This window comes from Anastrepha ludens, chromosome X, assembly GCF_028408465.1.
Source record: "Anastrepha ludens isolate Willacy chromosome X, idAnaLude1.1, whole genome shotgun sequence".
NCBI classification, from domain to species: Eukaryota; Metazoa; Arthropoda; class Insecta; order Diptera; family Tephritidae; genus Anastrepha; species Anastrepha ludens.
Genome location: NC_071503.1, coordinates 6,036,240 through 6,324,597, shown reverse-complemented (window position 1 = coordinate 6,324,597; position 288,358 = coordinate 6,036,240). Strand labels below are relative to the sequence as shown.

The window sequence follows — 288,358 nt, the reverse complement described above, 5'->3', positions numbered from 1 at the left end:
ACGAGCTCGATTCTTCAATACGGATGCGAAATATGGGCAGATTCGCTAAGAGTGCAATACCGGCGAAAAACTTTACAATCGGTTCAACGAACCTGTGCTCTGAGAGTGACTTCTTGATGCAGAACAGTAGCAGAAGCAGCGGTTTTAGTTATCAGCGGAGCCATCGCTATTGATATTCTAGCACAAGAGCGCAAACGAGGATGAGAGGCAAAAATCTCAGGAATCTCAGGACCATACTTCTCCGACATTAGAATTCAAACGCTCACACTTTGGCAGGCAACATGGAACTCTGAACGGTATGGTAGATAAACAGCGAGACTAATACCCGATCTAAAAAAGTGGGTAGAAAGAAAGCACGGTGAGGTTAACTATTTCCTCACCCAGTTTTTGTCCGCGGATGGGTTCTTTCGCAAGTATTTGTGGCGAATAGGAAAGGTGAACCTACCAAACTGTATATATGGAGATACTGAGTATGATGATGCGGAAAACACCTTTTTTAAATGCGAGAGGCGGAGCATAGAGAGAACAGCTCTGCAACGAGCTATTGGTGTATTTACACCTGAAGAAATAATCGAGAGAATGATGACAGGCGAAGAAAAATTGAATTCCGTCGCAAATTTTGTCGAGGATATTATCCGAAAAAAGAAGCATGAAATGGAAACTTATGTTGAAGAGCATTGAGCATAGGTTTCTCAAAACAGGCTACCCTGGACGAAGGGTTAGTAAGTAAGCGTCCTTCTACGACGCCGTCTTGGCCCTCTACCTCGAAGCAATGCGAAAGCAGTCACAGGCTGGAAAGAAAAATCCAAGAGAAGAGGAAGGATATTTTTAGTAGTATCACAACACACGTAGTAACGACGGTTAAATTATAGACCAAACTGAAGATGTTTGACAGTGAAACAAAACACGAAACGTGCGTCAGCTGTTTAAGCCAACTGTTTAGAAAGATAATAGCTAAGAAATCACCCGTTATACCATCTTTTGAACAATTAAGCGTCTTGTGTGGGGTAATTTCGACGATAATTTTATTTCAAAGCGCTATTAGCGTCGTAAGTCTGTTAGCTCACAAGCTTTCTTTGTTTTGGTTAAAATTTGGCCCCTTCTAATTTTTTCACAACATTGAACTTCGCCGCAAGTTGAATTAATTGCTTTCTGTATCAGGAATGGTGATGTATTGTTTCAATTGTCTGTGTTATTGGACCTAGACGTAAGTAGGTACACTGGTTCGTTTGATATAAAATTCGATTGTTTTGTTTTGTCCCATTTGAGGGAGGATAAACTGGGAATTAAATATATTTTATTGTCGGGTGGCTTAATCATTTGAGTGGGGAATAAATCGGCGTTTCTTATTTAACAAATTGCAAATACACTTGATCGATGTTTTTAATGTAACTCAAGTTTGTTTATTCACTAATTTTTAATTTCATTCTCACTAGTTTAGCTAATACACTTTACACGTTTTGTTTTAGTTCCGATTTGCGCGAAAATACGTTCATAAACTTAGAGAAGTAGTTTGCGTCTGTGAGTAATTAAATACATATATTTTTTTTATTTAATTCCGGTGGTCACCGTAGCCGAATGGGTTCAAATCTCAAAGCCTCCGAGTGTATTTCTTCCATGAAAAGGCTCCTCATAAAAAAATATCTGTCGTGAAGCACCAAAATTAAGAAAAAGGTTTTTCTGTTAGCGGTCGCCCTTCGGTAGGCAATGGCAAACCTCCGAGTGGAGGGGGAGGAGGGAGTTTGGCCAAATACCCAAAAAACTTGCGCAATGGCGCGATAAGTGACAATGACTTGGTGGAACTCATCATCGAAGGATTGCAAGATAAAACCGCTTGTATATCATATTACATACCATACCATAGTGCGACTACATTGGATGAGCTTAAAATAGGACTACCCATATATGGTATGAAAAAGCTTATTAGCGCCATGGGCGAGGAACCAGCAAAGCGAAAGTCACGTGCACAGCAAGCAAGGTGCCTCAACTGTTCTGCTGACTGCAAGAATCCGAGGGGCGAAAAAGGTTTATGCTTCATTTGCGTTGCGGTCTACAAGGACGAAGGAAATTGGAACGAAAAAGGGTATGCGGGAGAGGTGAGTGTTGTTTTGAATAAATCTTTCAGAACTCCAGAGGATTATTTATTTATACAAATAAGCAGTTAACCAAACTCAAAGCCTTAGGGAATACAACGTTAAATTGCAATAATAGAATCAATTAAGAGCGAAATATCGTGACCGTGTTAATTTTTTGATCCTGGCAGAGAGAGCTATGTCGTGTCCAATAATTTTAGGAAGAGAGATTTTGTACCCCTTTATTATGTATATCCCTACTTCGTGCTCGTCGAAGTGGTTTTCGTTCGCGGAAAAAAATTCCCTGAAATAATCGCAGATCTTTTAGACAATAATACCATAAGACATAATAATTCCCCATATTGCTCGCCGGCTGTCAACTGTCCGCTCCCATTAATCGAATACTGTTTTGAATATTTAGAGAGCAAGCGACTATTCGCTTTATTCAATTTGAAATCAGGATTCTACCAAAACAAAATGGTTAAAAAAACAATAAACTACACTTCCTTAAGGGCAATATGAGTTTCTACGCATGCTGTCGGCCGAAAAAATGGACCAGCAATTTTTCAAAGGCTTATAAGGCAAGTAATGAACATAGAAAAATGTAAAATTGCGGAACACGTAATCGAGTAAATAGGGTATCAGTAGTGCGATTCACTAACTCTTATCGATTCGACAATTGTTTGTTTTGTCGACAGTATATGTCGATGGCACTGTCGATTGCGCTATTCTCCAACTTATGTTAACTAACACTGAACAGCTGTTTTCTTCTATTTATTTAAACTGATAGAGAGTGGCATCTTTGTCAAATTAAATGTCAAAATGAGCGACTAACACAAAGAAAAAGAACAAAGAAATATACTTGCCAAGCTGTTAATAGGTCTATTTATAAGTTCGTGCGGTTTTACAACAGATGGCGTAACTTGATTATTATTCCATCGATCCACATTTCCAAACATTCATTGGAGAGCTACTGTCGTAAGGCACAAACGTCAGTATAAGTTTTTTATTTGAAGCGTAAACAACAATATTTTTACCACACTTGAAAATGTCGAATTTCGTGCCAAATAATGTGTTTTTGCGGGGAATTCTTCTTCATTATTTTAATATGAAGAAAAAAGCAGCCGAAAGTCATCGTATCTTGGTGGAAGTTTATGGTGAGCATGCTCTATCTGAGCGAACGTGCCAGAAGTGGTTTGCACGCTTTAAAAGTGGTGATTTTGGCTTGGAAGACGAAGAACGCGAGGGTGCGCCGCCAAAGTTCATGGATACCGAATTGGAGGAATTGCTCGATCAAGATCCGGCTCAAACGCAAGAAGAGGTTGCAAAAACTTTGGGAGTTGATCAATCAACCATTTCCAAACGTTTAAAAGCCATGGGAATGATCCGAAAGGTAGGCCATTGGGTGCCGTATGAATTGAAGCCAAGAGACGTTGAACGCCGTTTTATGGCATGCGAACAACTGCTTCAACGGCACAAAAGAAAGGGTTTTTTGCATCGAATTGTGACTGGCGATGAAAAGTGGGTCCATTACGACAATCCAAAACGTCGGGCAACGTATGGATACCCTGGCCATGCTTCAACATCGACGTCGGCGCAGAATATTCATGGCCTGAAGGTTATGCTGTGTATCTGGTGGGACCAGCTGGGTGTTGTGTATTATGAGCTACTGAAACCGAATGAAACGATTACGGGGGATGTCTACCGACGACAATTGATGCGTTTGAGCCGAGCACTGCGAGAAAAACGGCCGCAATACGCCGATAGACACGACAAAGTTATTTTGCAACATGACAATGCTCGGCCACATGTTGCACAAGTGGTCAAAACATACTTAGAAACGCTCAAATGGGATGTCCTACCCCACCCGCCGTATAGTCCAGACCTTGCGCCATCCGATTACTATCTCTTCCGATCGATGCAACATGGCCTGGCTGACCAGCACTTCCGTAATTACGATGAAGTCAAAAAATGGATCGATTCGTGGATTGCGGCAAAACCGACCGAATTTTTCACAAAGGGAATCCGTGAATTGCCAGAAAGATGGGAAAAAGTAGTAGTAAGCGATGGACAATATTTTGAATATTAAATTTGTAACCATTTTACGTCAATAAAGTTTCAAATTTCGAGAAAAAACCGCACGAACTTATTCATAGTCCTATTAGATTAAATTTTAAGTGTTTTTTACCAATTATATTTGCATAAAGTAAGTACAATAAAATAACTGTTTATTTGAATTTATTCTTTTATTAATACTTTTTGTATATTGCTTTAGGATGACATCGACAGCTACTAAAAGAAGCCGTGCCATACCCGAGCAGCTAAATCGTATGCTTGACTACCTAATGGAAGTCCCGTGTCTAACAGGATGTAGGTTCCACAGCCTCCATGGTAAGTTCGAATGCGACAAAAAGTGGAGCGAGCTAGCAACAAAGTTAAATAGTCTGGGTGGAGCAGTGAAGACAGCCAATCAATGGCACACGGTAAGAAAATATTGTGTTATTTCTTAAAAGTAGAGAGATGTTAATCATTTCCCTAAAAAGGTATGGCGGGACTTAAAAAGCCGCACCAGCATCAAAGCACGAAATCGGCGAAGGCAACCAGCTTTAACTGGAAACAGGCCTATCAGTGAGGAGCCCCTAACGGAATTCGAGAGGCGGGTGTCTGCTCTTATAGGGGAAGGATATATGAATGGGCACGATTCAAAAGCTGAAAATATTCCACTAGAGGAGGTAAATTGCATGAAGTGTATGTTTTAAAGTGTAACTTACTGGTGTGTAAATTTTTAAGTAATCCAAATGGGTATCGAAGTGGAAGATGAAAGCATGATTTCGGAAGCCCCGTCGCCTTTACGGACGCCACTTGCAGAAAATTTCACGCTGAGGTCAGGTAATTCGCACATCTCAGACAGGAGAGCACCACGGGCGAACTTGAAAAGAAAGCGCATGGAAGAAGACGGTGATGCTCGGAAGACATTTTTGGAAATAGCAGAAAAACAGGCAGATGCACTAAAGGTAATTTCTTTTTAACATTATGTAAAATAATTTTTTTATACCTATTTGTCCATTGGTGAATGTTTTTTAATAGATGCTAGCCCAGTCGAGTGTAGAAACCGTAGAAGTCGCGAAACAACAAGCAGATGCTTTAAAGGTAATTTATTTTCAACACATAAAAGTGGCATTTTATTAATTGTTCTTGCTATTTTTTAATAGATCTTAGCCGAAAGCAGCTCTGCAAGTGCCCAGACGAATAAAATGATGGCGGAGGCAATAGCCGTATTGGGGAATGGTTTAAGCGCTACCACGGAAGCATTCAACAATCTAACGCCAATCATAAGCCAAATACTCAAAGGACATACTCGCGCTTTTTAAATAAGTTTTTGATCATATAATTTCACAGTTTTGATTAAAATCACTAATTGTTCTTTATCGTTTGATTTGACAACACCAAAATTATTGTCGTTTAGATTGTGATAATCGACATCGTAACCAAACAGCTGATTTTGTCTTGTGGATTTTCGTAATGAAATGGGTTACTGAATAGCAAAATCGTAAAAATTGTGGTTAAGGAAAGATAACAAAGCGAATATCGATAAAATGTGTTAGTGAATCGCACCACAGGTCTCACACAATGGAATTATACCATTGAGTCAGAGTATCCTTTCCCGAAAAATCAAAGAAACGTTCAATTTTTCTAGAGGTTATGCTCATATTTTAGAAAATTAAAAAAGTAATCTAAATTTGAATTTAGTGAAGATTGTAAGCAATTGTTTGAGAAATTGAAAACTAAATTAACAATACATACATATATTCGGTATTGTCAATTTACCACCGAAAGAGAGAGACTGAACATCCACGAACATATTGGCCACCTTGGTGTAGAAAAATGTTACCATCAACTAAACGAAAAAGACTGGTACCCGGCCATGAAGAAAAAACAATATTACAAAAAATTCCATACGCTGCATAATGTAATCAGCAAAGCGCAACAAAAGGGTATTGCTCAACATTCCCAAGGAGCCTATTCCCTTTCACACCGTCCATAGGACCACTTCCATCACTCCAGTCGAAACGTAACGTAGTTATAGTTGACAGCTTTACAAATTATGTTGAGCTATTTTCTGTGCTTACAACAAGCACAAGAGAAGTCCGTAACAAATACTTTGAATATATAGTCGCCCAGTAAAATACATAACGATAAGATGCATACTTGATGCCATCAGAAAATTAAACTGTGAATTTATAAGCACAGACTGGACACCCTATAAACATCGAACATACTGGAAGGCTTTTATTGTAAATAATGGAACAAAGCCTGGAAATCCCCATTAAAACTACCAGCTATATTGAAACTGCAATAGCTTTTATAATGACACAATTATTATATCACTAAGCCAATCTACACCAACTCTACAACTTCAAACCATAAAATATAATATTCTTGACGCAAAAAAAAAGAAACTAAAACAAAAAAGAAAGCTGCGAAAAACATGGCAGAAAAGATTTCCAGATGACAAAAAAAAACTTAACAAATTAGCTAAAGAAATTAAAGAACTATTGAAACATGAAAAAGGTAAAGAAACTAAACAATTGCCTTAAAAATATTAACGCAGCAAAATCTACAATCTATTTATTGTGGAAGACGACAAAAAGGATATTCGGAGCTACAATACACCCCCCACTAATAAAAACCACTAACGGGACATCTGAAAAAGCGATTATTCTAGCTCAACGTTTTAAAAATATATTCGAAAATGAAAATAACAACGACTTCGATTTGACTAATGCAACAAGCAATAAAGACGATCAAATCATCAAAAAAAACGACACTACTAGAGATAAAACAACTGATTTCGACATAAAAAACAAGAAATCCATGGATATTACCACATCTCGGGAACAATTGTAAAAAATGTGCCTGACCGAGCAAAAACTTATCTTGGGAACGTTTTCAACGGACGCCGCTTTGAGTCGACAGATCTCTTCAAACGCGTTCAAAAGGTGCGACGTGTATGGAGAAGGTCATAGGGGAGTCTACAGCAAAGGGTTTGCAAAGCTCAAAAATGGCGAGTTTGACGTCGATAACACGTCCCGCAGCGGAAGGCCTTCTGAATTCGATGATTCGATTGAAGGAGAACGGTCACCAACTCAGTCGCGAATTAATCGGTAAAAATTAGCTGCGATCATAAAAGGATTCTCAATCAGCTTCATTCAATGGGATTTACCGAAAAATTGGGGGCCTGGTGAGGCACGCTCAACAAAAGAAACAAAAAAAGTCGCCTTCAAACTGCTTGTCATCATCTGGCCCGCCATCGAGCAACACGCGGTGATAAACAGCGCTTTTTGTACCGAATAGTCACGGGAGATGAGAAGTGGTACCTATACATTAATACGAAACAAAGAAAGGAAATATGCCAAAATCGAGAATCAAGCCGGATCTTTATCCAAAGAAGACATGTGTTTAGTGACATGTGTTTAGTGTGACTGGGAGAGCATGATGCATTGGGAAATGCTCAAAAAGAACGTCACGGGCAACAAGGAACCCTACATTGTCCAGCTACATCGCGTGAATGAGGCTATTCTACTGAAAAGCCCTGATCGATATGGTCAAATCATACTCTTTCACGACAACGCCATACCCCCTGTTGCACAAGTCGTCAAAGCTGTACTCGAAGAGCTTGAATAGGAGGTCCTTCAGCACCCGCTGTATTCTCCGGACCTTGCACTGACCGAAAACCTTCTTTTCCTCTCCCTGTCAAACAATATGAAGGGCGTTACCTTTGATAACAAAGAGGTTCTTAAAAACTGGCTCAACATCTTCTTCGACACCAGAAAAGGCGATTTTTGCCAAAACGGCATCAACAAATTGGTCGAGAGATGGGAAGAGGTTGTAAACAGTAATGGTGAATGTATAATTGATTAACTTATTGATAAAGTTATTGGTTTTTGTTTAAGTAAAAGTCTTCGGTAAAAACGCTACGAACTTATCCCCCAACCTAATATAAAAAAAAACAAATGGAGCTTACATACAGAAGAAGTTATTTACTGTGCAAGAGAAACAATGTAAGCAAAATGGATTTGAACGCATTGAATGCCAAAGGTTTGACAGTGAAATCGGTATCTCTTAGAGAGAATTAAAAACACTACCTTCCTTTTATGCAAAACAAACATTTATATATTTATATCAATAGTACAAAGTAAGACTAAGGACTTTTAATAGTACTTCAACATTAGTATATTCTCGTACAACTAGAATGATTTTAACATGAAAGTTTCTTAGTCTAAATTTATCCACTAATTCATTAATAATTCAATCCTATTTATATAACTTAACTATAAAAATAAGAAGATAAGGCTTTGGCAGAAGGAAAAAAAGAGGAATTTAGAAAAGAAAAAGCAAAAGTAGTGGTTAGAAAATATATAGAGAAATTTAACGCCCTAATTCAATGCAGTCAAACACTTTTAAGGGGTTAGGGGTAGTCAGAATTTAAAAAAAATCGATTTTTTTTTTTGCATTTTCTTAAAGTATAATGTTTTAAAAATATTGTGTAAAAATTTGAAGTGAATCCGACAAATACTTTTCAAGTTATTCAACAATTAACAAAGGGCGCTCGGCCGCTCCGGAGCCGATAGCAAAACTTTAAATGCGTTTTTCTCAAAACTATGTTTTTCAAACTGGTGAACACTGTAACTTAAAAACCGCTACGTAGATTTCAATAAAATGTATACAGCTTTTGAAAAACATAAAAAACTTGTGCCTGATCGAAGGATTTTTTTTTTTTTTTTCAAAAATTTCGATTTTTTTTTAACAATTAACTGTTGGTTTTTTCCCGAAAATCTGAAAAATATTTCCTGAGGCCGCCATTTTGTTCATTTTGAAAAAAAAAAAACAAGGTTCGATCCGGCTCGAGATTATCTATCAATAAAAATAATTTTTCTCATCCGATTGGTTTTAGATGAATCTGCAAGGACTTGTGATGTTCACCGCAAGGGACTTCTGGAAAAACGGGCTTCACACAAACAGCGATAACTTTTGCAATTATTAATTTTTTTTTTGAAATTTTGGTGAAGTCAAGTTAAAACATGATGTTTTTATGCTATGTTTTTATTTTTGTTAAATAAATTAATTAAGTAGCAAAAAAAAATTCGTGAAAATCATCATTTTTTCGGGCCTCTGACTACCCCTAACCCCTTAAAGTAAGTGCGGGTAATATGTAGTTCCACACTCTAACAACGTTAATGAAGAATAATCTAGATGATGCTAGGTAATTAAATGTTAAAACGATGAATTTGTTGTGTCTGCGAGATCTATTGGTATCAACTTCTCTGTCAGATAGGGAGGAGACTTGAATAATGTAAGTTTGCACATAAATATGCAATTTCTAGCAGACAAATAACTGTTAAGGCAACATCCCAGTAACCTTGTTCGCAGGCAGATAAAGGGTGATTTTTTAGCTATTATCTTTTTAAACAGTTGGTTTAAACAGCTGACGCACGTTTCGTGTTTTGTTTCACTGTCAAACATCTTCAGGGCTATAATTTAACCATGAATCGTCTTACAAACGAACAACGTTTGCAAATCATTGAATTTTATTATAAAATTGCGTGTTCTGTTAAGAAAGTTTATCGCGCGCTTATGGTCAGTTTAATCGACCCACTGAAGCGGCTATTCGAGCTATTGTGATTAAATTTAGAACCAAATTTACATTATTGGACATCAAACCAGCAACACGCTTACGTAGAGTGCGAACTGAAGAACGCCTTTGGATTATTTTTTGTGGGGCTTTGTTAAAGCTCATGTCTATTCAGACAAGCCTGCTTCAATTAACGCATTGCAATACAACATTAAAGCATTTATATTATATGTGAGATACCGGCCGAAACATTGGAAAGAGTATGGCAAAATTGGACTAATTTGAAGCGCAGTCGCGCTCAACATTTGCATGAAACAATCTTCAAACATTAAATTATATGGACTGTACTATCGATTTAAATAAAAATGCATTTTTCAGAATTTTACGTGTGTTTTTTTGAAAAACTTTACTATAGCTCTTAAAAAATCATCCTTTATATGATCATGTCCACCAATCCCATACACATACTACGTGGTTAGAGAAGAGTTACCGAATTATATCTTTCACTGCAAGATGTAATGACAGCCATACGTGGAATTGAAACCAACCTTAATAAGCAATTAAAGCGATTAGCTTCTAAACAAGACATAAGAGATTTAAAAGAGTCAGTGGGATTGGAAATTGAAAAGCTAAAGGCTGAAAACGAATCCCTTAAACTAGAAGTACAAAAATTAGAAAAAGACAGGGAATTGGAACAAAAAGAAATACTACGCCTTGTTGACCAAAGTAAGCGAAATAGGTTATTTTTTAAAGGCGTTACAAAAGATGAAAAACCAACACTAGCTGTTCAAAAATTATGCGAAGATAAGCTTAGTCTGCATCACATTAAAAAAAGAGAGGCCCGTTCATTATACGATAAAGATAATAAGTGCAATATAATAGCAGAGCTTGAAACTGTGGAAATGGCAGGAGATATCCTTAAAAACGCTAGAATGTTTCGAGGTTCGGATATATATATTGAAAAGGACCTTAGCTCTGAAAGGCAACAAAATAGAAAAGTGCTATTGCAGTTAAAACAAAAGCTCTTGGCCTTAAGTAGAACACATAAGATATTCGTAAGGAATGATAGCATGAATATTGACGACAAATGGATGTCATACAATAATAATAAATTACTTATGTGTGAGGGGCAGCCGGCAGAGAAAATTCTTATTCACTACTTTGGTATAAACGTGTCAAAAATTGGTATTACCTATTACTCTTTGTTAGAGAAAATAAATTCAAAAAACTAAAGAATTGTACTAAAGTAACCGCAAAATTAAATGTAATAACCAGTAGTGATGAACTTTTAGAAAATCGAAACAATCAACTAATATTAAAATTGTGTCGTATAACATTAACGGTCTAGCAAACAAAACGTTATACCTATAAAGATTTTTTTGATTACATTTGTTCGTTTGATGTTTTCATCTTGTTAGAAACGCATGTTGAAACGGAAAATTTTGAAAAATATTTTAAATTCTTCAAGGGGTTTACTCTGTTTTGGAGATCAGCAGTACGACGTAGTCATTATGGACGGGCAAGTGGTGGACTCCTTTATGGCATTAAGGGGCTCAACCAGTGTGAAACTTTGAAAAATTAAAAAAATTTTTTTTCATATTTTTCAGCAAGCAAGCAGCAACTTTTTGAAGAAGAAGAAGGTGAATTATATGGGCCTGGAATAGCAGATTAGGATTAGGTATGATATTTATCGTTTTATAAATGTGAGATCAGTATTTTTTTCTTTAAAAACATTTTTCTCAAAATAACGTTTTCTTAATTTGCTGCCACTGTAACTTAAAAACTAATTTTACGATCGACTTGAATCTTGTTTCCTCATTTTAAGTATTCATTTTTACATTGAATGACCTTCCGATATTTCAATCTAATAAAAATTGTAAATTTGCGATGTGAAATACTATCACATTTTCAAGCTAAATTTTTATACTTTTTTCAAAACTGCGGGATTTTTATGGATTTCGTTTTTTCACCACAATCCTGCGTTAATCAACGCGTGATACCATCATCTTTAACGACTTTTTTGTTTTTTTTTATTTCAGGCACTCTGAAGATCGTAACAAAGGCAGCAGTGGGGAAACTTTTTTTTTTTGGACCTTCGAGAGATGCCCTATTATTAGAAGAAAAGTCCAGATTTTCCTTTGAAAAAATTTGTACTTGAAGTTTAATTATATATTAATATACTTACAAAGTTTTAAAACAATCAATGTAAAACTTTTTTAAAAATAAATTTTCAAAAACCACCTGTTTTTTTGTCAGTCACACTGGTTGAGCCCCTTAAAAAAGACCTAGAAAATGTTGATGTCAGATATTCGTTTAAGTGTTTAGACTGTTTAGACGTAATCGAATTTTGTGTGGCCGGAAAAACTGTAAACTGGATTCCATTATATTTGAAGGGTAATAACTGGACACATGATTTTGAAATTGTAAAAGAAAGTTTTGTTCAAAATGATTTTGTAAATGGTGTTGTAATCGGTGACCTTAATGTACGAATTGGAGACTTACAAGTAAATATGGACGAAATCGTACTAAATGATATTGTAGGAGGAAAAGCAGATAGGAATTCAAGAGACAAAAAAATCAATAGAGGTGGAAGGCAGTTCATAGAGTTCTGTATAAATAATGGTCTAATAGTGTTGAATGGCATGTTAAGTAGTGATGTTGAGGGAAAATTTACTTATGTTAGTAATACAGGTGAATCTGTCAATGATATATGTGCAATATCTCGGGACATATTGAAACATGCGTCTGATTTTATAGTGGATAATAAAACATGGTCTGATCACATGCCTATTATTTTAAAAATGCAATTACTTGCAAGAAAATCAGCTTCAATATGCAAGACGAACTTGAGCATAATTGTATAACAATAAAAAAAGAGCTAGATCTTAAAGATTTAACTGAAATTATTAGAATATCAACTTCACAGAGGCGAAATAAAGAAAGATTAAGAAAAAAATCGGAATGGTTTACTTGGAAATGTCAGTCAGCTAGAAAGATGTCATTAAAACGACTGAGAATTTATAACAAAACTTTGAGTGGAAGTGATAAAAAGAAATATATTCAGGCAAATAGAAAATACAAGAAACTATGTGAAGAGAGAAGAATTACTATGACAATCTTAAACTCAGAATAAATGAGGTTAATAACAGTAAGGATTGGTGGAAGATGGTCAACGTCCTTCGGTGTTCAGTTACAGAATCTTGTCTAGAGGTATCGCCAGCAATATTCATGCACTATTTTCAAACATTATTAAATCCAACTCGCTGTGCACCATGTATACAATATGTGGCAAATTTAGTAAGGGATGATTGTCTAGACAGACCAATCTCAATAGATGAAATCAGATTGATGATATCTCATTCATGAAATGTGTTGCAAAGATAATGATGGGCATTTTAAATGAACGACTCACAAGCTGGGCAGAAAATAAAAATATTATAACAGAATTTCAAACAGGTTTCAGAAAGCGACATTCAACTGTAGATAACATATATAACCTAGCAGCAATAGTCCATATTAAGTTTAGGGAGAAGAAAAAAGTGTACGCGTTTTTTGTGGACTTTAAAGCCGCTTTTGATACTGTCCCTAGACAACTATTGCTATACAAGCATCGTGAATCTCCACCAAAATGGTAAACTTTATTGAAAGTTATTACAGAAATACGTGTTCGATAGTAAAAGTAGGAGAAGAAATTAGTGAAAAATTCAAAATATCGTCAGGAGTAAAGCAAAGGTGCCTGCTTTCACCTTTGCTCTTTGGTCTTTACTTGAGTGACCTGCACGACTGCTTGGAGGGGGGACTCTTTATACATGAGTTAAATATCCGTTTGTTATTATATGCTGACGATATCGTCATATTGGCAGATGAGGTTAGTGCTCTTCAAAAAATGATAAGCAACTTAGAAAAATACTGCGAAAAGTGGAATATGCAAGTAAACTTATCTAAGTCAGCTATAATGATTTTTCGGAGAGGCGGTAGAATAGTAGAAAAGGAAAAGTGGTTTTTTCACGGCGAAGTTATACCAATAACGAAAGAATATAATTACTTGGGTGTAAAGCTAATATCAAAACTCAGTTTCAAGCAACATATAGAAAAAAGAAATGTTCTAGCGAAAAATAGCATAAATTCAACTTGGCGCACATTTCTTAGTAAAAATAAAATTAAGTTGTCGGCAAATTGGAAACTGTTTTTAGCGGTGACTAGAGCAATCCTGAGTTATGCTGCTCAGGTATGGGGAAACTCATTGTTTGAAGAAGTAGACAAAATTCAACCTTATTTTTTAAAAAGGGTACTTCTTCTCCCGAGTAATACGCCATCTTATTGCATTCTCTTGGAGACAAATGTTCCAAGTTTTCATTTGTATACACTGCAGCTTCATTTAAAATATATATTCAAAGCGTTATTTGAATATGATGATAATAGATTGCGTCATATACTATCGAAAAAAATTTTATAAAAACAGATATTTTGGGTTGAAGAAATAAGTAATCTGGCACAAAAGTTAAATATAACATGTAACTGGGGCACTTCAAATAAAAGAGAGTGGAATAGAAATATAATTTCACTACTAGAAAGTCTTCATGATTCCAATATTCGAACTTTATGGAAAAGGGCACAACAAAGCACCCGATTATATAAGGAATTAGACCATAACAACGCCAGAAGCTATCTAAACGATAATACTGGAATCTATAAAATTATGTGGATTATGAAAGCCAGATGTGGTTTAATATACTTGGGAAGCCAAAGGGATTTAAACTGCACTTTATGTAACTTAAATGAATTAGAAGACATCACACATTTCTTAGGAAAACGCCCGATACTTAAAAGAATTCGTCAAAGATTTTTTGGAAAATATAGTTTAAACCAAGATGAATCATAGAAATTTTAAATGGTATTAGCCCTTCTGGATATAATAACTTATTTAAGTTCATCACTAGTGCTATAGAATATAGAAAATAAATTTTAAACGAATTCAATACATAGTACCATTGTAACATATGTAAAATGTAAGATTTTATTTTTTTCTTTTTTCTTCCGACAAACGTCCTAGTGTCACTGTCGTACGTTCTAATGTTAATGATTAAAAATGAAATGTAATGTGTATTTTAAAAAAGTCGAACAATAAATAATAATAATAAAATAATAATACTGCGTGGTATAATTATATTATGAAATGCCACATTACGTTTATGGCAGGATGGGGAGTCAAGCATGCTGTATACCACCTCAGAGTAGGTAATGAGAGGCATAATTAGCTGGAGAACTAATTTACGCCTAGTTTCCTCTGGTGTGAATGTTGCAGAGACTCTCAGCTTACGCAATGTAGCATTAATATTCCCCACAACCCTATTTATATGGTCAGCACAGGTAAGTTTTGTGTTAAGAATAAACGCCAAATTTTATACCTTATCCGTAAAGGTAAGGGAACTAGTACCTATCCACAGTTTAGGGATATTGTCAACATACACCACACTATTACATATAGGTAAGACATATGACTTTGACGCGTTCAAACATAAAGAGTTATCATTAGCCCAAACAGAAATAGCAGACAAATCACTGTTTATTTTGAAACATAAATCTTCAACGAGACCAATACGACTGGACAAGTACAATTGTATATCATCAGCATACACATGGACATTCACGTACTGACAAACAGTAAAACCATAATTGACAAAAAGACTTGATAAAAGTGGACCAGGGATAGACCCTTACGGAACACCAGTGTGTACATACAGGTATCTAGACTGGGATGTTGATTTACTGGTATTGACCTTCTGCGTTCTGTCTCCAAGGTAGTTGGCCATGAGCTTCACCGCACTGTCTTTGAAGCCGAAATAGTGTTAAAGCTTCAAACATAACAATTTGTGATTCACTGAGTCAAATGCTTTAGAAAAGTCAAGTAAACAAAGAGTCAAGTCTCTGTTGTCAAAACTAATTCTTCTAATATTTTAACCGCAAGCTTTGGAAAATGTGGGCAGTATGCTGATAGGTCTGTAGTCACCAGCATAAATAGCATTTGTCCTTTTTGCGACTGGGAAAACTATAGCCTCTTTCCATACTGCTGGAAAACATGAACTAGTCAAGCAATGCTTTATTAAATGGGTAAAGGGTCCTATTATATATTGGATGACTATACGGACGAATTTTAACGAGATGCCATCATCGCCTACAGCATTACACTTTATTTTGGATAAAGCTTTCAGGACATCTACCTCACTAACTGTCATAAATTCAAACTGTTCTTTTAGAGTAGCACAAGATGAATATTTTCAAATAGGAGCACAATTTGTTTTCTTATCAACACTAATAAAGTAGTCATTAAGTTCAGCAAGGTCAACCTCACATTTGGGGCTTTCCTTGCCATGAATTAGAAATTTTTTAGGTAGCGCCACAGTTCTCTTGTTGGAAGTGACGGATCAAGTTTTGAGTAACTGTACCATCGTTTTGCTTCTCGTATTATTGCAGTAATTTCATTTCAGATTTCTTTGCACCAGCGCCAAGAAGTATCCATCAAGCTTTTCTCCACTTAGCATAATACTTGTTGCGTTTTCTAATGGCAGCTCGAACCTTCGAGTTGTACCAAGGACATGAACTATTTAAAACATTTACAGAACGAAGCGGAACATGCATGTTTAATAACGAGGATAAGTTACGGTTGAGGAAGTCAAGTTTATTATCAACAGGACTAAGAAACCAACATTCATTCCAATTTATAGAACCCATGGCTGAATACAGAGAATTACCATTCAACAATCTAAAATCACGATACTTGTAGGTGGCACCTAAATCTGGACGATTCATCACAATATCTAATCTACAAAATATTAAGTCATGGTCGGATATAAAATCAGCTTAATCGAATTTAAGAATATGAGACAAGTCACATTTTATAAAATAATCAAGAAGACTAGGTTGAGAGTTATTTGTAAATCTCGTTGGTGTAATTCCGTTAACAACACAAAGTCCAGCTGTTGCCAACTGGTCGAATAGTTTACTATTATTGTACTATTCTCAATTTTAAAAGGTTTATATAAAAATCACCACTCAACAGGATACGCTCAAAATTTAAGACAAATTCAAACAAGTCAACAAGAGCAATCAATACCTTTCTTACGATTGTAGACACATGCTATTAAAATTTTATTCATGCCATCAGATACTTCAGTAAATAAATATTCATTTTCGCATTGACTTTGCTATCAGTTTAAATTTCAAACTTTTTTTACAGTACAATAAAATAAATACAGCAACTAAATAACTGAGAGTATGTAGAGCTTAAACATAAACACATATTAAACATTCTAAGCAGCTAATAAGGGCATTAGGCAACTCAATATTAGTCACCCTAACTGCTTTGCATTTAGGGCGAACGCGTACACACACATATCCACGAATAGTTATTAACACACTTTTATTAGCTCGGGTTTTATGTATGTATGTATGTAACGGAATCTTTGAGCTTAATTTTCACTGGCTTCTAAAAATCTGATCGACTTGGAATTTTGCACACCTATCAAGGACCGATGACAATGCAATAATTTGATAAAAGTTTTCCATTATCCTTATTAGGATTGCCAGGATTAATATTTTCTTTTTTTATGGTAGATCTTCTGTAGAAGAGTAAGAAAGACAGAGCTAACACGCGGTCTGCGCATGCCTGCATTCTTCCAGTTACTCTTACTGATTTCGGGAGTCTACGACTTACTCTTTCGAATTCGAACTTGCTCGGGCACGCGGCACTGCAGTACGAATAGAAGGCTAAAACGTTTTCAGGGTAGTTGCATTCTCACTTTGTATAGTCTTTACACATGCGTAGATACTACAAGTCTCATACACGCAAATTTACTCTATTCAATGTTCATATAATATGAAATAATTTTCATATAAGATGTAATTTTGTTAATTACAATAAAATAATCAAAACATAAATTTTGAAATTATTTTACGGAACAAAATTTTGTCAAATAAAGAAGGAATTTATCATTACCATAATTTCATTGATAAAATGTTATCGATTAAAGTACAATTCACAACAAAAATGAACTAAAAAAAGCCAAACTGGAACTTTACATCTCGTTTTGATTGTGTCAATATAATCCTCGGTCTCCTTTTTCTGTGCTGAGAGTATCTATTCTGTGTCAAGGCCAATGCTGGCCTTTCTTTGGACATATAGTCGGTAAAGAAGAAATTAAATATAACACAATTAAATCGGACTATACATCACTGACTAAATGAAAACAATAATTTTCATTCAGAAAAACAAGGCTCGGCCTTCAATCAATGATCTTTATGGGAAAAAGTATGTAACATATTGATTATGTCAGTATATTTTGTTGTTACCTCTCCGTTTCAGGAGTGGGGTAGCCGTTTCTCAGGCTCCCTCCACGAAATAAGTTCTTCATCCCGATTACTTCTTTATCACGACCGATAACTGCATAGCTTTAGACTCACAGTCGATAAGAAAAAATAGTTTAAAAAAACTAAAAAACACGCTTTTATTGCTAATCGAACTAAAAAGTAGAAAATAAATTTTAATGACAAAGATAATGAAGTAATAGCAAATCGAACGATCAGTCAACTACCTCAGAACAGAATTATAAAAAAAATTAAGATACAAATAGAATAATTCAAATTAGAGTTAAAAGCGTGGGGTGCATTTTGCTTCACTTTCATAGCCTTCTGTATATAGGTAGTTGTCAATAGAATGATTGTAATATTTACTATATCAAAAAATGTTAATCTGCCTTTTTTCAAAATTTGTAGTCTACTGTATCATATCTAATATATCTAATATTGTACTTCAATCAGTTAAAGAAACCAAGATTTAGGTGTAATTTTTGACAATCGTTTTCATTTAATAGTGACATTTCATCTTGTCAAAATCATATTATAGTTCATTGGGCTGTCACAATAGACCCGTTGCGTACGTTCTGGACAGTTAATGCTTATTGAAGCAAAAGAGGCGGTGGGTGCCACCATAACTTCCAGATCGGGACACATATTAATTTTGAAGGACAACTTGGTTAAGCCTAGCCTTTTCTCTACTCTTCCGAGCTTTTATCGAGATGAGAAGGGTGCATTTAAATTTACTCAATTAATTTAAATTCATTTATTTTCTGCATTTCATTTGATATAATAAAAAACATCATCGATAAAAATTTCCGCGATACGCAATTGTTCTTCTTTAAACAGTTGTCATTTTCTACGAATTTGCCGTACGGCAAAAGCGGAAAGTTGTGCATTCCGGCATGGCCTACGGCACTCACATACAGTTGCGGACAAAACTCTCCGTACGACCCCTTTTTTCTTAATTTCTCCTGATCTAAAGCATTTAAAAGAAATATAATGATGCAGTTTTGTTTTAAGTCTAATTGTTTAACAAATGTACCAAAAAAAATATTTTCAGTATTTATATTACTTTAAAAGTTATTCACGAAAAACCAAAAAAAAGGCACTGAGAAAAGTGTGCATACGAACTTAGAAAATAAGAATTATCTAGGAAAACTGATTAAATGTGTGGAAATTACTATTTTGTTGGGCCACCACCAGCATCGATGACTGCTTGCAAATGTATGCGCAATGAAGCTGCTAAGTTTTCAAGCTCCTCCACCGAGATATTCTGCCATTCCTCCAGCAGCTTATCTTCGAGGATTGGAGCACTATTGTGCGTGGGTGGACAACAATTTCATACCTCTCGGCTACCTTCTGGGCCTAATATATATCTCTCCGGTTGAGCTTCTTGGGCCGGCCACTACGCGGCTTACTCTCCAGAGAATTGGATGTTTCAAAGTTTTTACAAATAGTTTGTACCGTAGACTTGCTTAAATGCAATAAATCAGCTATTTCACCAAAGGATTTCTTATTACTTCTCTACTCAAGAACTAATTTACTCAAATCTGTAGAGATTTCTTTGCGGAGCAACATTATTCCGACCGTCCACTTTTTCAAAAGACAGAATACCATAAATTTTGAGAAGAATGCAAAGTAGAACCACAAAATAAAGCAAACGGTACTTTAGGGTTAAGTATTCGCAGAAAATAAGAGCAAAATAAGTGTCTTAATATAACGTACACTACCGGTCAAAAGTTTGGGTTCACTTGAAAAATTGTAAAAAATTTTCAAATAATCATGATTTTCTTCGTCAAATATTTTTTAATATTGTTATTTTACAGAAAGTAATTGTGTTTAATACAAAATATGTTAACTTTTAAAGAAACCCGCAAGTATTTGTTCATATTTTCGATTCCTCGAAATATCCGCCTTTTGCTCGTATTACAGCATCGCATATTCTGGGCATCCTATCAATTAATTTACGCAAAGATTCTACTGTTATTTGATTCCAGCAATTTTGCAGAAATGTCCAAAGTTGTTTTGTATTAGTAGGTTGCAATTTTCTTACTTCTCTGTCCAACTCGTCCCACAGCAACTCGATCGGGTTACAATCCGGCGACTGAGGAGGCCATTCCATATATTTGAGTTGTTTTTGATTTTCTTTGGCTGCAATATAATCCTGGCAAAATTTTGAAGTGTGCTTAGGATCGTTATCCTGCTGGAAAACGAATCCGCTGCCCACAAGTCTTTTCCCACACGGAAAAGCGTGCCGTTGACTATGTTGCCGTATGTTGTGGTAGACTTTTTTGTCCATGATACCCTCAATTTGCACAATGTCTCCAACTTTGCTTCCAGCAAAGCATCCCCAAACTAACACTAACCCTCCACCATACTTAACTGTGGAAGCAACACATTGGTTCATCATGCGTTCACCGACAAAACGACGAACACATTGACGTAAAATGGTTACAAATTTAATATTCAAAATATTGTCCATCGCTTACTACTACTTTTTCCCATCTTTCTGGCAATTCACGGATTCCCTTTGTGAAAAATTCGGTCGGTTTTGCCGCAATCCACGAATCGATCCATTTTTTGACTTCATCGTAATTACGGAAGTGCTGGTCAGCCAGGCCATGTTGCATCGATCGGAAGAGATAGTAATCGGATGGCGCAAGGTCTGGACTATACGGCGGGTGGGGTATATATAAATATAATTGCATACAAAATTAACAATACAATAATACATAATAACATCACTAAGAAAAGTAGATAAATGCTATGTAATATATATGATATTCGTATACGCTTATGCGCTTCGCTAATGTATTGGTTGCTCCGCTTAGCAGCTCAAAATCATAAGACTAAATAAAGATAGCGGAAAAAACTTCTAGACAAAAATGTTCACAAAAGAATGCTCTATAAAAAAGCTCTGATGTATATTTTCCATAAAATCAATAAAAAAAAGTTATTACGCTTGATATTACAATATTATCTACAAAAAAGTATTTTACAAAATGTTCGTAACTTTCGGAATTCACGAGATAAAGGCAAAAACCAGTTACACACTTATTTCTAAGATGGCGGCCGCGGTACACAACCCCCAACCCCGAAAACTCAAACTTAAGTTCACAGTAATGGGCTTTACATAATAAAACCATAAACTTGCATACTCCTAAAATTACTTAGTTAAATCTTCTTTTGACTGGACTAAAATGTATTTTGCTTTTAGTCAAATTCATTGCCGCAACGAGTTCGTGCGCTTTATAGTATAAGTAGGTTGGAATACGCCGCTTTTATTTGGAGGCCATTCCACACATTTTTAATATATATTGCATGATTGAACTAAAGCGAATTGAGTGCTATGGTTGCACCATTAAAAGCAGTTACTTTATTTTTTTTCGATTTTATCAAGTTTTACTATGTTTACAATACAAAACAAACGAACAAAGCAAACAAAAGTAGGAAAAATTATATGTTTGTGAAAATTCAGTGAATGGCTTTGTTGTTTTGTGATTTGTGAGATTTAAACTAATCAAACTAATGAAAACGAAATACCGTGCGTTACATTATGAAAGCAAAAATTTATATAAGGCCTTCAAATGCATCAGAGAACGTAAACAATGCGGAGCGGACACAGCTTTTAACAATTTAACGGAACGAAATGCAACACTGCGAACTGTCGAACACAGGAGTATAAGAACGAACAGAGGAAGCGAAGTATGATGTAGCCTAAGAGTCAGTCGGTAAATTGGCACCAACCATTGCAGACACTTGATCGGACATATAATTATATTTGCATAAAATTACTAACATTGTGAAAATTTGTTTGTTACTTTTTAAAATATTGAAAATAAATATCGTTGCTTGTAAAAGAAAAATCTTGCATTTGCCGGCTCAACCGCGATAGTAACGCCTTTAGAGACGAGCAACACAATTCATTCGGAGTGTCTTGACGACATAAAACGTTCATTCGGGCTGCTGAAAGGCAGATTTCGTCGCTGGCACTACATTGATTGTCTAAGGACTGCAGCAACAACAAAATTCATTGCTGGCTCAGCCGAAACTAATTGCCGTATTTGTGCTGAAATTGGCGGTAAGAGGCAAGCATCGTTCCTGGATAAAGTAGTATTCGTCGCGGAATTGCGCATATGAAAGGTAACGGTTTATGCCAACGGAGCTCAACAATAAGGATAGCGGTTCCTATTGGCAGAGATTTCGAAGCAACAGGCAGAGCGGCTAATATAACTTCAGCAACGATAACCAAAGTTGATGCGAGCAGCGCAGCTTCTATCAGCAGCGAGAAAACCATTTTCAAATTTTAACGAACGAAGACGAAGTTCAAGATGAAAGGGGTTTAAGAAGAAAGACGAAAAAAAAGAAGTTGAAGGCGAACACTAAATTGTAACATAATTCAAGCAACAAGCAGACGAAAAATAAGGTAAACTAGAAGAATAAAGAGTTGAGGGAGTTCGAGGCGATAAGCAGAGAGAGGAAGGTAAAAGTGAGACAAATTTATACAAATGCTTTTACATATAATATGTATATCCAAATACGTGTGTACTATTGAGTGAAAGTTTTAATTTGTCTCTTACTTGTCAAAAAGCTTAATTCGATACAAATGTTTTGTTTATACAAATAAGCTTATACTTGCATATTTACCATTCAGATATTTCACTTAAATTTTATAAGATTCAATTTAAAATTGTTATTCGTATTCAATATCATTTATTTATAAATTATTAGAATGAGTGACCTCGACGCTGACGCTATTTTAAAAATGTTTGTAGCGACTCTAAAAGACAATTTAAGAGAGATTGGACTAGGAGTAGTCGGACGCAAACACGAACTGAGGGAAAGACTTCTCCAACATCTAGGTCTGATTGACGACGGTGACGACGATGAGGACGAAGATGCTGATATCCAATCAAATCAAGCAGTCTGGAAATTTTCTCATGTAAGCAGCGCGTATTTTACCTTCAGAGATATAGAAGAAAGTCTTTCAACGTTTAATGGGGCTGCTACGTTCGACGTAAAGAAATGGATTGAGCACATAGAAGAAAATGCAGAAATAGTTAATTGGAAAGAAGTACATAAGTTCATTTACGCTAAACAGTTGTTAAGAGGTGCAGCCAAGCTTTTTGTAAGTAGTCAAATCGGATTGAGTGATTGGAATTCTTTAAAATTGGCCCTCGCTAACGAGTTTGGTAGAAGTCATCGCCAGAAGACGTGCAGAAGACATTGGGGAAAAAACATAAGAAGCATAGCGAATCGTACTGTGAATACTAATATGCCTTAATGGAGATAGGAAAATCGATTTGTTTAGATGGAGAAAGTTTGCTCGAATATTTTATAGATGGGATCCCTGGATCTAAATTTAGCAAGTCTGTACTCCATCAAGCAAAAACCGTAAGTGAACTTAAAGAGCAATTAGTAATTTACGAGAAGATAAGACAGGACCCAAAAGCCGACAGCCCTAAAAACATGGAGGTGCAAAATAAAACTAAACCAGAAACTAGTTAGTAGTACCTCGGCGTCATCAAAAAACGAAAAAACATGTTTCAAATGTGGTGAATATTCGCACTTAACAAAAGATTGTCCACTTAAACAATTCAAATGTTTTAAGTGCCAACAGATGGGTCATAAATCTTTTGAGTGTAAAGGCAGCAGAACAAAGCGGGAGGCGGGTAATGTAAATTCAATTGGTGAAGTTTCAAGTCCAAAGTTGAAACTAAAGAAGGTCACAATTTGCAATATCGAAATACAGGCTCTTATCGAAAATGGATGTAGCTTGTGTCTTATGCGATGCGACAAATTCAACAAGTTGGGCAAATCCGTAAAGCTAACTCCGGAGCAACGGCAACTATTTGGGAGGGTGCAGCAAAAATATCAACGATGGGTAGGATAGAGGTACAAGTAGATAAAAGTGTTGTTAAGAAGACGTTCTATGTGGTGCAAACAAACGACATTAGCTACGAAGTAATTCTAGGTACTTAAATTTTCAAACATTGTGATATCTTAGTGCGTGATGACGGTGTCGAGTTTAAAAACAAGGTTAATATGCAGGTTAGTGATGATGCGTCGGAGGACGTCGTCCAAGCGTCCCTCCGTAATGATGGTTTGTCAATCGTTTTTTCATGTCTTAACATCTACATGAAGAGCAAGATTATGACTTGAGTCACCTTAACAAAAATTGCGCAAGTGAGGTAAAACATATGATTGAACACTAAACACCTAAAAAAGACGATAATCCCCCCGTAAATATGAAAATTATTCTTGCTGACGAAAATCCGGTTTACCAGCCGCCACGTAGGGTGTCTTATGAAGAGCAGCAAATGATAGATAAGCAAGTGACACAGTGGTTAGATGAGGGCATAATACATCCTAGTTGTTCAGCCTATGCATCGCCCGTAGTACTCGTATCTAAGAAAAATTGTACGAAAAGACTTTGCTGTGACTACCGTAGATTAAATCAGAAAATCATACCTATGACTTTAAGGGGTTATATACCTTGTGTTTTTCAAAAAAATCAAAATAAATTTTATTTCTTTATCGTAAAGTACAATCCCTTGAGAACATTTTCCAAAAATTTCATAGAGATCTGAGCAATAGATCGAAAGTTACAGCGTTTTAAATTGTGCGTCGTCACGTCCTGAGCGTACGGCCTCATGCGGCGCTTGAAACTTTAAACGCGATTATCTCAAAAACGTGTTTTTCCAAAAATGCTTTTGCGGTGGACGCGATTGCAAAAAAAGTATTCAACCGATTTTTATAATTTTTTTTTTAAATTGTTCGTAATTGATGTCGCCTCTTAGTGGACGATCAACTTTTTATGTATAAATTTTTATTTTGCAGATATGAATTTTTTAATGCCAATTTTAGGACTGTAGAAGTGGAGTTTTTTAAAAACATGTTCCTATTTTCACAAAAATCAAAATATTTAATATATTGATCGTTCACTAAGAAGATATAACCCTATACTAATGAAATCTTTTCGATTTTTTGATTTCAGTTGACTTGGTGGACTTGAATCGCGTCCACCGCAAGCCTCTTCCAAAAAAAGGGTCTTGGGGGAAAACGCCATAACTCCGCCATTTTTAAATATTTTTACACAAACAAAGCCTTTTTTTTTTCTTTAAACATTGTAATATCCAATAATAAAAACTTTTATACAATAAAATTATTGCTACATATCTTTAAAAAAACCCAACTTTCGCTAATTTCACCGGACCACAAGGTATATAACCCCTTAAGCGACGATGCTCTTGAAAAGCTTAGGGAGGCAAACGTATTTACGACCTTGGAATTGGCCAATGGGCTTCTCCATGTGCCCGTAGATGAAAGTTCTCGTAAATACACGGCATTCGTGATTCATAGCGGCCAATTCGAATTTCAATACGTACCTTTCGGCATATGCAATTCACCCGCTGTGTTTTGCGGCTATATTCACGCGATATTGAAAGACTATATAAGAGATGGAACAGTTGTTGCTTATATGGACGACTTGGTAATCCCAGCGAAAACTGAGAAAGAGGGTTTGGCGAAGCTTGAAAAGTTACTACGGCTAGGGGCCGACAAGGGTTAGAGGATAAAATGGGGAAAATGTCAATTTCTTCGGAAGAAGGTACAGTTTTCAGGATATACGGTAGAAAATGGAACTATTAGCCCGAGTGAAGAAAAAACAAGAGATGTAAAGAGTTTTCCCGTACCGCAGATTAAGAAGACACTACAAAGATTTTTGGGTCTGATGTCCTATTTCCGTCGCTTTATTGGAAACTATGTTTTAATTGGAAAACCCTTATCGGATATGCTGAACAAGGACGCGGAGTTTCGGATGGGCGACGAACATTTAATTGTGGTCCAACAGCTGAAGTCAGCCCTTATCAAAGCACCAGCGCTCACAATGTTTAATCCAAAAGCACTGACTGATATTCATACCGATGCCTCTTTGTTCGGTTACGGAGGTATTCTTCTCCAAAAAGACTCCGAGAGCCAACAATTCCATCCTGCTCAATTTATGAGCCGCAAAACAACATCGACGAACAACAGAAATACCATTCTTACGAGCTGGAGGTACTCGCCATACAATTGAACATCGACGAGGAACGCAGATGAGGCACGTGGACGCCCTTAGTAGAATTTTGTGTATGATGAGGGAAGATACCTTGAAGCATCGGCTCAGAGAAGCGCAGATGAAAGACATGTGGACGAAGGTCGCCAGGAAAATTTTAGAAGCAAGCAGCCACGACGATTTTTACATTCATAATGACATTCTCTACAAAGACCCAGCTCGACAGCTTAACGTGGTACCGCCACAAATGGAGAGAGAAATAATTGAGATTGCACATCGGCAGGGACACTTCTGTTTGAAAAAGACTAAAGACTTAAATGAGAAGGACTTCTACGTACCTCGTATGGAAGCTAAGGTTGCAGAAACGGTGAATAGTAGCATCGCTTGCCTTTTAGTGAATTCAAAAACCGGTAAAAAAGATGGCTTACTAGTACTTATTGATAAGGAAGATAAATCACTGTTAACGTTTCATATAGACCATGTTGGCCCACTCACGATGACGCGCAAGCTATATAATTATATCCTCGTAATCGTAGATGCTTTTTCAAAATTTATGTGGCTTTATCCCACAAAAGATACAGGTGCAGATGCAGGAATTGATCGATTAACAAAGCAGGAAGCCACGTTTGGAAATCCGAAGAGGATCCTAACCGATAGAGGCTCCACCCTTACTTCGCACGCCTTTGAGGATTACTACAGCAATTACTCATTACAACGGGAGTGCCAAGAGGAAATGGCCAGGAATACACAGAATACACAGAATCGTGATACCCATGCTAGCAAAGCTGTCAGAAGACCATCCGGACCAGTGGTATAGGCACATTGGTAAAGTTCAACAATATATGTATGTATCAACAATTCGGCACCGAGAAGCATTAAGATAGCGCCGTTTAAGCTATTGACAGGTTGTGGCATGAGATTTGCAGAATCACCACGATTACACGAAATAATGGAAAGTGAAGTCATTGCATCGGCCGAGTTTGACCGCAACGAAACTCGACGACTAGCTAGGGAAAACATTTCCGCCATTCAAGAAGAAAACCGTCGAAGCTATAACCGTAAACGACAAAAAGACGTGAATTATAACCTCAACGACTTAGTGGCCATAAAACTCACCCAATTCGGTACAAACTTTAAATTGAAAAGGAAATATTTGGGACCATATAAAATTATAGAAAAGTTACCGCATGGACGTTATGTGCAGAAACTCGATGAAGTAGAGGGACCCAATTTGACCTCAACGGCGGCAGAATCCATCAAACCATGGCACCCAGAATTCGGGTCGAATCCTGAGTCAGGAAGGCCGAATGTAGGAGTGACAGACGGACGTAAGACAACGAGAAACGGACACACCTTTTAACAATTTAACGTAACGAAATGCAACACTGCGAACTGACGAACACAGGAGTATAAGAACGAACAGAGGACTGAAGCGAAGTGTGATGTGGTCTAATGCTGAAAACAGTGACCGACGTAAATGCAGTCCTCTGTCAGCTGTTACGATCAAACTAATGACAACCCCATGTAAATGAAAATTTCCTTCCTTCCTATCGTAGTATCGTAGATTGTATTTCAAGATTTTTGAAAATTCCCGCAGAACCCTTTAAGCTGATTGCGCTTCACCACTGTGTTGCCAAGCAGTACATTTCGAAATCATTTACAAAATAAACTTAGAAAAATTACAATTTTTTTTAAAATAACTTAAAAACACTGTGAATAATGTTAATTATAGATAAATGAACTATTTGCATTTGTTGGTTTCTGGCTTTGGTTTATTAAACAATGAAAAATTGTAACTGATAACGCGAATGTGTGAAAAAGTGTGTAAGCAAAAATATCAATGGCAACATTGTGTAGATACAACCAAACACAAGTACACACAAATCGATGCATTGTGTAAATATGTAACTAAAAGAACGCAGTTGTTCTCTACGGGATGAGTTTTGCTCAGTTTTGTGCTCGTTAGGGGCTGCGGTAAGGGACTGCGTACGTCGGTCATTGTTTTCAGCATAAGAGTCAGTCGGTAAATTGGCACCAACCATTGCAGACACTTGATCGGACATATAATTATATTTGCATAAAATTACTAACTTTGTGAAAATTTGTTACTTTTTATAATATTGAAAATAAATATCGTTGCTTGTAAAAGAAAAATCTTACATGTATGTTAAGTTCAGTAGTAACTTAGAAAAAGCAAATTATCCAAAACTATATGCATATGTAAGCGTTTTTCAGTAAGAGCGCTTCAACTTTTTTTTTGAATAAAACACAAACGGTTTGACTTTTTTAACTAATTTTGTTTTTATCGAGTTTGAACATATACATTTAAGTATGAATTCGATTTCTTTTGCATGACCACCGCGTGCACGTTTTACGAAGTCCAATCGTTGAACCCAATTTTCGACCACTCTTTTGCTAAATCGGGCGAAATTCCAGCAATTTCGCGTTCAATATTGGCTCTGAGCTAACAAATCGTCGCCGGCTTGTTACTGTAGGCCAATGACTTCACATAACCCTAAAGAAAATAGTCTAGAGGCCGGTCCATTTCTGGAAATAATGCGCTCATCGAACTTACTCTTCAACAAATCAATTGTAGAGTGTGCTGTGTGGCTTGTGGCCCCGTCCTGTTGAAACCACATGTCGTCTAAGTCCATACCATTCAATTGCAGCCAAAAATAATCGTTTATCATGTCGCGGTATCGATTTCCATACACAGTAACGTGGCGATCGTTCTCGTCAACGAAAAAATATGGGCCAATTACGCCGCCGGCATGTAAACCGCACCAAACAGTGATTTTTTCGGGATGCAACGGTGCCTCATGAATCACGTGAGGATTGCTTTCTGCCCAGTTACGCATATTTTGCTTGTTGACAAAGCCATTGAGCCAAAAGTGAGCTTCATCACTGAAGATGATTTTTCGACTTTAAACTTTCTTAACAGAACACGCATTTTTATAAAAAAATTTGCACGATTTGCAAGCGTTGCTCAAGTGTGTAGCGTTCCATGATGAAATGTATACTAATGAAGTTTACAAATGACAAGCGAAAAACAAAAAATATTGCGTCGGAAAAAAGTTGAAGCGCACCTATTGAAAAACGCTATATTATGTCTGTCTAAGGCATCCCTGTTAGAACTTTGTTGAATTCCCTCCCTTTAACCAAATGAAATCCTTCATAGAGAATTGATTGATTACCAGGCACATAGAGAGATGGCATATCCAAATTTAAATTTGTGAATTTTTATACATAATTCGCATATATGTATGTATATATGCTGTGTGTTTGTATGTGCACTTGGCACAGCAAAAAAAATACCACGGTAAAACTTCTCAAGAAATCCAACGCGCATTCATAGGCCCGGTGCACATTCATAGGCACAGCATTGAATGTACAGTAACCTTCTAATACTCTGATTTCAGAGTAAGTTTCTAACCTTCCAGAAATATGCATATGTTTTTGTGCAGTTTTTATCAATAGAAGAACTACATACGTAAATTAATATACTAATTAACTATTTACCTACTATCAGAGAACATAAAATAATTGTTTCGAAATTTTCTCCTAGTATTGAAATTTGCGACACAGATTTTTTTTATAAGCTACTTATATTATTTTCTCCAACTTCTGTATGCTCATGCCCGCACTTGACACGCAGCAGCTACGGTTGTCCAGCTTTTGGAAGACATATTTAAATACATAATAGGACTATGAATAAGTTCGTGCGGTTTTTTTTCGAAATTTGAAACTTTATTGACGTAAAATGGTTACAAATTTAATATTCAAAATATTGTCCATCGCTTACTACTACTTTTTCCCATCTTTCTGGCAATTCACGGATTCCCTTTGTGAAAAATTCGGTCGGTTTTGCCGCAATCCACGAATCGATCCATTTTTTCACTTCATCGTAATTACGGAAGTGCTGGTCAGCCAGGCCATGTTGCATCGATCGGAAGAGATAGTAATCGGATGGCGCAAGGTCTGGACTATACGGCGGGTGGGGTAGGACATCCCATTTGAGCGTTTCTAAGTATGTTTTGACCACTTGTGCAACATGTGGCCGAGCATTGTCATGTTGCAAAATAACTTTGTCGTGTCTATCGGCGTATTGCGGCCGTTTTTCTCGCAGTGCTCGGCTCAAACGCATCAATTGTCGTCGGTAGACATCCCCCGTAATCGTTTCATTCGGTTTCAGTAGCTCATAATACACAACACCCAGCTGGTCCCACCAGATACACAGCATAACCTTCAGGCCATGAATATTCTGCGCCGACGTCGATGTTGAAGCATGGCCAGGGTATCCATACGTTGCCCGACGTTTTGGATTGTCGTAATGGACCCACTTTTCATCGCCAGTCACAATTCGATGCAAAAAACCCTTTCTTTTGTGCCGTTGAAGCAGTTGTTCGCATGCCATAAAACGGCGTTCAACGTCTCTTGGCTTCAATTCATACGGCACCCAATGGCCTACCTTTCGGATCATTCCCATGGCTTTTAAACGTTTGGAAATGGTTGATTGATCAACTCCCAAAGTTTTTGCAACCTCTTCTTGCGTTTGAGCCGGATCTTGATCGAGCAATTCCTCCAATTCGGTATCCATGAACTTTGGCGGCGCACCCTCGCGTTCTTCGTCTTCCAAGCCAAAATTACCACTTTTAAAGCGTGCAAACCACTTCTGGCACGTTCGCTCAGATAGAGCATGCTCACCATAAACTTCCACCAAGATACGATGACTTTCGGCTGCTTTTTTCTTCATATTAAAATAATGAAGAAGAATTCCCCGCAAAAACACATTATTTGGCACGAAATTCGACATTTTCAAGTGTGGTAAAAATATTGTTGTTTACGCTTCAAATAAAAAACTTATACTGACGTTTGTGCCTTACGACAGTAGCTCTCCAATGAATGTTTGGAAATGTGGATCGATGGAATAATAATCAAGTTACGCCATCTGTTGTAAAACCGCACGAACTTATTCATAGTCAAAAATTGAAGATTTATCAAATATTGGCAAATAATTCTACGCGGAATATTCCAATATTGACTATTTTCGAATTGTCGAGAAAATTGGCATATGGGCGGCTCAATTTATGAATGAAAGTACTTGCTCTTAGAACTATGAGCTCGAATTTATCAATGAATTTTTTTATGATGAGTTTTTGTTGCACAGAACAATAGTTGAAACTGTTCGGCGCCGCCGCGACTGTTCAACGCTATGGCAACTAGAATGATGGCCGCTACAGCGGCGCCTATGAAGTCAATAGAAGGGTACGTTCGCGATGGCAATCAGAACAGCAGTGTTGCAAATTTTGCAAAGTATCACGTTCTTCTTGAATCTGTGGCAACACTTGCAAAAGTCAAACGTTCTATTTACTCATCACGCGCGCAAATAACCTCAATAACCGGCAACACAAAATTTTTGTCTGCAAGCTTAACACAAATGCAATGGAAAAAGAAAGGTAAGCGTAATTGTTATGTATTTAATGCTGAGTGTCAGCAGTGTAGTGCAAAATAAGCAACAGGGCTGCTGTATTGCTGCAGTTATACATTTTCGCGAACGTACCCGAATTTTAACTTTGAGCGACATACGCATTAGATGAATAAAGTGCCCTGCGTGTGCGGTTGTATTTACATGCATATGTGCAGAGAACCTTAAATATAGAGAATTCTCACGAGCTACGAATAGTGTGAATTGTCAAAAATGAAGTCTAACCGCCGCCGGGATGTGGTGAAACTTTTAATAGAGATGTTTTACAGCGATTTCTCCTTTAGCATATTGGCCCTGCACAGTTTTTGGCTTCTGTACGAAATCAAATTGACGAATAGCCGACGGCATTTTGCAAAGTATTTGCTTGTGCATTTTTATGTTCCCTTGATAAACGAAAATTTATTCAATTTGTATTTTCAAACAAAGGTGATGAAGAAAAAAAAAAGATTGAATATTTATTATATGCGCCAACATTTCAAATCAAAGTAACTTTAATATTTTGATTTAATTAAAAAAAATACATTATAAAACGACCTCACATTTTGGTATTTGCGTTTTAGTAAATTTAAAACTAAACAAATTTGATGAAAATTTTTACTAATTTTTTGAGTCGAAATTAATTCATAGCATACAAGTGTTTTGGTATATCGACATACATATGTATTTACATTTGAATATGCATTTATTTGTTCCTTTGGTAAACCAATTTTTTTCAATTTACATTTTATTACAGGGAATAATATTATTGTAATATACACACATTTGTATGTATGCATTTTCTAGATAGTATAAAACTTTAAAATAAATAAAGGAAAGCTTCAAAGAAACGTATTTGCATATATGGGACAACTAAGTTCAATTGCATCTTTATTAAATATAGTGTTGCACGCATATGTGTGCACTGAAGCAACATGACCTACCTCACGAGCATCGCCTTATATTTCATGTAAATAACCTAATGATCAAATTCCTGCCTCACAAATGCTACAACAAATTTCTTTTGAATATTCATGTACATATTTGTATGTGCGTATGTACACTTCAAAATGCGTATGTACACACAAATCAAAAAATTCTGTATACAAAACGCTTCATTACCAGGCACACAGGAAGATGGCATATGCAAATATAAATATGTGAATTGAATTCAAGCAAAACAATCCTTATTAATATACACATATGCATATGCATACAACCGCACACACAGGGCACTCACTTTATTCCTCAAAATGCGTATGTCGTTCAAAGCTAAAATTCTATGCCTAGCGACTACAAGAACAAAATGCAGTCATAGGCGCAGGCGTAGCGGCCATCATTCTAGTTGCCATAGCGCATAATAGTCGCGGCGGCGCCGAACAGTTTCAACTATTGTACTGTACAACAAAAACTCATCATCAAAAAATTCATTGATAAATTCGAGCTCATACTTCTAAGAGCAAGAACTTTCATTCATAAAACGAGCCGCCTATATGTCAATTTTCTCGACAATTCGAAAATAGTCAATATTTCGCGTAGAATTATTTGCCAATATTCGATAAATCTCGAATTTTAGTCGAGTCGAATGCCCGCGGCATCGTACATATGTATGCATCAATATATGTATGTAAATATGTCTTTCTAAATGCTCGACAGCCGCAGCTGCTGTGCGTCAAGTGCGCGCATGAGCATACAGTAAGTTGCAGAAGAAAACAAGTAGCTTAAAAAAAAGGTCTGATTTGAACATTTTAATACTAAGAGAAAATTTGGAAACAATTATTTTATGTTAACTGATAGTAGGCAAATAGTTAATTAGTAGATTACTTTACGTATGTAGTTCTTGAATTGATAAAAACCTCACAAAACCTATGCAGATATCTGCAAAGTTAGAAACTTACTCTGAAATCAGAGCATTTGAAGGTGCCTGTAAACATGTCAAGGTTACTGTACATACAATGTTGTGCCTATGAATGTGTGCTGCGCCTTTGAATGCGCGTTGGATTTCTTGAGAAGTTTTACCGTTTTATTTTGAGCTGTGGCTGGTGGGCATACATACACACAGCATATCCATATGCGAAAATGTATATAAATTCCCAAATTTACATTTGCATATGCCATCTTCCTGTGCGCCTGGTAATGAAGCGTTTTCTATAGAGGATTTGTATTCAGTTGAAGGGACAAAGTTTTACAGACACCAGACAGACAGACATAAACATATGTATATAATTTTGGATGATTTGGAAAATTCAAATATAATATATAGGTCACATTAAAAAGCTACCTAACATTCTTTGCTTCTAATCACCAACAAATTCTTATCGACTGCGGCTAAATTTACATAATTCAGCCCCTTACTGTTAATTTTTGGTGAAAAATGTGGCTGTGGTGTACCACGCGCGCAAAACGAGTACCCCTGAAAATTCCATACGTTCCTGTCATTGAGACTTCTCTATACATTAACGTTCTCTGCGCAAAAGCTACAGCAAGCGCAACGCTGAACAATTTAGAACAAAAACAAAAAGTTCATTCATAAGTTGGAGCTCATATTTCAATTTCATTCATAAAACGAGCAGCCCATATGCCAATTTTCGCGACCATTCGAAAATAGTCCATATTGGAATATTTCGCGTGGAATTATTTGCCAATATTTGATAAATCTTGAATTTTTGTCATATCGAGTGGCCGCGGCTCCGTATGTATGTATGCACCCTTATATGTATGTAAATATGTCTTCTAACTGTTCGACAGTCGCGAGTTAATGCGATTTAGATTCCTTGAACAATTCCAGCGAATCACACATTTCTGTCCGCAAATGTCCGTTCTGTTCTGTCCGTATATGTACCCTATGATCAAAAAGTACCGGGAATGTTTAAATAAAACATAACAGAGTTAAATTTCAGACAAATTTATATTATCTCCTTCAAAATATGACCCGTCTGAAGCAACACACATGTGCCAACGTTTAACCCAGTCTTCCAAACAACCCCGGTAGGCCTACATGGCCTTCAGCTCCTTCGTCGTATTCTCTTTGATCTCTTTGATCGGTGCGATGGCGCGTTATCATCACGCAAAATCCAAGAATTGTTTGTTCACATTTCCGGCCGTTCGCAACATACAGCATCTCTCAAAGGCTTCAAAACGGATAAATAATATTCTTTATTGACTCTCTGGCCCGATGGAAGGTACTCATGGACTATGCCTTGGCAATCGAAGAAAACAGTCAACATCACCTTCCCGGTTCTTTTTGCTCATAGGGTATACATATCCCATCTTTTCACTGACGGACAAGAAGGCGGTCTCAGTTGTTGTTTTTTATATGCATACATTTTGCGTTCGTTGAAGGCTTGTATGTATATATTTATGTATGTATATAGGGTTTTTCAGTAAGAGCGCTTCAACTTTTGAACTTTTTTGAATAAACCACAAACGGTTTGACTTTTTTAACTAATTTTTTTTTTTATTATCGAGTTTGAACATATACATTTAAGTTTGAAATTCGATTTCTTTTGCATGACCACCGCGTGCACGGTATACGAAGTCCAATCGTTGAACCCCATCTTTTGCATAAATCGGCCGAAATTCCAGCAATTTCGCGTTCAATATTGGCTCTGAGCTCACAAATCGTCGCCGGCTTGTTACTGTAGGCCAATGACTTCACATAACCCTAAAGAAAATAGTCTAGAGGCCGGTCCATTTCTGGAAATAATGCGCTCATCGAACTTACTCTTCAACAAATCAATTGTAGAGTGTGCTGTGTGGCTTGTGGCCCCGTCCTGTTGAAACCACATGTCGTCTAAGTCCATACCATTCAATTGCAGCCAAAAATAATCGTTTATCATGTCGCGGTATCGATTTCCATTCACAGTAACGTGGCGATCGTTCTCGTCAACGAAAAAATATGGGCCAATTACGCCGCCGGCATGTAAACCGCACCAAACAGTGATTTTTTCGGGATGCAACGGTGCCTCATGAATCACGTGAGGATTGCTTTCTGCCCAGTTACGCATATTTTGCTTGTTGACAAAGCCATTGAGCCAAAAGTGAGCTTCATCACTGAAGATGATTTTTCGACTTTAAACTTTCTTAACAGAACACGCATTTTTATAAAAAAATTGGCACGATTTGCAATCGTTGCTAAAGTGTGTAGCGTTCCATGATGAAATGTATACTAATGAAGTTTACAAATGACAAGCGAAAAATAAAAAATATTGCGTCGTTCGCCCTCCCTATCGGAAAAAAGTTGAAGCGCACCTATTGAATAGCCCTATATATATTTAGTTACATATGCGTGTATGCGCGTTTGGCTTTCTGGATGCATCCATGGATATTAGAACATTTTCTCATCAATATGTGTATGTAAGTAGTTCAGATTTGACTAAAGAGATTAAATATAGGAATGCATATTCATATGATTGCCTTTATGGCTGTTTTACATATAAATTAATTCAAAAGAAGTATGAATAATGTTATACAGAAAATAAATTTATAAATAACAGGTATTAGAAAAACCTGAATACACTATTTTAAATCAATTCTAATTAAACCAAATACAAAAAATTAAATTAAAATATCGAACAAAGAAAAATACCTAAGGGACTTGGACCTGAGTCAAATATGGGACGATGTACTGCATACACGACACGTCTTTCACGATTGCGCTAAACTATAATTACTAATAAACTTTTCTAAATCACTCATTTATTCGATTCGCAGTTTTATATGCACATATTCTGCGTTAGTTGAAAGTTTGTATGCGTAATTATATGCATATGTATGTGTGTATGCGCGTTTGGCTTTCTGGAAGGATATTAGAATGATATTTTCTCATCAATATAATTTGGATTTGATGAAAGAGATTAAAGACGTATGTACATATTTTCTGTTTTGATTGATTTATATATAAACCAGGTCATATCCAGTATGAACTATTTTATACCGAAAAGAAATTTCCATTTATGAAATACAAAAAAAAACAGTATTTTAAAGAAATTTTAATTAAAATAAACTCAAAAATTTTACCAAACTTTCCTGGTTTGAATTGAATTTCAGAATATGGGTGGCATTCGTACTAAGTCGCAGAAAACTCGCACCCGTAGTTCTCATTTAGATTTTGACATTATCATTTTTGTTAAAACCTGGCTCAATGCTAACTGTTTTGACGATGAACACTTCGACTCAAACTTATATAGTGTTTTCCGAAAAGACCGAAATGTAACCCGTACTTGTTGCTCTTTAGGGGGTGGAGTTCTCATTGCAGTGCAACGTAAGCCACAAGCATTCCATACCTCGCTTTTAAATGAGAGTCCAATTATTGATCAATTGTGTGATGGTATAAAGGGATCATGTCGATATGACTCTTTATACTTACTTGTATCTTACAAACAGAGTAATTTTGATCTTTACAAATCGCATAGAGACAACACTGTTTCCTTAGTTCTAAATAAGGTTGATGATAAGCATATTAGTGTTTTTGGAGACTTTAGTTTTCCGAATGTTTCTTGGTCTACTAACTTCTGTAAGCACAGTCTAATGCCAACTAATGTCACATCATCACTAGAATCATATGTAATTGATAATCTATTAAGCCTCGATTTAGTACAAATTAATTCTTTCGAAAATAAGCTTAAGCCTTCTCGCTTGCGGATAAACATCATGTCACTTTAATGCTTTACGTAGAGTTTTAAGAGTTTGCGAGTAGTAAACAAGATGAGACAATAGCTTTCAATTTCTCCTCTTGTGACTTTTCTAGGTTAAACAGCATTTTACATGACATCAATTATATATTGTTGAGTGCTATTCTACCTTTAAGGCGCAGTTGCTCAAAATTTTTATGAAATACGTACCACAATTTAAAAACAACCTTTAAAACTTCCATGGTACACTTATCAACTTGGGCGCTGGAGTCCCTTCTGCGGGTAGTTTTAATGACAAATCAGCCACTTTGTTTGCCGATTTTTTCAAACCTAATTTGACTAGTAATGATACGTACTCGTTTTCTCCTTATCATGTTTTTCCATCTTTATCTTTGAATTTTGGCTATTTAAACCTGGTTTCTCTGGACATTGAGAATGGGATTTTGGGCTTAAAACCTTCTTCGCAGACTGATAAGGATGGGCTGTCCGTCAATTTTCCTAAAAACTGCCGGGCTATTGTCATTCCTCTCTAATTAGTTTTAATAAATCTCTATTTTCGGAAGTTTTTATCAACGATTGGAAAATCACAACTATCACCCCTACTTTCTAGAGTGGCAAAAAGAATGATGTGTGCAACTATAGGCCGATCTCGAAGCTTTCGAAGGAATTGTAAAAGAAAAAATGTACTTTGCAACCTGGCTGCTTTTGGTGAATACTGCTTTGGAACTTTTGCTGAAGGTTTTCAAGTCGATTGTGTTTACACGCACTTTTCTAAAGCATTTGATAGAGTTTCTCATACAATTCTTTTACGTAAATTAGCCTCGCTTGGTTTCCATTCTGTTTTCTTTCAATGGTTGAAATCTTATTTATCCGATAGACGATGTGTGGTAACGATTGAAGGTAAATGTTCGGAACCTTTCACTGCATCTTCAGGGGTGCCACAAGGCAGTATTTTAGGGCCACTTTTCTTCATTCTATTTATTAACTACACAGGCCGACAGCATCTCAGACGCAGAAACCGGACTATATATTTTCGAAGGATTTTGATGCGATGAATCGAAATCTGGCCTCAAAATTGCTCTATCAGCTCTGGTTTTCGATATATCCTAACCTAAAAGTGCAAAAAACACCGTTTTTGCCCATATTTGAGGTTAGCCTTGCAGATGATTTCTTTCACCAAAAAATAGGCTGGCATCTTTAAGTACAAGTCTTCTTCTTTCAAATGGCGTTTTGTTTGCTCAAATATCATTTTTTTTTCGCAGAGATATCGCATTTTGAAATTTTCATGTTTCTAAATTTTCCTACACCTGAAAATCGATTAAGATAACATAGACATGATATAGTCGATTACTAATTTTCTTGAATTGAGTCTTATTTTTCTTACAATTTTGTCTCACACCATAAGTGTGCTATTTTTATTTGAGCAAACTCAACGCCATTTGAAAAAAGAAGGCTTAAAGATGCCTTTCTTTAATTTTGGTGAAAGAAAACATCTGCAAGGCTACATAACCTCAAATATGGGCAACAACGGTGTTTTTTGCACTTTTAGGTTAAGATATCTCGAAAACCAGAGCCGGTAGAGCAATTCTGAGGCCAGATTTGGATTCAGCGCATCATAAACCTTCGGAAATACAATATATAGTCTAGTTTCTGGGTCTGAATGTTGGTTAAATTTTGTCGGCCCGTGTTATATTTGTACCTGTTTTTCATTTGCCAACTTTCTTTTGTATGCCGGTGATTTGAAAATATTTTCGGCCATTAGAAAATATTAGGATGTTCCTATGTTACAAACGGAAATTAATGTGCTCGTTCGCTAGTGCAGTAACTCTGGCATCTTTCTAAATATTATGAAATGTTTTCTTGCCACTTTCGCAAAAACTCAAAATGTTTGCCAGTCATCTTACAGCATTGATAATACTTTACTTCAATCTGTTCATGAATTCAAAGATCTAGGGGTGATCTTTGACTCACATTTTTCTTTCAACAGACACATTAACTTTATTGTGTGCACTTCTTACTCAGTCTTAGGTTTTATACATCGTAATAGATCGATGTTCTCGGACCCTTACACTCAAAAATTACTTTTTGCTTCGTTTGCTCGCTCTATATTATCTGAAGGCCTTGCCACCAATTTGCTATTGAGAGAATTGAACGTTTACAGAAGGTGTCCCTTAAATATGCTCTCAGGTCGTTAAAATTCTCAAATCCTATCCCTTCCTACCATTCCCGTTTGATTTTAATTAACTTAAAGGCTCCAGAGAGTAGAAGGTCTATACTCTCACTGTCTTTTGGTTTTAGTGTAATTAAAGGAGAAGTGAACTGTTCATCCCTATTACGTCGCATTTACTTTCATATTCCTACTAGATCGTTACGCAATACTTATCCATAGCATCTTAAATTTCTTGACACGAATTATGCGTGTAATGATCCTATTGCCCGCGCTTTAAGAGAATTCAATGAGATCTCGAGTTCTATTCCGCTCGACTTTTCGGTTTCAAAGAGGTGGTCATTTCTGGCTGTCTTTGTAGGGGGAACAACGCAAAGGCCTTCGTGGACTTTGTGCCGTAACTGCAAGACTGTCGGAAGTGCGACTATTCCCCCCCGTGGTGGCCACTGGAAACAGGATACCCCAGCACGGTCATGTCTCTGTTGGGGTCCTGGCTAATATAGTCGGGCGGGAAGAGTAAACTTCCTTGGGTATGTATAAATCCCCAATCCAAGGTGGAACAGCGTACGTCGAGGGATGCTTGGCTAGAGGGGGATCTAGTCGCTAGTATGCGGACTTGGGGCGCCCTGGCGAGGCCCTATTTCAAAAATGCCTTCCTGCGCTACCGGGGCACTGGCGTAGGTGACCGATATACCCCTTTACTCGTGGGAACAAAATGAATACCAGTCTGAATAAAACAAAAAATGGCGGAAGCGGCCTAAAAGGTTTCAACCAAGAGGCTAACAAAAAACCTCACAAAACGGAGGCGGTCACACCTCAACAGGTAGAGGCCACCATGCCTCAAACTACTAAGGAGGAATGGTCCGCAGTTGAAAGCGTGAGAGCTGCCGAGACGACTCCGAACAACACCGATGGTGAAGGGTCGACAACGGAACAGCCAGAAAAGCTCAGTGGTGCGGCAGGAAAAGATTTTCACACTTCCTAAAAAAAGGGCTAACCAGAGAAGAAGCATATGTTAAGGCGCTGGAGAACATGACTACCAAAAACACCGGAAGAACAACGACGGGGCCGAAACAACTAAGCTCGGTTGAGGACACACCACCCGAAGCAACAGCCAAAAAGCGGCCTAAAGATGATGGTCCGTCCACATCGAAAGACGCAGTTCTAAGAAGCAAGAAGTGGCAGCCCACTGCCACATACAAATATGTAATAACAGGAGTCAGGTTGGCAGTACTTGCTAGGGACTACCCTAATACGGTACTGACGACCGAACAAATGGACTCCATCCAACAACTTCTGTTGGACCAGCGTTCTTGGGCACTACTTACAAGGCAGGATACCTTGTCGGCAGAATGGGTCAAGGCGGCCATTTCAAATGCGTCGTCGTGGGAGGGTGCAACACTGTGGGCCACAGAGGAGTCTAAAATTCCTCACTCGCGGATCGCAGTGGGGTACTTTCCCAACTCCCTCAAAGTTGAGACAGGCAAGATACTGGACTTTGTGCAGGGACAGAATAGAGGCCTCAATGTTGATTCCTGGCGCCTGCTAAAAAGAGCCGTAAGAGGCTCCAACGTAAGGCTAGTCGTAGCGGTAGATCAAAAATCAGCCGCCAGCCTGAAGGAGTACAATGGTAGGGTAAACTACCGTTTCAGCCAAGTGACCCTCAGGCGGAAAGCTGAAAACATAACGACGGAAGAGTTAGTTGACCAAATGGAGGCAGTGGAGTTACAGGAAGAGGATGAAAGTCCTCCGAACGACTCCGAAAACGAACCAACAAAATGAGGTGCCTCCAGGCAAATCTTCACCATGATAAGGCTGCTACCACTCAGCTTAGCAGAAGACTTGCCGGAGGTATCAACATAGGGCTGATCCAAGAGCCCTGGATCTACAGAGGCCGTCCTCAAGGCCTCAATGTCCAAAACACACAGGTAATTTATGACAAAAGCGCTGTCAAACCTAGGGCTGCGATAATCATAGATACCAACATTAAATGTTTGCCATTCACAGAATTCCTGGATGGCGACATATCAACAATACTGATCGAAGCGGAGTTTGGTGGAAGCAAGAGAGAGGTCATACCTAGACTGTTGTCCACTAAAAATGAAACCATCCACGAAGAGGGTTCCCTGGTGCAACAACGAACGTGACAAACTTCGGAAAGCAACGAGGAAACTATTCAACCCTGCAAAGAAAACAAATAAATGGGACGAATATAGGAAATCCCTAACTAACTATAACAAAGAACTAAGGAAATCCAAACGAAACTCTTGGAAAAACTTCTGCGAGGATCTAAAAGATACTCCGGCAACAGCGAGAATACAAAAATCACTCTCCAAAGGTGACTCAAGTCCCATACGCACACTAAAAGGTCCCAACGGAACTATTACCAACACATTCGTATAAACACTAGAGCTTCTTCTAAAGACTCACTTCCCAGATTGTAAAAGTCATGACCTATCAATCGACAATAGTCTAGACATGGTAACTCACCATCAACGGAGATCGACGGTCTCATTTGTCAATAAAATCACAATTAACTCCTTTGAATCTTTTAGATCACCAGGCCCGGATGGAATATTCCCAGCACTTCTATCCAAAGGCACTGTGAAACTGATCCGAGTCATGGTGAAAATCTTTAGAGCTAGTCTAATATTGGAATACATTCCAAAGATATGGACGAAAGTGAAGGTAATATTTATTCCTAAGGGAGGTAACAAACCCCCTGATTCTCCAAAATCTTAAAGACCAATCAGTCTATCGTCGTTCTTGTTAAACACAAGGGAAAAACTATTTGAATACCATCTAAGAGAAGAAGTAATCTTCAAAAAACCCCTGCATAAGCTGCAATTTGCTTACCAAAAAGGGAAATCCACAGTCACAGCACTGCACACACTCGTTGTCAATATAGAAAAGGCTCTAAAGCAAAAAGAGATAGCCCTTTGTTCCTTTATGGACACAACAAATTACAACACAAATTACAAATCCATGCAAACAGCACTCGAGAAAAGAGGTGCAAATCCAATATTAACACATTGGATAAGCCCAATGCTTAATCAAAGGATTATTAAAGCCTCGTTAGGCCAAGCTGAACTTAATGTCACAACAGTAAAGGGATGTCCGCAAGGAGGAGTTCTTTCTCCACTGCTATGGTCCCTACTAGTTGATGACTTGGTGCAGCACCTAAACAATAAGGGATTTATAACCATTGGTTATGCAGATGACATATCTGTTATAATAAAAGGCAACCATGAAAGGACACTAACAGACTTAGTGCAAAATGCCTTGAACGCAACATGGGAATGGTGTAAAAAGGAGGGGCTGTCGATCAACCTTAACAAAACCACAATAATCCCCTTCACAAGAAAAAGAAAGTTGGAGATTCCTACATTGAAAATAATTGAAACAGTGATAGAACTAAAGGAAGAGGTCAAGTATCTAGGTTTAACCTTAGATAAAAAACTCGCTTGGGAATCACATATAAATAATATAACAAAAAAATCCACGAAATCCTTGTGGACAACCAAACAATTACTAGGGAGATCCTGGGGCCTCGGCCCTAGTATGGCCCTCTGGATATACACCCAAATGGTTAGACCAATCATACTGTATGGGGGACTAGTATGGTGGAGCAAATCTATCCAACAAACACCGAATACCAAACTGGGAAAAGTACAAAGGCTTGCTTGCCTATGCATCACAGGGGCTATGAGAACTACCCCAACAGCTGGCATGGAAGCACTCCTTAATCTCCCACCACTTCATATAGCAATCCAAGAGGAAGCAGCTACGCAAGCACTCATGCTACACATGAAAGAAAATTTTAAATTAGGCAATCTAACCGGTCACCTAAGTATCCTAAATAAAATCAAAAACACCATAAGCATGGCTCAAGTCTCAGATCACATTGACCCAAACCTCTGTTTCACAAAAGGATACACAGTTACCTTTCCTGAGAGGATCGAGTGGAAAACCAACCCAAAATGGATGAATGATGATTCCCAAAAATGGTACACTGATGGATCAAAAACACCTTATGGTGTAGGAGCAGGAGTAGTGGGGCCCAGAATCCACAAATCATTCACTCTCACCAGGGACACCACCATCTTCCAAGCGGAACTATACGCAATAATGGAAGCAGCAAACATCATGCAACGTAGAAACCACAAGAGAATAAAGATTAAAATACTCTCGGACAGCCAATCAGTTCTAAAAGCTTTAGATAGCTATACCTATAACTCAAAAACTCTCTTAGAATGCCACAAGGCACTCAATAACCTAGCATCCAAAAACAATGTCTCATTAATTTGGGTACCAGGACATGAGGGATATGACGGCAACGAAAAGGCAGACTGTAAGATGTAAACTTCATCGGACTAACACCAGCACCTGCAGATTTTGCTGCGAAGATTAGGAGTATATAGAAAATCTCATCATCGAATGTCCGGGGTTGACGCATAGAAGGAAAAGGTTTTTAAACAAGTTCATGCTTACAGATGAAGACCTTCAATCACTCCCTCAGAAGGAGCTGGTACAATTCATAAGCATATTTAACAGTCAATAGACAGCATATGGTGCACAATAGATCAATATGGCCGCAGTGCTAAAGGGCCATACCTTAACTCTTTACTACCATTAACCATTAACCATTCGGTTTCAAAGAATGAATTTTATAAATTTCTTAACTCTTTTTTCTAATTTATTTAAAAATTATAGTAATATATTAGTAATTTAAGCTCATATTAGATCTAAGTGGTCTGTAAAAACAATAATTATATTTTAGACGTCACCATCTTCAGTATATGTAGCAATTATTACGTTCTCCCAATAAAGGGTGTAACAGCAATTGTATACATATATTATATTCTCCGTTTCAGGTATATCTGATGTAAAAAAGTATAAAGTACTGGTCCGAGTACCCTTCCTTGCCGACCCTTGCTTTGATACATGCGATGTGAGATATTTCAACATATTGTATAATTTTACATAAAATGATATTTCAATCAAATAGAACTTAAGAACTAGGTGAAACGGCAAGAAAAAGCTTTTTTCAATTTATATTTATAGCAGGCCTTAGCACTACTTCATGTTAAATTTTTTTCTGGCAACAATGTCATGACTTTTGCAGTGATAACTCGAAAAATAGTATAGGGGTTTCCAAACAGAGGTGTTATTTTGATATTCAAAGAAAAAATGCTATTTTTTAATATAAATGATTGGATGTTTCTTTCATTATGAAGAGAAAGATATGCCGTTAATAGTGGAGAATAACATCAGGCACCACGACCACGCTTACAGGACAATATCCTTTTCATGAAATTTTCCATAACCGAATTGCAAAGTGGCTGCCCTATGTCCTCGATAGCCTCACGAATTCCATCTTTGAGGTCTTGAATCGACCCTGGGCTGTTGGCGTAGACCTTCTCTTTCACGAAGAAAACGTCACAAGCTGTTAAATCTCGGTAGCCAATTGTGATCACCTCTTCGAGAGATAACACGGTCCGGAAACTTTTCCCGTGAAAGATCAATGGTTTCGTTGCTTGCGTGGCACGTAGAGCCGTCTTGTTGAAAATAAACGTTGTCCAGATCAAAACCATCCAATTCCGGGCATAAAAAATCGTTAATCATCTCTCGATAGCGCAATCCATTCACCAATAACACCTTTTATTGGAAAGTCCTTTATAATGAATATAACTTTCAACTCAACAAATACATACAAAATAATTTTTTATAATGACTACTTATATATATATCAAAATGACTGCTACCAGTTAAAGTTTAAAGGCATCCTGCATTTTGCTTCACAATCACAAATTTACTCGTTTTGAATAATTGCAAAGTTTTTCTTGGAATTTTTAGATTTTCTTAGAATTGTTATTGCGTATCAGTATGATAGTGATAATTATCAAGAAAAATCAGGAGCAAGCGTAATGCTCATGCAAAACAATACGTTCAACCATAACACATTCATTCGTTCATTTATATCAATACACATAGAATGTGTCAGGAATATTCCATTTCCATTTTATAATAATATAATAGAAAAATAATAAAAAATATAAACTTTGTGTAATTACTCTTTGTGAATTTATTTTTATAAGCCCTGAAAATGGCAAAACGATAAATCTCTGAAATTTTGAAAAACCTGAACGACATAGCAGTGGAATGCTTTGATATTGAGGATGATAAACTCTATGACAGTGAAATTGAGTCAGAAGAAATCGAAAATGAATCAAGATGAGATTTTCGAAGTGATAATGAATTTGCAAACATTTTGAATTCTCGTAAAAGACGATACAACGCGTAAAATAAGAACAAGAGTGCTTTCTGGTTCTGAAGATGAAAACTTAAATAAACGACAAGATAATCAGAATGAAATTGATGCAGACGGGACTTGCTGGGAAGAACTACAAGAATAGTCTAGTAGTGGAAGATTACCGCTTCGTAATATCTTCAAACATGTATCCTTTTAAATAGGATATGCCAAAATAAATATTATGAATGGTGAAGTAAGTAGCGAATTTTCTTTAGTAATCTACCATCATGTGCATAAACATATAATATCTTGCACGGTTTGATAAAAAAGTGAGAGACGTCAACGTCTACAAAGCGATAAATTCGCTTTAGTATCAGCAATATATATTGTATATATAATTGGCAAGTACACCCTTTTTGCGTGTTTGGCCGAGCTCCTCCTCCTATTTGTGGTGTGCGTCTTGATGTTGTTCCACAAATGGAGGGACCTACAGTTTCAATCCGACTCCGAACGGCAGATATTTTTATGAGGAGCTTTTTCATGGCAGAAATACACTCGGAGGTTTGCCATTGCCTGCCGAGGGGCGACCGCTATTAAAAAAATGTTTTTCTTAGTTTTGGTATTTCACCGAGATTCGAACCTGCATTCTCTCTGTGAATTCCAAATGGTAGCCACGCACCAACCCATTCGGCTACGGCGGCCGCCAATATGGGACAAGTTTATTGAAAATAATATGAAATGCTACAGACAAGGGCCAAATACTACAATTGACGAACAACTCTTGTCAAAAAAAAAAAAATTAACCCAGATGCAGACTTACGCAAAATTTTCCGAATAAACCCGTCAAATTTATTATCAAATTTTGGCTAGCATCTGATATTCAAACCAAATATACATATGTATATTGCAAATGGGTTTCCTTGTATAAGTTAACAATGACAATGATCCACAAGTTTATTTTCCCCTCCAGTACGCCAGTACTGGGTTGCATTGTAAACCAAGCTGATGCTGGGATATAAAATGCACATAGATACATATTTACATCAGTTAAGAACATAATTATGATAATGATATTGACACCGTGTGCAAAAGCATTGTTTACTCCAACGGAATTGTCACCTTATGCTCGGAAAAAAATGGTATCAAGAAGTACAGCCTAACTGCAATGCAAAGCGACCAAACGAGTATCGAGAGAAACTGAATTGTTGCTACACAAAAAAATGCAACGGGAGTGATCAGCATAAAAAAAGATGGACAAACAGGTATGGAGAAGGGAAAAACCTAAGCTCTGCTGATTGCGCAAAAATTAGGGCATTCATTGCACGAGTTTTGAAACGACCATTTGTTAGAAGCTAGCCACTTCAGTCGAAATACATAGTATTGCTTTCAACTTAAATAAAGTCCTTTGTAAAATCAAAGGAAGTGAATTTTATTTGGCGCCCAACTAGCAGGCTTCCCGAAAAGAAGAGGATCATAGAAACCCTGAGGAGCTGATTTACATTATTAATGTATTGATTTAACGATGAAATTATTTATGTAAGTGTTATTTCAAATATTGGTTACGTGGAACTTAATCATTGAATTTTATGTGTTGTGTGCATTAAAAGTAATTTATAAAAATTAAAAACAGCACATGTTTGAAAACTGTCACAAGATTTTTTTTGATGCCCCAAAAATTTAATTTACATTTCTAATACTGCATTGAATGAAAAATAAAAAATAAATTATAGAAAGGTAAAAAAGTGCTAAAGTCATTCGAACTTTTTTACTTAATTGTTATCAAATGCGATAGTTCGATACCTTTTAGCAGTAAGACTTCTTTAAATACTTTATATAATTAATAATTTATAATTAATAGTGAGATTTGACATTAACTGGACCAATCTCGGCCCTTGATTTAAGAAACTGTTTTTGTGAAATTTTTCACATTTACGCATTTTTTTTTACATATACATTTTTTTTTGTGGAGGCTCTTTGCCTCAAAATCTGTGAGAATATATTATTTTTTATACAAACTTAGTTTTTTGTGCTCTCATGACTGTCAAATCCAGGAGGTTGTGATATCGTTAGTACATACAATAACCAATTCAAATAAAATAAATTGCGTCAAGTTGTGAATCAAGTCTTTTGTCGAAGGGTGAATTTATAAGCGAAAATGTTCGCTAATAGAGAAGAGGTGTTAGACATTGTCAATACGTCTAATGAACGTACCAAGCAGGAGCTAGGAGAGCAGATACGACGTCTAACTTTAGCCGTTAGTCGGCTGGAACCAGCCAGTGTCGAGCCGTTCTTACCAGTATCCATAAGCCCATTAATTGAACAAAATTATGCCAGATTAGACTTAATTAAATCTCTACCCGAGTTTCACGGTAAGTCTTCCACGTACCCGGCATGGCGAAGTGCCGCAGAATTCGCTATGAATTATTACAAAGAGGAGTGAGAGAGGTATTATGTAGCCACAGATAGTTGATTCTGCCAACACTACTCTCGCATTATTTAATACCGTTTTAAACTATAAGGCGATAATTTCCAGGCTCGATCAAACCTATGCTGATAAAAGGCCATTATACGTATTGGAAAACGAGGTTAGTATTTTGAGACAAAATAACTTGTCTATTGCAGAGTATTACGACAAGGTGGATAGGCAATTATCGTTAATAATTAATAAACAAATTATGACTCATAGTGGCAATAATGATGTTGTAGAAGCTTTGAATGATCGGGCCAGGGATAATGCATTTCGCGTCTTTATATCTGGTCTCCGTCGACCAATGTGCGACATACTTTTCTCGGCAAGGCCGAAAGATCTTCCATCCGCTCTCGCAGTCGCACAAGAACTTCAAATGAGTCATATGCGTTATGACTTTGCACAAGCATTTGCAATGGTTGACACCCCAAAGCCTAACAACCCCAGAGCATCAGTGCAACAGCAGCAACCACGCTCCTACCCGAATGTTACGAAGATGCCAACCCCAATGGAGGTTGACAACGGTTCATCTTTTTATAGACAGCACACCACCAATCCTTATTTGTCACAGCAGCAACACAACAATAATTTTTCTAAGCCTAACATATTTACCTACACCCCTAAGCCGCACATTTCCAATTCTAACCAGCAATTCACGCATAAACGAGCTCGTGAGCAATCGAGTTCCGACCGAATACCTATCCAAAAGGCCCAGAAGATTAACTTTATGCCGGATTTAACTAACCCCAACACGATATGTGAAACTGAAGCTCAGGAAGGTGTCGAGTGTAGGGACTACTACTATAGTGATTATAACCAACACAGTGATTGTATTATTCGTGAGGAGGAAGATGCCATTGCAGACCACGATGACGTTATAAATTTTTTAAACTAAATTCGCTCCTGCCGTATATTACTAAGATAGCTAGAAACGGTCAGGAGCTCCGTATTTTAATTGACACGGGTACATCAAACAATTATATCAAGAATTCTCCATTTCTTCAAGATGTTAAACTGTTAGAAGAGCCGTTTCGTTTAAGTTCGATTAATGGTACGAATATCATTGATAAAAAATGCCTAGTTAATATATTAGACCATACCTCAACATTTTATTTACTTTCAAATTTAAACATGTTTGACGGTAAATTATATCAAGAATTCTCCATTTCTTCAAGGTGTTAAACTGTTAGAAAAGCCGTTTCGTTTAAGTTCGATTAATGGTACGAATATCATTGATAAAAAATGCCTAGTTAATATATTAGACCATACCTCAACATTTTATTTACTTTCAAATTTAAACATGTTTGACGGTATTATAGGGTATGGGCAAGGTTAAATTACAATATCTCTCAAGTGAACAGGTCAATTCAATAACACTAGAAACAGACTCAGTCCCATTTGATTTTCAATCTAAATTTCGTCATATAATAAATAAAAACGTAAACGCCTTTGCTGACCCAGATAGGGCGTTGCCATACAACACCTCTGTGAAGGGCAGAATCCGCACAATTACCAAAGAGCCGATATATAGTAAAAGTTATCCCTACCCTATTTCAGTAGCTCCCTTCATTAACAAGGAAATTGAAACCCTTCTCAAGGATGGTATCATTAGGAAATCATGTTCGCCCTACAACTCACCAGTCCATGTGGTATCCAAAAAAGGGCTCGATGAGTATGGTAAGCCGAAGTTGCGGATGGTGATAGACTTCAAGAAGATCAATGAGAAAATTATCCCCGATCGGTACCCCATCCCGGATACAACAGTAATTCTTTCCAATTTAGGAAAATCTAAATACTTCACTACCTTGGATGTTAAGTCAGGGTTTCACCAAATTCTCATGTGCGAAAAAGATATGCAAAAAACGGCGTTTAGCATAAAGAATGGTAAGTATGAATTTCGTCGGTTACCTTTTGGCTTAAGAAACGCCCCTAGCATATTTCAAAGGGCAATAGATGACGGCCTACAAGAGGGTATAGGAAAGTTTTGTCACGTTTATGTGGATGACATAATCATTTATTCTCCTGACGAAGAGTCTCATTTAAAAGACATCGATGCTTCAAGCTTTGGAAAAACTTGAAAAGGCGGGGATGAGAGTATCGCCAGAAAAATCAAAGTTTTTCAAAACCGAGGTAGAGTTTTTGGGCTTCTTGGTATCCGAAAAAGGTATCAATACCTGCCCAGACAAGGTAAATGATATTATTAATTACGAACCCCCAAAATCACTTCGAGCATTACGATCATTCCTCGGCCTATCCGGATACTACCGGCGCTTTGTATGCTGCTATAGTCAAACCGTTGACTGCATATCTCCGGGGTGAAAATGGTAACGTTAGTGCGCGGAGTTCAAAAAGTGTAAAAATTGAGCTTAGCTCAGAAGCACTCCAGGCGTTTGAAAAAATAAAACGGGTTTTGGCTTCTGATGATGTTCTGCTACAATACCCTGATTATAATCAAGCAGTCAAGCTAACAACTGATGTCTCGTCTAGTGCACTTGGTGCAGTTTTGTCTCAAAATGGTCGTCCGATCACCATGATTTCACGCACACTATCACCTTGCGAACAAAACTATGCAACTAATGAACGTGAGCTACTTGCGATTGTATGGGCACTGAAAAGACTACGGCATTATTTGTAAGGAATAAAAAACATAAATATTTTCACAGATCACCAGCCACTCATATTTGCCATTTCGGAAAAAAATCCGAGTGCAAAAATGAAAAGATCGAAATCTTTCATAGAAGAGTTTTCACCTATGCTCCACTACAAGCCTGGAAAAGATAATAAGGTAGCAGACGCGCTTTCCTGTCACAACCTTAATTGTACGGAGCAAAACCAAAGTGTGCACAGGGAAGAGTCTTCAACTTCTGTCATTAAATCGGTTAAGTGCCCTATGAATCAATTCAGAAATCAGTTAGTTTTATCCGAATCAAATACGTTTAGCAAAACCACAAGATACTTTTTCAAAACCTCGTCCGGCACACAATCTTTTTCGACAACATCGCAAACCTAATACAGTGCATAAAATATGCCGTTAACCCCAATGGTAGCAATGGCATTCATTGTGACCTTTCAATTTTGGCCAAAATACAACATACCCTAAAATTAACATTTCCTGGGGTAAAGTTTATCCATACAGAAATCCTAGTGATAGACTTGGTTAACAAGGACGATCAGCTAGAAACAATAGCAGCAGAGCATAACCGCGCTCACCGTGGATTGCACGAGAATTTCCAACAAATATCTCGAGAATACTACTTTCCAAAGATCAATAAAGTGTTGCAAACGATGATCATAAATTGCAAAATATGTTTGGAAAACAAGTACCAGAGGAAGACGCTCGATCCTGGAATAGGAAAAACCCCTATCCCCCACCTTCCAGGCGATATACATCATATGGATATTTTTATGACCGGTAAATATCATTTTCTAGCCTGTGTCGATAAACTTTCAAAGTTTGCTATTGTTAAACCTATTGCATCGAGATTCTCAATTGACATTAAAGTTGCCCTATTAGAAATTTTACTGACATTCAATAACCCTAAAACCATTGTTTCAGATAATGAAAAAACGTTTCATTCGGATTTAGATAAGAGTTTACTTAGGGACAATTTTTCTATCCAACAGTGTTTTATACCCACTCTCCACAGCGCAAGCAATGGCCAGGTGGAACGGTTTCACTCGACCTTGCTGGAAATAGCGCGTTGCATAAAAGAGCAACAGAAGATAGATGAAACAGTTGACTTAGTCCTGCTATCGACACATATGTAAGTATAATTGCAGTATCCATTCCGTCATCAATGCTAAACCCACCGAAGTATTCCATAATTACACTCCGGAAAAATTAGAAAAAGTAAGACAAAAATTGTTGGAGGTCCAAGAAAAAGTTTTACACAGGAACAACTTAGAAAAAAAATTAAGAACTTATTACCCTGGTGAAAAGGTTTTCCTAAAACGAAATAAAAGACTTGGAGGTAAGCTTGATAGGATTTATGTTGAGAAGGTTATTGAAAAGGATCTTAGCACCACAGTTCTGATAGCTGGAAAAAAAATTCACAAAAGCAATCTGCGGTAAAGTAATGGCTTCTGTCGAAAAAGTAATGGTTTAAAGAAAACAACTAGAAATTATTTTTATTGTTACTATTATTATATAATACTACATGTGTACATATGTACAGACAGACAATTTTTTAAGCAATTTAGTTTGAATGAAAATTTTTGTCGTTCAAACATAAAAATTTCAGCAGTTTAAAATTATCTGCAAGTTGCCTAAAAATATAATTCTTTTTTTTTAATTTTATAAAAGAAAGGCCAAAATTTTCCATTTTACTTGAGAAATTGAGCTTTAATGAAGAAAATTACTTTAATTGTGCAATTAACTGTCTTTCTGTTTCACCTATAAATTCCACACACCGATTTTGAATTATCACATTTCCTAAGAAAACAAACATTGATTGTTAATAATTGTATGTAATATATTTTGATAGTTAACTGTTCATACATGTGTCATAAGAAGCAAAATTGTCTAATATTTAAGTCAAAATTTGTAAACTCGTGCGACTACGTAAATCGTATTTATCCATCTTGCTAACGAATCTCTACCATCAATACCGCAAAGATGATGCTGCAACGTACCTTTTATTATTTCGAATCGAGGACGTTTCGAGCTTGGCGAGGGGGATAGTTAACAACGACAATGGTCCACAAGTTTATTTTCCCCTCCAGTACGCCAGTACTGGGTTGCATTGTAAACCAAGCTGATGCTGGGATATAAAATGCACATAGATACATATTTACATCAGTTAAGAACATAATTATGATAATGATATTGGCACCGTGTGCAAAAGCATTGTTTACTCCAACGGAATTGTCACCTTATGCTCGGAAAAAAATGGTATCAAGAAGTACAGCCTAACTGCAATGCAAAGCGACCAAACGAGTATCGAGAGAAACTGAATTGTTGCTACACACCAAAATGCAACGGGAGTGATCAGCATAAAAAAAGATGGACAAACAGGTATGGAGAAGGGAAAAACCAAAGCTCTGCTGATTGCGCAAAAATTAGGGCATTCATTGCACGAGTTTTGAAACGACCACTTGTTAGAAGCTAGCCACTTCCGTCGAAATACATAGTATTCTTTCAACTTAAATAAAGTCCTTTGTCGTGCTCGAACCTGCCGAACCATTCACTATAAAGGGAAGAAATGTAAAAACTGACAACTTTTTTACAAGCGTGCCGCTGGCAACCAATACGCGGAAACAAGAGAGAACTACCAAGAACAAAGAAGGATACTAGGGCTAGATTTGCATCATTACTGTATAAGCCAGCTGCGTGTGTTTCTACAATTTACAAAAGAAATCCGAAGAAATGAGTTTTTATATTGAGTTCGAAACATATGTATAAGTAAATCCATCAGATTTCGTAAAAGTAAGAAGCTCTTACCAGAAACAGTTGAATTTTATAACAAAATTTAATTTGACGTTGACATTGCAAAATAAGAGAGAAAGAGAAATTTTGCGCCACTTCAAGTTCTTTTTACATTTTTCGTTTATTTAGCAGGCATAAATGCATGGTTCTTGTATAGAGAAATAAAAGGTGAAAATAAATCCATATATAACTCGCCATTGAATATGCCGATGAAAATGTTAAACCACGAGAAGCTAATGTACTTACCACCACCACTTCAAAGGCCTTACTTTGTTCACGCAAATGGTATAAAATAGGGTACTGCACCAATAATAAGACTTCCCATTTGTAATATCTGTAAAACATATGTATGCGGAAAATGTATGCAAAGGAAAAATTATAATTGTAAAAAGTCTGTGCCAAAGTTATGCCATCAAAAATAATTTAACTTTGAAATGAAAATTCATTTATTTTTATTTTTTATTACGGAAATATATTTTATTTATTATACTTAGTATACTCGTACATAAAATGCGAAATTCCTTTTGTTGCAAACTAATTTTTTAAAGACCAGTCATTTTGACTGGTTTTGGTAGAAGTAGCTTAGTCTTAACTCTCGGTAGTTCTAGTGTTAATGCCAAGCTTTATCAAATGCCTGTTGTATAGGGTTTTTCAGTAAGAGCGCTTCAACTTTTGAACTTTTTTGAATAAAACACAAACGGTTTGACTTTTTTAACTAATTTTTTTTTTATTATCGAGTTTGAACATCCACATTTAAGTATGAAATTCGATTTCTTTTGCATGACCAACGCGTGCACGTTTTACGAAGTCCAATCGTTGAACCCAATTTTCGACCACTCGTTTGCATAAATCGGCCGAAATTCCAGCAATTTCGCGTTCAATATTGGCTCTGAGCTCACAAATCCTCGCCGGTTTGTTACTGTAGACCAATGACTTCACATAACCCCAAAACGGGACGGCTTGTTAAATGGACCGTAAAATAGCCGTAATGCTCTTAAAGTAGCAGCAACAGAACGATTATTTTCATAAAAAATTTGCACGATTTGCAATCGTTGCTCAAGTGTGTAGCGTTCCATTATGAAATGTATACTAATGAAGTTTACAAATGACAAGCGAAAAATAAAAAATATTGCGTCGTTCGCCCTCCCTATCGGAAAAAAGTTGAAGCGCACCTATTGAATAACCCTATATGTCCAAAAAAGCGACTGCTCAGAATTCTTACGTTTAAAAGAATCAACAATGAAGTTTACGACTTGTTCAGGTGTACCGTGATGTCGACGAAACCCAAATTAATGTTCAGGTGTCAAATCATTCAAACTACAAGTTTATTCCTCAAAAGTGTTATTATCGCCTTTAAAGTACTTCTCTTCAACTCTAACGCACTTATTCGTCGTTTGATCAATCTCTCGAAACATTTCTGGAACTCTGAGCCTTCTACTCACTCGATGTCTGGATTTAGCGTCATACTTATAAACCTACGACTCGGGTTAATAATGATGCGATTGTTGAATGTTGGGCCGGATTCAGTCGTGGATATCATATATTTGGCGCTGTCAATGCGGTCCCTTTTCTTCGTGGAATTCAGGGCCTTGAGGACTTACTTTAAAGCAATACGGCGCAAACCTAAATCACTAACTATAATGTCTTGAACAGATTTATAAGCATTGTTCAAGACCTCTGCTAGCTCTCTGACGGTTAATTTGCTGTTATTGATCAACTTTATTGATGTTTTCATCAGTTTACGATGTCGATGCCCTGTCACAAAGTTGGTCATCTTTGATAGACTCACGATCTCTTCTGAAGTGTTCATACCACTCGTGAACGACTGTTTTCGTTAGAGTATCATTATCGAAACAGTTTTCAAACGTTTTTAAAAGTTTTCACACCATTGAACACATTTTTAATGCAAAATTTAATACAAACTCGTTTTTGCAAAATCAAATCTATTTTTAAAACTGTACAAATCGAAAGCACGTGAAAGTTGAGTGGAAATACATATATAAATTATAGCAAACTCTCGCAAATTAGGAATTTTTAACGGGCCACACTGTTGCAAAAAATTTTTGATGCCGCCTTATTTGTATTCGTACGCAACGTTTGCCGAATTTTTGACACTTCGAACGTGATGCTTTTGATAATGTTCCGAGAATTTTACATCGAAAGTAATATATTTACAAATCATGCAACCCTACGGTTGTGATTGAAGCTCGAACAATCCCTAGATTTTATTTGTATTCTAGCAGTCTGTATTAATAGATAGATGGATTTGAATTGATTGGTTTTTACTTGGTTTAATTAGAATGGCACTGCCAGCATGAGCCCTGTTACTTAGATTGCCATAATTTTTTTTTTTTTAATGCTTTATTTGTAGAGACTTCAGTTCTTAGAGCATGACGGAATAAGCCATTGGCATTCCATGTCGCTAATTTGAAATTCACTTGCGCGATTTATTAATAAGCAGAGACATACTAAGTAGTGTACATATTCGTTAATTCTAGTTGCTTGGTTAGCAATTGTTAAAGTTTTCCAATTATGTAATGTTAACCTATTTTACTGTTATTAATATTCCCTTCCAAAATTTAGAATATATTGCTCATTGTTGTTTTTTGTGTTTTTTCCTAGACCTGCAAAGTTTTGTTGGTTTGGATTTATGCTCTATTTTGAAGGATTTGCAGCTAACGGTTTATATCGAATGAGTTGATACACGGCGCAACCATTATAATTCGCCAATTGATTCGGTTTAGCCAACTGATTCTGTTCAGCCATTGAGTAATCAATAACATAGTCACAATCACTCCATTTTTCACAAACGGGCATAATGTTGCAGTCGGTCGGGTGATAAGAAAAGAAAGGGAAAACATCGTAACGAGCTCTACGTACGGTAAACACACAGTTTGTCAAGATTGACTTTTGACATAGAAACTAAATGCAATTTTTCGACTTCATTAGCAAAAAATAGCACTGCTTATTTATCTTTGACTTCTTTTTTGTACTGATTCCTATTTATTCACAGCATTTAAAGGGAAACAAAAAAACTTCAAATCCTCTGGAAAAACAACAACTAAGCAACAAAAACAAATAACACACTATTTCGACACTGTCAATGAACTGTTTTTACATTTTGCTTTTTCAATTTCTTTAGAATGTGTTGCGGAGAACGTTAAATAGTGTGAATTGTCAAAAATGAAGTCTAATCGCTGCCGTGGTGTAGTGAAACTTTTAACAGAGTTGATTACAGTGATTTCTCTCTATAGTATTTTGGCTCTGCACAGTTTTTGTGCATTTTGCTTGTGCATTTAGGTATATGCTCCCTTGATAAACGTAATTTTATTCAATTTATATTTTCAAACAAACTTAAATGATTGAGAAAAGCTTGAATTATGCGCCAATATTTAAAATTAAAGTAACCTTAATGTTTGTTGATTTATTTTAAAAAGAAGAATTTAAACAAAATACATTATAAAATGAACCTCACATTTTGGTGTGTGCGTTTTAGTAAATTTAAAACTTTGATATTGAAGTTATTAACAAAATTAATACTTAAGAAACTAAAATAACAAATATATATGTAATAGGTATTGTTTAGATTTCTTACATAGAAAGTAATGTTTCAATTCCGTTTGAAATACATCTTTGGCCCTAGAAAAGTCTAAATCCAAAAGGGAGGCGAGATAATTAAGGTCAGACAACGTTCTAACGAGAGGCGCATTGGCGCTACTAAAGCCAACGCGAGAAATTTTGCAACGGCGAAAATGTCTGCAAAGAGCATTAAACTGTATTCTTTCTAGAAGGACTGGGCCGTCAATTTGTCCAATAATGAGATCAAAAATAAATGATACTGCCTGAAAAGTATCTCTGTCACTTAATGGAAAGAGACTAATCAAACGACAGCGACTATATATCTATCTATATATATAAAAACTCAGCCGGTTTTCGCATTGTGATGAACTTTACGGAGAATGGCTCAACCGATTTTAACCAAACTTTGCCACATTGAAGAGACACATGTGGAGAAGGTTTGTAACTATGTTTGGTTAAAATCTCCTTTACTTCTTCGTCAACACACAGTATACACGAAGCAGCGTTCTTTTTACGCGTGTGGTTGTTATTGTAAACGGCTGCATGGAGCGTACATTTTACTCACATATGTACAAGTTAACGCAGCAGTATTTATGCCAAAATTTTCATTCCATTACATACATTTCAATGGAATGCAAACATACATACATATACATATATTCATACAGCAGTGGCTGCACGCCTGCATTCGCATAGAATAGAAACATACAAATTAGCAGGCACAGCTGTAGCTGACGGCATGCAATAATTAATCGTAACACAATGCTGCTGTGACTAACTTAACACTTTGCTTAAATACTTCTTCTTTACACCCACACTTCGGGATAACCGAAGCAAAAGCATTAGCTCAACGAACCTGAAGAGGTCGTCGCTAAAAAAGTACTTAAGCAAGGCCGTTTTCTTAGAAGATTACCAAAGGTTATCAGTAATAGTGCATAGTGAAAGTAAGTGTTAAAACTAAGAAGAAAGGGTTTTATTTGGTAAAGTGTTCAAGTGAAGCAGTTTTCAGGCATCAACCAAAGAGATAAAAAAAGTGCGTCAGAAATATTTAAGAGAAGAGATTGTTTTCACATTTTCCAACGATATTTTCACGAAAAATTTACAAAATATATATTAATTTTGCAAATGATTGATAACAAGTGAAACAGTGAATAAATGGTGTGAAATATACACACAACAGAAATCGGCAAAAATAATTAATATTTTAGAAGTTTTTACTTAAAATATTTAAGAAAATAAATTGTTTTTACACTTTCCGTAGATATTTTGAAGAAAAAAAGAGGTTGTCTGTAAAGTCGGTTTACTGACGATAGTTTAACGTGATAACGTCATAAGAAAATACTGATTTTTCAAAAGAAAATTTAAATTTTATTTGTTTGATAGATATTTTGTATGGATATAGAGAATGAGTTAACATTAACATAACATAATATAACATAACATAACATAACACAACACAACACAACACAACACAACACAACACAACACAACACAACACAACACAACACAACACAACACAACACAACACAACACAACACAACACAACACAACACAACACAACACAACACAACACAACACAACACAACACAACACAACACAACACAACACAACACAACACAACACAACACAACACAACACAACACAACACAACACAACACAACACAACACAACACAACACAACACAACACAACACAACACAACACAACACAACACAACACAACACAACACAACACAACACAACACAACACAACACAACACAACACAACACAACACAACACAACACAACACAACACAACACAACACAACACAACACAACATAACATAACATAACATAACATAACATAACATAACATAATATATAACATAACATAACATAACATAACATAACATAACATAACATATCATAAAGCATTCACCAACAGCTTTCATTTGATACCCATATTGTACGTACACGTCCGAAGGTTACCCGGGTCCACGTTTTGACCTATATCTCGAGACCCTATCTACCAATAGGTATTCAAACTATACGGAAATCATCTTCCATACCTACTTAACAATGTGTGTAAGTTTGGTTTAATTCGGTTCAAAGACACGGCGGGTCCACGTTTTGGCATATATTTCGAGACCCTAGTCATCAATAGGTATGAAAATTACCCCGCATTAAAGCACTTATCAACAGCTTTCATTTGATATCCATATTGTACAAACACATTCTAGGGTCCACGTTTTGGTCTCTATCTCGAGACCCTAGTCACGGAGCGGGTGGAAATACTCTGAACTAAAGCATTCACCAACAGCTTCCATTTGATACCCATATTGTACATACACATCCGAAGGTTACCCGGGTCCACGTTTTGACCTATATCTCGAGACCCTATCTACCAATAGGTATCCAAACTATACGGAAACCATCTTCAATACCTCTTTAACAATGTGTGTAAGTTTGGTTTAATTCGGTGCAAAGACACGGCGGGTCCACGTTTTGGCATATATTTCCAGACCCTAGTCATCAATAGGTATGAAAATTACCCCGTATTAAAGCACTTATCAACAGCTTTCATTTGACACCCATATTGTACATACACAACCAAAGGTTACCCGGGTCCACGTTTTGTTCTATATCTCGAGACCCCAGTCACGGAGCGGCATGAAAAATACTCTGTACTAAAGCATTCACCAACAGCTTCAATTTGATATCCATATTGTACAAACACATTCTAGGGTCCACGTTTTGGTCTCTATCTCGAGACCCTAGTCACGGAGCGGCATGAAAAATACTCTGGACTAAAGCACTCACCAATAGCTTCCATTTTATACCCATATTGTACATACACATCCGAAGGTTACCCGGGTCCACGTTTTGACCTATAACTCGAGCCCTATTTCCAAAATAAAATATAATCCATGTTACTCGTGGATGATGTAGCTTTCGAATGGTGAAAGAATTTTTAAAATCGGTCCAGTAGTTTTGAGCCTATTCATTACAAACAAACAAAGTTTTCCTCTTTATAATATTAGTATAGACAACATATCATAAGGTATATGGTAAATATTAAAATACATTTTTTCCTTCATATATAATAAAAAAATTAATAATACAATAATAACATTAAAACAACAGGTATTATTAACAAACTTGGTTTTATTTTAAATTCTTCAAGTGAATCAAATTAATAATAATCAATAAGAAGGCATATGCAAATACAAATACGTGAATTTATATATGTACATATGCGCATATACATACATATATACGCTCACTTAAGTAGGAGAGAGCAAGATATCGAACGTTGCCGTTCGTTTGCTTTGTTTGCTTTGTCGTTCGTTCCGCGCTTTCGCTTGCAGTTCATGCAATGCAATGAGCAAGGTAACTACATATGAGCAAGGTAACACTAATGAGCAAGGTATCACTAAAGAGCAAGGTAACACTAATGAGCAAGGTAACACTAAGGAGCAAGGTAACACTATAGAGCAAGGTAACACTAATGAGCAAGGTAACTACATATGAGCAAGGTAACACTAAAGAGCAAGGTAACACTAATGAGCAAGGTAACTACATATGAGCAAGGTAACACTAAAGAGCAAGGTAACACTAATGAGCAAGGTAACGACACATTTTTTCGTGCGTGCAGCCTGTTAAATCGAATTATAAGACGTTATCACGTCAAAATTTCAAAAATATATATTATTTTTGCTGCTTATTTCCCATTTCTGTTCTGCGTAATTTTCATTTCAACGCGTGCTCACAGTTCAATTATATTTTTAAAAGATGGCGCTAACAGTATGTTAATTTGAATTCCAGTTTAAAAACAAGAAAAGTAGCAATCAAGAGCTCGGAGTGACATAAAGAAGACCACTTTGATTCGGTAAAAGAAATGCCAAGAGTTAGAAGACATGCTAACATCGGACATGCTAACACGTCACAATAGAAATGTGCAAAATCACAGACAAAATGAAAGTGAGGAAAATCATGCTGATAGATTAAGTCAACAAAGAGATCGTACTAGGTCATGTTCTCAAAATTGGCCAATAAATATCAATTCTGTAAATTTGAATGGTGCAGCATTTCAATATAATCCACAAGTTGATTATTCATCTCACAAATACGTTGTCATTGGAAGTATGGATAAAATTTGCGGATTTTGTCAAGCATTGAAATTCGAAACTGAAACACCAGGCATGTGTTGCGCTGCAGGAAAAGTTCGTTTACCAGACATACAATATCCGCCCGAACCATTAGCTACATTATTATCGGGAACATCACCCGATTCCAAACATTTTCTTGAAAAAATTTCCTCATATAATTCATGTTTTCAAATGACATCTTTTGGTGCTGGAAAAATTATTACCGATAACTTCATGCCAACGTTCAAGGTAATACATAAACTTCAACGTTCAACAACATTCGCTGACACATCTAATGAATCATTAGATTTTATGGACACAAATTATGGCTTTTTTCAGATTCAAGGGCAAGCATATCACTTAATAGGTTCATTACTACCACTACCCGATCAAGAGTCAAAATTTTTGCAAATTTATTTCATTAATGACAACGATGATGAACTTGAAGCACGGTGTGCATTTTCCAGAAATATAAACAGAGTCATTATGAGAGAGTTACAAGATTTATTACACACACACACAATGTTTTGGTGCAAAGTTTTAAAACAACAATCGAAAGATTGTCATCTGATAATCATAAAATTAAAATTGAACATCGTGGAAGATACAATCAACCAACTTCAAGCAACGAGGTTGCAATTGTTATATCTGGAGATGAATTTCAACCAAAGAAGAAATGATGTGTTTTGCAAAGAAGAAATGATACACTGCAACGTGTTAATGAAACGCATCGAAAATATGATGCATTACAATATCCTCTTATGTTCTGTCGTGGTGAAGATGGTTATTCGATTGATATAAAACAAATAAATCCAGCAAATGGTCAAGAAACAAATAAAACGGTAATTGCAATGAATTATTATGCATACAGAATCATGATAAGAGAAAATCAAGAGAATCACATTTTAAAATGTCGTAAATTATTTCATCAGTATATTGTTGACATGTATGCGAAAATAGAAACAGAACGATTGAATTACATTAGATTCAACCAAAGAAAATTACGATGTGACGAATACATACATTTACGAGATGCAATTAACAACGATACCAACGTTAATAACATTGGTCAAATGGTAATATTACCTTCATCGTATACAGGCAGTCCAAGGCATATGCATGAATACGCCCAAGATGCCATGTGTTGTCAGAAATTATGGTCGACCCGACTTATTCATAACTTTCACATGCAATCCGAAATGGGATGATATTAAGAATCATTTATATACTGGATTTCATTATAAAACATAAAGTTTACGGAGATGTACAATGTTTCATGTATTCTGTGGAATGGCAAAAAAGAGGCTTGCCTCATGCGCATATTTTGATTTATTAAAACAAAAACTAACCACAGATAAAATTGATCATATTATATGTGCTGAAATTCCAGATATAAATGAAGATCCAGAATTACATCCTACTGTAACCAAAAACATGATTCATGGACCGTGTGGTACGTTAAATCAAAATTCTTCATGTATGGTTGATGGTAAATGTTCAAAAAACTACCCAAGGCAATTAATTGCTGAAACAATGACTGGAAATGATGGATATACATTGTACCGTATAAGATCACCAGAAGATAATGGAAAAACAGTCACTGTGAAAATAAATAATCAAGATGTGGAGATCGATAATCGTTGGATAGTTGCGTATTCCAAATTATTATCGAAAACATTTAACGCACATATAAATGTTGAATATTGTAACTCCGTAAAATCCATCAAATACATATGCAAATATATCAATAAAGGAAGTGACATGGCAGTATTTGGAGTTGTAAATCGAAATGATGAAATTACTAATTACCAGATGGGAAGATACTTTAGTAGCAACGAAGCAGTTTGGAGAATATTATCATTTCCGATTCATGATCGCCATCCAGCTGTTATTCATTTGTCAGTCCATTTAGAAAATGAACAAAGTGTTTATTTCACTGAAGATACTGCTCAACAAATGGCCGAACGACCACCAGCAACAACACTAACTGCATTTTTCAACTTATGTGAAACAGATTCATTTGCAAGAACATTGCTTTATTCAAATGCTCCTAAATATTATACTTGGAATGCATCATCAAGGTCCTGGGTACGAAGGCAACGAGGAATACCTGTAGATGTATATAGGTGTTCATTTGGGTGATGCAATCGGACGACTTTACACTGCGCATCCAAGTAAAGTGGAATGTTTTTATTTACGTTTACTCTTAGTTGATATTCCCGGCCCAAGATCATTCGAAAGTTTGAAACGAGTTAATGGTCATCTTTGTTGTACTTATCAGCAAGCATGCAAAGAATTGAATTTGCTTGAAAATGATAATCAGTTTGATGCAACTTTTATGGATGCATGTGCAACAAGTTCTCCACACCAAATAAGAACACTATTTGCCATCATTATTGCTACATGTTTCCCAGCAAACCCAAAAGAATTGTGGAGTACTTACCAAGAATACATGACAGAAGATATCCTACATCAAGTACGTCGCATTACTGCAAATCCAAATTTGAATTATACAGATGAATTATATAATGAGGCATTAATTAAAATCGAAGACTTTTGCCTGATGATTGCAAATAAAACTCTGAGTGAGTTAGGTATGATCGCACCAAATCGTCCGATGCATGATGCATACAATGCAGAATTAAGACGTGAAAAAGAATATGATCGAAATGATCTGAACACATTTGTAACAACAAACCTACCAAAATTAAACACAGAACAAAGGCAGGCATATGACACAATTATAGACAATGTTGCAAATGAAAGTGGAGGAATATTCTTCTTGGATGCACCAGGTGGGACTGGGAAAATGTTTTTGTTGTCGTTCATTTTGGCCACCACTCGATCACAGAATAATATTGCATTGGTTTTGGCATCATCTGAAATAGCGGCAACTTTATTGGACGGCGGTCGCACTGCACATTCTGCATTAAAGTTACCATTAAATATGCAAGTAAATGAAGAACCAACTTGCAACATTTCTAAAAATTCTGGAATGGGAAAGGTTTTACAAACATGTAAAATTATTGTATGGGATGAATGTACGATGGCTCATAAAAAATCACTGGAAGCCTTAAATAGAACACTGAAAGATTTTCGAAATAACACAAACATATTTGGTGGTGCACTAATTCTATTGGCCGGTGATTTTCGACAAACTTTGCCTGTTATTCCCAAATCAACAGCAGCTGATGAATTGAGAGTGTGCCTTAAATCTTCTAATCTGTGGAGATATGTTGAAAACTCACATTAACTACTAATGTTCGTGTGCAGTTACAGAATGATCCTACAGCTGCTGAATTTTCCGAACATTTGTTGCAAATTGGAAATGGACGACAGCCAATTGATAAGAATACAGGCATGATCACACTTCCAACAAATTTTTGTCCCGTAACAGAATCAAGGGTACAATTAGTTGAAAATGTATTCCCAAATATTGCACAAAACTATCGAAATCAAGATTGGCTAAGCGAGAGAGCTATATTAGCTGCCAAAAATGTCGATGTCAATGAAATCAATGCCAGTATTTTGACTCAAGTTCCAGGTGAAGTTGTCACCTATAAATCAATTGATTCAATCACTAGTCCCGACGATGTAGTTAATTATCTAATTGAATTTTTGAATTCACTTAATTTGCCTGGCTTGCCACCACATCGTTTGCAATTGAAAGTCGACGCAGTGATCATTATGTTGCGAAATATCAATCAGCCGAAACTATGCAATGGGACAAGATTAGCAGTGAAACGGACAATGAACAATGTAATTGAAACAACAATTTTGAAAGGCAAATTTAAAGGTGAAGATGTTTTGATTCCGCGCATTCCAATGATTTCAACAGATTTGCCCTTTGATTTTAAGCGACTTCAATTTCCCATTCGCCTTGCTTTTGCTATTACAATCAATGAGTCTCAAGGTCAAACACTTCAATTATGTAGGATGTTCTCGAGTAGGGAAACCATCGTTACTTTATATTTATACACCGCATGAAAATAAAACCAGAAATTTTGTGTATCAGAAGGCTTTAGAATAAGTTGTAAGTTTACAATCATTAGAGTAAGTCACTAAAATAAACAAAACATTGTTATTAGAATAAGTCACAAAATAATGGCCGAGCATGAATTAAATGATGAAACAAGAAAAAAACAAAGAACACTTTTGATTTATATTTTTCTTTCACCCAGCGAAGCGGGTGAGGGTCCGCTAGTATGTATATATAGATATATATAGATATATATTGATATTGATCAATTGCATCTTCAATTCTTATAGTGTTACATATGTACAGTCAATGTCAAAAGAAAGTGTACAAACGTGAAATGTAATAATAAGGGCTTTCTTATACGTTTTAGAAAACCTTTTTAAATTTTTTTTAAATGATATTTCATATCATAAGAATTTATGGAAAAACAAAAACAAAATTCTTACAACAGAAAAAGTTGTGAACTAAAAATCGAAAATACTTCATATATTAGGTGCCAAAAGAAAGTGTACAAATCATCGACCACATGTTTGCCAGATAACGGACTTGGAAAATAACCGTTACATAGTTGCGTCTATTGTGAGAGTCATCGTATACGATTCATTTAAAGTCTTTGCTTAGTCGCAATCGGTAGTTGCTTTGAAAAAAAAAAAACAAAAATCGCAATGAAAAAACAAACGTCTTTGGATATGCGGGAGCTTGTGATAAAATATCACAAGGAAGGCAAACCTTGCGCGAAATCGGTGGTATTATTAACAGAAGCCATAATACTGTGAAAAAAATTATTGAGAAGAAACAAAAGTATGGCAAGCTGGAAAATCGTCCAAAATCCGGCAGACCAAGGCGACTAAATGTTGCTGAAATAAGGTCGGTTGTGAGAAGTGTGAAAATAAATCCGTCAGAAAGTGCTATAAAATTGTCCAAAAATATTTCACAAACGTCTGGAAAGCCGGTTAGTGCTAGCCCAATTCGTCGAGCATTGTATGCGAACGGTCTCTATGGGCGAGTTCCGCGGAAAAAACCTCTTATCTCGAAAACCAATCCAATAAAGCGATTAAACTTTGCTAAAAAGTACCAGTATAACGGCGTTTCATTTTGGAATAACGTACTATTTAGCGACGAAAGCAAATTTGAGGTGTTCGGCAAGAAAAAAGCAACAAAAATTTGGCGAACCAGAAATACGGCACTTGCAGAAGGTAATGTAGTATCCACTGTGAAGCATGGGGGTGGCTCAGTGATGGTATGGGGGTGTATGGCCGCTGGCGGGGTAGGTAATTTGACATTCATAGAAAGCACTATGAATAAAATAGACAATCTCAACATATTGAAGAATAACCTGCGCCCTAGTGTCGAAAAATTGAGCTTGGATCGGTCTTGGGTATTTCAACAAGACAACGACCCTAAGCACACTACGAAAGTTGTCAAAGAATGGATGCTATATCACGTACCCAAGCAATTAGATCACCCTCCCCAGTCACCGGACCTTAACCCCATTGAGCATCTGTGGGAGCACCTAGACAGACAAATCCGAAAAAAAACCATTACTAGTAAGGATATGTTCAAAGCCGCGATTTGTGAACAATGGCAGAAAATTGCACCAGAAGTGACTGCAAACCTTGTTAATTCTATGCCATGACGTTTGCAAGCAGTGATAAAGGCAAATGGAAAGCATACAAATTACTGAATATGCACCCTGCTCTTCTGTACACTTTCATTTGACGCCTAAACTATGAAGTATATAAGATTTTTCGTTCATAACTTTTTTCGTTGTAATAATTTGGTTTATGTTTTTGTATAAACTCGAATAGTATTAAATATGAATTAAAAAAATATAATATGTCTCTTTGTATCACCCATCAAAGTATTGAATAAAGCTAATATTAATACATTCCAAGTTTGTACACTTTCTTTTGACATTGACTGTATGTGCATACGCACTGCAGCAACCATAACCTATCTCACGACGCATCGCCTTATCATATACACATGCAATAATTAGAGAGTATTGTAAATACCCGAATGATCGAATTCTTAACTAACATAGTATGTTAAATCAATTTTCTTTTGCATATGCGTATACATATTGGCGGCCGCTGTAGCCGAATGGGTTGGTGCGTGATTACCATTCGGAATACACAGATAGAACATTGGTTCCAATCTCGGTAAAACCAAATTAATAAAACATTTTTCTAATAGCGGTCGCCCCTCGGCAGGCAATGGCAAACCTCCGAGTGTATTTCTGCTATGAAAAAGCTCCTTATAAAAATATTTGCCGTTCGGAGTCGGCTTGAAACTGTAGGTCCCTCCATTTGTGGAACAACATCAAGACGCACACCACAAATAGGAGGAGGAGCTCAGCCAAACACCCAAAAAGGGTGTACGCCCCAATTATATATACAGGTATCCCTTGTATAACGCGGTCTTATACAACGCGGTTTCGATATAACGCGATTTGGAAAAATTAGGTTTCAGTACAACGCGAAATTTATTCTTATATTATATAACGCGAAGAGGAAAATACATAATTATAAAATCTAGTAACACTAATTTGCGTACCACATATTTATAATATGTAATGTATTTTTAATATAAACCGGGAATTACCCTTTTTTGCCTTCACAACATGTGTGAGTATACCAGGCATGCTTACGGCATATATATTTGTACTCTTCTTGCTCATTAATATTTATTATACTATCAGTACAGTGTGAACTTTTGTGGATATCAGGTGTTTAATAAGGAAAACATTTTTCTTTTTAGAAATTTAATACATTTAAGTATCAGCATAAGTTATATTTGTGATCGAAGATAGGTATGTATGTAAATGTTTGTTATTGGTAATTTTCTTTTTTATTTACAATGTACATATGTAAATTTTTGCAGCCATGAATAGTGAAATTTCAACTGCCGAAAAACCAACGCTAAAGCGAAAATTTATTATCTTGGATGACAAAATTAAGGTTCTGGATAGATTAAGGAGTGGTGAAAAAGTATTATTAATAGCAAAATCTCTCAGTTTAAATGAATCCACAATACGCACCATTAAACAAAATGAAAATAAAATTAGAAATTCTGTTATTGCTGGGTCATCAATAAGCACAAAAAGAGTTGCGTGATCTTTTAATAGAAAAAATGGAAAAAGCGTTAATGTTGTGGATAGAAGACTGTGCTACAAAAAAAATGCCAATCAGTACAAATGCCATTGAGACGAAAGCTCTTAAAATTTATGCACATTTAAAAGAAAGTAATTCAGATGCAGTCCTAGTAACCAAAACATCTAAGCAGGAATTCTTAGCTAGCAAAGGCTGGTTCGAAAACTTTAAAGTTCAAGGTGAAACTGGATCGGCAGACGTAGAAGCTGCGAGGGTTTACCCTAAAACTCTTGCTAAAATCATTGAAGAAGGTGGTTTTAAGGGAGAACAAATTTTTAATGCGGACGAACAGGTCTAAATTGGAAAAAAATGCCGCGTCGGACATACAAGTCGAAAAAGTTGCACCGGGTTTTAAGGCCGCAAAAGACAGAATTAATCTACTTCTCTGTAGTAATGCATCTGGTGACTACATTACAAAACCTTTATTTATAAACCGCTCGTTAAATCCACGAAATGTCGATAAATCCAAGTTACCTGTTTATTGGCGGGCAAATAGCAAGGCTTGGGTTACAAGCAAGCAGTATTTTTTTTTTTTTTTTTTTTTATTCCCCATTTATTTTATACATCTGTCCTTTGACATTAAGTATGTTGTTTAACAATTTGGTCAGGATTTATATACATCGCTTAATGGCCAGTGTCAAAAAGCGATAAAATTAAAATAAACGAAATAATAGCAATTAAATAATATACAATAATACAATACAAGTTTCACTTTACATGATTACATTTTACAACTATTTTACAACTATTTTTAATTATTTTTTTTTTACATATTTATGGTTTTTTAGCATTTATCATACTAGGTCGCTTGGTCGGGTTCTATTTAAACGCCTTTTCCCGCTTCTTTCCCTTTCAAGAAGTTTGTTGATTTCTGCATTACTGTGTGTGTGTATTTTTTCAAAGTGCCTTGTTGTTATCTTTTTGATTTCTTCGTCTACTCTTGCTATATTAAAAGTCCTGTGGATGTCATCATTTTTCGTGCACCTGTCAGACATGGTTAAAATTCGAAGAATCTTTGATTGCTGTCGTTGGATTTTTTCTATATGAGTTTTTTTAGTCGCTCCCCACACCTGTAATCCATATAGCCAGATTGGTTTAATCATAGTTTTGTACACTAACAGCTTGTTCTGAATAGTGAGTCTGGATTTGGAGCAGATTAACCAATGAAGTTGTCGAAGTTTTTCTTTTATTTGTTTGACCTTTTGCTTTAGGTGGTGACTCCAATTTAGTTTGGAGTCCAAGTGAATTCCCAGATATTTAGTAGTTGATTCTATTGTAATTGCTTTATCATTTATTTTAATTGGAACTGCGGTAAATTTTGTTTTGTTAGTAAATATAACCTGTACGGTTTTGTCTTCATTTATTTTTAGGCACCAGTTATCAAACCATTCCTTAACTGCGTTTGTATATCGCTGCAGTTTTTCAGTAGCGATAATTAAGCTTTTGTCTGATGCTAATAGTATTGTATCGTCTGCGAACGTAGCAATTGAAGAATTAGTTTCGTCAGGAGGTGGTATATCTGCGGTGAATAAAACATATAGTAGAGGGCCAAGAACGCTTCCTTGCGGAACTCCTGCAGTTATTTGATGAATATCTGAACATTGATTGCCATATTTAATATAGAAGCTTCGGTCGGTTAGATAGCTTTTTATGATGAGATAGTAGGGTGTAGAGCAGATCGCCTCCGCGTGGTGCACCCTGGATAGCGCCAAGTGATCTGCGGCCTGAACGGCCTCTCCGACAACCTGAACGGTGACGACCTTTGCTTTCGTCTTTGGATTTTCTTTCTTTCTGTACGATTTGGAATCTTTTGAACCTGTGCTGGTGGTTGCGGCATTCTGCCACCTGAGTATGTTAGGGTGAAACTTAACAGAAATGGCTGGTGGGCTAATGCCGTGACCGCCCCCGTCCCGTTAAAACCCTGGCAGGCCTCGGAGTACGTTCCAAACCCGTCGCCATTGGGTTGGCGGTGTAAGTGCGGTTGAGAGGACTCCGGTCTTTGCGTCCGGTCTGGCTCTGAACGCATGCCTCATGAGGGCATGCGTCAACCCTCGCATGGCCTCCCTGCCGCGGCATAGACAACCATGAGACCTCTAAGGGACGACTACACTTCTACGGGCTTTGGATAGCGGCTTCGAGTGGGGACCCACTTAACATAAAACATGAACAATACAAAACAAACAAAACAAACAACAAAAATCTCAGATGGTAGCGGGAACTCGGAACCGAGTCCTAAAACCATCTCTCGTAGGATAGGAGGGGCGAAATCGCCTCCTCTTAAACTCTCCCGGGGTCTTACCCTGAGGGCTGAAGTTCCCAGTGGCAGCAAAATGTCGGAAGCGACTAGCAGAGTAGAGGGGTCCCCGAGGGGAAGTCGGAACCGACTTCCAGCAAGAACGTGGGGGTCACAAGCGGGAACCCGCTTATGGTAGGTAGGAGGCCGCAGGCGGAACCGGCTGCGTCTCCTAATTTAGCAGTACTGGATGGGATGGCCAGTACCAGCAAGGGGTCCTCCATCAGTTTTCCGGGGGCTTCGGGGTTGCCTCTTCGGGGACCCCCTGTTAAGCCTAAACGACAGAGAGGGCAAAGCAAACGGTCTTTCTCCGACCTGCGTCTCGCGACCAAAATCTTGGAGCGCTACGGCGACCAAAGTGCTTCTCAGCTATCTGAGAAACATTCCCAGACGCTTGAGTGGGCCAGGAAGGTTCTAAGGGGGGCGGAAGAGGGCAGAGGAAAGGGAGTGAGTGCGCCACAAGTGGATTCGGGGGTAAAAAGACAGCGATCCCAGGAGGAGGATGTTTCCCTCGAAAAGAGACCCAGGACTGATGGCGGCATGCCCAAATCATTTAGCGAAGTCGCTAAACAGGCAGGCCACATCACTCTTGGAGTCATGGACAGTGCTAGGGAGGACGGCGCCATTTCCAGGGAGGAATGGAAGAGAGTAGCGTCCGCCATCTCCGCTGTCTTCATGAGGGTAGTAAGGGAAAACCCTGGACCCCCCCCCCCCCCCCCCCCCTGCTGTGAGAGTGCCGGATGGCACTACGGCACGTTTAAAAGAATTGTCTGCGCTGACGAACGGTCAGCTACTATGTACAGGGCGGCAGTGGCCTTGGTGGGAGAGGTATGGAAGGGAGCTAAGCTGAAAGCGGTGGACAAAAAGGATCTACCTATGCGTCCGCGAGCACGTGTCTGGCTCCCTTCCGAACCCTCTACTTCAGAAGGAATGGAGGAAATCCTCCGGTACTGCAACCCGAAACTCCCCACGCACAACTGGAAGGTGGTTATGGTGGAGAAGACCGAGAGATCATATCGGCAAGCGCTGAATCTGCTGAATGCAGAGTCTCTCGGCCCTCTTGCTGAAACAAAGGGGGTTATCAGCTATGGTTTCGAAAAGGTAGTCCTTAGGGTCTACCAAAGCGATACCAGAGCGGATGCCTCTGCTCATCCGGAGGTGCGGGAGGAAGAAGGGCCCACAGTTGAGGAAGCTCCTGTGGACATGGAGATAGACTCCGTCACGTCGGAGGCTGACAGTGTTGGTGACGCTCCCTCACGACCAGGGTCCGTTATTAGCATAGGGTTATTCTTCGACAGGGCGGAGGAGGAGAGGCTTCTGGCCTCGGAATGTGAGGACACCGACCTTGGGATGCTGGAGAGGATTATCGAAGATGATTATTCTTCAGATAAATCTTCAGCATTCTAAGGCGGCGTCCGCCAATCTACTGCTCCACCTTGAACAAGGTGGAGTTGATATAGTTCTGATCCAGGAACCGTGGCTGAGCAGCAGCGGCATTTCTGGACTCAGGACGAAAAGATACAAACTGATGGCGTGCAGCGGGTTAGGTAAACCAAGATCTTGTATGCTCATCAGGAAGGAACTTAATGCATTTATCTTGCCTAATTTTAGCAATGAAGACATTGTGACTGTGAGCCTAGAGGGCCCTGCGGGGAAGCTATGGCTGATGTCGGCATATATGGCGCATGAGGACGAGGTGGAGCCACCTCCACTGATGCTGAGGGAAGCCCTGGCTGAAGCGAGACGCAGGAAAACCGGCGTAATTGTAGGGACGGATGCAAACTCCCACCATACCTGTTGGGGAAGTTCCAACATAAATGCAAGAGGTGAGTCACTTTTTGATTTTATTTTAAACGAATACTTGTTTATTTGCAACAGGGGTAAGGACCCCACTTTCATTACCGCAACCAGGGAGGAGGTGCTGGATCTTACTCTGGCCTCCTCCTCACTGTTAAACCGAATTTCCGATTGGAGGGTGCTTAACACTCACTCCTTCTCGGATCACAGGTATATTCAATTCTCTCTCACTGAAACTCGTCCAAAAAGACCCTCCTACAGGAATCTGAGGAGAACGGACTGGGATATTTATGGCAGGAATCTGCTGAACCTTCTCCCCGAAGCACCCAGGGAAAATTTAGATCTCTCGGAGGGAGCGATCGATGATCTGGTGGAGATCTTCACCTCAGCTTGTAATAAGGCTCTTGAAAGCTCCTGTCCACTTAGAACGCTCCCTAAGAAGGAGAAACCACCTTGGTGGACAGCAGAGCTCTCTGAGCTTAGGGCCTCGTGCAGACGCCTCTTTAATAGGGCTAAAAGAATTAAGTCTCCCTCAGGATGGGAACTGTATAAAGTAGGACTTGGAATCTACAAGTCCGAAATTAGGAAGGCCAAGAGGGACTCTTGGAGGAACTTCTGTGGAAGCGTGGAGGGCTGTCATGAGTCTTCAAGATTCAGACGAATACTCACGAGGAGCTCGGCTCCCTTGGGATACCTGAGGGATGAATCGGGACGTTGGGCGATGAGCGGCGAGGAATCACTAAAAATGCTTCTTGACGCTCATTTTACAACGAATCCGGTATCTAGCAGCACCAGCTTGGGAAGTACACCAATCGGTCTTCAGAACCGGGGCTGGCTGCTGGATGAGCACCGCGTGGCCTGGGCCATTGGCTCCTTCGGGCCCTTCAAGTCACCTGGTCCTGATGGCATCATACCTGCCCAACTGCAGAAATCTGTAGTGGTGTCATGCCGCTGGCTGAGCCCCATCTATGCGAGCTGCATAGCCAGGGGCTATATAGCGGGATCTTGGAGGGCTGCGAGGGTTGTGTTTGTACCCAAGGCTGGCAAGAGCTCACATGTCTCCCCAAAGGATTTTAGGCCAATCAGTCTCTCATCTTCTTTGCTGAAAATCCTTGAGAGGTTGATTGACCAACACATAAGAAGCGGAATTCCTCGGGGGCGTTTGTCGCACATCCAACATGCATACTGTAAAGGCAGATCAGTGGAATCTGCTCTGCACAATTGTTAAAGATATTGAGGAGTCTCTATATCAGAAAGAACTCGCAGTCGGTGCCTTCCTCGACATTGAGGGGGCTTTTAATAACGTTCTCCCGGAGGCAACCACTAAAGCTCTGGATAGGCTGGGGGTCGGAGCCGATCTTTCCAGGTTTACCTACAGAATGCTCAGCGACAGAACGGTCGTGGCAGAGTGGGGCGGCGTCTCTCTCCGCCGGCAGGTGAGCAGAGGCACGCCGCAAGGCGGGGTCCTCTCACCATTCCTTTGGATCATTGTTATCAATGACTTGCTGGAGGAGCTGGTGAGGAGGGGCTGTAGGGTGATTGCCTACGCGGATGATGTGGCATTAATTGTTAGAGGAAAGTTTATAGATACCCTGTACGATTTAATGCAGGGATATCTGAACGTAGTTATTCGATGGGCAGCAGATTGCGACTTATCGGTGAATCCTCTTAAGACGGAGCTCGTCCTATTTACGAGGAAATATAAAATACCCAGAGCTCAACTCCCCTCGATGGGGGGCGCTCCGCTGGTGCTTTCTGACAAGGTGAAGTACCTAGGTCTAATCCTTGACAGCAAGCTGACGTGGAAGCCCAACATTGAGGAGAGAGTAAGGAAGGCAACAATCACCTTGTATGGGTGCAAAGGCGCAATTGGCAAAAAGGTGGGGCCTCCCGCCCAGAGTTGTATTCTGGCTCTACAATACCATAATAAAGAAAATTTTGTTATATGGAGTCACTGTCTGGTGGAACTCACTGGAGAGGACGACATCAGTTAAAAAGCTAGAGAGAGTCCAGAGGTCTGCTCTCATTAGGATCAGTGGGGCGCTTCGAACTACTCCTACTCTGGCGCTTAATGTGATGTTAAATGTGGTACCTATAGACATCGCAGGCAAAATTGCCGCTGCTCGTACCGCAATCAGACTGAGGGGCTTGGGCTATAAGCTCAACCTCACATATGGGCACTCAAGCATCCTCAGAAGCTTTGAGTTCATCCCCTCGTCGACGGACCAGTGTGTGCCTTCGCTAAGTCCAAGCGGAACTTTCTCCACCTATATTCCACCAAGGGAGGAGTGGAGCGGGGGCAACACCTGGGGACAGGGCCTCGTTAACCTGTTCACGGATGGCTCGAAGTTGGATGGTAGGGTTGGAGGAGGAGTATTCTGCAAAGGGCTCCCCATCAAACTCAAATTCAGGCTACCGGATCACTGTAGTGTGTTCCAAGCAGAGGCGGTCGCAATTAAAGAAGCAGCTGACTGGCTACTTACTTGCGTAATAACTGCTAAAAAGGTAAATATTTACTCCGATAGCCAAGCGGCCATTAGGGCTCTAGGCTCTATTATGGTGCAATCGAAGCTGGTCAGGGAATGCCTGGTCTCACTCTCGATTGCATCAGAATTCTTCGATATTAAGATAATTTGGGTACCTGGTCACAGTGACATTGCAGAAAACTGCGAAGCCGACGAGCTGGCCAGACAGGGGACCTGTGAGGCAATGTGTCCGCGAAAGGAGAGGATCGGGATCCCCTTGACAACCTGCGCTCTACTCCTGGAAGGATGGGCTATGCACCAACTCAGCGAACGCTGGGCAAGTACACGAACGTGTAGGGTCGCGAAGTCCTTCTGGCCACGTTTGGATAGGAGGCGCTCGAGGGATATCCTGGGGATGACAAAATGTCATCTCTCAAATTTTGTGGGCATCATCACGGGGCACTGTCCGCGAGGTACACATGCCGTGAGACTCGGAATTACTTCGAGTCCTTTTTGTGTCAGCTGTATGGAGGATGAGGTGGAATCATTTCAGCACCTGCTCCTAAGCTGCCCAGCCTTCGCGGGACTAAGATTCAAATATATTGGTTCTCACTTCTTTTCTGCGCCTGCTGATATAGCAGGTGTTGATAACAAAAATCTGATGAACTACATCAGCAGCATAATGAGGTTAACACAACCGCGGACTAGTCACCTTTCGTAGTCCACAAACACTCACCACTCCCCATCCCTTCCCTTCCTCCCCCCTCTTTGTCCTTCAATGGTATCACAAAGGACGAACCAAACTATTTCGTCCAAGTGGGCCCTACCCTCTGGGCAACCATTAGAACCTAACCTAACCTAGTAGTCAAAAGGTAGCATTATTTTTATTTTGTGGAGTAAGCCTTCATGCCATACTTTGTCAAACGCTTTAGCTACGTCCAAAAATACTGCGGCACAGTATCGATTGTTTTCAAGGTCTGATTGGATTTTATTTTTAATTCTATGGATCTGTTGAATAGTCGAATGTTTTTTTCTAAATCCAAATTGATGATCCGGTATTATACGTTTTTGGTCTAGAAGTTGGCTTATCCGATCATGCAGTAATTTTTCAGCAATTTTAGATATTGTCGGTAATAAGCTTATTGGTCTATATGATGACACGGTAGTTGGATCTTTACCCGGTTTTGGCAATGCAATAATCTCTGCCACTTTCCAGAGCTTCGGAAAGTATTGTAAGCGAAACATTGCATTGAAAACGTTTCGCAAGTATACATATGCCTTGGTTGGTAGCTCCGCTAATGCTTTTCCTGTTATCATGTCATATCCGGGATCTTTTTTATGTTTTATTCCTTTTTTGATGCAAGCTATTATTTCGTGTGTATTCGTCCTTTTTATTTTTGTAAAATCATAGTGGAAGTTGTTTTGGTTGTTGATTTTCTTTTCTTCGTCATTTTATAGAACTTTTTCGAAGTAATTTGCCAATGTTTTCGCTTTTTCCTCTTTTGTAACAGCCCATGAATTGTCATCTTTTTTTAGTGGTGGTTGATGTTTTATTTGAGTTTTTAATTTTTTAGTACATTTCCATAAAGAGTAGTTTGTATCTTGATAGGGAGTCAGATTCTTCAAATAGTTTTCGATTTCTTTGTTATTTCTCTTATTTAAGGTATCCTTAAGAATTTTTGTAGCTAAGTTTAGTTTTCTCTTGTCGTCAGGTGATCTAGTTTTTTGCCATCTTTTTCTTAATTTTCTTTTTTCTATAATTTGCTTTTTAATAGTAATGTCAGTTGTTGGTGTATTTGTTCTATTTGCTTGCTTTGGTGCCGATCTGATCCTTGCTTCTAGTACTACGTCATTAAAATGGATAATGGCATGTTCAATGTCAAGTTGCGTTTTTAATATCACATTTGGTATAAGTTGATCGTCAATATGGTGGCGGAATTTTTCCCAGTTGGTTCTGTCATTAAGTATGCGAAAAGATGTATCTATAGATTTTATATGACTTACATATTCAAGTAATATCGGCGAGTAGTCAGAAGCTTATGTTTTTGGTTATGCAGAAATCGATCAAGTCTGGAATTTTCTTTACGTCAGTTGGCCAATAGGTAGGTTCTCCGGTACTTATAAATCTGCAATTGTTTTTGTTAATTGCGTTAATAAGAATACGCCCCTTTTTGTTGGTGAGTCTTGAGCCCCAATCAATGTGTTTTGCATTGAGATCTCCAGCTGCAATAAATCTATTGTTAAGCGTCTTATGTATTTGTCATATTGATCCGAGTTTATTATGTGTCTAGGTGGACAGTATATGGAGGAGATAGATACTGGTCCATTTTTGTCATAGATTTGTACTGCCGTGGATTGAAGATAAGGCGTCGAATATTGGAGTTGTTCATTGTGCGTTATGCTTGATTTAATAATTATAGCAGTCCCTCCGTGGGCTCTTCCATCAGGATGGTTTGTCACATACACTTTGTATTTAGGAAATTTCAGAAGACTTTTATCAGTGAAGTGTGTTTCTGCAATCAATGCTATGTCAATATCACTACTTTTTCTTGTTTCAGTTCTAAGTAGTGCTGTGTTAGTCCATTTGCATTCCAAATTAGAATTTTAATTTTTTCACTTTTGTCCATTCATTTTCTTTAAAAGCATTGTAATTATATTCATCATATTTGTCATTTGGTTGACTAGAGATTTTACCATGTCTTTAAGCTCTTCAATATCGTTGTTTTTTATAGATCTTTTAATCAGTTCCTGCTCTGCTTTATGTTCCCTTGAAGAAGATGCTACATCAGCATAGCTTACTCCGTGAATTGTGTTTGTTACGGCTGTTGTTATTGGTGTATTATTTTTATTTGTATTTAATGTTGGTTCTTTATTACGCAGAGGTGGAAATCTTTGCATTTTAAGTGCTTTATAAATTTCGCATCCTTTGTAGTTGGCGGTATGCTTACCTCCACATAAAGCGCATTTATCTTCCTTTATTTGGTTTTTGCATTCCATTGTAAGATGTCTACCAGCGCATTTCACGCAAACTGGATCCCTCGTACAATAATTTTTTGTGTGCCCATATTTCTGGCATTTCGAGCACTGTGAAATGGTGCGCTTATGGTGAGGTGCTTCAAAAATGACTATGCAGTTCATTAGTTTGTTTATATTGTAAATGTCTTTGTTGTTATCACTTGCTTGTAGTTCGATGAAAAATAATGGTAGTGGTTTTTTTGTTGATCTTTGTATTATATTAGTAATGTTAAGTACTTTGTGGCCTTTTTCGTTTAGTTCTTTTTTAATTTCTTCTTGGTCTGTAGAGTGGTGCATATTTCGTAAGACTTCCTTAAATCCTCTTTCACTTTTTGGCCTAAATGTATACAGTTTCGTACCTTTTTCTTTTAGCATGTGGTGTAATCTGTTATATATATTATTTCTAAATTTTCTGCTTGAACGCGAACTTCATTATTTGCTAAAATTTTTAGAGTGAAGCTGTTATTTGCTATTTCATTTAAAGCACTCTTTAATGTTTTTATGCATTCTACACCTTGGACATATATTGGCGGTGGCTTATTATTTTTTTCTTTTTCGTCTTTGTTTAAATTTTGTGACAGTGAATCTTTAATTGCCCACTGTTTGCAGTTTGAGTGATTTCTTCTCCATCATCCACATCTAAAGCTGCGAATTTGTTTGCAGAAGAAGTTCCACTCAGCCAGTAGTTTGGCAGTTTACTTTGATTGAGGGTTGATGTTGCTTTTATTTGTTTTGTTACTAGCAGTCAATGTTGAGACCTTTGTGGGTGAGTTTCGTGCTCTTTTAACCACAGGTTGCTTTTTTAGTGCAGCTGATTGTGTAGACGCTGACAAATGGGTCGCTAGCAGTAGTTCTGTTGATGCAGTTGTTGTTGTTGTAGAATTTAAAGAGACGGTTGAACAAGTTGTAGATGTATTTGTAGTCGTAGTTGTAGGCATACCAGTTGTGCTCACGCATGATGCAGAGAATACGGGACTGTTGATATGAGAACTTATGCTCTCTGCGCTCCATGGCGATAATGTAGAGCGCATATTGTTGTTGCAGCTTATGGGAGCTGACTGTGTTGACTCGTTTGCGTTTGATCCGCTCTGTGCTAAATTTGTGCGCGGCATTGAGAACGAGTTTTTGGTATGTAGCGGCATTTTTTGCGGAGTAAGAACTTTCGTCTCACTTTTGGATTCTGTTCTCTCCCAAGGGGGTGAACGTAACTCACTCATATTTATTTTTATTTACTTTGCCAGCTGCTTTGCTTGGTTTTAGTTTTTTTTTTTTTTTGTTTTAATTAAAATGTTTGTTGGCTTATCGAGTTTGATAATGCACTTTGCACTTTCTATGCAGTTTGCTATGAGTCCTATCTCTTGTTAGCAATAATGCACCTTGAGTTTGTTGAGAAAACTTTTATTAACACGGATCGACAGTAAAACACGTCCGATACGCACAGTATAAAAATTTATGAAAATGAGTATTTTTCGAGATTGGTTTTTAAATTGCTTTGTACCTGAGGTTGAAACTTATTTGAAGATTAAGAACATCGATTTCAAGTGCTTTTAATACTTGATAATTCCCCTGGACATCCAAAAGACTTAAACCATTCCAATGTAGAAATAGTGTTCCTACCACCTAATACCACGTCTATCATTCAACCGTTAGACCAAGGTATAATATCAACGTTCAAAGCATTTTATATTCGGCAAACATTCCAACTTATTCTTGATAAAATGGATTCAAATCCTAACATGACAGTTACAGAACTATGGAAAAAATTTTCAATTTTAAGCTGCATTACAATTGTAGAAAAATCTCTAAATGGCTTATGGAAAGAAATATGGCCGGAGATTGTTGCAAAAAAAAAATGCTGTGCCACCATTACATGTGGAAGTGAGCCGTATATTAACGATAGGTCAACGTTTCAGTGGAGAAGGCTTTGACGATATGAACGAAGATGAAATTTATGAAATTATGAATGAAGGTACAGACCTCACCGAAACAGACCTAATACAATTAACAACTGAATCTCCATCCGCCTCAAATCTCGCACAAGATGACGTCACTTCGGTAGAAGATATCTGTGAATCAATTCCCAGTTTCACTCTGAAGCGAATACGACATGGTTTAAGTTTGGTTGAGAAAATGAAATCTTTCTTTACAACTAATGATCCTTCGCTGGAGAGATCCAGCAAAATAATAAGGGAAATAGATATTAATCTAGCACCTTATTACGAAATTGAAAAGGAGCTTAAAAAAACCCCCCACCAAAAACTGATAGCAGATTTTGCAATTATAAAACCAGTAGAAGAACCACAAGGTCCCACAACTAGTTTCTTATCTAATAGCGAAAACTATGTTGGAGAAATATCTTCTGACGAAGCTATTGCTCCCCCAAAACGCCCACGTGCAAAGATCTTTGAAGACAGTGAAACAGATTAATTACCATATGAAGTTTGAAGAATAACAATAAAGTTTTTAAAAAACCTTTAATTTGTTTAAGTTTGTTTTTAAATTTTTTAATGTGCACATAATTATTTAAATTTTGTTTTTTGAATTTTGAAATATGTATGTACATATGTATTATTATTGATATCTTGTGTATTTAATTGTATGAGAAAGTCTGAACTTTAGTATTGAGTTGAAATATATGTGCATCTGTTATTTTGTATGTATTTTATTTACAAAAAAACCTATTGGAACATAACCCCCAAATTTATATTCTTCTGGAACGTAACTATCGCGTTATACGAGGGATACCTGTATATTAATACATATTCGCCAGAGAACGTTAATGCAGAGAACGTAAATTCAAATGCTAACAAAACGCGGGTACGAAATTTTTATTATAATAATATTTCACCACGGCCTTGGAGAAGTTAACAGAAGAGAGTTAACATAGCGGAGCGTAGTCAACAGAATTAAATATAGTGTTTGCATTGAAATGTAAAATGCCATAATTTGGTGTTGGACAAAAGAAAATAACAGCAGACTTCTACATTTTTTTCTCATGCTTATTTTCCGTCGGCATTTTGCATGCGCAAATGGATTATTTCTTGTGAGATGAATAACTGAATTCTAAGTATATGCATGCATGATTATTTACCCGTGATGGCGCTGAACAATTTCAAATATTAAAAAGCACAACAAAAACAATTGATAAGTTCAAGCTCATATTTTCACGAGCAAAGTACTTTCATTCATAAAACGAGCCGCCCATATGACAGTTTTCTCGACCATCAATATTAGAATATTTCGCGTTGAATTATTTGTCAATATTGGTAAATCTTGAATTTTTGTCATATCGAATGGTCGCGACTCGTACATTTGTTTGCACCCATATATAGGGTTATTCAATAGGTGCGCTTCAACTTTTTTCCGATAGGGAGGGCGAACGACGTAATATTTTTTATTTTTCGCTTGTCATTTGTAAACTTCATTAGTATACATTTCATCATGGAACGCTACACACTTGAGCAACGATTGCAAATAATCGAAAATAATCGTTCTGTTGCTGCTACTTTAAGAGCATTACGGCCATTTTACGGCCCATTTAACAAGCCGTCCCGTTTTGGGGTTATGTGAAGTCATTGGTCTACAGTAACAAGCCGGCGACGATTTGTGAGCTCAGAGCCAATATTGAACGCGAAATTGCTGGAATTTCGGCCGATTTATGCAAAAGAGTGGTCGAAAATTGGGTTCAACGATTGGACGTCGTAAAACGTGCACGCGGTGGTCATGCAAAAGAAATCGAATTTCATACTTAAATGTATTTGTTCAAACTCGATAATAAAAAAAGAAAAATTAGTTAAAAAAGACAGTTTGACAGTTTGTATTTTATTCAAAAAAGTTCAAAAGTTGAAGCGCTCTTACTGAAAAACGCTTTATATAAACATGCATACATACAAGTTCGCGCAATTGTCATAAAAAATCAAAAAGAACAATTCTAATATGTAAACATGCATACGAATTATATGGACGTATCAAATGAACAAATCTATTCTGTACGCAAGCAAATGTAAGCTAATGTAAACTACATTTTTTCACACTTGCGTATCACTCTCTCCCTCTTAATTCTCTCCGGCAGCCATATTAATTCATTTCCTACTGTTAACTTGTGAAGTAATTTCTGAGCTGAATTTTTTACCCGTATTTTGTTAGAGCCCAAATTGAGGACCGGGCCGGGACTGCGCCTTCTCTATGAATTTACGTTCTCTGCTATGAGTAAAATACGGTATTATGCTTTGCTAAAAAAAGAACATTTTCTTGAATTCCTTTTAACACTAGAATACTAGTGAACTCAAGTAGATTGGTAGTAGTTGATTTGCCTTTTTGCCTTTACAAAATCCGTGCTGGGAATTGACTATTGATGGGGAAATTGAAAAGGTAATTAATGACTAACAAGTGCTTCAAACAGTGTTAGAACATTTTCACTTCGTACGTTTACACGTTCTACTTAATACTTTATGCCTCCGCGAAGGCAGAAACCTTGCCGTGGAGCGGAGGCTTAGTCGAATCACTAACCAGACCTTACCAATGGATGATAGTGTGGTCACTTGAATGCATTCCAGTATTGAGCGAATGCAGTCCATTCCCTTGGTTCAGGTTGCTTTTGGAACGATGACCAAGCTCTGCCCTGGGTCGGAGCAAGGGGTTATACGACCCGTGCCGAGGTTCAGCCTGGCTGGGGACCCAGACCAAAAATAGCCCAGTCTCGAACGCAGTGCTCCGTATACCTGGCAACCTCCGGCTCTAACTAGCCTTACCTGTGCACACGGACCTCTGCACAGGCGAACCTCCCTTGTCCGACACTCGTGGGACCAAAAATGAATTCGAACAGGAAAAACCAACAAAGGTGGCTTCGACTACTGCTACAGCTGAGAGCAAGGCAGTTCCCAGACCACGGCTAAGAGCTAGAGGGGGCCTAAGCGAAAGGGCTGGTCCCAGTACGAGTACTGCAGGATAGCATGAGCTGCGGGGGCAACTCTGCTTAGGGCAAATAATCCCCATCCCACCTCAACCTCTTATAGAGGGCGGGGGTCGGCACCTGCTTCTAGGTTTCAATGGCAGGTTGCCATAGAAGGGCCTAGTACCTCTAGGAAGTCTATAAGCGCAGAACGGGGTGGACCGGCTAAACATGTCCGTCTCTTCAAGCAAAATTACTATGAGAAGAAGGCGACCAACAGGGTCTTATTTAGACTAGGAGAAATAGCAATAGACCAGCTAACAGAAGACCAGGCTAAATGGCTAGAGTGGGCAAAGGGAGTAATGTCCGACTTGGGAAAACCGGCGGGTGCTACTCCTAAAGGACAACGGTCTGCAGAGCAGACAATGGAAAGGTTCGCCAAAAGACAGAAGGAAGGTGGCCATAAACATCCAACCTTTAGTGAGGGGGTAAAAGGTGGCGGTGAGATACTGGCCGTCATCGAAAAGGGAGAGGAGGAAGGAGTCATTCCTAAGGAAAAATGGAGGTGGATTGAGGAGGCTATCGCCGAAGTGTACCTCCAGGTCCTAGAGGAACACCTCGGACCTCCTCTCCTTTGTCATGACGCTCTACAGGTTGGCCGTAAGTAAGATACGAGAGGTTTGGCCGGGAGCCGAACTCGAAGCGGTCAGTAAGGATGAAATTCCCAACAGGCCTCGAGCTCGAGTTTAGATTCCGGCCAAGCCAGCAGAGCCAAATAAAATTGAGGAAGTTTTCAAATCCTGCAATAGAGACCTGCCAACACATAATTGGAAGGAAGGTAGAATTGAGGAGCCAGTAGAAGGTAGGAGACAGGTGATGCTCATCCTCAATGGAGAATCGCTCGGCCCACTGGCGCAGAAAAGCAAGGTCGTGAGGTTCGGGTTCGTTGACGCAACCATTCGAATCTATCGCAGCGACGAGCCAGCCTTGGACTCAGATGAGGAGAGTGACGAGGCCAGCTTGCGCAGCGATACTGCAGAAGGGTTGGCAACAGCCAATGCTCAACCAACTCGGAGAGGCTGACGGGTGGGGGGCCGCTTTTTAACGAAGAGGATCTCCTCGCTGACATCGAAGCTGCAGAGGTAAGATTCGTAGCTGTATCCTCGCAAAAAATAATATAATTATCTTCTTGCTCCCACAGCTTAGTAGCGGCAACATGGTGGTGGCAAGCATCGAGCTCGGGAAAACCGGTTTATGGCTAGCCTCCGCGTATTTGGCCTATGACACAGATGACTCGCCGGACGAAGTCCGTACTCTGGTGCAAGAGGCAGCCCGGAAAAACAAAGATTTGGTTGTCTTCTGCGAAGCAAATGCTCATAACATCCTGTGGGGGAGCAGCGACACTAACGCTAGAGGTGAGTCACTACTGGACTTTATTCTAGAAAATAAAATTAGTGTTTTGAATTTAGGCTCAGAGCCGACTTTTGTTACTATAAACAGAGAGGAAGTTTTAGACATCACCCTGGCTTCCGACATGTTTTCTGATCACATTAAAAGATGGCGAGTTTCAAACGAAAGTACGCTCTCAGACCATGAGTTCACAAATATACAGAAAACTGACTGGGGAGTTAACAATAAAAAATTAAGAGCTTTACTGCTAAAGAGAGCCCCTAAAAACCGAACTACTTGTAGGGAGCTGGATAATCTGGTTAATCAGGTAGCTAAACCAATGAGCCAGACAGCTGTCCGATTGTCCGACCCAGAGGGAAGTCTAAACCACCTCGATGGTCCAAGCAGCAAACCTCGCTACGAAAATCCCATAGAACACTATTTAATCTGGCCAAGGCCACGAGAAGGTCAGAGGACTGGCAAGCCTAAAGAATTGAAAAACTATAAAAAAGCAGTTAGAATTGCGTAGCGCGAATCTTGGCAAATTTATTGCAAAGAAATTGAAGAAACTTCAGAAGCGGCCAGATTAAGAAAAATTCTCTCAAAAGACCCCATCCAACCTAGGCTACCTGCAAGGCTAAGGGAATACATAGACTACGTCAAGTGAAGAATCGTTAGGTCTTTTTCTAGACACACACTTCCCAGGTATCTACCCTGCTGAACTGCAGCAATCACGGGACATTATATTACCGTTTATCAAAAATGTCATTAGAAGTTGTCTCAACATGGGCTACATTCCGCTAGGCTGGAGGGAGGCAGAAGTATCCTTCATACCCGAGGTAGGTAGGTCCTCACACACTTACTCCAAGGACTTCAGACCCATTAGTCTGATGTCTTTTCTTCTCAAGATACTGGAGAGAATAACGGATTAATATCAGGTAAGTCCATTTGTTCGTGCGTTTTTTAAGGGTGGTTTTAAAATTAATAAAAAAGATGTTTAAAGTATTTATTAATCAATAATATTTCTTCCTTCATTATTTACAATGTCTTCCTAACGCTTAGGCAAATTTTTAATTCCCTGCTCAAAAAATTGTTTGTCCTTGGACCCAAAATACGCAAAAAGGGATATCCTTTTATATCTTCTTTTGAGGAGTAGTTCTTGTTACTCAGATGGGATTGAAGTCCACGAAAACGGTGATAATCACAGGGTGCAATATCCGAAGAGTATGGTGGTTGCGGCATTAGCTCCCATCCGAGCTCGTTCAGCTTGCCTAATGTTTGCCTTGCGGTATGAAGTCTTGCGTTGTCGTGGTGAAACAAAACTTTGCGTCTATTCACTAAAGACAGTCTATTTTTTTAAAGTGCCTTATTCAGGTTTGATAGCTGCTGGGAATAATAATCAGCAGTTATCGTCTGGCTTGGTTCCAGAAGTTCATAATAAACAATACCGGCCATATCCCACCAAATAGACAGGAGAATCTTCTTGGGGTTAAGGCCATCTATAGGGGTCGGTTCTGGTGTTTCATCTTTTTCTAACCATTGCCGTTTGCGAACAGGATTATTATAAAGTACCCATGTTTCATCACCAGTAACGATACGGTTCAAAAAACTTTCATTTTCAAGCCGTTGCAGCAGCTGACTCTCTGCAGAAGGTTGGCGACGGAAAGTCTATGCGGAACCCATTTTCCCAGTTTTGAAACCTTTCCCAACTGAACCAGGTGCCTGTGAACTGTTCCATGCCATGAATTTAACCTCTGAGCTATCATACCGACTGTCAAATTTGGCTCAGCTTCTACGAGTTCGAGCTAGGCGTCGGAGTTAAGGAATTCAGGACGACCAACGCGCGGGGCATCCTCCACGTCGCAGTTACCACTTCGGAATTTTGAAAACCACTTTTGCGCAGTACTTACACTCTCGGTATCCTCTCCGTGAACAGTGTTTATTTCTGCAGCAGCAGTTGTTGCATTTATAAAAAAATACAAAATATGCCTCTTATACGCGTTCGAAGATTCCATTTTATTTTTGAACAACACGTGCTTCTATCCGCGATTAAAATCACTTGTTGAATGCACAATATATCAAAGAAAATATAAATAGTTCCGTTATATTCCGCGAATAATTTTTTGTATGCAAAAATCGTACAAAAGTCAAATTATGGGTAAAATACGCACGAACTTATGGACTGACTTGATACATACGAGGTGTCGTGTCTTTAAATAAGCTCTCTTCGGCACAACTTGCCTATAGTAAAGGGAAGTCTACAGAAACCGCCTTACACACACTAGTCGGGTTGGTGGAAAAAAGTATATTAGACAAAGAGTTTGCATTGGTTGCTTTCGTAGATATAGAAGGCGCCTTGAACGATATAAATGCAAACGCTATAGTAGATTCTCTAGAAGAGTTTGGAGTTGACCCACACGTTATTGCACTGATAGAAGCTATACTCGTCAAAAAAAGGTAACGGCTAAATTAGGCAGCACTACTCTAAGCAGACAGGTCTGCAGAGGCACACTGCAAGGCGGAGTCCTCTCCCCTCTTCTTTGGATTTTGGCGGTAAGCTCCCTATTGCTGACCCTGGAAAGAGGGGGTTGCCACGTCACAGCTTACGCAGATGACTTAGCAATTGCCGTTAAAGGCAAATATCCTAACACCTTTATGGATACTCTGCGCTCTAATATGGCCACACTTAGAAGCTGGACTGAGAGCAGGGGACTTGGTATAAGCCCCTCAAAAACTGAAATATTTCTCATTACTGAGAAACATAGGCTCCCTAAAATCTCCCCCGTTAATTTTTAAGGGTGTGGAGATTCCTTTGAAAGAGAACGTCAAGTACCTAGGACTCATATTAGACAGGAAGCTCACGTGGAAATCTAATATTGAGGAAAGAGTAAAGAAGGCCAACGTTGCATTATATACTTGTAAAAAAGCGGTCGGTACTAAATGGGGACTAACACCTCGTGTTACACATTGACTCTATACTTCTGTACTTATGCCAATCTTAATATATGGAATACTTGTGTGGTGGCCATCTGCTCTAAAGGCGACTTACGCTAAAATCATGAGTAAGGTCCAAAGAGCAGCTTTTTTATGCATCTCTGGCGCTTTAAGGACTACCCCAGACAAAGCGCTGGAAGTGCTAATCAATTTACCTGCCCTAAATCTGGTAGGGAAATACGTTGCCGTCGCCTCGGCGCTCAGAGACCGATGTTTGGGCCACGCTTCTATTTTGGACTCTCTGAATAGTCACAAACAAGAAATAGACTCCTCTATCTCTAGACTCACCTTTGAAAGGCTCTTCAAGACGAGTATACCGTCAAGTAGGGAGTGGCAGACACCAAGGCCATGGAGAAGGGGAGAATTAAACTTTTATACAGATGGTTCCAAGCTAGACGATAAGGTTGGCTATGAAGTTTTCTCGAAGGAATTAGGACTGGAACTATCCGTTCGACTACCAGACTACTGCAGCGTCTATCAGGCAGAGGTACTAGCTATAAAAGAAGTGGCTACATATCTAAATACCCACGCCGTAACAAAAACGACTATAAATATATTCTCGTATAGCCAGGCGGCCATCAAATCAATGAAGGCGGCTTTACTAAGACCGAAGGTTGCGCAGGAATGCCGGGCAGCTCTAAATAATATTAGTGGCGTATTCAAGGTCAGCCTTATTTGGGTTCCGGGACATAAAGATATTGAGGGAAACTGTTAAGCTGATGAGCTAGCCAGAAAAAGTACTGCTCTCCAACTACTCAGTGATAGAAGTACCAATGGAATACCGATGGTCACGAGGAAACTAATAATAAAAAACCGCATTATCCAAGAGGCCAATAGGTCATGGAGAAATGAAGGTACGTGTCTAACAGCTAGACTAATATGGCCGCAAATAAACCAGAAAATAACAAATGAATTGCTTAGTCTCTCATGAGACAATATCTCGAAGGTCGCGGCTTGTGTCACCAGTCATTGGATATTTGGCCGGCATTCCTCGAGACTAGGAGTTTTCTTCCATGAATATTTGCAGAAGTTGCAGTAATGAGAAAGAGGAAGAAACAATCGAGCACTTCCTTTGCAATTGTCCAGCTCTGGCTAAAATCAGAGCAGGTTGTCTAGGTAAATACTATTTTAATTCTCTTACGTAACTGCCTGGCGTGGGGTTGGCATCAATACTACGTTTCATAAGAGCCCCAAAATGGTTCCCCGAAGGAAGATAAATGAGGTTCCCGTGTAGCGCAGATGTATCACAACGGACCTGTAAGGTCTAAGTGAGTTGGTCGTGCAGACCGACTTCCACCATAACCTAACCTAATACTTTATGCGCATACACCTCTGCCTATATATGATAGTTATACAATCCCAATTTCTAGAAGTGGCAACTAGTATTTTCTGTTTCATCCATGTTTTGTTTTAGTTCCTCATTCGTTATTTACGATTCGTCATACTGTCATACTCTTCGCTTAAGTCTGATAGTCCGGATTAGACCCCAAATATGTCGATCTAAATGAAACCAATCTCTCCTTTGACTTTCGTCGGACCAGTTTTGCGATCGTAATTTTGCAGCCATTCGATACAATTTGTCGTTCCGGATACTTGATCCTTCATCACGATTTTCCCAGGACTCTTCTATATTATGCCATCACCATTGACGATATTCGACGAGTTCCGAACTTTTCTTCTACGCTTATATAGGCGCAAAGTCAAAATAAGCTCGTTCCACTGCTGGGACCTTTGCTGTTGTTCTTTGAGCCACACAAAAATTTTATTTTTCTTAGTGAGATTGTGGAGACTCCGAACAGTATTTGCGAGTCAGCGATGGTAATATGCACGCAGCCCTAAAAAACGAGGTACGAACATTTTTTGGTTTTGGCCAATCTTTAACGGACTTTACTTTTTCGTCGCCTATCTTTATGCCCTCTGTTGTCATTTTGCATAATCCATATGGCATTACCGAAAACTGCTATGATGAAGGCTGCTATGCCGGTAACCACTTTTTAAATCAAGCGCGGAAATGGGTAGTGGTAATAGGTAGCTGCCCTTTTTTGAGACTTCTTAACCAGCATAACCGGTGAGCTCCACAGGTTTATTAATGTCTCAATTACTCCTCTTTGTCACATATCTTGGACTGTCTGATTTTCATGTTCGTGCTTTGGTAGTAGAACTAGATGAATTGCCATTGCATTTCCAGTGTCTATTCGGTGTTCCAAGATGGCAGTTTTACAAAATTTTCCACAATACACCATCACATATGTAGCCGTATTTCTCCAGGAATTTTGCTGTCGTCCTCTCTAGCAGCTTTATGAATTACACTTTATCTGCCCCACAACTAGTTTTGACCCCACAACTAGTTTTGACTGCTTCAGATTTTGGTGGAATAAGTTGCCTAAGGGTTATGTTGGAGGTACGTACACTGTACCCATATTCTGACACGACAGCAGTCGTTTACTCAACGTTACTTCCTTAAGGTCTCTTCTCCCGTACTTCTTCTGCAGAACCCTAAAGTCAGACAACCTATTCAGCGTCACATCACTTCACTCTAAATCGTTTCCAGTTACGGCGTTATGTGTGTGTTCTGTGCTTCTAACTATGATACACGTACGCATTTATCTGCGACGACATTATCTTGTGACATCTTCCTTCTACTTTAAAACTTCTAGGATCTTATTTTACGCGACATCAGCCAACAATCCCACTTCTGACACAAATTGTTACGTTTTTCTCAATTAAAACGTCTCTCTATCCCTCCTCTGAGTTCTTTCATTATATTGCTATATAAAACTCATATACTAATGGGAACACAGTTTGCTTGCTTTTTTTTATTTCAACGCTTAATCACTTTATACGACTTTGTACGTAGAACTTAAGACTGATTTCCGTGTACCTTACATCACGGCTTAACAACTATAGTAGTTTCTATATGTGGCGACTTCTTTTCTGGCAGCTTCTTTCTTGTTGCGTTAATTTTATGTTTTATTTTAGTTTTTCATTCGTTCGGCATAGTTGTCAGATGTTTCGCGAGTGTTCGTAAATCGTCATAATATTTTCTTTAGCGGAATCATGCACTACCCAATACTGGATTGAAGTTTTTGATAGGCTTGCCGATAAAAAATAAGTTATTGAAAACGCTGTGCATTTTCAAGCACGCTTGTTACATATACAATGTGCATATACGTTTATAGTAAATAAGTAAAAATAATTTACAAAATAAAATAAAAATAACTGAAACAGATAACTTAATATTTAACTATAACAAAATTAAATAACCGATAACGCAAGTAGACCTATTGTTACAGACAAATTACGATTACTGTCAGTTCGTCGGTAGTCGTAACAGTTCTCTAATTCCCCTGACTTAGGCTGCTGGGCTTGAATAATCTCAAAAACTTGTTGCTCTGAACGAATGCGATGCTACGGGAAGTCTGCAAGTTCCTGTAACCCAAGACCTTTTCCATTTCCCAAGTAAAAAACCCATACTAAACTCTGCTAAATCAATACTCGTATTAAAAGTTTAAAATTTATTTGTCATTGCATTATTTATCTAAACAAACTCATTGTAACTTACCACGTTTTTGCAAATCATCGCGAATTACTGGTCCAGATAAATTCGTTGCTGTTGGTGTGGGCGGTAAAGCCAGATGACCCGGTGTTGCGTTACCGTGGTACCAGGCCCAGCCGCCCGATTGCCCATTAAACATGCGTAATTTCTCGTACACGGATTCGTTTTGTTGTTGTGCTTGTTGTTCTTTTTGCGAGGCTAAATTTCGAAGAACTCGATTTATAGATGAAACCTGTAAACAAGAGGCAATATTCAATTTAAATAAAAGAAATTAAATAGGGTATATACATAATAATAATATAACATAATATAAAATACAATGAAAAAATAAATAAATATGGTATGTATAAGTATAAATGTATGAACTAAAAACTCCTATTAACCAGGTAAAGTGTGTTAACTTGACAACCGTTCGGTATTCAGTAAAAATCAACTAAAAATTGTCTTTCCGTTACACAGAACAAAGGGCTATAAGTGCGGGAAGATCGGCAAGAAAGTTCTGCGCTGTGATCCCCTTAGACATTAAAAATGCTTTTAACTCTGCAAATCGGCCCAGCAGCGTTACGGCCTTCAAAGGTTTCAACGTACCAGCCTACCTTGTCCGCATTATCAGCAGTTATCTGAGTGACCGCATTCTGCGATATGACACTGAAAATGAAACGTACAAGGTCTCCGGTGGTGTACCACAAGAATCAGTGCTGGAACGAACTTTGTGGAACATCATGTATGATGCAGTTCTGAAGGTGAACGGCAAACGCCGAGATTGTGGTATACGCCGATGATATTGTCCTGGTGGTAGTTAATAGCAAACTTTACCACTTGAAGCAAAAGTGCTTGAGGGCTTAACGAGGCTAAGTTAGATTTAGCCGGTCATAAAACCGAATCAGTTCTAATAAGTGCTGGAGGGCGGAAGTTCTTTGACCTGAACATAGGTACCCACCGTATAATCTCGAAAAAGGCGATCAAATATCTTGTTGTCTGGATCGACACAAGACTTTGTTTTAGGCAGCATTTAATAAATGTAAGCTCAAAGACGGTTTCTGTACATGGTACCCTGACGCGACTCCTCCCTAATATAGGAGGACCTCAGGGAAATCGCAGACGACTACTGTCATTGGTCGCTGACTCCATTATTCTTTATACAGCACCTATCTGGGCGGGAGTCAAAAAGTCGAATCTACGGGAAGTCACCCAGACATACTGGCAAGGCGTGCTGCGTGTAGCTTGTGCGTATAGAACGATGACTGATGATGCAATCTCCGTAATTGCTAGAAAGATACCTCTGGACCTCTTGGCAGATGAAATGTATCAGCTCTATAACGTGCAAGGAGCGCGGCCCATACCAGTACAAAAAGCAGCTGAACGAACTGCTGAAATATACCGGTGGAAGCAGCGGTGGGATCAGTCACAAAGCGGACGTTTGACCTACAAATTCATACCACGTGTTGATGAGTGGTTAATGAGAAAACATGGAGACACTGATTATCACCTCTCGTAGTTGCTCAGCGGACATGGGTGTTTTCAAGAATACCTGCACCGTTTTAAGCTGGCAGTCTATCTGTCTAAACTGGTCGAATACTGACAAAAACGCAGAACACATCATGTTATATTACGACCGTTTCAGAGAGGAACGAGCCTCGACTGGCACGGAAGAAATCATAGAACTGCCTATAGCCATGTAGATCAATTGTAGTGTTTCTGGTGTACATCCGCAATCCCCTGCAATCGATTTAAACGTAATAAATACTCCAATGGCCTTTCTCGCCATCTCTTCTATCTGGACCTTTCATAATATTTTCTTGTCTAATATTATATCCACGAATTTTACTTTCCTTTGCATGTTTATCTCATTTCTATCTGAGGAAATTGGTTTCAGATCAATATGTTTGTATTTCACTGCAAATGTAACGATGATTTTTTTATGCGGGATTTATGTTTAGCCCCATCTTCACAAACCACCATTTAGTTGAAATTGAAATTTGAAAAGGTCGAGCAAAGTAGCATCAGGAGATTTGGTGGCTCCTAAAACTCTCAGGCTGAAAAGCCAATTTTATTTAAAGCTCTGGAAAGGGGGTAGATAGTCAAGGAGGGAAGGAGAAAAGTATCAGAGAAATAGAAAGGAAAGAATAGAGATAGTTAGTCCTGTGAGAATTTTCCAGATTCTTTGGCAAAACTGTAAATATCCTCCAATTTTAGAGAACGAATATTACTCATTCCCATGACATCGGAATCCAATACCCGTAGTCGCGCTCTAGCAAAGGCAGGGCACTCACAGAGAAATTGCTTAGTGCTAAAAAGCCAATTTTATTTAAAGCTCTGGAAAGGGGGTAGATAGTCAAGGAGGGAAGGAGAAAAACATCAGAGAAATAGAAAGGAAAGAATAGAGATAGTTAGTCCTGTGAGAATTTTCCAGATTCATTGGCAAATCTGTAAATATCCTCCAGTTTTAGAGAACGAATATTAGTCATTCCCATGACATCGGAACCCAATACCCGTAGTCGCGCTCTAGCAAAGGCAGGACACTCACAGAGAAAGTGCTCAGTGCTATCCGCCTCCTCTAAGCATGACAGGCATACCGGGTCCTCGATGATTCCAATGGTGGTCATATGCTGACCCCATGGGTTGTGTCCTGTAATGATGCCGACCATCGGCCGAACGTCTTTCCTTTCAAGTTTTAGTAGAATGTTTGACAGTTTTCTGTTTGGACTTGTCACAAGACACTTCGCAGTTCTGCAGCGTTCTAGACCGACCTTTTAGTTAGTTTTAACCTTAATTCAATTCTATTACATAGAGTCTCCTCGGTTATCCCTCTACATATTTCATTTTTCATTTTGTTGCCCCAGTACAATACTTGTTCTAGAAATCCTGGTAAATGGTTTTAGAAGTAGGTGTTTGATTTTTTGCAGTAATGTTGTAGAGGGCCCTGGAAAGAAGTAGTCTAACTTTCAATCTTCACTCTCGTCTATTTTTTTTAGATTGGTCGAGGATATTTATTTGTCTTAGTTTACAGTTTTTGGAAACTTTTTAGTGTGCTCAATGTTTTAAGAGAAAACCATAAGTCAAACGGACTATCTCTGTCAGCACCCCTTTCGGTCCAAGACGTATGTCCCTAGGCAACACCCTTATTTGATCCACGAAGCTTCGGGCTTCGGTACCTAACCGCGGCAGTCTCAGTCACAGCGCTATTAAGCCTTTTCCGTGGTGCCGAGGGAGCACCTGATGCTTTGTAAAGTCTATAAGGCTATCCTTATGTGACATATCGGTTAGCCCGGGTGCCGGCTGGCATCGAGGCCGTGTATCATACGCCGATAAGCGCTTGGTCAAGATTTGCAAAAATACTATCTGACGTACAGCTGTAGTTTAGGATATACCTTGTGGCTGTTCATAGGGCTGATACCCCTAACAGACCGGGGGCCTGGGCCTGGGTGCGAGCTGAGCCATCCAAGCTGGAAAAAATTCTGGAACTTGTCAACGAAAGCCTATCTACCAATGACTGCAGGATAGTCAGAGTTAGCGAGGTCAAGGAGAAGCAATGATGTCTTGGATTTGCGATGATTCTACTCTATTACAATGAAGGTCCCCCAAAAATGAGGAACCACCGAACGCTCTGTAAGGCAAAGCCTCGAGCGGATCTGACGAACCAAATATAGTGCTAACTCAGGTTAGTGTCGTTCGAAACTATCCCGTAAACGCAACCAAACAAAAATGAGTGAGAAGTATGCGAAGCGTTTTGAGGCGGTATTTTTATGCACACATTCGAAAGGGCCGAAAATATCTTACGCCGCGGATACAAAAGTGATTAAATAATCAAAAAAGTTTGTTGTGATGGGGAATCAGCGGTATAAGGTGTACAAAAATGTTGATAACTTTTTCGAGCGCGGCTTGAAGCGAGTGACGACAAAAAAGACAGGATAAAGTGATCGTCCAAATTTTTAAGCGGGACCCTTCTTTGTGACTATACGAAGCACGATAAGCTCTTGCTAAAAAGGAAATAGATGTCAGTATCAACACCATCGAACGACGACTGAAGGAGGCGAACATATCTTACCGTCCCACATCATCAAAACCACTGATCTCAGAAAAACACATTGAAAAACAACAAAACAAGAGAATGGCGTCACAGTATTGGATTGGACTTCCCAGTCCCCAGAAGCCAACCCCATTGAAAATGTGTGAGGGATTATGAAAACGCATCTTGCCGGAAGGCCAGTCCATGATTTAAAGCAACTCGTGCATCAAGTTCGCAAAATCTAGTCCTGTTTGTCGGCTAACTACGAAGAAAAGCTGGTTCAAAGCATGAAGAAGATGCCAGGCTATACTCGGCATCGATGAACACTACACGGCTTATTGAGTAATTGCGTCTCGTAGTTTTGTTATACTTCATGAATAATCGAGGTTCCTTTTTTCTGACACAGACTGTATATATATACATATATGAATACTCTTTAAAATCACTGAGTGACGCATTTAATACTTAAACCGTTATTAAAACTTATAGAAGAACGAACGAGTAAAACTTGCTGGATCTATTGAAAAGGCAACAAAATTATGTAAATATTAGAGCCATGCACGAGTAATTGAAAAAGAAACGCGCTACAGTAGAAACTCGATACTTGCGAAACCATTTTTATTTCATTACGTACTCAGTACTTGTGGCATTAGAAAATGTTTATCTCGATACTTCCAACATTTTTTGTTTTGTTTTAGAATAAGTACGGAATTTTGAGGGGCCAATCCCCACAGACCCATTTTTTACCAAAAGTTAACAGTAAGAAACTGAATAATATATTTAAATTTATATTAGCATCAGTCGAACAGAATTCGTTTGTGATTAAAAACAAAGAATATTAATGCTGCTTTTTAATATGACCAATATATATGAATTTTTTACAAATCATCCAAAATTATAACATATACAAGGTGAAGTCCAAAATAAATAAGACAGAGCTAAAATAGAAACGACAGGAACTTGTTTTGAAGACTTCGAGTTTATTTATTCAAAAGGTCAGAGGGGACGGCCTCGATACACTGTTTTGAGCGATCTAAAAGGTTTTTAAAAGACTGTTTCAGGTCATAGAGCGGAATGTCCTTCAGGATGTCGGTACATGCATTTTGAATGGCCTCTACGGACGCAAAATATTTTTCTTTCATGGTCAAATGCAATTTTCCGAGTAGGCAGAAATCCCAGAGAGCCATTTCAGGCGAATACGTTAAGTGATTGATGGTTAAAATGTGATTTTTTGTTAAAAAATCGGTCACAAGAGTGGATCGATGAAATGGTACATTTTCATGCAATAAACGCCAGCTTCTTGCTTCGCGGTATTTAGGGCAAATTCGACGAATGCGATGTAAAAAACGTTTCAAAACGCCAAGATAGAAAATTGCATTGACGGTTTTGACGGCCCGTTGATGACTTCGGTTCATTTTTGATAAATTTATGAACAATTTCGGTGGAGTTTTCAGTTCATTGTCATTTATGTCCATAACCATCTCTGAAACGTGTAAACCACTCAAGAACTCTGGCACGAGATAGACAATCATCGCCATAAACTTTTTTCATCAATTGAAATGTTTCGGTAAAAGTTTTAGTTTGATATTAGCTCTTTGTTCAAAACTCATTTTTGTACCGATGACACAAACATATTGACACTTTAGACGCAATAACTTCGCTTCCACTGAACCGAATGTCACCAAACTTTCACTGGAAGTCAGCTAGGGATGTAACCCCAGAAAAAGATGGCGCCGTCAAAAACATTTTTATGACGCCAGTCTTGTTTATTTTAAACTTCACATTGTATTATGTCTATCCAAGGATCTGTTAAAACTTTGCTGAAATTCCTTCAAGCAAATCAAATACCTTCATAGAGAAATGTTCCATTGCCAAGCACACAGGAAGATGGCATATGCAGATACAAATATGTGAATTTATATATAATATGTACATACATACTCGTATACGTCTGCGCGCACTTGCCACAGCAAAAATTCGCTAAAAATTCTCAATGAATCCATTCACAAATTCTGCCAAAAATTATTAATTATGAAGAGTCAACAAAATTGTTTCATAATTTATTTAATCAACTTCTTAGGTCTTTACTACGAAGTGGTGCATTATTATCCGATATGAGAATGTTAATATTCAAGAAGAAAAGTATGTAATAAATTTTAGAAATAAAAAGTGCATATTGACTGAAAAATCTTAGTTTAAAGATTTGCGACTTCGGTCCTTGTTGTTTGAACCGTGCAAACCCCTCCCGTGCGCACGGGCCTGTGAGGCATAAAAAGTTTTAACACGCTCTAGGAAGAATAAATCATTACTCCGAAGGTTTTTTCGAGGTATGTGAAAATGAATGGCTCTAAGAGTAAAGGCGAGTCAACTGTCCCATTTATAATATCGAAAACAAAACAGAGTGACAGTATAGTTCTTGTACTTTGTAACGATTTTAAGTTTAATAATGCACCCATTGCCTTATATGAAGCAATCTGATCAGTGAAGTTCAAAGATCTGAGTACAAAACGAAGAAATTCCTTTTGAATTCGTTCAAGTCTATTGATGTGGCACTAATGATAAGGCCTCCAAATAAAGACGGCATACTCCAACTTGGATCGCAAGAGTGAAGTTAGCAGTGACTTCAAAGTACATATAAGAATCCGTAAAGTTGGAAGCAAACCGCCGAATGAAGGCAAGTATAGAATACGATTTGGCGATGACAAAATTAAAATGACTGAGAAACTGAAGGGTGGAGTCGAAGATTACTCCCAAAGAAGTAATTTCATTAAGATTATTTAGCTTAACTTAGAAAATTTAACATGAGAGCATTTTTGAATATTTAATTGAAGTAGATTCCTATCACACCATGCCATGACTTTGTTGAGGTCTGATTGAAGATCGTATGAGTCAGACATTTTTCGTAGAGATTTTAAAATGTTTAAGTCGTCTGCATATAGAAGAAACTCGCAGAAATGAAAACATTCAGATATGTCTTTAATAAATATTACAAAGAACAAAGGGCTCTAAATGCTGCCCTGAGGGACACCGGAAGAGGCAATAAAAATATAAGAAGATACATTATCGACAACAACTATACATTCACGATTGAAAAGGTACGACTTTATCCATTTAAGGAAAGTTGAGTGATACCCAAACTTATTCATTTAGAGATTAAGGTTGAGTGGCAGACTTTATTGAAAGCCTATTATTCAAGGCTATTATTGATAGTCGACGTACAAAAATTTTAGAAAACAGCAAGATTAGTGACAGTTGAGGTGTAATAGAAGTAACTTTCCAAGCATCTATGAATTGTCCACAAGCTAACGATTTATTGAAAACTAGCAAAGCATTTTTTCACAAAAAAAGATGATAATCCATCAATATCCACTTGCTATGAATATTTGATGTGCGGAATACCATCCCAAACAGTTAACTGGAGAGAACGAAAATTAAAAGAAGAAGCAGTATCCTCTCTATCATATCTAATTGATTCTGACGCTGGTACAAAATTGGAACTGAAAAGGTCCGCAAAAAGGTCAACAGCCTCCTTGGTAGAGGAAGCATGGTTTCCATTGAAGAAGACATCCAAGGGAATACTAGAGCAGCATTTCCTGGATTTTACATATTGCCAGAACGCTTTAGGATTCGTTTTAATTTGATGCTCAAATACTCGAACATAATTACACTGTAGAACTTTACTAAGGTACTTAAATTTTTTAGCAAAGCGCAAATACTTATCTTTATGAACTTTGGCATTAGATAGTTAACATTTTTAAAAATACTTGTTCCTCAAATTCTTAAGCTTTTTTAATGTTAGTGTACACCAAGGATTTTTGTAGCTTTTACTATTAGTAGATGGTGGCCGCCGTAGCCGAATGGGTTGGTGCGTGACTACCATTCGGAATTCACAGAGAGAACGTTGGTTCGAATCTCTCACCAAAATTAAGAAAAACATTTTTTTAATAGCGGTTGCCCCTTGGCAGTCAATGGTAAACCTCTGAGTGTTTTTCGTCCATGAAAAAGCTTCTCATAAAAAATATCTGCCGTTCGGATTCGGCTTGAAACTGTAGATCCCTCCATTTGTGGAACAACATCAAGACGCACACCACAAATAGGAGGAGGAGCTCGGCCAAGCACCCAAAAAAGGGTGTACGCGCCAATCATATATATGTACATATATATAGATGGTACATATTTACAAAATATATCATACATTTTTGTTTGAAAAATAGCATAGCAAGTTGAAAGATTAGATCCAGCAAATAGTGAGTCCCAATCCAAAATCGAAATTTCAGTATTAACAACACTTAAATTACACCGTTTAGAGCAAAAATGTTTATTAACTTTGTCAGCACTTAGTCTCCCATAGCTGTCGAATTCTAAGCGAATAACAAGCGGTATATGATGATTACCAGCATTCACTAAGTGAGAAAATCATGTCGTCGTTGATATAGAATTCGAGAAAGCTTATTAGCTTAGCTATTAATTTGAATAAGATCTGAACTTAAAAAACTCAACTAAGTAAGATTCCGAAAAGCTGTTAACGTTTTTAGCAATTAAAGCACACTTATTGTTGACATATGACCAGGCAATATTGGGGAAATTAAAATCGCCAAATACGCAGAAGTTGCAGTCAGAATGAATGCCAACAAGGGCTGTTATATAATCAACATGCATCTTGTACAAATTATCAGGACTGGCCGGTGGAATATAACTAGCAAAGACGTAAAGATTTGATTTCCCATGTATTAGTATGCAAAGCTGGTTCAGAAGTGAATCCTCGTTGTTTAAATGTACCACCGACGATCGATACTGACGCCAAACAGCTATTAAAACGCCCCCATCCCTTCATAGTCCTGTTTTTTTGGGAATCTCGGTCTTTCCTGTATACATAAAAGAGATTTGAAGTATCAATTTCATTAAATTCAGCATTTAAACAGGTCTCAACAAGAACATATATGTATGCCATAGTCCAAGTAAGCACTCAGGTTAAGTAGAGCCTTAGACTTAGATCTATGCTCGGAAAAATTGCGGAAATAAATCCTTAGAGACTAAGAAAGAATTTCTTTAGGAGCGGAATCTGTTATAGTTTTACTGGTACAGAAGCTTCTTTTCGAAAAAATTCGAATGAACGTACAATTACGTCAGTAGACCGCGCGAGCCGAATTTAAGACTTTGATGAAACTGGGAATATGTAGACCGTCAAGCAGTAATTGGGCAGGCCCACTGCATATGATCCGCAAGGCTGACGGGTTCTGGAGGTCATGTGAGGACAATCCCGCCTTAAATTCAGTTACAGTTCCCGAAAAATACCCATTGCCCTTCCTGCAAAAGCAACCAGTATTACGAGCAACATACAATATTTCGCATCCGGAATGCGAACTACGTCAAAGTTGATGACCGAGCATTTTGTTTGACCTGATATACAATGGAATAGTCGCCAGTTTGCAAAGCACTGCATCCAGTGCCAACATAACAACCGACAGGCGAGTGAACGTTCAAACTTCGTGAATGCCCAGGTCTACGTTTTTCGCATTTACATATAGGCATTGTTGGTCCGTTTCCGATATCTGACGGTAAGCGCTACAGTCTCACCGAAATTAATCATTTCACTCGATGGCCAGATGCGGTAGCAATACCAGACAGCACGGCAAAAGCCTTGATAGAGAGCTGGATAACGCTCTTTGGCGTTCCAATTGACATAATTTCAGATCTTGGACGCCAATTCGAAAGATCCTTAGTTCAACAATTTTTAAAATGTCTTGGCATAAAGTATATACGCACAACTGCTTACCACCCGCAAACCAACGGAATGGTCGAGCGATGGCATCGAACTCTAAAATCGGCAATATTATGTCATAACGTTGAACGATAGACAAGTTTTTACAAAGTTTACCATTTATTTTTTTAGGATTTCGGTGTTCATTCAAGATTGCCATAGGCGCATCCCCGGAAACACCGATGGAGTTACTATAAATGTCCAATCAGTAATAAATAAAATTGCGCCTTTTTGAATATACAAAAAATATGATAATCTTCTTTTATAGTAAGGCTTAATATACGATAATATTTTAAGCAAAGAATTACGTCATACATTTACTATGTATGTACATCTGTACAGTACTTAAAAGTGAATCTTGTTTAGTATATTGTGAAATAACACCAGCGTTGATAGGAGATTCATCAAGAGTAGATTGGTAAATTTTTGATCGACTTTTTTATTTAATCTCATTGGAAGTTTTGATAATGCCTCTGCGTTTACATGTGACTTAGCACTTTTGTATTGAACTGAATAAACATATGCCTGAAGCGCAATCGCCGATTGTTGGAATCTATGTAAAGTCATAATAGTTAAAGCTTGGTGATCAGTTATTCGATTAAAGTGTTTTGAAAGCAAATATATGTTATGCTTTTACGTGCCGTCTGGAGATCGATGGGAAATCACATATTTTGAAGCATCAGTAGCAACAACGATAGGAGATGTTACATTGTAGTGATCCAATTGAACTGCCTTCGGATTAGATTTAACGTCTGACTCGAATTTACTCATGTACAATAGTTTCTATGAAGTGTTTTATTCGCTCACATCATTCCATAAAAGCTGTGCTTCCTGTTTCTCCAATTCTTAATATTCTTCAACTCTTTTTCTTACTACAGTATCTTTTTAGTATGAGGAGTATGGAGCTGCGTTTAGTCCACAATATATCCTCTTACTGATAATATTTTACTCTAAATTCTCTCTTCAAATACATCTTAATTAGAACATTGCCGACATTTTAGTTCGGACTTTATTGCATTAGTCAAGTGCGCTCAGGAGCGTACAGTAAGATGCAGAAAACAGCGACAAGTAGCTTACAAAAAAGTTCTATCCCGGACATTTCGGTACTAGAAAAAATTTGGAAACAATTATTTTTTGTTCTCTGATAGTAGTTAATAATAAATTAGTATGTTACTTTAAGTATGTAGTTCTCCAATTGATAAAAAGTGCACAAAAACATATGCACATAGGTGCAAAGTTATAGTTCTGAAACCAGAGTGCGGCTTATTTGGAGGTTGTTACGGTACATTCATTTTTTTCATTTTATGAGTTCGATTTGCTTTTGCGGTTCCAAAGGCGACACTTTTAATATGATACGAATTTTATGTAAACAAAAAACTTGGGCTGAAAATAAGAATTAATTATCAAAGTCTACCGAAAAAAATTGACGAATTCAGATACCTTTTTGAACAATCAGGCGTTGATGTCATTTGCGTTTCCGAGACATGATTTTCTGCTTGGCCCAATAATGAGCCAGTTTCTGTTAGTGGGGGTATACATTATTCAGGTCATACTTAGCTGAGCGCAGCGCAGCGGTGGGGTTGCTATGTTTGTAAAATGTGGTATCTCATGTAAAGTCTATTGTAAATCTGTGAGTAGCAACTCTATCGAGTATCTATTTTTACAAATAACAACAAGGTCAAGCAAAATCTTCTTAGGCTGCGTTTATAGACCAAATAAGTATGTTAATTACGTTGACTTTGTTGATTCCTTAGAAGAGTTTCTTTGACTTTTAATAATATCGTAATAGCCAGCGATTTCAATTAGCATCTGCTTAGTGATGACACTTTCACATTATCCACATAGCATGGGGATATTTTCAGTCAACCTTTTGGTTCCCACTCATTTTACAAATACCAATAGCTCGCTTCTATATATATTTCTCATAAACAATAAGAACAAAGTACTTCTATATGATCAACTCGATTGTTCAAGCTTTTCTAAACACGATCTTATTAACTTAACGTTCGATTTTGAACTGACCAGTAAAACCGAATTCTACTCATGCCGCGACTTTATGCATATTCAATATGTTGAGCTTGAGAAGTGTGTCGATTCTGTAAACGGGGCTCCCATGTATAGAATGACTTTAGTAAACGATCAGATTGACTTTATTCAAACTAATATTAGCAACCTTTTTAATCACTTTGTGCTGCGTGTTACGGAAACAAAATCGAAAAAATACCGTCTCTGGTTTAACATCCAAACATTAATTTCAAAACGAAATCGAGCATACCGAAACTGGAAACGTTATACACCGGATGTCCTCTACAACAAATTTAAACTGGAGACGTATGTAACGGATGCTCTCTACAACAAATTTAAAATTTAAAACTCTTCGAACAGCGACAAACAAAGCAAAAACCATATTTTATGACCAAACATTTAGTGCAGCGATTGGGTCAAAGAAATCATGGCAGAGTATTCGAGAAAAAGGTATTGGTAAAAAAAAGACCTAAGTCCTTGTCGATGTAAACTTAAACAATATAAAGAAACAGATCCTTGATTTATCGGATACTTTCGAGAAAATTAATTATAATCGCTATAGCTACAGTTCGGCTAAGCTTCTGACAAGCTCCAGTTTTAATTGTGCTCCACACGGTGCTGTGCAATCAGTACTTTCAATAAAATCGAATGCTGTTGGTTTGGATGACATTCATCCGAAGTTTTTCAAATGCTTACTACCGATACTCCTTCCCTATATAACCCATGCAATAAATGACATTTTAATAGCAGCTGTCTTCCCCGACTGCTGGAAAAAAGCCAAAATAGTACCCATTCTGAAATCAAATTGGGATTACAGAGCTTTTGCGATTCTACCATATGTATCAAAAGCCTTAGAGCGCTTAGTACATTAGCAAATTGACTCAGTTTTATGTAAAAACTTCCTGGTCAGTCCGTATCAACCTGGCTTCAGGCGCAAAAACGCTGTATGACTGCACTCGTTACCGCATTAGATGAAAATATACCTTATTAATTCTTCTTGACCATTCCAAGGCGTTTGACATTGTCAATCAAAAGCTAATGTGTCTGAAGTTAAAGAATTTTGTTTAACTTTTCATCTTCGGCGGTAAACCTAATCAGCTCATATCTTTTTGGTCGATCGCAATCAGTTAGCATAGACAACACAATGTCTAACTCTCTCTCCATATCCAGAGCAGTCTCCCAAGGGTCGATTGTTGGTTCCCTGCTCTTTGTTTTGTATGTTAACGATCTGCCTAAGGTGCTGAAACACAATAAAATTTAGATATATGCTGTTCAACTGTTCAATATGATATTCAATTGCACTTGAGCTTCTCTATTCACTCATTAAACATTTGTGCATATACGTGTGGAGCACCCTTCACCCAGTAAACTGACTCGACAACATATCACACAATTTCTCTTACGTTTTACTGTATACTGTATATTGTTAATATTTGATGCTCATTTCTCTCTTGCTAAATTCATTTGTTCCTAGCATTTGATTTTCTAGTACATAAGCCTACGGTAATCCTATTTCCCGTTACTATATTTTAACAAAACATAAGATTAGTATTAATTCGCTTGAATTTTGTAATGCCACTTACGTTTAGTCTCTCGTTGTGTAAACAGCTATTTACCGTGACCATTGTTTTTTTTGTTAGGCCCCAGCGGGTCGGGGGAAAGAGTACATCCGCAATAAGGCATGCCTGTCGTAAAAGGTGACTAAAATCCGGCAGAAGAGGAAGGGGCTCGGCTCGAAAGTCCTCATATACCCCGAGGACCTCCAGCGGAAGGGCTGAAAAGCTCATCAGGATCGAGACCAGTAAGATCCTGATTACGGCACACTGGAAAGTATTCTTAGATTAGGAAGTCTATGGGCTGGTAAAAGTAGTATTCTATCACCTCAGTACAGGAGGGTGACACCTAATCGAAATGGCTGGAATGAATCAACCCGCACTTCGTTAAAAAATGTTAAAGCTGATAGCCCCGCAAACGACAATGGGCACAGTAACATCAGCCTTCAGATAAAGGATGCCTCCAACACCATCATTGGAGGGATACAATCAGCGCAGTATACGCCCACCAGCACTCTTGCTACAGCAGAACGGCTCGTCACTCCCATCCCAGCGCATGGTAATACAGAAACGATCCTCACAAAAGAGAGCGCGTCAATCGACGCTATTGAAATGCCTCCTCGGCTCGAGTTAATAAAAAACATGAGGAGTATGGAGGAAGATCCGATCTCTAAATGCAAGTTGGTGATAAGATCTATTCAGCAGGCGTTCAGACGTCAAAAGAAGACTTGCAACGAAGTCAAAGCTGGAGTATCCAAAATGGCGGAGCTGGTAGATGTAACGCTGAAATACAGACGTTCGTGGAAGGCAGCAGAAGACGGAAGGGCGTTTTCAAACCCCCGTAAGAACACTGCCATTCAACAAATAACAGATACTCCCACCTTTGCGACGATGAACGAGGGGCGAATGGCAATCAGCCCGGCTGCCCCTGAGAGCTGCAAGAAAGCCAAGGCAAATGGACCGACAGGGAACAAAAAAGGTCCCTCTGAGAAAACGGATGAAGGCTCGAAGACAGTTACTAAGAGGGGAAACCAAAAGAACACAACACGCAAAGCCAGACGCTGTTGTTATAAAACCCGAAGAAGACTATAGCTATGCAGATGTGAAGGCCATAGCTAGGCAGATGAGGACGTGCGTGCGAAGATTACGACTGATGAGTCAGTCAAGTAAGGTTCGTCAAGAAAACGAAGGCTGGGCCATACTTTTGGAGTTTGATAGGCTGAAAAGCACTGTGCAGGATACGGCTTCCATCGCGGAGTTAAAACCGAGCGCCACGATTGAGATACGAGATCTCGACTCCTTGACCGCCAAGGCGGAGGTAGGAAGGGCAGTCCGAAAACTGCTTACCAATCAAGGGGAACAGATACAGTCGAGGATAACGGCACCGAATGCGCGGGAGCGAGTACGTGCTTTCCTCACGCTATCTGCATAAGGGACTGCGCAGCACATCAAGATCGGCGACATAACAGTCGGCTGGAGCTAGATGCGATCATCATCGGCGAGCAGTACGAACGGATTGCCAAGGGAACCTGGTTCGAGGACTAAACAGGAACGGCCGCACTTTGGGTACCAAGCGGTAGCGCAGTCGCTGTCACACAGCACGGAGCCGTTTAATGCTACACATTCGTTCAAAATAAACGCTTCACAATGCTAAGCTGCTATCTTACCCCACCAACTGGACCTTATTGAGGATAAGGTTCGGGAAATCGGTGGCCTCTTCATCGTCGACGAAGACTTCAATGCCAAGGCTGTCGAATAAGGCGCCGTACTACGAACACACGGGGAAGAAATATACTATACATGGCTGCTAGACTGGGCCTTGTAGTGGCAGATGCAGGAAACACCACTACTTTTAGGAGACCAGGTTGTGAACACACCACGTCGGATATCACCCTAGCGACCGATAGCCTGGCTTGGGCAATCAACGGTTGAGAAGTTCTGGAAGAATATACTGGAAGTGACCATCAGTATACTACATTCCGGTTCATCGCGAGAATTGACTCTACCTTAACACCTAAAACAAAGGTCACTCGCAAATGGAATACGGCCAAAGTGAACACTGTAGCGTTTCTAGCTCATATTGATGCAATTTCCATGCCGCACATAAGTGGTGACGCTGGTTTCCTTACAAGCACCATGATGCAGCGCATCCCCAAAAGCCGCGACGCATCGGCACCCCACACGGGGTAACGCTCAAGAGGACGACCTGTGTTCTGGTGGACATCAGAAATCGCTGAGCTCAAAAGAACCTGTTTCCGTAATAGAAGAAAGTACACCAGAGACAGACAAAACAGAGAAGCAGAGGTGGAAGCTACTGATTTCAGACAATCCCGAAAAGCGCTGAAGCAAGTGATCATTGCCAGTAAGAAGGCAAAATGGGAGGAACTTCGAAGGGTTCTAACCTTCAACCCTTGGTCTGGGCTATAAAATTGTAACGGGGAAGCTAGCGCTAACTTCACAACCGTACCTCTAGACAGTGATGCTATCATCAAAATAGTGGGCAGACGCTTCCCCACGCACCCAATGCTGTGGGGACCGAGACCCCCCAGGAGACGAGATGCTTCCACCCTTCACCGAGGAAGAGCTTAAAACCGCTTGAAGAAGCCTCAAAAGAAACAAAGCTCCAGGCCCAGATGGCATCCCAGCTGAACCTCTCAAACTTGTGGCTGAAAGCCGACCAGATATGATGCTTGATGTTTACAATACATGCATCGCTCAAGGCATCTTCCCTAAGCTGTGGTAAAGGCATCTTCCCTAAGCAGTAAGGGAAGGGTGACCCAGCGCAACCGACAGCTTGGCGTCCGCTTTGAATGCTGGACAGCACCGGAAAATTGTTTGAGCTACAATGAGATATTGAGCATAGAAATGCCAGAAGATACATATTTAATGGAATACGCGGATGACATAGTGGCGGTCATATCAGCTCGGGACACTGAGAACGCTAAAAGGAAGCTGAACCAAGTCATGATAAGGATGCAAATATGGCTTGGGGACCACGGCCTGGAACTAGTGGAACTGGAAGTAGTGAAATACTTAGGTATTCAACTTGACTGCAGGCTTACTTTCTGGGCCCAGTTACGGCATGCGGCTACCAAAACAGCAAAGTTCACGGGTTTGCTAAGTGGATTAATGGCAAACATCGGTGGGCCAACACAGAGCAAAAGAAAGCTTATTATGGCGGCCACAATTCTCCTGTACGGCAGCGAAGTATGGGGAATTGCGCTAAACTGCAAAGCGAAGCGCGAAGCACTAGAGACTGTACAACGAACAGCGGCACTTTGAGTTGCCTCAGCCTACCGCACTGTCTCAGGCGCTGCAACTCTCGTGATCAGCGGGCAGATACCCATCGACCTCATGGTAAGGGAATGAATGGATGCCAAAGAAACTTCGGGGAAGTGAATTATTTCTTAGCTCAGTTCCTCTCGGGCCACGGATACTTCCCGGGGTACCTGTACCGCGGGGGCAAGGTAATCGTTTCCAAGTGCATATACTGCAAAGCGCTGAGCGATGACCCTGAACACACATTTTTTAGTTGTAATAAATGGGTCGCGGAAAGAAATGCTCTGAGAGCAGATTGGCGACATCGCACCGAGGAACATAATCAGCAAAATGATCGAACGCGACGACAGCTGGAACGCGGCAAAGAAATACATCGAGAACGTACTACGAAAAAAAAGATCGACCTCGACACACTGCAACAAAGTGAAGCCGCACAGATAGCGACACAAGAAGACGAGCCTATAGCATGAAAGCTGGCTACAAATATTGTGAACCCAGACGTGGGTGAATAGAATTGGTCCTTTATGGATGCCATTCTGGGCCCTCCCGAAGTAATATAGAAAGTAGTTCCGGGAAGGGTGTCTCCCCAGAAGAAGAGGAGAGATCCTTTTAGTGGCCACACCACACGACGCAGTAGACGACGGTCGCTGTAAGTGCGAAGGCATTTTGAACCCTACCTCACCCACCAAACAAAAAAAATTAAATAAAATAAAGTTGCAATTAAGCACTAAAACTTGGTTTGGGTTATAGAACATAAATAGTCAAAGCTAAGCACTAACAACTGGTGACCCCATTTTGAGCCGCAATTTTAAAACCGCAAATCACGCGTCTCTACAAGTTAGCCAATATGATGAACACCTATAGCGGAATTTCATCAGTACCGCAAAATATTGCGCTGCCTCAAAATTCCCGCTATTTGTGACCCCACCAACAGTCGCGGGACAAGCTGCCGCTCGCTTACCGATTCTTGCCATGTCCAGCAGCAACATATCAGGTCAGTCCATAAGTTCGTGCGTTTTTTAAAGGTGGTTTTAAAATTAATAAAAAAGGTGTTTAAAGTATTTATTAATCAATAATATATCTTCCTTCTTTATTTACAATGTCTTCCCAAAGGTTAGGCAAATTTTTAATTCCCTGCTCAAAAAATTGTTTGTCCTTGGAGCCAAAATACGCTTCGATATCCCTTTTTATATCTTTTTTTGAGGAGTAGTTCTTGTTACTCATATGGGACTGAAGTCCAGGGAAAAGGTGATAGTCACAAGGTGCAATATCCGGAGAGTATGGTGGATGCGGCATTAGCTCCCATCCGAGCTCGTTCTGCTTGCCTAATATTTGCCTTGCGGTATGAAGTCTTCCGTTGTCGTGGTGAAACAAAACCTCATTCAGGTTTGATAGCTGATGGGAATAATAATCAGCAGTTATCGTCTGGTTTGGTTCCAAAAGTTCATAATAAACAATATCGGCCATATCCCACCAAATATATAGGAGAATCTTCTTGGGGTGAAGGCCATCTATAGGGGTCGGTTCTGGTGTTTCATATTTATCTCACCATTGACGCTTGCGAACATGATTATTGTAAATTACCCATTTTTCATCACCAGTAACGATACGGTTCAACAAACTTTCATTTTCAAGCCGTTGCAGCAGCTGAAAGCACACATTGACTCTCTGCTGAAGGTTGGCGACGGAAAGTCTATGCGAAACCCATTTTTCCAGTTTTGAAACCTTTCCCAACTGAACTAGGTGCCTGTGAACTGTTCCATGCCATTAATTTAACCTCTGAGCTATCATATCGACTCACAGTGCGGCCGATTCCCAAAAAGCTGGCCAAAAGTCGAAAAAAAAGTTTCTAGATAGAGTTTTTTTGTCTTTGGGTTGGCTACAGTAATGCCTTGAGTAGTGAAAACCGTTCATAGCAACGTCCTGTACCCTAAGTATCCTCTGTATTTTCAGTCGCAACGTGGCCTTCGTTTGAGCATCGTATTACTGTCGATGAATAGTGAAAGTTGTACACATTTGAAAGATTTTGTAATGGAGTAAATTGAACAAAACCAAATGGAATCATCTTCGGAAGGATAGTAAAATACGAGAAATCTTTAGTACATATCAATACTTCGACACAAAATTTTTAGCTGCAGCAATACGTAGATACATTTTTTGAAATTTTTTTTATAAAATTTGAGTTTTCAAACTGTATAGTAATACAACGCCGTCATATGCTGCTTTGAAACCTATTAAAGGTTACTCAAAAAAGTAATGGTTACTGAATAAAATAGATTCAGCTGCTACCACTTGCTACCTTGTGACCCCGAAAACATATAAATTTACATGCATCTTGATTATGTTCTTGAATATACGCTATTTCACGTGAGGGGGTGGCCAATAGGGGTGGAAGGGGGTGGATTTTCAAAATTTTAAGATCAAATTCGTAATCAGCGACCCTGAAAACATAAATTAACATGCATCTTGATTATGTTCTAGAATATACGCTATTTCACGTGAGGGGGTGACCAATAGGGGTGGAAGGGGGTGGATTTTCAAAATTTTAAGATCAAATTCGTAATCAGCGACCCCGAAAACATATAAGTTAACATGCATCTTGATTATGTTCTAGAATATACGCTATTTCACGTGAGGGGGTGGCCAATAGGGGTGGAAGGGGGTGGATTTTCAAAATTTTAAGATCAAATTCGTAATCAGCGACCCCGACAACCCCCGAGTAAGAAATTTTGAATCAATTACTTAATTTTTTGAGTTTTGGCCAGCTTTTCGGGAATCGGCCGCACTGTGCGACTGTCAAATTTGACTAAACTTTCACGAGTTCGAGCAAGGCTTCGAAGTTAAAGACTTCAGGACGACCAGCGCGCGGGCATCCTCCACGTCGCAGTTACCACTTCGGAATTTTGAAAACCACTTTTGCGCAGTACTTACACTCACGGTATCCTCTCCGTGAACTGTGTTTATTTCTGCAGCAGCAGTTGTTGCATTTATAAAAAAAATACAAAATATGCCTCTTATACGCGTTCGAAGATTCCATTTTATTTTTGAACAACACGTGCTTCTATCCGCGATTAAAATCATTTGTTGAATGTACAATATATTAAAGAAAATATAAATAGTTCCGTTGAATTCCGCGAATAATTTTTTCGTACAAAAGTGAAATTATGGGTAAAATACGCACGAACTTATGGACTGACCTGATAGATGCAAGGTTCACTTGGATGGATTGTTGGTTTGCAGCTTCCGGAATTACATCAGGCAAGCAAAAAGCAGCAACAGTATTCGCTGCGCTTGACCTTACAGTGATTGGTCAATTTAGGGCAGAGGTTATAGCTGCAATACCGCAATTGGAGCGCTTCAAGTATGTCAAATCGAAGATAATCCAACACTTCACCGATAGTGAGCAGCGCCGCCTGAATCGACTACTTTCCGAACTTCTCCTTGGTGACCAAAAGCTGTCTGAGTTATACTTCGAAATGAAACGCGTAGCCGGAGGCACTATAGGCGAAAGCGTATTGAAAAGCCTCTGGACCAAACGCCTTCCAGAATTTGCTCAACCTGTCGTAACTGCTTCTACAATACAGTCGGCGAGTTCATCAAAATCGCTGATTCCGTTATAGACGCGGTTACCCCGCATCAGGTTCACCGAGTTGAGTTTGGAATTTCGGGCGAAATAAACCAACTTCGCGCATCTATAGGATACTTTAGCAACCTGCAAAGAATTAAGCCAGTCTCATCCACTTTATCTGATTCATTCGCTATATACCAATGTTGGTACCACCAAAAGTATGGAGCAGACGCACGTAAGTGTCGTAGTCCTTGCCGCCATAGACATCGTACAGCCCAATTAGTAACTACGGAAACACGAGATCAATGAGTAGTTGACCACGTCAAAATAAGTAATCGTAAGCCGTAAACACACACACTACAATTTTTCGCCTACAAGTAAAAGACCGCATTCCCAAAATAACCACCGGCGCCGATGTGTCAATCCTTCCGCTTACAACACGCTCATACGATATCCGCCCTAGCGAAACGAAATTGTACGCTGTTAACGGAGCTGCAAAAAAGTTCTGGGGGAGAAGCCAATGAAAGTCGACCTTGGCCATCGGCAAGAGTTCACGTGGTAATTTATAATCGCAGATGTCACGCAACCCATAATCGGAGCCGATTTAATTAAATTCTAAGACCTGCTTATAGACATGCGTCGGAATAAACTAACGAAATCATAACGCAGCGCAGCGAAAAACCTTTTGTAATAGACGGACTTTTCAACGAAATTTTGTGCGTATTTCCATGTACCACATAATATATCAAATCAACGGTTTATCATCGCATCCAAACCACAGGACAACCAGTGTTTTCCATACCACGACGCCTTCCGCCGGAAAGTCGCAAAATCCGAATTCGAGATTTTGCTGAAAACCGGAATTTGTCATCCTTCTAGCAGCAAATGGTCCAGTCCGCTTCATATGGTCCAAAAAAGCGATAACACTTGGATACCATGTAGAGACTATCAGGCGCTGCCATATTATTCGACGAAAATCCTAGTTTTCGAAAATTGACCTTCAAGAAGCCAGGTGCCAATTGATCCAGACGACGTGCCCAAAGCCGTAATAATGACGCCTTTCCGTTTGTATGAATTTCAATACATGACATTAGGACTTTGTAACGCGGCCCAGACCTTTCAACGCCTGATAGATGAAGTGCCACGAGGTCTGGATTTTATCTTCCCATACATAAACGATATTTGCATATCTTCGTCCTCGATCGAAAAACATCGGCAGCACGCTTGGTTTTCCAGCGTCTACAGGAACATAACATTCTACTCCAAAAAACTTACACTCGCACAGCGTAAATGCAATACCTACGACCGCGAGCTTACCGTAAGGTATCAAGCAGTATCACATTTCTGTTATATGATTGAAGGCCAACGATGCGACTTACTTATTGACCATCACCCATTAGTGTTTGCGTTTAAACAGAAGTTAAAACAAAAACCGCCCTCGTCGTGCTCGCCATAGGCCAATTTACCACCGACATTGGCAATATATCGAGTGAACCCTACGTTACTCTCGGATATAGACTCTAGCCCTTTGCACTCGGAATGACAGCACTGCTGACATGAGCATTTATTTCGGTAATTCGAAATGCAGACATTGATGGCATGAAAAAGATGAGACAGGGCGTAATAAAACAATAAAACGGGCGATAACATGAAAGAAAAAAATATCCTTTTTGGTCGTTTTTCTAAGAATTGGGTATTTAGTTAGGTTAGATGTAATAAGGTAAAATAAGATGTTGTTAAATTTCAAAGGATGTTGAGATTCATTAAACTTTTGTTCGGCAACGTGAGCAGTTTAATTTTCCTACAATTTTTATTTTTTTGTGCTTGTAACAATGGATAAGAAAAATCAGAAAGTGGTTAAAAATATTGAGTCTGATAGTGATTCTGATAAGTACATCTGTAAAATGGACACTGAATTGCTAGATTTATTGGAAGATGAGAATTCTCATAGTGAGTTGTTGGAAGGAAATGTGAAAATGGTCTCCTAGTGCAAAGGGCTAGAGCAAGTTGTCGACTATGGCGCAATTGCAAAAGCATAACAAGGCGACAAAGAACTGCAGATGTTGCTGAAAGCAGGTATAAATTTTAAATCTTCACTAATTAAAACCTTTTGTGCCTCCAAGAACCAACGTGGAATTAACTTGGGATACATCAACAACTATAATACGTCCGTACATTCCAAAAGATTTTCGACACCAAATACTGTCTAAGATGCATAATTAATCACATCCTGGAGTGCGTGCCACAACAAAGTTAGTTACAACTCGTCTTGTCTGGAAAGGCATACATCAATATTCGTGAAAAGTTGTGAGACATGCCAGCGCCCAAAAATTCATCGCCATACGAAATCTACCCTCTCTAAATACGTACCAGCTTGAGAAAGATTTGCACATATAAACATTGACATCGTTGGTCCATTTGCACTAAGTGAAGGACAACGATGTTGCTTAACTATTATAGACCGTTTCACGTGGTGACCAGAAGCTGTCCCCAACCCTTATATGACAGCCGAAAGTGTCGTTAAAGCGTTAATGCAACAGTGGATTTCGCGGTTTGGTGTTCCCGAACGTATCACATCCGACCGCGCACGTTAATTCGATTCTGCCATTTTTCAGGAGTTGATATCCTTTATCGGGACTACTCATATACGGACTACGCCATATCATCCCCAATCCAACGGAATTATTGAACGATGGCGTAGGTGTTTAAAATCCGCGATACTTTGTTACAATGCCAACAAGTGGATACATTATTTAGGGGCCGTTCAAGTATTACGTAAGCAGATTTATTACAATTATTTACACCCCCCCCTCCCCCTTGTCAGCAAAAGTAAGCAAAGCTTTTACCCCCTCCCCCCATGCTTACGTAAACACTTTTCAATTAAAAATGTATTTTTTTATATAATAATTATAATGTTATAATTATAATTTTAAAAATAAGAAAATAGATTTAGAATAATAAATTCAAATTAACAGTCTTCAGTCCATGAAACCCGAATCCAGGATTCTAAGTTTTCGATGACATTTTATTGCTGCTCAGTGTTGTGAGTCTGCTCACTCTCATCCGATTTTGCAATGTCTACGTCGTTCTCATCGAGCCATTCAATATCATGGTGCTCTAAATTTTGAATAATGCACATCAATTCATTAGCATGACGAGCAGCGACTCTTACTGGTCTAACTTTCCTATCAGTGTGCGTGTATACTTTTTTATGGAACTTCTCGATGTGACGATTTAGTGACTTGATGGAAGCATGATAAAGACCACACGTTTTGCATGTTCGACTTGATAGCCCAATTTTACCGTCGGACAAAAATAATCGTAGGGCATTTGCAGGAAACCTTTGAGTGAAGCACTTAATCGTACAGCTAAATTGACTGGAAGATCAAGAAATTGCCCTCCTTCATTCAAAACCAAGTCATCAACTATTTGTTTTACTTTTATAGGTGGTGGAAGAAACCTGTTATCTAGTAATCTCAATAGGCCACTTCTTGGACGACAGCATTCTGTATTTCTACATTTTACAATTTGAAGCAAGTATTGGCTTTCACGCACATGTTCTGAATACCATTTAATGTCTGGAAAATCAGGAACATCTTGTTGACCTGCCCCAACATATTTTGCATTAACATTATAGCCATCAATTTCCATTGAACTCCGTACTTCAGCTAATACATTTCCTGGAAATTCGAAAGTAGATCTTTCTAAATGTTCATCAATTGTAACGCAACGTTCATCCAAATGAGACCCAAAATAGTCATGAGGCAATATTAAACCAGCCAGTTCCCGACTAAGAGGAGCCAGTCTGCGCTCTACTCTGTTGTACGCACTTCTTCCACGAGCATTGGTAGCTAAAAGCAATGCATCGAGATCATGTCGCTTAAAGTGTTGTATAGCAAACCCTATGACTTTTTCATAACGCGGATTTTTTTCTGGCCCTCCATCAACCGTCATGATTACCACTTGTTTTACTAGTCCATGGCCAGTTTTAGCTAATGGTCGAAACTCTTCAAGTTCGAGAAGCGTCTCGAAATCCTGAGCATGAGTATTAGCAGTAGATGAACTATGCTTTCCACTTCGAATAGCGATGTATGTTGGTCCAGAATATCCAACGGTGGTCCTAGCATACTCGAAGTGATTTTGATACCAGCATAAGCAGATGGATTGATGTTTCAGCGAACTTGCTATCTAAGTGGCTATTTTGGTGATCAGTTTGAGCCCGAATGAGCTTAACAGGGACTGTCGATACATGTCTTCGTCCCTCTGCAGAAATAGATTTTCTGGTAATCAAACGAAGATATGTCCCACTGCGACTAATGTCAAATCCTATTTTACGTAATTCTTGTGTGAGTTCATCAAGAGTTTTTACGCTGCGAATAGATTCCGTTCGTCTTCTATCATCTGCTGCACTCCCAAATAAAGCTATATCCGCAATTGTTTTCAATAGTGATGGTTGATTGCTTTTAAGATTAGAACGTCCCACTGAATCCCTCAGAGATAGTCTTTTTTTTATTTCTGGATTTTCATGACAAATATCTTCTAACTTTCTTTTCATACCATCCCTGTGTTTCTTATGGGCAACTGCGTTTTGGATCTTCCTGGTTAAAGACTGTTTTGCTGTTTTTATTTCCTCACGCAACTTAATGATCTGTTTATCAACTTCAGCTCGGCTTGGCATAGTATCTCTGGCAGAATACAAAGTGTTCACAATCTTATTTTTCATAGCTTCCTGAGAAGGTTTTGCTCTCTGTTTATCTGCATTTTCATTATATTCGCATTGCTGTTGTGTGTCATTACCGGGTTTTATTTTATCTTCTTCCTGTTTTTTAAGATTTGAAGCTGGCTGTATAATTTGTGTTTTTTCTGTAGGCTTACAGGTAGTCGTTGCCTAAAATTAAAAACTTTCTATTGTTTCTGCTAAAGATTCTCTTATTAAGCTACACAAATACAAAGTATGCAATAATAAAAAATAGTTTAAAAAACACGCTTTTATTGCTAATCGAACTAAAAAGTAGAAAATAAATTTTAATGACAAAGGGACCTATAATGAAGTAATAGCAAATCGAACGATCAGTCATAATCAACTACCTCAGAACAGAATTATAACAAAAATTAAGATACAAATAGAATAATTCAAATTACAGTTAAAAGCGTGGGATGCATTTTGCTTCACTTTCATAACCCTCTGTACATAGGTAGTTGCCAATAGAATGATTGTAATATTTACTATATCAAGCATCCCACGCTTTTAACTCTAATTTGAATTACTCTATTTGTATCTTAATTTTTGTTATAATTCTGTTCTGAGGTAGTTGACTATGACTGATCGTTCGATTTGCTATTACTTCATTATAGGTCCCTTTGTCATTAAAATTTATTTTCTACTTTTTAGTTCGATTAGCAATACAAGCGTGTTTTTTAGTTTTTTTAAACTATTTTTTATTTTCTACTTTTTAGTTCGATTAGCAAAAAAGCGTGTTTTTTGGTTTCGTTAAACTATTTTTTTTTATTGTACTATGAATGAAAATTATTGTTATCATTGCAGTCAGTGAATAAATGATTCGATATATTCGTGTTATATTTAATTCCTTTCTTATCGACTGTGAGTCTAAAGCTATGCAGTTATCGGCCGTGATAACGAAGTAATTGGGATGAAGAACTTATTTCGTGGAGGGAGCCTGAGAAACTGATTTACAAGAATAAATAGAGAATTTTCATTTTACAACCAAATTCACCTTACTTTTTGCCCACAGTAAAAAAAAGAAAATATTAATCCTGGCAATCCTAATAAGGATAATGGAAAACTTTTATCAAATTATTGCATTGTCATCGGTCCTTGATAGGTGTGCAAAATTTCAAGTCGATCAGATTTTTAGAAGCCAGTGAAAATTAAGCTCAAAGATTCCGTTACATACATACATACATACATACATACATACATACATACATACATACATACATACACACAACCCGACCTAATAAAAGTGTGTTAAAAACAGCATTTAAAGATTATTTAAAGCCATAGCCCGTCATTTGGCAACTTCCCCAAAAGGGAAATTGCAAAATTCGCATAAATTTCTAATATTCGTAGGTACCTAAAATGATTTCGTCCCTCACCTTGGAAAAAAAAATGTAGTAGATTGGATTTATTCTTAGTCGCCGCTTGCAATTCTTCTTCAATTCTCTTAGATACAATGATATCTAGTTCCTTGTCGGACTTTGCTTGTAATTTATAATTTCGCCACACTTCGTTAACTAACTTTCGTACATTTTGTACTTTCGTACTTGTATGAGATTTTTTAAAACTTTCAAACAATTTTTGATATATCTTGGATTTGTCTATTTGAAACGACATTTTATTTAAACGTTAAACTTTGGCTAATGGAATCAACGGTAACACAAATGTTGAGTTGCATTGTATCCGAACAAAACGATACACTGACAGAAGAAATTTAGCCAAGTGAACAGCGCGCGGTAATTCCCCGAATCGATTCTAAGGGTACGTTTATAACGCGCCAGGTTGCCGACACTTACTTGTACTGCAGTACACGTACTGGTGTAATTTTCAATGTAATCTTATGTACGCGTTTATAGCGCACCTGGTTACCTTGACCGACCTGTTGTGTTTGGTGTAGGGTGTCTGTCTGTTCCGGATAACGAAATCATTTCATCGCGCGTAGGGCCTGCAATCCCGGATTCGATAGTCGCGCTCGGTCGCCAGCTTGATTTATCGATTGAACGTATTACCGGTTTCTCGGAAACTCTATTATTATCGGCACCAGGCCAAAGTTTGGCTATATCACCCGATTATAAAAAACGAAAAGTCCAAATAAAAAAAATAATTGTTGGCACAACAGCCAGATTCACCTGGCTCATTATGTACGGCTACCAGTACATGTACTATACTGCAGTCTCGGCAACCTGGCACACTATAAACGTACACTAAAGCGAGTGCCTAAACGTATGCATGTATATTTGCTGGAATCCCCGAAAATGCGTTTTGTTTTCAAGCATTGACAATGTGAGGGTTGCCATTCGTGTAAAAAAGTAAATAACTACCGATGACGTAATCATCATCTAGACTTCCCTACGCCCCATGTCATCCAAAATAAGCAAAACAAAGACCCCCACCCCCGCATAGTGCTTACGTAATACTTGAACGGCCCCTTACCAACAATACTTCTCGGACTCAGAGTAGCATTCAAGTTTGATATTGGAGCATCTCCAGCAGAGCTCGTGTGCGGAACCTTACTGGAACTCCCTGGTGAGTTCTTTAATACCACCAATCCTACAGAAGCAGCAAGTGACGCAGTAGCACACTTTCGTAAGTCAATGGAGAAATTAAACCCTAATGCAATAACAACACACCGGCGAAGTCTACACGTAGTGTAGCATCTAACTGACTCGAAAACATATCAAACAACTTCTCTTACATTTTATACTGTATACTGTTAATATAATATTTTATGCTCATTTCTCTCTTGCTTAAATCATTTGTTCATTTTTCTCTTGCTAAATTGTTTTGTTCCTAGCATTTAAATTTCTAGTACATAAGCCAACAGTAATCGTATCCCGTTACTACATTTAACAAACCATAAGCTTAGTATTAATTCGCTTAAATTTTGTAACGCCACTTATCGCAACCATTGGTTTTTGTTATAAAATAAAGTTGCAATTAAGCGCTAAAAACTTGGTTTTGGTTATAGAACATAAATAGTCAAAGCTAAGCACTAAATACATAACCTCAATAGGGACTTAGACTTAGGGTGCGTGCATGTCAGAGATGCGATAAGCGATAAGAGCGTCGATAAGAGCGAAGCGTAGAAAATTAATGCATGTATTTTAATAGAAGTGTGCATGTCGGAGCAGCGCGCTAACTCACTCTTCGCTCGCTATCATCGATAAGAGCGTAGAAATTGTAGGCTAGTAATTTCTTTGCTATTATCGATGATGGACACAGAAGATTTTACAAGTGCAGTATTTTTAAAACCTGCAATTTGGGATCAAAAAGATCCAAATCACCACAACACGTTCCTTTTGGATAAATTGTGGCAAAGTATTGCAGCTGACACATGAACTGGTTAATAAATCAATACCTATTTATATTGAATGTAACACTGAAAACACCACGGCTAGATATGATGACAATGCACAAAACAATGAATATCCGATTTAGATTCACAATATTCTAAATGTTTAAAATATTTCATTTTTTTTTGTTATTTACCAATGAATATGTTAATTTTTCTCCAATAAAATTATTCGTACGTATGTACCTTATTGTAAGCGTCAATCGCTCCTCTTGCAAGATTGGTCTGTTGTGGCCAATTATGCTGCAGTCGATCCGAAATTTGAGACAGAATATAATCGAATCTATCGCTTGTTATTCTCATATATTCGACAAACTTTTTTGGATCCTGTCTCAAACTATTATAGAGATGGTGAAATTCTCCGAGTTCTAGTCTTGCTTGGATGTGCCGAAAACTGACGTTTTTCCCTTACAGTATTATGTAGATGATAATATGCAGAAGTAGGCGTCAACAACAACATATTTTCTTCCTCTGAATCACTCATTATTATAAATATTATAGCTCTTCACTTTTCAAAACTTAAATTGCAAATGCAACTAACGCTCTTATCGCAGCTCTGTTTTATACACCACACAAAACTAAAGCTCGACGCTATGCTTTTGTCGCTGCTCTTATCGACGCTCTTATCGCTTATCGCATCTCTGACATGCACGCACCCTAAGTCAACGGGTGGGCAAGTAGCAATGGTCTGGTTGAAGCCAAATAAGTGGCAATGTATTGCTATCTTTAAAAAACATTTTGACATCAATGTTTATAACAAAATGTTATTAATTACAATATATTATAACAGATCGACGATACCGTATGTCGATGTAGCTAAAAACATAAGTGTACGATTCAATAGAACACTAACTTGGGATCATCATATCGATAGTACAGTGCGCGGAATGCTGAGATCTTTATGGTTAATACACCACCTAAGACCAATACCCACAAGACTGCTCATTGTGAAATCGTATGTATTTGCTTCCAACGTTGCTATACGGTTGTGAACTCTATGCTAACACTGATAGTCAATGCAATAAAAAACTCAATGTAATTTACGATAACAATGCCAGGTACATAAATATATAGCAGAAATCGCATGATTACATCTCTTTATGGGCTCGTCCCTATTACTCGACGATATTTTGAAGTTCAAGTGTCTTATAATGCTTAACTTAAATCATAGTATCTGAAAAGCATCCGCATCTCAAACGACACCTTCAAATTACCCAATCGTCACGATTACAACAGCTTTTGCTCTTGAAAGTTACGTTGATAAAATCTGAACTTTAGTTTTTCGTCCATGCCGTCCGCCTATGGAACAAACTACCCCTTAAGCTCAGGACTACAAAAGATACATTGCTCTTTAAAATAGCATTAGTTTAACACTATGCACAGTAAAGGATAATTTGTCCTATTTAATCATTTGTCTCTTCTCTACTTCGCTACATTCTTGTATTACTATTTCTTTTTTTACAAATCTTACTCTTGGTTGGTTGGTTGGTTAGAGTGGTGATTCAGCCAGAATCCAACTAGCGCTTCCGCACCATTTTGTTGCCACATCCTCGATACCAAATTGTTTAACAGTTATTTGCAGCAGGACTATATCCAGTCTGTGCGGTTTAGGAACCGTATTAGGTTGTTGATGTCTAAGCCAGACAGTTGCTCGAGACTCTCGAACAGCGGTTTGCCCAGAGTTAACATTCTGTCCCTCCATAGGGCAGGGCATTCACAGAGGAAATGGAAGATTGTTTCTTTTTTCTCCGGTTGTTTACAACTGTGACAGTATGTGTTGTGAGGGATGCCCATTTTGGCGGCTTCTTCTCCGATAGACCAGAAGCCAGTTATGACTGTCGTAAGTCTACAGGTGTCCCGTCGTTTCATGTTTATTAATGTCGACGATTGCTTGAGGTTGTAGGTGGGCCATAACGTTCTGCTGATTTTGCATTTCGTCTGGTCTCTCCATCTACAATCTGCAATTCGAAGGTATTTTAGGGAAATTGCGTTCTTGACCGCACCTAGTGGAGTGAATACTGGTACTGCAAGAGCGCATTCATGGCAGATCCCCCTCTTGCCAGTTCATCAGCTTTTTCGTTACCTTCTATGTTCCGGTGTCCCGGGACCCAAATTAAGGTTACTCTATGGTTTTCACTCAAGTTGGTGAGGCTGTTCCTACTTTGCTCCACCACTTTAGAGGTTGTTATAGTCGCGTCCAGCGCCTGGATTGCGGCTTGGCTATCCGAAAGAATAGCGATATTGCCCTTAAAAGAGAAATCTGCGATTAGTAACCTACAGACTTCCCCAATTGCTAGTACTTCCGCTTGGAAGACGCTGCTGGTATTAGGGAGACGCACAGATTTTTCAATTCCAAGTCTATGAGAATATATACCAGCTCCAACACCACAATCCATTTTACTGCCACCTGTATAGACTGTGGTATCGAAGTTGTTTAGAGAGAATCCCTTATTCCATTCTTTTTTAGATGGAAAGAGTGTGGCAAAATTCCTATTGAACGTTACCATCGGGACGATGTAGTCAGTCCTCACCGAGGTTAACTGAGTTTGTCGCCATAATAGACTAGCGTGACCATAAGTTTTTCCTTTCCAGCGACCCGCTTCATTTAACCTAAATGCACTCATGGTTGCCGTCTTCTTTATATGTAGATCTATTGGAATAACGTGTGTCAGTGCATTGAGAGCCTCTCTAGGACATGATCTGATTGCACCGACCGTTATTGCTCAGGCTGATCTTTGTATTCTGCCGAGTAATTTGGTATTGTACTCTCTCCCTAGGGCTTTCCACCAAACTACCGAACCATACTCTTACCCTTCATAAATAATGTAATTCGATTTTAATTTAATATATATTAATAAGTTGTAGATGTTAAGTTAAAAATGTAATAAATTTTTTATGTATTACTTGTAATAACATTGCTCCATGAAAATGAATTCACATTATTTTGCCCACTAAGTTTCTAATATGAACGTGCATGTATATTTTCTTGTATGTCAGTGAGTGCGGACATGTTTTTTGTTTCTTTGCTCCACAGTTTTTGTGCTTACTAAGCTGTAATTGTATAATTTAACAGTTAATAATTTGAAAAATTGCATGTATGAGACAGTGACTCTTTTAAAAACCAAGTAGTTTTTTAATAAAATCATTAAATGCCCTTTTTATGTGGACTAAAAATTGATCGCGACCTTTACTTACAGCGAACTTTTTCATTTGAGCTGGCGGGCATTTCTGCTGCTGATGTTGAGTTTCTAATCAGCTCTAATCAAAAATTCTTTTGCATAAATTGTGCTGCCATCCGCCGGAGGTCTATCCGCTCTCCTCCTCCGTCAGCTTGCGACGATCATAGCGTAATATTTACCGATATGTCGTCAACAAATACGCCCGCATCAACAAATTTGAGTCCGAACATCTCACCGCAACAACAAGTGCCAGAACCAGTCCTAGAAAGTAAATCTGAAATCAGCCTGCAAAGAGTTCTGACACAAATCGCTGCTCTTCGACCCGAGAATGCTCGTGCCATGGATGCAATTAGTTCTCTTCAAGCTGATAAGATTATATATATATATATACATATATATATAATTGGCGCGTACACCTTTTTTGGGTGTTCGACCGAGCTCTTCCTCCTATTTGTGTCGTGCGTCTTGATGTTGTTCCACAAATGGAGGGACCTACACTTTCAAGCCGACTCCGAATGGCAGATATTTATTATGAGGAGCTTTTTCATGGCAGAAATACACTAAGAGGTTTGCCATGGCCTGCCGAGGGGCGACCGCTATTAGAAAAACACCTTATTGGCCCTTATTATGAGCAACATTCGATCTTCGACTGTAGTCGAAAGTGCTGATCGAGCGAATTTTCATTTGGTATTATAGTGCTCATTCGTTGAAGAATAGGACTATTGTGAATTTCGATCGCTCGACGCATTTATAATAGGTAATTTTTCTCAGCTGATACAGCAAATCAAAATAAAAGAAAAACCGATTGTGTTGAAATTCTTTGCTAACAACATTTTTAAAAGTTAAAAAAAGTATTTTTGTGAAAATGAGTACAACGGAGTTGTGGTTCGACGATTCATCGGACGATGAAAGATTAGTGAACTAGCTAGAAGTAGAAAACAGTTGAGGGGCGCATCTAACTCCCTAGAAATGGCTTCCACTGAGTAAGTTTAAAATTTTCAAAATGTGTTGACGTACTTAATATTACAGAAATTTCCTTACAGATTTTTATAAAACTTTAGATTATCTAAAGAGGCGTTTATGAACCTACTGTCCAGTACAGAAAACCAGTTGCAGCAGTGCACCCGAGCCAAATCCATTCCAAATATGATAAAGCTAGCCACAGTTTTGCGATTTTGTGCTCAGGGATCGTACCAATTGAGTATTGGTAATGAAGGTATGCTAGGACTTGCTTAACCCACTGTGTACGATGATGCTGAAGATATTGAAGTGGAGTCAAATAACGGAGAAGTAGAAAACATAAGAAATTAAATTTTGAGAATATTATAGAAAAATCTAAAAAGTATTAAATAGAAACCTTTACGCCACAGTTTCTGTTTTATTTTTGTTATACATTTTCTTTATTCAATTATTCGTCATTCGAAAAAAATATGTATTTCAGTCCCTCTACGTATTTCATACCCATACCAACCAAGGAAAAATAAAAATGTATTTCTATAAACATCACAAAAAAAAACATTATTAAGCTTAATCCATTTTGCTGCCGGGCTCACTGGTGGTCCTAAGCAGTTCAGCTCCGTTGTAAATTCCTCCCATTTTTTTGCTGCTTGAACTTTGGTGGAAATCCCTTTTGCGAATTGTGGATTCGCCTTTCTAATTGTTGTTTGGTACTCACGACTTTCGACCTGCATAAAACTATCAAAATTAGTATATTTTTGTTATTTGGTTACTATAAAACCATAAATAATCGCAAACAACTAACACTGTAACAAGTTTTCCCACAATACGTTACACGATCGAAAGCAAAATTGCATTCGACTCTAAATTCGGTAAACAACGAAAATTTCGATAGGGTTGCACCGCTCATAATACCAAAATGACATTCGATTTTCGATCTTCAACAACCAGCGAATGTAACTCGTAATAGGACCCAACATCGACTCCGATCATTACCTTGTTGCAGCCAAACTACGCACACGCCTCTATGCAGCAAAAAGCGTACATCTAACTACGCAAAGAATGTTCGACATCGAAAAGCTGCAATCACAATAGACAGCCAGAAGAATCGCCACTCGACCCTCACTGCTCTCAGAGAGTACTGCCCAATAAACCGGCATGCTTGAGCAATGGAGCAACATTTTTCGTTCTCTACATACCGCCGCCGAAGAAGAAATCGGATTCCGGCGGGCCCGAAAAAACTGTTGGTACGACGAGGAATGTCATGCTGCCGCCGGAAGAAAAGATGCTGCCTATAGAGCCACGCTGCGATCGGGCGCAACGCGAGCCATGTGGGATCGCTACAGAGAGCTAAGAAAGGAAGAGAGACATATTATCTGACAGAAGAAACGAGAGGCCGAAATACGTGAGTGCGGGGAGCTTGTGCTGCTGGCCAATAGGAACAACGCCCGAAAATTCTACCAGAAATTTCGGCAGATTACAGAAGGTTTCAAGACCGGGGCGTTTTCCTGTAAGAACAAAGACGGCGATCTGGTGACTGGCATCCAGAGCATTCTTAAATTATGGAGGGAACACTTCTCGAACCTATTTAATAGTGACAGCTGCGCATGTCACAGAGAATGTGAAGCTCCAGATACCCCAATCGTTGATGACGAAATTGTCGTTCCGTTACCCGACCATGACGGGGTGAAAGTAGCGATAACGCGTCTAAAGAACAACAAAGCCGCGGGTGCCGACGGACTGCCGGCTGAGCTAATCAAACATGGCGGCGAGGAGCTGGTAAGATGTATGCATCAGCTTCTATGCAAAATATGGTCGGATGAAAGCATGCCTGCCGATTGGAATTTAAGTGTGCTCTGCCCAATCCATAAGAAGGGCGATCCTGCAATCTGTGCCAGTTACCTCGGGATTAGTCTTCTCAATATCGCCTATAAGGTTATAGCGAGCCTATTGTGTGAAAGGCTAAAGGCCACCGTCAACCAACTGATTGCACCTTATAGCTGGTGGTAGTAGAGGAAGGGGAAGGCCTCCTTTGCTTTGGAAAGATCAGGTGGAGAAGTACTTGGCTTCACTTGGTGTGTCCAATTGGCGCTGGTTAGCACGAGAAAGAAACGACTGGCGCGCTTTCTTAAACTCGGCCAAAATCGCGTAAGCGGTTATCGCGCCAATTAAGAAGAAGAAGATCTTTCCAGTCTCAACCAAATTCTTTCTGAGCTGAATTGGTTTGCCTTGTTTTCTAACTCAGACGTAACTGTTTTGAAATTTTTAGAGCCGGAACAAGTATTACAGGAAATTGGTTCAGACAGCCAGTTCTCCTGTTATAAGTACCAGTATTATATGAAGGGGCCGTCGTAGCCGAATGGGTTGGTGCGTGTCTACCATTCGGAGGCCAAAATGAAGAAAACGTGTTTTTCTAATAGCGGTCGCCCCTCGGCAGGCAATGGCAAACCTCTGATTGTATTTCTGCTATGAAAAAGCTCTTCATAAAAATATCTGCCGTTCGGAGTCGGCTTGAAACTGTAAGTCCCTCCATTTGTGGAAGAACATCAAGACGCACACCAAAAATAAGAGGAGGAGTGCCCAAGCACTGCCCCTGCTGCTGCTAATCTCTTCGCAGACTTTTCCTGATGCAATTTCGTGTTTGATGATGATGTTCCTCTTTTGACTTTTCATCTGACATTTCGGTGGACGATATCGTTTTTCCTATATTAAAACTAATGCAAACGTTGACGTCATATCGTCGCTTTTGTTAAAAGATTGCCATGCGCTGTACCTATAGAAATATTATTCAATATGTCACTCCGCTGAGTTGAGTTTATCGACGCCTGGTAAATTGCTTTGCTAACTCCTATTTACAAATATGGAAACAGGAGTGATGTATGCAATATACGATGTATTTCTCCAAGTTGAAAGAAAACCCCCATGTCAAAGGAGTGGGCATTTACTTAAATCGAAGATGAGAAAATCACTACTCGAGTGGCATGCCATTTCTGAACGAATTATTACTGCGCGTTTAAACTCTAAAGCGCGAAAAATTACTATTGTGCTGTGTTATGCTCTTACTGAGGAGACCGATTTGGCAGATAAAGAGCAGTTTTTCAACATGCTGGATAAAACATTATTTTATGGACGACATTAATGCCAGAATAGAAGAAGAAGTATTAAGCATTCAAAGTTTGGGAATGAGAAATGAAAATGGTGAGCTACAGTAAACCAATTCACAAAACTACTTGAACGGCTCTTAATCCGAATTCGCAAACACAAGATTTCCACCTAGGTCACAGATACCTCAGTAAGCCTTGGATAAACGCGTTAGTCGATGTCAGAAATAAGCGCAGCGCTGAAATAGGCAGCGATCATTATCTAGTCCTGGCGGAGGTAAGATTAAGAACACTTGCAGTAAAACTAGGAAATAAGTAGCAAAATCAGGCAAAGAGCGGCTAACTGAATCTTTCGGCCGGGTAGTGGAGCAGAGACTATAAAAGAAAAGAAAACCGCTCGAAATACAGAACACTATAGGCACTTCGGAGCTACGCAGAGATTTTGTGGCACTTACCAAACAAATTAAAAACCAAGCTAGAACTGACTACGAGAATTTAGTGACGGAAGTTGAAATTGCTGCATCAAAAGGTAATTTGAAAGAGGTGTACACGATTACAAGGGAAGTGACAAACAACAACTGTCAACACAATGCCCCTATAAAAGACCGCAACAACCGGGCCATCACCATGGAAGAAGACAATCTAAAAGTGTGGCGCGACCACAGGGCAATGACATTCAATGTCAACGCTAACATAGATATTTTTAGTGTTATCTCACCGAGCAGATTTTTGAAGCTATACGATCACAAAAAATGTAAAATCTGCCAGTATTGACAATATTCCAGCGAAGTGCTTAAGAGCTGACGTGAATGTCACAGATGAAATATTATACCCCTTAGAGTTATCTAGAATTCGAAAAAAATCCCATCCGAATGGAAGGAAGCGATATTGGTAAAGTTGCCTAAAAAGGATAACTTGTTTGATTGCATCAGCTGGGAGGTATTGCACTGCTGCCGGAAATTGGTAAAATCATTTTATACCGCCTTGTTCAGCCAATAATTAGTAAGCCGCGAAAACAACAATCTGGACTCCGCCACAACCGCTTGTGCATTAATAAAAACAACACTATGCGAGTGATAATTGAGCAGTGAATTGAATATTACACCATTCATTCGTTGATTATAAAAAAACATTTGACTTTCTCAAAAGATAATGCATATGGGAAGCCTTCGAGAGTATGGGTTTTCCGAGGAAAATCATAAATTTTATTAGAATGGGTGATATCCTGCAGGGCAGCAGGTGACAGGGGGTATATAAATATACAGGTATCCCTTGTACAACGCGGTCTTATACAACGCGGTTTCGATATAACGCGATTTGGAAAAATTAGGTTTCAGTACAACGCGAAATTTAGGCTTATATAACGCGAAGGGGGAAATACATAATTATAAAATCTGGTAACACTAATTTCCGTACCATATATTTATAATATGTAATGTATTTTTAATGTAAGCCGGGAATTACCCTTTTTTGCCTTAGATAGATAGAATAGATATTAATCTAGCACCTTATTACGAAATTGAAAAGGAGCTTAAAAAAAACACCCACCAAAAACTGATAACAGATTTTGCAATTATAAAACCAGTAGAAGAACCACAAGGTCCCACAACTAGTTTCTTATCCAATAGCGAAAACTATGTTGAAGAAATATCTTCTGATGAAGCTATTGCTCCCCCAAAACGCCCACGTGCAAAGATCTTTGAAGACAGTGAAACAGATTAATTACCATATGAAGTTTGAAGAATAACAATAAAGTTTTTAATAAACCTTTAATTTGTTTTAATATATATTAGTTTGTTTTTAAATTTTTTGTTTTGTGTTTTTAATTGCGTAAGAAAGTCTGAACTTTAGTATTGAGTTGAAATATATGTGCATCTGTTATTTCGTATGCATTTTATTTAAAAAAAAAACCTATTGGCACATAACCCCCAAATTTATATGAAAACTATGTTTTAGATAACGCGGAATAACATAACGCGCAATTCTTCTGGAACGTAACTATCGCGTTATACGAGGGATACCTGTATATTAAAACTTTCAAGCTCGGCATCGCCTGACCGGACCTCTATACCTTGACGTTCTAAGGTGCTGTCCCTGCGGTCGATGACTTCATCGATGAGACGATACTACACTGTGGGGTCGACTATAAACGCTAGGCCTCCACCGCTGTGTAGCTCGCGCTCCTTTCTGTACACGTTATAGCCATCCCTGGTGATCAGAGAGGAGCTAGCGTGCAGTTTTGTCTCTTGGACCGCAGCTATCTTAATTCCATGACGGCTCATGAAGTCGACTATCTCGTCTATCTTGCAGCTCTGTTGGAGGAGCTTGAAACTCCTCGGGAGTATTGTCGTAACTCGGGGAGTGAGGGACGCGTGAGGTGGTCTGCGTTGGCCCTGCTGTGCGTTCCGCAGTAGTTGTTGCGCCTTCATGCTGATGGGCGCCGCGCCACAGAGGGCGGTGTTGGGTGCACAGCTGTGCAGCAGGGGGCAACAAAGTCGCGTGTCCACTCACGGGTGGTGCGCAGGCCAGAGCTTCTCCGAAAGTGGCCCGAGCCATTGCAAGAATTGAACTTGACTGACGTCAGGTTCCGAGTGACTTTGGTCTGACACACTGAACAGACTGTACGGGGGACCAAGAGCTACTGGCTTGTCACCGCACGGTGGGTCCGGCTCTCTTAGGAAAGGCGGAGGAAAAATCTTTAACAGAAGAATCACTTCTCGAGATTCATGATGTTGATGAAGTAACTACGCCCGAAGAGATTCGCATAGCAATAAACTACCAACTACTCCTCAACGTAGAGCCCTCGCAGATTCGCTCGATACGGAAAGCAAATGGCGGTACGCAAACGGGACTTGTTTCACTGCCTTCTGAGGCCGCCAAAATGTTATACGAAGCGGTTAAAATTCGCATTGGCTGGGTAATATGCCGTATTCGTCAGAAAATCCAACCTAGACGCTGCTTTAAATGCCTAGAATTCGGGCACATATCCAGAAATTGCACCAGCGGAACCGATCTCCAAGGAGTGCGCTTTAAATGCGGAGGAGAAGGGCATTTAACAAAAACATGCACAAGTACTCCAAAGTCCTTATTATGTGAAAAAAGACGTACCAACCGCACTGATGTTGCTACCGGCGGCAATAAATGCCCGGTATTTCAAGAACTGCTTCAAAAGATTAAACAGTTATGAGATTACTACAACTCAATCTCAACCATTGCGAAGCCGCACAAGATCTCTTGTCGCAAACAATTCCAGAACTATAGGTTGATGTAGCCATATTGAGCGAACCGTATAGAGAAAGGTCAACTGGACGCAAGACGTTTGCAAAAAGGCTGCAATATGGTCCTGCGGACGACATCCTTTACATCTAGAGAGCGTAGTAAAAGAAAGAAGCTTTGTTTGCGGCAAAGATCTCAGATATATTTATATAAAGCTGTTAAATACCTCCAAGCACCCCTTTAGACGAGTTCGAGGAGATAGTAGGGAAAATCGCCATGGATGCAATGCTAAGATTGCAGGCGATTTCAATGCATGGGCTATAGAGTGGGGCTCACAGCGGACTACACCAAAGAGCAGAGCACTTCTTGAAGCATTTGCATACCTACATATTGTTTTACTGAAAAGCGGCGGGGAACATACCTTCTTCAGAAATGGCTTTGGTGCAATAAAAGACATCACGTTCGTCAGCGCTAACATCTACAGAGAGTCTAAATGGAAGCTTAGTGATTGTTATACTCAAAGTGATCACTCAGCAATAATATGTAACATTGACTTAAACGAATGCAGACTTCAATTCAGCTCTATGAGCGAGAGCGCATCCTGGAGGAGACGGGGGTGCTATCGCAATCTCCTCTCCTTCAAAATCTGAGAAACGTTTCCCTGTTTCGGAGGACTTTAGTTGTGAGGTCTCTTCGGTGGCTGCACGACATCCCAAAGAAGTCAGAAACTCGAAGAGCGAGAGAAGAAAGCGGCGGGCAAGGCTCATACGGGAGAAATACTTTCTTCTGTAGCTACCGTCCCTTGACGGTGACGCAGATTAACTTGCAGCATTCCAAAGCCGCTACTGCACTACTAAGTAGAAGGCTTACCCAGCTGCACACATTACCCCATATAACAATAGTGGAAGAGCCCTGGGTCTTTAGCCTCTGTGGCTTAAGTGCGTTGAAAGGAGTCACGTTATTATATGACAGGAGTTCGAGTAGACCTAGGTCCGGTCTTATAGTATCATCCCATCTCACTGTGACGGGTCTTGAGCAATTTTGTTGCCAAGACTTGGTAGCGGCTGAGGTGTGTTACAGAGGTAGACGCGTATGGTCGAAGTTTGTGATTGCATCTGCTTATTTTCCTTATGATGCTCTGGAAGGGCCACCACCCGGGAAGGCCACTAGTCTCGTGAGGTTCTGTGAGCGGCGCAATCTGGGCCTCATCCTATGTTGCGATGCTAATGCCCAGCATACAATCTGGGGCAGCAGAAAGTACAATGGACGGGGCTCTCGACTATTCGAATTTATCGCGTCCTCTTGCCTAGACATATATAACAAGGGCTCACAGCCAACGTTTGTAACGGCTAGAAGGCAGGAGGTGATTGATCTAACCCTATCAAACTCAAAACTTGGGTGGTCAATCAAGAACTGGAGAGTCCTTGCGGAAGATTCGTGCTTGGACCACAGGTAGGTACATTGAGTTTCAGTGTGGCGAGGAGGCACAAATGTCATTGCCCTCTAGAAACCAAAGAAAAACAAACTGGCAGAAGTTTAGGGAGGCGTTGCGGGACCTTGACCTGTCCAATTCGACCTCTCCCTAACCGGACTCCCGTTCCTTGGTAGAATCGGGTTCTCAAGACTCCTTGCTGAGGACTGCGAGCGATACCGTGATATTCAGAAGAACTACAGGAGGCTTATTCGGGAATCGAAAAGAGCCTCATATAGGGCATTCTGCAGCGGTATTGAATGTTTGAGTGACACGGCGAAATTGGTTAGGATCCTGAAAAGGGACCCAACTGCAAAGCTGGGGTCACTTAGGAAATCTGATGGCTCCTTCGCGGAGCGGCAAAGTGAGACACTCAGCTTGCTGATGGAATCTCACTTTCCTGGTAATCAGATAAGCGTCAGACAGCAACAGCCCTTATTGATAGAGGCAGTTAACAACCTCTCCCGCTCTATGGCCACACGAAGAATTATTGCACAAAAGATCCAGTATGTGTAAAATGTGCTGGTAAACATAATACACTTAACTGCAAAATAAATCACTCCTCCAGCAAAAATGAAATTAAATGTGCCCTATGCGGCGAAAATCACACCGCAAATTATTAAGGATGCATGGTCTACAAAGTCCTACAAATACAAAAATTCCCCTCCGTCCGTAAAAAAGAACTACCAGCAACGCCAACGCCACCCACAGATCAGTATCAGAACTCTGGCACAAAAAAACAAATAACCCCAGGAATATCGTACGCAGAAGCACTTACCAAAAATATGCCTTCATCAACGAGCCATAAACAGCATTCTCCTACTTACTACAACTAACACTTACCCGATGCAACAACAAGACGACTTACAAGAGTTTGAGCAATTGATGAAACAACTCAAATGACCAACACGATGAATATCATAACCTTGCTTGTAACTCAACTTGATAAACAATAAATTAATAATCGCTATCTGGAATGCTAACGGACTATACCGCCACTTACTAGAATCGAAAATATTTTTAACCGACAATGCAATTGACATCATGCTCATTTCCGAAACCCATGCCACTGAGAAGACCTATATAAACATACCAAACTTCGATATTTATTATACAAATCACCCTGACGACAAAGCTCATGGAGGCACAGCTATCATAAAAAAAGAGCAATAAAATGCGTAGAAATGGATGGCTATAAAGCGTACTGGGCCCCATACTATACTTAGTATACACAGCAGATATACCAACGCCAACTAATCGAGGATCAATGATAGCTACATTTGCAGACGACACAGTTTTAATGTCAGCTAACCACAATGAAGAAGCAGCAACAAAAACACTGCAAGATACGCTATCAGCTACAACACAATGGTTTGAAAAATGGGGCATTGAGGTCAATAAAGACAAAACACAACATGTAATATACGCGAAGAGGCAATCTGCAAGATATCCAATCCAAATTAACGGCGAAGACATAAAAATACACTCAAGTGCAAAATACTTGGGCATAACGATTGACTCAAAACTCACATGGAAAAAACACATACTGAACAAGAGAAACGAGATGAAAAACAAATTCCGACAACTCTACTGGCTACTAGAAAAACATGGACCTACGGACTAGAAATTTGGGGGACTGCCAGTAAATCAAACCTACAAATCATTCAGAGAAGTCAATCTAAGATGCTAAGGACAATCACAAACGCAAATTGGTACATAAAAAATGACGACATTCACCGCGACCTCGGCATAGACACTGTCACTGAAGCAGTAAAAAGAAGCAGCAATAAGCACATCTTGCGACTATTAGAGCACAAAAACTATGAGATGAGACTGATACCGGAAATGGAACTTAAACCAAGAAGACTAAAGCGCAAAACACCCACAGATCTTGCTCGTACTGTAATATAAAATAAAATATAATAATATCAAATTATAGAAAACTAAGTATTAGTAAAATTGTAACTAAATACTAAATACTAAATACCACCAAAGACAATAATGTTCTCTTTCAAAGGGAAGGGACATTTTAATTCCAAACCCTAACACCAATTACTTATTGTTAATATTAACAGATCGTAATTTATAATGGAAATAAAAAAATTAAAAAAATATATGGGCGACATCTGCTAAAAAGTAAATCGGATAATAGCGTCCCTTAATTCATGGCTGGTGCGAAACGGTCTTCAACTCGCCGAGCAAAAAACGGAGTGCGTTCTCATATCGAGCCGGAAAAAAGTAGAAGTAGTAACTATACAAGTTGGCAATCAGAGCATCACGACAGTACCAGAAGTTAAATATTTGGGAATAGTGATAGACAGGAGGTTATCTTTTAAAAATCACCTTGAGTATGCGACCAAAAAAGCATCAGTAACTGTAGCAGCCTTATCGCGAATAATGCTAAACGCCCGCGGTCCAAAACAACGGCGACGCCAACTTCTGGCAGGCGTGGTGAAGAACCAACTATGGTGCTCCTGTTTGGCACATGGCTACGCAACATCCTTCCTACTTCCGCGGTATAAAGGCAGCGTATCGCTTATGTGCACTTCGAGTCTGTTCCGCCTTTAAAACGGTTTCAGAAGAAGCAGCGCTGGCTATCGCTGGAATGTATCCAATAGAGATATTGGCAAACGAAGCAGCAGTATTGGCTGACAGTGAAACGCAACGCATCGTAGCACGGGAAACTAGTACCCAAACTTGGCAGGAAAAATGGGACAATACAACAAAATGTCGCTAAACGCATCGCTGCATTCCAGACGTGCGAAGCTGGCGAAGTGAGTGTTTATCTGACGCAATTTAGGACTAGTTAACTGGGGCAGCAGCCCTTGGCCGGGAAAAACCCGAGTCATTCCAGTAACGTAGACCAGCTGCAATGGGAATGAGTCGACAACAACAAGCATTTTCAACGTTTTCGTGCGCACTTCTTAGTTGCCGCCTGCGCTGTGGATTTCCCCATTTGGCAAGACATCTTGTTTTGTTTGCGTTTCGTAAAACTCCGTTGATTGTAAAAATATCGCTCTTACATATATTTTGCGCAAAGATGTTTTCTGTTCACAGCATTTGTAATAGGTTCTATAATTTTTTTCACTATAGATAAGCCACTAACGGGCCTAGCCATCTTGACATTTAGAAAATCTAAGTAATGTACGAGGGCGGGTCAATAAGTCCGTGACTTTTTGTATTTCTGACCTCTTTACTGAAAAAGAAATACTGCTCCTGTCAACAGGCATCTGTCAGTTGACTCCTGTCAAAATTTGAACGTGCTGGGTTAGTTAGTTTGTGTTTGACAGCTACCTTTATCAGTCTACCCAGTAGTTTGAGGAGAAAATGGGGAAAACTGAATTTCGTGTGCTTATTAAGGGGGTAGTATGGTTAATTCGGTGTAAAACAAGCATATTTTTCGAAATTTTTTTTGTCGACACAGTTGATTTATTCAAAATTTTAAAATTACTTCATTATAAAGTCATATTTAAAGAATATTGTGTGAAATTTTCATTGATTTTTATGAAGAAATGAGTTGGTGGCAGCGAATCTTCGCGGACGTCTCATAAAAAAGTTTTATTGCGGTGTCCCTCAGAACTCATTACTGGATCAACTAAAATCAAAAAACCAAATTGATTTCATCAGCTAATAAAGTTTCGCAGGTAACAACGTCGAATTTTTTTTTTTTTTTTTTTTTTTTTTAATTTTTTAAAGCGCTTTGAAGTCAAAACACCGATTTTTCATAAAAAAAACTTGAAAACTTTGTTGTTTTAAAATATGACAAAATTAAAAAAAAAAAAAACTCGACGTCATTACCTCGTGAATAAAGTAAAGAAACAAAAAAACCAAATTTGAAAAGAATCGGTGCAGTAGATATGAATCTACAGTGGACACCGACCGTAAAAAAGGCAAGTGTGAGAAAAACGCGTTTAAAGATTTGTGAAGATTTTTACAGCGTGAAATCCGGTTGGAGAGGTAGATACTTAATCCTTTGTGTCTTTGTCAATTTTACTCTAATGCACTTCAAACTTTCACACAATAATCTTAAGATGTTATAGAATAATTTAAAAAAAAAAAAAAAAAAAAAATGAAAAAAAAAAAAATACCATACTACCCCCTTAAGCCGATTCACCCTTAGAAACCCACTGTTTCGACTGTTGTTTGGTCTCTGGTGTGTGGTGATGGATCCATGTTTCGTTCACGGTTACAAAACGGCGCGAAAACTCCTCCATATTGCGATTAAACAACGCCAAACCTTCCTGTGAAGGTGTTACACGATTGCGTTTGTTTTCGACTGTGAATTACTGGGTAGTCTGATAAAGGTAGCTGTAAAACACAAACTAACTGACGCAGCAAGTTCAAATTTTGACAGGAGTCAACTGACAGATGCCTGTTGACAGGAGTAGTATTTCTTTTTCAGTAAAGAGGCCAGAAATACAAAAAGTCACGGACTTATTGACCCGACCTCGTGCTCAATAGTGTGTGTACTAACAGATTTGGTCGTTGAAATACGTATAGAAATCGTTAGGTTGCATCAATTCGGGTACACGTTATAGTTTATTTAAAAATTATTTTAAGTTGCATAATTAATGTGGTAAATACTGAGAATGTGCAGTTATACAGAAAGAAATAATATAATTATAAAAATTAGGGTAAGGCATCTTATATGCGCGCTCAAGTAAGAAGGCAGCAAAGCAAAATATTCTGCACATCACTTGGAATATCTCCTTTGAAAGTACATAACAGCTCACAGCGCACTACCTTCATTTTGTTATGTAGGTAGTGAGTTTTCGAATAGAACAGTAAGGCCCATATCCATATTTTTATGACGTGATTGCTCCTTAAACTGGATATGATTGAAGAAGATATGTTTATGTCTAACGATGGTTATGGATATATTTACTACAATATAAACAACTTTGCTTATTGACGTAGCCACTAAGCTAAAAACGTAGGACGGTTATTTACACTATAAGTTGGCCTGAACGCGCGATAAACACTTTTCACTCTATCTAATCATATTTGACACTTCTGAACGAGGCAGCTGTAGTATACAAACAGACAAGCAGTGGAGCGCTTAAATGTCAAAAAACAAATTTTTATTTAGAAAAAAAGTTATTAAAAAATATATGCATATGTGCTATACATATGTATATATATTATGAAACACATCACAATATGAAACGAATCGGACCATAAATATAAGTTTTATAAATATTTCGACCCCAGCGTCACCTATCCGAGAATCGTGCGATTTTCTTCTAACAAACTTGAAGACAAACTTACCCTGTGAGTTTGAACTCAACGAGGTGACTACTTTTTCGAGTTACTGATCACATGCATACGTGGAAAATCAACAAAAGTTTTGTACACAGGATGGTTCATATAGTGCTTTATTTGTATCAAAATTCAATTTGTTTTTTTTTTCAATATATTATTGGTTTATTCGAAAGTGCAAATATAGTATTCCTATTATTTATGGAACACGATTTTATTCAAGTGACTGCCTCGGCTGACTTCGCAGTAACGCATCCTGCTTACCCAGTTTCTGGTTTCTGGCTCTTACGAATGTTCGATATTCACCGTAAGAGCTTGACCGTTGACGAAAATGGCATTACCAGCAGCATTTTCAAAGAAAAATGCCACCTCTCTAAAATCGGCACCAATCTATCACTCTCTGCGCATGCATTAACTATTCGACGATGACGTGCAGGCTTTACGATCCCCGCGGAAAAAATCTGTCGTTTTCCAAATAGCATATGGTTAAAAAACACTATACTGACCACATTGTATAAGATTCACGAACCACTACGTTTAAAAATTGTCTGAGTCGTTCAGATTCGCGTAGACAAATTGTCGTTGTAGTTTATTCGCGTATGAGCAAGTAAATCGAATATGCATTCATTCAGACATAGGTGTTAGCTAAACATTGCATCGAACCGTTCCCGAACATTCAATATGTGACCTAAGTAGAAAATATTAAAGAAGGCAAGCACCACAAAGAAAACTTGCAAACGGCAATTATGTGGCAAGTCGGCAGCAAATATTAGATGGCACAACGAATTTATACACAGAAAAGACATACTAGATAATAGTCATAGAAGTGGTAATGAAAATTATGCAAATAATAAATAATTTTGATACTGAAATATCCTTTTATTTCTTAATTCAATTTCTAATTGTTTTCCAAATTACTTTTTCGAAAACATTGTGTTACCAGGACGCATTAAAGTACTTAAATACCACATCAACCTTCCTCGAATGTTATAAACGTGAAGGATACTGTGAATGATGACGAACGGTTCGATGTAATGTTTAGCTGCACACGTATGATTGATTCACTTGTTCATACGTGAATGTCTTTCCCAGACGGCAGCTGTAATTGACTTCCCGTCACCTCGACAAAAAAAAAAATACAATCTTAAAAACATATAAAAAATAAGGTAATTTACATCTATAATACATAACATTAGTATATACATATGTACCTTCCTATACAGCAGCGGGTCATCATCTGGCTTGGGATGCATGCATTCAATAATTGATATCAATAGGGATGAAAAAATTAAACAAGTTTGGCGCGATAGTATAGTCACAAAACCATCGACATATCATAAAATAACACACACTATTGAGACTATTGGTGTTAGTTGGACAGCTCTAGCACCCGCGGTATACAGTGAAGGCATCACATATCCAAATATTGATTCTTGTTTGGCAAAGAACACCCATTTGGATAATAAGTTTTATCATTTGCCATTTGGCTTCAGTGGTAACATGGCCCCTATTGATATTGACTTTCCCCTATTGGGAAGCCTTAAACATAATATTTGTTTCCGCTGCATACGCGTCTTAGTCATAATATACATACATATATATGAGTATAATATGAAACTCTGCGAAACCAGCGTAACCTTAACTCTAACACAAATGGAAATTTTATGGTGTTACTAAACACCCACAATAATTTTTTATGGTAATTCAATTTATTCTGTTTTCATGCGTGTCTACCATTTGGTCCGTGTTAATCTAAGGCAAATTGTGGGCACGAAACACCAAAATGCTAGAATGAGTTTTTTTCTAATAGCGGTTGCCTCAAGAATGATAGAAACAAGATTGCGCCCATCAGAGAGTGCGTGACGTCACGTTTGCCAAGTTGTGCAGTGTTGCCAACCATTTGCTCTTCACAATAAATTTTGAGCTTTTTTATTCCCAAAATGCGAAAATTTGTAAGTTTGGTGTTTGTTTATTTTTGTTTTTAATTTACAGCTACCGAAACTGTAAGTTAAAAGAAAGTGTATTATTAAACAAAAGAATGTCAAAAAAGGTCACTCTGAGAAGATTTTAGAGCTAATGCAAATTTGTTGATTCTTATAAAGTTTGATATTTTGAAAGTGCAAATTTAATATTTTTCTTCTTTTAAGTTAACGCAAGAATATTAAATGTTATTCTCTCAACTCTTCTTAACATTGAAAACCTTTTCACACATTTTAAAAAGCGTTTGAATTTACTAAATGCGAATTAAAACCATAGAGGTGTGATCGTTTCGTCCGGTCCTCAATCCTTAGTGGGACATAGGGCATCAAGAGGTGTATTCAAAGCGAAAATAAGCAAAAAAATACTAGAAAATATTGAAAAACCATAACGAAATTTTTACAAAAAGAGTACCTTATTTTGTTGCACAACCTGAAATATAGCAAATAAGTCGTTCCCTTAACAAAAGAGTTTCTTTTAACAAAAAAAATTCATAAATTAAATTGTACACATCCATAACACATTTATTTAAAACAAAAACGCAAATTTTAAAGGCAATTTGTCACGCATACAAAGTGCTTTAAGTAGTTCAATAAAAACTTGGTATTTTATTTCCTTTAAATGGTCATTTTAGTGCGTTTTTATATCCAAAGCTAGGCGACACTGCAGTAGCGAGAGAGAGATTTGACTGCCGAAAGCAGAAGAACACCAACAACACCTGCACTCGCGGGCAATGCCACCAGATGTTAAAAAAAAGTAAAGCTAAATAAAACTGTGTGAAATATTGAACTGATCTAATTTTTACAAAATTATAAACATTACTTTTAATTAGAACAGGTCGAGTCAAATCTCATCTAATCTTACATTGGAGAGAGGGGGGGTCTCGGCAAATATCACGCAATTTTTTTCTGATTGAAACAAAAAAATTGTACATGCTTAAGATTTAATCTCAAGCGTAATCGTAGTATGATTAAGATCACTCACTAATTCGTTCAAAAGCAAATAATTTCATTCATACTTCGACGTTATACATTACTACTGTCAAACCACCATATTTTTTTTATACCAAATAGCTCAATTTAATCTGAATTTGCGGTACAGTGTACCCCGTCGGTTGTTTTCGCGCCACTATGAGCCGAACGCCCTATCACTCAGGTTGACGTTTGACAATTCCGGACTTTAAAGAACATGACGGAAAATCATTTGCTCCATTTCTAATACGCGTACCGATTGAACCGCTGAATGCCTTCATCAGCAAGCCTATTGATCTCTATTGCCCAAGTATACGTGATGATTTAGAGAAAATATGCTACAGTACATGCGGTATTTACTTCGCATCTATCACAAGAGCTGCAGAGCACAGACGAGCAGCTCACATTGCACCAGCTTAGCAAGCGCGTATGTTCCGCAAAGTGCGACCCTCACGGATTGTCACAAGACGAGCTAATGAGTTACTGTGCGCAAGTGTCAACGGCTTAGAGTGGCTAGATTAGAACGAAGTTGAAGGAACACATGATTTTACTGAAAATCATATGGACATGTTGGTCCCAATAGTCTCTCCTGAAACCGCGCATGATTCTCCATGGACTGAATTAGAGCAGATATTCTTTTTTTAATCGCAGTTGTTACGATTTAAGTCTTCTATTGTTAACTTTTTATTACACTTATAACTCTCAGCAATATTGATTACTAGTCTTAACTAGTCGTAAATAAAAGCACGAAGCAACTTTTTTTCTTTTTACAATAACAATCCAACGCGTTTACATAAGAAACCCACATTTTGAAAAATCTCACGTGAAATTGGGGGATGGGGGGAGGGGGTTGAATAAAATCTTACGACATCTCACCAGGGGGGGAGGGAGGTTCAGAAAATCGAAAAAAACACCTCACGTAATTTATGGACGCCCCCTAAGCGCGCATACATATGTAAGATATTCACCCTAGATACAAATACTTACGAAAACTCGTGTGAATATATGTACATTAGGGCGGTTCAAATGTTTTCTCTACTTTGTTTCGGCGACTGAGGTATTCTACTGCCAATTCTGAACAAAAAAGTCCATGGAAGCATAGCTCTAAAATGGATTTCGAGCCTATTTATTTTTAATTTTAGTAATTAATCCTCAATCATTTTTTTATTTGGTAAATTGTTTCGTAAGGAAATTATGTCTGTACATATGTGGTTATTGCAAACGATAAATTCATTTGTGGTATTTATTTGCTCAAACCCAAGGCACATTCGACATGGTTGAAGTGATTTCGAAATTTCTCTCTTTTGAACTGCGACTGAAATTCTAATTCTCAAATTTTGGAAGTATTCGAAACGGAGTGCTGTATGTGGTAAGGGTTAGGGCAATAATCTTGTGCATACTAATTGCGTAAACCTCCGAGTGTATTTCTTCCATAAAAAAGCTCCCACAAAAAAACATTTGCCGTTCGTAGTCGGCTTAAAACTGTAGGTTTTCCATTTGTGGAACACCATAAATACGCACACCACCGCTTGGCCACCTAATGAAAGGGTGTAAGCCCCAGTTATACATATATACTTATCAGAGAACTGCACCGGCTCAGTGTAAAACATTCATACGCTTCGCTTGAACAAAAAAACAGGCCTTTGCGTTCAAACGATCGAACTTGTTCAAATAAGTTATTGTCATTGTTTATTTCAGCTCAATCAAATCATGTGCTGCGTTTTAGCTCTCCGATGTTATCACCAATCGTCTTCATAGCAGCCGTTTCGGGTATTTGCTCGTTCGGCTATACATTCATTTTTTTGAGCAAGAATAAAAGGGCTATAGAGCCAAATGAGCCGGTTTGAACACGTATGATCCCGCATGAGTTTTTGCTTGTAACTAACGATAGCAAAGTAAAAGCAAAATTTTAAAGCAAAAACACTATATTTTCATATTTGTTTTTTTCTTAAAACTTATAATAAAACACGAAAGAAAATAATGTAAATAAGGAAACATTGCTGAAACCAACTAACCCTTTCAAATACGAAACGCTATTTACAGCGTACATTGTACGCCAACGCTCGAATGCTCGAACATGTGCTATTTACAATAATGACAAATACTTCTTTGAACAAGTTTGATCGTTTGAACGCAAAGGCCGATGCTATTTTCATTCAATGCTGCTTTTTGTTCAATGATTAGATTTGAGCCGAAGACATTAGATCATACGTGTTGACTGAGCTGAACTACGCGTTCGCCTGCATGAGCTGACTGCACTTGACCAAATATTTTGGTTCAATAGACTGAATGTGAGCAAGAAATTTAGCGTATGAACAACTCAAAAAAACAGTGAGCCATGCAGGTCTCTGATACTTATACACATATTGAAACGGAAGACTTCCCGAAACGACTAACAATTATTATTACACGAATGAATTGTCAAAACAAAAACATGAATCAGCCCTTATGGTGACAGTAAGTGGCGAGACAGAACTCGACAGATACGAGCAGTCAGATCTAGGAATTTCGATAGTTATTCAGCACATGTTATAAGCAGAGGTGCATGCGCATAGGCTAATTAGTCGTAAGTTAAACGTGTAGGCGAATAAACGAAAATAAAGTGATTCACTAAAGCATGCAAGTGTGTTGCCATTAATTTGAGACTTTTATTTGACAATCTGGCGATCGAACTCAGAGCAATTATGGTATTAACGTAAAGAAAATTCGTAGCAATATACATACGTATATAAGTATCAAGTCAAAAGACATCGTTGGACAACTAGTTGCGGTGTTTGATTAGATGTCACTAGGTGGCGAGACAGAACTCGTTACAGGATACGAGTTGCAAAATCTAGAAATTACGATAGTTGCTAAGCACATGTACATATCTATATATATAAAAATTCAGCCGTTTTTCGCGTTGTGATGAACTTTACGGAGAATGGCTTAACCGATTTTAACCAAACTTTGGCACATTGAAGAGACACATGTGAAGAAGGTTCGTGTTTTGAAATTTTAAGAAGCGGATGTCAGAGTTTCGAGAAATAGGCCAAAACGTGGACCCGGGTAACCCTAGGATGTGTTTGTACAATATGGATAGCAAAAGGAAACTGTTGATGATTTCCATGGTTTAGAGTATTTTTCAAACCGTTCCGTGACTAGGGTCTCGAGATATAGGCCAAAACGTGGTCCCGGGTAACCCTAGGATGTGTTTGTACAAAATGGGTAGCAAATGGAAGGTGTTGATGATTTCTATAGTATAGAGTATTTTACATACCATTCCCTGACTGGGGTCTCGAGATATAGGTCAAAACGTGGACCCGGGTAACCTTTGGTTGTGTATGTACAATATGGGTATCAAATGAAAGCTGTTGATAAGTGCTTTTTCATACCTATTGATGTCTAGGGTCTCGAAATATATGCCAAAACGTGGACCCGCCGTGTCTTTGCACCGAATTAAACCAAACTTACACACATTGTTAAGTAAGTATTGAAAATGGGTTTCGTAAAGTTTGGTTGTAATTCGGAACACCGACAACGCGTACAGCGTTCTTTTGAACCAGCCATAATGTCGTTTACTTTTCTAACGCTTGGGGCGGAACTGAACTGTCAAATTGACAGTATGAGTTACAATGTGTCAATATTGCTTTCTGATTTGGACGCCATAAGGAGAAGACGTAAGTGCAAATTGTGAATTTTTTGGAGTGGATTTTGGAACAGTGAATAATTTCTTACGAAATTTGAGAATTTAATGTAAAATCCGAATGTTCAAATGAAATTATGTTTTGTGGATTTATTTTTTCGGTTCATATGCGATAAGCTACGATACACCAAGAGTGAAAAAAATGGTAAAAAAAATTAAAAAACAAAAGAAATTGTTAAAGGATGCAAAAGAAGAGCACGAAAAATGCGTAACTTTGATGAAAAAATTAATAGTCTTATCATGCAAATTGTCAACAATTTTCAGAAGAAAAGAGATGATTTAAGAAAATCACACCAAAATAAAATAATCCTGACCATGTGGACTTGGGCTTTTAAACACATATGCATCGAAAATATAATCCACAAAATTGAAAAAAAAAACATGTTTTAAAATCTCAGAATACCATAATTACAATCATGTTTATTAAAGTACAAATGCCAAGACAATCACGTAATCATATTGGTCGTTCGACAAATAATAATAGGCGCATGAGAAATGCCCGGAATAACGCGACATCAGAAGAACGTCAAGAACAAAATGAAGTAGTCAAACGATTGATGAATAATGTTATCCAAGCAACTATTTTAATTGGCAAATTCAAGAATGAAGACGTTCTAATACCAAGAATTCCAATGATTCCACCTGAATTGCCATTTGAATTCAAGCGTTTGCAACTGCCCATTCGTTTAGCATTTGCAATAACTATCAATAAATCACAAGGGCAAACTCTAGAAATATGCGGGATGAATTTAGAAGAACCAGTATTCACCCATGGTCAACTATACGTTGGCTGTTCACGTGTTGGGAAGCCAACAACATTATATATTTACTCAAAAACAAATAGAAAAACAAAAAATATTGTTTATTGCAAAGCGCTTGAATAAATAATAAAGAAATAAATAATATGAAAACCATATCTTTTCTGTTCTAAACCATATCTATTCTATTTTAGTGTGCCCAGCGAAGCGGGCCGGGTTTGCTCGTGTACATATATAAGCAGAGGTGCATGCGCAGTTGGAAATTAAACTTGTAAGCGAATAAACGAAAAGTAATAGAGTGATTCAGTTTTAAGCTGAACGTGTACATTTAAAGTAAAGTGTTGGAAATAAAGTAAAGCAAGTGTGTTGCCATTAATTTGAGACTTTTATATTGCATTCTAGTGATCGAACTCAGAGGAGTTACTGTAAAACATTTATTTGGATTTTAACGATGTGGGCTGGGCCAATCCTTTCCACATTCCGGACTAAATGTAGTAAAATGAAGTTTTATGAAAGTCAGAGCACATATAGCATTTGGGCCTACATTCTGAGTACGGAGTAGAGTGGCAGTGGGGCATTACTATATAGGCGCTTTTGATCATTATATGCGCGTGGGTTTTTGCGTGATTATCAATCGGTGGGTTCCTGCTTACAGCTTTTTTTTTTTTTGTTGTCGGGACAACTAGCAAGTGCAGCACTCAGACATTAATTAAGTCCATTGTACTACACTTGGATTCCCTTTTAATTTTCTTTAAATCTACCCGATCTCCGAAGAAATCTGAGTAGCTCTTGTGGTGCCAAGGAGCCGAGATGGTCGCTTCTTAACACATCAGTGCCAAAGGCCTCAAACCTGATTCGAGTGAAGGCGGGGCAGACACACAGGAAGTGGTCCACCGTCTCATCCTCCTCTTCACAAGCTGGGCAGAGTACACTGTCTGAGATGCTTACAGCTAATTGTGGTTATAAAGCAAGTTTTTTATAATGACGCTCGCTCCTCGGCAGGCAGTGTATTTGTGCCATGAAGAAGTTTCTCATAAAACCATCTGCTTTACTGAGTTAGCATGAAACTATGAAGGTAGGTGGTAGGTGGGCAGTAAATTCATGTGTACCACATATTTATATATATTATATATATTTCTTCTTTCTTATGTGAAAGTATATTATTTATCAACAGCTTAAGCGAGAGTGCTACCCTACGCGTCCGAACGATTGATTCATTATATATGTTAAATATTTTATTAACAGGCTAAACGACACTTTGACCTCACTGCGAAGGCCATCAACTGGCCTGTTTGTGCAATATGACGATATCCACGCGGCGCACGTGCACAAACTCTTCAAAATTATCAACAGCAACAACAACGTTGATTTGTTTAAAGAAAAACCGAAGGTGGCGACGCCAGCGCAGCTTAGATGAAATAGAGCGGCGACGCCGATACTCAAGCGATGGTGGTTGATTATTCAATAGGTGATCTAAGTTCCTTTTAATTACATTACTTTAATTTACGATAACATGGACCATTCTTTGGTCTGTTTGAAATTACGCCTGACGAACAAAGCCTCTTTGATTTCAATAGTTTCAGGATTTAAATTTATTTAATGGTATTAATTTCATTGTGACAAATTGTTTCATTTTATTACAGTCCTTAAAGTGTTTAAACTAATTTTTCGATGGCTGAAAATGTTTATATATACTCCGAACGGCAGAAATACACTCGAAGGTTTGCCATTGCCTCCCAAGGGGCGACCGCTATTAGAAAAATCTTTTTCTTAATTTTGGTGTTTCACCGAGATTCGAACCGACGTTCTCTCTGTGAATTCCGAATGGTAGTCACGCACCAACCCATTCGGGTACGGCGGCCGCCAATGGGAATGTTTAACCATTGAGAAATAAAGCGGTCAGTTCCTGATTATTAAGTTTGATTTTAGCGCTACGTATCCTCTTCTTCTTCTTCTTAATTGGCGCTATAACCGCTTACGCGATTTTGTCCGAGTTTAACAAAGCGCCCCAGTCGTTTCTTTCTCGTGCTAACCGGCGCCAGTTGGACACACCAAGTGAAGCCAAGTCCTTCTCCACCTGATCTTTCCAACGCAGCGGAGGCCTTCCTCTTCCTCTGCTACCACTAGCTGGTACCGCATCGAATACTTTCAAAGTCGGAACGTTTGTATCCATTCGGACGACATGACCCAGCCAACGTAGCCGCTGGATCTTTATTCGCTGCGCTATGTCTATGTCGTCGTAAAGCTCATACAGCTCATCGTTCCATCGTCTGCGATATTCGCCGTTGCCAACGTGCAAAGGTCCAAAAATCTTACGCAGAATCTTTCTCTCGAACACTCCAAGCGTCGCTTCATCGGATGTTGTCATCGTCCAAGCTTCTGCGCCATACATTAGGACGGGCATGATGAGAGTCTTGTAGAGTGTTAGTATCCTCTTAGCTGGCGAATATAACAATAGTGTGTTGCTTAAATCCTTGTAAGATCTTACAATTGCTCTTACAATTTGTAATGTGCATCTTAATTTTCTCCTTCATATGGGGGCCACTACAAGCATTTTAATGGCGGAAATGCACACCGAAGTTTAATTTACTATGACCAGTGAATTTGCAACCATAATATGTGGCAAGGTATTTATTCTTTTAATTTCTCTAAAAATAAATTCAAACAGCTAGAATTATTATAAAGTCAATTACCTATAACATTTTGTGGCAAACTTTGTTTCTGTTAAACTGTGTTCAAGTTTTAAACTTTCTTGCTAATGTATCACATGCATGTACATTAGTGCGTACTACATTTTTTCTCTACTTTTTTCGGCAACTGAAGTATTCTACTATTGCGATTCTCATCAAAAATGTTCATAGAAGAAAATGAATTTCGAGCATCCTTATTTTTAACTTTAGTTAACTTTTTTTTAATTTTTCTGAAAAAAATTTGTGGATGTAGTGTTTTTGGGTATACAAATTTAATTTTTTATGTTTATTTTCCGCTAGAGAGCGTAGATAATATTGTCCCTACTTATGATACAAAAAAACAAAACTATTTATTGCAATTAATTTACTTCAAATTATTAAAAACATATGAAAAACACATAAGTAATTGATAATAAAAAAACCTCTAGTAGTAAGGTGTTCAAGATATAATTTTATTCTCTATAATCCACTATATCTGTCAATATAATATTACTTTGTGGGGCAAAATAAGGCGTTCAAAGTTTTTTTTTAAGACTTGGTCAAGTAGAAATAAAAAATAGTTTAAAAAAACTAAAAAACACGCTTTTATTGCTAATCGAACTAAAAAGTAGAAAATAAATTTTAATGACAAAGAGACCTATAATGAAGTAATATCACTTGAACGATCAGTCATAGTCAACTACCTCAGAACAGAATTATAACAAAAATTAAGATACAAATAGAATAATTCAAATTAGAGTTAAAAGCGTGGGATGCTTGATATAGTAAATACTACAATCATTCTATTGGCAACTACCTATGTACAGAAGGTTATGAAAGTGAAGCAAAATGCATCCCACGCTTTTAACTCTAATTTGAATTACTCTATTTGTATCTTAATTTTTGTTATAATTCTGTTCTGAGGTAGTTGACTATGACTGATCGTTCGATTTGCTATTACTTCATTATAGGTCTCTTTGTCATTAAAATTTATTTTCTACTTTTTAGTTCGATTAGCAATAAAAGCGTGTTTTTTAGTTTTTTTATACTATTTTTTATTTTCTACTTTTTAGTTCGATTAGTAAAAAAGCGTGTTTTTAAGTTTTTTTTTTAAACTATTTTTTATTATGAATGAAAATTATTGTTATCATTGCAGTCAGTGAATTAATGATTCGATATATTCGTGTTATATTTAATTCCTTTCTTATCGACTGTGAGTCTAAAGCTATGCAGTTATCGGCCGTGATAAAGAAGTAATCGAGATGAAGAACTTATTTCGTGGAGGGAGCCTGAGAAACGGCTACCCCACTCCATTGGCCAGTTTTTTTTTCGATTTTCGTGGTGTAGTGCACTATGAATTCCTTCCCCCTGGCCAAACTGTTAATAAGGAATATTATTTGAGCGTTATACGTCGTTTACGTGAAGCAATTCATCTAAAAAGACCAGAATTATGGGCCAACAACTCTTGGTTTTAGCATCACGATAATGCACCGTCTCACACTGCACTCGTTCTTCGTGACCATTTCGCCAAACATTCCACGCATATCGTTCCGCAACCACCGTATTCGCCTGATTTGGCTCCGTGAGACTTCTGGCTATTCCCAAAACTCAAGAGACCACTCCGGGGAACGCGTTTCGAGTCGATTGAGGAGATAAAAGCTGAATCGAAGAAGGTGCTGATGGCTATACCGGAAGTGGACTATTTGGCATGTTCCGGGGATTGGAAAAATCGTTGGCATAAGTGTATTTCATCGAGAGGGGATTGTTTTGAAGGGGATGAAATTGATTTACAAGAATAAATAAAGATTTTTCATTTTACAACCGAATTCACCTTACTTTTTGCCCACAGTAAAAAAAGAAAATATTAATCCTGGCAATCCTAATAAGGATAATGGAAAACTTTTATCAAATTATTGCATTGTCATCGGTCCTTGATAGGTGTGCAAAATTTCAAGTCGATCAGATTTTTAGAAGCCAGTGAAAATTAAGCTCAAAAATTCCGTTACATACACACATACATACATACATACATACATACAATCCGACCTAATAAAAGTGTGTTAAAAACTGCATAATCCGAATTTTTGATTGATCCTCAAAATCTGGACTCGGAACCGAAAAACCAAATTTTAATAGATAAGAAGCAATACCGGAGCTTGAAGGTAAAGCATAAGAAAAAATTGTAATTTAGTACATTTCTTTGGAATATCTCATTACATATTTAAATTCCAAGGTTCACATAGTTTACTTCGCCGATTTAACATAAGAATCTGCAAAAACGTGCAAAGTTTGACCCTCCCTAAAATAAAATTCAGACGTAAATTTTCAAATCGCATTTATTTTCTGTTGTCTCCTCAACTAGAATCTATAATCAGAACCATGACCTTGAGTGTGTTGTACAGTGTAGTTAGACAATTCGAGATACACTGCCATTTCGACGCTAAATGGTGCATTCACTAATTAAACTTTTTTCAAGATCAAAAACTTTGAAACTTACCACACTATTCACCCAAGCAACAGTGCCCGAGGCGGAAGTGCCGTAATTATTAGAAGCAATATTAAACACTACGAACAAGAAAAAGTCAGCACCAATGAATTCCAAGCCACGACCATCATAATTAATGCTAGAGGTGATCTAGCATTGGCAGCTGTTTATAGTCTTCCAAGGCACCAAATCAAATACGACCAATATGTCCATCTTATTGACCGTCATAAAACAAAATTCATTATGGGCGGTGATTTTAATGCTAAACATATCCATTGGGGATCTAGGCTAACAACCACTAAAGGAAGGGAGCTCTTCAAAGCGCTTCAACAAACAAACTGTAACACTGCATCTTCATGGATACCAACGTATTGGCCATCTGATCCAAAAAAAACCGGACCTTATCGATTTCTTCGTCACCAGAAAAGTCTCCAGTGCTTATCTTAATATTGAAAATGGGCTAGACATGAATTCAGATCACTCGCCAATCTATCTAACTCTCAGCAAAACGGTAGTGTTACGTGATCCAGTTCTCAAATTAACTAGTCAATTTACCGACTGGGATTATTTCCGCAAGATGTTAGAAGAATCTGAAGACAATACGTTTCCAATGGAATGAATCAACAACAAAGATAGATGACGAATTTTAAAACTGACGAGAGAAATACAACACTCTGCTTGGTCGAGCACACCTCCTTTAATGAAAATTTCCGCTGGCCACAAATACACAAAATATATAAAAGAAATGGTGCTAAAGAAGCGAAAAATGCAGCGTAGGTGGCATCAAACAAGATCACCTGTTGATAAAGCAGCTTTGAACAAAGCAGCGAAAGATCTCAGCCATAAAATTAAAGAATACAAAAATCAATCATTTACAAACTACGCACAGCAATTAAATAATAAACGAGACACTACTCACTATGGAAATGCACCAAAAAGCTTAAACAGCCAGCTAACCATAATCCACCAATCAAAGTAGGCAATAATGGATGGGCGAAAACCAACATAGAAAAAGCAAACATATTTTCATATTATCTAGCAAAAATCTTTACACCCAATAGCGACACATCACCAATACTAAATAATGATGGCATAGCCAATGATAATTATGGCGATATAGTACCCATAAACCAATACTAAATAATGATGGCATAGCCAATGATAATTATGGCGATATAGTACCCATAACTAAAGATGAGATGTGCGCCGAGATACAAAAGTTGAAGTCGAAGAAATCTCCAGGGTTTGATTTAATAACTGCCGAAGTCCTCAAACAAGTTCCACGAAACATCATTACTAAGCTAACAAACATAATGAATGCTTGCTTTAAGCTGCAATACTTTCCAATCTATTGGAAAATTGCTGATGTCATCATGATTCTAAAACCAGGAAAGCCTCCAAACGATGTAGCATCATATCGACCAATTTCACTGTTGCCCATCTTGTCAAAACTGTTGGAAAAATGTTTGATAAAGCGCCTGAGCAATGTCATAGAAAATAAACAAATAATACCAACACACCAATTTGCATTTCGCGCGCGTCACTCAACTATTGACCAAATTCACAGATTAACTCGTATCATCGAGAACACATTTGAAGAAAAAAATGTCTGTTCGGCTGTATTTCTCGATGCCTCTAAAGCTTTCGATAAAGTATGTCATGCTGGCCTGCTGTGGAAAATAAAGAATGTACTGCCAACAAAATGTTTTAATATCTTAAAAACCTACCTGTCTGAGCGCTATTTTCGCGTCAGGTAGGAAGATGAGTTCTCTGAACTGAAAGAGGTAAAAGCTGGTGCGCCGCAAGGAAGTGTGCTTGGACCTCTTCTCTATCTACTTTTCACTCACGACCTGCCAAACAGCAGAAATTGCTTTATAGCAACATTTGCTGATGATACTGCAATATTAACCGTCGGAAAGACAGAAATAGAGTCTACTACACAACACGCTTTTTTGCTAATCGAACTAAAAAGTAGAAAATAAAAAATAGTTTAAAAAAACTAAAAAAACACGCTTTTATTGCTAATCGAACTAAAAAGTAGATAATAAATTTAAATGACAAAGAGACCTATAATGAAGTAATAGCAAATCGAACGATCAGTCATAGTCAACTACCTCAGAACAGAATTATAACAAGAATTAAGATACAAATAGAATAACACTGTGGAACAAATTCAGGTTAGCAAAAATTAGGTCCATTCTGAGAGTGGCGGGTAAAAATAGAGGCGAAATTAGAAGGCCCGTATCGCGCCGTTTTTTTATGTTAGTTCGAATTTTTTTTTTAATCGGCCTTCGAAGTTTGCAGTCAAATGCCGATTTTCAGTATATTGTTTCATAAGTACCACAAAAATTTTTTTATTATTACAACCAAATTCACCTTACTTTTTGCCCACAGTAAAAAAAAGAAAATATTAATCCTGGCAATCCTAATAAGGATAATGGAAAACTTTTATCAAATTGTTGCATTGTCATCGGTCCTTGATGGGTGTGCAAAATTTCAACTCGATCAGATTTTTAGAAGCCAGTGAAAATTAAGCTCAAAGATTCCGTTACATACATACATACATACATACATACAACCCGACCTAATAAAAGTGTGTTAATATACAATTGGACAGATAAATGGCACATTAAATTGAACGAAACAAAGTCTGTACACATCAACTTTACAAACAAAAAGACCAACTACCTGCCAATATACATAAACAGCATTAAAGTACCATACTCTAATACAGCAAAGTATCTAGGTATGACGCTCGACACGAAACTTAGGTGGAGTGCGCACGTGAAAAAGAAAAGAGAAGAACTGGACCTAAAATTCCAAAATATGCATTGGCTAATGGGTAAGCAATCAGCGTTATCCGCACCCAACAAGATACTGCTTTACAAACAAATTCTCAAACCTATCTGGACCTATGGGATTCAGCTATGGGGTTGCACCAGCTATAGTAACACAGCGCATATACAAAGATTTCAGACTAAGGCACTCAAGCATGCAGTTTGTGCTCCATGGTATATTATATTAGGACGCAAGATCTAGAACGTGACCTCAATATTGATTCGGTTACGCCAACCATAAAGAAATTTGCAAAGTCGCACGCAGAGCGACTAAGCGAGCATGTCAACAATGAAGCCTTGATTCTTAACGATAATACAAAATGGAAACGAAGGCTCAAACGTTAAAAACCTCTAGATTTAAACTAATTAATAAATAAAAATCAGTTAAAAGTATGAATTGTATTTTTCTGAGGATTAACTCAAATTATTTGTTGCAACAAAACTCCACAAAAATTGCTCGTTAGTATATAGTATATGTAATGTTATACTAGTTGCAATGAAAATACTAATAATAAAAAAAAAAAAAAAATATTGTACATACATTTTTTCCAAAACATTTAGCAGGAAAAAAATTATTTTGGATTAATAACTAAAATCAAAAACAGATTTTTTTGTTCAGAATTTCTAGCAGAATACTTCAGTCGTCGAAGCAAAGTTGGTTATTAGGGTGGCAGTTATTTTGCAAGATTATTTTTTTATTGGTGCTACCCCCCAGATTGGTTCCTTTATATATGAAAATGGTGGAAAAAAGGTTTGAAGTAAATCTGGTAAGTGTAAAGTGTGCCCCCGGGCCTTCAAAGTTTCAAAAAACCCGAAAATTCGTAGTATAAGTACTAGTAGTAAGTAAAGTAGCCGAGCACTTAGTTTATCACATTACAATGATAATTAAAATTATTACGCTTAAAAAAATATATTCAATGCAGAATCTACCAAGTCGTTCGACCCTTGCTTTTTGACAACTCTGTCAAAAATTTTCCATTTTTATTCAATTTCTGAATTACAAAAACAAAACGGAAGTTAAAATATGTGAGATAACTTATCAACTTATCACATTTTGAAATTCGAAATGAAAATAGATTTCTTCAAACAGATTTCCGCGCATAAAAAATTGGGTTCGTGTTTATGGCTAAAAAAGTTTTGTATTAAAGTTTTTTAAAAAAATCATTAGTTGCGTACAACATTTGAAGTGAAGAGATTCGGTAGTACAATGTCGCGACTTCTATTACGAGAAAAAGTGTATCTGCTCGGATATTATTGTATTGTGTGTAAGTTAACAATACGAGGCAGTGCTTCACTAGTTGTGCGGGAAGTGATGATATATTGGGAGAAAGCCCGAATTCCGACACAAGAACTAAAGAACTGTATACCAAAGATAGAAGGTCTCTGTCAGCAGTGGCGGCAACTTCAAAAGCATGCTGCAAGAACGTCGATGGATCATAAGAAAAAAGAAAAAGATTTCGTTGAAAAACTCGAGGATCTCTTCGATATTGCACACGTCAATGCGTTGAATATCATATCCATTGAAGAAGATAAGCAGTTCTTAAACAATCAGCGGATGAGAGAACGCTCGGGGCTTATGTATGGAATTGATTACCATCTAAGTGCGAAAGAGACTCGAGTTTCTGAGCGAAAATTGCGAGAGGAGAAGAGAAAAGAACGAAACAATAATGAAGTTCTTCAATTGAGTAAGTATTTATCTTCATCTTCTCTAGCTACCTATTTAACATGAATATTTATGTATATCGAACTAAATCGTACTTATATTGTTAATACTATTTCTAGCTCAATCTGATATACTGATGACGTCGAGTTCAAGCAGCGGAGAAGATTTAGAAACGCGTGCTTCAGAGGAAATTCCGCAATGCTCAAAACATTTGTCTGTACCAGCAAAACAAAAAAGAAGACGACAAATAATAATAACTCCTAAGCTTGCTGCTGCTTTGGATAAGTGCAAGATCAGTGACAGGAATGCAGTTCATATTCTTACCATATAGCTACACTTGAAGCCCTTGGTCAAGTTGTGGAGACTTTTGCGATCAACAGGTGGTCTATTAACAATTCTCGTGAGAAACTCCGCGAAAATAAAGCTACCGAAATCAAAAATATCTTTAAGGATAGGGAATTGCCTGCCGCTACGATACATTGGGATAGTAAATTACTGCCATTACTAACAGGTAAAGAGGCAGTAGACCGACTTCCTGTTATTCTTTCAAATTGCGGTGCTGATCAACTTCTTGGTGTACCTGCATTGCAATCAGGGAGTGGAAAAGAACAGGCAACAGCTGTTTGCGAAGCCCTTGCTGAATGGCGCCTTCAGGACTACGGAAAAGCATTGGTTTTTGACACTACTGTCTCTAATACGGGCGCTTTTAATGGTGCGTGTATTTTGATTGAAAGCTTTCTAGAAAAAGATCTCTTATATTTGCCTTGCCGCCGTCACATATACGAAATCATTTTAAAAGCCGTTTTCAAGGAGAAGATGGGTGAAACTACCGGCCCAACCGTACCAATCTTAAAAAAGTTCCAAGCTGCTTGGCCTAAAATAAATGTAAATAATTTTAAAACCGGAATCGTGAATAAGAAGATCATGTTTCCCCGAGTTCTTGATTTTATACGAAGCACGTTGCAAGAACAACAACCGAGAGAGGATTATCGAGAATTTTTACAATTGGCTGCTATTTTTCTTGGCGAAATACCATCTCGTGGTGTATCCTTCCGTGCTCCAGGAGCTATCCATCATGCAAAGTGGATGGCTAAGGCTATTTATTGCTTTAAGATATTCATGTTTCGCGATGAATTTAAATTATCACCGCGTGAGGAAAATGCAATTTGTGATATTTGCATTTTCCTTATCAGTATATATATCGAAGTGTGGTTTTGTGCACCTTCTGCAGCCAAAGCACCATTTTTGGATTTCAGTGTTCTTTCAAAATTTATAAATACTGGACAGTTGACGAAGACATCTCTCGTGTGGCTTTACAAAAAATCAAAAATCATTTGTGGTATTTATCACCTGAATCCATCGCCTTGGCCGTCTTTGACCCAAATGTGACGGCAGAATGAAAAATTAAAATGGTATAGGCGTTGAATCGTGAAACTGATGCTGAATGTGAAAAAAGTATTAAAAGGATAACCGTGGAAACAAGCCAAGTTCCTGAATTAAACCAAGGACTTGAACAATTTCCCTCCAACAAAACAAAATGATTCTTTGCAAGATTTAACATAAATGACGAATTCCTATGCACAGATCCTGCCTGGTGGCACAAACATGAAGATTTCGTCCAAGCTTTAAAAGTAGTTAATAAACTTAAAGTAACAAATGATACGGCGGAGAGAGGTGTTAAACTAGTAGAGGATTTTAATAAGTTATATACAAAAAACGGGCGACAAATGCAGTACGTGCTCCAAGTTGTAAGTGACTATCGACAGAAGTTCCCAGACAGCAATAAACAAACTATATCTAAAAATAAAGATTTTTAATTCATTTTTATTTTATTTTCTTCAATGAGTTATTTCTTTTTTTTTTTAGTATTTTTTATATGTTGTTATTAAACTAAATTACAATGAAGTAAGCGTCATATGGAACTATATATGCTAAATACTGTATGGATAATAATTTCCTTCTTCAATTTATATATGTATAATTTAATATACTTTACCAATTAAATTCTTTTACTACTTATTTACGCTGTATATATACTCATGTAAAATAAAAAACACACTTTTAATGAAATTAAAATTTTTTGTCATTTTGGGGTAAATTTTGCATATTGAAAGGCTCGGGGGCACACCTTTCCCCTATCCGATTGGCACCAAATTTCACAGAGGTCATTTTTATATAGAATGGAACCAAACTGGAGGGTAGCCCGCGAAAAAATATTGTATATAAAAAAACAGGTCAAATAACTGCCACGCTATTGGTTATATTTTCTAAGAACAAACTGACCCGCCCTAATGCACACCCATTCATATGTACATATATATATATGCATACATATGTATGTTCACAGTTTTCATTGAAAATAAAAGCATCAAATGCTCACTACGCTTCTTTCCCTTAAGAAAAATATACTATACAACAACGGTGTTGCGAATGAGTATACCGACCGTTCCAACCTTTGTGATTGGTTCATTGTGCACCAGCCAATCGCCATTTAACAAAGTTTAATGCCAGTGCAACAACAAATTAACCGAAATGGCAAATTGCTTGTTTTCATAAATAAACATTTATATTTGCATGCATTGACGGAATGACTTTTGCGGTTTTTGTGTTATTTTAAAATTTTTAAGTAATTTTTATTAATGTATATGGACGATTGCTACAAATTGCCTGCAGGACCATTGCCTTACTGCGGTGAGGGAGGTATAGAAAATTAAAAAAAAATCCTCACGTAATTTATGGACGCCCCCTTACGTGCATGTACGTGTTCGCCCTAAATGCAAAGCGGTTATGGTGGTTAATATCGAGTGCTTTCAAAATACAGTATCTGCAGTCCCCTAAAGTACTTCTAAGATTACGTTCGCATATGCATTAATCACCTATAAACTTGCCAAATTAATCTACCCGTTCACATATGGCAGATTACTTCCAAAATTGACAATCAGCTGACAATACTGTTTGGAAAGGTTTTTTTCATAGAAATTGCTTTGGTGGAATAGTTTGGAGTTTTTGGTTTTGCTTAATTATTATTAACGTTGTAAGGAAAAGACAAGGAGCAGGATTAGCTAATTTAATTGCGCGTTTCATTTCATAGACCGTTGGAGGAAATCCGTGAACGACGTTTACGGAGGTTGCAAAAAATTATGACAGCAATATGCATGCGAAATTCCGTATAACATTTTATAATAAGCAATAACAGGCAAAAGCGTCTATGGAAACAGGCTTTTTTTCTGTAAAATTAATGCATAATAATTAATAATTAAGAAAAATTTTATTAGAATTATGTCTACAAACCTGTTTTCATTGCCGGCGGCCATTTTATTTAGTTTGTATTTTGACGTTTCTCCTTTCATTCGTAAAAATAATTATCGATAACACAAGGCTACATTTAAAACAGTATGGTTATAATCTAGGACTATTTTATAATCTCAGATTTCGAGAGAGCAATTTTGCATGGGTAATCTCGCCTTTTAATTACAGATTGGGAGTTAATATACCAGGTAGATACCTATGAAATGATACTTTTTTTCGATTTCAAACGTTTATTAACAAAAAATGGTTACAAATTTAATCCTAAAAATAATAGCCATCGCATTCACCAGCGGTTCCAAATCGTACGTCTCCACCAATTTCCGGGTCGCTCTTGTTCGATGTGGCGGTGCATTGTCATCAAGAAAAATTACTTTGTGACGCCGCACAGTGTGACTTTTTTCACTTTTAGGATGCCAAAATTAATAACAGCCAAACCAATGAAGCAATTCATTTCAAATTTTGCAGTGTGGTTGCAGATACCTAAATCTGATTTGAGAATAAAAATGGGCGCCCATTTTTTCTCCTTGCCCACATATAAGGTAAAATTTCACATAATCATATTTTCTACTTTAAAAGCATTTTCCAGTGTCAATTTAAATACAAATTGTTTAGATTTCTTAACTTTAGCTTAGAGGCGTATGACTAATATTTAAAAGATTTCATTCAGCCCATGGGTACCTTTTTATACTACATTATACTGCTCAATGAAGGAGATAATCACAAATTGTTTCAATGATAAATATGTAACTAATCTTTGTTTTATTAATAGTAAGCCAATAAACAGTTTCTAAAGATTAAACATAACAAAACATAAACACTTATTCGAAAGCAATTATTCATAATACTTCTTCCTGGGCCAGCAATGCAATTACATCTTGAGGCAAAGTCCCGCGCTTGGTTTTCGATGGCTTACGTAAGCTGCAAATGTAGGGATCGGATGATATTAGAAGCCTGTGCAATAAGTCCTCATTTGTTTGAGCTCGTGAACTTTTCATTGTATACCATTCGCGATAATTTCTGACATCTTTATTTCTCGATTCTTGCGCTTCTTCGGAAAGCTGACGAATAGGAACCATGCATGACGATATTAATTATATCATCAGCATACGCATGGACATTCACATACTGACAAATGTTAAAAACATCATTGACAAAAAGACTGAATAGACGCGGACCAAGGATAGACCCTTGCGGAACACCAGTGTGTACGTATCTAGACTGAGATGCTGATTTACTGGTCTTGACCTTCTGCGTTCTGTCTCCAAGGTAACTGGCAAGCTGCAAATGTAGGGATCGGATGATATTAGAAGCCTGTGCAATAAGTCCTCATTTGTTTGGGCTCGTGAACTTTTCATTGTATACCATTCGCGATAATTTCTGACATCTTTATTTCTTGATCCTTGCGCTTCTTCGGAAAGCTGACCAATAGGAACCATGCATGTCGATATTATATGTCTTGAATGGAACAGTATTTTATGCAGACTGACTGGCATATTGTACCACTCATATTCCCTCAAATAAAGATCGAGTGTGTCTCTCACGTATATCTCAAAGGCCTCAGCATTTATCTGAAATTCACACCCTAAGCAAGACAATATGGTGAAAAGCCTTTTTAAGGGACAGAAGTTAATGCCTGTAATGTCTGCAGTAACTTCTGCATTACTAAAAAAAACGTCGTGCTGTGTTTCCGTCATTTGTATTGCCAGATGTCTCTTTTGGCATATCAATTAAAAGCCCAGTTTCGTTTCTAAATCTGCTTTGAATGCTTTCCTTCCTCTGTTTCAGTTTTTCCTTATTTTCGGCGCCTCTTACACACCATGTCCTTAGTTCCAACCGATATGCAATGTGCAACATACACTCCATGCACCGTATCCATGAGTGAAGTGGTGAAATGCCGAATCTTAGCATGTTTGCTTCAACTTTCCGTTCCGACAAAGCGCTAAAATTATTCATATTCTTCGCTGAAGCACCACATATATAACACGCTTTACCGCCAATCATACACAAAATTAGTGTACTAGTAACTTTAAAGTTAAAATTTTCAATCTTAATTATTGTAGGAAGAAGATTAGAAATTTGGTCTTCCACAATCTTTACTTCTCTCACAATAGCATCTCGCGTTTCTTTTTCAAAGAAAAATTTAATGGGACGGCAATATCTGGTTGATGATGGAACAGGGTTCCTCCATATAACAACTCTACGTTCATTAACTAGAGTATCTATACATTTGGAGAAGTACGAGTGAAACAAAAAACATGCTGCTATCAGATTGATTTTCTTCGCTGAACTTTTGCTTATACCGTTTTTGCTCCGAGCCATCGCAACCCCATTTGAAAGTCACGAAAACTTCTTGAATACTGGGAATCGACAGCAGTACTTCTTTTTGTGCGTTACACAACCTTTTTATACTATGATCAATAAGCGCTTGCAACTCAATTTCGGCATACGTTTCTGTTACTGTGATTTTTTCTGGGTAACATAAAGCTTTGGACTTTTTTATGCAGTTATACGACGGATATAATTTGGGATTTATTTCTGCTGTATGCTGTCTATGCATATTATAGTCATGTGTTGAATCATTTGCATCTATTATCAGTGCAAGTGCTTGGTCAGGCGATAAACTTTTGTTGCGCTCTTTCGAAAATCGAGATTTTTTCAACACAGTACCTCTTGACGGTGAAGACAAACACAGCTCTTTAAATAATATTGCGGAATTTCTCTTACCGTTTGATCTAAGTCCCATTTCTGCCGCCATTAACACTTGTTCGCTATTTGATACTGCGACGCGTTTTTTTGAGCTCGTCAGTCAAATTTCGAAAAGTTCTTTCCGAGGAATCGCCATGAAAACTTCTTTTAAAGCTGTGGTAGCAAAATTTTATTCCAGTATCTGAAACACAGAATCCTAAAGGTCGTTTCGCTGTTAAAGAATGGACGGAACTCGATGGACCAATATAAGTTTTTCTCAGTAAAATATCAAAAATAATATTAAGCTATGGCTGTTTTAGTGATATTTTACTGAGCGGATTTGTATCGATAGTAAAAGCTTTATAATCTCTTACTTATCCCTGAAGTACAAAATTGTTGAAATTTAATCAGCAAATACTCAATTTTATGAAATTGATACTTATTCGTATTATATCTTTTGACAAACTTCACAGCGATTTTCGGATAATAAATAAAAATTATTCAATTGACGCAGCGGCTTGTGTTTGTAAACGGTTATCTTTCTTAAAACTATTGTTTTGATAAATTTTGAGTACACCGTCGTAAAATTTGGTCATTTTTACACAACATACCAAAAGAAGATCATTTTCGCAGAACTTTTTTTTTTTAATTTTGGCATCCTAAAACGATAAAAAGTCTCAGTGTGCGCCGATCGGCATATTCTGGGCATTTTCGGTGTATAGCGCTGTTCAAATCGGAAAATTGTCGTTGGTAGCGTGCACCATAGGTAGCTATTCAGTACGTTTAATATGTGTTTATGTGTATGCTCTATATACTCTGTGTTATTTCGAATTATATGCACCAACATTTAAAATCAAAGTAACTTTAATGTTTGCTGATTTAATTTAAAAAAATACATTATAAAACGACCTCACATTTTGGTGTGTGCGTTTTAGTAAATTTAAAACTATACAAATTTAATGAAAATTTTTACTAATTTTTTGAGTCGAAATTAATTCATAGACCATACAAGTGTTTTGTTATATTGACATACATATGTATATGCAAGTTAACACCACAGTTAACTCGCTCACCTGCAGCAGAAGCACACCCGTGTATTGAAATATGCTGACAGTGCGTCTGCTTAATGCAACGTGATCCACACGCGCATCCGGCAGACAGCAACTTCACCCGAAATACACAACATCGTGGGAACCGCTGTGTCAGCAGAGTTAGGGTAGGAATAAGGCTAGTTTTAGTATAAAAGGTTCTGAGTGTGCCGCCGCGCGGGCAGTCTTGAACCAGTGGGCTTTAAACGGTAATCTTCAACCAGCTAATAATCAGGAATACAATAAAGTAAACTGTAAAACGCATAGCACGGACAATTAATTCCAGGATCCCGAAAGTAAGTATAACTTAACGGGCCAAGTTGTTGGCCCGCAACTTTAATTTTTTAAACGATGTCCTGCGGGACACGTTAACTGGCGCCCGAGCAGGGACCCCTCTTTTTTTTCAAAGATGGGGTACCTAATAAGGATCTCCGCAAGGGAGTCCTTATGGTGTAGTGGAAAGGAAAAAAAAGTGAAAATAAAAAAAAAAAAAAATTAATTGTAAAATGAATATGAATCTCGAAGTAAATTGCTCAGCGATTCACCACCTACGGGGGGACCCTCCTGGCAATTTACTCACGAGGATGAAAGGAAATTTGTGAACTAAATAAACTGCACTACTGCAATAAATAAATATAAAACTCGGAGTATATTGCTCAGCGATTCACTACCTACGGGGGGACCCTCCTGGCAATTTACTCACGAGGATGAAAAAATTTTCTAAAATTTGTAAATTAAATAAAACATTACTTATAACTACACTACTGCGATAAATAAATATAAAACTCGGAGGATATTGCTCAGCGATTCACTACCTACGGGGGGACCCTCCTGGCAATTTACTCACGAGGATAAAAGAAGATGTATTAAAATCCCTGACAAATTGGTGGGCACTGTGAAACATTCATAGTGCAAGGTTCGACTCCTCGTCAGAAGGAAAGAATATAAAAAGAATAAAAAAGAATACAAAAAGATGCTTGAGAAAAATTACATATTTTAAATCTGTGGCGAATTGGTGGGTGCCATTGGCACAAGGTTCGACTCCTTGCCCGGATTCGCAAATATCAAAAAAAAAAAAAAAAAAAAAAAAAAAAAAGAGGAAAAATGTTAATTGGCTAGTGTAATTACAGCCATGTTTATAAGTAAATTGGGTAACGTCAACGATCTCGGCATGATAAAGCAGCTGCAGCCAGTGGACTGGATACGCCCTATCTGGGTGCACGTTGTCGTTCACATGGGAACACGCCAACTATTTCTGGCCTCTGGCAGCTAAATTAAAAGTTGTTTAGGCTTCCGAGAATCGTGTGAAGGAAGCGTCCTAAGTAGGTTGCCTACAATCTGATTGTAGGACGACTAAAAAGGGTTCCCGCGTCCCTTCCGTGACCTTAACCAATAAAATAAAATAAAAAATAAAAAAATATTTTACAAAATACTAATACTTTCGCATTTCTAGCTCAACATTTTGGATATCTCGATGCAATCAATCAGCCTGTGAGTTGAATTAAGCAAAACAACAAGTGTGATAAAAATAAGCAGAAGAGAATAAAGTGACAGAAGCAGCGAAGGAAGAGGAAAAGGTTTGAAAAGGACTAGAAATAAAAGTCGGTGAGTCAATTTACTTAATTATGGATTCCTTAACCCAATCTGTTACTGAATTAAATGGCTCTGTGGGCGCGCTCATGGCTGAGCTGAAAAAAGCCGAATATCGCATTCGCCAGCTTGAGGCAGCGTCCGTGGGGGGACCCGTGGCAGCACCAATTGAAATTCCTCTACAGGGGCCTGTGAATGAGGACGACTTAAGGGAGATTGGTAGATTACCGGATTCAGTTAGGGATCTTCAGGTGTTCGAGGGAAACCCTTCCCAATACGTGTCCTGGGTGACATCAGTGGAGGGAATCCTTGATGATTATAAAATCATCAAGGCAAGACCTCTATATAGGGCCATCCTTAAAAGTATTAGGGGGAAAGTTAGGGGAAATGCTGACTCCGCTCTAATTTCACACAATATTTCCGAGGTCGACTGGCCAGGGATTAAAAACTGCCTGTCGCTACATTATGCAGATAAAAGGGACATACGCACCTTGGAGCACCAGTTGGGCCAGTTGACGCAAGGTGGTCTCAGGTTAGACGAATTTTATGCACGCGTAAACCATCAGTTTTCTCTAATAATTAACAAATTAAAAACCGAGAATTACTCTGCCGAAACTGTGGGGGCTTTAATGGAAACGTACCGGAATCGAGCGCTGGATGTCTTCATAAGAGGGTTAAATGGCGACCTTTCTCGTATGATAATAGTCCAAAAACCGCGATCGCTGCCTGAAGCGTACACGGCTTGTTTGGACATACAAAATTTGAATTTCAGGAATCAACCTGTGCATGGAGCGGTAATTAGAAATACGGTGACTGTTCCCATGAATACCATGAGTGGGAATTCTAAGCCTCACCCATCTGTTTCGAAGTTTAGCGGTAACTTTCGACCCACAGGAAATAGTAATACGTTCGGATTTAGGCCGCATAGTGGTTCCTTCCAGAACCGCACATTTACCCGAAAACCGGAAATATATCGACCAGTGGAAAAAATGGAAGTGGATCCTTCTGCACAAACTCGTCGGAGTTTCCCGAATAAACCTCAGCAAGGATTCTCGTTAAAAAGGAAATTCGGCTCAGATAATTACCCCCAGAAACAGCAGAGGATGTTCCATATGGAGGCAATTGATGAAGAGTATGCTCAAGTAGCAGAGGATAATGTGGAAGACCAGGTGAATTTTATGACAGGAGCCTATCCAGCTTACCTTACATAGAGTATGTGAGTAACGACGGTACTCCCTTGAAATTTCTTGTAGACACTGGCGCAAATAAAAATTTCATTAATTCAACCCTTTCCCTAAACAGTAAGACACTTAGGAAGCCTTTTTTCGTATGTTCAGCCGGAGGGCGCATAAAAATCACTGAGGAAGTTAGTGGCAGATTTTTCCAACGCGCGGGAAACGATACCTTTATAACATTTTACGTACTGCCGGGTCTCGTTTCCTTTGATGGTATTATTGGCGATGATACCCTAAAGGAACTGGAGGCTATAATAGACCGCAAGGAAAATGTGCTAATTTTGAAACCTAATATTAGAATTCCACTTTTAGAAAAACCTTCCGGGCAAATTAACCAAATTTCCGATAACAACATTTCAACTTGGGCGCAGGAAAAACTGCAACAGATCATTAAAAATCACGAAAAACTTTTTGATCCAATAAGTGACAGGGAAATTGTGGATACTACAGTGAGGGCGGAGATTAGAACGACAACGGCAGAGGCAATTTACACCAAGAGTTACCCATATCCTGCCTGCATGAGAGAGGAGGTTGAAAGGCAGGTCGAGGAATTGCTTGAGGAAGGGATTATTCGGTTTTCGAAAAGTCCATACAATTCCCCAATCTGGATTGTCCCCAAAAAACCAAAACCTTCGGGAGAAAGGCAATATAGAATGGTGGTTGACTTCAAGCGCCTAAACGCCGTAACAATTGCCGACACATACCCCATACCGGATATAAATGCAACTCTTGCCAGCTTAGGTGCTGCAAAATACTTTACAACGATTGATCTAACTTCCGGGTTCCACCAGGTTCCGATGAAAGAGTGTGACGTACCAAAAACTGCGTTCTCAACGATGAATGGAAAATTTGAATTTCTTAGGCTTCCATTCGGACTAAAGAACGCCCCTGCCATTTTTCAACGCATGATAGACGATGTTCTCAAAGAATATATTGGGAAGATCTGCTACGTGTATATTGACGACATCATAGTTTTTGGAAAAAGTGAAGAAGAGCACCTAGAAAATGTTAGCACGATCTTTGCAAGGCTGCTGAGTGCAAACCTAAAAGTTAATCTGGAAAAAACCCATTTCATGAAGACTAGCGTAGAATTCCTTGGTTATGTCATCACTCCTGACGGGATTAAGCCCGATGCAAAAAAAGTAAGAGCCATTCAGGAATTGGATCCTCCCGAAACGCTTAAGGATCTAAAGCGTTTCCTAGGAATGACGTCGTACTACCGAAAATTCATTCGGGACTATGCAAAGGTGGCTAAGCCATTGACAAGTCTAACCCGAGGAGAAAACGCCCAAATAAAGGCTAACCAGTCGAGAAAGGTAAAAATCAAGCTCGAATCCGCTGCGTTGAAGGCGTTTGCTGATCTAAAGGAGCTACTCGTTTCGGCTGATATTTTGGTTTTCCCGGACTTTCAGAAACCTTTTAATTTGACTACGGATGCTTCTAACTTTGCAATAGGCGCTGTCTTGTCCCAAGGTGAGGTTGGAAAGGACAGGCCAATCGCGTACATCTCTCGCTCGCTAAGCAAGACAGAAGAAAACTATGCTACAAATGAGAAGGAAATGCTGGCCATTGTATGGGCATTGGACAACCTGCGTTCCTACTTATATGGCGCAAAAAACATTAAAATTTATACCGATCATCAGCCGCTGACCTTCGCTCTAGGAAACCGAAACCATAACGCGAAGTTAAAAAGATGGAAGGCCCGGGTAGAGGAATACAACCACGAGTTAATTTACACACCCGGTAAATCAAACTATGTGGCAGATGCCCTATCCAGGATCAAAGGTCGGAAACAGGACACAACAGGACTTCACGTGTTGGCTAGTGGCTCCGATACAGAAACGGCTAGTGAAGGAGCAACAGATACATCCAGAACAATGACCGCCGCTAGGGGCTCTACCACCGCAACCGCAAGTGAAATAGAAACTGTCCACAGCGCTGAACAAGACGCCTCCGATCTAATAATTCACGTCGAGGCACCCTTGAATGTTTTTAAGAATCAGCTCGTGATAAGAGAGGGACGGGAACTCCTTAGTGTTGAGAACCCACACGAGGGTTACACTCGCCATTATGTGACTCTAGCCGATATTAATCGGGACACTTTAGTAAGGATATTGAAAGAAAGGCTACGTCCAAATATAATCAACGGTGTCAAAATTCCCGAGAACCGGCTACAGCTTCTCCAAGATGTGTACCTCGAACACTTCCTTTATTACAAGATTAGGGTAACGCAAAGATTGGTAGAAGATGTGGCGAATGAAGAAAGAATTTGTAAAATAATAGAGGAGAGCACAGGCGGGCTCATAGAAACCCGGTGGAAAATAAAGGACAAATTCTGGAAAGGTACTACTTCCCCAAAATGGCGAGCCTGATAAGAAACTTCACTAAAGCTTGCGAAATATGCCGGGTAAATAAATATGACAGACATCCTTTCGTCCCAAAATTAAAAGATACACCCATACCCAAACATCCGTGCGATATCCTGCACATTGATATTTTCGAAATTAGCGGGGAGAAATTTTTAAGTTGTCTAGATAAATTCTCCAAATTTGCGAAGTTTTTCCACATTAAGGACAGGTCGGCCGTACTTTTGCGAAAAAAATTTGCAAAAGTAATTCACTATTTTACGGTCCCGCGGATGATAGTTACAGACAACGAACGAGGATTCGTCACCCCTCTAGTATCCAATTATGTAAGAAGTTTGGGAATCAGGCTCTACCAGACCCCCATTCAAAAAAGTGAAGTAAATGGGCAGGTCGAGAGGCTTCATTCCACTATTATTGAAATATACCGCTGTTTGCAAAAGGAACTACCCAACACCAGCCCCAAGGAGTTACTATACATAGCCGCTGATCGGTACAACAATTCAATTCATTCCATTACAAAGCATAAACCGAGCGACATATTTTTTAACAGGGTACAAAGAATAAACTACCAGGGGATAAGAAATTTTCAGGAAAAGGTTTTCAATGAGGTAAGGGGTCAAATAAAGAAAAATCAGGAATCAAGAAATTCGCGAATTAATAGAAAAAGGGACCACCCTAGGGAATATTCGCAGGGCGACGTGGTGTACGTAAGGAAGAAGAGGCTTTACCCTACCAAAATGCCATTGAGGCAATTGAATATGCGAAGCCCTCCTTATTTTCAAACGGCTCTCTGCTGCTTTATGTACTCGCAATCCCTAAGGTCGGAACAGATGAATTCCGCTTTCTGATGACAAGAGCTGCGGTTCATGCAGGTATGAGGGTAGTGGCAAACTACACGAAAATGTTGGTCAGCAAGGAAGAAACGTACGGCATAATAAGTGAATGTCCTTCGATCAAAAATTCAACGATCTGCGAGATGAGCCATCTGCAAAGATTACCCGAAGATGGATGCCTGGCACGTCTAATTAAGGGGGGTGATGCTGAATGCCACTTCGAACCTGAAAATGGAGAAACTATCGAATTAATTAGTGAAGGTACATTATTTCTAACCAACTTTCAGGGGACTGTTCGTAATGATAATCGCAAGAGCGTCCTTAACGGCACGTTCCTCATCCAGTTTAGCAATGAGACAATTTGGGTGAAGAACGAAACCTTTTCTAACAGAGCATCGCAGAGCTCGCAGGTATTGCCAGCAGCGGTTACCAACGTGAAAAGCCAAGGATTTAAACCAAGTCTAGAATACGTTCACGAGTTGAGCATGACGAATATCAACCATCTGGGCAAACTGGGCCAGAGATTCCATGTCTCTTTGGCTGTTGACGCTTTTTTTATTTGCATATTGGCCGTGGTCTCCTACTGGATTTGGAGAAAGATAACAGCAAGCCTTGACCTCCCTCCGATACGCCAACCTACCATTCCGATGCCTGTTGCTACCTACGCAAAGGAGACACCCGACGATTCCCGGAATACGCATGTCAATCTGCGGGACGCAGATATTTAGAGGGGGGCAGTTAACACCACAGTTAACTCGCTCACCTGCAGCAGAAGCACACCCGTGTATTGAAATATGCTGACAGTGCGTCTGCTTAATGCAACGTGATCCACACGCGCATCCGGCAGACAGCAACTTCACCCGAAATACACAACATCGTGGGAACCGCTGTGTCAGCAGAGTTAGGGTAGGAATAAGGCTAGTTTTAGTATAAAAGGTTCTGAGTGTGCCGCCGCGCGGGCAGTCTTGAACCAGTGGGCTTTAAACGGTAATCTTCAACCAGCTAATAATCAGGAATACAATAAAGTAAACTGTAAAACGCATAGAACGGACAATTAATTCCAGGATCCCGAAAGTAAGTATAACTTAACGGGCCAAGTTGTTGGCCCGCAACTTTAATTTTTTAAACGATGTCCTGCGGGACACGTTAACTCGCATATCAATATATACATACATATATTATGTTAGTTATGTTTGTGCATACGCACTGCAGGAACCATGACCTACCTCATGCGCATCGCTTTATATTTCTCAATAACACTTGTTTACGAATTTTTACTTTTAAACATGGCCCTCACCCAAAAAACGTTTTTTAGACTAATTTGAGGTCGCTGAAACCAAAAATCAATTTTATTTTTGTTTTTCAAAGAACGGTTTCCGAGATATTCCCAAAAAACCTGTTTTTTAGGCAATAGTGCAGTTATTACCTGCAATCTCGAAAACAGTACGCGCCATTTCTTTGAAGTGCATACATTTTGAAAGGCACACATATAACCTACATGGCAATATATAATTCGTGTCACTGGAAGTCGTAGTTTTCGCAGCTGTTGAAAGTTAAAAAAAGGCATTTTTGACGTTTTTTACTAAATTATCAATTATTTATGGAACAAAAAATTTTTTATATCGACTTTAGATAAGTTTTCTGAAAGACAATTTTGTCACTTACATTTTAAGCCTAAGTTTGTCTGAGGAGGTACAATTTTGTCACTTACATTTTAAGCCTAAGTTTGTCTGTCAGGAGGTACTTAGCTAAGTTAAGGGTACTATGGGTAGGGTTCGATACTCCTCAAAGTACCTTTAACGTGGTCGGGGGTGAAGGGCTGCATTAAGGTGTGATGCGACCCGTGTCGAGAATCTGTCAGGCTTGGGGCCCTTCTAATAAATAACCAAGTCTCGAACGGAGCTTACGGATAACTGGCGCCCTCATTCGGGTCTGCAATGCGGACATCCCAACGCAGGAGTGGAGGTATGTCAAAACTCTTACCAACAAAAATAGCGCGGAAGAATCGAAAGAGCAGAAGGGCGCCACCATGCAGGCTCTCCTGCTCCTCACAGAGAACTCAATCGAACCATTAGCGACATGCGATGGGCAACTGAGATACGGTTTTGTAAAGGTGAAGCTTCACATTTATAAAACCGACACGGATGCAATTGAGTTCCTCGCCACTAAGGAAGGTGAAAAACCCATGGGCGAACTAGAACCCATGAGCGAAACCGAGCCAATGAGCGAAGACGACCGGCCCACCGAAGAAGAATACGCCTCTTCAGGCTCAGAAATGGGCTTAGGGAGGCTGTACTTCGAACGGGAGGGTAAGTATTACACACAACAGCGTAAGTATTCCGAAAGGGAACTTTTATGCGAAAGCAAAGAAGACCCAGACATAACGCTAACAGCTGATGCATCTTCTGCAGATAAACCTTCATCACTGTAAAGAAGCCTGCCTTGCCCTCCTGGAGCGTCTGGCAGAAGATCAGCCGGACGTAGTCCTCATCCAGGAACCCTGGGTACGGAATGGCGAAATCTGCGGTCTGAGGACATCAGGGTATAAAGTATACAAGACCAATTGTGAAGGTGCTAAAAGAGCATGCATAATGGCAAAAGCACATCTTAATACATTTATGATTCAAAATTTCAGTAACGCAGATACTACGACGGTTAGCTGGGAAGTGAGCGGAAGCAACATCTGGCTAACCTCGTTCTATTTTGCCGGAGACGACACAGGTCTACTGCCGTCGCCGCTAATAAGAAGCCTTGTGGAAGACTGCAAAGCACACAACCGCAAACTAGCCCTAGGAGGTGATGCCAATGCCCACCATACCGTATGGGGGAGCTCGGATACAAACGAACGAGGTGAGTCTCTCTTTAATTATATTATATGTAGTAAGCTTTTAGTGTGTAACAAAGGCAACGAACCTACATTTATTACGCGCAATAGACAAGAAGTTCTTGATATTACGCTAGCATGTCAAACCCTCTACGGAAATATGACGCAGTGGAGGGTTCTGAATGAACACTCTTACTCCGATCATCGCTATATAAAAATAAAATTTGGGGGAAACAACTCACGGGCCCCGCCCGCCAGCAGGAACTTGAAAAAGACCAACTGGCATATATTTAAACGGGAACTTAAGGAAAGACTTTCAAATTCCCAAAATATTACTATTGAAGACAGAGAATCATTGAACGAACACGTACACATCCTTACGGAGGTCTGTAGAACTGCGCTAATCAAGGCTTGCCCCTTAATTAAGTATAAGGGGAAGAAAAAGCCGCCCTGGTGGTCAGAAGACCTGTCTACATTAAGAAACGACAGCAGAAGACAGTTTAATAGAGCGAAAGCGACACGAGAAAGTAAAGACTGTGACTGCTACTACAGTAAGCTAAAAATTTACAAAAAAGAAGTTAGGAAAGCGAAGAGGTCTGGTTGGAGAACGTTCTGTGGAGAAATCGAAGGAACCACAGAGGCTTCCAGACTGCGTAAAATCCTTTCTAAAAAACACTATACCACCGGATACCTCCAAAAACCGGACAGGAGTTGGACTACTTCGAGTGACGAAACTCTGAAGTTGCTAGTGGACACACACTTTCCCAGCAACGAATCATCTAACGTATTAATCAACAATGGTACAGAAAGACCAAACTCTGACATTGAAGAAATAATCACTGAAACTAGGATAACCTGGGCAGTGAACACGTTCAAACCATTTAAATCACCGGGCCCAGATGGATTATTCCGGGCCCAAATACAACATTCACTCAACTACATCATGGAGTGGCTGACGGCCATACTTAAGGCTGCTCTGAAACTGAAAAGTATCCCATCAGTATGGAAAGAGGTAAAAGTGGTCTTTATCCCTAAAGCGGGAAAAAGTTCACACACAACACCTAAGGATTTCAGGCCAATTAGCCTATCCTCCTTTCTGCTAAAAACATTAGAAAGAATTTTAGAAGAGCATATTAAGGCTAACATCAGCCCTAATAAGCTCAGCATCTCACAACATGCGAACTGTAAAGGGAAATCAGCTGAAACAGCACTTAACTCACTTGTTACAGAAATCGAGAAGTCAATGTATAATAAAGAATTCACACTGATAGCCTTTCTAGATATCGAGGGCGCATTCAATAACATCCTACCGGATACCATAATAAAGGCACTGACGGATTTCGGGATCTCTGGCGCTCTGGTTGAGTTCATCAAAAACATGCTCTTGAGCAGATTTCTGGTCGCAACCCTAGGGGTTGAGAGATCAAGAAAAAAGTTAGCAGAGGAACACCGCAAGGCGGTGTGCTGTCCCCTCTCCTATGGGTGCTGGCACTAAACTCATTGCTAAAGAGCCTAGAGGAGAGAGGACAACACGTCGTAGCATATGCGGACGATGTTGCAATGGTAGTAAGAGGGAAATTCCCCAATACACTTAGAGAAGTCATGCAAGATTTACTAAACATGGTTGAAAACTGGTCAAAAGCAAATGGGCTTAGAGTCAACCCCAATAAAACTGAACTCATCCTATTTACCAGGAAACATAAAATTCCAAATATAGCTCCTCCGACCCTAGGTGGAACGGCACTGCCATTTAGTGATGAGGCCCGCTACTTAGGTCTAATACTAGACCGAAAGCTAACTTGGAAGGCAAATGTCGAAGATAGAGTAAAAAGGGCGACAATAGCACTATACTCTTGTAAACAGCTGATAGGACTAAGTTGGGGTCTCTCCCCATCTATCGTATACTGGCTTTACACGGCAATTGCCAGACCAATCCTAACATACGGCATATTAGTATGGTGGCCAGCTTTAGATAAATTGTACATCAAAAGAACCATGGCACACGTACAAAGAATGGCCAGTCTTTGCATCTGCGGGGCCCTCAGAACCACACCCACAAATGCACTAAATATTATGCTTAACATTTTACCAATAGAGCAGTACGGTAAGCAAACAGCTGCCAAAGCAACTCTCAGACTAAGAGAAATCGGCCTACTCAGAACGTACCAAAGAGGGCACTCCTCAATTTTAGAACAATTCCCCTGCATTCCCAGCACAATGGATTTCTGTAGGACCAAGGACATCAATTTCAATAAATCCTTTGTCACAGTATTTTCTTCCAAAGAGGAATGGGATAACGGGCTCATTGTTAAGATAAACGACTTAAACATCTACGCAGATGGCTCAAAACTGGACAACCAAGTAGGTGGAGGGGTCTACTCCGACAAACTCGGAGTATGCCAATCATTTCGCTTACCTGATCATTGCAGTGTATTTCAGGCGGAAGTCACTGCCATAAAAGAGGGACCTAAAGAAATAAAAACGAGAGTATTATCCACAAATGAAGTCTTCATTTACTCGGACAGTCAAGCAGCAATAAAAGCGCTGGAATCAAAAACGCACTCGTCAAAAACAGTTCTAGAATGTTTTAAACTACTACATGACGTATCTAAGTGCTACAAGGTGCACCTTATCTGGGTACCAGGTCACAGGAACATCGCAGGAAACTGTAAGGCGGATGAACTTGCACGAACCGGTACAACGCTCGATCTCGAACCGGATAAGGCGCTGACACCCATGCCCATAGCCACTTGTAAATTACTTATAGACAGGGAAACCATCAAAAAGGTAAATACAATCTGGCAAAACCTCACAACATGCGAACTAAGCAGACAGACATGGCCGAACTGGAACACCGGTCGATCGAAGATCTTGCTAAGATTCAACAGAGAATCTATAAGAAAAATGATAGGTGTTTTAACTGGTCATTGTTTCATAGGCAGTCACGCTAGAAGGTTAGGACTCCCTTACTTCGATTTCTGTAGAAGCTGCCTTAATACAGAAGAAGAGGAACCAGTCAGACACCTTTTATGTGAGTGTGAAAGCCTAGCTATGAGAAGGCTGCGCACTCTCGATACAGCATTTCTAACAGATGTAGCGGACATAGCCCATCTAAAACTAACGAAGCTCTGTTCGTTTATTAAAGCAACCGAATGGTTTGAAAAGGAACACGTAGAGTAAGGATAAGCTCCAGTGGAATCACAATGGACCTGCCGAAGGTCTAAGTGTGTCTTACGACAACCACCATACCTACCTACCTACCTGCACACTTGGTGCCCTAGCCTATGTACATACATACGTACATATTTGTGTTCTGAACTTCCAGGAACACAATACTAATTAGTATACACATACAAATGCATGTACATATAACCGCACACACAGGTAAAATGCGGTCTAAATGCGTATAACGTTCAAAGCTAAAAGTCTATGCCTTGCGACTACAAGAACAAAATACATTCATAGGCGCAGTCGTAGCGGCCATCATTCTAAAGGGTGATTTTTTAAGAGCTATAGGAAAGTTTTTCAAACAACCACACGGAAAATTCAGAAAAATGCATGAAATTTTTATTTAAATCGATAGTACAATCCATATAATTTAATGATTGAAGATTATTTCATGCAACTGTTGACAGCGACTGCGCTTCAAATGGTCCATCCGCTTAGAAAAATGCATGAAATTTTTATTTAAATCGATAGTACAATCCATATAATTTAATGATTGAAGATTATTTCATGCAACTGTTGACCGCGACTGCGCTTCAAATGGTCCATCCGCTTAGTCCAATTTTGGCATACTCTTTCCAATGTTTCGGCCGGTATCTCACATATAAATGCTTTAATGTTGCCTCCAATGCGTTAATTGAAGCAGGCTTGTCTGAATAGACATGAGCTTTAACATAGCCCCACAAAAAATAGTCTAAAGGCGTTATATCGCACGATCTGGGTGGCCAATTGACAGGTCCCGAACGCGAAATAAAATGTTCACCGAACTCGCCCCTCAACAAGTCCATTGTTACGCGTGCTGTGTGGCATGTGGCACCGTCTTGCTAAAACCACATGTCGTGCAAGTCAAGCTCTTGCATATTGGGCAAAAAAAGTTGGATATAATTTCACGGAAGCGCTCACCATTCACAGTTACGTTACGATTCGCAGCATCTTTGCAGAAGTACGGTCCAATGATACCTCCAGCCCATAAACCGCACCATTTCTGGATACATTGGTAGCTCTTGCAATTCTTCTGGCTGATATTCACTCCAAAATCGACAATTCTGCTTATTTACGTACCCATTAATCCAAAAATGAGCTTCGTCGCTGAACACAATTTTTCGATAAAAAAGTGGATCTTCGGCCAACTTTCGAAGAGCCCAAACCTGCGTTGCGGTAGGTCGTTCGGCTTCAATTCTTGCACCAGCTGTATTTTGAAAGGCTTCAAACTTTAATCCTTTCGCAAAATTTTCTACGCTGCTGAGTAACGGCGACGAATCGATAACACAGGTCAACAACGTTTTGTTCTAGGAAAGTGTAGGGTCATTTTCGAAGTAATTTTTTGCGTAGAATCCGAATCCGGGGTTTAAATTGCTCTATCACGTCAGGATTTTGAGATATCCTAACCTAAAAGTGCAAAAACGCTGTTTTTGCCCATTTTTAAGGTTATGTAACTGCGATATCTCAGTGAAAAATTAAGATATTTGAGCAAACTCAACGACATTTAAAAAAGGAAGACTTATAATTTAAAACACCACGTCTACTTTTTTATGAAGAGCAAAATCTTCGTAGCTACATAACCTCAAAAATGGGCAAAAACAGCGTTTTTTGCACTTTTAGGTTAGGATATCTTAAAGTCCTGACGTGATAGAGCAATTTAAACCCCGGATTCGGATTCTACGCAAAAAATTACTTCGGAAATGACACTACACTTTTATAAAACATTCCGAACCCATTTTTTTGCAGACCTGTGTAATTGATGGTCATCATTAACACTGGCCGATACAGCTGCGATATTTTCTGCAGTTCGCACTCTACGTAAGCGTGTTGGTAATTTGATGTCCAATAATGTAAATTTGGTTCTAAATTTAGTCACAATAGCTCAAATAGCCGCTTCAGTGGGTCGATTAAACTGACCATAAAATGGAAGAAGCGCGCGATAAACTTTCTAACAGAACACGCATTTTTATAAATAAAATTCAATGATTTGCAAACGTTGTTCGTTTGTAAGACGATTCATGGTTAAATTATAGCCCTGAAGATGTTTGACAGTGAAACAAAAGACGAAACGTGCGTCAGCTGTTTAAACCAACTGTTTAAAAAGATAATAGCTAAAAAATCATCCGCTAGTTGCCATATTGCTGAACGGTCTGAAATAGTCGCGGCGGCGCTGAGCAGTTTCAACAAAAACTCATCATAAAAAATTTATTGATAAATTCGAGCTCATAGTACTTTCATTCATAAAACGAGCCGCCCATATGCCAATTTTCTCGACCATTCGAAAATAGTCAATATTAGAATATTTCTTGTAGAATTATTTGCCAATATTTGGTAAATTTTGAATTTTTTTCATGTCGAATTATCGCGGCTCGTATATATGTTTGTACCCGTATATGTACATATGTAAACATGTCTTCTAAATGCTCGACAACCGGAGTTGCTGTGCGTCAAGTGCGCGCATGAGCATACAGTAAATTGCAAAAAACAACATAAGTAGCTTATTAAATAGTCCAGTGTCGGACATTTCAATACTGAGAGAAAATACCGAAACAATTACTTTATGTTCTCTGATAGTAGGTAAATAGTTAATTAGTATATTACATTACGTATGTAGTTCTTCAATTGATAAAAAGTGCACAAAATCATATGCATACGGGTATATCTGCAAGGTTAGAAACTTACTCTGAAATCACAGTATAGCGCTGGATTTCTTGAGCAGTTTTAGAGAATCGTAATATTTTTTGTGTACATATGCATATACATTCACATATTTAAATTTGCATATGCCATCCTTCTGTGTGGCTGGTAATCAATTAATTCTCTATGAAGGATTTGATTTGGTTGAAGGGAGGGAGTTCAACAAAGTTTTAACAGTTTATGTATATATTTTTGATAATTTGCTGTTTCTAAGCCCTATTGAACTTAACATATTTGTTTTCTATGATAAAGTGCCTGTAGCTAGCCTACAGCATTAACATTATTTCTTCCTTCATACAAACGAATTTTACTCAACTGCTGTTTAATTTGACCAGTTGAGTATATTTCTGTTAACTTTTGGTGATAAATATGTCTGTGGTGAACTCCACGCGCAAAACGAGTACCCTTCAAAATTCCATGCGTTCCTGTCATTGAGACCTCTCTATACATTAACGTTCTCTGTATCTTGAGTTACTTCTCAATTTGCTCTGTTTTCTTAACAACTGTATTTATTCTGTTTATTGCTCTTTGTTTACGCCATGCAATTTTAAAAACATACATACATGTACTCCTGGGTGCTTGTATTTTATTGTTTCTCTTTTAGTGGAGCGAAAATAAGAAAATTCTTATTGATATTAAGTACAAACAAAATGATGGATTTAATGTAGTACATTTTAATGCGCGTAGCCTAAGCCAAGAAGAAATCGGATTCCGGCCAGCCCGCAAAAACTGTTGGTACGACGAGGAATGTGATGCTGCCAGCGAAAGAAAACATACTGCCTATAGAGCCACGCTGCGATCAGGGGCAACGCGAGCCATGTGGGATCGCTACAGAAAGCTAAGAAAGGAAGAGAGACGTATTATCTGACAGAAGAAACGAGAGGCCGAAATACGTGAGTGCGAGGAGCTTGCGATGCTGGCCAATAGGAACAACGCCTGAAAATTCTACCAGAAAGTTCGGCAGAATACAGAAGGTTTCAAGACCGGGGCGTTTTCCTGTAAGAACAAAGACGGCGAGCTGCTGACTGGCCTCCAGAGCATCCTTATATTATGGAGGGAACACTTCTCGAACCTATTAAATAGTGACAGCTGCGCATGTCACAGAGAATGTGAAGATCCCGATACCCCAATCAAAATTGTCGTTCCGTTACCCGACCATGACGGGGTGAAAGTAGCGATAACGCGTCTAAAGAACAAAAAAGCCGCGGGCGCCAACGGACTGCCGACTGAGCTATTCATACATGGCGGCGAGGAGCTGGTAAGGTGCATGCATCAGCTTCTATGCAAAATATGGTCGGATGAAAGCATGCCTGCCGATTGGAATTTAAGTGTGCTCTGCCCAATCCATAAGAAGGGCGATCCTGCAATCTGTGCCAGTTACCTCGGGATTAGTCTTCTCAATATCGCCTATAAGGTTATAGCGAGCCTATTGTGTGAAAGGCTAAAGGCCACCGTCAACCAACTGATTGCACCTTATCAGTGTGGCTTTAGACCTGGAAAGTCTACCATCGACCAAATATTTACAATACGCCAATTCTTGGAAAACACCCATGAAAGGAGAATCGACACACACCATCTCTTCGTCGACTTCAAAGCTGCATTCGACAGTACGGACAGGAGTTACTTGCATGCCGCGATGCCTGAATTTGGTATCCCCGCAAAACTAATACGGCTATGCAAGATGACGTTACTCAACACCAGCAGCGCCGTCAGAATTGGGAAGGACCTCTCCGAGCCGTTTGATACCAAACGAGGTTTCAGACAGGGTGACTCCCTGTCATGTGATTTCTTTAACCTGATGTTTGAGAGGATGGTACGAGCTGCAGAACTTCATCGCTCAGGCACAACTGTTGGCGTATGCCGATTATATTGACATCATCGGCCTTAACAACCGCGCTGTGAGTTCTGCCTTTTCCAAACTGGATAAAGAGGCAAAGCAAATGGGTCTGATGGTGAACGAGCACAAAACGAAGTACCTCCTGTCATGAAACAAACAGTCGGCGCACTCGCGTATCGGCACCCACGTCACTGTAGACAGTTATAATTTCGAGGTTGTAAAAGACTTCGTATACTTAGGAACCAGCATTAACACCGATAACAATGTCAGCCTTGAAATCTTACCTAGAATCTTTCTAGGCAACAAATGATATATTACTTTAGACTAAGTAGGCAATTGAGTAGTAAAGTCGTCTCTCGACGAACAAAACTAACACTCTACAAGACTCTCATCATGCCCGTCCTAACGTATGGCGCAGAAGCGTGGACGATGACAACATCCGATGAAGCGACGCTTGGAGTGTTCGAGAGAAAGATTCTGCGTAAGATTTTTGGACCTTTGCACGTTGGCAACGGCGAATATCGCAGACGATGGAACGATGAGCTGTATGAGCTTTACGACGACATAGACATAGCACAGCGAATAAAGATCCAGCTGCTACATTGGCAGGGGCATGTCGTCCGAATGGATACAAACGCTCCGGCTCTGAAAGTATTCGATGCGGTACCAGCTGGTGGTAGGAGAGGAAGAGGAAGGCCTCCTCTGGGTTGGAAAGATCAGGTGAAGAAGGACTTGGCTTCACTTGGTGTGTCCAATTGGCGCTGGTTAGCACGAGAAAGAAACGACTGGCGCGCTGTGTTAAACTCGGCCAAAATCGCGTAAGCGGTTATCGCGGCAATTAAGAAGAATAAGAAGCCTAAGCCAAGAAAAGGTGGATTATACTAAACACAATTTCGATGATTTTGCAGAGTCGATGTACCTTGCGTTTCTGAGACCTGGTATCATAGTGACCTCCCTGATTTCAAACTCTCTTTGAACTGATACAATTTATTGCGGAACGATCGTAATACTAATAAAAAGGGGGAGGAGTTGCTACGGCAGGTATCTTGACGCGGTACAGGGGCTTAATCGAATCTCAAAACGGATACAGGCACCGGGAAGAATTGTCGTTCAGATAATAACTCACCCTGATATCTGGTACTGCTTAAGAACGATGACCGGGAGCTAATCCAGTGTGTTATCCATTGAATGATTTACAGCCAGGAGCTGAATTCGGCTGTATTATAACTGCGCCTCCTCAATACCGGGCCAAATTGAGGAGTAGCTGTGGCCTTACCGCGACATGGGCCGCTGACCCATTGAGATCCCCAGAAAATTTGAAGACTGCTGGGCTTGCCTTGTCCAGCAGGGGGTCGTACGAACAAAACACGATAAAAAATAAAAATCAAACCCAAAATAACAACAACACATAGGACAGCAGGAAAAAGCTGGACAAACATGTTTCCGCGGGGCAAAAGTGTCAAGTCAGCGAGGCAGATCAGTCAACTCAGATTCAGTAAAAACAGTAAACGAGGAGATCCTCGAGGATCGCTACTAGCGGTTGTTACCAACCAACACCGTCGCCGTTGCTGCCCAGCAAAAGGCCGGATGCCTATTAAGCTAGTAACGGACCGCAGGTATCCCAGCAACGAGATCCGGATCCATATCTAGAGAGCCGGGCCCACAAACCTTTCATTCACTCAAAGTCCGGGTAATCGTCTGACTCAAGCAGGGAAAGGATAGGCGAAGTATGGGCAAATTCCCGACTATTCCGCCACCTGGACAACGCGGCGTCCAACTCCGGCTACGCAATCCACAGTATTTTTTCTTAGAACTCCTTTTCGCGTGGGCGGCCTTCGGCCGCGCTTCAAAAAAATAACCCTCCTCAGTCCAACTCCGGCTACGCAATCCACAGTATTTTTTTCGTAGAGTTCTTTTCCGTGTTAAAACCATTGAAGCCAAAATTAAAACATCATATGCGGGTATGTAGTAAGGAGGCACAATAACCCCCATCCCCATCATTAACACTAAACTTAAATACTTAATTTTTGTTCATATATTTGTTTCATTTCCAGGCACCCGGCAACACCATACTGTTGCCATTCCAATCTTCTTCTTATTCGCGTTTAAAATTGGAAAGTGACTGTATGGACAAATGCATTTGCATTTAATTTTAATAAAAATAATTCGAATATAAGGATAAAAATAAGTAAAAACACGCGTGCGAGTGTATATTTGGTGAATTTTAGTGAAGTGTTAAAAAATAAATAGTGTAATGTGGCAAATTATAGTGAAGCTCCAAAGGGCATTTTGAAGGCAAATAATTATGAAATTATTATTGCCCGAATAATTTGGAGTTACAAAGAGTGTTCCTTAACACCTCACTAACATCTCCACCAAGTTTCATTAATAAAGACATAATAGTTTGTTAAAAATTGCCCAATATACATTATTCTAAATTCCAGCCGGGCCATTAGCTTCTTCAACCCATTGATGCCACCTGTGGGCAAAAAGTAAGCTGAATTTGGTTGTAAAATGAAAGATCTTTATTTATTCTTGTAAATCAATTTCAACCCCTTCAAAATAATCCCCTCTCTATGAAATACACTTATGCCAACGATTTTTCCAATCCCCGAAACATGCCAAATAGTCCATTTCCGGTATAGCCATCAGCACCTTCTTCGATTCAGCTTTTATCTCCTCAATCGACTCGAAACGCGTTCCCCGGAGTGGTCTCTTGAGTTTTGGGAATAGCCAGATGTCACACGGAGCCAAATCAGGCGAATACGGTGGTTGCGGAACGATACGCGTGGAATTTTTTGGCGAAATGGTCACGAAGAACGAGTGCAGTGTGAGACGGTGCATTATCGTGATGCAAAAACCAAGAGTTGTTGGCCCATAATTCTGGTCTTTTTAGACGAATTGCTTCACGTAAACGACGCATAACACTCAAATAATATTCTTTATTAACAGTTTGGCCAGGTGGAAGGAATTCATAGTGCACCACACCACGAAAATCGAAAAAAACTGTCATCATATCCTTTATTTTTGAACGACTTTGACGTGCTCTTTTCGGTCTGGCCTCGCCTTTAGCACGATATTCGCTTGAGTGGTCGGTTGTTTCAGGGTCGTAAGCATAAATCCAAGTCTCATCTCCCGTAGTGATGTATTTGAGCTTGTCCTGATAGTCTGAAAGCATTGTTTCACACACATCAACGCGACGACTTTTTTCCAAGAAATTGAGAATTTTCGGTACAAAACGAGATTTGACTTTTCTTAGGCCCAAATGGTCTTTCAAAATGGTTTTCACAGATCCTTCTGATATTCCGATCATATCAGTAAGGTCTTTGACAGTCAACCGACGATTTTTGAGCACTAACTCCTTCACATTATTGACGTGTTGGTCATCTGTTGACGTCGATGGTCGTCCGGAGCGCTCCAAGTCATCAACACGTTCTCTACCCTCTTAGAAGTCTTTGTACCACTTATAAATATTTTTCTGCGACATGGTCGAATCACCAAATGCCTTCTGCATGCTAAACGTTTCCGCAGTCGAAATTTCATTCCGCAAACAAAATTTGATGCCACTTCTCTGCTCAATCAAATCAGACATTGTAAAAATCGAAAAATGCTTAGGGTCGCTCTTCAGCCGAAATATGGAAATTTTGCTTATTGACGTATGTAGCCATTAGGCTAAAAGTGGGGCTCAACACTGAACACCATAAGTTAGCCTAAACGCGCGATGAACACTTTTTACAAAGCGTCGATTTTCGTAATACAATTGCAGGATATGTAAACGATGTTGAGACATAAGCCTTTCCATGATGAAGTGCCAATGACTACTAAAAAAAAGTATGTATTTAGTTTGACAGTGGTTACGCGTGATCTGTCAAAGAACCCCTATTGGAGAACGCCTTAACTCATTAGCTGATACAAAATATTATACAAACTCCAAGCGCCCTCAACAAATAAAAGTTAAATTCAATCACAAGGAAGCATTCCCTTCACAAACATTTTAAAACTACATAAATACAAAACACAATACATTTAGACCTAAAGACCAACGAGGCTTATGCCCTACGTAAAAAAGATCTACCAACAACGCAACCGCCACCCGCAGATCATCATCACAATACCGGTGTAAATAATCGATTTATAATATATGTATATTTAGTTGGCGCGTACACCCTTTTTTGGGTGTTTGGCCGAGCTCCTCCTCCTATTTATGGCGTGCGTCTTGATGTTGCTCCACAAATGGAGGAACCTACAGTTTCAAGCCGACTCCGAACGGCAGATACTTTCATGAGAAGCTTTTTCATGGCGGAAGTACATTCGGAGAATCTCTCTTGGACGATGACAAAATCCGATGAGGCATCACATGGAGTCTTTGAGAGAAAGATTCTGCGGAAGATTTTAGAATATTTGCACGTTGATGTCGGCGAGTATCGTAGGCGATGGAATAATGAGCTGCGAATGACATATCGTCCGAATGGATACAAACGTTCCAGCGTTTAAAGTATTTTATGCGGTGCCAGCTCGTGGTAGCAGAGGAAGGGCAGGGCCTCCTCTGCTATGGAAAGCTCAGGTGGAGCAGAACTTAGGTTCACTAGGTGTATCCAACCGGCGCCGGTTAGCACGAGAAAGAAACGACTGGCGCGCTTTGTTAAACTTGGCCAAAACCGCACATGCGGTTATCGCGCCAATCAAGAAGAAGAAGAATAAGTACTTGTTGGCAAGAGAGATGTTTCGTATATTTTTTTAAATCTCACCAATATCGTTCCTCCAACGGGTGAGAGGGAACGCTAAATAAATATACAAAATCGTTTTGAATGATTGAAAAGTGAAGTTACGTAGGTTAGCTGACATCGGAGGCCTGGAAAAAATGCTCGCGGTAAGAAATTTCGTTCGAATGAAGAGGTTAGCGCTGAAACCGAGGCCCATTTTGAAGCAAATGATAAATCGTTGTACACAAGTGGTATTGAAATGTTGGAGCGGCGCTGGAATAATTGTGGTGTTCTTGATGAAAATTACGTTGATTAATAAGGCTAATTTTGAACAAAAAGAAAACGTATTTTCCTTATTGTGTTGTGAGCATTTATTCATCGCTAATAGGCTCGTCGTTGGAGGGTTGAGTTATTGAGGAAGTTCAGTCTAGAGAAACACTCTGAACCGTGAAGGGGCACAATAAATCGTTAGTATGCGATTGAGCCGCAGCGGGAGATAACACAACGGCAGAACTCTTGGCAGCTACACTAGTACGACAAACAGGAACAGAGCATAATGTAAATTCCGTAGTCGCACATATTACTTTTTTATTGGTGACGGCAGCAGCAGTAAAAACAAGAAAGTATCTTGCATTAACTCCAGCAGCAGAAGAAGCCATATTTCCAATTGTTGCCCAGGCCTTCGGCAAAGTATGGCATGATGGACTACTCCATAAGCTTAAAATCTTGCTTCGAAGCTTATTTTCGAACATTTTTACTTCGTATCTAAATAACAGATATTTCAGTATCAAGTGCGATAGCTCTTATTCAAGCTCTTATTCAAACCCCCAATTCAATCCCTCTAAATATTTCGGCCGCCGTAGCCGAATGGGTTGGTGCGTGATTACCATTCGGAATTCACAGAGAGGTCGTTGGTTCGAATCTCGGTGAAAGCAAAATTAATAAAAACATTTTTCTAATAGCGGTCGCCCCTCGGCAGGCAATGGCAAACCTCCGAGTGTATTTCTGCCATGAAAAAGCTCCTCATAAATATATCTGCCGTTCGGAATCGGCTTGAAACTGTAGGTCCCTCCATTTGTGGAAAAACATCAAGACGCACACCACAAATAGGAGGAGGAGCTCGGCCAAACACCTAACAGAAGTGTACGCGCCAATTAAAAAAAAAAAAAAAAAAAAAAAAATATTTCTGGAACGGTTTAGCAACGTGTCGCCTTGAGTTGACATGCAGAACAATTAGTTTGTCATGTCTACCGTCCCATTCCGGTCGCTTTTCTTTGAAAGCTCGATTCAAACGCATTAGCTGCAGTAGGGAACGATCGCCAGTGATGGTTTCAGATGGTTTAAGTAGTTCATAATAGATTACGCCCTTCTGATTCCACCAGATGCACAACATAACCTTTGAAGCATGAATATTTTCTTTTCTGCTGTCGATGGATATGGTTTACCTGTCAGGCTCCAACATTTTCGACGCGAGTGACAATGCGATGCAGAAAATCTTTTCTTTTCTGCCGTTCAAGAAGCATCCCACACGTCCCCAACGCCTATCGATATCCCTCTCTTTCAACTGATGTGGCACCCAGTTACCTGCTTTCCGGACCATTCCCATCGACATGGGAAACGTTATCGACGGTTGATGTGTTAACATCCAACTCTTTAGACATATCATCAAGGAGTCGACATGCGTCTTCATCCAATATATTCGAATTTTTTCGGTGCGCCTTTGCGATCTTTATCACACACGTCGAAATTGTCAATTTGGAAGCTTCGAAACCCTCTGTACAAGTTGTATTTGATGGAGCTTGATTGCCGTAAATATTGATCAATATACGTTACGTTTCAGATACACTTTTCCTTAAAAGGTAATAATGAAGTATGATCTTTGCTCTTCAAACGAATATCAACTACTGTCATTGAAACCTCACATATACACCTTCAAATCACCAGTATATTTTTTGAGCGAACACAAAAGTAGTATCAGCAGCGTTACTTCTTTTACGAGGGCGCAAACTTATTCCCATACCCAATATAACAAGTAATTAGACCCGTGTGGGCGTATGGCATATCGTTGTGGGGCAGTGCAAACAAACTCATCGTGAAAAAATTCAGCGATTTCAAAACAAGTTCACGAAAAATGCACCATGGTATGTGAGGAACTCTGATTTACATAGTGACCTCAAGAAGTCATCAGTATCAGAAGTTGCCAAATATTTCTCTGCGAGGCTCGAAAAACCTACCAAACCGGAGGCTCCGCAACTTGCCAATCCAGATGAACAATGCCTTAAGCGATAAAATCCAAATGATCTTGTTCCAGAAATTTCAACAGTTGGCAAGCAGATATATATTTCTGTCAGCTGTCTTCCAATTTTATAAGGGTTTCATATAAATCGAAACCAAAGCCCAATCGTCCCAATGGAAGAGTCCAGGAGAACCAAGAGTCGATAGCAGAAAATCGCCGAACACGCAAAACACGTACCTTATTTATGCCTCTCACAAACAAACTAAGCATGCTATAATGCTAAAACCGTGATAGTATCTCCGAGACGAGTGAACATAAAAAATAATGATAATCGAAAGACGAATGTACGTAGTCCGCGAAATTTCAAGCCTTCGCCCTATTTTTTGAACACACTTCGTACTCATGAATATCCACTTTCCAGACAACACATAATATATAATATAAATATTCCTGAAAATCAAACTATTAGGGATCATTAGACACCATATTCCCTAACTCAATCAATTATCAAATCAATCGTCTAGCGAAAAGATTCTCTGGGCTCAGGCCGAATCCTAGAGTCGCTGTTGTTCCTTGGCTTGAAGAAGAAGCTTTTAAGAATACCGAAGAACACTAAGAAGAATATTATTGCAATATGCTACTCAGCGAGCATTTCAGAATTTCACGCCAATAAGTTTAACGTCCCTCTCCTCAAAACTCTAGCTCGAATTTTGGAAATATGTACATCTTAGAGAAAGGATTATTCTTCTCAAAACTCCAACACACCTATCTTAAAGACAGGTCCACAGAAACTGCACGAGGTAGCGAATATTATAAAAAAGTCGATTACGCAAGCAGTGTGCTTTGGCAGCATTCCAAGCCAGAGAAGGAGCTTTCAACAATGTTAATATCAGTCCTGAATAAACGAACTATTTCACTCAAACCAAAAAACACATTGTGGTCTTACACTGTACTTTTTAGGCCTATTTTACATATGGATCACACCTTTGGTGGCCTGCACTAGCTAAAAGCTATAACTAAACTAGATTCGGATTCTTAAGAGACTATGATGCAGAAATTTCTAAATACGAGTCTAAGATCTTAATCGGAATCTTTTCTGAACCCCTACAACTGTCCAAATCAATATGCCCTCCAGGCAAAGCTAACCTGTGCCAGGCAAAATTACTGGTAATCAAGGATGGCCTAGCATCTCCGAAGTCATGTAATCTGGAGTTACGGACAGTCAAGCCGCTATAAAGGTGATACACCTGCAGACTTGTAATGTATAGAAGTACTTAATTCGCTCAGTTAATGATTCGATATCATTTTCGTACAAGTTCAAGGCCACAGGCAGACCGAGGGTAATGAGAAGGCAGATGAGCTTGTTAAACGATGATTCTCCTTTAAACTCGAGCGGAACAGGTACAGTTTAGATTAATGTGTTCGAACTGCCAAATAATTAATATAAAATAATTAATCAATCAACGTAAAGTAATCGATTAATCAATTTGAACTGCCACTTAACTGTATTTTAAAATCAGAAAATGTATCTTCAAAGTCAGTGGCTTAAAAATGCCAATGCATAAAAATCTAGTGTCTTATTTCAGTGCGATGAAAAGCTGAAGATCCAAATTTAGTGGAAAATCGACTGAGTTGGTAATACTGCTTAAAACAGAAGCAGTCAAAATTGAGAGTGGAATTATATTAGTGAGCAGCCACTGTCATGTTGCTTCGTTGTCATCTGAACAAATACTGATTGGAACCAGTGAAATGAAAATGCGATTTAACACACTAAAAGCACTAAACTTTTGTATATCAAAGAATATTTTCTTTTCATAGCAGTTTATATTTTAGATAAGAAAAAAATAAAAACTTAATTTATCATAAATTTCAATAACAAATAAAAATTTAATCGTTCTACGTATAAGTTATATCACAAAATAATTTCAAAGCCTATTTCTTTATCAATTTCAGCTTGTGTCAACTATCGATTAAAAATATGTAATTAAACTTATTTCATGTATGGGAAATGCATTTGCGCTCAGAAAAAACACCAAAAAGGGCACTAGACGCTAACCCATCTTTTTCGGTGTTTTTATTTTCAAAGAGAAGAGCGTAAGAATAAGAGGTCCAAGAGGGCCACTAGGCGCCAACCCATATTTAAAAAAACAGAGCGTAAGAATAAGAGTTTAAAGAGGATTTGCTTGGATTGTGCTTTTGTGTATCCAAAAATGTACCGTCAAGAAAGCGAATGTGTTTTTTAAAATATATCTCTTTTCACATAAATTCAACATATATTTAACGTATTCATTTATTTATTTTCCTAATACGAAAGAAAAAAGTTGTAGGTTAGCTGTTGAGTTGAATGAAATGTGTTTTGAATTAAATTAGTAGTTGAATTTTAAACATTCATTGAAATTTGAAAATATTTAAAATGACAACTATATATAAGATAAAAAGAAAAATTCATTAAATATATTGCATTGCATTATATTGCGCTTAGATTAAAACAAATCTTAGTTTGAGCATAAAGTTGATATACATACATATGTACCTTAAATTGCAAAGTACTTCATCGCGGTAGTGTGGTGTAGTGTATACTTAATACTTATAAACAAGTTTTAGTTTATTCCCACCGTTTGAGCTCAGAAAAGAAACTATATTATTTTTTTACAAAAATTGTGTGCATTAAGAGCAGAACTTTAAGTATCATAGATCAATTGATCTGAAATTGAAATTGTTACTAAAGGATGGGCGACAATAGCAAATGTGTACTGCCAACACTTCTGTATTTATACATAAATGCATGTATGTATAAGCATTTTATTTTCATCATGCGTTAGCATGTGGCAAATAGATGAAGCACCTGGTATAAATAAACATATGTAGGTATATTAGCAGTGCTGCACAAAATTACATTTTTTTGTAAAATGTGAGTTATACCAGTTTTATGAGGTATAACCATACTTGCTAAAGGCGAATCTTGCTCGGTAACTTTGTTGTTTCCTTCAAATGCTAATTTTTCGTCAAGTGAGCCGAGCAGAGAGAAAGCGAGCAGAGAAGTGGCAAATAGAATATGCCTTATGCAACGAAAGAATTGCCGCCAACACATATCACCCGATTTCTTTATGTACGATAACGCTATTATTATGATACTCCTCCTGTTTTATATGCCACGTCAGTCACATATTGAACGAAAAGCATTTATTCCGGGAGACCCATTAAGTCGATTTCGGTAAAAATGTCGTCAGTAGGGAGTTGTAGTCAAAAATATCAGGCCGAAATGTCATTTGATAGTTCTAGCTCCTAAGCATTGTATGTAAGTGTTGTGTACGCAAATAAGCATGATGTGCAGGAAGTATTGCATTTGCTTCAATCCTAAATCCGCTATCTGCAAATACACGTTGCTGCTTTTGACCCTGACAACACTGAAATGGGAAGTATTTCGACTTTCTTCCTATGACACATTGTCTGTCTTAGCCACAAAATTGATTCAATTACACATATGTATGCATGTATGTATAAGCGCCAAAAGACGGCGCAAATCCCGCGAAACAGAACAACAAAAAAATTGATGGCTAGTGATGAACATTATTTTCAAGAATACGTACAAATGGACAAAACATCAAACTTTGAAAAAAAGCGGTTTTTTAAATAAGATTCCTAATTATGAAAGGATTTTTACTTCTTCAGTTTTTTCTTTCTCATGTATTATATTGTATTATACTTACACTTGGTATGTTATCGCTGTTGCAAATTTGCTCCGATAATAATCGATCACGTATCTCCCAGGCGAAAATGCTCGGACATTCGCGCTTGTAATCCGCGATTTTTTGTACGACAGGAGTTGTAGCAACACGTGGCTTTGATCCACCTATCGCTCGTGGCTTAATAGATCCCGTTTCGTAATATCTGCAAATGAAAAGTGTTAACGTCGCCTTGAACAGAGAATTCTAGGTAGAAAACAAAATTTTGCACTGCAATGTTTACAAAATCTCTAATGTATATAAATTTTCAAGAATACGTAAATCAATGTGCTAGTATATGTGTAGTATATATTGTACATACATGTGACTCATTTATTATAGCAAAACCAAATATAGTGGACAAATTTCACAAATCACAATGAAAGAGTACTTTTAAGCCGGAAAAATATATTTTTGGAACGGTAAACACAATTTCGTTCTTTTCAGCACTTATTTAACCCTCAGGCCGATTGATAATCCTTTTCAAATTTTGTAGTTATTTTATCTCGTTTTTGAATATTTTTTAATTTGTTAACAGTTTGTTAGTCAAAATTGTAATTCTTAAAAATGAATTACTCTTGCCACTTGGTTTTTTTACTTTTTTAAACGGACCCTAAAACTCCCCAAAATTAATATATATGTATATATTTATATGTATATATTCATATATATATATTTATATATAAATATTTATCTCGTTTTTCTTAAGATCATACTACACACATACAAATATCAGTGGCTCTCGCTCGCAATTTTACAGAATCGAAAAAAACCAGTCAATATCATTTACTTGTACTAACATATGTAATTGCAGCAAGTCTTGGCATCGAAGCCAGTTTATGCACATGAATAAATGCTGATTTATTCAATAGAAAATGTTTAACAAAACATAATTATATAATATAAAAGTATAATATGTAACCGTATTTGTGTCATGAAAAAGCTCCTCATAAAAAAGCATTTGACGTTCGGAGTCAGCTTTAAACTGTAGGTCCCTCCATTTGGGACACAACTTCAAGACGCACGCCACAAATGAGGAGGAGCTCGGCCAAACACCCAAAAAGAGTGTAAGCGCCAATTATACCTATATTATACTAACAGCTGGCGCTAAAGTAATCCTCCCATCAGAAAATGCTATAAATTTTGCGATTGGCCCCTAATGTCAGTTCTGTTTTGACATTTGTGTAGTAAACACATGCGAAATACACGTTAATAAACAATGTTACGCTACACTGCTCCAGAACGCGGAATATTGCTGACTATTTATTTGACCAATAATCGGTCGGTGACTTTGGCACAACGTGAATTTCGTCGCAGATTTCCTCGCCGTCCAACGCCTACTGGTGAAACACTGCGACGTTTAGCCGCTCGCCTCGAAGAGACTGGCACAACACGAGATGCTGCCAGGCGTGGCAGACCCCGGAGTAGCCGTTCTGCAGAGAATATTGCTGCTGTAGCCGAGGATGTCATGGAAGCGCCGTCGACATCGACCAGACGACGTGCCACGCAAATGGGTATCAGTCGACGGTCCTTACAGATGTTTTCGTACAAAGTCCAGACGGTGCATCAGCTGTTAGCTGCTGACCGCCAATCGCGTCTAACATGCGCTCAAGCCATCCTTAATCACCACCAAGAGGAAGATGATTTTTCATCAAAAATAATCATGAGTGACGAGGCCCATTTCCATCTTAGCGGGTACGTAAATAAGCAAAATTTACGCTTCTGGGGCACTGAAAATCCGCGTGTAACCCACGAAGAGCCATTACACCCTGGAGGAGTCATCGGACCTTTTTTCTTCGAAGACGTCGTGGGCCAAACGGTTACTGTGAATGGTGAGTGCTACAGAGCAATGATGAACGAGTTCTTTTTGCCGCAACTTGATGAATTGGGATTGGAAAACATGTGGTTCCAAAAGGACGGTGCAACGGCACACACTGCACGTGCCACAACCGATATGCTGAAGGATGCATTTCCCGGGCGCCTAATCTCCCCTTTTGGTGATTTGCCCTGGCTAGCAAGATCGCCTGATTTGACCGCTCCAGATTTCTTTTTGTGGGCCTTTTTGAAGTCGCGGGTTTATGTCAACAAGCCTCAGACTTTTGCAGCTCTTAAAGACAATATCCGTCAAGAATGTGAGGATCTATCGCCGGAAGTTTTGGCCAAAGTGATGGAAAATGCCATAAAAAGGGTTCAAATGGCAATCAACTGTAGCGGCGGCCATTTACATGACATCATATTCTCGACTTGATGTACAATAAAAAAAATTAAAAGACCAAATAAAAATAATCCACAAGAAGAATCAAAGTTTTTAATTTTTTTTTTAATTACAGCCAAAAAACATCGCAAGGTTACTTTTGCGCCACCTTGTATATACATATATGGGTGGGCCATGTAAAATTTGCTTTTCGAATGGGCTATAAAAAAAAACTAATCAATATTTTTTGAAACTTTTTTATTTTTATTTTAAAGATTGAACATTGTCATTTATGAATAAAAAATAATATCGTTCAAATGACTGCCTCGACGGCGTTACAGTGGGCCATTCGATCAACCCAATTTTTAAGCACATTTTCGATTGTTTGGGCTCCAATATCATGAATGGCAACTTCGATTTCGTGTTTTAAAGCATCAATCGTCTCTGGATGGTTCGTATAGCATTTGTCCTTAACGGCTCTCCACAAAAAATAGTCCAACGGGCTTAAATCACAGCTCCGAGGCGGCCAATTGATATCGGAATTCAAAAACGGTAGCCAAAAGTTCGAGTGTAACTTTGGCAGTGTGACAAGTTGCACCGTCCTGTTGAAACCAAATGTCGTCCATGTCATCCTCTTCAATTTTCGGAAACAAAAACTCGTTGAGCATGTCACGGTAACGCTCGCCATTTACTGTAACCGCGGAAGAAGAAGAAGACTCACCACTTTGGAAATAGGTTTTCAATATTTCCCAATTTTGTTAAAGCGTATAGCGTCTCATTTCGTAAATGTCAAACCTGTAAATAAATTATGAACACATTTGACATGTCATGTGTGTTACCATTCTCAAAAAAATAGGTGGTTCAAAAAACAACACTATGTGGCCCAAAGCCTCCAAAAGCTTTCCATAATTTGCGTCTATTTCCAGTAGTTTAATGACATCTCTCAACGTTTTTGTTGCCTTTCTTTATTCAAGAATATTACCACTATCCCAATAGAATTAATTTTTGTCGCAATAAGAGAAAAAGAAATGCAGTGTAACGCCGAAGAAATATTTTCTTAAGCTAAAATTGGTTTTGTTTACTTTGGGCCAGCTTCATATCGGGGGGTTCCATTCGCAACTTTTTTGCGGCGGGTCTAGTGATAAGACTCCTTTCTATGAATTTTCTTTTCTTTTCTCTTCTTAAAAACTCAAGAATTGATCAAGATTTAGATATATTTATAAATATTATACAAAGCATAAAAACGCACGTACGAGTATTCAGAAAGTAAGCTCACAGATAAAATGACGTATACAGATTAGCGGTGAGTGGCGGCAACTATGTGTACTTATATTGTATAAGCAAGCTAACAACGTGGTCCCAGATTCCTTGAGCGAAATTAAAATGGACCACCAAAGGTCAGCAGTTTATGTGGAAATCATTAGATAAATATAAGCCTTTAAAGAAGCATATGAGGAGTCTTATGGACAACTGATTTTAATAAACTCGTATGCTGCTAAAAATTGAAGTGTGGAGCTGAAATTCGCATAACTGTGAGAGAGCCATAAGCAAAAGAAACGAAGGAAGTTGGAAATTCCGATTTCTCCAAATGTACCATAAACATGAATGTCGATTTGAATATTTTAGTACCAAATTTGGTACAAAGTGCCTCATATTTGAATATTCATGAAAACATGCTGTTTTACCTGTTGGAAGTTGGCTCATTGGGAACTGTTCATATGCAATTCAAAGTCGTCGTACTTTAATATGATTCAACATATGTGGACATCTAGTGGAAAGTGTGAATCAGAAATGAAATACAAAATCAAGCTGATAAAATTTTGATGTTCTAGTTCAGTAGAAACAAACTGAAAAAACCATTATAACCGGACGATTTTCTGTTACTCTTGTTTAAAACTATTTTAATAATGTTATTTTAAACTGAACGTTTTGCAAATTGTTACTCTAATTATCTAATTTATAACTAAATTTTAACTACAATAATATTTTAAAACATATTTTCTGTTTTTTACTTCAGTAAATTAATTGTTCTTAGTTTTTATACACACATTTCTTAGATATTAAAGAATAAAAACAAAGAAATTAAAAACCTATTACTTATGTATATGAGCAAATTTCTTTGCGTCAAGTACTTTAAGTTTAGTGTTTTTTTTTAATAAAATAATAGGACTATGAATAAGTTCGTGCGTTTTTTTCGAAATTTGAAACTTTATTGACGTAAAATGGTTACAAATTTAATATTCAAAATATTGTCCATCGCTTACTACTACTTTTTCCCATCTTTCTGGCAATTCACGGATTCCCTTTGTGAAAAATTCGGTCGGTTTTGCCGCAATCCACGAATCGATCCATTTTTTGACTTCATCGTAATTACGGAAGTGCTGGTCAGCCAGGCCATGTTGCATCGATCGGAAGAGATAGTAATCGGATGGCGCAAGGTCTGGACTATACGGCGGGTGGGGTAGGACATCCCATTTGAGCGTTTCTAAGTATGTTTTGACCACTTGTGCAACATGTGGCCGAGCATTGTCATGTTGCAAAATAACTTTGTCGTGTCTATCGGCGTATTGCGGCCGTTTTTCTCGCAGTGCTCGGCTCAAACGCATCAATTGTCGTCGGTAGACATCCCCCGTAATCGTTTCATTCGGTTTCAGTAGCTCATAATACACAACACCCAGCTGGTTCCACCAGATACACAGCATAACCTTCAGGCCATGAATATTCTGCGCCGACGTCGATGTTGAAGCATGGCCAGGGTATCCATACGTTGCCCGACGTTTTGGATTGTCGTAATGGACCCACTTTTCATCGCCAGTCACAATTCGATGCAAAAAACCCTTTCTTTTGTGCCGTTGAAGCAGTTGTTCGCATGCCATAAAACGGCGTTCAACGTCTCTTGGCTTCAATTCATACGGCACCCAATGGCCTACCTTTCGGATCATTCCCATGGCTTTTAAACGTTTGGAAATGGTTGATTGATCAACTCCCAAAGTTTTTGCAACCTCTTCTTGCGTTTGAGCCGGATCTTGATCGAGCAATTCCTCCAATTCGGTATCCATGAACTTTGGCGGCGCACCCTCGCGTTCTTCGTCTTCCAAGCCAAAATCACCACTTTTAAAGCGTGCAAACCACTTCTGGCACGTTCGCTCAGATAGAGCATGCTCACCATAAACTTCCACCAAGATACGATGACTTTCGGCTGCTTTTTTCTTCATATTAAAATAATGAAGAAGAATTCCCCGCAAAAACACATTATTTGGCACGAAATTCGACATTTCCAAGTGTGGTAAAAATATTGTTGTTTACGCTTCAAATAAAAAACTTATACTGACGTTTGTGCCTTACGACAGTAGCTCTCCAATGAATGTTTGGAAATGTGGATCGATGGAATAATAATCAAGTTACGCCATCTGTTGTAAAACCGCACGAACTTATAAATAGACCTATTAATATAAAATTTAAAATGTCCTTAAGGATTAAAAGCATTTTTAAAGCATTTAGAATTTAATGGGCATATTTTTGGTTGCACTCTTAATGAATTAGATGTGATTTGAATCCATTGTGAATATTAATGTAATAAAGGATGTTTTTTTTAGAGGTTAGGTTTTCAAGTTGGCACTACTTTTTTCGTAGATGGTCTTTTTGACAGCTGTCACTTGATTTATGCTCAGTTTGGTTTGCCATTTCATAATGAATAGACTAACACCTGAACAACGTTTGCAAATCGTGCAAATTTGGGCCCAAAACGAGATGGCCACCGATCCCGATTTTCACAAGAAAATTTTGTTCAGCGATGAAGCTCACTTTTGGTTGAATGGGTATGTCAATAAGCAAAATTGTCGCATTTGGAGTGAACATAATCCACAAGCCATTGCTGAGACGCCGTTACATCCTCAAAAAGTCACTGTTTGGTGTGCTCTATGGGCAGAGGGAATCATTGGTCCATATTTCTTTAAAAATGAAGCCGGCCATAATGTTACAGTCAATGGAGAGCGCTATAGAGCCATGAATAATGACTTTTTCGTGCCTGAATTGGACGATGTTGATGTGGACGACCTTTGGTTCCAACAAGACGGCGCTACATGCAATACAGCCAACGCAACAATCGATTTATTGAAGGAAACTTTTGGTGAGCGCATTATCTCGCGCCTCCAAGATCGTGCGATATAACACCGCTGGACTATTTCTTGTGGGGCTATGTGAAGTCGCTTGTCTACGCAGATAAGCCCGAGACGATTGACGTCTTGGAAGAGAATATTCGGCGCGTTATTGCTGACATATGGCCCCAATTGCTGCAAAAAGTGGTCGAAAATTGGGCCTCTCGGCTGGAATTTATTCGAGCCAGCCGCGGCGTCCACTTGCCCGAAATCATTTTTAAAACATAATGGCAAACCCTTATCTTTATAATAAAGCTAAATTCTTGGCCATAACATTAAATTATATACGTTTTATTTCATCTTGAAAACCTAACCTCTAAAAAAAACACCCTATATAAAGTGAGGATGACAAAGAAATGTATTTATATAAAATAATGTGGAAAACAACAAGTATTAATTACAAACGATATTAGGACTACTCGAAAGAGCCGAAGATGGAAATTTGGAATATGAATCGGGCTCTATATATTAAAGCACGAAATTCAGAAAAATGAAACGCACACATTTCCAATATCGGATTAATCCTGTAAATATGGAATTATTCAGAAATTTTCATTGACCAAATACTTAAAAATAAATCTGTAAAAAAAAACATTAGAAATGTTTATCCAATGTTTACAAAGAATTTTTTATAAGAATTCATATGACCTCAAATAAAAAAATTATGTTTATCACTGTGTAAAATAAAAAATTGGAAATATGCCACTAAGCACATTCACAATATACTATAGTTACTTGAAAGTCCTACATATTCAAACAAAGCAGAGAAAAATATATTATGCATCAGTAAAGTTTCTTCTCTCTTCATTTTCTATACCCTTATTTTTGTTTGTGTTTGTATTTTCAGAGAAAACCAAAAAGTTTTGTATTTTTCTTTCCCAATATAATTCGAATTAATTTAAATTCGTTTATTTAAATATTTAACAATTATACTTACTACAAATACGCATATTTAATTAAAAGAAAGAAAATTGTGTAAATTTTACTACAACCACTGGCAAACATACCTCTGCAATTTGTAACTCTTTCAGCATTTCAGCAGTTAAAGAAAATCATGTAAGGATTTATTGTTTTCTCAATGAATTTTAAACAATTTAGTGTTGTTGCTGTTGAAGTGGTTGAGTATTTCCACTGAAATAATCGTAATTAGTGACCAGCACCGTGTTAGTCAGATCCATTTAGTGAGGTCCAAGTATAACAACAAATTCTTTATCTCGATGTCTGAGATCTCATTAATTTGCTGCAAGAAAGGACTACCAAAGGCGCGGAGTCGTACCTTGGCTAGCCCCGGGCATTTACATAAATAGTGGAAAAGACTCTCCTTCGCCCCTTCCGCTTGACAGCTTCTGCAGATAGGATTGAAGGGTAGATTGAGTCCAGCTGCATGATCCCCTACTTTCTAATGACCTGTAAGGGTTGCAGTGATGCGTGAGATGGTTGGCCGAGGATTTTGTATGACGGCCATGTGTTTTTTTTGTAATACATGTAGTTAGTTGCTTCCATCTTCTTTCGGTGTGAAGCAATGGATGCTTTTATTATGTTGAGTGGGGTGGAGACTGCCACCGCCTCTGCTATTTCTAGTGTCGAACCTTTTCTTGCTAGCTCATCCGCTATCTCATTACCCCGTTTGTTCCTGTGACCGGGAACCCATATCAGAGTGACTAAGCATTTCCAGCTCCTCTATACACTGTAAGACTAGTTTCGATGAAATGGAGTTGGAGTCCAAGGCCTTTATAGCTGCTTGACTGTCTGAGAAGATAGCTACGCTTGCACCAACTTCCTTGTAGAGTTTTAGTGATTTGCATGCTCCTTTGATCGCTAACAGGTCTGCCTGGAGCACGCTGGCATAGTCAGGAGAACGTATTGACTGAGATAGGTTGAGCGGCTCCGAATGGAAGCCAGCTCTCTCACCTCAGTTCATCTTAGAACCATCGGTATAGATTTCGATATCGTATCTTCCAATCACCTTCCCTTTGCTCCATTCGGCTCTTGGCGGAAAACGTACCGTGAAGTCTTTCTTGAAGTTAAGGTCGGAGACAGTGTAGTCTGATCTGTTTATGAGCAGCGAGAGTTCTTGTAGGAGGTTCTTACTGTGACCGTACGACCTTGTTGTCCAGCTTCCTATGCCTTTGAGTCTCGGCGCGCTGCAAGTAGCGATTGTTTTAATGTGTAAATCTAATGGTAGCAGATGAGTTAGTACATTGAGCGCTTCAGTAGGACTGGTGCTTAGCGCTCCTGTAGTTAAGATACACGCTGTTCTTTGTATTTTGTTCAGCTTAGTTTTGTTGTATTTCTTTTCTGTTGCAGGCCACCAGACTAGTGCCGCATATGTTAGTATTGGCCTTACAATGGCTGTGTAGGACCAATTGGTTAATTTTGGTTGGATACCCCATTTTTTACCTAACATTCTCTTACACGTGTAAAGTGCTATATTTGCTTTCTTTACCCTGTACTCTACGTTGGACTTCCGGCTGAGTTTGGGGCTTAGGATAACAGTAGTATGTATATTCCGGACTACAACGCAATATCAAAAATATTAAAATTTTAACATTTATTATTATTTTAACTCAAAAATTTAACATTTTTACCATTTAACTCATTTTTTTAACTTACAGTTACTCAAAATTTTAACATTTTTTAACATTTAACTCATTTTTTTAGCTTATATTATCTCAAAAAAAAAGTTAAAAATTTTGAGTTGGGTCGATTTAGTCCACCCCTAAATATTAACTACGAGTACCTTAAAAATATTAACTACGAGTACCTTAAAAATACTAACTACGAGTAACTAATAGGACTATGAATAAGTTCGTGCGGTTTTTTTTCGAAATTTGAAACTTTATTGACGTAAAATGGTTACAAATTTAATATTCAAAATATTGTCCATCGCTTACTACTACTTTTTCCCATCTTTCTGGCAATTCACGGATTCCCTTTGTGAAAAATTCGGTCGGTTTTGCCGCAATCCACGAATCGATCCATTTTTTGACTTCATCGTAATTACGGAAGTGCTGGTCAGCCAGGCCATGTTGCATCGATCGGAAGAGATAGTAATCGGATGGCGCAAGGTCTGGACTATACGGCGGGTGGGGTAGGACATCCCATTTGAGCGTTTCTAAGTATGTTTTGACCACTTGTGCAACATGTGGCCGAGCATTGTCATGTTGCAAAATAACTTTGTCGTGTCTATCGGCGTATTGCGGCCGTTTTTCTCGCAGTGCTCGGCTCAAACGCATCAATTGTCGTCGGTAGACATCCCCCGTAATCGTTTCATTCGGTTTCAGTAGCTCATAATACACAACACCCAGCTGGTCCCACCAGATACACAGCATAACCTTCAGGCCATGAATATTCTGCGCCGACGTCGATGTTGAAGCATGGCCAGGGTATCCATACGTTGCCCGACGTTTTGGATTGTCGTAATGGACCCACTTTTCATCGCCAGTCACAATTCGATGCAAAAAACCCTTTCTTTTGTGCCGTTGAAGCAGTTGTTCGCATGCCATAAAACGGCGTTCAACGTCTCTTGGCTTCAATTCATACGGCACCCAATGGCCTACCTTTCGGATCATTCCCATGGCTTTTAAACGTTTGGAAATGGTTGATTGATCAACTCCCAAAGTTTTTGCAACCTCTTCTTGCGTTTGAGCCGGATCTTGATCGAGCAATTCCTCCAATTCGGTATCCATGAACTTTGGCGGCGCACCCTCGCGTTCTTCGTCTTCCAAGCCAAAATCACCACTTTTAAAGCGTGCAAACCACTTCTGGCACGTTCGCTCAGATAGAGCATGCTCACCATAAACTTCCACCAAGATACGATGACTTTCGGCTGCTTTTTTCTTCATATTAAAATAATGAAGAAGAATTCCCCGCAAAAACACATTATTTGGCACGAAATTCGACATTTTCAAGTGTGGTAAAAATATTGTTGTTTACGCTTCAAATAAAAAACTTATACTGACGTTTGTGCCTTACGACAGTAGCTCTCCAATGAATGTTTGGAAATGTGGATCGATGGAATAATAATCAAGTTACGCCATCTGTTGTAAAGCCGCACGAACTTATAAATAGACCTATTATAATATAGGGGTTTTTAACATTTAACTCATTTTTTTAGCTTATATTATCTCAAAAAAAAAAAAAAAAAAAAAAAAAAAAAAAAAAAAAAAAAAAAAAAAAAACGGATACATTTATTTTTTAAAGTACCTTTCAAAAAAAAGTCTTTGAGTCAGATTTGAACTTGCAACAAAATTATTGTTACAATTCCAACTGCTTAACCAACTCATCTAAACCGTATACCCTGAATAATGTAATTATAGTTGAGTAGTATGCAAAGCAAACAGTTGATCTTATCAACATTGCTCACAATCTATAAATAGAATAAGCATAATTGCAAGATAAGCATAAGCACAAACCAAAAAAAATGAAATACTGTTGAATACGAGTCACAAACTGCAAGATAAGCATAATATTTGATTTAGAAAATTCAATTTTTATACATCAACACATGTTTCGACTCTGTCGAAACCGTTTGACAAAGTCAAACATGGTTACAAGTGTATTTAGCGTTAGAAGAGGGTGGACGCAAAATAATTGAAACTTCAAATTTGAACTCTTTGAAGTTCAAATTTATAAAATTTACCCAATATTGGTTCATAATTTAAATCTCTTATTAAATATGTTATTGGATTAGATGGATAAATTTTACTAATATAAAATATTTCTCGAGTCCAATTATTTTTATATTTGTTTTCAAATTGTTTTTTATGTGACTGAATTCTTACTTTTTCTCCAATTTTAAAAACTGGTTTTTCTAAATTGTTTCTATTAATTTTAAAACAATTATCAAAAATTAATTGTTCATTTTTTTCATTTACTTCACAAGGTTTCATACCAATAGTTCTATGTACATCTTTGTAATTATATTCATATAATATTTTATCAATTACATCAATCCAATTAGTATTTTTCTGAATTTCAAATCGTATTTTTAGTTTTTCATTAATGGTTCTATTAAATCTTTCTACAATTGATGATTTCTTTTCACTAAATGTTTGATACATGTTAATATTGTATTTATCTAAAACTTCTTGAAATTGTTTATTTAAAAATTCTTTACCAGAATCTGTATGAAGTAATTTTGGGGCACAACCTGCTTTTTTAATATAATAATATTTAAAAATGCTTCAGAAGTTGTTTTTCCATCTTTCTTTTTTAATGGCTCTATATAAGCAAATTTAGAAAATGTATCAATTACATTAAGCATATATTTGTATCCTCTATTAATTCTAACATTAACTGTTGTCATAATTAGTAAATCTGCTGCCCATAGTTCATTTATGCCTTTAGTAATAATTTTTCTTCTTTCAAAATTTTTTCTTACTGGTTTATGCAACTCTTTTGCTATTTTAAAATCATTATTTTTAGTATCAATAAATTCATCTTTATCCATTTCAAAAATATTTAAAATTTATTTTAATTAAATAACAATGATATCAGATAAAGTTTTAAAAGAATATATTAAAACACAAAATGACTTAAAAAATAAACTTCAACAATTCAATTTAAACAAAGTAATAAAACAAGAAAAAATTAATGAAGATCTTCAAGCAATTATTCAACCATTAAATCAATCAGTTATTAATGTTCACAATTTAAATGATAGCTTTAAAAATTTAATAGTAGATTTAAATCAATCAAATCAATCATATAAAAAAACAATAGATGGACATTCACAAAGTGAACATGTTTCAACGGAGTCGAAACCGTTTGACAATGTCAAGCAAGTTTCCAAAAGAAACGACACTGAAAGTGAATATACTTCCAAAGGAAACGATTCACAACATGAATATAAACCACCTAACAATAATGTGAATTTACAAACTAATGAATTTAACGAAAAGCAACTATCACCAATTAGAAAAACAAACAAACAAAAATTAGTTGAAAGTACACCAACAACTAGCACAGGTTCACGAAGCGAACAGTTGACTCCATCAACATCAAAAGACGCTCTTTTGCGTAGTGCAAATGAAACGTTATCTACACCAGTACAATTTATTTCAGACAAAATTGGAAATATGGCAATGAAATATTTAAATTTAAATAATTCTGATATGAAATTATGTGACAATATTTTTGGTCTAAGATCTGAAGATGGAAAAGATTTATGGATTGGTAATACTGAAGTAAAAATTAGTAATAATGATATTATTTTAAATAATAAAACTTATAATGGAACAAAAGGGTTATGGGAATTAATAACTTTAAAAGAACCATCAACAGCTGTAACAAATAATGATTTACAAAATTATGAAGAAATTATATTATCAACATATGCTTACATGCAAAATAATGACAAAAGTTCTAAACGTATTAAATCTAGCGTTGGAAATAAATATATGAATTTTATTAGACCAATATTGATTAAAAATAAAATTATAAAAGAAAAAGTAGGATCTGGTTTAAATTCAAAAAATAATCTTTCAAAATCATTACAAAATTTTAAAATTAAAACTAGTTTACCTACTGAATATGTTCGTTTTGCGAATCGTTCACAATGTGAACGTGTTTATTGGAATGATATTAATGAATTAAAAGATAGATTAAATTTGTTGTTAGGAGAGTATAATGCAGGAAATGATAGTCCAGAAATACATAATGAAATTATGAATATTATTGAGGAACTAAGAGAAGAAAATATGTTGACTCTCTCCGAAGGAAACGTATTAACTGTTTAATTAAATTACATATAAATTTAAATAAATTAAAAATTTTTTTTCTAATAAATGGGAATTGATAAGTTTGGACAAAAATCTTTTTCAGAAATAAATTCATCTAATGAATATTCTCTTAATAGAATAATATCATTAGAAAATGAAGTTGAAGAAATTCGTTCAAATAGTGATCAAATGAAAGATATTATTAGTAAATTAATGGAATTAAATCAACTACTTCAAAAAGAAGTTGAAAAACAAGAAAAAGATAATGTGGTAGCTTTTGGTGTTGTATATAAAGAAATAGAACAATTAGAAAATAATTTAAATCAAGATATTATTAACATAACTAAACAAGTAGATTTTATAGAAACAAATATTGAAAATTTTAAAAACAGTTTAGAAAAACAATTGGATAGTTATTCGGAAAAACAAATTTTAATTGATAATTATCTTAAAGATTTAGTTTTACAAAATAAAGACAATATTAATCAAAATAATATTACTAAACAAAATGATGAAACTAATAATAAGATTGATAAAAGTATTCAAGTAGATGAATATATAAAACAATTAAATATTGAAGAAAGTGAAACAGATATTGAAGAAAGTAAACTACAAATTGAAACAAATATAATTCAAAAATAATTTAAAAAATTCATACATATATAAATGATAAACAAAAATAATAAATCAAAATAAAAATTCAAATATTCAACATCGTTGAAATATGTTCACATCATATTTCATTTGAAATTAAAAAAAAAACTTAATCTAATATAATTAATAATTTAATGTATAGTAAATAGGAGGGGTTCGTTTTAGTTACCTACATTTCCTATTTCATAATGTCCCCAGGGTAATTTGTAAGTCTTATTTAACTTATCGTTATCATTATTATTCAACTTTTTATTGAAATAAAACTTATCATCATAGGGTGACAATCCTATTTTATTCTCTTCTGTAGTATATAGTTTATTGTCATATGATCTAATATTATGAACAGTTTCATTTTTATTTTTTAAATTAATTAAACAATTCTTATAATCTTCAATTGTTAACTTTTTAATATTATTTTTCTTTATTCCTTTACAAACTTTTTTAACACAAACATCGGTCTTAAATGCATACATTTTACTTCTAAGTCCACAAAATTCTCTAATTGGTATTCCATTATATTCATCTTTAAATTTTCCTGGTACTTTTTTATTAATATTAGATTTTAAATCTTCAATTGGAAAATTATCTATATAATCACTGGTATCATAATTATCTAGATCATCTTTCATTTCAGAATAAATATCAAAATCATCATCAATATGTTTACCTTCAAAATAAAGAATAAATGAGTCAGTATCTGTTCCTAATAATTTCATTCTATTACCATATTTAGTTTTAAGTTGTACATACATTTTAAACATTAATAATTTTGATAAATCTAAAATATTTTGACCTCCAAAGATAGGTTTATTTAATTTAATATTTGTATTTTTACCAAACACTACACACATATTATGATCTATTATTTTTCTTGATTGATATGTATTTCTACTTATTAGTTTTCTCATAATTTTTTCAGTTTTAACTATTCTAACATTAAGTCTATTTCTAACATTTTCCATTTGCTTACCATATACACTATTATTCATAAGTTTGAAAAAATCTTTTTCAAAATCGTTTTTAGCTTCTTTTCTAAGTGTTGTATTTTTTTCAATATAATTTTTTAACCATGCTTCTTGTCTACATTTAATACCTCTATGAATTTTAGTTAAAATTACACCATTATTTAAATATTCTTTTAATAATCTTATATCAATTATATAATTTTTCTTTGGTAACAACGTACACATTAATTTTTTAATTTTATCATTTGGTTTACTACCAATCCCTTTATTAATTAAGTCTGTTTGATTTGGTGATAAATCTTCAAATTGTGGAACATAATGATGAGGTGCTGGAGCATAATCATTATAAAAGTTGTGTAATTCCGGAGGAATACTTATATCAACTTCTAATGTATATCCAATATCACCATCATCAAAATCTTTATTTAAAATATTATCAATATTACAAAAATATTTAATTTCATCTTCATTTAACCATTCATGATTACCAACACTTAATTTTTGTGACATAGCCCATCCATATAAGTTATTTGCATCTAAATATAAAATATAACTTGTTAATTTTTTAGAATCGTATATACCTTTAAGAGAAGCTTCCTCTTTACTTAATTTATAAACTTGTTCTACAATATCATCGTAATAATAACAATTATTAGCTTTAGCATAGTTATGTGCAATTTGTGATATTCCACCTCTAGTTCCATTTTCATAAAATTCATACATATCTTGATCTGTTAATAATTCTAATTTTTGTTTGGTTAATTTTAAAGCAGATGAATTACTTAAATGTGGTGAACTTATATAATGTATAGGATCTAAATTATAATTTTTAAAACATTCTTTTCTAAAATTATCAAATACATCACTTAAAAGTATAACATCTAATTTTAAATACCAGTTGTGATAGTCTCTAAATGTTTTACAATTAAAATGTTTCCAAAATTTATTTGCAAATTTATAATCGTTAATATTAATATTTCCATTTAATGATGAATTAAAATCTTCAAGATTTGGAAATTCTGTAATACTTAATTTTTTATAATTATCAATAAATTCATATGGATATACACCTTTTCTAAGTAAATAACATTTATCTTTTAATGATAAATCTTTAAAAACATTATTAAAGTTTTCTAAATGATCAAAATTAATAGGTTTTATATTTTTAGTATTACAAACTGAACAAATACTACAAGCATATATTTTATTCTCAGTATTTTTACTAACTTTATAAGATACATAATCCATTTTTCTTATTTTCTTACATGTTACACAATATATATCATTAACATCTAATAAATTTTTAACAGCTTTATCTAATGAAGTATTTATAAATTCCATTGAATCTATAAATCTTAATTCTATTTTTTCGGCAACTGTATATAATTCTAAATCTGTTGATTCACATTTACAACAGGTGTCTCTTGTTATGAAATTATACTCATATTTACATTTTTTGTTTTTACATTTTAAATATTTAGTTTCACCTACAATAACTGGTTTTTTAATTTGTTTAAATTTTTCAGTACTTGTTGCTAAAACACTAGTTTCAGTTTCAGGATGAAATTCATCTAAATATTTTAGAAATAATTTTGAATCATAACCTTTTAAATTATGAATAATAATTGGTAAAAATTTTGGCATCTTTAACTTTAGATTACATGTATTACATAAAGCCATACTATATTTACCAGTTGTATGGTCATGATCCCAACATTTTTTATTTTCTTCAGAAAATGGAATATCACAAATTTCACAATTGTTAGTATTATCAAACTTTAATATCGATTCTTTATCCTGAATTATATTATTCAATTTTCTTACTTCATAATAATCTTTAGCATATTTTATTAAATTATCTAAGAATGATTTCAATAGCACTTTTCTATTAGAAATATTTTTTGAAATATATTGTTTATTAATATATAAGTGTTATAAATACCATAACTATTTGGAATGTGTTCATGAAGTAATATTGTATTTTTACATTTGTCAGATTTTTTTTTATTAATTTTTTCCAAAGTACATTCAAAATCAGCATATAAAGTAATATATATGGATGAAATAATTCTGCTCCAATAGATTTATATTTTAAAATATTTTCACCCTCTTTTGGTAACTTTATATTTTGTATTATATTATTATCATCTTTTAATAAATAACATGTTTTTATATGTTCTTCTAATTCATCAGATTTTTCAAAATGTTTAAAACATTTATTACAAATATGTAGATGTTCATGCTGATGATGAATTTTACCACTTAAAAATCCAGATAAATTTTTAAGTAGTACAAAGTGAGATTTGTATGTTTCTTCTGTAATATTCTCTTCTATATATATAATATTAACATGTTTTTTTGGCAAACCATTAACGAAATAATGAAAAGAGTTACTTTTATACATTAATTGAATTTGGTAATATTCATCATCATTTTTTTCTGAATCATAATGATAAAAATTCATGGTAATATTAAAATAATCTTCTAATTTTTTAACATTTTCTTCATTAATTATAAATGGAAATTCTAAATTTAGATTTTTAAATTTATCATCATTTTCTAAATCTTCAAGATATTTTTTATATTTTGTTGGTCTTTGAGGATCTTTAACAATTTCATCTTGATGAATAGAATATAAAATACAATATAAAATACATTTATTATCAGTATTTTTAATATTAACACAATTTCTATTAGTAAATGGAATATATGATCCAGCAAGAATTTGAGACTTATCTCTACTAATATGTGTTTTTACTATTCTAACAAAGCTAGCTGTAGATCCTTTTGTACATTTTTCTGAGAATTTATTATTTATTTCCTCTATCATTAAATAAAATTCTTTTGTATAGTTTAATTTATTAACATAATGTATTTCTGATCTATACCAATATTCATAACTTTCTTTAATTTTATTAGTTTTTTTATCAATAATCACAATATTTACCGCTGTTCCTAAAGACACTTTAAAATTACTATATTTTTTAAAACCTTTGAAAAAATATTTGAAACAATTTCTTTTTATTAATTCTAAATGTCTTTCAATATCAAATTCTTCATTATTTGTAAACTCTAAATCAGCAACCATATTGTTAAAACATGAACCATTTAATTGTTTTTCTTGAATATCAATAATATCAAAATCATAATCATCAAAATTTTGAAATATATTTTGAATAACATCATTATTATGCTTTTCTAATATATTAAAACACTTATTATGTTTAATAAACTATTTTTATTTTTATTGTACCAATATTTTGGCAATTGAAAAATATGTTTATTTGCTCTAATATATTTTTTTAAATTTTTTAAATTTTTAGATTTCAATTCTTTAATATTAAATGGATTCATTTTTATTTGGTTGATATTTTTACTTAATTTTTCCCTATTTATATAGAAAAATTTTTTTTAAATAAATTAACTTCTCGTCTTTATACAATATAAAATTATAATACTTTAAAGTGTGATGTAAATACCAATTAATTTTATTAAACTTAATTGGATATTAATTTTTATCATTAATTTTTTCATTATTTTCTTTATTATTAATAAATTTAATATGAAATTGAGATTTAAAATGACGTTGTTTATTTGATAAAGTATAATTTACACCACATTCACACTCTATTTTTTTATTTCTACTTGGTAATGTGTTACGATATGCAAATTTTTGATTGTAACATTTTTTACAATACCCCTTATTCAAATTAGAAATATTTGTTTCTTCCAAACATGAAAAACATATTTTTTTACCATTTATAATAGATAAACATATTTTTTCACCATTTACTATTTTATGATATAATCTTTGTTGTTGTTGTATTATTTCACCCATTGTTTCCAATTTATTAACAAATATTTTTTTTAAATTTTATATCAATTTACATTTCTAATATTTAATCTTATACTAATTTTTTCTTTTCTAAAATCAATTAAATTATTATCCTGATCAACTATATAAATAGTTATGTTTCTGATAGTATTTGTATTTACTGGATAGTATATTAAATTTCTAGGTATTTCATTTATTTTTTCACCAGGTTTATCGTTAATGAAAAATTCATGAATAATATTTGTTTGTTTATTATTTTCATAACTACCTCCTACAATATTACATTTTATTCTAATAGAATTAACATTCATAATATTTACTGGTAAATCAGATGATACTAATGTATTAGGTTGAATAATTTGTTCACTAAATCCTAGTAATGAAGCTATGGAATTTTTTTGTGTAAAATCAATAATATAATTACTTTTAATTTCAACTTTTAATGTTGTCATATTTGGTTTAATAGTAATACCCTTTATTTTCTCTTTTATAAAATTGTTTATATCATTTATTTCATATGAACCAGTTGGAAATGTAATTTTTTTGTTAACACTGTTAATTGTATGTAAATTATCTTGTGAATCATTTCCTTCGAAAATATGTTCACTTTGTGAACCAATGACAGAGTCAACATAATGTAAAATATTATTTTTTAATTTTTCAGATATGTTCGGTATAGAATTATAAGTAGAAAAATTAAGCAAACACATTTCAAAATCATGTTTAACTTCATTTGACTCTGTTGAAATATGTTTATTATCTAAAATTATTGGTTCATCAAAATTACATGAAATTATTGAAGTATTTCCATCTAATGATATAGTCGGCATTATTTAATTAAGTAAAAATTTTAAACATAGATGACCACAAATTATTTCATTTATTTCTTGATCAATATTATTATTAAAAATTACAGTATTTTCATTAGTTTTGAAATATTTTTCTATTAATATTGGTAATTTATTTATAGCAAAGGAATCATAGTAAAAAATATGATTATTATATTTTTTATATGCTACCCAGTGTGTACCATTACCATCATTATTATCTAAATTTATTATTCCACATTCTATATCTTTTATCTTTTCTGGTAATCTATCTTTCATGAATACACCCCTAAAATTTGCTATATTAAATTTTCTAGCATATTTTTTTAAATCATAATTACTTAATGGTTTAATTGGAATTAATTCAAAATCAAATTTTTTTTAAGTAACATACCATTACCAGATTTTTTAAGTAACATACCATTACCAGATTTTATATTTTTTTCTTCTAATGCTTTATTATGACGTATTTTTTCTTCTAATAATTTATCGTTAGTTTTTTTATCATTATATGCTCTATATAATGTTGTTCCTGCAGTAACTGCAGCTCCTATTGCTGGAATAAGTGGTAATAGTGCTGGTAAAAATCCGCCAATTTTTTCATTATTAAAACTTTGTAACTGAGACATAGATAATTTTAATATAAAAATTTTAAAAGTAGTTTTATTATTATCTAAATGTTTTTTTATAGAATTAATTTGTTTTCTAGTTAATGGTAAATATGTTTCATTCATTACACTTTCTTTAGTTCTTTGTAATTGAATTGGTTCTAATTTTATAGTAATATCTGTTTTATTTTTCATAGCATCATAAACTTGTTTTTGTTGATCTTCATTTAGAGATATTGGATATTTAATATATCGTCCACATTTTGGAATAAAATTAATTTCATTTTCATTTGTATTATGTTCACTTTGTGAACCGTTAACAGAGTCAACATTTATCAATTCTTCAGTTAATGAATTGTGAGTTGTTAAACCCATACCCATTTTTCTTTTAAATTTCATAGCATTAGTAGTTAAATATGCATTTACTTTTTCTGATAAACTAGCATCTTTTGCTGAAACTCTTGACCATGCTTTATCTTCTAAAATTTTATCAGCTTCATGTCTTTTCTTTATATCATTACTTTTAGAATATGCAATATCATGTTCTTTAGCTGCTTCATCTAATTTATTAATTGGATTTACATCCTTTTCAAGTTTTAATTCAAGATTAGTACCAGGTCCTAAATAATTATATCCTGGAGAATGTAACTCAAATGGAAGATTATTTATAAGATTATTTATAATACCACTACCATAATATCGTACCATTTATTATAATAGAAAATGTGATGTATTTATATTTCTTCATATATATTTATTATATTTACCAAATTTTTAGAAATTTTCAGTATATACTAAGCGATTTTAGTGGAGAAAATTTAACGAATATGAATGAAGTAAAAGAATTATTATATAATATTATGTCATTAATTCAAAAAATGGAAAAAATTTATTATTTAAATGGAAGATAAAATAAAATGTGATAAAAATAATCAATTATCAAAAATAGATTTTATTATTTCAAATGGAATAGATAAAATAATGCAAAATGAATACATTTCAATGGTACTAATTATTATTCTATTAATAATGTTTTTTTATAATTTGATAAGACAATTAAATACAAGACTACAATTATTTTAAACATAGGTTTCGACCTAGTCAAAACATATTAGTAAATTTTTAATAATATTTTTTAGTTAAATAAATGAAAGAAGAAAAAGGTATCGAATCTTATGACTTTTATGAACATTTGCCATCTAATTCTACACTATTAAATGAATATGGAAGACCAATAGAAATAAATATTAATAATCAAGACATTAAAACGTTACCATCAAAAAGTTTACTTAATATTAGAGGTCAAATTATTGCTAAAGATAAAGATGGTAAAATATTATATTAGATAAACTTAATCCTGATAAAATAAATTTTGTGAATAATGGTATAATAAATCTGTTTAGTAAAATTACATAGTTTATTAATTCAGTTGAAATTGATAAAATTGAAAATCCTGGAATAACAACAACAATTAAAGGCTTAGCATCATTTTCTAATGATTTATCATTAAATAATGCTGGTTGGCAAATTGTAAATAAAGGTAGTGTTTGTAATAAGAAAGGTTATTTTTCTGTTAGCATTCCATTATGTATATTAATTGGGTTTTTTGATGATTACAAAAATTTCATTTTTAGAATTAATCAAAAATTAGAATTAATAAGATCAAATGATGATACAAATTGTTTAATTATTGATAATATTAGGACTATGAATAAGTTCGTGCGGTTTTTTTCGAAATTTGAAACTTTATTGACGTAAAATGGTTACAAATTTAATATTCAAAATATTGTCCATCGCTTACTACTACTTTTTCCCATCTTTCTGGCAATTCACGGATTCCCTTTGTGAAAAATTCGGTCGGTTTTGCCGCAATCCACGAATCGATCCATTTTTTGACTTCATCGTAATTACGGAAGTGCTGGTCAGCCAGGCCATGTTGCATCGATCGGAAGAGATAGTAATCGGATGGCGCAAGGTCTGGACTATACGGCGGGTGGGGTAGGACATCCCATTTGAGCGTTTCTAAGTATGTTTTGACCACTTGTGCAACATGTGGCCGAGCATTGTCATGTTGCAAAATAACTTTGTCGTGTCTATCGGCGTATTGCGGCCGTTTTTCTCGCAGTGCTCGGCTCAAACGCATCAATTGTCGTCGGTAGACATCCCCCGTAATCGTTTCATTCGGTTTCAGTAGCTCATAATACACAACACCCAGCTGGTCCCACCAGATACACAGCATAACCTTCAGGCCATGAATATTCTGCGCCGACGTCGATGTTGAAGCATGGCCAGGGTATCCATACGTTGCCCGACGTTTTGGATTGTCGTAATGGACCCACTTTTCATCGCCAGTCACAATTCGATGCAAAAAACCCTTTCTTTTGTGCCGTTGAAGCAGTTGTTCGCATGCCATAAAACGGCGTTCAACGTCTCTTGGCTTCAATTCATACGGCACCCAATGGCCTACCTTTCGGATCATTCCCATGGCTTTTAAACGTTTGGAAATGGTTGATTGATCAACTCCCAAAGTTTTTGCAACCTCTTCTTGCGTTTGAGCCGGATCTTGATCGAGCAATTCCTCCAATTCGGTATCCATGAACTTTGGCGGCGCACCCTCGCGTTCTTCGTCTTCCAAGCCAAAATCACCACTTTTAAAGCGTGCAAACCACTTCTGGCACGTTCGCTCAGATAGAGCATGCTCACCATAAACTTCCACCAAGATACGATGACTTTCGGCTGCTTTTTTCTTCATATTAAAATAATGAAGAAGAATTCCCCGCAAAAACACATTATTTGGCACGAAATTCGACATTTTCAAGTGTGGTAAAAATATTGTTGTTTACGCTTCAAATAAAAAACTTATACTGACGTTTGTGCCTTACGACAGTAGCTCTCCAATGAATGTTTGGAAATGTGGATCGATGGAATAATAATCAAGTTACGCCATCTGTTGTAAAACCGCACGAACTTATAAATAGACCATTAGTTTAAGTGATCATACTTTTTCTATTGATATTAATCAAATTATATGGAGAATGCCTCATGTTAAATTTTCAGTTGAAGTTGATCATGAAATTAATAAAAAAATTTCACATAATACAAACTTTCAAATGTATTTTAGAAATTGGAGATACTATTGTACTACTGCAATTCCAGCTGTAAAGACTTATACCTGGAATATAACATCATCTAGTGCTAAACCTAGATATTTTCTTATTGCATTTCAAACATTAAGAAATCAGAATAATTATAAAGACAATAGTAAATTTGACCATTGTAATTTAGAAAATGTTGTAGTTAAATTAAATACAAATAGATATCCAAACTATGATATGCAACTATCTATTAATCAAAATAAATTTGATACATTATATAATATGTTTCTAGATTTTAAAAATTCATATTATGGTTCTAGTATAAATAATTTACCAATAGTTAATTATGATACATTTTTAAAAGAATATCCAATAATATGCATTGATACATCTAAACAGAATGAGGTAATTAAAGAGGCTGCTATTGATATTAAAATTGAATTTAAATGGACAGAAGATTTTCCATCAAATACAGTCGTTCACTGTTTAATTATTAGTGATGATAGTTATTCATATAATCCACTAACAAATCAAGTGATGCATGTTTGACTTGTTTTTTTTTAAATTTTTATAAAATTAAAATTAACTAAAAATTAATTGAAATAAATATGTAATTCATTATATTAATAATGAAAAAATTTATCTAAAATTCTAATTATGGATGGTCTTTTAAAAGTTACTAAATTAGATAATACAATTAAATTAACTATTCAAAATTTTGATACTCATAAACCAATAAAAAGATTAAATGAAATATTTCCGAATATTATTAGAGCAATTATTTGTGGACCAAGTAATTGCGGAAAAACAAATGTATTATTAAATATATTATCAAAGATTTATTATTCTGATATAATAATTTGTTCAAAAACTTGCTATCAAGAAAAATATAAATTTTTGGAAGATATGATAATTCAATTTAATAAATTGTGTATTAAAAATGATTTGGAATATAAAGATATAAAATATTTATCAATTCAATCTCTACCAACACCTGAAAATATTAAACCATATTCTGTAATAATATTTGATGATATCTCTACAGAACAACAAGATAATATTGCCAATTATTTTGCTTATGGTAGACACAATAACATTTCTTGTTTTTATTTATGTCAAACATATTCAAAAATTCCTAAACAATTGATAAGAGATAATGCAAACTATATAATTATATTTAAACAAGACAAGACTAATCTGAAGCATATATTTAATGACCATTGTAATGATATTAATTATGATATTTTAAAAAATATGTGTATTCAATGTTGGAAAGAACAGTTTGGATTTTTAGTAATAGATAAAGAACAAGAAACAAATGATGGTAGATATAAAAAAATTTTTGAATTTTTCTTTACAATATAAAAAATGTTTGAATTATAAAAAATGTTTAAATTTTTGTTGAATAATATTTTTTATGAATTGTTTTTTATATTGTTTAAAACAATAATTTTTCGACTACTTCATGAATTTGATTTATCACTGAAGTCTATTTTTTCTAACAAATTCAAAGCTTCTTCATAGTTACTATTACTTATTGTGACTCATATTCAACAGTATTTCATTTTTTGGTCCGCACAGGTCCGCACCAGACTAGATCAAATATTATGCTTATCTTGCAGTTTGTGACTCATATTCAACAGTATTTCATTTTTTGGTCCGCACAGGTCCGCACCAGACTAGATGAAATATTATGCTTATCTTGCAGTTTGTGACTCATATTCAACAGTATTTCATTTTTTGGTCCGCACCGGTCCGCACCAGACTAGATCAAATATTATGCTTATCTTGCAGTTTGTGACTCATATTCAACAGTATTTCATTTTTTGGTCCGCACAGGTCCGCACCAGACCAACAGTTCACTCTGTGAATACTTATAAAGCTTATTCTATTTATAGATTGTGAGCAATGTTGATAAGATCAACTGTTTGCTTTGCATACTACTCAACTATAATTACATTATTCAGGGTATACGGTTTAGATGAGTTGGTTAAGCAGTTGGAATTGTAACAATAATTTTGTTGCAAGTTCAAATCTGACTCAAAGACTTTTCTTTGAAAGGTACTTTAAAAAATAAATGTATCCTTTTTTTTTTTTTTTTTTTTTTTTTTTTTGAGATAATATAAGCTAAAAAAATGAGTTAAATGTTAAAAACCCCTATATTATAGTTACTCGTAGTTAGTATTTTTAAGGTACTCGTAGTTAATATTTTTAAGGTACTCGTAGTTAATATTTAGGGGTGGACTAAATCGACCCAACTCAAAATTTTTAACTTTTTTTTTGAGATAATATAAGCTAAAAAAATGAGTTAAATGTTAAAAAATGTTAAAATTTTGAGTAACTGTAAGTTAAAAAAATGAGTTAAATGGTAAAAATGTTAAAATTTTGAATTAAAATGATAATAAATGTTAAAATTTTAATATTTTTGAGTTAAAATGATAATAAATGTTAAAATTTTAATATTTTTGATATTGCGTTGTAGTCCGGAATATACATACTACTGATAACACCTAGGTATTTTGCCTGTTGGGTTAGCGCGAGACTAACGCCGATTAGTTTTGAGAGATTAAAGTTTGGTACCTTGGTTTTCTTGGTGAATAATATCGTTGTGTCTGTAACCTTCTCCCTGAGATATGCATCCAACAATCGCTCGAGTGTTTTGAGAACAAAGGAGGATAAGATGATGGGACAGAAATCTTTCGCTGTATCATGACCGCGTCTACCACCTTTGGGGATAAAAATCAGTTTAACCCGCCTCCAGCTTTTTGGAATATGCCCTAACATAAGGCTTTTCCTGAAAAAGACCTCCAGCCAAGGAATCGGCGTTTCTCGAGTGTTCCACAGCATGGCTGGGAATATCCCGTCTGGGTCCGCTGTTTTGTATGGTTCCAAGTTTTTCATCGCCCATAATATTCTATCTTGGGATATGATGTGATTGATTGTATTGGATAACCGGTTGGATGTTGGAACACTGCTACTAATGTTCTCAATATACATATTCTGTGTTGCCTGGATAATGTGTATTTATAAGATATTCTGGTGTGTCGGCCGAGGCTTTTGTCCATTCTCCGTTATCTTTCTTCAATAAGGAAGGGCAGGAGTGTTCTTTGGATAAAAGCTTACCTAGTCCGGCCGTATCTTTAGTTGATTCGATGGACGACGGCTACAACAATCTCTCCAAGTCTCTGTCCGAGCCTCTTTGATTGCTTTCTTCTATTCCCTAAGGCAATCTTTGTAGGACTTGAAGTACTTGTCATATGTTGAAGATTTCTCTTGTAATTTTCCTTAGTTGACTTAAATCTTCATTCCACCAGGTAGGGTAGGTAGTTCTGCCATATGTGGCGGGACATGAAGCTTCAAGCCCTTTCGTCAACGAAGCTTCGAAAGCTCCTACTTTCTCATATAAGTCTTCACTTGACGTTATGGTTTTATTTATGTGTTGAAGTTTAGACTGGGTTTCTCTACAGAATATGTGCCAGTTTGATCTTCTAGGGTTTCAATAATTTAGTGTATAATTATTTTTGTACAATCAATTTAAAAATCTTACTATGCTCATAACGTTAAAGCACCCAGTTCGGGAGATCTGCTCATACGAATACATATGTAATTATATGCACATATGTATTTGTAAACAAGAACAAGAAATGATACAGGTCTTTTAACGATAAATGGCGTTTGAAGTTGAACTCGAGGATGAGAAAAACTTTAGGTATAAATAAACGAAAATTCGAAATGGGTGGCACGGTGTACATAAGTAATGAAAATAATTATATAATATATAGTATCTCCAGCAATCAGAAATAATTTAAATAGTTTTACAATTTAGGACCGCTCACAAATTTTGTATTAGAATATATGAGTTTACTTGGCACATACAATTCATAAACGTTAAGGTACATATATGTAATATACAATACTTTAAATTTTTCTACAATAACTTTACACCTGGTGAGATTTTTGTCCTTCATCCGTAATGGATTTCAAATATGCGCATATTATACACCGCACGAAAAAGTTATAAGACCAAGGTGATTATGGTGATATCTATTAAAACTATATTATAATAAGAAAATGTCCCGTTCCGCTGATTGAATGTTTAAAACGGTATCTCATAATGGAAATTATTCCGCTTTTATTCCAAAACGAAATAATTATAAATATAAGACAAAAAGCGTTTCCTTTTAATTTAAACGAATAGTGTCAAGTAAATATATAGAACTTCTAGACGAAGTACTTATTACGTTTCTTCATGACAATTTCGATGAGGACTTGATTTTCCGGCATAACAACGCCGAAAGAGTTTTTGGTAGCGAACCTTAACCCAATTGAAAATGAATGGGCAATACTTTCTCAACCGATTTTTAAAAATGGGTGACCGTTTGGTAGCGAAAAAACCCGTAGAGAGCGTTTATTGTCGGATGATCAAAAATTGATAAAGATAATGTAAAAACTTAATCGACGACGCGATTTCGGCCGAGTTTAACAAAGCGCCCCAGTCGTTTCTTTCTCGTGCTAACCGGCGCCAGTTGGATACTCCAAGTGGAGCCAAGTCCTTCTCCACCTGATCTTTCCAACGCAGAGGAGGCCTCCCTCTTCCTCTGCTACCACCAGCTGATACCGCATCGAATACTTTCAGAGCCGGAGCGTTTGTATCCATTCGGATGACATGACCCAGCCAACGTAGCCGCTGGATCTTTATTCGCTGCGTTATGGCTATGTCGTCGTAAAGCTCATACAGCTCATCGTTCCATCGTCTGCGATATTCGCCGTTGCCAACGTGCAAAGGTCCAAAAATCTTACGCAGAATCTTTCTCTCGAACACTTCAAGCGTCGCTTCATCGGATGTTGTCATCGCCAAGCTTCTGCGCCATACGTTAGGACGGGCATGATGAGAGTCTTGTAGAGTGTTAGTTTTGTTCGTCGAGAGAGAACTGCTCAGTTGCCTACTTAGTCCAAAGTAGCATTTGTTGGCAAGAGAGATTCTACGTTGGATTTCACGGCTGACATTGTTATTGGTGTTATTGCTGGTTCCTAAATAAACGAAGTCTTTTACAACCTCGAAACTATAACTGTCTACAGCAGTGATCGCCAACCCGTCGATCGCGAGCTACCGGTAGCTCGCAAAGGCAATTCTGGTAGCTCGCACTGCTCACGTTGCAAAAAATCCAAAAGTCTGAAAATCATACCAGTATTAGCAAATTTCAGAAATTTTCATAATAAATAGATAAACAGCAGCAACACTGCGGTAAGCGATTTCGCGCCGACAAACACGGCGCGAAGTCGCGTCTCCGTTCTAGGATCGGCTGGAACCGATTAGCGCGTTCAAGAATTTTTTGGCTTTATATATACGCAATGCACGGCGACATTGCGCTCAGTTTAATACTGAACGGCATTATCAACGTTCTGTGTGCAGCGGTTGGGTTGGAGTTCGAAACATTATGGCAAGCAGTAGTAAGAAGGCGAAGACATACCATTTCCATTCGGAATGGGAAGAACAATACTTCTTCACAGAAGTTAAAGGCAAAAGTGTTTGTTTGTTATGTAATACAGCAGTGTCAGTTCCTAAAAAAGGAAATATTGAGAGGCATCATAAAACTGTGCATTCGAATTTTGAGAATTCTGCCACCAGAAAAGAAAAACTGAAACATTTAAAAATCCAGTTAATTGGACAACAGTCAATATTTTTGAAAACAATCGACAAAAATAAGGCTGCAACTGAAGCATCTTATCGTGTTTTCCAGATAATTGCACAAAAGAAAAAACCTTATGAAGACGGGGAAATCATAAAACAAGTATTTTGGGAAGCTGCAGATTCTTTATTCGCCAACTTTAGAAATAAAGGCGAAATAGTGTCCGCTATAAAATCTATGCAACTTTCTGCTAATACAGTGATGAGGCGAGTAGAAGTAATGAGCAATGATATTTTTTTATGTTTTACAGTTATGAAGTGACCTAGATAACTGTATTTATTTTTCACTGCAACTGGATGAATCAACAGATGTAGTTGACACCTCACAGATGGTCATATTTGTCAGGATGGCTTTTAGTGATTTTACAATTAAAGAAGATCTTTTGAAGTTTATTCCACTCAAAGGACATACTACTGGGCCAGAGCTGTTTTCTCATTTAAAAAATCTCATCTCTTCTGAGAAAATTCCAATATCAAAAATGGTAGGCCTGACAACTGACGGTGCTCCAGCTATGGTGGGTAATGATAAGGGGCTCGTGGCGCTATGTCATAAGGATGAAAGTTTTCCACAATTTCTTAGTTACCACTGTATTATACATCAGCAAGCATTATGTGGAAATTTTCTAAAATTGAACAACGTTATGAAACTGGTGGTGAAAATTGTGAACAAGATTAGAGCTCAAGCGTTACAAAGAAGATTATTTAAAACCTTGACTGATGAAATTGACTGTCAATACGGAGAGCTACTTCTTCACTCTGAAGTGCGATGGTTAAGCAGAGGACGAGTGCTCAAACGTTTCAATGATGTCCTGCCTGCTATACTCCAATTTTTCAAAGAACGCGATGAACCGATTCCTGAACTGGAAAATTCGACTTGGCTTAGAGATTTTGGTTTTCTTGTGGACATTACAGAGAAATTAAATGAGCTTAACTTGCAGCTTCAAGGCAGGGATAAAGAGTTAGCGGAAATGATTTCTGATATAAATGCATTTATTACAAAACTTGAATTTTGGGAACAAAACCTAAAAAACCGCGATACTAAGCATTTTCCTATTTTTTCGGAAATGATATCCAAAAATCTAATAGGACTATGAATAAGTTCGTGCGGTTTTTTTTTGAAATTTGAAACTTTATTGACGTAAAATGGTTACAAATTTAATATTCAAAATATTGTCCATCGCTTACTACTACTTTTTCCCATCTTTCTGGCAATTCACGGATTCCCTTTGTGAAAAATTCGGTCGGTTTTGCCGCAATCCACGAATCGATCCATTTTTTGACTTCATCGTAATTACGGAAGTGCTGGTCAGCCAGGCCATGTTGCATCGATCGGAAGAGATAGTAATCGGATGGCGCAAGGTCTGGACTATACGGCGGGTGGGGTAGGACATCCCATTTGAGCGTTTCTAAGTATGTTTTGACTACTTGTGCAACATGTGGCCGAGCATTGTCATGTTGCAAAATAACTTTGTCGTGTCTATCGGCGTATTGCGGCCGTTTTTCTCGCAGTGCTCGGCTCAAACGCATCAATTGTCGTCGGTAGACATCCCCCGTAATCGTTTCATTCGGTTTCAGTAGCTCATAATACACAACACCCAGCTGGTCCCACCAGATACACAGCATAACCTTCAGGCCATGAATATTCTGCGCCGACGTCGATGTTGAAGCATGGCCAGGGTATCCATACGTTGCCCGACGTTTTGGATTGTCGTAATGGACCCACTTTTCATCGCCAGTCACAATTCGATGCAAAAAACCCTTTCTTTTGTGCCGTTGAAGCAGTTGTTCGCATGCCATAAAACGGCGTTCAACGTCTCTTGGCTTCAATTCATACGGCACCCAATGGCCTACCTTTCGGATCATTCCCATGGCTTTTAAACGTTTGGAAATGGTTGATTGATCAACTCCCAAAGTTTTTGCAACCTCTTCTTGCGTTTGAGCCGGATCTTGATCGAGCAATTCCTCCAATTCGGTATCCATGAACTTTGGCGGCGCACCCTCGCGTTCTTCGTCTTCCAAGCCAAAATCACCACTTTTAAAGCGTGCAAACCACTTCTGGCACGTTCGCTCAGATAGAGCATGCTCACCATAAACTTCCACCAAGATACGATGACTTTCGGCTGCTTTTTTCTTCATATTAAAATAATGAAGAAGAATTCCCCGCAAAAACACATTATTTGGCACGAAATTCGACATTTTCAAGTGTGGTAAAAATATTGTTGTTTACGCTTCAAATAAAAAACTTATACTGACGTTTGTGCCTTACGACAGTAGCTCTCCAATGAATGTTTGGAAATGTGGATCGATGGAATAATAATCAAGTTACGCCATCTGTTGTAAAACCGCACGAACTTATTCATAGTCCTATTATTAGAGCCCTATGACAGTAAATATCATATGGAAATAGTTTCTAACTTAAAATCGTTTCAAGAATTTCAGCAAAATTGCTTTAGTGACGCAATTTGTTGTTTCACCCTTCATGGACATTGATATACAACAGTTCGCACCTTGTGCTATGAACAACTTTGGCGAAGACATTGCTGTGACAGAAATGGAACTGATTGCTTTTCAAAGTGACTTGACTTTAAAATCTTTAGGTTCAAATACAAAATGTATATGGACTTTAGTAAGTAAAGATAAGTATTCAGTTTTATGTCGTGTTGCGTTGAAAGTGAAAGCGTTATTCAGTTCAACTTATTTGTGTGAATCTTCTTTTTCCAACATGAAATTTATTAAAAATAAATACCGCAATCGGCTTACAGATATACATTTGGATAACTGTATTCGAATGACTGTATCAAATTATACTGCAAATATTAAACAAATTATCGATAAGTCAGAATGTCAACCTTCTCATTAAATATGCTCTTTTTAACTGCCCATATTTTATTTATATAATAATGTACAATACTATTACTGTTTTTTGTTATTTTAAGTCGCTTGTGATTTGCCATTATGACTGCAAAAAATTTTGTTACGATTGATAGGTGTGAGCATGGATGTAGTTATGCATAAGTATTAGCACTATAAGTCATAAGTTTATTATATATAGAACGTATATTAGTAAAATAAATACATGTATTGTATGTCGAATATAACTGTGTATTATTTAATTTATGTTGGCTTGTGCAAGTAGCTCGCTGTTTATTTCAAAATCTTGAAAGTAGCTCAACACATTGAAAAGGTTGGCGACCACTGGTCTACAGTGACGTGGGTGCCGATACGCGAGTGCGCCGACTGTTTGTTTGAAGACAAGAGGTACTTCGTTTTGTCCTCGTTCACCACCAAACCCATTCGCTTTGCCTTTTTATCCAGTTTGGAAAAGGCAGAACTAACAGCGCGGTTGTTAAGGCCGATGATATCGATATCATCGGCATACGCCAACAATTGTACGCTCTTATAAAGTATTGTGCCTGAGCGATTAAGTTCTGCGGCTCGTTCGATGCGCTCCAACATCAGGTTAAAGAAGTCACACGACAGGGAGTCACCCTGTCTGAAACCTCGTTTGGTATCAAACGGGCAGTACGGACGGATTGCCAAGGGAACCTGGTTCGCAGACGAAACAGGAATGGCTGCACTTTGTCTACCAAGCAGATGCGCTGTCGCCGTCACGCAGCACGGAGCCGGTCGTTGCTACACATATTTCCAAAATAAACGCTTCACAATGGTAAGCTGCTACCTTACCCCCAGCGACAGTGTTGACTGTTTATCTAGAACGAAACTGCACCTAACTGAGGATAAGGCTCAGGAAATAGGTGGCCCCTTCATCGTAGGCGGAGACTTCAACGCCAAGGCTGTAGAGGGGGGCGTCCCTACTACGAACACACGGGAAAGACACATACTAGACATGACTGCCAGACTAGGGTTTGTAATGGCAAACATAGGAAACGCTTCTACTTTTAGGAGACCAGGATGTGAACACACCACGCCGGATATCACCCTAGTGACTGATAGTCTGGCTGGGGCAATCAACGGGTGGGAAGTTCTGGAAGAATATACTGAAAGTGCCCATCAGTATTTCACGTTCCGGATCAGTGCGCGAACTGACCCTACCCCAACATCTTTAACAAAGGGCGCTCGCAAATGGAACACGGCCAAAGTGAACACTGAAACGTTTCTAGATCACTTTGATGCTAATTCCATGCCGCACATAAGTGGTGACGCTGGCGCATTGCCAACAGCTGTGACGCAACGACACACCGCGCGGGGTTACGCTCAAGAAGACGACCTGTGAACTGGTGGACGTAAGAGATCGCAGACCTCAGAAGAACCTGCTTCAGTAATAGATTAAGCTACACCAGAGCCAGAGGAAACAGAGAAGCATAGGCGGAAGCTACTGATTTTAGACAATCTGTGGAAAATACAGAAACTGATGCTGATTAGTAAGGTTAAAAGCAACCCAGCCAACCCTCATCTTGGCGTCCGCTTGGCATGCTGGACAGCGCCGAGAAATTGTTTGAGAAACTCATACAGCGTAGGCCTGCAGAGTCTGTTGAGAGAGCAGGAGGATTGTCAGCAAGGCAATACGGTTTCCGACGCGGAAAATCAACCCTTGGCGCAACCGCGGCCTGCAACTCGCCAAACATAAAACCGAAGTCCTCCTTATGACACGAGGTCATATGCCACCCGAGGTCAGCATGCTAATAGGTACACGTCCTTAGTGACCCAAAAAGTACTAAAATACTTTGGTATTCAACTTGACTGCAGGCTTTCTTTCTGGGCCCAGATACCGCATGCGGCTAACAAAGCAGCAAAGGGCACGGGTATGCTAAGTAGATTAAAGGCAAACATTGGTGGGCCAACACAGAGCAAAATAAAGCTAGTTATGGCGGCCACAAGCTCAATTCTCCTGTACGGCAGCGAAATATGGGGAATTGCGCTAAACTGCAAAGCGAAGCGCAAAGCACTAGAGACTGTGCAACGAACAGCGGCACTTAGAGTTGCCTCAGCCTACCGCACTGTCTCAGGCGCTGCAGCTCTCGTGATCAGCGGACAGATACCCATCGACCTCATGGTGAGGGAATGAATGGATACGTGGGACTCGAAGAAGAAACCTGTCATCACTAGCTTCCCAGAACGGAGATGCCAAACCATGCTGCGGTGGTAAAGCCGATGGGACATTGAACCGAGTGGCAGATGTACGGCGAAACTTATTCCATCAATTGACAAATGGGTCCAAAGAAACTTCGGAGAAGTGAACTACTTCTAAACTCAGTTCCTCCCGGGCCGCAGATACTTCCGGAGTTACCTACACCGCATGGGTGAGGTAAGCGATCCCACGCTCAACACACGCTTTCTAGTTGTGACAGATGACACGCGAAAAGAGATACTCTGAGGAAGCACATTGGCGCAATCGCGCCTAGCATCATAATGAGCAAAATGCTTGAACGCGAAGACAGCTGAAATGTGGCAAAGAAATGCATTGAGAACGTACTGGGGAAAAGACCTGGGAAGATAGACCTCAACACAATGCAACAAAGCGAAGTCGCACAGATAGAGACACAAGAAGGCGAGCCAGTAGCTGGCTACAAATATGGTAGACCTGAACGTGGGTGAATAGAATTGGTCCTTTATGGATGGCGTTCTGGGCCCTCCAGAAGTAATATAGAAAGTAGTTCCAAGAAGGGTGTCTCCTCAGAAGGAGAGGAGTAATCGTTTTAGTGGCCACACCACACGACGCAGTAGACGACGGTCGCTGCAAGTGCAAAGGCATTTTGAACCCTACCTCACCCACGAAAAAAAAAATTGCTAAGCTCCAAATTATAAACTAACCACAAGAACTATTTTTTTTTTAAATATAACATTCTTTTTATACTTTATTCGTTCTGTAGATTTTTTAATAATTAGTTTAAGTTCCGTGAAATGTGTTAAACATTTATCATTAAAAGTTTAAATATTGTAAAGAGTGGTGAGATTGGAGGTACTTTTTCCAATAGGGGGTTTTCGACAGATCACGAGTGACCACTATCAAACTAAATCATAATTTTTTTCAGTATTCATTGACATTTCATCATAGAAAGATTTGCACCTCAACAATGTTCATCGCGCTACTTATATTTTTTAATAATAATGAGTATTTACCATATTTTTGCACAGGAGTTATGTTTTTTAATAAAAAAATTGTCTTTATTTCTTTTTTTAACCTTCTGGTTGTGAGGGAGTCTTAAGATTAAAAACTTATTTTATATTATACTCTAAAGTTCGATTCAAATTGGGTTGACTTTGAAGTGTAAAAATACAAATAAGCAGATTTTGCCTTTGGGTATTCAACCGATTCATTCTTATTCTATATAAACAATTTTGTCTTCTTTTAAATTGTTCTTAATCTTTACATTTGTTTTTTTTTTTCTTCCGTCGAAATAAAGTATGATATATTAAAATTTTCTAATACACTTTTTTCACAGTTAATTTCTTTATCAAACGTGTTACTTGCGTTGTTTACTCGAATGTAATATTTCTCTTTTAAAATTTCACATTTATTTTGAGGACGTACTCTTTTATTTTTATCTTACAGTTGTACACAAATATTGAGTAATTTTTGTTAAATGTGATTTTTCTATCGGCACTATTTTGTAAAACAGTTTCATTTATTGCATTCATAACAATTAAAGTTTCATCGTCCACGGTTAGGATCTCGAATTTGTTGTTATACTATAATATAATATATGACTTTTTTTATTTTGACTTTTTTTATTGGGAGGTTGAATTAGTTTTAAAGGTGACACACAGATGGCGCTATTTATCACTTTATCGCGTTGGCAATACTGAATATATATTCATGACAAAGCCTCATCCCTAGGCTTTGTTTATCAGTATCTGTCATTTCGCTGAAGTATAAACAACGCAGTGTTTTCGTGCTCCGAGTATGTCAACTTTCGTGCCGTCGAAACGCAATTTGCGGGAAGCTTTGCCTTTCTGCTTCAATTTGAAAAAAAATACAGCCCAAGCCCGTGAATTGCTGCAGGAGGCCTACCCAGACCATACTCCGTCGATTTCAACATGTGAGTACTGGTTTCGACGATTCAAAAGTGGTGATTTTCACACCGAAGACAAGGAGCGTCTTGGCCAGCCCAAAAAGTTCGAGGACGCGGAATTGGGGGAATTGGTAAACGAGGACTCGTGCCAAACCCAAGAAGAGCTTGCTAAATCATTGGGCGTTGATAAATCAACCGTTTGCAAGCGTCTAAAAGCGATGGGAATGATCCAAAAGCAAGGACATTGGGTCCCGTACGAGTTGAAGTTGCGCGACGTCGAGCGGCGACTTTTTACGTGCGAATTGCTGATCGAGCGACAAAATCAGAAGGGTTTTTTGCATCGGGTGGTGACTGGCGACGAAAAATGGATCCACTACGATAACCCAAAACGCAAAAAATCATGGGGTTTGCCCGGCCACGCATCAACGTCGACGGCCAAGCAGAATATTCACGGCAAGAAAATCATGCTCTGCATTTGGTGGGATCAGGTCGGCGTCGTATATTTTGAGCTGCTCCAACCGGGCGAAACAATCACGGGGGATCGTTACCGACTGCAATTGATGCGTTTAAGCCGGGCATTGAAAGAAAAACGGCCGGAAACGGTAAAAAGGCACGACAAGGTTATTTTGCAACATGACAACGCTCGGCCGCATGTTGCTCAACCTGTCAAAAAATACCTTGGAACGCTTGGCTGGGAAGTGTTACCCCACCCGCCGTATAGTCCAGACATAGCTCCCTCCGATTATCATTTGTTCCGGCATATGAGTCTCGATTTGGCGGACCAGCGGTTCTCCTCGTACGAGGCTACCAAAATATGGGTTGAGTCATGGATAGCCAAGCAGCGGCCAGAATTTTGGAGAAACGACATCCGTTGTTGCTAGCGATGGCCAATACTTCGAATAAAATATTTTGTACCGTTTCTTCACAATAAAGCCCCAAATCTTCGAAAACAACCTTTAAAACTAATTCAACCTCCCAATAGTTTTTCCAATCTTTCTTCTCTTCTAACCATATACGCTATTTGCTATTTCCACAACATGCTCAATATTCGTATTTATTTCCATGACCTCTTTGTTTTTTATTGGTACTATAGGTTTTATATAGTAGGTTTTAGTGAAATTCGACGGTATTTTAATGGTAAAAATCAATTTAGAATTTTCGTACTTCATAATACCTAATTTTAGAAATTTTAGCTTATAAAAATCAATATTGTTACATTCTATTTCATTGGTCGTCAAAATACGAGGGTGTAAAATCTTATGTCTCGCCGCTGATATGTTATCTTGAATTTGATTAAGCCTATATTCGATATATTCTGATTTTTTGCATTTGGTCTAATTCCGTCTGTAACTTTTAAATGCCGTAAAATTTCTTGACGATAATCTTCGTGCAAGGTGCCAAATAGCCATTTACTTGTAGTCCCGACAATATTTAAAAGTCCTATTTTTTGTTTAAAATTCACTGAATTTGTGAGATTATTATATTTATTTAGGTTAGATTTATTAAACTCCGGTAATTGTTTCGTTTATTACTCCCACTTCTGTTAATAATTTAATTTGAGTGTAACCTGTTTCTTTAAAATTCACTGGATTTGTGAGATTATTATATTTATTTGGGTTAGATTTATTAAACTCCGGTAATTGTTTCGTTTATTATTCCCACTTCTGTTAATAATTTAATTTGAGTGTAACCTGTTTCTTCCAATATTTTGTTGACTTGTAACGCGCCTTGACTCCCTGTTGTCAATATCGCTATCGCCAGCACAAATGTTGTCACCTGAAAATTTGTTTGTCCTTTTAATATTGGATGTATAGATATTTTCCAATTTCCGTTTTATAAATTTAGGTTCTCTTTACGCCTCAAATGTTTTTAATTTTTTTAGTTTTTTCGTTTTTGATTTTGTTTATAAATTGTGGAAAAGAAAAGAGTTATAAAATTGTATGGTCTTCTGCCTTTGCGTTATAACAGGAAGTTTCTCCTCTAGGTTTAACATTCGAATTCGTTCTATTAGAGTGTTATTAAGTCTCTCAATATCAGCATTTCCTGTATAACTGTTCTCAAATATTTTTGGAATTAAACTCATTGTCAAACACAAAATTTTCAATGGAATCCTTAATTAATAAAAAATCGTTTATTTTGCTGTAATAGTTTGATTATTTCTATCGGGTAGGTAAAACACTACAGCATGTTTTGAAAATTTTTCAAGAAATATTATAAATGAGTATTTACTATTTACATAAGTCTCGATATGAACGATTTGATTAATTAAAGTAGGTCTCTCTGTTAAATATAATTTATTTTTTATTGGATTTTTATCAATGCCCGAGAATGTACGGTTTCAATGTTTTGATTGAACTTTACAGACATTTCACATTGATTTTCTTCTTCTCTAGCATTTAGTGTTTATATATTTACCCAAGTTCTTGGCTTTCAACCACTTCAAAGGTTGGTGATCGGTTTGGAAACAAAGTATCTTCCACAAAGATAAGGTCTGTAGCATTTGACTCCCCACAATATTGCCAATAGCTCTTTTTTAATAGTGGAATAATTTTTTTCATGATCCTTTAGTGTTCGCGATGCCAATGAAACAGGATGACCGTCTTGTGTCAAAACCGCACCAATAGCAAGATTTCTCTATCGATTGCAGCACAGCATTTGACAGCATTGATCGCAACTCTATTTGGACTTCATTGCGTTCTAGAAGGATTCCAGAAAAAGTCATCAGCATTATCAAAGCTCATTATGAATGTAGAATTTTACATAACAAACAACTCTCGGATGCGATACGCCCGAAATCCGGTGTGAAACAAGGTTGCCTCTTGTCGCCATTGCTATTTCTCATAGTCCTCGACGATGTGCTGAATAAAGCGCTGACAGGCAAACGCGACGTACCCTGGAATTTCCATGAACATTTAGAAGAATTAGCGTATGCAGAGCTTTCGTCCGTCAAAAGGTCAGATCTACAAACAAATTTGAACAAGCTCAGCGCCGCCGCAAGCAAAGTTGGCCTTAAAATAAATGTTGGCAAAACTGAATTAATTTCAAATTGTTCGCAAATTTTTTTTTTTTCAAATTGAGACCGCCCGGTTTACCGTGCATGGAGAAGTGATCAATCGTAAGACAGAATTTTGCTACCTCGGAAGTAAAATCACACCGGCAGGAGGAACGATTGAAGACATCGCACACCGCATGAACAAAGCTCGTGCAGCATTTTCACAGTTGTACAACATATGGGTTTCAAATTCCTTATCATCCAAAATAAGCTACAAATCTTCAGCTCCAACGTAAAATCGGTGTTGCTAAATGACTGCGAATCCTGGTTGCTTACATTCGTGCTTATCCGAAGGCTGCAATCTTTCGTCAACGCAGGCCTACGCAAACTTTTGAGAATCTGGTGGCCTGGTGTTATTTCAAACCATGATTTGCTTATTTCGACCAACGAACTCCCAATCGATCTTATCATCAAACGCAGACGATTTGGATGGATAGGCCACACTTTGCGCTAGATGCCGGCGAAGTTTGCAGGGCTGCTCTGTGGTGGAGTCCGCAAGGTGCAAGGAACCGTGGCGACGCATGGTGAACACAGATCTATTAAACTCAAACTCTACTTGGAATTCCTTAAAACAACTTGCTCACAATCGAAATGATTTCAATAATTTTGTTCTGGCCCTACACCCAAACAGGAGTTAAAAGAAATTATATATATATACACTCGGTATATATATGTACATACGGCACTCGAAGTGTAACCAATTAAAAAGGCCATAAATTTAGTTTGGAAAATTACTTTTATTCAAAGTAAAAAATGTGTGAACATAGCTCAAAATTAAGGATCAATTTACTTTGGCTCGATATGACTACCTATGGCCTTGAGACGGTCCAGAAATGAATCGCAAGCTGCTCTAATGGGACTTGCAGGAAGTTTGGCCCACTCGCGAACAATGGTTTTTTGGCCCCTCGAGGCTGGTGAATCTTTTAGTTCGGACCTTGCTTTCCAAAATGACTCAAAGAGAATAATCCATCGGCCTCGCGTCTGGTGAATTTGAGAGTTCGAGATGTTGTTTCTTAGTCATTGTTGGTTCACTCGAGTTTTGTGAGACAGTGCCGAGTCCTCTTGAAACGTCCATGGTCTGCCACCGAAATGTTTGTCTGCCCACGGCACCAGAATACTTTCCCGATAATATTTCACATTTACCATGACACCAGGCTCGATAAAAACGATTGGAGAGCACCCATTTGTGGTTACAGCGGCCCAAACCATTACCTGTGGCGGATGCTACCTCCTGGTGGCCAATCGATGACTTAAATTCTCGTATGAACGGCAGGTAAAATAAACCTTATCGTTTTGGGAGTTTACGAATCGCTCAATTTTAATAATTTCCTCGTCAGAATACACAACATTCGGAAATTGACCGCTTTCGGCCAAGCGAAGCAACTCCTTCGCTCTCTCAAGTCTGACTTTTTGCTGCTTTGGTGTGAGATCATGCTCCTTTTGGTTCTTGTAAGGATTGACTTTGAAATCATTTTTCAGTATGCGACGAATGCTACGGTCAGATATTTTCAGTTCTTTCGCAATTCGATTGGCACTTCGTCGGGGATTCCGTCGTTTCTTCACTTTTTGAAACATTTCACGTGTCGTTGCAGTTTTTTGATGACCACCTCCAGGACGTTACGCGATGCTACCAGTATTATTGTAAGGAGTAATGATGTGGTAAACAAAAACTTTATTTACTTTAAGATGCTTGAGTGCACGAACAATCGCTGGTTGTGATTTTCCAGCCGAATATAATGCAATCACACTATTACGTTTGAAATCTATTACTGATTTTCTTTTTTCGCCTTTACTCTTCGCAAAATGCTTCCGCGCGCTTGTAAACAATACTCTGGACTGTTCTATACCTAGCGGTCTGAAGTTGGTTACACTTCGAGTGCCGTATTTGGGCTGAAGAGCAATCCGAGGCCATTCAAGAAGAGCATTATATATTCAAAGACGAAGCTGGCGACAATGTAACAGTGAATGGCGAACACTTTCGCGCCATGATAAACGACTTTTTGATACCCGAAATTGAAGCATGTGATGTGACCTCCACAACAATTAATTCCAACAAGACGGCGCTACTTGCCATACAGCCTGTGAAACAATGGATTTACTCCGTCATCGCTTCAGTGAGTAATTTATATTTCGTCTCGAACCAGTGGATTGGCTACAAAGATAGTCAACACCTGTGGGCTCTTATTTGTGGTGGTATTATTATTATTGATTGGCTGTTTGTGCACTGCGACCTGAAGAGATCTATTGTGCAGCCATGTAGCTTACTCAAACAGCTCGCAAAGGCAATTCTGGTAGCTCGCGCTGCTCACGTTGCAAAAAATCCAAAAGTCTGAAAATCATACCAGTATTAGCAAATTTCAGAAATTTTCATAATAAATAGATAAACAGCAGCAACACTGCGGTAAGCGATTTCGCGCCGACAAACACGACGCGAAGTCGCGTCTCCGCAAGCTAGGATCGGCTGGAACCGATTAGCGCGTTCAAGAATTTTTTGGCTTTATATATACGCAATGCACGGCGACATTGCGCTCAGTTTAATACTGAACGGCATTATCAACGTTCTGTGTGCAGCGGTTGGGTTGGAGTTCGAAACATTATGGCAAGCAGTAGTAAGAAGGCGAAGACATACCATTTCCATTCGGAATGGGAAGAACAATACTTCTTCACAGAAGTTAAAGGCAAAAGTGTTTGTTTGTTATGTAATACAGCAGTGTCAGTTCCTAAAAAAGGAAATATTGAGAGGCATCATAAAACTGTGCATTCGAATTTTGAGAATTCTGCCACCAGAAAAGAAAAACTGAAACATTTAAAAATCCAGTTAATTGGACAACAGTCAATATTTTTGAAAACAATCGACAAAAATAAGGCTGCAACTGAAGCATCTTATCGTGTTTTCCAGATAATTGCACAAAAGAAAAAACCTTATGAAGACGGGGAAATCATAAAACAAGTATTTTGGGAAGCTGCAGATTCTTTATTCGCCAACTTTAGAAATAAAGACGAAATAGTGTCCGCTATAAAATCTATGCAACTTTCTGCTAATACAGTGATGAGGCGAGTAGAAGTAATGAGCAATGATATTTTTTTATGTTTTACAGTTATGAAGTGACCTAGATAACTGTATTTATTTTTCACTGCAACTGGATGAATCAACAGATGTAGTTGACACCTCACAGATGGTCATATTTGTCAGGATGGCTTTTAGTGATTTTACAATTAAAGAAGATCTTTTGAAGTTTATTCCACTCAAAGGACATACTACTGGGCCAGAGCTGTTTTCTCATTTAAAAAATCTCATCTCTTCTGAGAAAATTCCAATATCAAAAATGGTAGGCCTGACAACTGACCGTGCTCCAGCTATGGTGGGTAATGATAAGGGGCTCGTGGCGCTATGTCATAAGGATGAAAGTTTTCCACAATTTCTTAGTTACCACTGTATTATACATCAGCAAGCATTATGTGGAAATTTTCTAAAATTGAACAACGTTATGAAGATTATTTAAAACCTTGACTGATGAAATTGACTGTCAATACGGAGAGCTACTTCTTCACTCTGAAGTGCGATGGTTAAGCAGAGGACGAGTGCTCAAACGTTTCAATGATGTCCTGCCTGCTATACTCCAATTTTTCAAAGAACGCGATGAACCGATTCCTGAACTGGAAAATTCGACTTGGCTCAGAGATTTTGGTTTTCTTGTGGGCATTACAGAGAAATTAAATGAGCTTAACTTGCAGCTTCAAGGCAGGGATAAAGAGTTAGCGGAAATGATTTCTGATATAAATGCATTTATTACAAAACTTGAATTTTGGGAACAAAACCTAAAAAACCGCGATACTAAGCATTTTCCTATTTTTTCCGAAAAGATATCCAAAAATCTATTAGAGCCCAAACCATTACCTATGACAGTAAATATCATATGGAAATAGTTTCTAACTTAAAATCGTTTCAAGAATTTCAGCAAAATTGCTTTAGTGACGCACTTTGTTGTTTCACCCTTCATGGACATTGATATACAACAGTTCGCACCTTGTGTTATGAACAACTTTGGCGAAGACATTGCTGTGACAGAAATGGAACTGATTGCTTTTCAAAGTGACTTGACTTTAAAATCTTTAGGTTGAAATACAAAATGTATATGGACTTTAGTAAGTAAAGATAAGTATTCAGTTTTATGTCGTGTTGCGTTGAAAGTGAAAGCGTTATTCAGTTCAACTTATTTGTGTGAATCTTCTTTTTCCAATATGAAATTTATTAAAAATAAATACCGCAATCGGCTTACAGATATACATTTGGATAACTGTATTCGAATGACTGTATAAAATTATACTGCAAATATTAAAAAAATTATCGATGAGTCAGAATGTCAACCTTCTCATTGAATATGCTCTATTTATCTGCCCATATTTTATTTATATAATAATGTACTATTACTGTTTTGTTGTTTTTTTAAGTCGCTATAAGTCATAAGTTTATTATATATAGAACGTATATTAGTAAAATAAATACATGTATTGTATGTCGAATATAACTGTGTATTATTTAGTTTATGTTGGCTTGTGCAAGTAGCTCGCTGTTTATTTCAAAATCTTGAAAGTAGCTCAACACATTGAAAAGGTTGGCGACCACTGGTCTACAGGAATCGTTTTCTATCGCACCAAACTTTTTCATGTGATAATTAAGTTTACAGTGTCCAGTATGTCCTTGCTTAGGTTAAGGATTGCTTCTGCTATAATCCGTTCAGGATCTATCAGTCTTTTCGCACGCACTTTTGAAGCTATAATTTACCGCGCAGATAGGTTCAAGACTTTTGAAAGGAGTGTTTACCTTCTTGTTCTCTAAAGTGTTCGCAATTTTATTCTCTTCGTGCCTCTCATGTCCCGGAACCCATATCAAGGTAACAAAGTTTCTTGATGCTAGGGTGTTGAAGATTTTAAAACATTCTCAGACCAACCTTAATTGGAATGATAAGCTATCCAGCGATTTTAGAGCTGCTTAACTGTCAGAGACATTCTCTGGTGCACAGCTCTAAGGCGTGAACCTCCGCCTGGAAAAGAGGAGTGGTTTTTGCCATTGCAATTGCTTTTTTGAAATGTGGTCCGACAATTCCAGCCCCTGCACTACCGTATTTCATTTTGGACCCATCAGTAAACCACATCTGTGCGCCCTGTTTTATGGATATTTTATTGTTTCTCCCCGCTGAGCGGTCGCTAATGACCACTTTGAGTTTCTTGGAGAATTCTAGCTTCCTTTCCATCTTGACGTGGGCTATCAGGCACAGAGAGTTCAGGATTGAACCCAGAATTCTTACATGTCCTGTAAGATTGCCTTCTTTGAGATTGAATAAATTGGGAAGCCTTAGAGCTGCACTGACTGCCGACCCTTTGGCTACAAGATAGAGTGGAATGAGTCCAGGAATCATTTCTAAAGCCGCTGTGGGGCAGGTTCGCATTGCTCCCGTTACGCTCAAACAGGCTATTCTGTATACCATGTTAGGTGTTATCTGAGTCTTAGTTTGGTCTACTTTTGGCCACAATACCAGAGAGGCATAGGTGATCATTGGCACTAATATCGTCTTATAAGATCATGCCAACATCTTTGTCCGCAGACACCGTGCTTTACCTTAAAGCCTTTGGCATATGTATATTGCTCTCAAGGCCTTATTTGTGATGCACGATAAGTAATTTTTTCAGGTCAAGGTTTTGTCAAAGATTACTCCCAGATATTTCATGTCCCCAGATAGAGTTAAATCGGCGTTATCTAATTTAAAGGTCCCCAGACTTATTTTCCTTCTTCGGGTGAAGGGTACCGCTCATGTTTTATTCGGATTTAACGAAAGTCCTTTCTTCCGACACCAGTTTTGCGTAATGTCGAGACCTAGTTGCATGCGATCAGTTATAGTAGAGCCAAATTTACTTCTAACTATGATGACTAGATCGTCAGCAAAGCTCTCAACTTCGTATCCCAGATCATCGAGAGTCTGACCACTAGCCAAAGGAGCGGTGATAAAACACCTCCTTGAGGGCATCCGTGGTTGACTTCACACATAATCTTTTTGGCCCAGTTTCAAAGATTGTTTTTCTATTCCTCAGCATATTGAGAACCCACGTTGTGAATGCCCCCGTAATTTTAACCGATGTACAGAAGGCAATTTCTTTACCAACGCCTTTTTGATCTTGGTCGGAAGGCTATGTATGGCAGTTTCTGTCGACTTGCCTGACTGATAAGCGTATTGTTCAACATGAAGAGAGGAATCTCTAAGATAAGCTTATCTAACGTTTTGCTCCAAGTGAAGTTTTTCTAACATTTCTAATCTGAAATATATCTTCAAATTCCTCTATTAGATCAAATCGAATATACCGATGGTCCGACAAGGAGACTTCATCTAATGCCCTCGAATTCGAAATGCTATTCAATATAAATGCACTAGTGAGAGTGAGATCCAAGACCTCCCTTCTCATATATATGTGTATTTATAAAAGTTGGCTCATTGCCTCTATTTGCTACCACTATATTGTGGGGGTATGTAAAGTGTAAATGCTTTGTGGATAAATCATCGTCGACTGAAGCATTGGAAGCCAACAGTAGTAAAGTTATTCACGAGGTACCGACCGAAGTCTTCCAGTGAGTCATTCAAAATTTGTGATTATAGGTGGTCGAATTACACCGCAGTTGCGACCAATATTAGAAAGTGATTATCTACATATGTACACAAAAAAATTAAAGACTGCCTATTCAATTTGAATTTTGGTAGTTTTATTTCAATTTAAAACACAATACCTCTGAATATATCGCCCTTTATTATATATGTAATAAATTTTAAAAACATGAATTGTGAGGTCTAAACTGATAATTAAAATTTAAGAAATTTAGTTGGTCTTATAACTTTTTCGGTGTGTTGCTCGCTCTTTTCTTCATTTGTCTATGCAAATATTCTCACAAATGCTCATAGGTCTTTACTCTGGCGACTGAGGGACTGGTTCAATTGCTTGGGCGTGCTCTGAAGCAACCTTTCATTGTCAGTATGGACATGTGCTTAGGATAATTGTGTAGACATATTATATTATTTCTCAAAATATGAATGTTATCTTATTCATTCCTTGGAATTTCTATTAGAACCACACATATCCAAGTCATTATCGAACTGCTACTGCAGTTAAGTATTGATTTTTAAGTTTTACTGAATTTTTTTGTGCCAAACACTCAAACTTGTTTTTCTGTTAGTCAATAATTAACATTCTTAAACCGGATTTTAGTTAAAATGAGACGGAACACAGCATTCATATGAAATGAAAAAAATTAGTTAACACGGAAAGAAATATGAATACCTTACTGAATTTCACATAACGGTTGTATCGGGTGCTTATAGCTGCGTAAGAATTATCGATATCGATAACTATGGTTTAACCGCTGACAAGGGCAAACTTTGTTGACATTTCTGTTCGGTAAGGTTTGGTAAGTCATCATGCATCGTTTAATGCCAGAAAAACGCTCTCGAATTCTGAATAAAATTAATCTGTTCACGGAGCTCATAGAGCACTGGCGCGGGGAATAGGCCCACGGTAGAGGAAGCGTCCGTGAAAAGGATGTGAAGTTCGTTATGTTGGATGGGAGTACTGCTGACGACGCTCGCTCTCAAGCGGGGTCCGTTTTCAGTGTCAGGCAACTACTCGACAGGGCGGAGGAGGAGAGGCTTCTGGCCTCGGATAGTGAGGTCGCTGACCTAAGGGTGTTGGATGAGATTATCGAAGATGAAAATTTTTCAGATAAATCTTCAGGACTTAAAGCTACATCCGCCTGTTCATTACTCCATCTTGACCAAGATCCAGGAGCCGTCGCTGAGTAGTAGCGGTATTTCTGGAATCAGGACGCAAAACTACTTACTGATGGTGCAGAGAGGTGAAGGTGAACCTAGATCCTATGCACTCATCAGAAAAGAACTAAAAGCATTTACAGGGTGGCTGATGAATTTTGCTATATTAAGAAACTCAAATAACTTTCTTTTTAGTGTATGGAATTCATTTTTTTTTTCAAGTTGAAGGTCATTAAATTTTATTAAATGTAATTAATAGGGCTATGAATAAGTTCGTGCGGTTTTACAACAGATGGCGTAACTTGATTATTATTCCATCGATCCACATTTCCAAACATTCATTGGAGAGCTACTGTCGTAAGGCACAAACGTCAGTATAAGTTTTTTATTTGAAGCGTAAACAACAATATTTTTACCACACTTGAAAATGTCGAATTTCGTGCCAAATAATGTGTTTTTGCGGGGAATTCTTCTTCATTATTTTAATATGAAGAAAAAAGCAGCCGAAAGTCATCGTATCTTGGTGGAAGTTTATGGTGAGCATGCTCTATCTGAGCGAACGTGCCAGAAGTGGTTTGCACGCTTTAAAAGTGGTGATTTTGGCTTGGAAGACGAAGAACGCGAGGGTGCGCCGCCAAAGTTCATGGATACCGAATTGGAGGAATTGCTCGACCAAGATCCGGCTCAAACGCAAGAAGAGGTTGCAAAAACTTTGGGAGTTGATCAATCAACCATTTCCAAACGTTTAAAAGCCATGGGAATGATCCGAAAGGTAGGCCATTGGGTGCCGTATGAATTGAAGCCAAGAGACGTTGAACGCCGTTTTATGGCATGCGAACAACTGCTTCAACGGCACAAAAGAAAGGGTTTTTTGCATCGAATTGTGACTGGCGATGAAAAGTGGGTCCATTACGACAATCCAAAACGTCGGGCAACGTATGGATACCCTGGCCATGCTTCAACATCGACGTCGGCGCAGAATATTCATGGCCTGAAGGTTATGCTGTGTATCTGGTGGGACCAGCTGGGTGTTGTGTATTATGAGCTACTGAAACCGAATGAAACGATTACGGGGGATGTCTACCGACGACAATTGATGCGTTTGAGCCGAGCACTGCGAGAAAAACGGCCGCAATACGCCGATAGACACGACAAAGTTATTTTGCAACATGACAATGCTCGGCCACATGTTGCACAAGTGGTCAAAACATACTTAGAAACGCTCAAATGGGATGTCCTACCCCACCCGCCGTATAGTCCAGACCTTGCGCCATCCGATTACTATCTCTTCCGATCGATGCAACATGGCCTGGCTGACCAGCACTTCCGTAATTACGATGAAGTCAAAAAATGGATCGATTCGTGGATTGCGGCAAAACCGACCGAATTTTTCACAAAGGGAATCCGTGAATTGCCAGAAAGATGGGAAAAAGTAGTAGTAAGCGATGGACAATATTTTGAATATTAAATTTGTAACCATTTTACGTCAATAAAGTTTCAAATTTCGAAAAAAACCGCACGAACTTATTCATAGTCCTATTAGCTTAACTAGTTTTAAAAATAATTGAATTTAAATGCCCCCCATGCTCGTTGGCACAAGTGCGGCATCTTAGTAAAAAGTTGTTCATTGCTGCTTTGAGAGTTGCGACAGGTATAGCCGCAATTGTTGCCCGAATGGATTGTTTTAGTTCATCCAAATTTGTTGGCTTTGTTTTATAAACTTCTTGTTTACATAAACCCCACAAGAAAAAGTCAGGTGCAGTAAGGTCAGGCGACCTGGGGGGCCAACGAAATTCGGAGTTTCTTGAAATCAGTTTATTGGGAAATTTTCGTCGCAACTCTGTCATAACAGTCTGGGCTATGTGAGACGTTGCCCCATCTTGTTGAAACCACACAGAGTTGAAAGCAATTCTCTTTCGGCGTAGTTCTGGATAGAAAATTTCTTTCAGCATTTTCAAATAACGGTCTCCAGTAACCGTAACGGTGTGACCACTTTCTTCAAAAAAATAAGGCCCGACAATACAGCGTGAAGAAACCGCACACCACACTGTCACGCGAAGAGGATGCAATTCCGTCTCGTGGAGTATCTGTGGGTTAGAAGTACTCCATATTCGACTATTTTGTTTGTTCACATTGCCGTTTAAATCGAAATGGGCCTCATCAGACATGAAAAGGCAGTTTAACATGTTTTGGTCTTCTTCCACCATTTGCAGGATCTTCTGGCAAAATTCCAAGCGAATCGGCAAGTCTGCTGCATTCAGTTTGTTAACCATTTGAATTTTGTAGGGAAATAAGTCTAAATCTTTGTGCATTATTGTTTGCAAAGACTGTCGGCTGACACCAAGTTGAGCAGATAAGCTTCTTGTTGAAACCCTTGGATTGCTTTGTATAGCTGCAGCTACAGCAGCGATCGTTTCCTCCGTCCGAACTGGTGGGTTTCGATGATAAGGCCTTCTTGCGACTGTTCCTTGCTCAGCAAAATTATTCACCAGTCTCATTATGGTCCATCTGCTCGGGGGATCGCCGCCAAACATATGCCTGTACTCTCTCTGTACCAAAACTACGGACTCCAGTGCGTGATAGCGGCGGACTATCCAAATTCTTGTTTGCGTATCCCAGTTATCCATTTTAATAAATTTTAAAGATCAATCTGCAAATTAAAACAAAAATGGAACAGATAACTTAAAAAGAAAAAAAGTTATTCAATTTTTTTTTGGTAGCGGCTTTCATCACCCACCCTGTATTTTGATTAATTTCAGCAATGAGGACATTGTCACCATAAGCCTGGAAAGTACTAACGGGAGACTCTGGATGATCTAAATCTATGTGGCGAACGACGATGAAAAGGAGCCGAAGTTGTTAATGGAGTCCCTAGCTGAGACGAGACGAAAGAAACCGGCGTCATCATTGGTATCGACGCAAATTTCCATCACACATGTTGGCGTAGCTCGGACATTAATTGAAGAGATGAGTCACTTTTATACAATATTTTATTCTAAGCAAAGACTTGGTTATTTTTAACCCTGCTCCGTCATCCTTCGTCAAAATGACTACGCGCGATTTTATTTTAAAATTAAAACCGGTTTTTTTAGATTGTTTTGGTCTGATTTTTCTGATAGCGTTAGTTGGTTAGAAGCTGTTGGTGGACGAAGACGTACAGCAAACAACGCACATTGTAATTATTTTTGTTTTCGCTTATAATTTTTTGCCGTAGTCAAAATGACGAAAGATGACGTTTGTGTAACTTCCAGTTTTGACGGGGTACTTTTTTAGTACGAATAATTTTATCGTAACTCTAAAATGGCTAATTGAGAAATTTCTCTCTTGTTGTGATAGCAACGATGAATTTGAAAGCGAAAGCAGTGAAATAGGTTGTGACACAGAAGTTGAGGAAGAGGATTTCGTTGCAAACACCAGCTCATCAGATGAAGCAACTGATGAGGATGAAGATAACGTTATTACATGTGAGAAAACTATACTTCGAGGGAAAAATGGTCATAAATGGTCATCAGTTAAAGGTACAACTCATCATTATGGGCTAAATATCGTACATAAAAGTCGAGGGCCTACCCGTCAGTGTAAAAACATAATTGATCCGTTCGACTGTTTCAAACTGTTCATAACAGGAGATATCGTCGACGAAGTTGTAAAGTGGACAAATGTTGAAATAAATCAACGCCAATCAATCTTACTAGCAAATACGGATCAGACACAACGACGTAACACAAATGCAAATGAAATATATGCAGTTATGGGTATATTGGTGTTGACCGCTGTTAAAAAAGATCAGCATTTATCTGTGGAGGAATTATTTGACAGGTGTTATTCTGGATCCATCTACGCAAGCGTTCTTACCAAAGCCAGATTTCAATTTCTTATGTCCTGCCTGCGGTTCGACGATAAATCTCTGCGCCTGCAATTAGTGGGTGATAAATTCGCACCCATCAGAAAAATATGGGAAATGTTTGTAAAAAAATGCAGGGAAAATTACAGTCCTGGTCCATACCTTACAGTGGACGAACAGCTTTTGGCTTTCCGAGGCAAGTGCAGTTTCAAGATGTATATCCCGAATAAGCCTGCCAAATATGGAATTAAAATGGTGATGTTATGTGATAGTGGAACCAAGTACATATATGGTGGACGCAATTCCATATTCGGGCAAAAATTCGAACAATACTACAATGCCTCTTGGAGAGTTCTATGTGAAAGAGCTTACGAAAACTGTACATGGCTCAAACCGAAATATTACAATGGACAACTGGTTCACTTCAATACCTCTGGCAAAATCATTAGGGCAGAGCCCATACAATTTGACAATTGTCGGCGCTCTTCGGTCAAATAAAAGAGAAATTCCAGTTCAGCTAAAAGAAAAAAAGGGTCGTAAGTGCGGTTCGGCCATGTTTTGCTACGACAGCAACTTAACATTGTTATCGTAGAAGCCGAAGCCAAACAAAATGGTTTATCTTTTATCCTCATGTAACGAACAGGGCACTATCAATTCCAATACAAATAAACCCAACATGGTGGAGTTTTATAATAGTACCAAAGGAGGAGTTGATACATTCGATCAGATGTGCAGTGTTATGAGCTGTTCAAGAAAAACTAACAGATGGCCATTATGTCAATTTTTCGGAATTTTAAACATAGCTTTCATTAATTCATATATAATTTATACCCATAATGTGTTTCAAGGTGGCCAAAAGCCACTAAATCGCGTTAATTTTATGAAAAAACTTTTTGCGGAACTCATAAAAGAGCAACTAAAGGACAGGCTTGTTATGCCAACAATAACATCCACTGTGAGAAATGATATCGAGAATCAGCTTCAAATAAATAAATCTACAGAATCTGAAAACAAAATACCAAAAAGTTCAACGGGAAAAAGAAAAATATGCGCAGTTTGTCCTTCTGCTAAACGAAGAATGACAAACGTCGTTTGTGCAAAGTGCAAGAAAAGGCTGTGCGGCGAGCACAAAATAGAAGTTTGTGACTCATGCTTTATATGAAATAATTTATCTTAAAACTAATGTTCCTTTTTTAGTTTAATGTATTATTTATAAGAAACTATAAGACTTAATGGATAAAAATGTGATTTATTTTTTATTTGAAATGTTATATAATAAGTTGTTTAAAAAACCATGCCAATTGAAAGGAGGCTATTCAATGTTAATTTTACGACAAAAAAATAATAAAATTTTATGAGTTTCGTTAAATATTAATTTTAAAGTATCTAAATAAAAATAACAAATCAATTTTGATACCTATTTTTGTTGACAACTTTTTTTACAGCTTTTTAAAATACATCGTAGTCAAAATGACGAAGGATGACGTTAGTGTACAATAAATAAGGATGACGTTCTAGGGTTAATAGGGGTACGAACCCCACTTTCTTTACTGCTGCCAGGGAGGAGGAGATTGACCTCCTCCTAGCCTCTTCTTCACTGAAGTATAGAATATCTGAGTGGAGGGTGCTTAACGTTCATTGCTTTTCCGATCATAGGTACATTCAGTTTCGTCTAATTGAAACCAAACCTTAGGAGCAGGGACTGGGACTTATGCTACAGAAATCTGCAAGGGCCTTCTTCCGAAATCTGAAAGGGATTGTAGATCTCTCGGAAGAATCGATAGATGAACTAGTGAAGACATTCGTCTCTGTGTGTATCAGGGCCGCCGAGAGCTCTTGTCCACTAGATCCATCCCAAAAAAGAAAAAGCCGCCTTGGTGAAAAACCGAACACTCTGAAATTACGGCTCCGTGTAGACGGCTCTTTAATCGAACCAGAAGAATTAAGTATCACTCGGGATTTGAACTGTACAAAGTAAGATTAGGATATACAAGTCCGAAATTAGGAAAGTAAAGCGAGACTCATGGTCGAGATTTTGCGAAGGTGTTGAAGGCTGGTTCCGACATATTCTCTGGGGAATGGAACGGGGTGCTGGAAAGTGAGCAGCGAGGAGTCGCTCAAGTTGCTTCTCGACGCCCATTTTCCGGCAAACTCAAACTCGAGCAATATTAGCTGGGATAGTGTGCGAACGACTTCCCAGATCCATAGCTGTTTGCTAAAGAAGCGCCGAGTGACTTGGGCGATTGATTCTTTCAAGCCCTTTAAGTCACCTGGGCACTATGTCATTACACCTACTCAGCTGTAGAAATCTATGGAGGTATCTTGTCGTTGCCCTCTCTATATCTACGCGAGCTGCATAGATAGGAGCTACATACTCAGATCTTGGAGGGCTGTGAGACTTACTTTCATACCCAAGTCAGATAAAATCTTACATGTATCACCTAAGAATTTCAGACCAATCAGCCCATCATCGATCTTGCGAGAAGCCTTTGGGAGGCTGATTGATCTGCACCTAAGGTGTGTAATTCCTCGGGAGCGTTTATCGTACGCTCAACATGCCTATTGTAAATGCAGATCGGTAGAGTCTGTCTTGCATATAATTGTTAAAGATATCGAGGTGTTCCTCTCTCACAAAGAGTTCACGTTCCTTGACATTGAGGGGGCTTTTAACAATGTCCTAGTTAAATCACTAGATCTCTGGATAAAATTGAGGTCGGAACCGACCTTATTAGGCTAATCCATGAAATGCTTAGCGATAGTACGGCCGGAGCAGAGCGGCGCCTCTCTTCGCCAGCAGGTGAGCAGAGTTCACCCCATGATGCTGTATCATTGTACACCCTGGCTAGGGGCGAGAGGAACTTTTTCCATTCATATTTATCCAAGGGAAGAGTGGGCAGGGCGCAACATTTAGAGGCAGGGCATGACAAACATGTTTACGGATGGCTCCAAGTTGGAGGGACGAGTTGGTGGGGGAGTATTCTGCGAGGAGCTCAAACCCAAATTAAGGCTTCCGGACCACTGTAGTGTTTTCCAAACACAAGTAGCCGTAATTAAGGAAACAGTGGATTGGTTGCTCGCTTCTGTAATTACAATAAAGGAGGTAAATACTACTTCAACAGCCGAGCGGCAATTAGCGTCTTGGGCTCGTCGTTTGTGCGTTCGAAATTAGTCGTATAATACCTGACTTCCCTCTCGATTTCATAGGAATACTTCGATATTAGGCTCATTTGGGTTCCCGATCCCAGCGTCACAGAGGGAAACTGCTGGGCCGACGAGCTGGCTAGACAGGGAACACTTGGGACAGCTTCATCGCAATATGGGAGGATTGGAGTTCACTTAAGAACCTGTGTGAAAAGATGGGCCTCACGTCAACTCAATGAGCGCTGGGCTAGTTCGCAAAGTCGCGAGATCCTTCTGGCTGCGGGTAGATCGGGGGCGCTCGTGAGAACTTCTAAGGCTAACAAAGCTACAGCTGTCGAATTTGGTAGGTATCCTCACCGGACACTGTCCGTTAGGTGTCGATGCGGTGAGACTTCGGATTGCTCCAAGTGCTTTCTGCAAAAGCGATCTAGAGGACGAGTGGAATCCTCTCAGCACTTTCTTCTCAGCTGCCTGCTCTCGCCGGGCTAAGAATTAAACATATCGGCTCTCACTTTTTCGCTACACCGGCGGATATTTAAATATCGCACGAGATGTAGCTTGAAGCGGTTAATGCAAACGTAAATCACCACTTTGGTCGTCTTCCTCTAATCTCCTTCCCTTCTTCCTTTTTTCCACCTGTCTGGTTCCTCTCACTCTTCTTTTCCCCCTCCTCTCCCCCTGAATGGTATCACAACGGACTAATTTCAAATTTTTGTCCAAGTGGGCCCCTCGCAAAGGCAGCCATTTAACCAAACCTAACCTAACTGGCGGTTCTTATTTCTTTCGAAATGATAAAGGAGCCATGCTGACTGAATTTTTGTTTCCAAAAATTAGTCAGCTAAACATCGACGACATTTAGTTACAAGAAGATGACGCAACTTGCCGTACAACGCGCTTAACAATTGGTATTGCAATATTCAATACACCATTGACGCCATCCGGCCAGATTTATTAAAAAGTAGTCCGAAATTAGATTGTTGGATTGGACCATGTAATTCGTAGTCGCGGCGAACATGTGCTTGATATCATAAATGTCATGATTTTATATAGCAGGTTTTCATAAAAAAATAAAACCTTCAGAAAAGTAAAGCCCAATCGCAATATCCCAGCTGAAGAGCTGGCTCAAAACTACATGAACTACCACCTGATCAAATTGGTCGCTAATATATAATATAAACATGATTCTTAGAACTGAAAGAGTCTAACACAAAATGTCCATTGTACTAAGCTGTTTGTTTGTGGCTGATGAATTGATTTTTTGTGATGAACCGCATTATTCTTCTTGCAATAATGTTTCCAATGATTTTACTTATAAAGCGTTTTTCAGTAAGAGCGCTTCAACTTTTTTTTTGAATAAAACACAAACGGTTTGACTTTTTTAACTAATTTTTTTTTTTTATTATCGAGTTTGAACATATACATTTAAGTATGAAATCCGATTTCTTTTGCATGACCACCGCGTGCACGTTTTACGAAGTCCAATCGTTGAACCCAATTTTCGACCACTCTTTTGCATAAATCGGCCGAAATTCCAGCAATTTCGCGTTCAATATTGGCTCTGAGCTCACAAATCGTCGCCGGCTTGTTATTGTAGACCAATGACTTCACATAACCCCAAAACGGGACGGCTTGTTAAATGGACCGTAAAATGGCCGTAATGCTCTTAAAGTAGCAGCAACAGAACGATTATTTTCATAAAAAATGTGCACGATTTGCAATCGTTGCTCAAGTGTGTAGCGTTCCATGATGAAATGTATACTAATTAAGTTTACAAATGGCAAGCGAAAAATAAAAAATATTGCGTCGTTCGCCCTCCCTATCGGAAAAAAGTTGAAGCGCCCCTATTGGTAAACGCCTTACATGATCAGCAATATTGGTCGTTAGGAAGAGTAAAGTTGCGCAAAAGTGTTAAATTTATTAATAGAAATAACAGTGGCTGAACGCCAGACGTGTACAAATAAACTTTGATTATAAATATTATGATATAAGTATTAAGATTGATTAGCTTTGTTTAGCTATATCAGGCAGGTCTGTTAGCATGGGATAGGGATAGGTCAATGCCAAGAGTTTTACTTTAGCCTGCTGCATTTCGATTACCATGTCGAAAAGTGTAACTCCTCCCTCGAGATATTTAGCTGATGAGGTGAGACTGGCACGGACATATGTTTCAGAAATTCAAATGCTTTTTTCTTATTGTATGCCTCTGAAAAATTAGTATCCTTTGAGGAATAAGATCAAAGGTGTGCAAAACATTCTGTAGTGTTAATAAAGTACACTTAAAGACTTAGATCGGATAAAATAACCCAGGTCGGGTATTGCAAAATACCATAAGAGGTCTTATATCATACCAAATCCTGTTGGGATAGGATAATAGGGAAATTTTAAATGTAAGTGAATAAATCACAACTTTGTACTTCTTTACAACTTTCTTAGATACATTTGACATTTTTTGTAATTAATGAGATTGACATCCGACACAAAAAGTTTATAAGCTTTCCAAGATATAATCTTATTATTTCGGAGGTTTTGCAAATTTTTTGCGCCCTTTGTTTGGGGCATAGACTTATTGCCTGATTTTTGTAATATGTACAATACATTAAACTTCTTTATTAATATTTTGCGATGTGACTAATTCATTACTCTGATGTAAATTGATTATTCCTGGCTTATAACAATTCCAATTATCATGTTCAATTTTTAATTTAGGAAGATGCTTAATTTTTTCAATGCGTAAATGTATTCGAATGTGTCACTGCTTGAGTATGGAAAAAAATTCCCAACTGATTCTGGGTTTTAGTTGAGGTGAAATAATAGAAAGATCAACATGTATGAAAGAGGGAAAAGAAAAGGACAATGCGTTGGTGAGTTATTATTGGGACGGTAAGTTGATGCTGAGAAATGAAATTTTCCATAATTATAAGGCATTTGATTTTGGCGAGCCCCATAAATAGCTCCACGCATTGAAGTCGTCTGGAAGTGTGGAAATAAATTGTTAATCTCACTGCCTGTTAATTTTTGGTGCGGGAGTATATAATATACGCAGGTTTGATATTTAGATATGCAAAAAAAAAAAAGAGGGGAACTTTGGCTGCCATGGCACTTAGGAGATTCTGCAGCAGAATTATACTCGATACTTTCACACACATTCATACACTCGTCCAGACACATATTCACTAGCGTTGTCATTTGTTGATTTTTTTCGTATATCACTGACACAATCTCAGTTTTTCGTAAACAAACCGCTTCGTGACCCAAGTGACGTCAGTCCATCAGCTTCAATGTGTATATAGGGAATATCACACTGATGACTTCTTGTGGAATATATGACTTTATTAGTATACCTACCTCTTGTTTACTTGCATGAATATTTTTAAAATTTGAGAAATGCATATTATATTTGGATTTTTTCCTTAATTAATAATAATATTTCATAGTGGTTGTATAAATATCCGCTTATATTCCATTAAAATATTTTCTAAGTAATTATGAAACTAAATAGGGAAACGTAGATATAAATATATATGTATGTACGTTTATGTCGTTTATGTCTATGTCAGACAATATTGAGGATGTACCCAAGAATGATAGAAATAAAATTGCGCGCATCAGAGAGTGTGTGACGTCACATTAGCTCAGTTGTGCAGTGTTGCCAACTATTTGCTCTTCGATAAAAATTTAGAGCAATTTTATACCCAAAATGCGACATTTTTTTAAGTTTGCTGTTTGTTTCTTTTTCTTAATTTAAAGCTATCGAAAAAAACCGGAGTTATTAAACAAAATACGGTCAATAAAGGTCACATGCAAGAATATTAAATTTTCTTCTCTCAACTTTTCCTAACATTGGAAACCGTTTTACACATTATAAAAAGCGTTTGAATTTACTAAATGCGAATTAAAACCAAAGAAGTGTAATCGTTTCTTCTCGTCCTCAACCCTTAGTAGGACATAGGGCATCAAGAGGTGTATTCATAGTAAAAATAAACAAAAAAATACCCGAAAGTACTGAAGAAACGATAACGACATTTTTACAAAAAGCGTACCTTATGTTGTTACATAACCTCAAATATAGCAAAAGACCTTTTCTTAACAAAATAGTTTCTCTTAACAAAAAACCCATAAATTCAATTGTACATAACCATAATACATTTATTAAAAAACGCTCATTTAAGAACAATTTCTCACGTATATAAAGTTCTTTAAGTAATTCAAATACGGCCGCCGTAGTCGAAGGGTTGGTGCGTGACTACCAATCGGAATACAATGAGAGAACGTCGGTTCGAATCTCGGTGAAACATCTAAATTAAGATAAAGTTTTTTCTTATAGCGGTCGCCCCTCGACAGGCAATGGCAAACCTCCGAGTGTATTTCTGCCATGAAAAACCTCCTCGTAAAAATATCTGCCGTTCGGAGTCGGCTTGAAACTGTAGGTCACTCCAATCGTTGAGCAACATCAAGACGCACGCCGCAAATAGGAGGAGGAGCTCGGCCAAGCTCCCAAAACAGGGTGTACGCGCCAATTATATATATATATATACAATATAATTCAATAAAAATTTGGTATTGTATATCCTTTAAATATAAATTTTACTGCTGAAAGCAGAAGAACACCAACAACAACTGAAATCGCGGGCAATGCGACCAGATGTTGAAAAAAATTGAAGCTAAATAAAACTGGGTGAAATATTGAACTAATCTAATTTTTACAAAATTTATATTTTACAAAATTATAAACATTACATTTTAATTAGAACAGGCTAGAAAAATGTCATGAAGAAAAAACTAAAACTCCGAGACTAAATAACAAAAAAAATGCTAAATCAAGTTACGAAAACTGTAATCTGGTCATCAGTTGTGTTAATATGACATCACTCATTGTCAAGCTCGCTGAGAGCAAAGTAACGGTACCACGATAAGGACCATCTCATTATTCTTTCCATCATGGGATGTACCAATATTTTAAGAGAAGTTTAATTGAATTTATAATGTTTCGACACCTGTCACTGATTCATCTCCTGTGGCGAGAGTTTTTTAAAGAGACGGAAATGGAGTAAAAATAGAATTAATTTGAGAAGAGGAAGTATTCGACGTAATCGCTTGTGTGGGCGAATCAAATTGAAGTGATATTGATGAATTTAGTGCAGCTAAATTAAGAAAATTAGATGACGTAGGGGAAGTATGATAGTTTTTGAAGTTGGTAGATTGGACACAATGGCTTGAGCAGTATCAACCATTGGAGAAGGGGAAGGTTTACCACCTTCTTTACTATTAAAGGCTAATTTTTTAGTGTCATTTTTGATGGATCAGGGTCCAATAATGCAAAGGAGGCCCATAGGCCGTATTTTAGGAAAAATTATTTCGACTAAAGCATAAGTATTGGGTGGTTGAATTAGTTTTAAAGATTTTTTTCGAAGATTTGGGGCTTTATTGTGAAAAAACGGTACAAAATATTTTATTCGAAGTATTGGCCATCGCTAGCTACAACTTTCGCCCATCTTTCGGGCAATTTCCGGATGCCGTTTCTCCAAAATTCTGGCCGCTGCTTGGCTATCCATGACTCAACCCATATTTTGGTAGCCTCGTACGAGGAGAACCGCTGGTCCGCCAAATCGAGACTCATATGTCGGAACAAATGATAATCGGAGGGAGCTATGTCTGGACTATACGGCGGGTGGGGTAACACTTCCCAGCCAAGCGTTCCAAGGTATTTTTTGACAGGTTGAGCAACATGCGGCCGAGCGTTGTCATGTTGCAAAATAACCTTGTCGTGCCTTTTTACCGTTTCCGGCCGTTTTTCTTTCAATGCCCGGCTTAAACGCATCAATTGCAGTCGGTAACGATCCCCCGTGATTGTTTCGCCCGGTTGGAGCAGCTCAAAATATACGACGCCGACCTGATCCCACCAAATGCAGAGCATGATTTTCTTGCGTGAATATTCTGCTTGGCCGTCGACGTTGATGCGTGGCCGGGCAAACCCCATGATTTTTTGCGTTTTGGGTTATCGTAGTGGATCCATTTTTCGTCGCCAGTCACCACCCGATGCAAAAAACCCTTCTGATTTTGTCGCTCGATCAGCAATTCGCACGTAAAAAATCGCCGCTCGACGTCGCGCAACTTCAACTCGTACGGGACCCAATGTCCTTGCTTTTGGATCATTCCCATCGCTTTTAGACGCTTGCAAACGGTTGATTTATCAACGCCCAATGATTTAGCAAGCTCTCCTTGGGTTTGGCACGAGTCCTCGTTTACCAATTCCCCCAATTCCGCGTCCTCGAACTTTTTGGGCTGGCCAAGACGCTCCTTGTCTTCGGTGTATAAATCACCACTTTTGAATCGTCGAAACCAGTACTCACATGTTGAAATCGACGGAGTATGGTCTGCGTAGGCCTCCTGCAGCAATTCACGGGCTTGGGCTGTATTTTTTTTCAAATTGAAGCAGAAAAGCAAAGCTTCCCGCAAATTGCGTTTCGACGGCACGAAAGTTGACATACTCGGAGCACGAAAACACTGCGTTGTTTATACTTCAGCGAAATGACAGATACTGATAAACAAAGCCTAGGGATGAGGCTTTGTCATGAATATATATTCAGTATTGCCAACGCGATAAAGTGATAAATAGCGCCATCTGTGTGTCACCTTTAAAACTAATTCAACCTCCCAATACAATTAACCGGCAAAAATACGAAAAGAAAAGTCAATAACCATCGAACTCCGCAGATGAAAGAGTCGTCTACTCAGCGCAAGAGATAGTCGGGAGGATTGTGTATATTAAAATATTTCACTGGTTTTGTAAATTGTTTTAATTGTATCTTTTTTTATTTTATTAAGCAGTATAATTACCCTGTTTATTGTAGCTAATCAGTTCTTTGTATTTTGGTTTACGTTGAACTATTTGTCTATTACTGACAACATTATCTAATTAACAAATTTCTTGGTTTCCATCTTTATTGAATTTATTGATTCTCTCTTTTTTATTTTGCTCATATTCTTCACTTGAATTTTTTAAGTAGTCTCTATCATTTTTTTTTTCAAATACAATCAGTTGGTCGGTTCGTTGTTTTTGAATGTAGTCCTGTTGAATAGTTTAATAGCAACTTGTAAATATTTTATATAGCTTATCATTTATTTAATGTGTTTTTTTTAATTATCGACTTCTATAATTCGTAAATGTATCGTTCAACGTTTCAATATGAGAATTTCCGGACTCCAATCACTTTCCGGACTGTATCAGAGTGGTTGAGACAATTAAGACAACGGGGACATTCGGTTATTAATGCCTATACGTAGGGAACTCCCCCTGAGACGTAAAATCTTTATAACGAACGAAACTATATTAAATGGGCGATTTCCACTTTTAGTAAATTTAAATCACCAAGTATTGATAACATACTGCACCCCAAATGCCTTTCGACCCATATTGTTAACTTCTTTCCTGCTCAAGGCTATGGAAAAAATAATTGATCAACACATTAGATAAGCTTATCTTAGGGACTCGCCTCTCCATGTTGAACCAAATGCTTACCAGTCAGGCAAGTCGACTGAGACTGCGACTAAGATCGAAAAGGTGGTTTCTGGTGAAGAAATTGCCCTCTGTACATCGGCATCTTTTAGCCCTATTGAGGAAGGGATGGTTAGGAGGGAAATAGATAGACTAATCATAACATGGGTTCTCTACTATACATGCTGAAGAATACAATGCTTGAAACTAGGACGAAAAGATTATGTATCAAGCCAACTTAAGGATGCCCTCAAGGAGGTGTTTTGTCATCGGTCCTTTGGCTATTTGTCATCGACGAGCCTTTAGAAACACTCGATGAGCTCGGATACGAAGTTGAGAGCTTTGTTGACGATTTAGTTGTTATGGTTAGAGGCAAGTTCGACTCTACTATAGGCGATCGCATGCCACTAACTCTCGACATTGCACAAGATTGGTGTCAAGAGAAAGGACTTTCAATAAATCCGAATAAAACGTCTTATTGATAAATAAAATAATCTTTGCTTGAAATATTGAAAAAAAAAGTTAATAAAATACGAAGATATATTTACTTGACTTGTTGTGATGTGATGCGCTAATCTACATAAAACCAAAAGTATTTTTATATGTATACTAGTAAACCCGGCCCGCTTCGCTGGGCACACTAAAATAGAATAGATATGGTTTAGAACAGAAAAGATATGGTTTTCATGTTATTTATTTCTTTATTCTTTATTCAAGCGCTTTGCAATAAACAATATTTTTTGTTTTTCTATTTGTTTTTGAGGAAATATATAATGTTGTTGGCTTCCCAACACGTGAACAGCCAACGAAAGTTGACCATGGGTGAATACTAAAATAAATAAATAATTGGCGCGTACACTTCTGTTATGTGTTTGGCCGAGCTCCTCCTCCTATTTGTGGTGTGCGTCTTGATGTTGTTCCACAAATGGAGGGACCTACAGTTTCAAGCCGACTCCGAACGGCAGATATTTTTTGTATTTTTATGAGGAGCTTTTTCATGGCAGAAATACACTCGGAGGTTTGCCATTGCCTGCCGAGGGGCGACCGCTATTAGAAAAATGTTTTTATTAATTTTGCCTTCACCGAGATTCGAACTAACGACCTCTCGGTGAATTCCGAATGGTAATCACGCACCAACCCATTCGGCTACGGCGGCCGGTGAATACTGGTTCTTCTAAATTCATCCCGCATATTTCTAAAGTTTGCCCTTGTGATTTATTGATAGTTATTGCAAATGCTAAACGAATGGGCAGTTGCAAACGCTTGAATTCAAATGGCAATTCAGGTGGAATCATTGGAATTCTTGGTATTAGAACGTCTTCATTCTTGAATTTGCCAATTAAAAATTGTCTTGGCATTTGTACTGTAATAAACATCATTGTAATTATGGTATTCTGAGATTTTAAAACATGTTTTTTTCAATTTTGTGGATTATATTTTCGATGCATATGTGCTTAAAAGCCCAAGTCCACATGGTCAGGATTATTTTATTTTGTTGTGATTTTCTTAAATCATCTCTTTTCTTCTGAAAATTGTTGACAATTTTCATGATAAGACTATTAACTTTTTCATCAAAGTTACGCATTTTTCGTGCTCTTTTTTTGCATCCTTTATCAATTTCTTTTGTTTTTTCATTTTTTTTTTACCATTTTTTTCACTCATGGTGCATCGTAGCTTATCGCATATGAACCGAAAAAATAAATCCACAAAACATAATTTCATTTGAAAATTCGGATTTCACATTAAATTCTCAAATTTTGCAAGAAATTATTCACTGTTCCAAAATCCACTCAAAATTCACAAAAAATGTTTACACTTTGCACTTACGTCTTCTCCTTATGGCGTCCAAATCAGAAAGCAATATTGAAACATTGTAACTCACACTGTCAATTTGACAGTTCAGTTCCGCCCCAAGCGTTAGAAAAGTAAACGACATTATGGCTGGTTCAAAAGAACGCTGTACGCGTTGCCGGTGTTCCGAATTACAACCAAACTTTACGAAACCCATTTTCAATACTTACTTAACAATGTGTGTAAGTTTGGTTTAATTCGGTGCAAAGCCATGGCGGGTCCACGTTTTGGCATATATTTCGAGACCCTAGTCATCAATAGGTATGAAAATTACCCCGTATTAAAGCACTTATCAACAGCTTTCATTTGATACCCATATTGTACATACACAACCAAAGGTTACCCGGGTCCACGTTTTGACCTATATCTCGAGACCCCAGACACGGAGCGGCATGAAAAGTACTCTGCACTAAAGCATTCACCAACAGCTTCCATTTGATATCCATATTGTACAAACACATCCTGGGGTTACCCGGGTCCACGTTTTGGCCTATATCTTGACGGTATGAAAAATACTATATTACATACTATAGAAATCATCAACAGCTTCCAATTTCTACCCATATTGTACAAACACATCCTAGGGTTACCCGGGACCACGTTTTGGCCTATATCTCGAGACCCTAGTCACGGAGCGGTTTGAAAAATACTCTAAACCATAGAAATCATCAACAGCTTCCATTTGCTACCCATATTGTACAAACACATCCTAGGGTTACCCGGGTCCACGTTTTGGCCTATATCTCGAGACCCTGATACCCGATTCTTAAAATTTCAAAACACGAACCTTCTTCACATGTGTCTCTTCTATGTGGGAAAGTTTGGTTAAAATCGGTTCAGCCATTCTCCGTAAAGTTCATCACAACGCGAAAAACGGCTGAATTTTTACACGGTACACATAGGTTGGCCAAAAAGTCTTGCGGTATTTCCGCAAGCTTGTCTTTGCAAGCGCGTAGTACTAGTTGTATTCGTCGCATCGGTTCACGCTAGAGCTTTTTGGAAAGCTCTTTTCACGTGCTAACACGTGTTTGGTTAATTGTTGTTTGCTTTTAGTCGTTCGTAAGTTATAGCGTCGCAAACATGGAGCAAAATACAGAGAAAATACGGCATATTTTACAGTACTACTACGATAAAGGCAAAAATGCATCTCATGCTGCCAATAAAATTTGTGCAGTTTATGGACCCGATACAGTTTCCATTTCCACCGCACAACGATGGTTTCAACGTTTTCGTTCTGGTGCAGAGGTGATCGAAGATGCGCCACGGTCCGGAAGGCCTGTCGTGGAAAATTGCGATAAAATCGCTGAATTGATCGAAAAAGACCGGCATAGTAGCAGCCGTAGCATCGGCCAAGAGCTGGGCATGAGTCATCAAACCGTTATAAACCATTTGAAGAAGCTTGGATTCAAAAAGAAGCTCGATGTATGGGTGCCACACGACTTGACGCAAAAAAACATTTCTGCCCGTATGGATGCATGCGAATCGCTTCTGAATCGCAACAAAATCGACCCGTATTTGAAGCGGATGGTGACTGGCGATGAAAAGTGGGTCACTTACGACAACGTGAAGCGCAAACGGTCGTGGTCGAAAAGCGGTGAAGCTGCCCAGACGGTGGTCAAGCCTGGATTGACGGCCAGGAAGGTTCTTCTGTTTGGGGGGATTGGCAGGGAATCATCCACTATGAGCTGCTCCCCTATGGCCAAACGCTCAAGTCGGACCTGTACTGCCAAAAACTGGACCGCTTGAATGCAGCACTCATGCAGAACAGGCCATCTTTGAGCAACAGAGGCCGAATCGTCTTCCATCAGGACAACGCCAGGCCACACACATCTTTGGTGACGCGCCAGAAGCTCCGGGAGCTCGGACGGGAGGTTCTTTTGCATCCACCGTATAGTTCGGGTCTCGCACCAAGTGATTACCACCTATTTCTGTCCATGGCGAACGAGCTTGGTAGTCGGAAGTTGTCCACAAGAGAGTCCTGTGAAAATTGGCTCTCCGAGTTTTTTGACAATAGGGAAGCGAGCTTCTATAAGAGGGGCATTATGAAGTTGGCATCTCATTGGGAACTTGTCATCGAACAAAACGGCGCATATTTGACTTAAATCACATTATTATAACCAATTTTATGAACAATTGAAAATTCAATAAAAATACCGCAAGACTTTTTGGCCAACCTTTATATATATAGATTTGGAGCAGTTAACAGCCGCACTAATTACCTCATTATTTGTAAAAACCAAGCCACCCATCACTCGCCTACCTGCTAAAATTCGTGAAAATGGAAAAAGGTTCAAAAAATAAAAATTTAGATTTCCTTTGTCTCTCTGTACTTTCGTGTTTAAAAGGACATTGGTTTGTAATAAATAAATATCAACCACTTGATGTATTTCTGAAAATATCCATCTTGTTTGCATCTACACACTGTTGCTGCTTTCTCAATATTTAAATAAACAAATATTCAGAAAAATTCTGAAGTAGAAACATTCTTTTGTTAGTTTGCGATATACATACATATATTTATACATGATTCGACATAGAATGTGATATAGCGCCATATTCCAAATTATAGACATTTATAAATAATAAAACGTTTAAAAAATAATCAAGATATCAATAGATTAGTCCCCACATTCGTTTTTTTTTAATATTAAAAGGTAGATGGTTCAGGAACTATAAAAAAATATAATTTTAAGTAGTATTCAATCATACCTGCAACTTGCAGTACCTATACTGACATCATAAATTTGTCGGTTATGTTTTCAGTGTACCTCCGCAAAAACGCATACAAAGTGGATCTAACAAAACAAAAACGAGTAGCAGCTCTGAGAGTAGTAGTATCGCAACAAAAGTGAGAGTAGCAGCGCTAGCAAGAGTACACGAGTACGAATTTGACAACGAGTTACGTGATTTTAGCTCCAGTATGGCCAGATTACCATTTTCGTAACTTGACTTAGCAATTTTTTTTGTTATTTAGTGTGAGAGTTTTAGTTCTTTCTTCATGACATTTTTCTAGCCTGTTCTAATTAAAAGTAATGTTTATAATTTTGTAAAATATATATTTTTTTTTAATTAGTTCAATAATTCACTTAGTTTTATTTAGCTTTACTTTTTTTAACATCTGGTGGCATTGCCCGCGATTGCCGGTGTTGTTGGTGTTCTTCTGCTTTCGGCAGTCAAATATCTCTCTCGCTACTGCAGTATTGCCTAGCTTTGGATATAAAAACGCACTGAAATTCCCATTCAAAGAAAATAACACAACAAATTTTTATTGAATCAGTTAAAGAACTTTGTATGCGTGACAAATTGTCTTTAGAATGTGCGTTTTTTTTTTTTAATAAATGTGTTGTGCTTATGTACAATTTAATTTATAAGTTATTGTTGTCAAGCGAGACTCTTTTGATAAGGGAACGACTTATTTGCTATATTTGAGGTTATGTAACTAGATAAGGTACTCGTTTTGTAAAAATGTGAGTATGGTTTCTTTAGTATTTTCTGGTATTTTGTTGCTTATTTTTATAATGAATACACCTCTTGATGCCCTATGTCCCACTAATGATTGATGGCCGGAAGAAACGTTTACACCTCTATGGTTTTAATCTGCATTCAGTAAATTCAAACGACTTTTAAAACGTGTAAAAATTGTTCAATTTTAAGAAGAGTTGAGAGAGGGACATTTAATATTCTTCCATAACCTTAAAAGGAGGAAAAAATTAAATTTTTTTTTAACCTAAAGTTTCGGTAGCTTTAAATTAGAAGAAAAAGAACAAACACGAAACTTCAAAATTTTCGCATTTTCGGTATAAAAAAGCACTAAATTTATTGCGAAGAGCAAATGGTTGGCAATAATGCACAACTCAGCAAACGTGACGTCACGTACTCTCTGATGGGCGCAATCTTCTTTCTATCATTCTTGGGAGTACACATAAATAATCTTGCAAGTTGCTCTCCTACCGATTTTAATGGTGCGCACACTCCCTGACGTAAACGCAGGACCGTGTCAGCTGTTACGATCATACTAATGAGAGCCCCATGTAAATGAAAAATTACCACCCTTCTGTATCGTGGTATCGTAGATTTTATCGTAGGATTTTGGAAAATTCCATAGAATCGTGTCAACTGATTGCTCTCTCACCAAACAGTACATATTGAAATGATTTACAAACGAACTTAGAAAAATAATAATTTCTATTAAAATAACTTAAAAACAATGTTGGATAATGTTCATTATAGATAAATGAACTATTTGCATTTGGTGGTTTTTGGCTTTGGCTTAATAAACAATGAAAAATTGTAACTGATAGGGCGGATGTGTGAAAAGGTGTGTATGCAAAAATATCAATGGCAACATTGTGTCGATACAACCAAACACAAGCACACACAAACCGATGTATTGTGTAAATATGTAATGCTGCAAACAGTCATCGACGTAAACGCAGTCCCCTGTTAGCTGATACGATCAAACTAATGAGAACCCCATGTAAATGAAAAATTACTTCCCTTCCATATCGTAGTATCAACCAACCAAACACCATCACACACAAACCGATGTATTGTGTAAATATGTAATGCTGCAAACAGTCATCGACGTAAACGCACTCCCCTGTCAGCTGTTACGATCAAACTAATGAGAACCCCATGTAAATGAAAAATTACTTCCCTTCCGTATCGTAGTATCGTAGATTTTATTGCAGGATTTTTGAAAATTTTTCTCAGGATTGCTCTCTCACCACACTGTCTTGCCAAACAGTACATTTCGAAATCATTTACAAAAAAAAAAACTTGGAAAAATTTTGTTTTTTGTTAAAATAACTTCAAAACAATGTTGAATAATGTTATATTAATTATAGATAAATGAACTATTTGCATTTGTTGGTTTTTGGCTTTGGTTTATTAAACAATGAAAAATTGTAACTGATAAAGCGGATGTGTGCCAAATATCAATGGCAACATTGTGTCGATACAACCAAACACAAGTACACACAAACCGATGTATTGTGTAAATATGTAACTAAGAGAACGCAGTTGTTTTCAACGGGATAAGTTTTGCTCAATTTTGTGTTCTCTACGGGCTGCGGTAACGGCCTACGATACGTCGGTAAGTGTGCCCACTATAAGTTTTCTCTTACTAATCCAACTACAGAGAGTACAAAAAATTGTGTTTGACTAGTACTCTGAGGTATTAGCAGTAACTAACCGTAGCTTGGAGCGGAATAAAACAATTGATCGTGTGTTTTGCGCGACCTGCTCCACTACTCATCTGTTCAAGCTCAGAGTAGTAGCCAGAGTTAAACTAAAAACTAGGAAGTAGCGGAGCAATTTCAATCCTTGTCTTATTGATTTGTGTTCTTATTCCAGACTTATATTTAACTGTGCATATGTATGTATATGGCGTACACAAACACACTACACGTCTCGTTGTTCTTATTCACTTACATCATTAATGCTTTTGTCAATCAAAAGTTATAAAAGATTTGTCCAACATTTAATTTTAATTTATTACGTATAAATAAATTGATATTGTTTCACTTCGACATTGAATTATAAAATAATAGCCGATGACATGAGATAGATTCAGGCTAAAATTGATGGTCAACAATGTGTTAATGTACATGGTTTGAGATTTTTTCGCATGTTTAGTTCGCACCGACTGCGCCAATTGTGAAATAAAAAGAGTGAGTCGACGTCTTGCAAAAGTCCTCCATTTATGAACTTTAACTTTAACTATTCCTTAACAATTACATACGTAGTAACCTGTTCACCAGAGTGTGGGAACAGATTTAAATAAACAATCGTACAAAGAAAATGCGATATTTAAAGTATAAACTATGGGACCAGATGATTTTATCACTACAGTAGACTCTAAGGGATTTTATTCGTACAAGGGCTTCAACCCAGACGATTGAATCGAGGCTTCAATGGAATAGAGAATGAAAAGTGCTTATTAATACTGCAGTTTGTATTGTATGTTATTAATGCTATGTACATATATATACAGTTAGTGTATTTATTTTAAATAATAAATACATTTTATATGAGCTACAAGTTATCCTATATAATATATGGCAATGGTTACACTAGCCCTTTCACTATTTAGCTTTTACCTATACTAAAAGCATCACAGAAAGCACGAGTTGAACGGTATAAAAACGCGACCCTCTGTTTGCTAAATCTCTTTTATTAAAAGCCGCGCATACGAGAGGTAAGTTAAAACTGTATGTGTTGCCATGACTATAAGACAAACAGCGCAAAGCTTGTCACAGGTATGCTGCATTGCTATGTATTGAAATGCATTGCCTTGTATATATTTGCACATATTTTGTCATCGTAGGTTTAATTTATGAATAGAGGCTTAATTCCAAAATGTTAATAAATTGTGCAAAAACCTCATAAACAGAGAGGGTACATTAAAGTTTGTTTGTTTTTCTTAGCTTCCAGTGATTTTTGCTCTGCAATAACTCATATATTTTTGAGAACAATGGTGTATTCGAGCGAGTTGGTATTGCTTTTTCAAAACTTTAATGGCTTGCTCATCATCAGAATCTACAACAACCCGATCAGCGTCATCAGTAACTTCCTCAGTATCATTAGCACAATTGTTATCTATTTCTGTCCATATTTTAGTTCATGGACACTAAGATTTGCTTAAAGAAAAAATAATAACATGCAATTAAACAGACCATATGCGTGTGTAGAAATGAAATTTTAGTCAAATTGTACAATTCTTCAAATTCGGCATGTTGTTAAGAAACCATTTGATGTCTCATAATACTGAGAACAATATCATGATCGAAACTCTCAACATTCTTTTCAGTCTGTTGATAATTTAGTAAAGGATACTAACATTTTTGTATAACGTTGGTGTCGATTTTTTGTGCCACCCCGTTGAAGTCGCACAAAACCCACATCCACTTTTTATAGTTTAGGACTTAATTTTCGTCCTGCCGTCTGATGCTACAAAAAATAACCCCCAATGCCCTTGCGTTTGCCTTTTCTAGTTACGACTACATCAACTAAAATTGTTTGAGAAACACATTTTCCTGGGTTGGTGCGTGGGTACCATTCAAAGAACGCAGGTGCGAATCTCAGTGAAATACCAAAATGAAGAAAAAGTTGTTTCTAATAGCAGTTGCCCCGCGGCAGGCAATAAGTGTATTTCTGCCATGAAAAATCTCCTCATAAAAAATATCAGCCGCTCGGAGTCGGCTGAAAACTGTACAAACGAACAATATCAAGACCCACATCACAAATACAAAGAGGAGCTCAGCCAAATACCCAAAACGGGTATATATATATATAATATACTATATTTATATATGTATACTATATATATATACATATATATATATGGAGTTTTTTCAGAAGAATTAGGATTTGAATTAACGGTCCGACTTCCGGACCACTCTAGCGTATATCAGGCAGAAGTCTTAGCCATAAAGGAGGTAACTGTGTACCTTAACACACACGCCGTAACAAGAACTACGATAAATATCTTCTCGGACAGTCAGGTCATCAAATCAATGGAGGCAGTTATACTAAGATCAAAGGTTGCTCAGAAATTTCTGGCAGCTATAAATGATATTGGCACCGTCTTCAAGGTCAACCTTATATGTATGGATTCCGGGGCATAGAGATGTTCAAGGAAATTGCAGGGCCGATGAGCTAGCCAGAAAGGGTACTAATCTTCCACTTCTTGAAAACAGAGGCAACATTGAAATCCCTATTACAACTTGCAGCTTAAGAATAAGAAATAATATTCTCCAGGAGACCAAAAGGTCATGGAGAGAAGAAAATATGTGTGTTACAAGCCGGCTAATTTGATCTCAAATAGATAAGAAAAGATCAAGAAAGTTGCTTAACTTCTCAAGAGCAAACATCTCGAAGATCGCGGCTTGTGTCACCGGTCATTGGCTGTTATGTAGGCACTCTTCTAGGCTAGGAGTATTTTCGCATGAATACTGCAGAAGTTGTAGAGAAAAGGAAGCGAAAGAAACAGTAGAATACTTCCTTTGTAATTGTCCAGCGTTAGCTAGGAGTAGAGCAAGGTTGTTGGGAAAATACCATTTTGACCCTCTTACGGAACTATCCGGTGTTGGGATAAAATCTATACTACGCTTCATAAGAGAGTCTAACTGGTTCCATGAAAACTAAGGATCCGTGCTACACAATGGTACCACAACGGACCTACGTGGTCTAAGTGCGTTTGGCTACTCGAAGCCGATTGCCCCAAAAACCTAACCTAATAAGCAGTTACATACCATAATACGCATCGTGATACTAAAAAATACTAACAAGCGTTTGTCGCGCGATGAAAAAGTGTGTATTTTTACTTCGGACGAAGAAGTGATATCCAAACGTGAAATTGGAAGAAAAATAGAATGCAGTCGTTGGAGGCTCCTAGCAAAAAAACATCAGAAGATAGACCACTCGACATGACAGCGTCACAAGCCACATGAACTCAAAAATCGATTTAAAGTGCTTTGGAAATCAAAAGGGATCTGAAACCCGGCGCAGAAAGCTCCGAGAAGTTGAACTTGTAGGAAATCGTCTAGCAAAAAAGTCACTCCTCACACAAAATATTAGAGCCACGCGACTAGAGTGCTCACGGACGCACCGAAATCGGTATGCAGAGCAATGGAAATGTTTGATATTTCAAAGGAACTGTAAGGCATCCTCAAAGCCAGCTGAATTAGGACTGATTTTTATGTTATATATGTACGTGGTTCTTTGGTTTTTTTTGATGGAATGATGGACGCAAAAAACTAAATCCAAGTCGTAAAGTATACATCTTAATTTGTGGTATACATACATACGTATATACATACGTGAATGGCACTACTATGATTGATAATCAAAGAACTTGAAAAATTTCCATTCAAACATCTTACTTTCTTTAGCAGTGACTTACATAGGCAAAAGTTATTCAATGTTCTTTTTTGTAGAGGAGTTTTTAAAGAGCTTGAGAATTTAAGATGATAATGCAAAACAGAAATATTGTTGGAATGAATTGTTTTTTATTATAATCTGCTAGACAATTTCATCATATTTATGATATCCGGCATATGTAAGCCGCTGCTACGAGTTATATGGTCCATACGATCAGTCCGATTTTTGACTACTTTTTCCAATAAATTTAACCACATGGCGTCAATGGTCGCTTGAATATCGCAGTAAATCGATTGTTAAGCGCGCTGTATGGAGTTTTGCGCCGTCTTGTTGAAATCAAATGTCGCCGATGTTTAGCTAATTAATTTTTGGAAACAAAAATTCAGTCAGTATGGCATCGAGCTAGCGCTCGAAATTTACTGTAACGGTAGCTCCTTACTCATTTCGAAAGAAATAAGGACCATCAGGGTTTGATTGAAAAGTAATGAGCCTTATTTTTTTTAAGCAGTTTTATTAAACCTTTTGTCTTATACAGCTAATTTTATTCAAAATAGGACGCTTGAGCGTCAATACACCCCTGGTAGCGGGCCTTCCACTGCAGGAAACATTTTTTAAACTCATCCGCCGGAATCGCGTTCAATTCGGCTGTCACTGTTTTTTGGATCGCCTCGATGGAGTCGAAACGCCTCCCCTTCAGCTTTCTTTTCAGGCGCGGGAACAAGAAGAAGTCCGGAGGGGACAGGTCTGAGCTGTGGGGAGGGTGGGGAAGCACCGGAACTCCCATCTTGGCCAATGCAGAGGTGCAGAGGAAGGCGGTGTGCGCCGGCGCATTGTCGTGATGAAGGGTCCAATTGTTGACGAGGTCGGGCCGAACCCGGGCGACGCGGTTTTTCAGCCGAAGGAGCACTTCTTTGTAAAATGCCGCGTTTACAGTGCTTCCAGGAGGTACAAACTGTTTAGCTTTACGCAAAATTTGATCGAGTAACATTGCTCCAACGATCGCTGCATTTTCGCCACTGCAAAATCCTAACACACTTTTAAAACAGCTTTCACGCTCGCACCGCTGTTGCCAGCGAACTGGGACCGGTTTCTAGTGGAAGGTCCAACGATCATTTTCCCTCACCAGCCGATTCGGTTGATCGCTTGGCAGACGCTCCGCGCGGGAAGGCTCATTACTTTTCTATCAAACCCTGTATATAATAACCGAATGTAATTTCCATGGTCATATGTTCTCGAGAAATTTGTGCGTTACTATTTTCTTTTTCTGCATTAATATCCCTAGCGAAAGTCTTTATTATATCATATTATGTTTTAGTAGGAAGGCTGCGTTTGCTACTAATTAATACGGAAATGGGGTCTTCGTTCTAGGCAAATTGCTTTGAAGTGCAGCATCAAGCCCAATCTTTAAAAATTCATTGCCTGAAAATCCATCCGTCACTTTGACTTCCATGACTGCCGTCCATAACGATAAAGGTGTAATTACTACCACAAAATGCACTTGATTTTATAATATACTAACCTATAATCGAGCTAAAATCAACCAAATTAGCAAATAACCGATCCTATTGAAATTCCAGGAACACGCAATTTGAGTACTAAAAATTACACTTACTCAAATTAAATTTTACGGCCTGTGATAAGAATATTTAATCCCAAAATTCGATTGTAAAAAACACTGATTATAAAACTGGCTTCAAATGAAAGATATTAAAAAAGATTTGACCTTACTTTAATACAAACGTAAAAATTAATCAAAATATGAAATAAAGGGTATTTCAAAAGACGCGCATATTTTTAAAATAAAACATGTACTAATTTTCATTCTTTCAGGTTTAACTATTTTTATTCAAAATACGGCTTTTTACAAATATATGTGAAAAATGAAATCTTTTAAATGCCCACCATGAGCATGTCTACAGGTAAAATTTGCCAAACAGTCGATTCATGAATGCAAACACTTTACCCTACAACAGCAATACTCTCAACAGAACGACCAGTTTTTAGTCTGTCAGTCCTTTTTCTATCTCCGACAGAAGCATGTTTTTGAATTTTTTTAAGATATGTTGTTCTTGAAGATGGATCATTTTCGTAATAAACTTCAATGATTTTAAAGAGTTTTTCTATCGTGTAAAATTGTATATCTGTTTTCTTGACAAATGCCAAAGATGACATAAAAAAGGTACCGTCATGGAATTATTCACTACTGACACCGAGGCTTCATTTTGTAAAGAGTCCTACAGCGAGTATAGAAAATGTGACACATTTAGACATTCGTCAAGTTATATGATTTTTTTAAAATCAAAACTATAATTCTATTGCAAATGGTGGCATAATATATCATACTTGAGCCTACATTCTTTAAGTAGCGGGTAACATTGGCATCGAAGGAAATAAGATTTCTGACAAACTCGCAAAGAAGCGAGCATCAACTATATGCTGCAACTTGGGCAAGGTGTCACTGTCCACTCCAGAAAAGAAAAAAGCTATTACGGAACTTTACTGGGGCAATCAACCAGGTTTGAAATATTTGAAATGCTTGAAATGTCTAACTAGTTTCTTAGTATTATCTAATATTCTTTCTAGTAAATTGTAAGAAATTTAACATACAGTTTGTGAAGAATGACCTTTAAAATTGAAAATAAATTAAATTTTTCGATTTCATTAGTAAAAAATAACACTCTGTAGAGCATTTAATAAATTACTAAAACAAAACTTGAAATTCTTTGGAAAAACCACAACTAAAGCAATAGAAACAAATAACGCACTATTTCGACAATGTCAATAAACTGATTTTACATTGTGCTTTTTCAATTTCTTTAGTATGTGTTGCACAATTAACTTCGATCTACGGTTATCTCTGCTTTTGTTCGGGCTTAAAATTTAAATATTGTGTTTTTAAAATGCTTGGCAAAAGATAATCCTTTGATATTACGGAATTATTATATTATAATTACCACTTTGGAAAAAGTGTTCAGTAATTGTCTATAATGTTTTCGGTAGCACGTCAGATAGTTTATAATATTATAATGTGGTTTTGTTAGATCAAGATTAGAGTATGCCGCTATTATTTGGAGACCGTACCAAATAGGTCTGTCTAATCGGATTGAGAGAGTTCTGAAAGTCTTTCTTCGTTTTGCGCTCCGATCTTTAAAATTTTCTGAGCCTGTACCATCGTACCGCTCTCGATGTTTATTAATTGACTTAAAACCACTTGATAGCAGACGATCTATTCTATCGTGCTCATTTATTATTCGTATCATTTCTGGATCTATTGATTGTCCTTCCCTTTTAAGTAAAATTCAATTTAATATACCCAATATGAGGCTCCGACAGTATGAAACCTTTAAAATTGGCTTCTCGAGAACCAACTATGGGGTGAATGCTCCGATTCCTAGGGCATGTGCAGATTTAAATATGTTTTTCAATTCTTCTGGTGCTGATTTTACATGGCCGTATGGCATCTTAGTCAATCATCTTAAATCGTTCTTTTCTTAGTATACTACTAAACTATTGTACATTAGCTTAATATAGTCTGTAAGAATGTATCCATTCAAAGACAATAAATAAATAAATAAAATGGAGCGGAAAAAGAGGGTAAATTAGAGCAAAAGCATGCAGGTGGCTGTAAAACTTAAATTACTGGACGTTCAGAACGCTTGATGATCTAAAAAGTGGACAAAAACCTGAGAATTTTCTTCAGAACACTTACAAAGGAGCTTAACGAGGAGTGTAGTATTGCTGCCTTTTATGAAGCTGCACCAGAAATATTCATCGAGATCAGCACGCAAGAAACCATTCCTGTCTGCACAAAACGTAGAAAAATGCATGTCTTTTGCTTTAAACCACATTTCCGAACCAGAAGATTACATATATATTTTACGACGAGACAAAGGTAATGCTGTATTACAACGATGGATCGACTAGACTAAAATTTCCGTTATGGCAGTGCTAAAAAATTTGGGTTTATCACTGAGAATAAAACAAATTTTAAATTTTACCAAGATAACGATCCAAAGCATGAGGAGCATAGTGTGAAGATATGGCTTCTCTACAATTGCGGTAAAGTTATAAACACACGAGCCCAGAGTCCCGACATAAACGTGATTGAAAATTTGTGGGCCTTTTTAAAGAAAAGAGTCCATAAAAGACATCCAAAGAAGGTAGCAGCATTAAAAACTGCAATAATGGAGGAGTGGCAGAATATACCGAATGCATACAGCATAAACAAATTGGTCCAGTCCACGGTTATCATACCAAATATTAAATTAAAAAAAAAAAGAGGTTGTCTGTAAAATCGGTTTACTGACGATAGTTTAACGTGACAACGTCATAAGAAAATATTGATGGAATGGTTGCAATTTTCAAAACAAAATTTTAATTTTATTTGTTTGATAGATATTTTGTATGGATATAGAGGAGGAGGTAAATGGAATTGCAATGGAATAGGTCAAGTTACATTTACGCAAACGTGAAAAATGACGAAACATTGATCAAATTCATGAAAGATATCTTCAATTTCTATTGTGCATCAGACGTTAATAAGTCAACAACACTAAGAGGCACCATCATCGATTTGCCTTTTTCAAGACACTTTACACTCGAAACACTCCCTTTCATTTCCTACTTTTTCTATCATCGTCCTATTCTCAACAGAGAAATGGTTCATTACTATGCACACAGGAAGAAGGCATATGCAAATACAAATATGTGAATTTATATACCTACATATGCGCATATACATACATATATATGCTCACTCAAGTAGGACAGAGCCAGATGTCGAAAGTTGCCGAACGCGGGGGCCGATTGTGCTCTTTGTCGTTCGTTCCGCGCTCTCGCCTGCAGTTCAAGCACATTAGCTTACATTTGCTTGCGTACGGAATAGATTCGTATATTTGATATGTCCTTATGATTTGTATGCATCTTTACATATAGATTTTTTCTTTTTGAAAATTGCGCGAAATTGTATATGTATATGCATGTTTATATACATATATTAGTATACAACATATCTTATAAGGTATATGGTAAATATAATATTACCATACATTTTTTCCTTCATATATAATAAAAAAATTAATAATAATAACATTAAAACAACAGGTATTATTAACAAACTTGGTTTTATTTTAAATTCTTCAAGTAAATCAAATTAATAATAATCAATAAGAAGGCATATGCAAATACAAATACGTAAATTTATATACAGTGGCTCACAGCTTATTTCGTGTGCCCGTTTATCAAAATAAAAAAGTTTAATATTTTTGTATAAACTTTATTTAGAAAAAAAACTTAAACGTACATTCAAAGATAAATTATTTCTTGTTACAAACATACATAAATAAACTTAAATTATTTCTTCTTAAGTAATATATTTACAGCAAAATCAAAATTATAAGTAAATCCACGTCACACCTTATTTCGTGTGCTTAACCAAACTAGAAAAAACATGATTTTTTTTTTTAAATTTATTAAGTTTTTACTAATCTAATATTTTGTAGAGGTAGCCTTTTTGTTTTAATACAGCTTTTAACCGGGATTGCATGGAGCTAACAAGTTTTCGAGTGTATTCAGGAGATATTTTCTCCCACTCCACTTGCAATGCTGTTTTTAGATCTTGTTTGTTGCTTATGTTATGTTTTCTAATTTTTTGATCCAGAATATTCCATAAATTATCAATTACAATGAGAACAGGTGATTGTGCTGGCGTTTTTACCACATGAGGGCAATTCCATATAAGCCACCGTTGAACTAATTCCGACTTATGCTTCGGATCATTGCCTTGATAGAACCTGAACCTGTCCCGAATGCCTAATTTTTCAGCACTTTGTAGTAAATTATTTTTTAATAAATTCAAATAAATAAATAAATCCATAATTTCGTCGATAAAAACCAAGTTTCCGACACCAGCTGTTGACATGCAGCCCCAAACCATTACATGGCCCCCACCGTGTTTTACTGTACCACGCAGATTCTTCGGGTCCAGCTCCGCGTTGGGCTTACGCCAAACGAAAGACTTTCCATCGGAACCAAAGAGGTTGAATTTGCTTTCGTCGGCGAAAATAACGTCATTCCAAAATGTTTGGTCTTTATTAACATGGTTTTCGGCAAACTCCACCCTTAATCTTCTGTTACGCTCATTAACAAACGGTTTGATTCGAGCTGTACGACCATGGAAATCAGCTTTGCGCAGAATTCTTCTTATTGTTTCAGGATTACATGACTTACCAAGTACTTTTTCAACCTCTTTTGTCAAAGCTGGCGCACTAATTCGTGGGTCTTTTTTAATTTTTCTTAATATCCACCTTTCATCAGCTTCTGTAAAAATTTTGTTTGGAGCTTGGCGGCCTTTGTCAACCACTCTTTTTTCACGAGAAAAGCGTTGAATAATGTACTGTACTGTGGAAGTACTCAAATTTACAATTTGAGCAATTTTTATCTTCGACTTTCCATTTTTGTAATGCGTAATCACTAGTTCGCGCCTTTCAATCGACGTACGACGACCCATCACGGTATTTTTAAATTAAGCTGGACAACCGACTACTTTCAATGTGTAAACTAAATAAGGATATAATCTAATATACTATGCAAAACAAATTTCTTATAATTGCTAACCGGTTTACTGGCGCCGATAACGGTAAAAGTGAACACACGAAATAAGCTGTGACGTCAATTTACCTAGTATTCTGTTTTTGTTGTAAATATTCTACTAAAGAAGAAAAAATTTGAATGCATTTATACATGTTTGTAATTAGAAATAATTTATCTTTGATTGTGCATTTAAATTTTTTTTTAAATAAATCAAATAAAAATAATTTTACAATTCTTTAGTTTAACATACAGCCACACGAAATAAGCTGCGAGCCACTGTATGTACATATGCGCATAGATGTCGAACGTTGCCGTTCGTTTGCTTTGTTCGTTCCGCGCTTTCGCTTGCAGTTCATTCAAGGTAACGACAAATGAGCAAGGTAACACTAATGAGCAAGGTAACGACACATTTTTTCGTGCGTGCAGCCGGCTAAATCGAATTATAAGACGTTATCACGTCAAAATATTACGCATTCTCATTATGTATTTAATAAAAAACGAATGTATTAAAGTTTGTAAAAACAGTTTATTGACAGTGTCGAAATAGCGTGTTATTTGTTAATTATGCAACACATACTAAAGAAATTGAAAAAGCACAATGTAAAAACAGTTTATTGACAGTGTCAAAATAGTGTGTTATTTGTTTTTATTGCTTTAGTTGTTGTTTTTCCAAAGAATTTCAAGTTTTGTTTTAGTAATTTATTAAATGCTCTACAGAGTGTTATTTTTTACTAATGAAATCGTTGCTTTAGTTTTTGTTTTTCCAAAGAATTTCGAGATGTTATTGTATTAATTCCCTTTAAATGCTGTGAGTAATTATAAATCAGTACAAAAAAGAAGTCAAGGATAAATAAAAAGTGCTATATTTTGCTAATGAAGTCGAAAAATTGAATTTATTTTGTATGTCAAAAGTCATTCTTGACAAACTGTATATTTTCTACGTACTAAGTTTAAAGTTTATATTTTATACTACATAAGTATAAATTATTTATAATTCAATTGTTCAAATAAAACATAATTGTGTAGCATTAATCTGGTTTTAATGGTCTGTAAGATTATTAATAATTTTAAAAAATAAAAGCTGCAGGAATTGCATAATTTTTAACCTTTTCAGATCACAAGGCAAAAGTTTTGTTTGGATAAAATGCAAATATGCAACCATAAATCCTGCGCAGCACAGTCAAACACGTCGGAGGGAATGTTATGGTATGAGGTTGCTTATATATATATATATATATATGTATAAAATACCTCTTGAAGCCTCTTGGGTGGCACTTTGTAGCAAATTTACCTTTAAGATACCAAAAACTTAAATCATCCATATCACTTCCAATAAATTTGAGGTTTCTTCCCATGGTATGCAACCCCATACCATAACATGCCCTCCGACATGCTTGTCTGAGCTGCGCAGATTTTACAGTTGCATATTTGCATTTAGTTTTCTCCAACCAAAACTTTTGCCTTCTGATCTGAAAAGGTTAAAAATGATGGTGTTCCTGGAGCTTTTATTTTTTTAAATTATTAAGTTTTACTAAGTTTCAAGGGCCGGTGTTGATTTTGAATAAATTAAAATTTTTTTAGGAAATTATTGTCGCTTCTCTTTATTATGATAGTGTTGGTATGGTTCAATTACGTATGGAACAAAATATCGGCCAAATAGCCGCCGCGGTCACGGCGACACACAGTGGCGGCGCTAGGCGTCGGCGACGTCGGCCACCGCCGACGGCCTCGCGCCTGAGGGGGCCTCGCAGAAAAACGAGTTACCTATTTATATTCGTTTCGTCAATCATCCTGACTTCGCCTTAATGAGCGTTCTCACACACACTGCCCGACACGATATCTGTATTGGGTGAAAATGTTTGTAAGTAATGTGTGTGGCATTTATCATTTATTTATTTATTGAATTCATGGGTGTAGGTAAACCTTTGAATGCAATAAATAAATCAGTTATACGTGCAAAAGATCTAAATTTAGCATATATACAAACATAATGTGTGTGTGTGCTCTTCATTATGAGCGTCCGATACCAATATCGTATTATCGGGTAGTGCGAAAACGCTCGATTTCGCGCACGGCGCACGAGACTCTGGACGGGGAATCCCCGTGTTGTTTAATTTATTTATCTATATTTCATTTGTCTGTGAGAGTAATTTTTTTCATACGGCAACTTGCAGACTCGCAAACGCAAAGTTTCTTTTTATTGTATTGTAAAGTCATCACCCCGACGTTCTAGTGGATAAAAGTTTTACGTTATTTGTAATTAATTTCATACCTAATGTTAAGGTAAGCCAACTTTAAACTTCAACTTTTTAACGACTTTAACGATAGTATATTACAACCCAAGGCCAGAAAGTTGGACTTCCTGGCGGGTGTGAGATGGTGGCCGAGACGAAGCCGAGTAGTAAACTACTACTTTTCTTGATCTCCCTCCGAAAGTACGTACTTGCAAGGATTTACAAAATTGTTAATAAAATAACATTATTATTATTTTAAGCAAAATGGTATCATTAATATAAGTAACTTCAATATTACGTAATAGTACAATAACAATATCACATTCTATACTTAGTTAAGTTGTTATCTAAATATGATCCGACATTACGGGAGCATATGCAAAGTATTAATGACAAACAACTTATTCAACATTATCTGAGCCACGACATCCAAAACGAATTAATTACTTTAATGTCTAAATTAGTTATTAACGAAATTATACACAGGGTTAAACAAGCAAAATACTACGTCATCTTGCTCGATTCTACCAGGGACGTAAACCGTGTTGAACAAATGTCAATAATATTAAGATTTTGCAATTTGTCAACTGGAGCTGTAGAAGAACATTTCATTGGGTTTATTCACGTGGCAGAAACAACAGGAGAGTATTTAACAAAATCAATACTACAAGAACTGGAAAGAAATGATCTCGATATCCAAAGCTGTCGAGGATAGGGATATGATAATGGCGCCAATATGGCCGGAATTAACAAAGGTATCAGAAGAAGAATACTCAAAATAAATCCAAGAACATTCTTTACACCATGCGGATGCCACAGTTGGAATTTACTTTTGATAGATGCAGCAAGCTCTTCAACGACAGCCAAAACATTTTTCGGCTTTATCAAGAAAAACTATGTGTTGTTTTCAAAGCCAAGCAAGCGTTGGGAGATAGTAAAAAATAAATTAAAATTGACTTTACAAACTCTGTCTGAAACGAGATGGGAGAGTAGAATCGGAGCAGTAAAAGCAACATTGTTACAATTTGATGATGTCATCGGATATGTGAATGAACTGAAAAATAAAACTGATGATTCCAAAACTCTAAGCGACAGTGAAGCAGTTCTAAAGGAAATATTAACTTTTGAGTTTATTGTTGCATTACACGCGTGGTATGAGGTTTTGCACGTGTAAACAATATAAGTAAACTATGGCAATCGGTTCAAGTCAACTTGCAAGTCGCTATTGATACTTTACGCTCATTTTGTAGCTGGATTCACGAATTCCGAAATACAGGATTTGAAAAAAGCGTAACAGGAGCTAGATTATTTGTGGAGAAAAGTACTTATGAAATTCAGTCTCAGTTTAGGGAAAAAGAATAGCCAGGAAAAAACGAATGCTTAGTTATGAACATACTGATGAACCAGTTGAATCTCCTGAAAAGCAGTTCAGAGTTAATTATTTTAACACAATGGTAGATGCTATAATAGTCGATACTGAATGTCGATTTACAGCGCTCAATGAATATTTTGAGCAATTTGGTTTTATTTATGATATCAATTATTTGAAATCTATGCCAAAACAGGATCTTCTCAAACATTGTACTGATTTAGGTACAAGACTTCGGGAAGGCGAAAAAAGTGACATACAGACTTTCGAACTATATGAAGAAGTTCAGCTTTTTAAAACTAATTCACTAGACTCTATCAACGACGCGAAACAACTCATCCAATACATTTTAGAAAATAATTTAGAAGAAATATATCCAAATGTTTATATTACAATTAGAATTATGCTCACAGTTCCGGTCAGCACAGCTTCCGCTGAGAGAAGCTTCTCAAAGTTGAAGTTGATAAAAACCCATTTGAGAAGCACAATGAGCCAAGACAGACTATCCGCGTTATCAGTTCTGTCAATCGAACTGAAATAGCGGCTAGACTTAACTACGACTCAATCCTGAAAAAATTCAGTGAGGCTAAAAGACGAAAAGTTCGACTATTTTAATTTCTGTGTGTAATTATTTTTTGTCATCATTTTACAATATTAACAATAAAACTCGTTATACTCATAAATTATTTTATAATTTGGCTCACTTAATTTTACGTTTTCTTTCACTGCGAAGTAAAGAGGCCTCGCGAAGTTGATGTCGCCGACGTACACATTTGGTCTAGCGCCGCCACTGGCTACACACCTCCATCCAGATGGTTCTAATTTTCGATGACTCTGAGGCATAATTGAGGTTCTATGCCATTAATATGCCGAATTATTTCATCCTTTAGCTCTTGAATTGTTGCCGGCTTATCGACGTACCTTTTTTTTCCAAAAAACCCCAAAGAAAGAAGTCTAACGGTGTAGTTGCCGTTTAGGTGTAGTTCACATTGAACTTCGGCCCTTGAAATTTAACGACCCTTTAGTAGTTATAGGCAATGATTTTAGAACAGCGTTTGGCTGCCTTTTCACGTTTACATACTTATACTCGTATTTAAAGGCTTATGGTTTTATATTGTATTATGAACATTTAAACATTTAAACATTTAAAATGATTTTTTTTTTTTTATTATCAGTTGACTTATCAATTTTGTCAACAATGTGCTTTATATCCGTTTATTTTACTATTTGGTTTGTAAAATTTACTACATCATTTTAGCTGTGAGCCACTGTATGTACATAAATGTGTAATACTTTTGTTTGTTTGTAAACATATACCAATTGTATTTAATTTGGAGTAAAAAACAAATTGAATTTGTAAAAAATTTTATATGATGCAAAATTACGGTTAGACAAACTGACATTCAGCAAGTGTTACCAGCACCATATTAAGTAAAGTGGGTGTGTAATACATTTGTGGAAGGTTCACATTAATATAGATAACACTATGCACACATGAGTTAGTTATGAGCTAACACCAGGAGGTCATTGTGAAAATTGCAAATTGAGTGTATTGAATGTAAGCTCTGGATATAATTTTCATAATTTAGGATATAAGTTTTGAATTTCGCCAGCATAAGCTCATTGTAAAAAGTTTATACCAAAGCATATAAGAGGCTTCGGTTACTTTACGAACACCGACTATAAGTTCATAACTATTCCAGTTTAGTGAAACCCTTTTTGTAGATATTATGAAAGTCTAACCTGTCATAAACGCTGATTAACCGACTGAGAATCTAAAAAATATAATTTATTAATTTCAATATGCGACTTTCATTTTAGTTGCATCATTTTTAGTATGAGATTCAATTTATAGTTTTTGATGGAATGAAATAACTGTGAAATTAGAATTTTTAAAATATTATTGAAAGAAACACGCTTTACCTTTTGCTTGGTGAAAAAATTATTTTACTTGTATACAAATCATTTATGTACATATACAGCTATTTATGAATAAATAATATGAGTTCATTCAAAAAATCATTATTTTCAATTTGATAAAGCACATTAAATTGGACAATTTGGTTAAAACATGTAAATCAATTTAATGCTCAAATTATTATTTTTATAAACTATATGTGTACGAATAAATATCACGTATTATATTGTTCATGGCACCCTCGAGCGATATTTGTATGTGTTCGATATGTATTTTGCTCGCCCAGCCGCTAGATGCTCTTACCTGCCCAGAATTTTACTAACACATCCGTTGGACACCTGCAGGATGCGTGATATATCACAAGGGCGCGCACCGGAATGCGCTAATTCGACGATCTTCTGGCGAGTCGAGTCTGGTAGAGGTCGACCATTGACATAGACGCCACCAAGCTGATTGATGCCGCTATGTCCTGCTGTCGAGCAACCAAAAAGCGCACTCTGACTAACCGACGTCGCATGGCCATGCATAAGATGCTCTGTAGTTAGCATCATCATTGCAATTTTTTTATTTATGTTTTGTTTTGTTAATATCTGTATTATAAATGAGTAAACAACGCAAAACAATTAAAAATCAGGGCGATATATGTATTTTAATGTTTTGAAAGCAGGCGTTTGAGTTTTCATAAACGTTCTATTATTATTATTTCCACTGACAAGCGTACGAAAACAAAATCATTGGTTAATTAAAGTTTCGCATTTTGATTTCAGTTTCTTCACCACTTCAGGTTTTTTAGTAGAAATATACTATTTATTTCACACAATTTTCTTTTTAATTTTTGGTGGTGCACAGTTTTTGAAATATTTTTTTATTTTTTTTATGTATTTCTAGAACTTGCATTTTATAAACATTAAATAAGTATATATCAGTATTTGGTTATTATACACATATGCATCTAAATAGATATATTATTTTGTATCAATTGATTTTGCCAGATTTTAATTCGCATATTAAGGTCATAAATATTGAGCGTTTAATTTTATATTTGGTTATTGTTATTGGAATTGTTTACTGCGGCGCTTACGAAAATCGTGCCATCATATTTTTGCAGCACCGTCGCCTTTTTGTTGGAACGCACTTATTGAAAAAAAAAATTGTTTTGGGTAAATTTAGTTTGTTACTTTGTTTGCAGTCGTTGATGTATTGTAATTAAAAGTTTAGTTCATATGCATCGGTGGGTCTTGTTAATTGTTTATACCTTAAGACTTTGGCGTTCATCAGAGCCAAGAATCTCATCTACATACATATACATATAGTGTTTATGCATTCACTTATATTTTTAGAAAATATTTTCATTTGATATTTTCTAATTGAACTTTGTTTTCCTACTATTATTCTCTCTCAATTCCAAACGTTTATCATGTATGCCATTTCGGCCGCGGAAAGGGCGAAGTGCACTCAACGTACGCCAGCAATTTGAATTTTCAAATATTATTTCTATTCCATTATTTTTATGTGCCAAAATTAGTGATCTTAGGCAATCAGATCCGCCGATACATTGATACATACACAGACGAACACCTTTACACAGGAATATGATATTGTATCAGTGCGCATAGACACCGATAAAGAAAAACTTTTATAAAAAATTTTAGTTCGGGATTTTTTCACAGCTTGGTGAGTTTTGATTTTGGTTCTTTGACTTGGTTTGGCTTGGCTTGACTTCCTTGGCGGGTTGGTTGACTTGGGTTATCGCGTTGCTGGCTCCCAGGCGATACAGCGCACTTAGCGAAGCGAAACGTTAATGAGCTCTCAAGCGAAAAAATACACCAACAAACCAATGAATCGGAGAACCAACAAACCAACAAACACGAACGTGCTTAAACGACCAAGTCGACGATGTCGATGTTGAAATCGAAGCGCACGAACTGATGTGTTTTACATGCGTGAATGCCGAAACGCGGCAGAGGTACTACAGTCAAGAAAGTATTTATGTACGCACACCCATACATTTTTATTAAGCATTTTTCCCTGTACATGTCGTCAATCGGGCCAGAAGAGTCGTATAAACTCAACAGTGAACGGCTAAAATTATTTAGCAAAGTGCGGCGCAGCAATAAAGTCTGCATCAATCGAAGCGAAATGGCTGGGACAGTGTCGACACCGTTGACAGACAGCCAACCAATCGAAGAGCATACTTATGTATGTATAAATGGAGAATACATACATGTGTACAAACATAAACAAATAGAATGCCAGCGATAGAGCGCACACCATCCCAGTTAATTACCATCAAATACAACAGCATAAATTTAAACCCTGAACTAACGAATCGAGGTAGAAGACAGCGTTGCCAGAATACTTGGAGTACTAGCCCTTATTATCTTCTTGTTAAAGTTTTATTTAATTGAAATTGATAAGTCGGGTTGACTTGAGGCTGCTGGTTTGAGCTATTGGAATTTCATTTTAACTGAAGTCGTAATAATATGCCAAAAGAAATGGCTTAGTATATGTATGTTTCGTTTCGTTTTAGTTTCTTTAACTAAAAGACATTTAACGTTTCAAATAATATTCGCCAGCAAAATAGCTCCAAGTAGTTCTAAATGGCAACGCTGGCGGTAACATTTTACAAAGAAAAGCACCGCACGCGTATATTTACGAGTACACTATATAAAATAAGTTAACGAACACTAGAAAAATTCTATTCAAGAAATTTGAATCTAATGAGGGAGTAAAATAACTTGACCTAAGCGCAAATTGACAAGTCCTTTCCCTGGAATATTTCGGTCACTAATACAGTGGTTAATCCATGATCTCCATGGTCTTTCGCCCATAAACGATTGGTGTTGACGTTAAGAACAAAAGATCTGCGAATTATCTGTTCACCATTAACGGTATTGTTGGCTCCAACTTTAGTTTCAATAAAGTATGTCACAATGATGCAAACTGCCTGCATTCCAAAATCTAGCAGTGGTTTTTCAATGTGCATTGGGGTTTTAAGTCTCGCTCCATATGCAATAATTACCGCAGTTCTTAAAGTCACTGAGTCAAAAGCGGATATGCCCGATACTCGTATTGGGAAAGCGCTGTAAGAGACTTTTCCCCGGACACTAATTTGTATGGTTATTTTGCATGTAATGGTTCGGTGCATGACAACCATTCGGGAGTGCGTAGGTTCGAATCTCCGTGTCCGCCCCTCGGCAGGCAATGGTAAACCTCCAAGTGTATTTCCGCCATAAATATTTCATATTATTTGATTTGATTTGAATTTGAAAATGAAGTGGAAATTGATAGCGAATTCCTAAAAAACAGTAGTATGCTAATATTATTTGATTTAGTTCGTATTTAAAAATGAAGTTAAAATTGATAGTGAATTTGAATTGGATTATGAATAACATACAATAATTATATAATATGTTAATAATATGTTTTGCTGTCTATCGAAAAATTATTTTGGGTATTAAGTGTGCATATCTGAAAGTGCAAAATGTGGTTTCTCAAGATTTAATCCCCATACTTATAGCGATCAACCTTGATCTTCATATGTTGTCAAAGCGAAAGCTATTCGGAGAACTGCAACCACTTAAGTTCGAACGGAATGCATGCCCGTGAGGATCCGACAGAATTTTGGATTCAAATCAACTTTTCATCTCATTTCACCATTTTTAATGGTTCTTCAATGATTTTGGGAATACATTTTTTATGGAAAGTCTTGCCCAATCAATTGAGAGTGGATACATAGTAACACCAATAAATTCAAAAGTTCTATGGTATCGATAAAAGTTTCATCTGCATGTATAACGAATGACATTGTTCATTTGGAACGGAGATTGTGAATACAAGTAAAGTAATTATACTATAAAAACCTAGTTTTCATTAGGCGTGATATATGACTACATTTTGATAAAACTACATCACTCAAATTTGATGGAGCTACATGTGGAGCTACATGACTTAACAGCGCGCTTAGCTTTTTACAAATAGTTATCAAAATCATTTCTCTGTTCGCCAAACGTTCGGGAAGAAAATCTTCTTCTTCAATGTCGAGCCATTTTTCTGGTGACTTGTTAAACAAGCCGAAGATAAGACTTTTTTAAAATTGCCGAATTTGGAGCGATGAAAATCTGTGGGAGATTCAGTTTGTGCCTCTACACTCAGGGAATTACATGAAATTTCAAGTTATTGCTGACAAGACACAGGCAATTTCCACATTGAAATTGATGACGTCATGATAAGATATAATATAAAAGTGGTACACCAAGGAGTGCCGCCTACAATGGTGCCAAAAGAAAATGTAGTGAACTTTAACTGTTTTTTTTGTTGAATTTCAAAGTTCAGCACCTTTAATGGCAATCCCAATACATACAAAAACGTTTATTATCGACTTTAAAAAACCCTCAAACCGATACAAATTTTGTTTGTTTTTCTGCGGACGCCTTATATGTGTGCTTTGAACTATGAGTAGGGGAGGATTACCATAAGCTAGTGTACGTAACTACCTAGGGACCCCGCATCACAGATAGGGTTGCGACTCATACTGGTAATATACCAACCTTTTTTACAACAACTCTTCGCAATGTACAGAATGTAGAGGTGTGACCAACATCAGACCGTGAACTGGCTGATTGACTGACGTAATCGGGATTACAAAAAAACTGAGATTGTGTTGGTGATATAAGAAAAAAATCAACATAGCCGTCCCCCATATTACTTTTTTGGCATCGGAACAAAATCAACTGACTGGCCGAGTATGTTATGGGGAAAATATTTCAGAAGGCTCCACAATATCACTCCGTTAACCAGCTTTCAGCGAATTTGAAGGAAACAACTGATGGATGGCATAACTTGGGTCGTGATATCGGTTTGTTTACGAAATAACTGAGATTTTGTTGGTTATTGAAAAAGAAAAAATTTACATAACCATCATATTGCATCGTTGCCATCTGAAAAAAGAAGAGAGTATGAATGCGTGCGAAACATACTGAAAAAAGTTTTACAGGAAAGGCTAGACCATTAAACCGCTCTCAGCGATGGAGGACTTGGCACACACTCGTCCAATCAGTCATTGTTCAGATAACAACGAAGTGACGTGAGTGTCGATTATATTGATTTTTTCGTATATCATCAGCACAATCTCAGTTTTTTTTTTGTAAAAAAACCGCCATCACGTCGGAAAATCAGCTGATTCCTTTAAAATCGCTGAGAGCCGGTAACCGTCTAATGTTGGTCACACCTACGCATTCTGTACATCGTGAACTCATCGCAATTTGATGAAGGGTTTAGTAGTAGGTGTATATACAAGCCAAACACAAAAATATCGTTGGCTACTGGGATTAGATATAGTGGTCGCTTTTCTGTTTGACTTAACTAAGTACAACTATTATTTTTTAAGAGTTATTGCTACCATAATTACTGTGCTAAAATTTTAACCTAGTCGGAGCAAAACAAACATTTATATGGAATTTTAAGTGTAGCTCTTTCAAATTTATTATATTTATTATCAAGTGATATCAAAAATAAAGAAGTGCTACCTCGAACAAGTTGTTAACTACTAAAATCAATATTGCTTAACTACATCGACTTTTTGATTATCAAGTGGGATCAAAAATGAAGAAGCGTTACCTCGAAAAACTTGTTAACTAATAAAATCAATATTGATTTTTTAGATAATCCCGTTAATTGTTATATATGACAATATATTCTCGAGGCATGAATATCTTGTTTTATATACATATATAACATATATGTTACATAAAATTCGTTATGTAAATAAACATTTACTATTGCTTTTATAAAACCCGAAAAAGTTAGTTTTCTTTCATTTAATTAATGATATCATTTTCATCAGTTATTTGGGACTGTTTCTTTTCCGTCTCTATTATAAAATTTGTATCCAAACTTTTTGTGCATTCTGTATATACCTTAGCATACGCAAAAGGGTAGTTGGCGAATACGCAGTAATAGAGAGTTGACCTAGCCCACGAACGGAGACAGAACGTTGGAAATAAATGAAACAGAATGCACGAATGAAGTCTGGGACTTCCTGCAACACAACAAAAATAACACACCTCAGCTGCAGCTATAAACAAAGATCTGTAGCAACCAAACAAAGCGGTTGTTTACACACCCGTATGTAGGCATAAGAATACACACATAAACAGAAACACGTCCGCCCAAGAAGAATAATAAACACACAAAACATGTGGTATTCAGAAACAGTTAAGGGAGTCAACTAGAGCGAAAGAGAGAGGTTGCTTTTCGTAATGGCCAAAGGGGTGGTGACGATTGTTCAAAAAAGAGTAAAATATAGTCAACATAAAAAGAAAAGAAATGCATCAGTTCATGGAAGTGCGAAGGAACGAATAACAAACTCATCGATTCGTGAAAAGGGTGAATAAGTTGTACCCATACGCGAAAGCAGGCCGTGAGGAGGTGACTTTTATGCTAGAGTCATACTGGTATATAATAAAAAAAAATCCAGTTGTTGGACGCTACAATTCGTGTAATTAGTAACATATCGTTGATTTTTTGCGAATATATGTAAATATGGATGTACGTGACTAGGAGCAGTTATTGGAGAGAGAATAATATATGTTAACTTTTTGCTTTTGTAAAATAAGTTTTTGCTATTTTGCTCAAAAAATGTATGGCTTTAAATTTGACATGATATTTAATTCCATTTTTCGGTAAAAAATAGGGGAATCCCGACTAAAGAAACGGAATAAAACAAATTCAGTCTTAGGACCGTTTTCTCAATGTTTGGTGGATTTTGATTTTGACCGGTTGTCACTCAATTGAACGATGCCTGGAAATGACAAATTCGTTTTCACTAAGATATGGAGAGCTAATGTCGTGTTATTTAGATGATTGTGAACATTTTACAAAATAATTCACAAAATTGTGTTTTTCCATTCTGCCTTCTTTTCATGACCTCATACTACAAAAGTATTTCAAACACTTAAATAGCGGTAAGATCTAATAACAATGCAATTAAAAATTCGGATTTTTTTCGATTGTTGTCCTTTATTTATAAATTAAAGCATTAATCAGAAAGTGAGCAAACGGCCCTTACTTGGTGTGATTGTGCTAAATGTACTGTGCTGGTGCTATTTAGCGCGCATACCTACAGTGTGGTAACTAAATAATACAGTGATATTCACTTGTCTAGATTGCCCTAAAAAAGAAAGGTTTTGCCTTTTAAGTTATCATGGAATTTTTGTATGACCTGGTCACAATGTGAAAGAAACAACGTGTGTTAAGTACTGACGGCAGACTTATTAAGTCAAAGCAACTTTGTCAAAAGGTTGCTTACATTGCTTTAACACATAAATGATCATGGAAACAATGAGACCCGATAAAAATCTATATTAGTTTTTAAGTCATAATTTGTTTATTTTATTTAGCAATAGTTCTCCTAGTCTTAAATCTTTTGCTCAAAAACTCAATACGAAAATGAGATCTACATTTAAATTATTTTTTTTGGGTTCCTCCAATAAAGGTATATTTCAGCTTTTCTCTAATATGTATTAACTTAAATTTAAAGATTATTTATAATTTTTGTAGTAACTAAATGAAAACTTTTTCCTGTCTCGCCCAATTGGTCGATAGTTGTCTATGTAGCTTCATGTAAAATTTCGCCTTTAAATGTAGTTTGAAGCCCGCCAAATACTCAAACTCGATTTCTTGAAGTGAGTCTATTTCATTTTCCCTAAAAGCACCACGTACTCTTGTTCTGCCTATGGTGCACAAAGTTTTTAATTTTATATTTTTTGATCTGAAATCGGCTGCCCTTTCTTTTGACAAAAACGAATGAAAAGTTTGAAAGTTACTATTAAATATTTGTATTACATAATAAATTCACCAACTGGTAGCCTACCTTAATTGTCGCTTATATTTTAAAAATCATAGAAAGGAAGAAATAAATTTAAGTTTGTTCATAGTTGTATGAAATAATTTCACCAATAAAATATTATTTGTTCTTAACTAGTTGAAACCTCTGGGCGACAAATAAATGACAACTTACGTCGGCTTAAGGGGTCCCGGAGGTCTAGAATTTTCAAAAAATCGATTTTTGATATTTCGAAAGTATAGGCTTTTAAGAATGTACTGTCCAGATTCGTCACGCGGCCACTCTCAAAACTTTAAACTGAATTATCTTAAAGCTATTTTTTTCGGCGTGGTGTTGAAAAAAAAAACTATTCAACCGAATAGTTCGAAATTTTAATATGTTGTTCACAACATCAATGGCTATCGCCCGTACTAGAATCATATTATTATTTTAATAATTTCGTATATTTTTTATTAAAAAACTAGTACCGGACATAGCTACAGTCATACTGATTAATAATTTTTTTGGTTTTTGTGTTTCAGATAAATAGAAGAGCCAAAATGGACCTCGCCGTCCAGGACCAATTTTTCGGGAAGGTGAACTTCAGCGCCATTTTTAAAATTAATAAAATTAAAAAAAAAAATTTTTTTCATTTTTGTACCTAAAAGAAGCCTGAATACAAAGCCTTAAAAATTTAAATATCGTTTTTAACTTTTTTTATTCTAAAAAAGTCCAGAAAATACTCAAAATTTTCGAACTCTAGACCACCGTGACCCCTTAATATGTTGGTAATTCGGTTATAAATAGCAGGAATCATGTTTTACTTTATTTACAAATTTTACTTCAATCAGAAATACTACTAAGGGTGAAGTATTAAGTCATGAAATATTAAACAGAACAATTGCAATAATCAATAATTTCAATAAACGGTCTAGTAATTTTCACAACAAAAAATTTAATAAAAACTGTGTTGCCAATGTAAAAACTATTAAAATAGAAAAATATAATATCTATAATTTCAATTTATTACTAACAGAAAAAATATTAAATAAAATACATAAAGGAATACATTTTAAATATGTAATTTGGTTTTTGCATACGAATGTTTTGCATAATTATAGTATTATATATTTTTGTGAAGACCTTTGGATCTTGAACTTTATTTTTGCTTTGTTGATTTTTTTTGCAATATCAATTGCGTAAACCTTTCTGGATAATAAACCTGTAATGTTAAAATTCTTGGTTGTATTTATCGAAGGCGTCAATAACCAAATATTGTGATTAGGATACATTTCTGTTTTAAGAAAATAAATATTTTTCAGAAAATGTGTTATGAACTATCTGCTCTATTCCTGAAGTTAAAGTATCGCCTGTGTGCAAAAACCATAAGATAATTAACATTTGTAATATTGATTGTGCTTATATGTAACGTTTCGTTTTTGCTGCGCTTCGAATAAACTAAAATACAATAATTTTACAAGTTACAGCCTAGTATCGAATCAAATTGTTTTAAGATACCTTTGAAAGTTTTTATATTGTTTTATTAATATTTCACACATTCATCAACTACAAATATATATATCGGTGCTGGAATAAAGAAACAATGTTAGTGCAACAAAAATTATTGTTCGATAATTGCACCATTGGATAGACAATCCTTTATAAAATCACTTCCAAGTTGTTTGTTGTGTAGTAGTAATCGGTTTTTTGTAGTCTGCCCTATCGATAGATATCGACTTACGTTGATATTGGGTAACATACTTTCAGAATTCTGAAAACAGTTAAAATATATGCCTCAAAACACATTTTTTATTGATTGAAAACTATTGCTACTGTATCTTTTTTACTTGCGTTTTCTTTTACGGCCACCGTAGTGGAATCGCTCGGTGCGTGACTACCATTCGGAATTCAGAGAACGTAGGTTCGAAACTCCGTGAAACATAAAAATGAAGAAAAAGTTTTTTCTAATAGCCGTCGCCCCTTGGTAGGCAATGACAAACGTCCGGGTGTATATCTGCCATGGAAAAGCTTTTTATAAAATATATTTGCCGTTCGGAGTTAGCTTAAAACTGTAGGTCCATCTATTTGTGGAATATCACCAAGACGCACACCACAAATAAGAGGAGTAGCTCGGCCAAACACCCAAAAAAAGGATGTAAGCGCCAATTATATATATAAATGTATATATATATATGTATATGTATTGTATTGGTTCGAATTTCGGTGAAACCAAACTTAATAAAAACATTTTTCTAATAGCGGTCGCCACTCGGCAGGCAATGGCAAACGTCCGAGTGTCGGCTTGAAACTGTAGGTCCCTCCATTTGTGGAATAACATGAAGACGCACACCACAAATAGGAGGAGGAGCTCGGCCAAACACCCAAAAAGGGTGTACGCGCCAATTATATATATTTATAATTAAGGCTTGAAAGCATGATAGGGCTAAAATTTTCATTCAAACAGATTGGGAAGCTGAGCAGTTCAATAGCATACTGGTAAGTGTATAAGTAGTGTCTGCAGCCAAAAAGCGGGAGTCTTATTATGTCTAATTATGGTCTGTTGAAAAAATGTACTGAATTGTTTTTTACAGATTTCACAATTAAATGATTACATTCATTAGAGATGTTAAGCCGAATGTTTTTTTATTACTTATTATTTCATTATCTAAATCTGCAAATCACAGCATGGTACACACTAACTTTTTTTTTTCTTAATTAAATTTTAAATTTAATTTAATTTGTGGATTTATTTGTTTATATAACATAGTAAGGCTAATATCTTTTAATAGTACTTCAACAATAGTATATATAACTGGAATATTTTTACCATACAAGTTTCTTTATCTAAATTTTACACCAGTTCATTTACAAATCAATCAAATATATTTAACTTAATTATAATAATAAGAAGAAAAGAAGGATTTAGAAAAGAAAAAACAAAAGTAGAAATTAGAGAATGTAGAGAGAAATTTAATGTCCTAATTTAATGCAATCAAACACTTTTAAAGTAATTATAGACTTGTGCCCTGAAGTTAAATCTGTTAATCGAGCCTTCACAGTGTAGGGTAATGAGTTTCACACTTTAACAGCGTTATTGAAAAATAATCTGGATGATGCTAGGTAATTACATTTTGGAACGATGAATTTGTTGTGTTTGTGAGACCTTACTGGTATCAACTTCTCTGTCAGATAGGGTGGAGACCTGAATAATATAAGTTTGCACAAAAATATGCAATTCCTAGCAGACAAATAGCTATTAAGGAAACAGCCCAGTAACCTTGATCGGAAGTCAGAGATATGGTCATATCTGCCAATCCCATATACATACCGCGTGGCTAGATGTGGAGTCGAGTTTGCTGTATACCACCTCAGAGTAGGTAATGAGAGGCATAATTAGCTGGAGAACCAATACGACTGGACAAGTACAATTGTATATCATCAGCATACGCATGGACATTCACGTACTGACAAACGGTAAAAACATCATTGACAAAAAGACTGGATAAAAGTGGACCAAGGACAGACCCTTGCGTAACACTAGTGTGTACATACAGGTATCTCGACTGGGATGTCGATTTACTGGCCTTGACCTTCTGCGTTCTGACTCGAAGGTAGCTGGCCATGAGCTGCACTGTCTTTGAATTGTAGTGGAGAGAGTAGTCGATTGTCCTGTACAAATGATGAAATATGCGTGGCCATCAAGTTTTCGCAAGCTTTGGAAAATGTGGGCAGTATGCTGATAGGTCTATAGTCACCAGCGTAAATATTGTAGCATTTGTCTTTTTTACGACTGGGAAAACTATAGCCTTCTTCCATACTGCTGGGACACATGAACCAGTCAAGCAATGGTTTATTATATGGGTAAGTGGTCCTATTATATATTGGATGACTATACGGACGAATTTTAGCGAGATGCCATCATCGCCTACAGCATTAGACTTTATTTTGGATAATGCTTTCAGGACATCTACCTCACTAACTGTCAAAAATTTAAACTGTTCTTTTAGAGTAGCACAAGATGAGGAGAACTCTTTTAAAATAGAAGCACAATTGGTTTTCGTACCAACACTAATAAAGTAGTCATTAAGTTCATCAAGGTCAATTTCACATTCGGGACTTTCCTTGCCATGAATTTTAAATTTTTTTAGATTGCGCCACAGTTCTCTTGTTGGAAGTGACGGATCAAGTTTTGAGTAACTGTACCAACGTTTCGCTTATCGTATTATTGTAGTGGTTTTTTTCGGATTGCCTTGTACCGGCGCCAAGAAGAAGTTTTTTCTCCACTTAGCATAACACTTGTTGCGCTTTCTAATGGCTGCTCGAACTTTCGAGTTGTACCAAGGACATGAACTATTTAAAACATTTACAGAACGAACCGGAACGTGCATGTTAAATAACGAGGATAAGTTACGGTTAAGGAAGTTAAGTTTATTATCAACCGTACTAAGAAACCTACATTCATTCCAATTTATAGAACCCATAGCTGAATACAGAGAATTAATATTCAACGATTTATAATCACGATACTCGTAGGTTGCATTTAAATTTGGACGATTCATCACAACATCTAAACTACAAAATATTAAGTCATGGTCAGAGATAAAGTCAGCTTGGTCGAATTTAAGAATATGTGACAAGTCACAGGTTATAAAACAATTAAGAGGACTAGGTTGGGAGTTATTTGCATATCTGGTTGGTGTAATTGCGTTAACAACACAAAGTCCTGCTGTTGCCAACTGGTCGAATAGTTTACTACTACTAGGTTCATTTTTTAAAACGTTCACATTAAAAATACCACACAACAGGATACGCTCGTAATTTAAGACAAATTCAGACAAATCAACAAGTAGTGTATCAAGAGCAATATTTTTGTTAGGATTGTAGACACATGCAATTAAAATTTTATTCATGCGATCAGATACTTCAGTAAATAAATATTCATTTTCGCAGTTATTCGACTTTGCTATCAGTCTAAATTTCAAACTTTTTTTACAGTACACTGCAAGCTCGTATACAGTTTATACATTTCTGAATACTAACTTTATTACAATCCTTTGATCTATGTTGCTCGAGGCACTTATAACATACTTCTTTATTTTTGCAATCGACAGCTTTATGGTTATACCCCTGACATTTAAAGCGGCTCAAGACTTCTACGCCATCAAATACCTTACAGCGCTCCCATCCAATATTAACTTTTTCGCAGTTTAAAACATAGGGGAAAGTCTCATGATCAATTTCCAAAATAGCGTTGTAAAGAAGCCTGCTCTCCTTTCTAACTTCCTATATTTTTACTAATTTGATTTCACTATTTTCTAGAACTTTATTTTGCTTTTTTAGATTCTCTACTAATGACTTTTCATCATGCTTATACCACATTAGTGATACCATAAATCTTGGTCTTATTAACTTCGGTATTTGAATATCGTAGCTTTCACCAAGGTTTTCTGCAATCGTTTTTTTAATTGTTTCCCTTTCATTCTTCTGGATTCAATATTTGAGATTTTTAAGTTTCCCGGATCAACTTTTGCAATCAAGTCTGATTTTGTTGTTTCACTTTTTTGCTTTGATTTCGTTTAATCACTAATGGTGCATCTTTCTTTAAGTTTGGCATGACGGTTTTGAGAGCAATGTTGTTTTTTAACACTGCTGCATACGGTATTTGGCCGTTATCATTTGCTATGTTTGCCTTTTTCGATTCTTTGATTTCGTTGTATATCTTCGAATTCTCTCTGGTTTTCTGCAGTTTTTTGCATATTTTGCCACTTTGTTCGTTGAAGCTGCCAGTTATTTCGCGAATTTTATGCATTTCACGCACGCCTAGCTTGTATGCTTCTTGCGCTTTTTGCTTCCACTTATTCTTTTACTGAATTTTTTCTCGATAACCTCCAGTAAGCTTTTGCTTTCTTTTTCATGAGTTTTAAGTGCACTTTCGAATTCAAACTTGTAATCAAGCAATCGTGAACCGTTTTTCTAGACTACACTCTGAACCTCCTTAATTGCAAGGTCAACGTTGCCAATGTAAACCACACATTCATCACACATGTAGCGAAGTTTGGGAAATTCATCTAGTTTTCCTAATGTATATTGATCTGTTCCCGAGGATATCGATTGGGAGTGATACGGTTTGCCACACACACCCGCACACCTTATTCCCGTCTCTCCACGGATTTGCAGTTTGCACCTTTTGCAATCCATGGATTGCGTATATTATTATGATACAGTTAATATCTAAAACTTTATTTTGCACTTTTTTATTTTAACACTCTTTCTTATGGGAAATATGTTTTACGGGGGAAAGAGAGAGGCAGAAAACTTCAAAAATCCACTGATATAAAGTCACTGTCTCAATACGAACATCAATTGTGTCCAGGTTTGAATTTTTGAAAACGCTTTTTTGCAGAGCGGTGTGAAACACGTCCGTTACGCTTGACATACAATTTTCCTTTACCTTACCTTACCTTTATTATTCTTTTACTTGTCTTACCTTCTGTTTACGTATTTACTTTATGCAAATTTATATGAATATGTATTATGAACATTTATTTAACATTTGCGTAAGGACTTACATTTGACTTACAATAAATCATTCGCAATTTTTTTTCGCGCATCTTTTCTCTCTATTTATCCTTCGACCATAATATAAGGTTGTTTATGCTGTTTTATGGTTCTGTCTTCACTTTTACTTAATATGATAATACAGTTTATAATCAGAAATGATGTGTCCCGTATAAATGGAGTAGTGTATAATGATTTCATATAAAAATGTTAAAAGATAAAATAATTTTTTAGTGGACTAGCGGGTAAGGAACGAATGAAAAGTTAAAATGTGAATATTTTAAATCAGACGCGATTGGTTATTGATAGATTGGTTTATAAAAACAATTCAAATTCGGTTTTTTCAAAACCACTGTGATGGACAAAAGTCTACATAAACTTCTATTTGAAGCCTTCTATTGATCACAATACATAAACTGAAAAAATGTTCTTTAACTTAAAACAACAAAGTTATGGGAGAAAAACGCAAAACAACCATTTAATACAGTTCTCCGAAAATAAAACCTCAGCCGAAGGGAAAAATGAACTAATTTTTCTTGGTTTCAAGTGCAAAGAGGTCAAAATGGTTACCAAAACCTTTGAACATTATAAAGACCCTATTTTTGTCGTACAATTTGAGGGTGACTCGGTAAAATTGCATGATCCGAAACGTTAAATATCATTCTTTAGTGTTATTGGAAGATGGGACTTTCAACGGAAGATAAAAACAAAATAATTCAGTACCGGAACTGCAAAATGTACGAGCATGGCGGACCTCTCTTCCGAGAGCTTTCGGCGAGCGCAGCTGGAACAACAACCAAGCCGTAGAATTGGCGGCCGCTTACAAGGATGATTTATCTACCAGGTTTGGCCATTAAACACCGAAAGAACGCGATATACGATAAAAACACAGCTTTCGTTCATTTTGCTTCTTTGCCGTCTGAACAACGACTAGTTGGACGAGTGTGTGAATGCGTGTGAAATAAGCGACCAGAATTCGGCTGTCGACTACCGGTGACTTGGCAGCCGAAGTTGCTTGCACAATTTTAATTTAACAGTAGTCACGCGTGATTTGTCAAAAAACCCCCTCCAATCTGATCACGTTTTACTATAGTATGTTTTTTATGAGAGCACTGTCAAATTCAATTCAACTAGACCAAATAGCCAAATACATTTTGTATAGGTACATGTGCGTATTTTGAAAACAGAGTATTGGTGAATGTAAATATGTATATACATATATATGCAATTTTTTATATTTTAGAAACATATTTTTGATAACTATTTTTTTTTGTTATAAAAAATTAAAGGTTATCTTCGTTCTTAATCGATACTTTCATTTGATTTTGCTTTAACTTACTCTGTCCGTTGTTTTACAAATATGTTTTTATTACTCACTTTTTATGTTAAATTCAAAAACTTCAATACTTTATGTACTTCTTTATAATTATGTTTTTCATGTTTTTTACTTTTGCGTTTAAATTCTGGATAGTTTCATTTCAATGTTTTAACATTTTGCTTATTTTTGTATGTATTTAACTATGATATTATTGTGATTATTTTTATTACTACATATATGTATTTGTGTATATACAATTTCCTTTAACTCCAGTTGGAGCAGAAGGTTCTGCTCCTCGAGGGTTGTCTTATCGTAATGAGGGATCTTAATCACTGAAATAGCTACCGGCAGGCCCACCGAAGTTGGTAAGGTCAAGCGTGAGCACCAAGCAGTAGCTATATCAAAGGTAGCAGCCCTTGGACTAAGTAACCTGGGCTAATCCCCCTCTTTTCGAAATAAACTGATTACTGAAACCAGATGTTTGTATGTGTATACGGGTGTTATAAGCCCACTATCCTCAATTGGGGTATGGAAACTAAAATTGGGAAATTTTTGTTAAAAAAAAAACGCAATCAATGTTTCTGCCGATGTGGCATTCTGACAAATCTTATAAAAATTTCAAATTTTGATAGCGCTATCACGAAAAAAAGTGTTTCACATCTAGTTATGTATGGTTCAGGCGCAAAAAAGTTACATGAGGGAGGATTGCGTTAATTTTTTTCGTATAATATATCACTGAAATAGTTTCAGTTTTTTCGTAAACAAACTGATTCATAACCCCTGCTACGTCAGTCCGTTAGCGAATTCTGCCAAAGTCGCTGAGAGCCGGTTAACGTTCTGATATTGGCACCCCTAATGTTCAATAGCAAAACATGCATGTAACAACAGCCTCTTTACTGAGAAAGAGATTACTGGGCTAACTTTTGAGTAATCTATACGTCTAAATTGAAAGTAATATTCTGAAATTGCCATAGCATCCGTAATAAATGTATGAAACTGTTTAATTATCTCGTTAAAAAAGGTATTGAAGTTTGTATGCTCTCTGAAACTTGCCTGAAACACGCAGGCAAGCTATATCACCCTTATTATAGATATTTGTAGAGGAATCAACACAAGTGGAGGTGTTGCCATATTAGTTAGAAA

At 37.4% G+C, this 288,358-nt stretch overlaps 3 protein-coding genes across 3 annotated transcripts; 2 read left to right on the top strand and 1 right to left on the bottom strand.

Moving 5' to 3' along the window:
* Positions 1 to 4,870: 4,870 nt before the first annotated feature.
* LOC128869702 (uncharacterized) lies at positions 4,871 to 5,443 on the top strand. Its single transcript, XM_054112309.1, has 3 exons — positions 4,871 to 5,086; positions 5,160 to 5,222; positions 5,285 to 5,443. Exons 1-3 carry the CDS (start codon positions 4,871 to 4,873, stop codon positions 5,441 to 5,443), a joined length of 438 nt encoding a protein of 145 aa, XP_053968284.1.
* Positions 5,444 to 71,640: 66,197 nt separating this feature from the next.
* Positions 71,641 to 77,870, top strand: LOC128869701 (uncharacterized). Its single transcript, XM_054112308.1, has 3 exons — positions 71,641 to 71,893; positions 71,949 to 72,476; positions 77,845 to 77,870. The coding sequence occupies exons 1-3, from the start codon at positions 71,641 to 71,643 to the stop codon at positions 77,868 to 77,870; spliced, it is 807 nt and encodes a 268-aa protein (XP_053968283.1).
* A 12,546-nt stretch (positions 77,871 to 90,416) lies between these two features.
* LOC128869497 (paired box protein Pax-6-like) lies at positions 90,417 to 273,413 on the bottom strand. The gene is made up of 3 exons (XM_054112066.1): positions 271,818 to 273,413; positions 187,591 to 187,771; positions 90,417 to 90,989 (listed from the first exon to the last, which is right to left on the bottom strand). The coding sequence occupies exons 1-3, from the start codon at positions 272,066 to 272,068 to the stop codon at positions 90,750 to 90,752; spliced, it is 672 nt and encodes a 223-aa protein (XP_053968041.1). The 5' UTR covers positions 272,069 to 273,413; the 3' UTR covers positions 90,417 to 90,749.
* Between the last annotated feature and the right edge of the window lie 14,945 nt (positions 273,414 to 288,358).

Coding starts and splice junctions, on each gene's coding strand:
- LOC128869701 (XM_054112308.1), top strand. CDS start 71,641: ATGGTGGAGAAGACCGAGAGATCATATCGGCAAGCGCTGAATCTGCTG. Junction 71,894..71,948: donor GTCGGAGGCTGACAGTGTTG/GTGACGCTCCCT, acceptor ATTCTTCGACAG/GGCGGAGGAGGAGAGGCTTC. Junction 72,477..77,844: donor TTCCAACATAAATGCAAGAG/GTGAGTCACTTT, acceptor CATCCTTTGTAG/TTGGCGGTATGCTTACCTCC.
- LOC128869497 (XM_054112066.1), bottom strand. CDS start 272,068: ATGATGATGCTAACTACAGAGCATCTTATGCATGGCCATGCGACGTCG. Junction 187,772..271,817: donor GTTAGTAAAATTCTGGGCAG/GTAAGAGCATCT, acceptor TTTCATTTGCAG/ATATTACGAAACGGGATCTA. Junction 90,990..187,590: donor ACAGCGATAACATACCAAGT/GTAAGTATAATA, acceptor TCTTGTTTACAG/GTTTCATCTATAAATCGAGT.
- LOC128869702 (XM_054112309.1), top strand. CDS start 4,871: ATGGGTATCGAAGTGGAAGATGAAAGCATGATTTCGGAAGCCCCGTCG. Junction 5,087..5,159: donor AACAGGCAGATGCACTAAAG/GTAATTTCTTTT, acceptor GTTTTTTAATAG/ATGCTAGCCCAGTCGAGTGT. Junction 5,223..5,284: donor AACAAGCAGATGCTTTAAAG/GTAATTTATTTT, acceptor ATTTTTTAATAG/ATCTTAGCCGAAAGCAGCTC.